The sequence below is a fragment of the Trachinotus anak genome, unplaced genomic scaffold (genome assembly GCF_046630095.1).
Source record: "Trachinotus anak isolate AG129_WGS33_773 ecotype Australia unplaced genomic scaffold, CSIRO_AGI_Tana_v1 ptg000032l, whole genome shotgun sequence".
Lineage (NCBI taxonomy): Eukaryota > Metazoa > Chordata > Actinopteri > Carangiformes > Carangidae > Trachinotus > Trachinotus anak.
In genome coordinates this window covers 26,720,431-27,008,151 of record NW_027273883.1, presented here as the reverse complement: position 1 = coordinate 27,008,151, position 287,721 = coordinate 26,720,431, and the positions used below count along the sequence as shown (strand labels likewise).

Genomic DNA, 287,721 nt, shown 5'->3' with positions numbered 1-287,721 from the left:
ATGAACTGTGTGTATGGACACAATCCAGCCATTGTCTGAGACCTACTCAGCTATTTGTAGTTTATTGTTCATGACATATCAATGAGTAATATAGTCTCAGATTTTCACTTTGTTTTTGAACTTTTTGTTAAACCTCAACCCAACCAGAACACAATGCACATGTAAAGCAATAGAGTGAGCAACGGTATAGGCAGTACTAATACTTGTACTGTATATTTAGTAATTACTGATGATAGTGTGTATCCATACATCTTCATTTTTACATACATTTCTATAGCTGCATTCATAAACTAAACACAAGCATGTCATCAGTAGAAAGCCAAGTAAAATGAAAAATAATTATATCAAAAGAAAGCCTTTGATGTTTCATTGTTGAAGTGGATCTGCTACTGCTACTTTCTACAACAGTGTCACATGTAAAACTAAAATCATCCTCACAGTCTGTCTGATGTTTCATTAACATTTATATAAAGAATAATTAGTCATTAACCTTTGTTTAGTTTGAGGAGGGCTCATCTTTTTTCCAGCATCTGTTCATTCTTACCTACTTTGTAAGTGACCTTTTTCATACCGTTTATATCTTCTCCTGTTTCTACTCACTTGTTTAACTTGGGAGCTTTCAGTTTTTCCAGTCTTTTGTTATTTGCTTTGGAGCTTTAATTCTCATCATCCATAAAAATATAATTCTATAATTTTGGGACGAGCCAGCATCTTATTAAAAAACAGAACATCACCTCTGACAGGAGATTTTTTTTATATTTTCTCTTGTATTTGTCAATAATTACTCCTCTTATGAACATCAAGACTGACACATACAGTTTTACAGCATTTATTAACTGTTTATACACATGTACAGATAATTCACAGGCTTCTTTATAATATGTTCAAAACTCATGAAGACACAATTGTTACAACTAAATCTTTATGATATTATCAATAGCTGTTAATGAACACTGTATTTAGATACAACTGTATTACAGTGAGTTTTTAAACCCTTATTAATTGTTAATATACTGTTTGTAGACACTAAATAGGGAGGGCTAAAATAGATTGGGTTTTTTTTGCAGTAATATTTGTGAAAATGGAAGACGCCTGCTCAGTGGGGAGATTAGTAGAGCAGGTCGTCCACGGTTCCTCCAGTCCACTTGTTGACGTGTCCTTGGGAAAAGATACTGAACCTGAAATGGCCCCTGATGGCAGTGTCATCCCCTCTCTCTCTCTTTCTCTCTTCCTGACTTACCTGTCTCTCTCTCTCTCTCTCACTGCAACTTTCAGAATAAAAAGAAATCTTTAAAAAACCCTCCAAGGTGCTGAGATCCATTTTGCGGTGTTTTGAAGTGAAGATATCTTGAGCACATTGAGTCACATAATTAAAATGTTCTTTAAAAACAAAAACATAAGCTCATTATGTCTAGATCCTGATCTTGACAACAAAATCAAATGAGCACAAACCTTATTACATAATTATGGCAAATTGAAAATCTATTGAAACAGCTTTGGACATAGTGGAACTGATGTAAATCTGCAGCATTCAGTTCCGAAATAGCTAAACTGTGGAGGTAACAGTGATGGATGGGGGGGGGGTCAGGTGTCATCTGTAATGGGAAATTTTGGTATAACTCATGTGAGACTGTGTGTGTATTTCTAATGAAGTTTTGAAGTAACCTTTGTACACCCTTTTCATGGCTATGAAGGAGACCTCTGGATGAGCTGATGATGAGCACATGGAGACAAGCTATCTGGATGCCCTTGCCTTCCTCGCCATGATAAACACGTATAGACAAATATATGTGATATATATCTGTTCATGATAAGGGTAGCTCATTTGACCTCGGTGGAGACAGAGCTGTGGGTTACAGTGACATTGTGTTTGGGGAGAGGCAAGCAGGTGAAAGAGAGGATCGTATCTCATCTTTGTGGAATGTGTTTTGAGACTATAAGACTGTGGCCCTGGAAAGCATCTTCAGGCCACTCACTCACTGACTGTACTGCTGTTCGGTTGTGTTTGTGTGACTCCATTCATGAATGTTTATTAAACTCAAGAAAGACAGCTGACGCGTGAAGATCTTCTTTTTCAACTCATTATTGAACAAGGTAACAATTTTTGCCACCACACATCTCAGGCTCGATTTCTCCTGCAGCATTTATTTAACACACACATATTTAATCTACAGTCTTCGAGGAGAGACGTCCCAGTGTCGCCTAGCCCAGCAGGAAGTGGTGTGGAGGAACCCTGGTGTTGTGAAGAAGCCGTGTCTGACATTTCAGCGGCCTGATTCACAACACCAGCTGACCCTCCCCACCTCCACACGCACATTCACACACTCACAGTACTGTAGTACAGCACAGAGACTGTGTGAAGGCTGCGGTTCAGGAGTTCATCTTCAGTGACTTTGTGACAGAAACGAGGCACCGATGAGTCACCAGCCAGCGTCTTCTCCTCTCCTGGTTGAGCCCTTCACACAGAGACCATCAGTCTGCATTAAAACTAGTGCACTGAGAGCACTCACCTTTCCTTTGCGGTACACTTATCTCCTCAGACAACCGTACGGCTGACTGCAGTGGTGGTGAAAGTTAGAGACACAAGGAGAAACTGGGACAGAGCAGCATGAGTGCAGCACACACTGAGTCCACTGGAGGGCAGCTTACGTTCAGCAGCTTTCTTCCCCCTCTGCTCCCTGTCTCATGGTCTAGTGCCGAGCTGGCCACACACCACAACTGAACCTGCAGCAAAGGAGACAGACGCAGGAAAATTCGTTTAGTGTCTGAAAACTAAGGTGATTAAAACAGAGAAAACCTGAAACAATCACAACAATAAGCAGGAGATTATCTTTAGCAAACCTCTGACAGGATCTCAGTGTGACTGCACAGTGAAACACAAGGCGGCACTTAAATGTAACACTGCTCTATTTGGTTGCCTATTTATAAAGTGCTTTGGTATTGAGGACAGGGCCGTGATGGAGCTGAGAATAACTTTGGTTTCACAGCGGCAAGCCTTAATCCACCTTGAAGCAGCCCGCTGTGGATGAAAGCTGAAATCATGTCATAGTAAAGTGGGTTTAAAGTAAAATGATCCTCACGTCTTCAGGCAGTGTTTCAGTGCAACATGACGCTTTAGTAAATGAAATCACTAATAGGTCTGTTCTTCAAATAATCAACAGAATTACGGTGGGAAAAGCTTCACATGTAAAATAAAAAAGTATGAAAATGAAAGATCATCTGTATCTTTTCTGTCCACATCAGTTACACAACTTAAAAATATTTAATTGCATGTGAAAGCACTGAATTTAGAACTAAATATATAATTATTATTGGTGACACACTCTTATAATATCAAAATAAAAAGTTCTCAACCAGACAGCTGCGGCTCATCCTGGGCCCTCACCAACACCAATCACCCCGCTCCTTAAATCACTGCTCTGACTTCCTGTGTGTCAGAGGAGATTTAAAATCCTCCACTCGTCTGTAAAGCACTAAATGGTCTCTGGCCTAAATCCATCTCTGATTGACTTGTACAATACGAAGCCTCCAGACCCCTCAGGTCGTCTGGAACAGGTTCACTTGGTGTTTCCAGAATCAGAACCGAGCCAGGTGAAGCAGCTTCTAGTTTCTCTGCTCTTGCCTGAGATCTGCTCAAACTCAGCTCGTTTTAATCATGGTCTGAAACATCACTGTTACAAATTACATAATGTGACATCTTTAAATATTTGTATTTATTCAAATTAGTTTTTACCCTTTTAAATGCTTTTTTAATGCCATCTTAATGTTTTGTTTTGAATGTATGTCCCTGCCTCTGTGAAGCTCTTGTGAAGGAGGTTGTTTAAATAAACTTGAAGCTGACAGAGCCTCATTCTTCAATAGTTTGGACCATTTAAATTAAGTATATGGTAAATAAGAATGAGTTTGCTCTGTCTGATAGTTGGAGAGTGTGTGGCACCTTTTACATTTGACCTATCTAGAAAAACATTGCCTACCACAGCTTTAAATGTTTTACTGAAATAAATATATAGTTTTAATCATTTTAAATGCAGTCTGTAACGTCTGCTGCGAGGGGTCTCTCAGTGAAGAGTGATGTTGTAAAATAGCGTGGGATCATGGGACTTTGTTTCGATGTTTGTCTGATAACTTATGATCCAGACATTCAGAAGGTTTTTACCTGGCGCTGAATTATTCAGATCCAGACGTCGGACGACTAAAATCCTTCATTTGGTTCAAATGTAGAACTGAAAACCACCAAGGTGGAAAAAGTGGATCTTTAAAATGTGTCTTAAAACTGGATCAAAGTCAATTTTTACTCTTTTGGCAGACAACCATAACCCTGACACATGAGCAAAGGTGAATTTGGGATTTGGGATAATGTAAAGACATGATTCAAAAAAAAAAAAAAAGTCATCCCACTGTGCTGCACCAACAGATGCAGCATCTAAAATATTTCTAGTTTTGTCTGGAAATGTGGAGACGTCCAGACACACGTCCTCCATCTCTGTGGTGAACACTCCGCTCCGTCTCAATGATCAGCTTCATATACTGACGCTCCACCGGCTGTTGCAGAGCGCTGTGTGAGGAGCTGGTTTACTGTACCACTTGTGCTGCTGAGCTGTGTCTTCTTGTGAAATTGCGTTTTAAGTGTCGCCTTTGACCGCTCCATTAATCACCGGTTTGTCCTTCTGCCTGTCCAACCCAGGACGGGTCAGGCCTTCACTAATTCCCCCGCAGGCTGCCATGTCACACCCAACATAATATCCCAGCAATACATTTCTCCTAATCTCTTTTCATCAGGTCTGCTGGCCTTTCTGGTCAATCTAATTGCAACAAAGACCACATAAGGGCTTTTGTGCCAAAAGAAAGTTCTTTTACGGTTTCAATTAAACGGCAGGGCCGGACCAGCGCCGGCTCTTGGCTGACGGCCAGTGTCCTTCAGACAAAGACTGTCACTGTGCATAATGGATAGAAACACTTCAGTGAAGAGGAAGGAAAAGAGCTAGAGAGTGTGGAGGAAAAAAGAAAACCCACCCCAACGCTCGCCTCACTGGTAAGCTCATTTCACAGCCAAAGGTTCTGGAGGATTTTTTTTTTTTTTTTTTGCGGAGGCAAGAGCACAAAGATTTACGTAACAATCAAAACTAGCCTGTGGGATTATGAGCTGAGTGTGTGTGTGTGTGTGTGTGTGTGTGTGTGTGTGTGTGATGGAAACAGAGAGAGAGGCTCAGTTAAAGTGAGTTGTCTGAAGAGGTCACGTGAGGGCAGCAGTCGAGGATTAGAACTTGAAGCCTCTGGTCAATGTCCTCTTTAAAGGCCTCCATTGATTTCCCATGTGTTTGGTTCCTCAACAAGTCTGGAAAACTCTTTTTGTTTTGGTCAGTCGGGGCTGTGCTTAAAGCTGCTGAGGTGTTTACAGCAAAGCTCTCACATAAGACGTTAATTTCAGTTTGTGGTCGTTTCACCAGTTTAACTTCCTCTAAATGAGGAAATGAGAGTGGATCTTCAGATCTTCCTCAGGGGTCTACACATCTGTCAGGAGCCAACAGGTGCACACTGGGTCTAGCTAATGCTAAACGCTAAAATACTGACTGGATCCTTCAGCTGTGGCTGAGACCAGCACTTCACGGTGCACGAGGCACAGAGTGACGTTCAGACAGGTGCGCGCAGCTATGTACAGCATTAACAACTACTCTGTTGCCTAGCAATGTAGTGTTCTGTCTGTGCAGCAGCTGTTTGAATTTTCTTATTGCTACATAAAGTCAGTGGACTCCTGCTGTGTGTTTCTATCATTTTGTCCCAGTTACAGAAGGCAGGCTGAACAACACAAACACCTCTGTGTGCGCAACAACTCCACACACTACATTCCCCAAAACCATCACACAGTTAAATCAACACCTGTACAACAAGTACTAATGTTAAAATTGCAGAACCATTGTAATAGACTGCTTTAGTAGAGTACATTTTTACACAAGTAATTATACTTCTATTTGAGTACAGTTCTTTTAAGTAACAGAACTTGTACTTGAGTTCAATTTTCCAGTACTCTTTCCACTCCTGTCCAATACTGGATTTCAGGTTTTGATAGTGACACAGGGAGGTCCTGGATCCGGGACCTTGATCTAGTTCCAGCAGGATTCAGCACAAATTAAACCCTTACAGAGTTTTTTGCTTCAGTATTTGCACGGTTGTATTTTAACAATGTCCTTATGTTCCCAGATTTGACTTTGCTGAGTAAACGACCACCACCCTCCACCAGTCCAAGCTGCAGTGGAGGAAACAAGTGCTATTCTTCATGTATTTTGGGGTACTCGTATTTAGCTTGAGTATTTTTATTTTATCTTTATACTTTATACTACAATTCAGAGGGAAATACTATACTGTTTATTCCTCTACATTTATCTTCAGTTATTAATTAGTTTGAAGATTGAGGTTTTACATACAAATATGTTCTCAGTTTATTAAAGATATGAGATTTAATTACCCAACATTAAAAAATAGTTAAAATTAACTTTAATTTGACTGACTGCAATATAAAATGCACAGTAATACATCTGTACTAATAATCCAATAATATCATAACCTATGGAGGTGATTCTGCTGCTTAATACTTTTACTTTTCATACTTTAAGTACATTTTGATGTTGAGACTTATGAACTTTTGCTTAAGCAAGATTTTGAATTCAGGATTTTCTCCTGTAGTGGAATAATTTCACTTCGAGGTTTTGCTGTAAAAAGCTCTGAACACCTTGTTCACCTCTGCCAAGTGGTAATACACCAGAACTAGAGGGGCACTCAGAGAGCACAGACTTCAGCCATGGCCTGTGTCATTATCCACCAAACTTCAGAGAAAAAAATTCAAATTCATAGTAAAAGGTCCGGATAAGCCCCAAAATTTAGAGGGTTCTTCTCTGGCCCATGACCCCTCCCTGCACCAAGTTCAGTGCAAACCTGCTCAGGGCTTTTCGAAAGCATAACCTCTGTATTATCCTGAACCTGAGGACCTGTGAAGCTCTGAGACTGCAGCCTGTGTGTTTTCATTTTCCATCCACTGTCCCTGAAAGTGGTGAGAGGAGGAGAAATCGGTGGAGCTGGTTTTGTTGCTTCCAACAGTGTTTTGACTTCATGGCCTTCAGCCAGATGCTCAGTGGCAGCGCTGCAGCTTGGCCACAGCTCCTCTCTGTGCAGCCAAAACAACCTCAGCCATGCCACACCCAGTTAACACTGCTCTCCCCCAGGTCCAATCCCCCCCGCCCTCCGCCCCCGCCCCCCCCTTGCTGGAGCCGTCCATCCTTCGTGCTGCTTTCAGACAGCTGTGCTTACTCTGCACTACACAGACAGGGTGGGAAAGAGAGAGATGAGGAGGGAAATAGAGTCTGCCTGCTGCTGGATAAAAGCAGCTTTTTTTTTTTTTTTTTTTTTTTTTTGCTTTCTAATGGAGCTTTGCCCAATTTATTTAGATCAGTCATCCAGACGGCGCCTGACATCGCCATCATTGATTTAACATCCTTCATTCTGTGAGGAGAAGGAGGAAAATGAGGATGAAGGTGGCTGACGCTCTGGAGAAATGAGGAGAGTGACAGGGATGCTGCATTCTCTCACTCAGTCATTAAGTCATATTGTTTTTCATAAATATAGAAAATGATCTATATAATCAAAGCCCTTTGATTTTAGCTTGAAATTCTTTTCAAGGTGTGAGCAGATGTTTCCCTGTGAATCAGTTTTTCCATCATACACAGTTTATTGTGTGACTGAAACATGTAGAAATCAAACTGAAGCTATTAAACAGCCACTGAGTCCAAAATAAATAATTAACCACAAAAGAGTTTTACAAACAAGCTTCAGCCCTGCCTGACTGACTGACTGACTGACTGACTGACTGACTGACTGACTGCAGTCTGTGAGGACACAGACAGAAAAGGCTGAGCAATCAGCGACGGCCAGATTGAGTCCAGTATTTTCAACCCCAGAATAAACTCCAGCGTTATCACAGGCGGAGCAGCTGGCTGCCGAGCAGGACAGGTGACAGAGATGATGCTGACAGAAGCCCTGCCTGCCAATCCAGCAGGTCTCCGGCGAGTGGAGAGCGGGGGGAGGGGGGTGGGGGGTTGGTAGATGTTTGAAAGGAGCTGTACAGTTAAGCAGAATAAAGTCACCATAAAGTCGCAGCCATTTGAGCAGGAAATGCAGCAGATTTAGTGAGGTGCATTTGCAGATGCCAGCTGTGCAACCTGGAAAATGTAAAATCATTTTCAATAGAATCCCTTTGAAAAAAAAAAAACAATTTATTCGGAGCAACACCCACTTTAAGGAGTGGTTATGAAAAAGGCCCCAAAAGAGCCTTATTTCCACTAATTAAATAATAAACAATATTCACACTGTCAAAATTATTTGCACATCTCTGCAGATTTCTTAGCTGGAAAAATTCACATCCTTTACTTCAGTAAAAGTACCAAACAATAAACACAAACAAACAAACTGATGGAGGCAGAAACTCCCTGTGTCCTTCAAGGGAAAATTATCATTTTTGTCAGTGGAGTCTGGTGACTTTGAATGGAGCGATACAAGAGCTGTGTCTGGTTAAACAAAAAGGATTTTAAGTCTGTTTCTGTGGGAATCTTTATTATAATAATCTGAACCTGTCAGAACTTCAGTGGACATAGTTTGACACAGGCAAATTCATGATTTGATTACGCTTCAGCTGTCAAGCTGTTTCTGGTTTACCGTTTACTCGCTCAGTTGGATAGAGTTTTGTCCCCATCAATCATTTACACAAGATCTCAGAGGGAACCTTTAAGACTGCATCCACATTGTTACGTTTTCATTTTAAAACAGCATTTCGAAGCTAACTTCATCTCTGTCCAGACGACCATTTTAGCTCCGTATCAGCAATGATCTGCATCCATACTTGCACACCTGAAAATGCACAGGCCTGCATGCATCAACATTCATGTACACTGTAAACAGGAAGCAGATTGTCTACTCGCAGTTGTACTCAGCTGATTAGTTCCAGTAAATCCTCTGAACTTGTAGAGTTAAAATACTGAACCGAACCGAACTGAACAACAGCTGCTGCAAAGAGAACAAGGTCAGTAACACTTCAATTCATTATCCATGTTGTTTCACCACTGGTAGTCCAGGCTGATAAGAGCCAATCAGGAGCCACCGGGTGTAATTTAGTTTTCAAACTAAAATAGGTCCAGGAACATCTCCATAACTCTGTTTTCAGGGCTCGAAATCTCCACAGTGGTGTGGACGGGAGGCGAAAACGTGGCAAGAGATGTGTTTTAAAAGGAAAACCTAGTAGTCTTAAGTCTTAACTGAAAGGTGCTAAACTAAACTAAATAAACCTAAAATCACCGAACCACAGAGCAGCAAACTAAATCTGTGGCTCCAGTGTTTGGATTTTCTGCTTTTCTCTGTCTTCTATCATCGGTTGGACAAAGCATGACATTTAAAGACATCACCGTGCTGCCTTTAAACTTTAAAAGAATCTGAAAGTAGTTTTGCGGCCACAGTTTGAAATCATGAGCAAACAGCTGGTATTGACTTGTCAGTATCCAGGCTGTGTGTCTGTAAATCAGCCTGGAAATGCTCCACAGTTACTCTCCAAAGTGAAGAGGACAGTATCTTCACATCCATCAGGGCAGAGGCAGAGCAGCAGGAAGAATAATTAATGCCTATAAATAGGAGATTGTGTGTTTCTGGGCTGGTAGTCTGAGCCTTTAACAGACTGTATCCACATGCAAATGAGACCTCCGCATGAAAATTTTTTTCTTTTTACTCTCCTAGTAATTTTCTTAAAGCTCCATATAAATCTTGACTTACTAGTGGAGGGAAACTTTTAGAACTTAATTAGTTCATAAAATCATGTAGGGTGTGCCGGCCCTGACGCTGGGTCCCTATGGCAGACCAACAACAGTCTGCTCATTAGGAGAAGCCACTGGTGTGTGTCTGCAGCTCTGCATGGGCTGCTCCAGTCTCTGTGGCTTAGAGGAAGCCACACGCATGCAATAACTGTAGGTACATGTATGCTAACACACACACACACACACACACACACACACACACACACACACACACACACACACACACTGTTCTGTTGCCCCAAATGCTCACCAGAGCACCGAATGTGTGTGTTACTCTGAAATTAGTTCCCAACAAATGCACCATACTCACATACTGAGTAATGTTTGCTAAAAACACCTAGCTGTTTTAGGAAACTACTGACCCATTTAAAAATGAAGTAATATATCTGCAACATATTTTTTAAAAAGATTTACCTCTTCATTCAGTTAAAATGACATTTACACACTATTAAATGCTTTTTCTTTCTTTTTGTGATCACATTTTCATATATTTGCATATATTCCACCAGTGGTTCAGACCCTGAACAGTACAGAGGTCCAATAACACTTTTTATTTTAATGACAACCATCAAACATTCAGGGCTGAACTGAAAGCAGGGAGAGCTCAGTTTTTCTTTTCTGTCTGACAAAGGAGAGATCACTTTTCAATTCACCATCTGTCTCTGGACTCTTCTAATTCTTCCTGTTGCTAACCAGCTATCTGTTTCATTTCTCCAGTTTTAGCCATAAATGTGATCTTTTAGTGGACGATCAGACTGAGTCAGTGATAGGTCTTCATACAAGAAAAAAAAAACTAACAATGAAAGGAGTTTTTACACATTTATAATGCTTTTAAAGACAATTTCCTTTAAAAATGTTATTTATATTTCAATATTTTTTATCATTACATATTTTTACTAATATTGTAACTGTTTTGCAAATGATTTGTCAGCCACTTGCAATGTCATCACAGGGCCCCAGCCCACAGGTTGTGTTACACCACTTACTGCTCCACCTGTCCTGAAATATTTAAAGACCATAAAAACAAAAAAACAAAACATCAAACAAGAATAAAAGTAAAAGTTTGGACAGTGCAGTGAGAATTAAAATGGGAGTGGATGGAAAAATGGAAATGAAACATGGAATTTGAAATTTGGACATAAGGAACAAAATAAAATAAAAATGAAAAAAGTATAAAAAAGTATAAAGAAAAAAGTATAAAATGTAAAGTATCTCTGTGGATTATACAGAACATACAGAGTGTAGAGATGTATGTTATTGTTTTGAGGGTTTTGTACTATGTGTTTTTCCACTTCCCTTTAGTTTTTGTTCACCAAACACATGGAGTTGTCTACAACACTCTGAGGACCCACACGCTCACCGGACAATTCAAGACGATGATCTCAAACCACCTCAACTCGACTTCATTGCAAACGAGTGAAAACTCGATGATCTCTGAGGCTAAAATGAATAAAACAAATGAGAAAATTTGATGCTGTTTTTTTTATTTCCTCAACATTTCAGAGGAAAATATTTATCTAGATTCATCTGGAGCGTTAGTGAGGTGTGTTGTGTATTCAGTCATCAAAAACTAATTTAGCAAAAAATTAGACAAAAAAAGTAAAACACATATAAGCATCTACAGTGACATTTTTTTTTCTTTAGTAGGAACCAGTGGACAAACCAAAGCAGTTTTTCTGTTGACAGTGATAAAAATCTTTCAATATCTGAATATGTGTTCGTAGATTCTCAGTGTAGAACTATTTTGATATGTAATCATATATGAACAATTGATCTACTTGACACGAGTCATGCGTGATAATTTGAAGATGGTGGAGTCATTGTGTTGCAGCTGCAGAGAGGAAGAGAAGCGGTGATTGTAGACTAGTTTGTCTTTGACTGGATGTTTGGCAGGCGTGGCACACTGCAGCAGCACTGAACCAGCTGGCATCCACGGATAGACAGACAGGAAGCGAGAGGGAGGGAGGAGAGGAAGAGAGGGAGGATGCAAGTAGAAAGAGACAGATGAAGAGGTGGAGGAAGAACGAGGTGGATGTAATGGGAGAAAGGAGGGAAGACCACAGTGAGACGCTCGTATAGAAGGGAAGTGTAATATTCTGCTCTGTCACCTCTCCCCCTGGTGCCGCTGAGCAGCCCATCTCTCTCTGTGTGTGCGCGAACCAAATTGAGTCGTCATCTGTAGAACCAGTGGTGCCAAATTACCAGCACCTATTAAATTGTTGCTTTTCCTAATTAGCTTCCATGTGAACTGGGAGGCTGGGCGTCCTGAAATGTGTGTCACTCCTATAATCCTTCCTGCAGAGTAATTTAAATCAGAGGTAACTGCCTTTAGGCGACGCTGTGGCTGGAGTCCTTTCCAGGCCACATTAAATGATAGGATCTGTAATAAGACTGAAATGTAGCTCAGCTGATTGAGCCAGGTGAAGGAAGGAGCTCTTGTTCTATTAATCCTAATGTGAAAATGATGGAAGAAAAATGAAGTCAGATAGCGATTAAATGATTAATCCCACAAGAAGCCGGACGTGTGAATTGCATAACTAAAATCATATTGATGCATTTATGCAATTATGTAATCTGCTAAATACTTTAAAGGGAGTACATGCAAATTGAATACAGTGACTTGTGGCTACGCAGCAGGTGTAGAGGCAGGATTATCAGATCGGATCCAACCCAGAAACTCAAAACTAATTAAAACATTGTCAGACACAAGAGCTTTATCTCACCAACAAGTTTGTTGTATATTTAGAGGAGATTTTAAAGTGAGAACTTTCAGGGATGAGGGTGAAATCTCGCAGGTTGATGTGGCGTTCCTGGAGAGCTGCACAGTTTGCTTTATCCCCCCAGTTAACTAAGCAGGATGTCTGCCAAGCTCCCGAGGGACTCGTGTGTGTGTGTGTGTGTGTGTGTGTGTGAGTGAGTGTGTGTGTGTGTGTGTGTGTGTGTGTGAGTGTGAGAGTGTGTGAGTGTGTGTGTGTGTGTGAGAGTGTGTGAGTGTGTGTGTTGAGCAGCTCCAGTACGGGTAGGATTTGCTGAATGGACCGACTGACAGCTGGAGCCTGTCACAGTGGACACAAGGACGCACCAGAGGACGGACTGACTTGCTCAGGCTTCGCACCTCCACTGGCTGGAAATTTCAATTTTCATACTGAAGCATAAAGAGGAGGACGGAGCACTCTCTGGAGATAGAGGTCACTACACTATGTAGGTCACTACACTGAGAAAAAGTAGATCCTCAGAATATGTTCAGGGTACAGGGCTGTAGTTAGTGCACGACAGCTTTAATTGTCAGGGTCAGTTCACAGCAGACGACTCAACCACAGAACGCCCATAAAGAACTGAAGTCAAAGTCAACTCAGTGGAAATACAAATAAAGGAATCTGTTCACTTCCAGCTTCAGCTAACTTCCTGGAAATGTTCTGAGTAATTTTCTGGTATGTGACAGTTAAGTGAGGGGCGACAATGTGTCAGTCAGTGCTGAGGGTATGGGGGGAAATACATTTGACTTGTTTGAAAATGATGGTGTGTAAAGTTCCGGTGCAAAAGGTCACACACAACCAGAGAGTGATTTTTGTTTTATCTGAACAATATTACCCAATAAAAAAATAATTAAAGGTTAAATAACAGATTTCCTAACTTCTTGTTCATGTGTTTATTTTGAATCTGTCACAAAGATCCAGGAGACTGATGAGCCCACAGGTCATCAGCAGGTTATATGACCCATAGTTAGGTTTTGTTGCTAGGCGACATCTAGTGGTCGTAGTAATGATGACAGGAGCAAAGGGAAAAGTGCGGTGACGTAGTTTATAGAGCAACAAAGTCCACGTCAGGAGGAGGTTGGGATGGATGGATGAATATGACACAAGAGAGCAGTGTTCGATTCCCATGTGAACGTAGCAGTTTAGGTTGTTTCTCTTATCCATGACTGTTTGTTGTTATTATTGTAACCATGACAACAAAGATCGTCTAATGTTGAGGAAATACTTATTTGAACCCAAATCACCATCTTTTCCTAAACATAACCAAGCCCTGACCATTATTATAGTAACCATGGCGGTCCACATGTTTAATATTGTAACTATGAAAACCAAGATCCGGTACACCTGCCGCTGTTGGGGCGTTACCTTAGGAGACACTCCTATGGGTCGTATCAGAGGGTCGAAAAAAACAACCTGTGTGGTTGTTCAGGTTGAGGGACTGGTTGGGGGACTGGTTGGGATCCAGACCAAGTCTGGGATCCACTGGTCCAGTTGTTAGATGGAAAACTGGAATGAATAAGAAGGTGTCCATATCCAGGGGGATTTTTGCAAAAACAATGAATAAATGATTTTCTTGACTTCTTCATTCTAGATACTGACCAGTTCAAACTTTATTCAGGCTTTATTCTAATCTTTGCTTATTTCCATAACAATGACTGAATAATTTAACTTCTTCAGTCTCACAGTCTAAGTCTGGTCTCAATCTGTATAGTTACAAGAACACATATATCTGTATGTTACAGGTATCTCCAAAGCTGGTGAAGGAGTGTTAAACAATTTCTATTTAATTTACAAAAAACCCAAAGGATTATCTGAATACATGAACTGTCACAGAGCTGATAACAGGCTGCAGACACGCAGCTGCCACCAAGGTCCTTACACGTGGATATTTAGTTGGAGGTAGGTTGTGATATCAGGACAACATCTAAAGTCAATGTTAACTTGATGTTGAACACGGTTGACAGCTGAAGTTGATATATTGTTGGTTTGAAGTTGTGTTGTTAAGTAACTAAAAACTTCTCATGCCAACGACATCTTGACATAAATTACTGACAGTCAAAGATCAACGTCTGCTAAACGTCAGAATGTCAATTAAACATTGGGTTTGACATCAACCTGATTTTCATTTCCAGCCAATTTAACATCTGTCCGACGTTTTTCTGACGTTACATTGACGTCAGGTCCAGTGCATGCTGGGACGGCTGTCTTCTTAGCTCAGGGAACTTGATTTTTGGAGATACATGGTTTTCACATGACACCGACAACGAGGAGTCACAAGATGACAAACATCAGCTTTGTTTTAAGGGGCCACAAGCCAAAAACAGTTGGGCCCCAATCGAGTGTCAACCCACCGTGATGTCACCCATTTTTTTATGAACTGAAGCCTCAGTTTGTAATTTGTTCGTCGCCATCTTGGTTTTTTGAAACCAGTAGAAACTATATTTGGAGGAGAAGGTGGAGCTGAGGAGGAGTGAGGGGTGGAGCTGACCTGCCCTGTACTCTATCCTGATTGTCAGGTTACAGTCTGTCAATCACACGGTAGCCCCGCCCTAATACATCCCCTGCTTTATGGTCTATTTTCCTCTAAATGGAGCATACTTTAAAAAATGACCGTCATGTTGTATTGAAGAAGACTAGGAACTGTGTTTAGACTGATACCATCAACTCATCAGGAAAACATTTACTGAGGTAATAAATCAAGTGAGAAGTAGAGACTTTTTCACATAGACTTCAATACAATCAGACTTCTTTTTACCACCAGTGGAGTCGCCCCCTGATGCTCATTAGAGAGAATGAAGCTTTAAGACTCTTCAGCATTGGCTTCACTGTTCAGACCCAGAGTCTACGTCCAGGTTTAGAAACAGTCTGTGCCCCAGTGCTTTAACTCACAGGAGTTCACATGACTCAAGTCAATACTCATCCATCCATTAGCTGAACCTGTTAATGCTCACCTGTAATTTACAACAACACAATTTAACTGCAGATTAGGTTCTTCTTTAAATATCCTATAATGAGACTCCTTTCTCCTTTCTACTTCAAATTACAGCTCACAGGCCTTTGTAGGAAGCAAAGAATCACCAGTTACATCTCAGCTTCTTTTTGTTTCTTAATCAGCAGTAATTTATCTAAATTAGAGAGGAAACGAAAGGACCACAGTGAGTTTAAATCATCATCATTTCAAGTCTGAGTTCAGTCAGTTTTTCTCTCTGAACCAGACTCTGATCAGTTCCCACAGGTCTCTCTGAGTGTCCCTCAGGCGGGTTATTAGTGTAACTTATTGACGATAAAGGGACAGTCCCAAATGTCAGAGTAACTGCGAAATATCTGCCTTGTTTCAGCTGAGTCACGAGTTTGAGCCATGATTGAACAAACAGGTTCACACTGAGGATAGACAGGGGGAGCTGCAGAGACTCACCTTCACAGACAGGTCACAGGTCCAACAGCAAATCCAATTATTTATATATAATTATTTATTATATTTTAGTTATTGATGTATTATATATGTAGAAATACTATAAAACATTATATAAAATGGTTATATTGATATTTTATTTTCACCCTGACTGATTTCTCTTCTCTCTGCCACTGTAAAAGTAAATAATTTGTAAAATGAATAAAGTATTTTTGTAATTTGTTAAAACTGATTAAAATGTTTCATGTTCGCTGTGAACACTTCACTTCTGAGCAAAAGTTGAAAAGAAGAAACTGAAGCTTCAACATCAGATCAACACAATGACACAATAAAGGCACATGAAGATGACCTCCACACAGGAGAAGGAAACAGTCAGTAAACAGGAAACAGTCAGTAAACAGACAGTAAATGCTCAGTTAACAGTCAGTTAACAGTCAACAGTCAGTTAACAGTCAGTTAATAGTCAGTAAACAATAAACAGTCAGTACGCAGGCTGCAGTGTCCCCTACCTCTCAGCTGACTGCAGGTGGAGAACTCAGAGCTGTGAGGTCTGCTCTGCAGGAGGAAAGAAATGTCAGAGTTACTCTTCTGTTTCCCTTTAACAAGAATAATAAAGAATCACTGGTGTGTTTCACAGATCAGACTGTGACTCCTCTCTCTCTCTCACACACACACACACACACACACTCACACACAAACACACACACATATCCATGGTTTAGTATATTCATGGGGACATAATGTAATTCTCCAGCTCCTTACACTCACCCTGACCTGAACCACAGAAACAAGTCTTCACCCTCAATCAGCCGTTTGAACCTGTGGGGTCCACAAAGCTGTTGGACCCCACAGTTCCCCACAGAGTCCCAGTGTTCAGACCCTACGTATATAGTAAAACAAGCCCCCCCACCCCCATGACCAACCTGAAGTGATTTATTACACTGAATTAAAGAAGCTATTGTGTGTGTGAGAGAGAGAGAGTGTGTGTGTGTGTGTGTGTGTGTATGTGTGTGTGTGTGTGTGTGTGTACTTGTACTTGCTACATAGTAAGGACCAAAAAAAGTATTTTACTAACAGAGCGAGGACATTTTGGGAAAGTGAGGACATTTTGGCTGGTCCTCACTTTTTGAGACACCTTCAAATCACATTTTGAGGGTTAAGACTTGGTTTTAGAGTTATGGTTAGAATTAGGTTTAGGTTAAGGTTAGGGTCAGGGTTAGGGTTAGGCACTCAGTTGTGATGGTTAAGGTTAGGGTAAGGGGCGAGGGAATGCATTATGTCAATGAGTGTCCTCACAAAGATGGAAGTACAAGTGTGTGTGTGTGTGTGTGTGTGTGTGTGTGTGTGTGTGTGCTGCCTCCCTATTGACTGTGTGTCTCCCAGGTGCTGCAGCTGTGATGAGGTCCGCTCTGCGTTGATAATAAGCTCGTTAGTCACGCGGCCGCCGGCTCCCGCTCTGTGTCCCCACTATGATTATCAACATTGATTGGCTCGGGAGAAAGCAGCCGCTGCCTCTGGACCAATGGAGGCAGAGGTTGTTGGGGTGTAATAGCTGAGCGGACAACTATTGATTTAAGCATGAGAGTAGACTAAATGGAATCCGAATGTTTTGCCTTTGCAATGAGACAGTTATCAGTGGTGCTGCAGGGGTCGGGAGTCTGCAGGACATGGGTCTGTGCAGGTTCTGGTTCAGGGTGTTGGAACAAACTGAAGCCATGACGTTAAAACATTGTGGTTAAACATAAAATGAAAATATTAAAAGGTCATATTCAGAAATGTACTGTATGTAAACTACCATCTGAATATTGAAGAAAAGCCTAAATGCAAAGTGAATGTAATAGTTTTGAAAGTCACTCAAACACACTCATTAAAAAGGGTCCAACACAGTGGGAATTTGAAGGGAAACATTTGTTGTTGTTTTTTTCATTCTAAACTCCTTCATTTCAAAGTGATTTATTCAAGATTTTGCTTCTCATAGAAAATCAAATCAAATAAATAAAGCCAGTTTTCAGGTTAAAGCCTTAAGAGGTGATGGAGACGAAAGGTTAAAGGTGTTCATGTGATGAAGAAGTTGAAAACAGATTCATGCAGGGACTTGCAGCCAGAACCAAGCACAGTGACTTAGCTTCATAATTCTTTTACTTGACTTTATTGTATTTCATGAATTATTTCTGTTCTCTGTAAAACTCATCTCCTTCAGCACACACACACAAAACCATGTTTCTGAACTGAGGAATGAGTATTGTCACAGAAACCTGTGTGTGTGAGGGTTTTCAATTCAACAAAGCAAAGTTTCCCAAAGTAAAATGCAAACACGTTTTTCTTATTGAACTCACATGATGTAACTTAAGCAGTCACATGGCATCCAAAGACATCGCGCACCACTATCTCCCAATATAGAGATAAGATATAAGGAGATTCTGCCTTTCTGTCACCAGACGCCCTCAAAGCCTCCAATCAAATACAACAACAGCGACTGTGGTCGATGCATCTCCCAACAATTATCAGATGCTGGAAACCCGTTGCCATGTTTAATTGGAACAATATCACCAGAGGAGAAAACACAGCTTCACTCAGTGGAAACACAGAACATTCTCAACTGTGTTTTGTTGACTTTTCTAAAAGAATGAAACAATGGAAACTTCTGTTGTGTTATTATGTTATGAACTGTTTTTTTTCTCACTGAAAAATAAGACGTCTGTGTTGTTGAGCTGTGTTGAGCGGATGCAATAAAACCTAATTTAAGACTCTTCCCTGTCGTCAGTCATTACTGACGGAGAAGGTTATAATATCACACTTATTCTGCTGTGTGAGAAAACAGACATGTTGGTGAACAGGCTGCAACAGCTGAACACACTGACACAGTTACACACTGATTTGGAACCAGATCACCAGTATTAATAAATACAATATTGTAATGAGGAAAAGTAATTAATGTTTAAATGGATGTAATTAATACTCGGGATGCAATCACTTACTCAACACTTTGTCAACTGTTTTCCATGCATCATCCTTTAATCAAATATTTATAATTAATTAATTAATTAATATTTTGGCCTAAGGTCAGTGACAGGACACGTGCTGTTATCCCCACTACTGATGAAATACACACAAGAAATACAAACAAACATCATACACATAAGTTTATATAATTTTACACCTGAAAATGTATTCTTTTTTTTTTTAACTGAAGGATCAGTTCATCCAAACTGCTGACTCACGTTTGTTTCACTTTCTTCTACCAGAATCCACTGATGATTTTTCTGGTTTTATTTGTTGGGGTTTGAGATCAACAACAGCTGTGAATCACAGTTTTTAAAACAATGAACATCTACTGGAGAAATAGTCCCTGTGTTAGAATATCATGAAATGTGGGCAAGCAGAGGTGAAGGTTACTGAGCTGTATTTAGCCAGGCCTAATATATACTGTATATATATAGATAGACACACACACACACACACACACACACACACACACACACACACATATATATATATATATATATATATATGAATTCAGATAAGCACAGATCTTTGTTGGAGTCATGCTGAGTGCTGCCTCCTCCCCTCTGTGGAATGTGGAATTAGGGCGGCCTAAAAAAGAGATTGGAATAGAAAGATGAGACTCGAGGGTCCGGTCGAAATTACCTCAGTCTGCTCCTCAAACCAAAGCTAATGTGTCCTCACAACTCCCCTAAAAGCACCACACACACACACACACACACACACACGGCCTTGAATAGCACACTGCATCAGCTTTCAACTGCATCACTTTGAAGTGACAGGAACATTACCACACACGTTCTCTGAAGCACAGAGGAGAACATTGATCTCTTTTCTGAGTTGACCTGAACAGTGTGAGAATCTGAGGAGGTGACAAACACCTCACAAAGCCCACGACTGGCTTCTCAGAACCCTCTGATTTCAGGTCTCTGTTGGGATCAAGAGGTTCTCCAGAGATGCTTAAGCTGATGTTCTCGACAGCTGGTTCTCGGTCTGCATTCTCCTCTGTTCTTGTAAAATGTCATCAGTCTCAGTCCGAGGGCCATTCCAGTCCAATCTGGTCCACATCCAGCCAAGTACAGATCAAATATTAGGAAGTGTTCTCGCTCCACCTGTTTTATCAAAGATGCATCAGGATGTGACGTTTGTGGGCCCGGGACAGTATCCCTTGATGCATTTTGCACCTGATAGCGACAGTGGCTGAGCTTCTGAGCCTCAAAGCTGTGACAGTTTTCAGACTGTTATTAAATGACTCCATGAAGATTTGATGTGTCTTCAGAAAGGTACCATTCAGATTCTGGATATGTGCCAGTTCATCTGGAAATCTGCTCCGGTGTCGTCGGAGGAGTGTCCTGTCAGGTGAGATCAGGGCTCATGTCAGCAGCTCGCTGCCCGGCTCCTGAGGTCACCGGCTGCTCTGCGTGCACCTCTGTTGTCTGCACAGTTTCATTCTCCTTTTGGAAGAAGAACTTTAGCGTCTGAGTTGAGATCTAATATTTGTTGCTGCTAGCTTGTCTGAGAAGATGAAGCTAAATGAAAACACGATTTGTTGGACAGTTTAACAACAGCTTCTTAATGTACAAATATACCATCACATTTCAATCATAATGAATATATATAAACCAAAAATGAACAGAGGCAGTGTGGTTCATATTCAATTTTGTCTATATGTGTACATATAGTACAGGATTGGATAAGAAGTGTCTTTTACTACACTCACTGTCAATTCTGTTTTTCAGAGGAAAGTTGAGATGAGTTCAGATGATTTTGTCACAGTTCAGTCAGGTACAGGTGTGATGAAGTGTAACCTGTAACGCTGCTGTTACAGCTGCAAACAGTCCTCCTGTCTCCAGGAGTCTGGACTTCTGAGTTGAAATTGTGAAGTTTGAACCCCAAGTGCAGAAGTCTGAACCTGGAGAAACAGCTGATGTAACTGTGGTTACACCTGGTTCACCTCCAGCCTCCACCCTATAGCCTCCATCCTCTCAACCAAACAGGGCCAGAACCAGCAGAGAAAGGCAGAATTAAAAAGACAGAAGGAAGAAGAGGAGGACAAGCTGGGCCACATACTCAAATCCTCTCACTTACTCACAACTGTGCACACACAAACACACAAACACACACACACACACTGATAAAACCCACTAAACTCTGTCACTCAATTAATGTCTGGTTTTATCTGGTTTTAACATACCTGCCATCCTCAGCTGGAATGAAACCCCCCCCCCCCCCACTTCTAAGTAGCTAAGCACAGTGTGTGGGATTAGGGTTGCTGTGGTAATAACTTCCAAAACGCAGGATTGCTCTTCCTCGTGTTCACAGAGACTTTCTCCTTTAGAAGCTGCCTCATGCTTCCTGTGTAACTCCAGGTTTAAACCATGTCTGTCTTTTTTTGTAGGTTTCATTGTGTTAAAAAAAAAGCAGCGCTGCGTCTTTATTCTTCATTTCTCTGCGCTGGAGTTTTTTGGAGGCGATGGTGCCGAGCAGGGCTAATGCCACGAACTGTCTTGTATGGTGTTTTCCACAGTGTTTCGCAGTTCAAATGGAGGATTGGAAACTGCTGACGTTCCAGTGGCAGATATTGCTCTCTTGCCCGCCAGCGCCCTAAATCCCCTGTTGCGAGGAGTGTGGTGTGAAATCCATTTACCACAGATTGTTGCAAAGGGCTTGTCATCTCACTGAAAAGATCCTTCTGAAATATGGAGGAATCTTCTACTGCAGGTGTGAAACAAAACAAAAAAAAACATATTTCTCCCCGTCTTTGTCTCTCAGTCTGTTTCTTTGTCTCTTGTCCAGTTTCCTGTGAGAAAGAAGAGTATGCTGGTGGTAAACAAAGATGGCTGCTCTGTCACGCTGAGGTTAATCTTTCATAAAATGTGTCAGGAGACTTTACACAGTCCTGGTCCTGAGGCGCAGGAGCACTAACAGGCGTAAGTGAGGGTTTATCGTGTCTTTTATTTCAACGTGAGGCACTGCTGGTGCACAACCCAAGACTGATGTGGTGCATCAGTCCTATTAGTCCCAGCTTGTTTCTCTGGTCTCATTGTGACCAAACTCTGCATTGTTCACTTCTGCAAACTACGTTTACTCTGAATCTAAACCTTTTTCCCACAGAGCAGAGACTCCAGCTCTGGATGCAAAACTGGAAAAAATCAGTAAAAACTGTGTTTCTGCAAGAATCCTGGAGTCACATGGCCCCAGGAGGACGGTCTGTGACGTGAAGTCAACACCATCTCTTTTGTCTGAGGAGAATAAAAGCTCTGGTGCAGCTGCTCTCAAAGCAACATTGTCGTTTAGTGAAGTCAGGAGATTCTCTTTCTGATCAGAGACATGAACGACAGATGACGAATGACCAAGTCTAAAAGCGCTGATCGACCGCTGCAGCATCAGCATGAAGCCTAGTTTAAGCCAATCAGAAGTGGTCCTGATGAGAGTGTGTGTGTGTGTGTGTGTGTGCTGCTCTCCAGCCCTGTTTCAGGTCTGGAAGCCTTTGTGTGCAGCTATATGTCAAACAAAGGGCCGCTACGCTGGCCTGCCGTCCACACGCCCAGGCTGGGGGGAGGGAGGACAGAGATATGGTCTGGTCTCTGTGTGTGTGTGTGAGAGTGGGGGGGTGTGCTGTCTGCAGGAACAAACCAGCCGTGTGAAATCCTACACACTGACTCTCGCCTCCTCTCTCCTTCATCCTGACTCCTTTGTGCTCTATTTCATTCCCTCCTCCGTCCTCTCCCTTCATCTCCCTCCATCACGACCCTTTACCTCTCACCCTCTTCTTCTCTCTCCAGTTTCTCTGTCCAACCCCCCCCCCCCCCCGCTCTTCCTCTCTGTCCCTCACATGTCATCCAGCACACAGCCAGGAGCTAATATTAGCCAACAACAAATTATAATGGAAAGTTTACCGCCCATTGCAGCTCCTTTGGTGGGAGACGATCTTTGATATGGAAATGCTGCCGCGACTGTGTAGGATGCATTCATATGAAATACATCTGATTCTGCATGTGTGCAGCTCTGTGTGTGTGTATGTGTGTGTGTGTGTGTGTGTGTGTGTGTGTGTGTGTGTGAAGGGAGTCGGGGAAGACAATGAGAAATGGGGGGGTGTATCCTCAGGGAACCCTGTCGTAAACTGTTTTGACAAATTGGGGCTGAGGGTACGTTGTCTCTGGGGTTGGTTGTTGCCCACAGCCAACATACACACACATCACGCTGACACATAACAAATGGTAGGTGTGGATGATGGAGTTACTATGAGCCAATAAGCTCTTTAATGTTTTCAGACCTGCTTAGCCGCACTAAGTACCCAAGTGCTCAAAGTAGAAGAAGGTTAGAGCGCGGTAACAGGAAGTCAGGCGATGGGAACAAAGACATATGAGCATACGTGAACATCCATCGCTTTGATGGTTACAACTAGAATATTTCTGAGCATAAAGAGACAGAAAAACAAATTTAATTTAAAAACTGATAATAAATCAAAGACATGATCATGAACCACAACCAAACACTGAAGGAATCCAGCAACACAGAGACAAAGAAAAATAAAAGGGCTTACCTTTCAGTTCCACAGCCACAGAGTCTACCACACACACACACACACACACACACACACACACAGTCATCACACATGTGCTCCCACGCGCTCAAACACACCGTGTGCGAGGACAGAGAGAGACGAGAACCCATCATTGTTCTCATAACCCCTCCCACACTGATGCGTAGCTCTGTCTGGATGGAAACATGTAGGAGTAGCACTCTCTCTCTCTCTCTCTCTTTCTCACACACACACTCTCTCTCTCTCTCTCTCTCACACACACACACACACACTCACTTTTTTCTCAGTGTCGGGCTAAAAACATGCAACATCAACAGTTTACCTTGTTGCAGCCTCCGTCTACTCCAGGAATTCCAACACACACACACACAGACACACACACACACACACACACACATATTCCTGAACCCCTTACCCAGACCTCAACCATCACAACTAAATGCTCAACCCCAACCTAGACCTGGTTCTAACCTGGACCCTGAGACCAGGTCTTGGACCTCAAACAGCCCTGAGGGTGTGAGGACCTGCTAAAATGTTCTCCCTCTATCAGGTCTCAAACACAAACTGGTCCTCCCAAAGATAGAAGTTCACACAGAGACACACACTCACGCTCCACTCCTATATGCTCACAGCAAACAGCACACAAAGACTCACTCACAGATCATGTGATCATGTGATGTGTGTGTGATGCGCGATGCATGCATGCATGTGAGAGCATGTGGTGTCTTTCCAGCGCCTGCTCCTTATCAGCACTTTGTGTACACTGTGTGTGTTTGTGCACCGTGCTGTGATGATGTCCGGTGTGTGTTTTGCGTATATCTCTGCACACTATAATAATCCAGCAGCTCTGTGCCCGTGTGTGTGTGTTCACACATATGCGTGTGTTTTTAGCCAGGGGGGTATAGGTGTTAGGATAAATAAACAGGCACCTTTACAACCCTCGATGTGCTCAGCCATCGGGGGGGAAACAGCTCTCACATCCGCTCTATTAGTCCTGAGGGGCAGCGTGGATACATGTACTTAGCCCCTCTGCATTATTGATGGCTGGTAATGGTGCCATTACTACAGGATAGGAGGCTGGTGGGTGTTTTAACACGGGGCTGATGAGGACACGTGAGGGATCAAAGTCCACCGGACCAGGCTGGGACAATTTCTGCTCTTTAAAAAGAGCTGTTTTAGCAGGAAATGACAAATAGTATGGGCCAGTGATGGGCCAAACCATTCTGGACCAGGCTACTTTCTGCTGATTATACTGATGGATGTTTTAGTTTATGGCACTAGGGGCACATCACACTTTTGGAAGCTGTGCTGGTCTGAGCTGTGCTGGTCTGAACCAGGCCAGTCTGGGTAACTTTCTGCTGACTGCAGCGTTTGAGTCCAGCCAAGTCGCCAACGTGGCCGTTTGTACTTTCTGACTGAGCAGACTCGTATAAATCTCACAGCGGCGAGGACGTAAATCTTGCAAACAATCAGACTGCTGCCTTTTAGCACGAAGAAGTGACGGTGAAAATATAAGTGTGTGTGTGTGTGTGTGTGTGTGTGTGTGAGAGAGAGACAAAAAGCCAAGCTGCCGGTGGGGGGGTGGGGGGGGTGGGGGGTAGGAAAGGAGCTACACTTACAATCTGTCCAACTAATCAAGAATACACACACACACATACACACACAAAACAAGATGTCTAAATGTTTTACTTTTATTATGATTACTTGGTTAATTTGCACATTTGTTCCATATAATCATGTAAAAAGCATCAACAGCAGTCTGATTCAATTTTTTTTAATTATTAGACTAAATTAATTGTCAGTCTGATATGCTTTCATACCCTCCTTAATAGTTTTGTTAAACACGTTTTCAAATGAGATGTAATTAAATAAAACAAAAAGGTGTAATTGAACTCACATTTGTAATAATGAAACTGGAATTCAAACAATTTTTCAACGTGTTTCCATATTTAACACAAGTCAGAGCAGAGATGTGCTAAAACACAGGTGAAAACAGAAATACATTTATTGGTAACACACACACACAAAGTGAACATGGTCTGATGAGTGAAATACATTTCTGCTGAAGAGTAATTAGCTCTGACTTCTGTTTTTGATTTTATTGCACTTTCACTGTAATTTCAGTTGCAGGTATTATATAGTAAAAACCTAAAATACAAAAAATGCAATCATTCAGGAAGTTCCATATGCTCGATGTATGGTTGCTATGGAGATGGTCATGTGACAGCAGAGTACGAGGCTAAAGATGAGTGAGCTTCAGAATTTAAAGGTGATAACGTTCAGAGTATCATTTAATGGTTTTCACTTCCAAACAGGTCATGTGTCTTTGAAACGTAGGGGTTATGGAAAAATAACATATTTGTGTAGCTGGCATGTGGAAATGCTCACCCTTGAACAGATGTTGCTAACATGCTAACATATCATGGCATGTTTTTTTAGGGAAATGTAGCAAAAGGTAATTTCAGCTTCTTTTTACATACAGATTGTGATGGAAATGAAAAAGTCAGTGGCATCAAGATATTTACTGAGTGTGAAAGTTAATTAGTTGCTTACTAAGTTTATTAGTTATTTAACCCTGGAATTAGTAGTTTTTCAGGAATACATGAGTTAAAAAAAAAAGCTGAATTTGTTTGTGTCAAACCTTTGTGCAGTGCTTGGGTTTTAACTTGAAAATATTTGAGTTCAGTTGTTAAAATTGTTCAAATAAAATTGGGTGTCACTATCAGGGTGGTTTGGCCTGTAGTGAGCTGCGCAGCAGAATCTCTGCACCCTCTGTGATTTAGTGTGATTTACACTTTGAATTCAGATTTTTACAGGAAACAAAGTCAAAGTTGTTCAGAATCAAAAGAGTAAATTCAACATTGTTCAGATATACTGCTGGTCATTGCTACGTTGTGCAGTCTTTTCTCCCCACAGCACATTTTCCCATCGTGTATATGTCAGTATGATTTTTACATAAATGTAAATATTTAAATGTGCGCAAAACTTGAAATGTCCAAGTAATTTTGGCAACAGATAGACTTTTATTTTCTATTGCAGGCTGTGCTCCTTCAAAACAATAGGGAAAAAATCTCAAGGTCCTTTTATGAGCTTTTCCCAGAGATTTTAACCACATGTCACTCATCTCATATCTGTATAACACGGACCTGATGTTAGATAAAACATATACATGTAAAATAAATGCATTTTAAATGAGGAAGTTACTCTATGAGATTTTATTAAAATACTTTGAAATACATAGTCTCTGATGTGACAGAAATGATGATTCTCTTTGTTGGAATAAAATGACAAAACTCAGATTTAAGTATTTCAAAGCAATGATAACCAGGACGTGTTTTTTTTTTTTTTTTTGATTAAATAAATATAATGTAAAAACCTCCTGAATCGTGTCAGACTGAAAAGTGCTGCAGTTCAAGCTATGAAGATTCAAATTTATTCCACAGGCACCTTTCACTATTCACACAATATGAAATTCACTAATACTGAAAATAAGAAAATGAATGAAAATATAATACATTTCCTGTATGCGTCTGTGCATTTTTCCTTAATTTCAGTCAAACATATGTAACTACACCAAATTCAATAAGAGCTTAAAAATCAGCTGTCCTGAGGAGGATGGAAAAAAATCTTACTCTATATTCAGGATTAAATGTTCTGGTATTTCACCGCACTCACACAAATGCATTGCTGTGTTGCCACACCCAAGGGCCCTCACTCAGACACACTACACGGACACTACACTACCACTCCTCTCCTCCCATGGCGGCCTCACACAGACTCAGGGTCAGCGCCCGGTGCGGCTACATGAAACAGGAGAAGCAGCTGGGTGTGAGATGATACTGCTGTATCCTCACATTATCCTCTGCAGAGAGAAACCACAGCCCCGGCTAACGCGGCTGGCGCCTCGCAGGCTCCTGGAGACGGGGAAGGATGACCAAGCATTCAGCAGGAGACGCAGATTGAATTACCGCTGATCAAATTAAACAAAACAAATTGAACCGGGGACGTCTAGTTTTTATTTTGTTGTGAAACGCCTGCTTTGATGTAGAATAACCCTTTTTTTTTAATTACCGGCAGCTTTTCAACCAACTTTGGCGCACAGGTTTGCTTCCAGACAGCAGAATGAGACGATCTAATGAGAGATATTTTTTACAGTGTGTTGGTAATGATTCACAGCTGTGGGGGTTTGTTGCATTACACGGTTGCGTACAGTAACTGCTTTGTGTGTTTAGATATTCAAATTATTTCTTGCTTGCTGGCATGTGAGAGCGCAGAGGCCTGGGGGGCAAAAAAAAACAACCTCCAAATACATAAACTCATACGGTATCAGTGTCAACGCTTTGGGCAATTATTAGCACATAAAAGAAGCTGTTAGATGAAGGGGTGTCGGGTAGACTAATCTCCTCTACGATAACGGCTGGAGAGAAAACAACAGGAGAGAGGAAATATGTCTGAGTGTCCAGAAATATCACCCCAGATTGAGCCAACCTCGGGGGTGGGGGGGTGTGAGTACCTGCTCCCTCCTGCACTAATAATGAGCACAGGCGCACACACACCTACTCCCATCTACGCCGTTTAATGCAAAGAAGCACAACAACTATTAAAATTTGTATAAAACATCTGTGAGATTTAGATTTTGCCTGACGCAGCTCAGCACAGCGACGCCGCCCGCTGTCGTATTTTCATGTTTGTGAGGAAATCTGCAGCTTTTTCCCCCTGGACCAAAACCTGACATGTTTCCACACAACCACGTTCCCCATGAAAGGGTTAAAAGTGTCTTTCTGTTTCAGTCTGAATGCAGCTGTTAATGAGACCACAGCGCTGCAGCCTTGAATCTGAGCAGAATTTAGTTTAGATTCATTAATAAAGTGTATACGTTAATTCTTTGTGAAGCAGAAAGCTTCTTGTTCCAGCACTAATGTCAGACAGAGTGAGATAAAATCCACACTGACCCCACCTCTTCAGGACTATGCATTTTCAGCAGTATGGCTTTGTCTGATGATGCTGAACTCCTCTGAGCCGTCATGTAGGAGAAAAAAAAAGTGATAAACCAACTTAATTCCACAGAGGAAGAAAAAAGAAATAAAGAGCATAATCATCTCTTCAGACCAGGTGAGCCCTGTCCACTGGGGTCCCCACCAACTCCGCCACATCCACAATCTCCATGACAACCACTTAACATGATGACCCCCCTCACCATGACGACCTCTGTCACCCAGCTGTCCTCCTGGGGCCTGTAATGGAACTAATATGGCTGCTGTGGAGCAACCTGTGAGATTGCGCCCACCTCCACCTCCCTCTCCCCATCCTCTCTTCTTCTCTTCTTTAATTCCTCCACCCTCGAGGGGAGGGGGGGAGGTTAAGCTACTAAATCTGGGGGAAGTTTCTCTCATCCAGACAATAAAAGCCACTCTATCCTGATGGTTCCACTGGGTTAAGAAACCCTTCACCTCCCAGCACAGGAATCAATTGGATCTACAGAGCTGCTAACCGACAACCTAACAGCTCTCTGGGACTGCGGCCTCTCTCTCTCTCTCTCTCTCTCTCTCTCTCAGCCTGGAGGAAATTCATCTCCTCTGGCCTCCTGCTGGAAACCTCCTTGAATGGCTTCTCTAACCCAGTTTAGGGCCCAATTGCTTGGTTATTTTAGAATTGAACTGTTTGTGCTGAGAAATGAGAGGACGATTGTGTGCTGCAGGAATGTGCCTGAGCTCAAGTGTAAGCAGAAGTACAACCCAAACACACACACACACACACACACACACACATACATACACACACATGGCTTCTTGAAGCATCTCTTTGTCTCTGGGGGTTGCATAATGATTTCATGACAGCCTGTCAGACATCATATGAAATTGATTCCACAAAGCCAAAGCTCCTCTCCCTGCGCCATTATCCGTATCCGCTGACGACTGCGCTGCTCATCAGCCTCTCTTATCTCTGATTAGGTTATAAAATGGCCCGGCCCATACCGCGCCGGGTGGACAAAGAGAAAGAGTGCGGACTCAAATAGCAGAGGGTGTAAAAGTGCAGAGGACACAGTCAGGACCAGTCTCGAAGTGTTGCAGTCCAGTTCTGGAGGCGACACCTTCCTTTCAAAGTGCCTGAGAGGTTTTAACCTGCAGCACTGACCAGGACTGGAGCCACGGTGCTTAACAGAAATACCGATTTTCTACTTTCTCCACAGAGTCCAGTCTGTGTGATATTCAGCCTCTGGGCCTGGCAGAGAGGGCTGTGTCAGACACATTATGATGCTGTGGTGTGTAAAATGCATGAATGAGTGAGTGTGTGTGTATCGGATGCACATGCATGTGTAGCACGGTGTGTGTAACTTACCCCCGGCTGTCCTCTGACACCGCTGATGCTTCTCAGCGTCCCACTCCTCTGAAAGCTTTCATCTACAGCCTGTTCACTATCACTCCAAACTCCCTCCTCTCCTCCCCTCACACACTCTCTCCTTCTTTCTGCCGCTTTTGTCTCTCTGTGTCATCTCCATCCTTCCTGTCTCTTTCCCTCTTCCTCCCCTACTCTGTCACCTTTGTCCCTTTTTGTTTCTTCTTTCCTTCTCTCCCTCTCTTCCCACGCTCTGCGTTTCCCACTCTTTTCCTCACTTTCTCCTCCACTCTTCTCTCCCTCCCTCCCTCCCTCCCTCTCTCATCCTTTTCTTCTTCACCCTCACCAGCGCTCCAGGAGCTTGGTATCGCTGTCTCTCAGCTGGCACAGAGAACAGGCAGACACATGGGAGGGCTGTTTTGTAATCCAGCAGGTCATACCACCCTGGCACAAGAAAGGGGGGGTGCTAAAAGGATAGAGGGAGGGGAGGGGGAGGGAGGAGTGAGCAGACCTATACTGCTACCTTACAACCTATACCTTTCTTGCATCCCTCCGTCTGCGAGCTGATGGTCTCTCCCTTTTTTCCCACCGACGACGGGAGGTCTAGCCTGGCTACATCCTCTCTGCGCGTTGAGGTTTTAGGAATGAGCAGAAAAAGGAAGGGAGGGAGGAAGGAAACAAGGAAGGAAGGAAAGAGGAGAGAAAATGGAAATGGGAGGAAGTGTGTAAATGCAAGGACGGATGAGAGAGGAGAGGAGAGGAGAGATGAATAGATTGGCTGGGGGGAGGGATCCCCCGAAGGGTTGTAGACTGAATCAATGAAGCCTCTTAGCTCAGGAAATATTTTTAAAAGTATAGGAATCAAATGTATGATGAAAAGGAACAAAGAGCCTGGTCATGAATTTGTGATGCTGTTCACTTTAGGTTAGACCCCAGCCGCACAGCTGGCGCCGCCGACTGTGTGTCCGTGTGAGGAACAGACAGGCTGGCAGAGGCTGAGAGGAAAGATGGAGGTTAGGTCGCAGGGTGACTGACCGGTTGTCTGCCTCACTGTGAGCTGTCATCTCCCCCACAGTTCATCCACTCACCCTCACTTTCACCTTCCTCACCTGAGGAAGACACCGGTCTTCAGCAGTCAGACTGCTGGAGGTTTGCGTTGAATGAATTCATCGCGTTTCTGTCGATCCAGTGAGAATGAGGTTCACCAGCTATTTCACAGGCTGCAGATCATTGTTTAGCTGGAAAGCAAAGACGAGAATCTACAGACATCTCCATGGGTTTATTCGTATGATAGGATGAGTGATGAATCGTAGGAATTACATGTCTCAGGTAGCTTGTTTTCTGTAAATCCTGAGTCACTCTCATTAATTAATTCGTTTTTATTTCTTTATGCTTCAGGTGCAAATCTCTCAGAATCGATTCTTCTCTCATGGTCGTCCCATCATCTCAGGAGTCTGGCCTCTGATGTCCACTGCCAATTGATGGAGGATGGACCCGTGTTGATGAACGCGGCCCAATCAGAGGCTACGCTGAGTGACGCTGGTCCAGATGTGACCCGGTCCAGGTGTGCTCAGCTGTCTGCACTGATGCTTAATGAACTGTTAGGACTGCGCTTGTTTTTTGGCTGCATATGTTGTTGTTTTTTTTTTTACCTGTATCCTGAAAGTTGGCGTGACATGAAAGTGTGCGTGTATGCTAATAATTGTGTACCAGGACAAGGAGGTGATTGGTGGACATTGTTGACTCTTGCAGCTGATTGGCTCCTGTCAGATGTCCTCCAAAGATAAGGAACCAAGATGGCGCTACTGAGCTGCGAGGGGAGAGAAGTCATCGACTCTCAGAGCTCCTGAGAGTCAGTGGGGGTGGACGGCCATTTTCTTTGATCACCTTTTCTCCTGCTTTTGTTAGCTGTTCTAATTTGGTTTTGTTATATTTGTGCAGGTCATGTTTGTTTCTAGAAAGGTTTGTTTGTTTGTTATTTAGGCCCTTGTCCACCCTGAAGCTGGAACACACTCTCACTTCATTAGAAAGCACTGTGTAAATAAAAACCCCAGTGAACATCCACTAGTGATCTGCTCCTGGGGCTATTTGGGACTCGGGGAAGATGGGAACTCGTTGCGTCGCGGCCACCTCTAAACGGGACGTAATGAGATCAGATGGTGGTGGATGGCGTTTCGCGCTGTTTGATGATGCGTGCCACTCTTTGTTGTCGACACCTTCACCCTTCATTGGTCTCTGATGTCAGACAGGTTGAGCTGATGACCTCAGCAGCCTTAATAATTATATAAGAACATTAAATGTGTGCTTATCGCTGCTGTACATGACTGAGTTTAACCACAGTGTCAATGTCACAGTCTATAATATTTCTAATGATCAGTCTTTAGAATTCAGATGATTTATTTGGTATTAAAATTCTGATTTTTATTCTTCTTTTGAAAAATGTACACTGTTGTAATTTCGTGTGTTTCTCTACGTACGGGGGGGACGGAGTCATGGCCAACTCAACTACACATTAAAAGCCCATGTTAATACCTGTGAGCACATTTTCATCCGCTGTAATTGACTGAGCTCTGCCTATATGTTCCAGTAGGCTGCCTCTAAACGCTGGAGAGGGATATGCTAATGTGCCTACGTCAATGTGTGCATATGTGTGTTTGGAAGAGGGTGATTGAATGAATAACCAGTGAACCATGAAGGAAGGTGAGCCAGAGGTATGTGTGTGTGTGTGTGTGTGTGTGTAGGAGGTCGTCAGCAGCAGTCTCTTCAGCTGGTGTGAACTGTCTGGTTTCGTCTCTGAATGAAAAGCAGAAGAAAAAGCTGGATGGGCAGAAACACAACACAACAATAAACAGATTCATCACGACATAAAAAAAACAGCTGTTGATTTGACTCTTGAATCTGAATTTTGTTCAAAGATATAAATGATATGTTCTGTTACACTTTAAAATCAATCTTATCTATTGTTAATCCCTACTCACTGATACATAATCAGTGTCAATAATTTAGATATTTCTCAGTTTATTTTGCTCTTAAATAGAAAGAAATCCATTCAAAATGAGACCTTAACACCATAAAACCATCCGTTACTCTATCAAGAGTGAAAAGTGAAAGCGACTATGCAGGAACCATGGAGGGCCGCAAGGAACAGTACACAAGCAAACAGTAACAGTCTCTGATGTAAAGACGGCTTCTTTGTGGATGAAAGATCTGAACAGGAGAGGAAGCGGCTCACAGCGTCCACGGCTCCGTCCTCCATTTCCATCTGAAACACAAAGCAGGCTTCCAGTTTGAACTGATTTCAGTCATGAAAGTGAAGTTTTTTTCTTCTCTAACATGCTGCACTGGAGTTATTATATTTATATCACACATCACTCATTGAACCTGCAGCAGGTGCCACACAGGGGAAGATGCTAATTGAAGAGTGTGAGCTGTGACTGAGATGGTTGAGGTATTGATTCTCGTCCTGACAGGGGCCGTCACAGTGGACTGTGAAGTTAGCTCCATGTTTAACTGAGCCTCCAGCTCTACGCAGCATAGATCAGCATCAGAAAAGACATTTCTTCACAGCTCTAATGTGTTTCTGGGCAGTTTATCTACAGACTATCCAACACCAGGACGCAGATTCACTTTGGTAAGTCATCATAATACTGTCCAGGTTCTGTCTCTGCAAGGACACACCGCTGTAAGACGTTTAAAAAGGACAGAGTTAATGTTGAGGACGTACAGTGACATGCTAGTGAGTTCACCTGTTAGTGGGATGAGATTGAGTTGAGAACTCTTTCACACCAAAAAAGGATCCGTTCCGGAGTGAGTCTGGGACCGAGACCACCTCCTCAAAAGGGTCTCTGTGCAGTTGTTTCTGTCTGCAGCCAAGTGCGATTACTGCTTTCACACCTGCCCAATCAAATCGCTCCAGGGAGAAAACGAACCAGGCTTCAGTTTAACCAGACTAAAAAGTGCAGATGTGTAAATATCCTTACTTTGTCTTTCCTCTCTCTCACTCTCTTTGTCCTCATTCTGCAGGTCTGTGTGACTCTGCTGCAGGATCCAGATCTGACACTACAACACTCATCATCAGTATTCATGTTACTATCATTGTTAGTAATTGGTGCTGCTATCCCTGCTGAGGTTATTATTAATAATAACACTATAAAAACTGTAGTATCACTATTGTTATGTTATTATAGAAAGCAAGTTTTAAGACCCTAAAACTGAGACTTTTGGAAACACTGGTGGACCCAGTTTAGTTTGAAAACTCCAGGGTTGTGTTTTAGTCTGGGAAACTTAGACCTTTGGAGACGATGACACCTGCTTCACCTCCCGGACGGATTTCATCAGTCACGACTTCCAGTGGTGAAAGCAACATGGATAATGAATCAGAGGTGGTACTGATCTGTTGTCTTTGCTAGCATTAGGCAATCTGCTTCCTGTCGACACCAGCTAGCATCTTATTGACAAATGTCAGTGCCCGCCTCTATTTCACACGGTCCAGGATGACATCATTAAATTATCATTATTACTAATAAATTAAACTTGTTTTGTCTGCCCAACTGTCCAAATCAATATATATTCAATTTACAGTGAGGATAGAAACCTACAAATCCTCACATCTGAGAATCTGGAACTACACAATGTGTGACATGATGCTTGATAGATAACATTAATGATTAATAATCAAAAGTGTTCACTCACTCATCTAATGGATTAATGGGTTCAGCTCTGTATATCCATGCTAAATGTAACAGCACTCAGACGCAATGGACATACAAACAGAAACCTACAGATCTTTGTCTCATTTTTAAATCTGAACTAGAATCACAGCGTCACTCGACACATACAGCAGATTCCTGCAGCTTCCAGCACCACGCAGTGAAGCTAATGGGTACCGGGGCTCATATCGACAGGCTGCGTGATTGACAGATGCACAAAGAAGCCCTGCAGTCAAGGCTGAGCCGGCTGCAGCCATATTCCATGCGGTTCCATTTACATGCCGCCATGAGTAGTAACGGGCAGCTCGGAAACCAATTTCTGCCACAGCTCTAGTGTAACAAATTGTGTCATTAACCTGTTTTAGCTTGGTAAGCAGCACGGGAAGCTAAGTGGCTCTCCTCGATGGAGACGACACTGTTGGACGTCATTCAAAAACGTAAAGTGTTTCCTAAAGCCTTAAATTAATTTACATTGCTGCGGTGTCCTGCTGCACCACAGTGTCTGTATGTGGCAGGCTGTGTGTATTCTGAGTGTGTGAGAAAATGTGTGCATGCTAGGTGTGTGATCGTGCACATACATGTCATCATCCGTGTGCACCAGTGTGTAGCCATAGCTGCAGCTTCTGTCTCGGTGTGGGTGAGGGTGGTAAGACGAGGCACTCCCTGATCCTTCATTATCATTTTGTAGTGTAGAGATCTTTAGCCTTCAGCTACATTATTACTCAAAGCTTCTTGGTGGCCATTGTAACAGCACAATGTATTATCTGCAACTACCCACATGCACATGCCCAGTGTTTGTGAATGGTCATGAAATATGTGTGTGTGTTGTATGGCCCACCGACTGTTTATAAACCTGGACCACCCCTCACTCTTCCTCAGCTCCACCTTCTCATCCAAATATGTTTTCTTCTGGTTTCAAAAAACAAAGATGGTGACAGTCAAATTACAAACTGGAGGCTTCAAATTGGCAGCTCACAAACCAGTGGGTGACGTCACAGTGGGTTGATACTTGGTATGGACGAAGTTAGGAGCTAAAACAGTTGTGTAGACACAGATCGTTGTAGTTTTAAAATGAAAACATACAGAAGTAGTGTGAATGTAGCCTCAGACCTTATGTTGACCCAATGACCCAAATGTTAATTGCACTGCATGTTATGTCTGAACCGTGCGCTGCAGAGAGAAAGAGGGTGCTTTAACTAGTGTTGGTTGTAAGTCACAAAGTGACTGAGCCTCCTGAAGCACAGTGACATTTTCTCCTCCTGTTTTAGGAGGTGATAAAGAGTAACGATGACGACCCACTGGAAGCTAAAAACTGCACAACATTGCCTTCGCCTCATTCTCATCACATCACCACTGGGTCTTAACAAAAGCTGGAGAATCCAAATAACCATTTCAAACCCATACTGATGGGGGTGTTTCGTAGCTCTTGGTGATCGTGTCGTAAAAACCTCTGGAAGAGAGCTACTGAAGTTGAGGAGGCTCTGAGGAGGGGGAGGAGAAGAGAGGTGTTATTTTTACACGAACCACTGACACATCTATATACAGCACTGAGCTCCTCTCTGTCTCTGTCCATGTACGACTATAGTAGGAAAAGGTTTTCCTTTACATGTTCTCACTGAAGATCTGCTGTAAATGTGGTGTGAGGATCATTTAAAAAATCATTGATAAGCAGTGGAATTGTTTGATGTATTTACATGGTAAATACTTGAATTTTCCTGCATTATATGGACATAGAAAAATGAAATTAAGACCAAAAACTGATTTGGGATGATTAAAACCACTAGTACCAAGACACCTCAAACGTGGGAATTAAAATTGCTTCAAATTTATTTATTCTTTAATTTTTATTTGTATCTCTTCAGCACCAGCTCAACAAATACATGTTAGCAATGTTCGCAAACCAGGAAGTCCTATGTGTTAGGTTGAGCGTGTGAATCATTTTGTGCAGCATTAGTCTGAGTGTGTACCCACATTTCGTCTCATTATCATCCAGCAGATTTACATTGATGAGGCCATTAGGATGCTGTAAACCCACTTCTCTGCCTGTGTATGCTTACATAAGCTAGCCGCTATATTAACTCACCCATTAGGAACAATGCTGATGGGACAGAGAAAGAGCAGAAAGACACGGAAAGATTCCACCAACCCCACGATGATGGACGGGCTGATGATGGGCTGTTTGTGTCCCTGTCTCATATTCACTAAATGTGGCTTTTAAGTAAAAATAAGTGTGTTGTTCAATTGGTTACCTGAGCTTTATTGTGTTTACTGGTGTGCAGTCTAAAAGGTTTTCGTTTACTGAAATGGACGGTTTCTTGCATTAAAAACAGTCAGCAGGTTTACTGTAGGCTCAGTGCAAGACAAAATATCTGCCTTTTAGCAGCCGAGACAGCGTGCTACATTTTCTGTTTTATTATGGTGAATTTTCCTCTGGTTGTTTTATTTGCTAGAGTCCAGTTTCAAGACTGAGAAAAATAGGTGCTAGGTGATGCTAATGTGATCTACGCGGTCTACGAAGGAAGTCATAAACCGAAATGAGACGGTTTATTTACGCTTTGTGTCCACAGCTGTGCCGGCCCTTACCGTTGCCTCACAAAGTGCTGCTCTTGTCGCTGAGCAACCTTGACAACCTGAGACTTCTACCTGCATCTTTTTTTTTGCACAAAAACTTGAGGTTTTAAGAACCTTGGTTTTAACAGTTGTACTGTTGCTGTTGACCTGAGCTGAAACCCAACTCTTAGATTTTAAAGTGTAATCCTCAGCTCTCTATCACCCTTATTTGCTGCCATAGTATTTTAATTTCCAGGATGTAACGAATGGATCCACCACTTGTAGCATTTATTACCCCGGAAAACAAAGACGCATTTCTTGCATTTGAAGGAGCCTTTGAAATGAGACAGTGTAGTCACACCTCTGTAACACAAGTGGTCTTCAAATGCAGCCTCTGAAGGGTGTGGTCCCACAGTTAACATTCATAAACAACTTGAGCTAAAACATGAGCAACATGTGTGATGGACCCGTAAAGGACTTATGATGAAGTCGTTTTGAAGGAAATCAAAGTTTGCTCATCAGGGTGATGCAGACCCCTGTCCTCTATGATCATCATGTATTTTTCTGGTGTGATATTGTTGTGTGTCTACACAGACAGATGTACAGATGTCACCATGACAACACTTTCCAAAAACATTATTCTAGAGATGAGGCTTTTGGACACTGAGGCAAAATGAATATATGATGATCTTTTTTTTTTCTTTAAATACCATACAGCTGTAGTGTCCACATTCATGGATTACAATTTTTAAATCAATTTATTTATTTTGTATTTCAACCAGACATAAGTCTGCGTGTCCAAGCAGCCAAAGGTGGAAAATGCCCTATGCGTCACCCCAGGTGTCCACAAGCAGCCCTTTTTCACAGTGAGGCAAATATTTTGTTTGTAATCTGGTTATTTCTGATTTTGCTTGAGAGTATTGGAATAGAGAGCTGCAGGAATGATCTATTTTTGTAGGTTAACCTGGAAGTTAGCATCTCTCTGGTTCCCTCCACAAGCAGCCAATAGGATTGTGGATTACTGCAGAAAATCAGCGACACTTTCTGATCCTGGTTTGGTTCAGCAGGATAATCCTCTCTAATGACACCACTTTATAATGTTTGAAGCCTAAATACAATCAGCAGCAGTAAAAAAGCTCATGTTAGGCTATAAACCAATTACACCACAGTCACATGACTTCACCTTCACCACCACTAAACTTCAACCTGTAGTTTGATTTAGCTCTGAGCTCTTCTACAAAACCTTTCCTCTGACAGAGTTAGTGACAGTTTGTAAGAGTGAAAGTAGAAAAACAACCAGGCTGTAAAGGTGGACTGGTGAGGAGATCGATTTTCACGTTGGACTGATGACGTTCAATGTCCCCGACAACCTCAGTCGTCTCATTTAGACACTTGTTAGCAGCTTTTTTAACATACGGAAAAGATTCAAGAAATCAGGACTGAGAGATTTACTGACGGATTTTATGTTGATGTGAAAATGTCTTGAGCTGCTGTTAAACACAGACCTTATTTCAGTAATTTCACTAAAACCTGTTCAAAAATCCCAGAGACTTTGGGACAAGGGAACCAGGTGGTTACTAATTTTCTGAGTTTTAGGACTCATTCTTGCATCTCTCTCTATGCACCTCTAAATCAACTGACTTGATAAGATACAGTTAGGCCCAGAAATATTTGGACAGTGACACAAGTTTTGTTATTTTAGCTGTTTACGAAAACATATTCAGGATACAATTAGATAATCAATATGGGCTTAGAGTGCAGACTCTCAGCTGTAATTTGAGAGTATTCACATCCAAATTGGAGCAAGGGTTTAGGAATTACAGCTCTTTAATACGTAGCCGCCTCTTTTTTAAGGGACCAAAAGTAATTGGACAGTTGACTCAGAAGGCTGCAAAAAAAAAAAAACAAGGCTGCATGGGCTCTTCCCTCATTAACCTGTCATCAATTAAGCAGTTAAAAGGTCTGGAGTTGATTCCAGGTGTGGCGTTTGCATTTGGAAGCTGTTGCTGTGAACACACAACATGCAGTCAAAGGAGCTCTCAATGGAGGTGAAACAGACCATCCTGAGGCTGAAAAAAAGAAGAAATCCATCAGAGAGATAGCAGAAATGTTAGGAGTGGCCAAATCAACAGTTTGGTACATTCTGAGAAAAAAAGAGTGCACTGGTGAGCTTGGGAACTCAAAAAGGCCTGGACGGCCACCGAAGACAACAGTGGTGGATGATCGCAGAATCCTTTCCATGGTGAAGAAAAATCCCTTCACAACATCCACTCAAGTGAAGAACACTCTCCAGGAAGTAGGTGTATCAGTATCTAAGTCTACCATAAAGAGAAGACTTCATGAGAGTAAATACAAAGGATTCACCACAAGGTGCAAACCATTAATCAGCCTCAAAAATAGAAAGGCCAGAATTGACTTTGCCAAAAAACACCTGAAGAAGCCAGCCCAGTTCTGGAACAGCATTCTTTGGACAGATGAGACGAAGATCAACCTGTACCAGAATGATGGGAAGAAGAAAGTTTGGAGAAGAATTGGAACAGCTCATGATCCAAAGCACACCACATCTTCTGTAAAACATGGTGGCGGCAGTGTGATGGCATGGGCATGCATGGCTTCCAATGGCACTGGGTCACTTGTGTTTATTGATGATGTGACAAAAGACAGAAGCAGCCGGATGAATTCTGAAGTGTATAGGAATATACTTTCTGCTCAGATTCAGCCAAATGCAGCAAAGTTGATTGGACGGCGCTTCACAGTACAGATGGACAATGATCCAAAACATACTGCAAAAGCAACCCAGGAGTTTTTAAAGCAAAGAAGTGGAATATTCTGCAATGGCCGAGTCAATCACCAGATCTCAAGCCAATCAAGCATGCATTTCACTTGCTCAAGACAAAACTTAAGGCAGAAAGACCCACAAACAAGCAACAACTGAAGACAGCTGCAGTAAAGGCCTGGCAAAGCATCACAAAGGAGGAAACCCAGTGTTTGGTGATGTCCATGGGTTCCAGACTTCAGGCAGTCAATGCCTGCAAAGGATTCTCAACAAAATATTGAAAAGTAACATTTTTCAGGGTTATGTTTATTTGTCCAATTACTTTTGAGCCCCTGAAATGAGGAGCATTTGTATAAAAATAGCTACAATTCCTACATGTTTAATCATATATTTTTGTTCAACCCCTTGAATTAAACCTTAAAGTCTGCACTTCAATTCCGTTGTAGTTGTTTCATTTCAAATCCAATGTGGTGGCATGCTGAGCCCAAATCATGGAAGATTGTGTCATTGTCCAAATATTTCTGGGCCTAACTGTAAGTCTCATTTCATTCCCACTGTCAAAATCTTTGCCAAAGACCATCACCATTTCAGCTGATATTGTCCTTATATAATGCATACTCTGAGCAAATCTAGGCGCATGTAATAATCAAAAATAGCAATGCTGTTCACAGTGCACGCAGAGACAGAGGAACCAGAGGTTAATATGAGCCCAGTCACATGTTTGTTCCCCAGGGTCTCAGCAGGTTAATCCAGCTGTGGCCACACCTTACCAGTAAAACAAGATCATGTAAAATGTGTTAATATTTACTTTACAGCAAATCTGCTCTTGTGCTCAAAGAGGTTGGGAAGAGAAAATAGGCAGGAATAAAACCTCGTCACTGCTCCTCATCGAGGCTTGAGTATGAACCCAGAAGAGGCTCTTCACAGAGCGGCTGAGTCACACAGGACACACAGGAGAAAGACTTGTAAAAGCTACTGTGGGAGGGGGGGTTAGAAAGTGAAGCCACTGGCAGAGCAATTAAAGATGAGGGAGATAAACTGGAGCAGTATGAAGTGGACGTCTTCATCAGCATGCTTACTGATTGTCTCGTGTCCTACGTGGCTACAGGCAGTAAGCAAACAAAGAACCTCAATTACTTCCTTTGTGATCAGATCAGGTGTTGGTGTAATTTGCTATATTTCCAGTCACACTCATGGCTGTCAGTTTACTGTTATGACACCAACATATTCATATTAATCAGTGTCGTCTGGGCACATATGATACAGTAATGTACATCAGAATATACAGAAATGGCTGGTGTAGCATGTATCATGTGAGGTTGTCAGCTGTAGTATAAACCAGCACATGTACAGGCTGGGGGGTGGGTACTGTGGTAGAAACAGCCTGCAGCCGCTGGAGCCACCACATGTATGGATGTTTAAACCAACAACAGTGTTTTGTGAATGTGTGTAGGTGTGTAGCTGATAATCAGCCAGTCTCAGTGATGCTAATGACCTATCATTCCTGCCTGAACCTACACCAGCTCCATTTTTTTTTTTTGCTATATTCACTCTGTAATAATTGAACCAGTGAAATCATCTTAAAAAGCTGCTAAAATCCACAACAGTCTTGTGAAGGGTTACTGGTTAAACACTCAACTTCATTTCCATGCAGCTTCTATGCAGCCTAAAGTAGACAGGAAATTGCTCCTCCTGTTTTTGAGTGACAGAGGAAGATGAAAATACATTATAAATAATAATAATAATTAGGTGGAAATAAACCATTACCATATCTCAGTATTATTATAAATGTTAAATACATTTTTCCTTCCTCCTTGGAGAAAGCCAATTTTGATATTCTGATTAAAATGCTTGAACAGCGGCTCCTACAGGTCAGGCAGGAGGGGGGCAGTCAGTGTGCAGTGGTGATGCGACGGCTGTCCTCTGTAATCCTGGATCAGTTTCATTTACTTTACTATTTATGTTAATCTCTATTGGTCAAAACACATAAAACATTGTTGCTACGGAGGACACCCTCCGACCAATCAACAACCACAATCCAATACTGACATTGTGTTGGTCCAATGATAATTTTCTTCTTCACTTCACTACCTTTGTTTTGTGTGTGAGTGTGATGAACTGGTGGTAAAGCAGTAGAAACATTCTATTTTATTTAGGCCTTTTCACTTCAAAATTACACAGATTTTGTTTGTTTTCTATTGAGCAGTAGCTAGCTACTACCCAACGCAACAGTTAGCTTGTTGTTGCAACCCTGAAGAACTGATAACTCATTAAGACTAAATACGTACACGTTTCTCCCTTTAAGACCAAATCAGATGAACTTGCATAGTATATAGTGTCGTCATTTTTAAGATGTGACTAATACGATGGATTGTGATTGGCTGAAATTCATGTCAAGAGGCAAAAGCTTGGAGTATGGCTAACAACCTGAGAGAGGGGAGCGATGCTGCAGCAGTTACAGCAGTTACCTGGATGAAAACAGCAAAGATGTCTGAGATGATTCAGACACTTCAACCTGCTAAGATGTGAACCAGCTAGTCAAGGCTCAGGGTGAGAAACATGGAGGAGGAGGACCAACGAGCCACTGTCACCGCTAGGTAGAGCTAAAGATTCACCTAATGCAACAATGTCACTAAAACCTTGATTTCTCAGCCTCTGGAGCAGATAGAAACATGAAACAAAAACCATCTGAGACCGTATTAAACCTGTGGCTTTTATTGTAAAGCTAGAGTACGAAAAACTGAACTAAACTAAGAATGATGACAAATGTGTTTCTATCTGTTCCAGAGGCTGAGAAATAAAGGTCTTAGTCACAGCATTACATCAGGTGAATCTTTACCTTTAGCCAGCAGTGATACTGGCTTCCTCCTCCTCCTCCACTGTTAGCAGACTAGCTAACCAGCTAGTCGAAGTGTCTGAATCCTCTTAGTCGTTTTTCTTTGTTGTCTTCATCCAGGTAACCGCTGTAACCTGCTTCAGGTTAGCCATGCTCTGAACTGGGACTTTACAAATTTTCTTTTTGGGCTAAAACCGCTGAAAAAACAAATGAAAAACATCTTGTCATCATGGCTTTCTCCTTCCCCTGACACAGATCTCAGCGAATACGTGTCCCTAAGGTTTTATTTTTCACTTTTAGCCTCTGTGTTTTTATGTCAAACTGTCTCTGACTATGGGATACTTAAAACATCACAAACATCTTCTCCTTGACTTTGTTTCCTTTTAGCTGTTACTGTGTCTTATTTTCCTGGTATTTTATTGGACAGCACTTTGGTCAACTCTGGTTGTTTTAAATATGTTTTATGAATAAACCAATTTGATTTGATATATATAGTCTCAGCAGGGTCATCGCCACATATGTTTTGGGTATTCTGTTCAACAAGGGCTTAGGGGAAACACCATAGTCTTTAATCCACATCAGCACATGTGGATAACTGCCCCTCTGGTGTTTTATTAGATTCTGGAAACATGTCCTTTAAATATGTTTTATGATTATTCATAACACCGGTTCAATAAATAAATGATTACTGCTGTGGAAGCACTGTATTATACCAGTACACTGTGACCACAGGAGTGTCATAAAGTTGACAGTGAAACACAGAGAATTGCATCAGCTGGGCTCATTTTACATGTGTAGCCACTCTGGGCCGAGCTGACCCAGCCCTTAACGAGGACTCATTACTTCCTATCAGTATTACCAGTGTTTGTAACTTTCCATCTGCGTTGCGTGAGTTGTCGTTGCTGAAGTGAAACCTCTCCAGGACGACTGCACCCCCCCCCCCCATCTCTCTCTTTCTCTTTCTGTGGTTAAACACATCAACCTCTGTTTGTGCATATCTTATCATTTCCTTTCAGTGTGATTCAGCGTGGTCAGTCAGAAATATCTGCATTGTCACTATCATCATCATCATTATCATCGTCGTCATCATGACGACCAGTAAGAGAAACATCATCCATGAGTCAGGTCACTGAGCCATCAGCCTGAAGAATACAGTATGATCAATCTGCCCTTTAATTAAATAAAAGAACGACTCATCGACCAGAGACACAAACCTTGTGCTTGTGTTTCTTGTCAACATCTGTCTCCCTCCACAGTTTAGTGTCTAATGAAGCAAATATGACACAACATACATCTTAATGACAAATTTGCATGAGTAATGATTACTCATCAGTTGCTGTGGCATTCTTCAAACTATATTCCTCAACAACATTTACACATGTACAATATGCCTCTTTCACAGCAGACTAAGTAATAAGATTAATGGCTGAATTCCATTTCGCTGCCTCAGCTTCAGCCTCCTGGTATTGTGCATGCTGCCTCATTGTCACACTGTCATGGCTTACAGCCTGGACACAGCCTGAAAGACATTCATCTGTGTGTCTTTGTGAAATCTTTGGTTGTAGAAGTCCTGTAGTGATGATACAAGTGGGTGGACAACTGTGCTGGCAAGCTAACTGCTAACAAGCTAGCCAGCCAGGCTAGCAGCAATCACTCACAATAGCCCCCAAAGCTTCTCTAGATTTTCTCTGCAGTGTTGTGTTTACTCCTCCTGACATTTTGTTCAACATTGCATCATTTTATTCAGTAAAAAGTGATTTAAAGGTGAACTATAAAGGATTTCCTGTGTAGCGTTTTTGGGCTGCAACCTGTGGGCAGTGGGTGTGTAGCTGGGTCTCTAAAAATGTGTTATGGATGTTTAAAGAGCTGCAGGTCAGTGTGTCTTCTTGACTGAGCTGCATTTACACAAAAGCTGCCAATGAAGCACCATACAAAATACTGTTCGGTTTCTCTGATTCACTGTTAGTCAGTTAGCTAAATATCTAATGGGGCAATAAATTCACACATTTTTCCAAACAGGTCTATCTGTTCATGTCTCATAACAGTCTGAGACAATATGGAAAAGCAAACTGCATACCTGAAAGACAAGGTTAATGATCCTGAAAATCAAAGAAGAAGGTCAAACACTGAATCAATAATATTCCTGAGAGGTAGAGGATGGGACACTGTTGGCTTTCTGGAGCAGCTCATACCAAAGGTCCTCAGAACCAAAAATTTCCAATCACAATTTCAACTTGTGCCAAAGAGAAAGAGAAGGAAAATATTTTATTTGGAAGTAGGAAGGTTTCCTTTTAGCTTGATTACAGTGTTAAATTATAGCAAAAAAGTATTAATTCAATGGTGTGAAAGTTATCCTAGGAGAGAAGACCATCAACGCACTGTCCTACCAGGCCAAGACGTAGATCCAGTCACCAGAGAACCGTTTAATTTGGTTCCTCAGCCACTAATACAAAAACACCTTCTGTTTTGGGGGCATCCAGGACATCTCTGAAGTAGAGTCGAACTGTATTACATGAGCTAAAAAAACCATTGTGCTCTCAGCTATAACTATTAGTGTTCTGCAGTTGCACCACTCAGGACTAATTTGATCCATGCTGTGTTCTATGTTGAATATATAGTCACGTACTGGAATGAACGCATCTGATTCCACTTCGATAAGACCCCCCAACTGATCTTGTTTTGGGGTGTTGAAATATAGATTGATTTTTGAGAAATTCTATTTCTATTTGTGGATTTTGGGTCAAGGCTGAAGTATGTGTCCATACACAGACTCTGGTGGACTTTTGTTGGATGGTTGTTGAACATTGCTCCCCATACACTGAACTCGGAACAGTTAAAGTCTGCCCTTCCTTTCTCCCTCAGGAATTCAGTTTAATCATCCTAACAGTGACCTAACTTCCACCTTTTACAGATAAAGCTTTGGCACTGGACATTTTGTACAAGATAATGAACGAGAACTCGCGTCCGGATGCTGTTTTTATCATGGCTGGGGACTTTAATAGGTCAAATCTTGAAAAGGTGCTGATATTACCAACACATTCTTTTAGGGGGCAGGTCATAAACGCAGCACCAGGCAAAGTATTAACTATATTAATTGACATGAGCGAGATTAGGTCGGTGAGAGGTCCTAAATATCTGGTTTTAGCCAGAAAAACTACAGCTCCTCCATTTACTTGTGTTTGTTGACAGGCCAGTCCAATATGGAGGTGACATGAGCTGTTTCCTAATTTAGGGGCCGCATCTTTCAGAGACTAAGCTGTCCAATTATGAAGGTTCGTCATGCGGTCGAGAAATGCATCCTCCATTTCCTGGGTCACCAAGGATCCAACGGGTGGATCCTTTGGTGGATCCTTTGTTGCCCAACCTATCCCAAGATTCATTGTGCACTTGTAATGAAAGCAAACAACACTGACATGTCTGTTTCATATTCAGATTCTGCCTAGACATAGAGACTATACTGGAAGGTGTCCATTTTGTGTAATATTGCTGGTATGATGTCAATATGACATCAAGGTCTTTTTAGAGTTCTAACCCTGAAGGGGTAGAACTCTGAAGGGGTAGAACCCTGTTGTTTTTGCTAAAAAAAAAAAAAAATGAAACAATGACTGAAAATCATAGTGGCACTGTAATTAAGGATTTAAAATAACATTTTGGAAAGGCCACACCCCTCAAACCATTTGACTTGAAATGTGACACACAAACCGAGCCAAGTGTGCTCTATGAAAAAGCCAATTGGACCACTAAAGTTTTGCTGGGAGACGCGAGCGTCACACGTGAAAAGCAGGTGAGATTCTCCCTGGTTTCATTTCAGCAGACGTTGCACTCTACGATGGCTACCAAGGGCCACACCTTCGTGGACAGCGTCCTCCGAATGATGCAGCCCCTGAATTTGGACCCAGCTACTGTCAAATCAAAGCTTCTGCTTTTTCTTCTTCTTCTGTTTACTTAAACAGTGGTTGGCATCCATAACTGTGGCATGACCACCATCTATTGGAAAGCGCTTGGTCCCCTTGCATTTGTGAATTTTGTGTGACCCACAGCAGCGTGGTATAACAATCTGAAAAGGAGCCACATGATAGGATAGACAAATATATGTCCATTGAAAAATGCTAAGGTGATGGACGAATGAAGATATACAATCACACTGCACTTATTTGTGGATTGTGGCTTACGAGTTACATTACTTGACATTTGTTTGCAAAGAGTTTTAAAACTGTTTTAACACCATAAAAGTCACCTGAGTCTGCAGTTCCCTTCAGCTCTATGGAGCATTTTTGTGTCTTTTCAGCTCATGTTGTTTTTGTAAATACAGCTCTCATTAGCAGTGGCAATCAGCAGCTATTTAAGAGCCAGATATGTTTTTAAGGAAGTGGTTGAGGCCAACACAGAGCTAAAATAGCATGAGTACTGGACTTGCATTATCATGTGGACAGAAAAACAACTCAAATTAATGCCAGTGAATGTGTTATATGTGTAAATAAGCATCTATTTGCTAATAGACCATAAAGTGACAGAAACAATCTGTAGCAGAGATGACAGCAGACAGTAACACCATTACAGAGTTTATTCAAAAGACTGCTATTTGTTCAGATTCTGTTCTTCACACCCTGCCCCCAGTGCTAATTTGCTAAGTGTTGCTCTGATCCAAGGACACTCACCACCAACACTCATCAGTTCATAGTTTAAAGCCCAGTCTCTCAGAGGGTCAACACAACAAAGTCACTACACACGCTCCTCCTGCATTTACAGTGTACGCTGTAAATGTATCTCTGATGTTGTTAGCACTCCATCTACTGTTTATTACGAACTTATTGTTATTACAACTCAACCGGTCATTGTTGAACAATAAAAGAAAATTAAAGATAAACCCTCTTTTATTTCAGGTACATGTGAACAATCAAACCTTCACTGAGCAAATCAGTTTTGGAGTTTAAAGCAAAGGCTTTTATATTTAAGGTGCTCAGTAATTCTATCAGCCACACTCCTGTAATATATTATATATATATATATATATATATATATATATATATATATATATATTATGTGCATAATCAATGAAATCAAATATTTATATATTAAAATTACTTTTTGCCACTCACAGGTAATCCTGAGTTGAAAGGTTATCAAAAAGTGTGAACCGTATGCCTTTATGACATGAGACATGTTATTGTCTCAGGATCCTAAAGCATTAAACAGTTGCAGCAATCAATGTCAGTCAGCAACTTGAGATGTTTTGCATTTTGCTGTTTCATGCCTGAATGTGCATCAAGAAACACCATGGAAACAATCAATCAAGCCTGGCAACACGCAGGGCTGCAAATTACCCCACTGAGAAGCACACTGCGTTTGACTGCATCTGTATTTTTCATGATCTAAACTGTCAGTTGATTTGAGAGAGAGCGAGAGAGAGACGACATCTCCGGTTCTGTCTTCCTGCATATTTCTCTGGAGCGTTTGTCCGTACTGAGTTAAGTCTTAGGATTTACAAAAAATAACACACTGGAAATCCTGGTGATATCTGCAGTGATATCTTATTTGCTGTTAGTATTATCGTGCTCACACCATCCAGAGAGTCCAGGGAAGCCAGACTGTGCTGTGATCTCGTCAGTGATCTGCAGAGTCATTGCAGGCATCACAGATCTAAGTCTCTATTGCTTTGTTCTGTAATATAATAAACCATATTAAAGGAATCGCACATGTACATTTTATTAAGGTATTTCCCTCGGTGTCGTGCCTCGTCTGTTTGTTACTGCAAGGCTTCAGAGTGTCTGTGATTCTGAGAGACAGGAACACAGGATCAGTGCAGGTCTGACTGCCTGGCACTGAGAAATGGCTGAATCACTGGAGCGTGTCTGTGGGCCAAACACGTGCTGGAGCACACACACACACACACACACACACACACAAACACACACGCACACACACACTCTCTCTCTCTCTCATTCTCTCACAAACATATACACACTCTTAATTTTTAATTTTTATAACCACATCCTTGAAACGTTAGTCCCTGTGAGGTTTTTTGATGATGCACAGGTATCAGGTAGAACAATCTTCTTCTGTGGTTTTGTTTTAAAGCAAAATATGAGATTGTATAGGATGCATTTCAGTTTGATCTTAAATTTAATGTACAACAGCATATTGTTGCCACCATGACAAAAAAAAAGTTTGTTGTTTTAATAATGTTCATGGTTCCAAATCAAATTATTCACTTTAAAGGTCCATGTTTTACTCTTCTTTACTCTGTGTTTTTTCTGAAGGGTTGATATCTATAAGAAGATATATTTGTGGTTTTAAGAACCAAAAACCATCTCAGAGTAGTTTTACACCTCCTCTCTCAGGCTTCTCTCTGGAGCTCTAGTGACAACACATCAGCTCTGGGTCTCTCTTCTGATTGGCTGACTGTTTTCTGAGTGATCCAATAAAAATATAGCAGATTTCAGGTAAACACTCAGAGAAACCAAATCCTGCAAGGTTGGATGGTGGGTCCAGGTGGGCGGGGCTGAGGGCAGTGACTGCTTTGTTGTGACATCACAAAGTTCCAGAAGTCCTGACGGCCATTTTAAGGCTCAGTTTCTGAATACAGGCTGTGTGCATTTCTCTGTGGACTGAGGCTTTGATACTTTCACAGTATTAATATTGAACCTAGGGGTGCACATAACTGGTACGCAAGTACGTATGCACAGCGAAAAAGAGAAATGCGTAACATCACGTGTCTCATTACGGCGCCTTTGCGTACCTGACGGTTACCGACATCAGAGATAAGCAGCTTTTCTGCGCTGTAACGACACTCGTGATGTTACGCATTTCTCATGCTCGACGCATATGCGTTACTTGCGTACCAGTTATGTGCGCCCCTGTTTATAATCAAATACACATGGAGATCTACCTTTAGACTGTGTGGACCTTTAAAAAGAAACTTTTTATAAACATTTATCACACTATCTTGTTATGTGAAAAAACGCAAAATAAGTGACTTGTTTCATTCAGACAAGATACCTTTCTCATCATAACATGATAAATCAGTGAATTATTATAACAGGGAACCTCCATATGTTTTTTTAACAAGAAGAAGATCCAGTGAACAGAGGACAGTGTTGTCCAATTTGATAAAGAAACCTGACAATCATCATGGTTTGATTAAAGGAAAAATGCTTGTTCCCTTTCCTGCTGAAAGTTAGAGGAAAGCAAAGCTACAGCTTAGCTAAGCAGAAAGACTGGAAACAGGGACAAAGGCTGACTTATAAAAATGACGTTGTTATTTTATAGGGGCTATATGTTGGACTATTTCCCCAGTGGTTGCCTGGCAACAAGATTTCAGGCAGTCTGGCACATAGCCCCCCGAAGAACTGCGACTTGTTGTATGTGCACTTCTGAGATGAAATGAGATTAAATGAAATGCTGGTATGTAGGTTTAGTTAATGTTAGGTCGGTGTTTGTGCTAAACTCAGGGTTAGGATTAGGGTTAGGGTTAGCTAAACTAAGCTAACCAGCTGCTGGCAGCAGCTTCTTATGTACCACGCAGACGTAAGCGTGGGATCCATCTGTGGATGATGCTATTTACGCCAATTTATCCAGTGCAGGGTCCCAGGTGCAGATGCTGGTGCTGATGCAGGTCACTTTTAAAGCATTATGGGGTACACCTGGACAGGTCACCTGACTGTCACATTCAATCAATCAAAGTCAAGATATACACCTGAGAAATGCCAATAAATGTGGTTAAGATACTGTGAATAAGAGATAATACATCCATGAGCAGTTTATGGTTGAATACAGATGATTAGAGAGCTGCAATATCTCATCAACTTTTTTTTTTTAGCATATATCAATAAACCAATGTAACAGCAAACAAAACTCAAACCTCTGCTTATTCTTTCTCACATAAATCACAGAGAATAAACCGTGCAGAATCCTGGAGGAGCTGCAGTCATGATCATAAATGTGACAAATGTTTATAGTAGCAAGACCCTAAAAAAAAAAAGCAAACCCCCCCCCAGCCATCATCATAAAGCAGGAAATCAAAACTGCAATCATCAGAGAGAGCAGAGGATAAAGGAGACATTTATACACAGATGAGGGTGGATTCATAGAGAGAGAGATTCAGGGATGTAAAGGGAGAGGTGGAAACAGAAAGAAGGAGACACAAAGAGAGAGGGGGAGGTGCTGCAGACTATAGGCTAAAACCGACTGCTGTGTTTAATTGCTGTAAAATAGGCAGTAAGCTTCTCTTCCCACCTACTCTTAGCGTTGTTAATATGCTGTTAGCCTCTTCTCCTCCTCCTCACCGCCAGTCCCCTGACAGACACACACACACACACACACACACACACACACACACACACACACACACAGAGCCTATTCATGTGCATCCACTAATGCACACATGCATGCACACACGTACACTGTAGTAGTGACACACTCAAGTGCAGGCTTAGGTGTTCTTTTGTGGAAAGTCAAAAGGGTCAAATTCACATGCACAGGCTTTTGTCTGTCCACACACACACATACAGTATGGTATCTGTGTGTGTGTGTGTGTGTGTGTGTGTGTGTGTGTGTGTGTGTGTGTTCCAGGCATTAAGCAGCTGGGGGTTTGAGAAGCTCTGACAAGTTTGGACTGTTCAGTAGCTGCTTCCTGCCTGAGAGCAGCCGTTATGCAACAAAGGTGGCTGCCGCCGCTCCTGTTGTGCATCCACCTGAATTCTTCTGAAGGTTCCCCCACAACTCTCGGAATACACACACACACACACACACATGCACACATAGGTGGATGCACATTTTCAAACATGCATTCAGTTCTTTTTCTCTCCCCCTCAGGTTGGCTCACCTACCATACACCCTCCCTCCCTCCCTCTCCTTCTTCTCCCTCCCTCGCTCCCACTCCCCTGCATGTTAACTGAGCCACAGGATGCTGAGGGCTTTAATCAGCGCAGCACAATGCACACAAGGCTCTGAGGTGGAGATCGCTCTCCAATCCACTCGATCCCCTCTGCTCGTCTGTCTGAATCGCCCTGAATTCTGGGATTCTCCTGCACTGGACCAAAAACAAAAAGGAGTCAGATTTTCAGATAAATGGCACGTCACCACTGATAAGCGGAGGTAGAAGCTGTGCAGTTCATGTAACCAGTCAACATGGAGCAACATAGAGCTGAGGGTCAGTGGGCAAAATCACCCACAGTTCACAGTGTCAGTTGAAGACCACATGATGGAAATCATCAACCTTCAATCCAAGGAGAAGTGTGAAAGACTCTGAAGTGCTGTTACATCACCATTACCTTTACTGCATTTCTTTTTTTTTTTTTTTTTTTACCTTTGTTTGTAATATGTGTCCTGTTTTTAAAATAGCACTCTGAACTATTTATAGAGATCCTCACTGGAGCCTGGTGCAGAGTCAACTGTCACTCTTTTTATTTCAATGATGATTTTTTTAAACTATTATTATTATTATTACTTAGCCACTTCAACCCTGTCCAATTTACAGCTGCTAATTAATTTTGAAAAAATAAAGAAACGTGCAGTCACATCTACCCTAGTTACTGGAGTCAAAATACTGGGTTTGTTTGGCCTCCATCCACCTCCACCGTCCCGTACAGATAATGTGTGGTACAGGAACTTAACGCTGGGTACACACTGCCTGCTCACACACGTGTGCGTTCACACCGGCTGTGTGTCTGCTGTGTCAGTGCTACAGGATACTCGAATGTTGGATTTCTTTTCCCTATAAATTAATTTCTGATTTATTTTTGACAGAAAATGTCTCTACTATGCCGTTGCCTCCACATGCAGCTGTTAAAATAGTTAGCAGCAATATTACACAAAACTGACACCTGCCACTACACTCTCTTTGTCTAGGCTGAATCTGAATATGACACAGACTTGAAAAAAAAGTCATATATTTTTGAACTATTTCTTTATTTTATTAGGAAATCAGAATCAGAATCAGAATCAGAATCAGTTTTATTGCCAAGTATGTTTTCACATACAAGGAATTTTTTCTGGTGATTGGTGCAATTGATCAGCAACAGTGGGGCTCTCTAGCCTTGTTGATAAGGCTGATAGCAGATGGGAAGAAGCTATTTTTGTGGCGAGAGGTTTTGGTCCTGAAGGACCGCAGCCTCCTGCCAGAGGGGAGTGTCTCAAAGAGTTTGTGTCCAGGGTGGGAGGAGTCAGCTACAATCTTCCCTGCACGCCTCAGAGTCCTTGAGGTGTACAGGTCCTGGAGGGACGGAAGATTGCAGCCAATCACCTTCTCAGCAGAGTGGATGATACGCTGCAGTCTGTTATTGTCCCTCTCCGTGGCAGCAGCGTACCAGATGGTGATGGAGGAGGTGAGGATGGACTCAATGATGGAGGTGTAGAAGTTCACCATCATAGTCCTTAGCAGGTTGAACTTCTTCAATTGCCCCAGGAAATACATCCTCTGCTGAGCTTTTTTGATGTTCAGCTCCCACTTGAGATCCTCTGTGATTGTGGTTCCCAAGAAGCGAAAATGCTCCACGGTAGCCACGGGGGAGTCACACAGGGAGATGGGGGTGGGTGGGGCTGGGCTCTTCCTGAAGTCCACTATCATTTCCACTGTCTTCAGAGCGTTTAGCTCTAGGTTGTTCTGCCTGCACCAGGTCACCAGACGGTCAGTTTCCCACCTGTAGGCAGACTCATCGCCATCAGAGATGAGTCCAATGAGAGTGGTGTCGTCTGCAAACTTCAGGAGCTTGACAGACTGATGGCTGGAGGTGCAGGTGTTGGTGTACAGGGAGAAGAGCAGACGAGAAAGAACGCAGCCTTGTGGGGATCCAGTGCTGATGGTCTGGGAGTCAGACACGTGCTTTCCTAGCTTCACGTGCTGCCTCCTGTCCAGTCGGTGATCCACCTGCAGGTGGAGTCAGGCACGCTCAGCTGGGAGAGCTTGTCCTGCAGCAGAGCCGGGATGATGGTGTTGAAGGCAGAGCTGAAGTCCACAAACAGGATCCTGGCATAGGTCCCTGAGGAGTCCAGGTGCTGGAGGATGAAGTGGAGAGCCATGTTGACGGCGTCGTCTACAGACCTGTTGGCTCTGTAGGCGAACTGCAGGGGGTCCAGGAGTGGGTCAGTGATGGATTTGAGGTGGGACAGGACAAGGCGCTCAAATGATTTCATGACCACAGAGGTCAGGGCAATGGGTCTGTAGTCATTTAGTCCTGTGGGCCTTGGTTTTTTGGGGACAGGGATGATGGTGGAGGATTTGAAGCAGGCTGGCACGTGGCAGGTCTCCAGTGAGGTGTTGAAGATGTCTGTGAACACTGGAGACAGCTGATCAGCACAGCGCTTCAGGGATGATGGAGAGACAGAGTCAGGACCGGCTGCTTTGCGGGGGTTCTGCTTCTTAAAAAGCCTGTTGACATCTCTCTCCAGGATAGAGAGAGACGTTCCTTTGGTAGGGGAGGAGGAGGGGGGTTCTGATGTGGCTCTGATGTGGAGGTTAGTGTCAGGCTTGTCCCACTGTCTTTCAAAGCGGCAGTAGAACTCATTCAGATCGTTGGCCAGACGGAAGTCGTTAATGGAGTGGGGGGGTTTAGGTTTGTAGTTTGTGATCTTTCTGAGCCCTTTCCAGACAGAAGCAGAGTCATTGGCTGAGAACTGGAGCTGAAGTTTCTCAGAGTACAGTCGTTTAGCTTCTCTCACCGCTTTGCTAAACCTGTACTTGGACTCTTTAAACCTGTCCCTGTCCCCACTCCTGAAAGCTTCCTCCTTTTGCCTCCTGAGCTGACTGAGCTTAGCTGTGAACCAGGGTTTGTCATTGTTATAACTCACCCTGGTGCATGATGGGATACAGCAGTCCTCACTGCATTTCACTACACTACATTTCACTGAAATGTATCAGAAATTAATTTAAAATCAAAAGAAATCCAACATTCAAGTATCTTGCAAACTCACAGATACAGCTGCTGCAGCAGCGACAGAGCGGATCTGCAACATGTCCAACATGCTCCCAGTGTAGGATGCACGTCCCACACAGGCAGTGTGTCCGCTCTAACCCGTCAACATGAGCGGCCAAATGAAAACCAAGACGTTCTGCAGCGTCCAGGCACACGCCACGCAGTCAGTAGTAGTAGTGGACTGGTAAAACAAAGGTTGCCAGTGAAACTTCTAGGAGACAGCTGGAGAAATACTGCAGTTGCCCCATGACCTCTAATTCTTCAAGGCAAGAAAGGTTGTGAATCCTGGTTTAAAAAGAAAGAAAGCTAGTTGTCTAACACATGTCAGAGTTACTCAGTTTCATTCTGCTGTCCATTTGTGAGCTTTAATGTATAGAGTGGATTATATGTCACAACAGTGAGAAGTCAGGATGGTAGATTATGAAACGGTTCCTGGGACAGTTCTCTCCACTTGTTGGACACAAACAAACACAAACACTGAAAATGAAGAGATTAGGAACATATCATAGTCATAGTCGGATTAACACAATTAGGGGTCTGAGGGCAGAAATGAGTTGTGGACCCCTGTTGACGCCATCATCTTCCTGTGCCTTGTGTGTGATTTGTTAAAACATGAACCAAAAGTTACAAACATTACAACAGTTGACACAGGATTAATGCAGGAGCCAGTCAGAGACTATGTCATTTCACTTTCACTTGAAATGATAATTTAGTCTTGAATGACCCACCTAGAAACAATTGATATATTAATTCAAATAATTCAGTAACCATAGAAACAACATATACGCCTGCAATATTGCAGTGCAAGATGGGTCTTGTTTGTCCTGTCTCTAGGTGTTTGTCAGTTTCCATATCATGTTGTCAATCTACAGACATAGTAATAACCCCTGAACTCTAATAACCTCCACTGTAGGTCCTAAATTTTGAAGTTTTGTTCTTATATTGTTAAAATCACAGTCAGATTGTCTTCTTACAAACACTTTAACTTCACTTTCATATATATTTTTAGACATTCTGTCATCATAGATACTATACTGTATATATATCTAAAGAGTATATACATATATGGTATCTAGTTATGTTTGATTTCACCTTGTGCGATAAATAGACACTTGAACCTTCTGTGAGTCTTGGGGAATATTTAAAATTTCTCACTATTGTCTAAAATATGTTTAGTCCCAAGGAATCTTCAGGTAGTGACAGCTGGGTATGAGAAACTGCACTGTAAGTTCCCAGCTCCACTGTTTTGCATTAGCTATGGCATAAAAAATAAGAGCTGGAACATTTCGTAGACTGATACCTTCAAATTCATTTGCTGACGCTGTGCGGTGTTCCCTGGAAAGAGCAAATAATCACGTCTTTGTGCACTTGTGACGCTTCATCATAACCTAAACCACACTCCCTTTGTTGCATTCATCATCCTCCAACCTCATGTGCTGCCCCCCTCCCCTCCTCACCTCTCTGCTGCCTTCCATCACTTTCCCCTCATCTGCAGCTCTAACAAAAACGAGCCGTGCTGCTTAAACAGCGAGACATTTCAGATTTAACTCGCAGTCTTTAGCAGACCTCTCCAGGGAGAAGGCTCTCATTGTGTAACAGGCTGTCTGCCCGTCACACTGCTGTGTGTAGGTGTAAAACGCTGCGGCATAGGCCCTCTTCCATATATGAATATTTCACTGCTTAAAAGAATGGCCCCTGTGTAGATTGAATGGAGGTTGAAGGATGGAGGGATGAAGCTGTAACATCCCCCCAATGAACAGCAAAACCAAAAATCAATTTACTTTAATAATGTAACCTCTGGAAGAGCTCGTGAACTTTTACTCCACACAGAAAGTCATGAATAATGATGAATAATAACTGGCAGTTAGCTAGCTCCTGAAGGTTGGTGAGCTTAGAGGTACCTCTGGTCTCATAAACATTCATAAATATCAAAATATATATGAAAGTGAAAAATGAAAATAAATAATTTATTCAAAAGAAACTCCAGAATTGAATCAAAATCATATTTAAACTGAAAAAAACTTTTCCAACAGTTATTTTTAATTTGAATTCATTGTTGTATTTTTTAGAGTTCAAGACCAAAACTTGAACTTTCAAATTTTAGTTTTTCACTTACAAAACTATGGGGCCTGATTTGGCTCCATAGTTTTGGGAGTTTCATCCTCACCTCTCTGCCAGCTTTCCTGAGTCTCTCTCCCACTCTTTCTAGTGCATTAAAAAGGCAAAAATGCACAAAAAATCACTTTAAAAGCTTCAATGCAGCGATGCCTCCACGAAAGAGAAGTGCTTTCATCCATACGAAGTGCTGCATGAACGAATGAAGCCACTTTCTGTTCTGCTTCACTTCAAACCCAGGTCTCCAGGTAGCAGGTGATCGCTCACCTTTGGCAAATCATTTAGTGGATATATATATAAATATATTAAGATTTAGCCTATTGATGTTGCATATACCTCATACATCAGGACACTGCTCTCCCCTACATGAAAAAACATAACCTGCTTTTAATAATAAAAAGCATCAGAAGCAGTATGTTACTTGGTATCTGATTGAAAAGAAATGTAACGGTATGGCCCACCCTTAGCCCCCATGTTAACGGGTCAGAGCGGACACACTGAAAAAAACAGGCAGAGAAAAGACCTGTTGATGTCAGTTTTATTGCTGGTGTGATGTCAGTCTGACACCATAGTCTTTGTGTCGAGGCTGAATCTGAATGTGACGGAGACATGAAATAATATAAATATATTTTTTAAGCATTTTAGCAGCTGCATGTGGAGACATTGGCATTTTCTGTCCAAAATAAGTCAGAAATTAATTTATCATGAATAGTGCCTCAGCGACGGGAGCCGCCACGCACACATGGCGCAGGCAGGCAGGCAGTACGCCTAACCGGGGTGAAAATGCCAGTTGTAACATCAGCTGAGTGCCACATGTTATCAGCTTCACCCATCTTCACTCTGAGCAGGACTCCTCTCACATCCTCTGCGGGCACTGACAGTGGCAGGTCGTCTGGAGGCGGAGCAGACTTTACAGCTGACTCTTTGTTGAGGAGATCAAAGCCAGTATAAAACATATTAAGCTCATCTGCCAGCGTGGCCTCACACATGGCGGGGGCGCTGCTGCTCCCGTAGCCTGTGGTGTTGTGGATCTCCTGCCACATATCAGTGGTGCTGCTGGTGTTGAGATCTCGCTCCGGTCTCCTTGATGCCAGCAGCTTTCGGTCTTGCTCTGGTGGTGTTGTTTGCTTCCTTGTCACCTGAATGAATGAATATGGTCTGATAGACCAAAATGAGGACGGGGGAGGGGCTGCGTAGCTGACAGGGCTGTGCGGGGTGTTTCATGTGGACGTGCTGGTGGAACAGTTCTGAGGTTTGTTTGATTATAATCACCAGCTGCAGTAAAAAAAATACCACCTGGCTGTTTTGCTGCGTGACTGCCTTGTACAATTCCTGTAGTTCATTTGCATCTGGACGAATAAACAGCAGAAACAAACACACAGGTGAATCAGTCTGCTGACTTCAGACCTGCCCGGCTGGATGCATGTCAAGAGGATGTGATGGTCCTCAACACAAATACAAATTTCGGTTCTTTTCCAAAAACAATCATGGTCAGCTAGTTTAATATGAAAGACTGTTATCATGACTGCAATGTGTGGGGATGTGCAGAGAGGCTCGCAGGGCTCTTTCCAGAACAGACAGTCTGTCAGCCACAGTCAATCCTATGAGCTCACCAGGCTCTCAGAGGTATGGATGCTTCATATTATTTCTCATCTGTCAAATCCTTACTTTTGTATATCACATGCACTGATACTGACATGTCTGTATTTGTACAGTGTGTACAGGATCCACCGTCCAGCAGCTGTGTCAGGTTTATGCTCTGACCAGCATTTCCTGACCTCTTTAAAGCGCCAGCACTTTTGCCAACATATTGGCCTGTTTCCTGCTGCATTTAACAGCCACTGTAACCACTGTAAATGTGATCTGGGTGCTATTAAGATGGGGTGAGTATTCCCAGGGGTGGAGACAAAAACTTGACTTAACAGGCCCCACTTAAAGGGAAAAAAATAACACCCACAAATTGACTCTTCTTCGGTGCCATTAAGGCTCAACAATAGCTGTACATGACCAACATCTGAGTGTAGAAGAAGAGGAATCTTCTCCTCTGTCTCTTTGTTCATTAGCATTGTGATGCACGATGTGCACTGCTCGACTGAAGCACGTGTGACTCAGGATGGGAGAAATATTCCACCGAGGCTTGTTTCAAAAGCACAAAATAGGCTTCGACAGCGCCGCTCCTCGCCTCGGAGATGTGCCCGGACCTCAAACAAAGCCCTAACAATGCAATCAAAACACCATTGGTTGCTTCAAAGCCAGCTGGTATAAAATGCCTCATTGCCTCTATGCCTGTAAGTCCTGTCTAAATATGTGCCACCACATTTGCCCCCCGCCCAACCCACGCACACAATTTTTTCTTTCCCCCTGCATCTCATGGATCTCCTCTCTTTCACACAAATCTTATTCACAGTTTGCATTCAGTGATCTGAAGGAAGATAAATAGAATATTTGGCTCCTCGTCAAAGCTGCGGGGCCGAGCGAGCTGCGGCGGTGCTGCTGCCACCGCCACCGCTGCGCCCGTGATTTGTCACCAATTCACAGCAGCAAGGGCAGCTATTTGGGTGAAATTATGGGGCTATTGATTGCAGAAAGAGAGCAGTTTTACTGAGAGCAGCGGAGCAGGACCAGAGGCAGGCTGGAAGAGCAGAGCACTCCCACTTCATTAGCTTGTAGTGTGTTAGCTTCCCACCTCCTTCAGCCAGCTCTCTCCTTTCCTGTTCTTTTTACTTGCCATCCATCTTTTCCTTTCTTACCTCCCTCATTTTTACCTGACCTCTCATAAAGTTTCACACGCGCATTATTCCTGCCTTTCCTTTGATAAAACACCTCCTTTTTCTCTCTTCCTTTTTTTCCCCTTGAAAAGCCATTATGATTCATCTGAGCCTGGAGACATCAGCTGTGTCTGTCTCATTTCTCTCTCTGCTGCTCTCAGCTCTGCCTCCTTTCCTTTACCTCCCTTCTTTCACTTGAAACTCTAAAGGTGCAATTTGTGCATCATCCAAAAAAGCATCTCCGATTAAATTCAGACTCTGTTCAGTTGCTCTCTGTCTTTTGTCAAAGAACACAATTTTGCGTCACGCCTCGAGGTAGGTTTAACACCGAGGAAGACTGAGCCAAACACTGGACTTTATTGCTCCCATATTTTTTTAACCCAATCACAGCGTGTGGTGTTTTCTGTGATGGACTGGAGGAGTGCTTAGGGCAGCAGGGAAGCAGTCAGACAGACATTCTCCGTCAGTGTCAGATGCTGAAACCCAATTGTCTGTATCCTCCCAGATATTGCATAACATGCAGCGAGAGAGCTGGAGCAGCCGCAGTAATTAGCCCATTAACCCTAATGTGTCTAAATCATCTGGACAGGGAAATGGCTTAATGTAGAGCACAGGCAGACATTCCACTTTACAGGACCTGCTCCAGCCTGAAAACACACATTATGACAGACATAAACCAACCTTTACTTTAACTGACCTGAGATGATTCCACTGCCTTCGCTGCAGCTGGAGTTTTTGTTGGGAAGTTGATTAGTTTATTACCAAAAGTTTTACAGTACAATAAAATGATAAGAATTAAAGTACACACTGGAATAATTATTTGTTTTATGACTGACAAGAAAACACAAAGCCAACAGTGTGTTAGTGAGTCTCTCAGTCCTTTCTGACGTCCCTGCCCTGTCCTTATCATATACACTTCTAGTTTAAGATTAATCTTTTAATATTGCTCTTTAATTGGATATTATCTGTTTTATAGTCTGTTTTTATACTGTTTTCTTATTCTGCTTTTTACCTCTATTTTTATGCTTCTTTTATTTCCTGTTAATGTTACACCCGTCAGGGAAATGGGTGAAAAAAACAGTAAAATATGCACAAATGTGGAGTTTCCACAGCGAGCGTTTTATTTCAACAACACAGGCTAGCTCTACATATTTCTTTTGCCCGCTGGGCCCATGGGCAGAAACAACAACAGATTCACAGATCCCAGACTTTCAAAATAAAACCTCTTTCTGGGATCACAAATAATACTGTATGGGGGTATTAATTTTTAACCCTCAGGAATTAGATAAACAATGAATACATTACTGAATTTTTAACATTTTAGCATTTTAAAACCTTAGTCTCTACTGTTATAAAACACCATTTAAACACATCTCCTGAATTGAATCTTGTTAGATTATGAACTTGTAACAGACCATTACTATACTACTCTTTCAACTCGTCACATTAAGCACACTGAATGACCTCTGTGTATGATAATGTGCTATATAAATATATTTGCCTTGCCTTTAGACGTAGTGGTCTAATGGCAAAATAGCAGTAGTAGGATGGATGGATGGATGGATTATTATTATCTAGACAAACCTACATTCTTAGGAAATCTTGTTGTGTTTCTGTTTATTACGTTTCTGATAGAACAGATAAAGAGAACCAGAACAAAATGTGATTTCTGGACTGGGACTTTAAGGAAGTAAGAATACCAAACATTTTCTGGTTCTAGTTTAGACATCTAGTTTAGATTACATGAATTTCATCTTTTATTGTTTTTTATAAATCTAAAATGAATCCTTTTTGGTCTCTTTTTTTAAAGTTTTGTAAACTTTTAAACTAGTGCTGCCATATTTTCATAGATTAAACTACTTGGGTAATCAAAGAAATAACAGATTAAAGTATAATCCGTGAGGTAAAACTGACTGTAGTTTCCACAGAAACTCGCTGTAGTCTGCTTCAACAGCCGGACCATTGAGGCTATCATTGAAGTTGGCTGTTGGTTTAAAGAGCACTGAAGCTACTTCCCTCAGAGAAAAGACCGACTGATGAGCTTTGGCCTGACATAGATAGAATATGACATCTGATGGAGTTCTCTAACAAAATCAGCTCCATTAGTTGAATGATGTAGTCAACTTTGAATTGCATATTGATCAGCACATCCACACTGATCAAGGTGTAGCAGGAAAAGGACGATAGTAAAACCTATTTTCCTTTAAGTATTATTGCACCACCAGACCACCACTTCACTTCCCACCCCAGGCTTATGTTACACCCCTCCTAGTAATTCATCCATTTCCTCTCCCCCCTTTGCTCTCCTCTTAGTTGGGGTGTGTCCATCCATCTCAGTGTCTGGCAGGGCTCTTGGTGGGTAACGGGGGCTTCCCATTGCATTCAGCAGCAGAGCTGTCCAGCCAGCACTCTCCCTCATTACCCCCATGTTTCTTCTTCCTGAAAATGCACTTTTAAAGCACCTTAATTGCATTGGGGAGATAACCCCGTGGGCGCAAGACAGGAAGCCTTGGCCATATAGAGCTTTAAGGGGCTGGATGGGTGGAGTGTGTCTGTTATGTGTGTGTGTGTGTGTGTGTGTGTGTGTGTTGGGATGGGGAGGGTGGAGAGCTGAGGCTCTTTGCGTCAAATCAATGGCCCATCCAGAGGCTAATGCAGCTCTGGGCAACTCCTCAGGAAGCATTAAGACTATTAGTGCAGGCCTGGCAGGAACACACACGCACACACACACACAGATGCAGCATACACACACTTTGCCTGACTGTGATGGGCACACACTGATGCATTCACATTATCTGAGGATGCAGAGGAGCTGAAGCAATTTGGATGTCGGTCATAAATGCACTTGCAATATGTGTTCATGCTTGTTCTTGTGCTGTATTAGTCTGGCACCTGGCAGTCCTCCATATAGACTTGCACAGGTGTGTGTGTGAGTGTGTGTGTGTGTGTGTGTGTGTGTGTGTGTGTGTGTGTGTGTGTGTGTGTGTGTGTGTGTGTGAGTGAGTGGGTGTGTAGATTTGTTTGCCTGGCTTGTAACAACACAAGACAATGAGGCCTGAGCTCAGCCCAGCCTAGACCTACATCTGCAGGGTCAACAATCAAAGCAGGGAGTCAATTGTGGTTGTGTTTGTGTGTAAGTGTGTATGTGTGTGTGTGTACATGGCGTATTTGAGTGTACGCACGTTTGCACAGTGTGCACATATCTGTATTTTTGTCTGCTTCTGTGTATGTTCATATTTAGTTTGTGTTGTGTGCAAAACCAAGGGAATCTGCCTGTGTGTGTATGTTTGTGTGTCTGCATCACAGTGGTTAAGGGCTGGAAATGTCTGGATGTTTTTTTTAAGCATAGATAGTATAAAATTATATGGGGGTGAAAAACACGCTGTTAGTGCAGTGTTTCCCACACACTGATTTATACCAACATTGACCACCACATTGATTTTCAATTTTTCTCAAATGGCTAAAATCTTATTTCATTGTAGAGCTTTGGCGTATTCTCTCTCTCACTCACACACACATTGACAATAGGCCAGTCTGTCATAGTCGGACTGGCCATCAGGAGAAATCCCGCCACATCAGTGTGCTGGTGGACCATCAGAAAGCTTCACAGTCCCTGTCGGTCTCTGTGTGCCTGTCATTCAGGGTGCACAGAGCTGCTGCATGGCTGAACTGTCATCGACCCGACCCGAGTTGGTGAGAGTTTGTTGGGCACAAAGTGAAGCAATGGATCTGTGTATAAGGTTCAGTTATTTATTTATCACAAATGACTTATAAATTAATTTGCAGTGGAGCAACTCATCCCATCGTGTTATTTAATTATTAAGAAAAAGCCCCTCGTCAGCTACAGCCACAAACAGAATCTAATTCTTTGAAACACTAGTGAATTTTATAGAGTGAGACTCAGACTGGACTGTACAGCAGTAAATACCAGGCATAATTTTAGTATTCTTTTTTCCTTTTTTGGATTTTTCTGTAATAATTTGATAGATCTGAACTGATCAGACTTTAATTAGTGCAGCAGAATTTCAGATGCAAGAGGAGAAGAATTTGTCTTTCAGCTCATTGTTTTGGTTTTACAGTCTCAAACTTTACGCAGCTTTTACGCAAAAAAGCTCTGATAAAAAAAAGCAGGTACATTACCTGCCCAGCACCGACAAGCAGACACACCTGGTGAACGACTACCTTGTATATTTCTCAGGAGTTAGTGGAGACTGAAAAGAGCTAAAGAATGGTGAATATCATCACAACACTAAAAATACAGTGTCAGATTTAACCGCTAATGTTGCTCTGTCTGTTGAAGGACAAATAGGCAACTGTTTGCTAACATATTAGCCACAGAAACTGTATAAAGACATAAAAAGTGTGAGATGTAATAAGCAGTGAATGAGCATTGCACCTCTGTAACACTGCTGCAGTCCTGATGGACAGAACAAGGATCAACATCGATGCAGCAGAGGTGTCATTGTTTTTATTTAACACATTTTTCTTCCAAATCCTAATCCTGCATTACCCACAATGCAACTCAACCAACGACAGACATTTGGGTGAGTTATGCAACTTGTAGCTAACGTAGCCTCGAGCCAATAAGAATGAGCAGAGGTTTGGCCAGTTGGCATCCTTCTACCTCCAGATTATTACTTTCACTTTCATACCGAGTGAGGTTGTTGAGCACTGCCCCGAAGTGGCCAAGAAGAAAAAAAGACTCCTGCCAGTCTTCTGATGAATATTACACCAGAAATCAAGACAAAATTGTTTTTTATTAATATTTTAAGTAAATAAATATGTAATTAAACACCATGTGGAATTTTGAGAAAACTAATTATCAGACATCTTCCTGTCTGACACCATCCAGGCTCCTGCTGCTGCTGATTCCTCTGGCTCTGATGTTTCCAGATAAAGATATTTTTGGGCATTTTTGCCTTTATCAATTGGACAGTGTAGAGTGACAGGACAGGGGCAGATAGAGGGGGAATGACATGCAGGAAAGAGTCGGGGCGGTGAGTAGTTGACCCAGCGACCCGCCTGCTAAGAGCATCTGCACTCACATCTAGCCACTCAGCTATCAGGTCGCCCCTGGGTGAATTCATCTTAGATACACTTCACAAATGAATTAAATGTAACCCTTTCTTACCCCTAATTGTTGTTGATTGTTTTTTTTGTAGTTACCATGGTAACACCAGATAGACAGGTAGTGTGAATGATTCTCAGTGTGTGTGTGTGTGTGTGTGTGTTCTGACAGCCAAACCGGGGTCAAACTGTGGAGCAGAATCATCATGTCTCACTGTTTGTTGAGACTGGAAATTCTCACAGTCCAGTAAGCATCTCCCCAGATACCAGCAGACTGCCTGCAGTCTCAGGAGTGAATCATGTGTTGGTGTCTTAGCCAGCGCATGTGGCAGAGAGTCTGAATGTGTCCGTGTGTGTGTGTGTGTGTGTGTGTGTGTGTGTGTGCGTTGGTGTGGGTGTGTGTTTCTCTCTCTCTGTTGGTGGATTGTCGCCCTTCATCTGAATCACAGCTCAATACTTGCAGTGTCGGGGGTTGCGACTCAGAAAACCACACAGCTATTAAATATGGACACTGACTCACTAGCACAGCAAATTAATAAAGTCTGGAGCACACACACACACACACATAGACACACACACTAACACACACACACACACACACAGAGCTGAGGGTGCTCAGACATTGATGTCTGGAGCTGCTGTTTCACTGTCAGTGGGTGAAGCATCTTCCAGGTGACTGCATTTCCAGGTTTTAGCTTTGAAGAAACTCTGTCAGCAGGTCTGCTGTCATTCTGTTTGTCCCTCTCTGGGAAGGTTAATTGTGCATGAACACTTTTTCCTACAATACTTTGCTGCATATTTGAACAGTCATATGTGTTCACACCTGATTATAGTACAGCAAGCAGAATGGAATTCAGTCAGACTGATGTTTCTCAGAGGCAGAGCTGCTCTCGATGAAGTTTTAGCTTCATGAGAAAGATGAAGGTCCCATGAAGGTGGAGATGGAAACGCCCATGATACATTTACATATTCTATAATTATTACACATAACATCACAACAAGCTGAAAAATCATGTTTGCTACAAGTATGGTTTTAAAGGTGATAATGTATATATGTAGTATTTTAGCTGCTAAATGCTCCACTATGTCCACTAGACCCTCCTCCAAACTCCTGAAGGAACTCTTTGAGGCAAATATGTGATTTTGGACAATTTAAATAAGAAAGACTTGGCTTGGCTAGCTGGAGATAAAATATTATTATTTTCCTAAACTGGGATTCAGTGTGTTTTTTCAAAGACATGCTTGTTTTCATTAGTGACACTAAATTGCCCGTACCTGAGTGTGAGTGGATGTTTGCACTTTCTGTAGCACGAGCTCAGGCCTGGACTTCACACAGGGAAGAGAAATAGGAGGCGGACACAAATGATGGTTCAACATATTGTATTCAGAAGGAGTGTGTGTGTGGTTTTCTGCTAATAAACAAAGAAATTAAAACAACAAGCTGCAATACTGTTCAAATAATAATTATGAACAGTGCATCACGCAGCCTCCCATTGTCTTCTAAACAGGAATATACAGCCTAACGTACAACTTATTGTAGGAGCAAATATAAACAGCACACCTGCAGCTAATGCTTCACTTAGTAGCCTAGCATACATTTGAAATACATTTTAGTTAGTTATTCGCCACAGCCCCATCATAAATCAGAAGGGAACTATACAAACAGAGACATACAACCAAACATATGCAGCATGAAATATGTCCGATAACTAGGAATTAATGTCCTTTGACTGGCTTAATACAAAACCGGATCCAGTAATTACACAATTCACACAACAGTTAACTCACTGTTATGCTATCTGACCGCTTATGAGAATGTAATTACCACACAATCTTACATGAACTTCCCTAATGCACAACTTCCAAGGAGAGCAACAAGTCATCAATAGTAGGTACTATCTTACTAATGAGCAACACAATGCAAACTTTTGCATTAAGTTCCTCTGCACTTGACCTGACTGCTACTTCACTGCATCAATTAAAGAGCAAAACAAACTTTATCTCTAGCCCGTACCAACAAGTCAAAATATGTTCATAGCTTTTTGTACAGTTTCACTTTCTGTACATCTTCCTTGGCCAGTAGGCAGTTCTTGCTGATTTTCCGTCATGTCAGGAGGGCAGCGCAAAGATCAAGGTTTTAGGTCTTTGCCATTCAGCTGATTAACTCTCTGGGTAGTTATCTGAAGGAAGCAAGTATGTGTTCTAACTGCAGCCTCTAGTGAGTGACACACATGGTAACATGTCAGATCCACCAGTGACCTTGATCAAATCTCGTGCTACAGTTGTGTCACCAGCTGTGCCCGTCCTTACTGTTGCATTACAGAACAGCTCCTGTCGCCTTTTGGTTTTAAGGCCCTTGGGTTTTAATAGTTGCACCAGTTAAAATCACAATACTTGAATTTAAAAGTGTAATCCTTCTCTGTCGGTGTTTTTCGATGCCATATTATTTTCATTACTGGCATGCCATGAATCTTGGGATAGGTTGGGCCATGGAGGATTCGTTGCCCAAATAAAGAAGAACACATTTGTCAGCTGCATTTGAAGGAGTCTTCAAAATGGGACAGCCCAGTCGCGTCACCGTGACACAATCTGTGTTCAAATGCAGCCTCCAAAGGATGCGGCCCCTGAATTGGGGCACAGCTTAGTAGAGCTCGCTAAGAGACATAATCTCCTTTTTTTGATGATAGATGACTTTATTCATCCCCGAAGGGAAATTAGGTGATGGACAGCATTGCTTCAAGACATTACCAAAAAACAGAGGTGTGATGGTTGGAGCTTGTGTATTGATGAACAAGCATGCCAGTTGTTGAAGAAAATTCATTCAGTCCAGTTCAGAGTTTGCTGCAGTGGTGTGAGTTTTATTGTATTCCAGAATACGGTGAGCCTACTGACACAGAGCGGGTCTGAGGCAATAGACTGACCAAGAGTGAAGGGCAGGAGAACAGTTATACAGTAGGCACAAGCTGGGGGTCACACAGTATGTAAATGCTGATCGTATAGTGGTTACAGATATTGTAATTAGGTAGGGTACAGGTACAAAACAGAGGAAGGAAGGCTATTTGCATTACCGGACCTAAAGGTGTGATACACGGAGGGTGTGGTCACCTGTATGTAAATAAAGTTGCTTCAGTTGTTAAAGGCATTGCGGAGACCTCACAGTGTAACACCTATACCCAGATTAAATCACTTAGCAAGGTAGTGGTATTGTATGACAGTTAATGAAATTAACAAGGCAAGACAGACAAGTGTCAAAGTCCTCAAACGCAAAATGTCTATTTTCTTCCTCACAGTCAACTCATACAGTTGTTTTTATGGCTTAAAACCTTCTACATGTTTTATTACCGTTCATTCTAATATACAACAAAAGACTGAACTTGTTAAACTTTATTTAAAAAAGTCACAGAATCAACCAGCTCACCTGCTGTGGAGTCAGCGGGTGCTGTGGAGATCTGCTCTGTAGGCGGGGGGTTGCAGTGGATGTCGTCAGCAAAGACCCCTCTGCTTCCATCAGGAGAATCATGAGAAAGTCTTATCCTGACATCAAAGATCCCTCTGACCCCTGGCAACACTCTGCTTTGTACTTGATACTTTCTTTTTCATTTTATCTTATTCTTAGTTTGCATATTTGTAGTTTATGAACATCAGTACATTTTGTTGGCCTACTTTATCGGTCTAAGGGGTAGCTCAAAAAATATGCATCAATCTCACAAATTATTTTAGCCAGGATTCAAATTATTGGGGGGAGGGGGGTCTCCCTGATTAAGACTTGGATCCCCCCCAAGGGAGGGAAAAACAACAGGGAGGCTGCAACATTTATCTTTCTTACCTGTGATTGAAATATTGCAATATATTTCCCATTCCTGGAAGAATCTTGCAGTATGATTTCAGACACCCCTACAGTGGACTGTACCATTTCTCAACTTAAACGTTTAAAGTTAAACATCTCGTCTGCCTGTCTCACTCTCATACGGTCTCTGCAATTGAGAGTACGAACATGTTAATAGCAGTGGCTAACTATCGCGCTTGTTTCATACACTTTATTTTCTTACCAGAATTTCTGAGTTGCATAGTGTCACGTATATGAACACTAACATTAGCTAGTTTCTAACTTTTGCCTTGAGTCACAGTTTAACAACTAATATTAGCTAGTTTCTAACTTTAACCTTATGTTAGAGTATAGCTAACTAATGTGAGTTAGTTTTACAATTTAGCCTTATGATACTGTTTTGATAACTAACATTAGCTAGTTTCTAACTTTAACCTTATTTTAGAGTATAGCTAATTGACATTAGCTAGTTTCTAACTTGTATCTTAAATTACAGTTTAGCTGATTAATGTTAGCTGGTTTTTAACTTTAGTCTAAGTTACACTTTAGCTAATTAATGTTAGGTAGTTTATAGCATTAATGTGTGCTAATTTCTAACTTTTGCCTTAATTAACTGTTTAGCTAGCTGATGACAAACCCTTTCATTTCCAGTGTTAGTTTGTCATTTCATGAACAATATAAAATATGATCTTACGTTAGCCAACACTGCTGCTTGGTCATGAGCAGTGAGACGCTGGAGGATTAGTTGTTGTAGAGACACGTTTTGACATCAAGAGAGATTATGATTTCATTTAAATAGTCTTTTGTGTGTCTGTGGTGGATACAATATACAATAAATATAAAAATCCATGTGTACATGCTAAATAATTGTATCAGCAGTGGTAAAAAGTATTAAGTACATTTACTCTAAGGACTGCACTTAACTACCATTTTGAGGTACTTGTGCTTTACTTATTTCCATTTTTTGCTACTCGATACTTCCCCTTAATTAAACCAGATACTGTCAGAACTGTGACACTTTAGTCCAGTGAAGCACAGTTCCCTTTCACCTGGAGACCTGGTCTGATTTCAGCAGTAAAACCGGTACCTACAGTACAGTAAATGTGTGAAGTGTTGGTGGCGGTTGAGAGAACTCCCACATCATTTGATCCAAACACAATGTATTTTAGGGAGTAAATTGCAGCTGGCAGAACAGTACCCTCCTGCAGGCTCGGTCAGACAGTCATGCAGAGCTGTTTTTGATCTGGAGGACAAGCTAACAAGGGGAGGTTGACCAGGGTTTTTCATGATGGACAATGTAGTAAGCAGCAGGTTAGTTTTACTTTGTTCATATTCTGAGGCACTGTGTCTACTGGCTGTTATAAACTGACACCCTGCTGCAGTTTTCTTTGCACTGATCTTAAATGTGTCTTGATGAGGGTTAACTACAGAGTTCGTTATGGTCTTCACTGCTGGAATACTCAGATTTCACTAGATGAGCTTCAACATCAGCATCATTTGCAAGCAGGCTGAGGACATTTCGCTTCACCTGCACACTTTAATTAGCTCTAACTGGTTGCATGTTTTTCACTTTATTTGTTTGATGTTCTCTTTGCATGCATATTTTTAATGTCAAAAACCTTTTCTTAAGTACACACACAGTGTATTTACTTGGAAGTGTATTACCTGATTTGTCTTAAAATATACAGGATATACTGTATGTCATACAGAATTTAATTTATATCATTTTAACATCTTTAAAAAGTGCTAGTAAAATAATATTAGTATCTGTAAGACTTCACACTGATGGTGAGGGATATACAGTTATGGAATACAATACAAATGGTTATTGTCATGTCCCAGACTGTGTCTTAAGGTCATGTTTTCCTTGTTTCATGCATTTGTCCCTTACTTAGTTATCCCTGTGTCTCATTGTCTTCCCTTCCTAGTGTATTTAGTCTCTGTGCTTCCCTTCCTTTTCGTTCGTTATCCCGAGTGTTGTACATTTAGGCCATCATTCCTAGTGTTTCCTAGTTAATGATTGTGCTTGTTTCCTAGATTTTAACTTACTCCTTTCAGATCTGTTTGCCTTCCAACTGACTGCCTACCCATGCCCACAAATTTCAGTCTTCACACGGCAATTTCTCCCAACTATGTCGGCAGATGTGTCTTGTTTCACACAGTGTCACTTCCAAAGCACAAAGAGTGACAGAGGTACGAACTTCAGAGTGGCAGGAGAACCATCCAACTGCCCCATTGACTCCATGTTAACTGAGAGCAGAAAATAAGAAGGAAAACAGAGAGAGGGCCATTTTTAAAATCACTGCATCTCCCACGTTTTGACAATTTCACACAATCACAATCACACAATTTACCACTTTGGTGATAGGAGTTACCGTCTTTGACTGGTAAGCCTGAATGCAGATGGTGGTGTTTGTAAGACACTTGACTGACTTTTCTGTCAAAGTCCTGCTACAGACTGTTCCCACACCTGGAAATATGTTTTAGCACAGGTTCAGTCAGGACACATTCAGCAGTTCACAAACAACCAGACAATCATACATACATCATCCACACACACACACACACACACACACACACACACACACATTGCTATCTTTCTGTAATTTAGACTCCATTTGAAAACATATGTGATATGTTGATTTAAAAAAATAATTTTACCAGCCAGCAATGCCGCTTAGTGTCAGAAGCAAGCAATCCCAATGCAGTTACTGTAGAAATGACGCTATCTAGTATAATTTGATCAATACAAAAACTTTAAGCTTTAAGCTTTATTGACACCAAAGACTATCAGACCAAAATAAAAATAAATAGAAAAAAAACACCACATGCAATTTATTCGTAAATGGGGATGTGAACTAAAATGCGACCTACTGTCCTCAGTGGCACAACTGGTGTCCAGGTACAACTGCGCCACTGTTGCATAACTGTCTTTCTAGAGAAACAGTTTGGACACTGTATCTCCTGCTGCACACACAGTTGTTGGGAAGAGAAAAAGGTTTTTAATGGATTTCTCTCAGCAGCTAAAATGCCTCTCTGATTTCTTCCTCTCTCCCCGGCTGCTGCCTTTTTCTCTACCTGCATATCTGTCTCCACACCCACCTGTCTTCCTGTCTGTCTGTCACCAGCCAACATCCTCGCTTTCAGCTGGGACCCCCTTGGTTGCTATGGCAACCCCACCCAGGGGCTCACCTGAGCGGTTCCAGACTGACAGACGTACAGTCAGACAGACACACTGTGGGCAGGTGTGCATCATCATCATCAGCACTTTCGTCGCTGTGGAGATATCACCATGGAGACCCGCGTGTACGGGGGTGTGTCGCTGTGGGTGCTGCCTCGTCTGGCAGATGCTGGAGTAGGTGACTACACACCTCCCTACCTATACAATATCACCGCCATCATGTATTATGGATTTTCCCCCCCTTTGTTTGCCGCTCCCCTGCTGTCGATCGTAGCCACAGAGTATTTTTAGGTGTGTATTTCTGTTTTCTCTCTGCTTGCACATAACTTGACACAGCCAGCTCCACATTGATTTTGGCATGCGAGATCTCTCCCGCTCTTTCTGTCTTCTCCACACCTCCGTCTGCCTCTTTTCAGTGCTCCCTCTCCGTCTCTTCTCCTTAGATTTCCCTCCATCTGTTTTCCTCAGCCACTTTCCCCGTCCGCTCTATTCACTCTCTCCGCTCCTGGCACTTTGCAGTCTTTCCAGCACTCTCCCTTTTCTTCTATTCATCTCTCTCCTTCCTCCGCTTTCATATTCCCTGTGCCATGTCACAGCAGCTGAGGCCTGCCATGAGCAAAATATGTGGGTACCTGGATGTGTGTGTGTGTGTGTGTGTATACAATAAGACCAGCAGTCCTGTGGGGTGGGAGGCACAAACAACATCCACTGGGCAACAAACAGTATTTTTCCACTGATGCTAAAACACATTGCCATTTGGAGAAGAAAGAATGGATGTGGAGGGGGAGGGGTGGTGAGAAAAGGTAAGAAAATGAAACGAAGATACAGAGAGCGTGAGAGAGAGAGAGAGAGAGAGAGAGAGAGAGAGAGAGAGAGAGAGCCCCTTGGATAGTGTTAAAAATACTTCTCTGTTCCAGAGTTATATGCTTCTCTTAATTCTTGTGTTGCCTGTTTGTGTTCAGGTTTTTCTAGGTGTCTTTTCAAAAGGTAAAATTCCACCCAGCGTGGTCTCTGGATAATTCAGCCTCCTTTCATGCTGCAGAAGTCAGCTCAACACTGGAGACTACAGCTGTATTGATATCTGTGAATGCCGGGGTTAAAGGAGAAATCCATTCAGCAACACTTAACCACTGAAGAAGGAATGTTTGGGGGGGTACATTTGCATTTTAGGCCATTGTTGTTACATGGTCATATATAATTGTAATATCACAAAGTTCAGAATTTTTACATTGACAAGAAATGAGTGTTTTACTTCCTCTGGTTTTGTAATCATAGAGGGAGGTCTCTGTCTAGATAAGTGGTTCACAAACTGTGGGGTGGGCCCCACTGGAGGGGCATAGATCCACTGCATGCAGGGCGTGGATGAACAGGGGGAAATATGAAACAAAGTGCAGTGGAAATGATTGTAGGGAAAATAAAGAAGAGTTTTCTGATACTATTGTGAATATTGGCCTTTGTTTCACAAGAATTCTGTATACTTCCTTTTGTATTAGTTGCCTCCCCTATCATTTTTAATCATTGATAAAAAATTTTGGGTTGGGGGCATGAACATTTTTATCTTCTGGAAGGGTCCATTGGCCTAGATTCACCATTTTGCTGGGACATTGAAGACAAGCTGTGTCCCAATCATGGATGTATTATAAGACCTGGATGCTGGATCTAAAAATGGCGCCCATTCAGTTCAACACGAGTTTCTCGCCTGGCACAGACGCCGAAAAAGTTTCTGGCTTGGTTACTTCCGCGTTATGCGGCCCATAGAGACTGCACAGTAGTGTCTCTCCCATCATGCCTTTGGGCAATAAGAATGAGTGAAAAACGTTCTCGATCTGGCGCTGCGCGTTCACGAGTGCTCTGCTAGCGGACTTTATGATGTTTAACAGACTAATACAGGACTCGCTCAGGGCTTTAAACCACGGATTTAAAACGGCAACAGCAACAACATTCAGTGTGAAGCTTTAGAGCCTAAAGTCACATTTTTAAGAAATCATAACTAGGCAAAAATATTATGTTTAAATTGTCTTTTAGGCAATTTTAAGATATTGATGCTGCATGTGACAGATAACTACAACTCATCAGATAAAGTTATTACATTTACTTTCTCTCATTGAGAAGCAGATTTACACAAAACAAAACAACCAAAACTGTGCAGTGCTGTAGTTATGCTTTATGTCCCGTCATTGCTCTATCTATGTTTCACTGTTCTGTTTCACAGATATTTGATTTGAAAATGAAAAATATATCAAAATTATTTTTATAAAGATTTAATTTAAATGATGAATTCCACTGAACATATAGCAAACTGTATACTGAGCACACACTGAGGACGTGGGGAGTTAGAGGCGGTGATGAGGACGGTTCCTCCCTCAGGGACAGAGAGGGGCAGCGGGCTGCAGCGGCTCAGGCCACCGCTGCTGACCCGGAGGACGCTGCATCCAGGCCGGACTCAGTTATAGTTTAACCCGCTGACACAGAGAAGGTCATTCATCTATAAAATAATAAGGTGGTTGTTGTGAGCGGATGACAGGCTGGTGACCTGCAGTCAGGATGAGACACTGCTGCTCACACATCACAGAAACGATCCCAAAGAAGCTCAATGACTTAAATTAAAATACCTGAAGAAACTGTGACGGAGGAAGTGATGAAAAATCATATCGGCGTCTTAGTGAATCCAGTTATGCGGCGAATATATCGATTAAAAACAATTACATTCCTGAAAAAAAGTACAAGAAGTGACGAATAAATGTGGCAAAAAAAAATCACAAAATCAATGAACCATGATGTGTGTAGAAGAAAACTCGCCTTTGTGCCGTTTATTCACTTTTCACATTAACTTGTTCTCGTCCTGACGATGCTAGCAGTAACCTAGCAACCATGCTCGTTCCCGAGACACAGTGGGACCGCGGATAGAGTGCACGTACACAGTGGTGACGTCACTCAGAGAAAAAAGACTTTTCTGAGCTTTGAAAAACTTTTACACAGATTAAAACTCCATGGCTTAAAAATATACATTAGAAAGATTGATATTTGGCTGTGTGCACAGCTGGAGGTGTCCTGTTAAAAGTTTTACAGGCCTCTCTTTTACTATTGCGCTCTATGGGGAAATGCTGTTTGGACCACAGGGGGATTTTTCGCTGCAATACCACGAGTGGCCACTGGAAACAACTGGCTGCCAGGCTGAGCGGCGGCGCTGTGTCCAGGTTCTATTATACATCCATGGTCCCAATGCAGGTGGTCCAACCTATCCCAGGATTCATTGCATGTCAGTAATAAAAGCAAGCACCACCCACAGAGAGCCTGAGGATCACACTGTTAAATGAAAGTATTGTATTTCAGCTTCAGTTGTCAATATTACTAGGTGACAGGTGGCCGGGCGCAGTTGGTGACGCGAAGTGTAATCCTCCATAGCCCAGACTGTCGCATCATTGTGGTTTGGCCTGTGCCGTCTACGACATCAGTGACGGGTACGTCTTCCAAAGGACACGGTTATAGTGTAGTTAAAGTATCAAAACCAACATTTCAAACCTCTCACTGACTTAATCTTGCTCATGTCGGTTAATTTGGTTAATGCTGTCTCAAATGCTGTGTTCATGAACTGTCCCCTTAAAAAAAACTAAAGCGAAGCTGGTGATGTAGGTAATGTGAGTACAAACACTGAGCCTCAACCTCAACAGCTTCCTCCAGTGAAGACCACACTGACCAAAAAGAAGCCAGATTCAACCACTGTAGAAAAACTATTTCAGCCACTAAAGGTAACACCACCAATTAGTTTAATTGATAATCAATATGAGCTATGGTTTCAACTGTGTAAAACATTATATATTTTGTGAAGCACTGTGTGAAATATGTAATAAATGACCTTAAATAGTTCATCTGTGTGTTCTGAAATCACAAAGCTATTCTGTCCTTCATTAGAAAAAAATATCCAGGGTTTAATAGTTCAACATACTTACAGCACAGCCTTGTCTATACAAGTGTTTAAACAGGAGAAATCCATAAAAGGGGAGACGTAGTTTCTCCAACAGACTAGAATCCGCTGCAGCCCAGAGAGAAGCTGCACTTTAGCTCCTCTCATGTAGAGGAAGGTTATGATGTCTCAATGACTGAAAAATAAAAACAACCAAGTAAAGCCAAGTTATTCCCTGTGTCTCGGCTGTACACTAATTCTAACTTTATGTTTCGAGGATATTCACATCAGACAAGATCAAGTATGGTCTTAAAATGGTTGTATACTTCTATACATATTTTATATGTTGCTGCTTCCTAATGGTCTAAGTCTTAATATTGAATTCTGCAAAGGTGCAGTCAAAAACAAATTTCAGCTACAGAGGAAAATGAGGCTGTGTTGTTCAAGTAGAATAAAGTTGTTTGATTTTTAAAGTGTGAAGCTGATGGTGACGACTGCCAACTGGAAAAGAGAAAGGAAATTGTAAATTGATGTATGGTGGACTGTGCTCATTTTGAAGTAAGGTTTTGGACCAAACAATGGTGTTCAGCACCAGAGACAAGTTCATAGTAGAAAAGAAGTTATTTATTGTAGATTCTTTGAGCTGGGACGGCTGGGGCCTGGGACAGGCAGCTGTTAACTGGACCAGGATCAATGTCTGCAGCTGTGCACAGGACGTGAACACAGAGAGAAGCAAACAGGAAACACATGGGGAACACTGGAGGAAAAAGAAGGTAAACTAACAGACAGAGGTGACAGCCATGCTAGCAGCTCTGTGAGGCTATGATGTAATTAAACAAGCAGCAGATTAAACTACAAAAAAACCCATGTTAAATGTGATGGAAATATGGCATTATGTTTGGTTCCTGTATTAACTGGAGGAAGGTTTTGCTCTCCTCACTGGTCCACACAGGTCTGATGTTTTCAGATGCTGCCATTATTCGTTATGTGGTGGAATTTAAGTCACATTTACCTGTATTCTGTATGTATGAATATTCCAGCCTCAACTGTAACAGCTGCCAAGGTCAAATGGAGGCAAAGCACAGTCAGCAGACTCAGCGAGTTAAAACAGACAACAGGGCCTTCTGTCAGGCTGTGGTAATAAACTATAGTAATTAAATCTTGACATGAGGATGAGTATGAGTTTATGCATCAATGTAAGACAGAAGGGGGGAAGTCAGGTGGATGGTGCAGAGGACATTCCCTGTAAGGAATCATCAAGTTGGGCATGAGAGGGGGGGATGAGGTATGCTACATGTACCATATATACTGGGGGGTCCATTCAATAGTTATTGAGATATTCCAGCGGTGGGCTAACCCGCTGACCGAACTGGATTATTTGTCAACAATATTTTTAACATATGTTTAAGGGCTGTCACAACAAAATTACATTAACCATTCAGGTCATTTAGATGCTGCAGCGCTGTATTTAACATAGTGTAATCTAGTATTATATTGTTCTACCCTGACAGCTTGAGGCCACACAGTGGTTTATGGAACCAGAGCCTGTACTGCTGAAAAAAGCTTCCAACATAAACACATAAAGCTATTACTATGAAATAATGAAAGCAGTTTTTGTTGTCATATCCACACCAAAGTGCTGAGTCTGGGACATGTACAGGACACTAAGGTAGAAGTAGATGAGGCTAATTGAAGGAAAATACCAAACACATTAACAATAAAACTATATCATAAATAATGTAATGCTTTAAACAACCTGTAGTGATGCTGTTGACTTTTTAGCCTCCTGTTTGCTCATGTCTCAGCACAGGTTCTGTAAAGCAGCTGCCTGAATTTAAAACTGTCAAACCACTGACTGTCATCTCACAGATACTGTTTGTGTGTCCGCCGACACCACAATACCTTTGTGCTGCCTCACAAGAGGGGGGACTCCAGCCGAGTGGAGAAAAACCATCGCGCTCCATCAGTCATCTTGGCAGGAGGAACATCTCCAGTCTTCCCACCACCGGTGCTTGGACTCCATCAGGAGACTTGAGCTGTCATTTTTTAACGGCTAAGAAATTTCCTGTAAACTGTAGTTGCCCATAACTTCAATCAGGTGATAAAATCTTGACATCCATCCGTCACTGCAGCAGGGCAGAAGCAGTCAGTCTTCACAGACTGGGTCTTCAAAATCATTTTCACCTGTTTGAAAACCAGTACAAAACCTTTGTTTGCCTAAATGTCATTGAGAATAAAATTTAAAGGTCTCCATAATGAAGTTACTGCAGACACGGACTGAACATATCCTGCTGTTAGTGCCAGCAGCCTGGATTCTTTGCTGGTTAAGCTGGGGACTCCACAACGACAACAGAACTCTGTGTGAGCTTCAGGTTGTTGGTAGGTGCATTTTTTTTTATCTTTTGACATTTCTTTATCTGTTTCCCCCTGTTTCCAGTCTTTATGCTAAACTAAGATAATCACCACCTGACCTCATTGTCTGCTAGCTGTATCTGGGAAAATCAAGAACGTTGTTTGGACCAAAACACAAACATTATTCCAGCTATAGAGGGTGCGAACAGAACAAGGGAGAGAGGAGGGGAGATGGGGAAGCGGGCACAGTGAGAGATGGTAAATCTAGAATATGCTAACCAGTAGTGCCAGTTTAAGGATTACCAGGTGAAGGAGGAGGAGCAGTCTACCCACCCTTCAATGCCAAATCATGCAGGGTTTTGAACTGGATTGATTGGGACTGCAGATGAGGGACCGGTGATAAAAGCAAGTGCATGGACTAAACTTGTGCTGGCGGTGGCGTAAGGATGGCATATGCTCCACAACATAATCACATTGGCAGGAGAGATGGCGGAGGAATAGCCAAAGAGGAGAATGTCAGAAGAACAAAACCTGAAAAAGCAGTGCTATGAGGGCGTTGAGCTGCATTAACACTGGTGAAGCTTTACTGGTGAGACTGCAGTGTCGGACTGGGACAAAAATTCAGCCCTGGACCAGCCTGCACCCTGAATGACAGGCACATAGAGATGGCCAGGACTAATGGGGCCAGTAAAAACTGTCATTTTGATGGTCCACCATGCCACTGCTGCACCAGTCCACCAGTCTGACTATGGTGGAGGAAGCTGAAAGAGATGAAGATTGCCCTGTTTCTGCCTGCCAGGTGGGTAACATCAGCTTTGGCAATAGGTCAGAATTGATTTGTCTGCTTTGCTTTGCTGTGAATAATATAATGTCAAGTAAAACCAAAACAGTTATAGTCTACAAGTGGACGGGAGAAGTTTATCAATGAACAGTCAACTAACGAGCTCTGTGTGCTGAGAGAAAAATTACTCATATGGTTGCCCTCTACAGATACAGATACTCGTACAGTATCTTGCTCACCTGGTGGGGCTCCTACCATAAAGGCTTGGTCCTAACTGCAGCGTCCCTTACTCCCTCCCTCTGTATCATGGTATTTGTCTGCACAAGGTGTGAAGGGTTTTATATATATGAACACCTAAAAACAATGATGGGCCGATCCATATTTTTTCCATTTTTTTCCCATTTCCAATCCGATTCTGATACACAACTGCTGATACCAGTACAGATTCTGAGATCTTTTTATTTTAATAGTATTATTATTGTTGGTATTGTGTTTAAGGTTACATCATGAGGCTAAAATAAACCACACAGCATACACATATCCTCAAACATTCTGTTCCACTATGAGACAAGATGAGTCAATGAACCAAGAAGGTCAATGAACCCAAGAAAAATGACTGACTCCAATTTGAGTCGAAACGAGATTTAAGTCACTGAGAAGTTCCAATTTTGTCATTGTAATGAGAGTAATCTGTTGGATTGTTCATGTAGTACACATTATATTTAAAAGGTAAGAATGAAAAATTATAATGCATCCTAGAATAATCTCACTGCATTGAGTATAAAACAGAGGAGCAACATTTTTAGACAAGAGGCAAAAGGCTGCAGGGTACTGCAGACTCACCGATGAAGGTTGCATACAGTAGGAAAAACAATACAGTGTGTCAATTTGGCACTGACAGGACACACCATAAACTGAATGTGAGCCCATTTGCATGAAATGGATGAGACCTGATACAAAGTGACATGGCAGCTCAGCCGTCCCACTGTTTCCTCCTGTGGGTCGCTGCAGAGACGAGACGAGAAACTCCTGCACGAGAATTTAAATGGTCTTAAACAGAACTGAAAGTTGCAGCATGCCACAAAGTCAAAGCTTAAGACAAGAGACGGGTTTGTGTTAATGTGTGTGTTCGTGTTTGTGTGTGTGTGTGTGTGTGTGTGTGTGTGTGTGTGTGTGTGGCCAGCAAACTAATTCATTAATCTGGTTGACAGTTCTCGGCAGTACTGTCGGTGGTGAGGAATTACAATGAGACAAACTAGGCGTTGTTCGGCAGAGAAGTGATGCTCCTCTGACACCCGGCACCGTCAGAGGCGTTAAAAAGGGCAAGATTGTGTTTTTGAGGAAACAAGGGAAGACAAACATGAAAAGAAACTAAAAGAACAGCAGAGAAAAACCACCGGAGAAGACTGGACAAATCTAAAGAAAATAAAATGATCCATCTATCCATTCATCAGCTGCGCTGCTCATCCTTTTGAGGGTCAGGGTGAAGAGAATCCCAGTTAATACTGGGCAAGAGGTTGGGTCCACCTTGGCTGACATAGATATTCAACATTCACTCTCACATTTGAACCAAGGGGCCATTTAGAGTGACCAGTCAACCTGCAGGTCTTTGGACGGGGGAGGCAGCCGGAGGGAGCCCTCACGGGCATGAAGAGGTACCCCAGTGAGCAGGTCTGAACCCCGATGCACAGATCGATCAGCTCGTGATCGGAAAAGCCCCTTTTCAATGTGATCGGCTATGTCAAATTACCACTCACTCTTTGTTCACGTCATTGCATTTATAAACCACGTCCTCAAAGTGTTGTGAATAATGAAAAAATGAAATGATTGTTTTGAGTTACTGTGGCTGAATAAAACTCAGTTTAAACTCAGTAATGAGTTTAACTGTTATTTCTTCCCAGAAACACTTAAGACTTGTGTAATATCAAGGGAAATGTAGTTTTAGCAGCTTTACTGTTGTAAATGTAAGTCATGATTCCTAAAAGTGAGGAGATCATCAAAGTACTTCAGATATACTCATAAATCTAGTGCCTGTACAACATTTAAGGGCAAATTGAAGGAACCAGTGTCTGCCCCGCCCTGATGTGTTTCACCTGAGTCCAGTGATCTTGCCTCCCTTGTGTATTTGTCTCTGTGTCTTTCCCTCACTCCCGGTCAGTTCATCTGCTTTCCCTCTGTGGAGTTTCCTGTTTCTTGTGCTCCTGTTCTGTTTCCCAGTGTTTCCCCGGTGTCTCCTTGTGCTGTGGTGCTTTGGTTTTTGTTAGTTATCATTTTTAGTTCCTGAGTTTTGGTTTTGGTTTTTTGGACTTTGGATTCTCATCGTCCCCGCACTGGCTTTGTTTCTGCAGCTAGTGAGAATTTTGTGTTTTTTATCTGTTTAATAAATCGTTGAACTCTGCCAGCCCAGTTTTTGTTTTTTGTCTGCGCTTGGGTCCTGAAATTACTATCCCTGACAAAACCAGGCTCTGCACCGGCGACAGTCAGAGGTGGAGGCATTATGTTTTCAGGTTGTCCGTCCATCTGTCCCATTCTCGTTAACGCTATGTCTCTGTAATGGGTTTCTTCTTTTATATTTTGCACAAACATCGACTTGTACTCAAGTATGAACTGATTCGATTCTAGTGGTCCAAGGTCAAAGGTTAAGGTCAGTGTGATTGCACTCAACACTTTTTAGCCATAACTCAAGACTTCACACAGCAATTATGACAAAATGTAATGCAAATGGTTAATATTTGATATGACTGTAATCTGAAACTAGTCTGAATGGAGGAGGATACAAACGTGAGGCAGTAATTCGTCTGTTTGTGTTGCAGAGATAACACCTACACCATTTATTAGCAGACACATTTAACTAGTTTTGAACACACTGGCTTCAAAAAGCTCCAAGACACAGACAGAAACGTCAAAATGTTACAACCATGCCCGATCTCCCTATTATATAATGTTGATGATCAGGGGCATCTCTGCCATTTATTTTGCCTAAGGCCCCAACAGACTCTAGAATAGCAACTGAATGTCACCGCGCACAAATGTTCGTTACAAGCCGACAACTTCCTCCACTAAATGTAAAAGTAACTCATCAATTTCTAGGTAGATGGCAACACAACACAGGCTTAACTTACTTACTGACTTAAAAATGGGTCTGCAGACAACAGCTGGTCCTCCCTGTTTCATTGCCATCAAGCAAACTGTCAATCACCAGCCGAGCCTACTGCTCATCTGTCATTTTTAGCTCAAAGAGAGGAACAAACACAACAGAAATCATGCCATCTGACTGGGCACACACCAGCAGAAAAGACTTATGTGAGTGTTTGTGTTCCTCTGAACCAGTCACTGTGTGTGTATTGCCAGCACCTTTTAATTACAGCGGTCAAAGCGACAATTCACCTCGTGAGTAAGCTCCATCTGCAGAGATACAGATGTGCGGGAAAATGAAGAGGAGAAACAGAAGGTAGAGCTTTCAACACTGTGATGTGTAAACATCAGTCACAAAGGTTCCACCTCCTTTCGGTCAGTTGCAGTTCAGTTCCCACTTTATGGTTTTTACATCTCCACTCACAAGCATATGCAGACACACACATGCACACACGAACAGCAGCACACCCACACAAGCTACTACAGCTTATTCAAATTTCGTTCAAGCCTCCTGCTCCCTCGGGGCATTACAACATTACAGCAGTGGGTGGTTATTATTTCTCTTCTTCATCACCCTCTGATCCTGTTGTACACAGACGAGCACCCAGGGGTGGTGATGATTCATAGAGACCTAGGCCGGGGTGGAATAAAATGGGTGAGGGGACATCCAAAAATTCAGGTTTAACAAGCAGTTTAATGCCATCGTATTTTTATTCCTGGGCGTTTGATGCTTCGAGGCTTCAGATCTCACCTGAGGCCGCGAGCAGGTGACAGCGCCTCTGAGTAACATGCCCCCTCTCAGTTTGCTGTGTCACTGCTGACAAAATGATGACTGGAGCTTACAGCAGTGCCACTGATCTCATTCTGCTGAGGTCACAATCAACCCTTGATGATGAGAGGAACCACATTTCCCAGGGGGCAACTGTTTTCTTTCCTGGCAGCAGGATGCAGAGAGTGACTGTGGCTGACTTCAGTGATGATCTTTTCCATTTCATGACTGTAAATTTCAGTTATAATGTTCATTCCAGCCTCAGTGTGAAGGAGCAGAGGCTTTGTGTGTGTTTGACACAGAGACAAATGAGACTCACTTCAACCCTAACCCGAACCACTACCCCAGAAATGTGCTGTTTCCCAACCGGGGACACAGGTTGGACAAGCTTTCCCCAATTAACTGGTCTTTAGTCTGATGTGTGTCAACTGTGTGTGGGCGCGCACACACGACATAGCCTCTGCGAAGTCACCCACAGGTTTCTGAAGAGCACCACCTTGACAGCGCCTGACTCCGCCCCTAACTCCCAGCTAATCCAAAAATATTCAAAGAGGTGGAGCTGACACTTTGGAGAATGCTGGTTTGTGGCAAACATACAATAACCCACTTGTCACTCAGAGAGGCCACGCCTTCAATTCTCCATACCTTTAGTCCTTAATGAAATGTAAACAGGTGAGTTCTATAAACTATAAACTGTCATGAAGGAGGAAATTATCTCTAGAGACCAGAACAGTTTTTGTACCAGGCTGTAAACATGTTTATTTCTGCTGTAAAGTTGGACATTTTAATTTGTTGGAGCCAGACTCTAGTGGTCATTAGAGGTCTTAAATCTGGACATTTAAGCATCACTTAATTAAACCAGGTTGCAACACACCAGTGTTTTTTATGTTGAGATTATTATCAATACTAGCTACAAAAATACAACATATAAACATTACATCGACAGTAATATACAATGTGATATATCATGCATTAATTAATACATGTGTTTCTCTTTTACAGTATATTATATTATTAATAATATTAATGATGGTCTGGCTAGAACTTTTAAGGGGGATCACAGGAGTCATGACCATGGAAATAGTAATTAATTTCATTAATTGATATCTAAAACAGAAATTCATAAATAATTTTATGAAAAAATAATCAAATAAATAAATAAATAAATCAGTAAGTATTCAATTAATTGATATTTTGGGCATTAAAAGAGAAGTTACAAAAAATTACAAATAAAATATAAATTGTTCAAATTAAAAGGAATTTATGTTTCAGACTGTACTACTACTTTTGTGAAGTTAATGCTAAGATGTCTACTTCAGCTGTGTCAAAGGGCTGTTTTGTTTTCAAGCCAAGCGCTAAGAAGAATGAGGCTTTTAAAGTCACAGTAATTAAACCTCTACTTAAAAAGCCTACTCTTGATCCTGATGTTTTAGCCAATTATAGACCTTTATCCAACATCCCCTTCATTTCCAAAATCCTTGAGAAAGTTGTTGCAAACCAGTTCTGTGATTATTTGCACAGAAATGGTTTGTTTGAAGATTTCCAGTCAGATTTTAGAGTCCATCATAGCACAGACACAGCTCTGGTTAAGGTTACCAATGATCTCCTCATAGCTTCAGACAATGGACTTGTCTCTATACTTGTCCTGCTAGATCTTAGTGCTGCATTTGACACCATTGATCATAAGATTTTATTACAGAGACTAGAACATATGGTCGGCATCAAAGGAACCACACTAAGCTGGTTTAAGTCATATCTGTCCGATAGACTCCAGTTTGTTCATGTTAATAATGACTCTTCTATCAACACTACAGTCAGCCATGGAGTTCCACAAGGTTCTGTGCTAGGACCAATGCTCTTCAGTCTATATATGCTTCCTCTGGGAAACATTATTAGGAGGCACCAGATAAATTTCCATTGTTACGCAGATGACACCCAGCTGTACTTATCCATGAAGCCAGGTGAGACCAACCAGGTGTCAAACTCCAGGTGAGTCTTAAGGACATAAAAATCTGGATGACCAGTAATTTCTTACTCTTAAACTCAGACAAAACTGAAGTTATTGTAATTGGCCCAAAACACCTCAGAGATACACTATGTGATAATATACTGACTCTGGATGACATCACCTTGGCCTCCAGAGCTACAGTCAGAAACCTTGGTGTCATTTTTGACCAGGACTTGTCCTTTACTTCACATATAAAGCAAGTCTCTAGGACAGCCTTCTTCCACCTGCGCAATATTGCTAAAATCAGACCCATTCTGTGTCTAAAGGATGCTGAAAAGCTAGTTCATGCATTTGTTACTTCAGGACTGGACTACTGTAACTCTTTATTGTCAGGATGTTCCAGTAACTCAGTAAAAAGCCTCCAACTGATCCAGAATGCGGCAGCACAAGTACTGACAGGAACTAGGAAACGAGATCACATCTCTCCTGTGTTAGCCTCTCTGCATTGGCTCCCTGTAAAATCCAGGATAGAATTTAAAATCCTCCTCCTCACCTACAAAGCTATTAATGGTCAGGCACCATCGTACCTTGGAGAGCTTATACTTCCCTATTTTCCCAATAGGACACTTCGCTCTCTAAATGCAGGTCAACTTGTGGTTCCCAGAGTTTGTAAGAGTAGAATGGGGGGCAGAGCCTTCAGCTATCAGGCTCCTCTCCTGTGGAACCAGCTCCCAGTGTGGGTTCGGGAGGCAGACACCCTCTCTACCTTTAAGATCAGGCTTAAAACTGTCTTGTTTAGTAAAGCTTATAGTTAGGGCTGGCTCGGGTATGTCCTGACCCATCCCTTAGTTATGCTGCTATAGAGCTAGACTGCTGGGGGATTCCCATGATTCACTGGGCTCTCTCTCTCTCTCTCTCTCTCTCTCTCTCTCTCTCTCTCGACTACTTTATGCCATTAACTTTGTATTTTTTCTCTCCCGTAGTTTGTGCTTCTCCTCTCTCTCCCTCTCTCTGTCCTCATTCTGCAGGTCTCTCTGCCTCTGGAGCAGCAGGATCCAGATCCACCACTACTCATCTTTACTATTAACCACTGTTACCTGTCATTATTATTGATAACACCATTACCTACACAGCTGTTCCTGGTCTCTCTCTCTCTCTTTTCTCCTCTCTCCTCCCCCCACCCCCCCTTTTTTCCTCCTAAACCCAACCGGTCGAGGCAGACGGCCGCCCACCCTGAGCCTGGTTCTGTTGGAGGTTTCTTCCTGTTAAAAGGGAGTTTTTCCTCGCCCCCTGGCGCAATACAAATAAAATTGAATTGAATTGAATTGAATACAGCCGGAATAAAATTTTTATTAATTAAATAAAAATCCTGTGCCAGTTTGATAGGTGTGGTTCACCCAACCTAACTGTTATCATGAACAACATAGACAAATAAGGCTACCTATGACTGCACATGGATAACTTGGAGAGAGTCAGGCTGAAACTGGCAACTGGTTATTTGACATAATGATACAGTTGCATGTAGCAACACAATTAGTTGTTTTGGCTCTGTGGTTTAGCTTATTTGGTTTAAAATGAAATAAAGCTGAGATTAAAGCTTTGACTTTAAATCCATACTGGATGAACAGTGAAGCAGCCACTGCCTCCTTTGCATATTCTGTCAACTGCAGGGCAGAACAGGAAGATGGCAATTTTTAAAGTACAGCTACAGTAAGTTTTTTATGGCCCATCAGTGGGATGCTCTTGACTGACCTGACCTCCAGTTGAGCAGGCATGTCATTCACTGAAAATCAGACAAAAGTTTAGTATGTAGATGGGGCCTGGCAGAGCATTGCTAAAAGCTACAATTTAATACTGTTTGTGATACACTCAATATGTTTCCATCTGTAAATAAAACACAACTTTATCCCCTGGCATCAACGCGCAGAGGCATTCCCTGTGTAGACCTCCTGCTTTAACAATCATCAACACGAACGATCATTGACAGAGTTGTTTCGATACAGATACCTGGATTTGGTATTGACGTGTATGCACTGTTTCAATAATCCACATAATTGATTAATAAACTTTACAGTTTAACACTAAAATAAAATAGCAGTTTTTTTTTCTGGATATCTGTTCTTCTTTGCTCATGTTTTACAAAAGGTTTAACCTGAGCCACAGCAACCGTATCACATCCATGCAGGGTTAGTAGTGTACAGCTGCTACACAATGGTATTGTATCAGTACTCAGTACTGGTCGTTACACAAGTTCAGGTATCAGCATTGGTATTGGGGAGAATAAAATGGTATTGGAACATTTCAAATCATTGATTGGGTTGAAGATAGCAAGGACGTTGTTGAGTAATTCAGGAAATAAGCAGAGCTTTGTAGAGAAAGGATGAAGCATCAACGGTTATGAATCTAGACTCTAAATGGTAATGCAGTTTTTGTGTGTGTGTGTTTACATGTGTGTGTTGTGTGTGCTTGGTAAGTCGCAGAAGGTCTGGCCTGCCTGAGGGTGGTACTCACGGCTCGGTGTGAAAGATATGGGGGTGGCACTGCTGAACAGCCTGAGAGAATATTCTGTCTGAGGTCTGAGATGGAGGGAGGATGGGAAAGAGAGTGAGAATGATATATATCCACACGTGCACACAAGCAGCTGGGGAGTGCCTGATAGAGTGAGAGGGGAAAGAGGAAGAGTGAGGAAAGGAGAGGAAGGGAGGGAGATAAGCGCCTTAGAGGGTGGGAAAGATAATGACAGATAGGGAAAGCAGCATGGAGGCCGAAAGTGAGCGAGTGAGACAGACACAGAAAGAGGAAGAGAAAGATATAGAGGAGGCGAGAGGCTGAATTTAATAAATTAGATCAGGCGCCTTGCCGGTTTCCTAGCAACCCAGACAAGACGAGCCAGGTCTGGCCTGATCTGTGCTCCAGAGTAAAGGTCCTTTTCCTCCGCCTCTTCTTGCATCTCCCTCCGCTTTCTCTTCTTCTTACTGCTCCTCCTCCTCCTCTGCTCAGTCATATCAGCACTAGACACAATCACTCTTCCAGTCATTGTTACCGACAGTTATATTTAGAAGCAGATCCATGTACTGAGGTAAAATAGTGCCAGTGATTTACAACTCTGACAATTAGAGGAAACAGGCTTGGTTGTTTCCTCAAAAAACATGTCACTGCATATCCTTGACTTTTCAAAATAAAATTACTTATTTGCCCTGCTTATTTAATTTGTACATCCCCAAAGTCAAACTGTCCTTTCTGCTACTCCTTTTTCCAAGAGCCCCTCCAAGATGCCAAGATGCCACCTTAATATGGTCAACCTCTGGTTGGATCTCTGAAGGCAAATTATTCCCAGGGAGGGGCCAGACTCATTGATACACATGATTCAAACAACCCTGATGGGGATTATTTCTAAATGTATCACTTCACCTGCATCAGGGAAATCGTGGCCCTCTCCTGAAACCAGACCTTGGAGGGCAAATTGCTGGCAAATGTCTGATGGCTTGGTCTGGACCCTTTGTGGGCACAGCCTGAAAAAATTACATGGGGCCGCCACCCTGTGGGCCCACCACCGGCAGGGATAAAGATCGGGGTTAGGTTTTGCTGTCTGTGATAACAGTTGATGTTGGACAGTGCACTGGATTCCTGTTTTCAAGTGCTCCATAAGTAGATTATCCCCCTACTGTTCCTGCGTTCCTGCGTAACTCTGATCCACATCCGTTATTTCACTGTCGCCAAACTAAGTGAACAGTTGTCAAAGATCAACTTAATTCATCCGTTTGATTCCAACCTCTTTACTATGTGTTCACAATTACACCTCATTCATTCAGCTGCTTATAGACATTTAGCTGTAAATAAATCCTTATTTATCACCAAGTGTTCCAACACCATCCAACCCCCCATTCTCAAAGACCAGCTAGAGGGGACCAGCTCCTTCATGTCCTGGATTGTAGATTACCTTACAAGATGACCACAGTACGTCAGGCTGGGTAACTGTGTCTCAGAGACAGTGGTGAGCAGCACTGGGGCTCCACAGGGGACTGTTCTGGTTCTGCTACTGTTTACCTTGTATACAGCAGACTTTAAATACAACTCTGAGTCTTGCCACATCCAGAAATACTCGGATGACACAGCTATTGTGGCGTGTATCAGGAATGGGCAGGAGGGAGAGTGCAGGGAGAGAGCCAGCTCTTTTTCCTCAGGAAGATCAGTCAGTGGTGGAGTGTGTCCTCTTTTATGCTGCAGTCTGCTGGGGCAGCAACTTGTCAGTAAAGAACACAAGGTGACTGGACAAGCTTGTTAAAAAGGCTGGGTTTGTGCTTGGTAGGAGACTGGACTCACTCATGACTGCTGTGGAGAGACGTATGCACTGTAAGATGCAGGCCATCTTGGACAATACCAACCACCCTCTCTGCTAATTGGAGTTGCTAAAGCAATCAGCTGTTTGGGGAGGCTGCCGGACAGACCTGGTAGACCCAAATGCTTAGTGGGCTGGGTCCCTGGACTTCTTTTGTATCCTGTGGGAGGTCAGGGACATGGAATCTGAGCGGGCCATGATTAAACCCTCTGCTTTGGAGGCAGCTGCACAGAGTTGCAGCAATATGAGAACCCATTGGTGGATACAAACGGTGAAGGAGACCGTCATGGTGAAGAAGAAGGCCTTTTGGGCATGGTTCTCAGGGTTCTCCTGAAGCAGTAGATGGGTACCAACAGGCCGGAAGGGCTGTGGCTGTGGTGGTCATGGATGCAAAAACCTTGGTGTGGGAGGATTTGGGGAGGCTATGGAGAAGGACTTTTGGTTGTCCTGAGATAGACCCATATCAACAAGTCTATAGATCCCATCTGGCCTCGGGATCAGCCAGAAAAGGTTGCTGGGAAGAGCAACATCTGTCACTGCAATCTGCCTTGGGATAAGCAGTAGAAAATTGATGTTGGGACAATATTTCCAAGTGCTGACAACCTCTTTGATCCCAATGGGGTATTGCCAAATCAATCAATATTTAAAAAATGGGTGACACACCCATTAATAAATCAATGAGCTGACAGGCTGTTTGGTGTCAGGAATGGCTAAACCATCGAAGCTGCCCAATGTTGCAAACATTAGTCGTCGGCCGTACACACCTCTCAAATAACAGGTGTAAAAAGACAATAGTATATCAGTGTACAACTAATGAAAACAGTTCTGAGGGCAACACTCTTGCTGAGGTGACAAAGTGGAAACAGAGGTGAGTAACCTCAGGTTTTACAGAGTACTGATGGCATTAGTGTTATGATGGCATCAGTATCGCTGTCCATACACTATGCAAATTACACAGTTCATGTCATTTTTGTCTGTTTACTGAGTCATACCAGTGCAGTAAGATCTTTTGAACCTGTTTCCAGTACAAATTTACTTGTTAAAGAATTTTCTGGAATCAAGCACCATATTCATACATTCTAGTGCAGCAGTCTGCCTTATTCTGTGTTGCTTGAAAAGACAGAAAATACTTGATACATAATGATTTTTATTGAAAACAGACTAAATATATTTTCATATATGACATACATATTCATGACTCAATAATACTTAAAGTACTTGATGGAGATTTTTTTTTTAGTTTAAATCAGACATTTATTGTGGCTGAGTTTTGCATAGTATGCAACTAGCTGAGAAAGAAAAAGATCAGGCTGCATGTGTGTTGCTGTCAGCGCTGTCCTGGAGGCTCATTTGAGCATCAGACCTGCACAGTTGCAGTGAGTCACAGCACAGAGAAGCCAGGCAGACTGTGGCTCAGATCTGCATTTTGTAAAAGCTGTTTGATAGCTATCTGCCGGCGAAGCTACAAGGCATGACGCAGCGAAACAGACTATTTCTAAATGACTGAAGCTGCAGCGCATTGCTCTGCTCTACCCAGTGGCACCAGTATTAGAATATATTCTCTGTGCCTTCAAGCCTGCATCCGAATCACCTCAGAGGATCGGTGGCCTTCATTTGGACCTGATTTTCTGATGATGATGCACCTTCCGTCTGATCTGACCGTGACTGGATAAGTGAAAACTCCGGTAATCAATCCTGTGATTCACCAGTGGGAGATTCTGAGTCAGTGGAGTGGCTCACAGGTCTGTGGAGGCCCCACCCTGCCATGTTCTGTTTAATAGGCTCATGTCAGAGGAAGGATGGCATTACTGTAGCTTTATAGTGAATACCCTGAGGTGTCTTCTAAAGTTAATTGTTTGATATCCAACTAATGATATTGATAAACCGCCAAGGAAGGATCTGGTTTCCCAGCCTCAGTGGGTGGGGATGCATTTTCCCATCTAAGACTGCAAATAAATCCTCCTCAGTGAGAGGCAGATACCTTGATTGATGTAATATTCTTATACAAATCCTGGTGGAGCTCCTTAAAGAAATGAATTAGAATTCCTTCAGTTTCCAAGGCTCATCAACAGCCACTGTACCACTGAGAAGAAACTTCATTATATCCACCTCAATCTCCAAACAGCTGAGTGAGACAAAACCGGCCTCAGAAATACATTCACATGAGCCTGCATATTCCTCCTGTATCAATCAAAGAGGGGGGATAAGAAGAGATTGGATGTCTTTTCTGGTCGATACATGTGTCTTTGGTAGCTGCCAAAATGGAAACATGTCTCATGTTACATGTTGGTTTCAGTTTGGTGTCTTCAAATGAAATAACAAAGATGCAAATGAGTGTAGATATTTGTGCTAAGGACTATGGACATTTCCACATGGTCCTCATCTCCTCAACTACACATGAGTGCCCTCCGGTGGTCGGGTTGGGAAACTACAGAGGCCCTTTGTTGAACACAAGTGCGTAGGGATCATTTCTCTTCCTGGCAGAGGGCTGACAGCTTTGAAATGATAAGGGGAGCTGGAGGAAAAATATTGATTCATCTGTCACTTTTTCTCCATTAAAATGAAAAGCAAAAGAGGGGGAGAAGGAGAATGAAAGTGTTGCATCGCAGATTAAACATATGATGCAGGCATGGGTCGGAGCTATATTATTCATGTGTGACAGAAGACAGAGCAGCGAGTGGACCATGAATATTCAACAGCAAACATTTATTTGTGTTTACACTTAAAATAAAGCAGAAACAGGAGAGCTGTCACAACATATTAGGAGCAACATAATTTGTGCAATACAAGATTTTTTCATATTTACAATCACTGATAAGCAACTGGCTCATGAAACTCAGCAAAAACCCAAAGTCTTATTTCCCTGTAACAATCAGCTCCCATATTAATGCTGCTGTGCAGACACATGTGTGAAAGACTTGAGTTAAGCATCAAGCTGACTTTCTTCCCTCGGCCTCTTTAAACTCTCTCTGCCTTTTATATTAAGGACATACAGTAGATCAGAGCATTTCACTCAGGAAATCACAAGGCCTCAATAAATTGTTTCAAAACCAGCACCAGAAGAGGTAGAGACACACAAGAGTCCAGTGATTATAAAGGCTTAGCAGACTGTGCAACCATGAACCTTTTCATGCTCGGTCACCTCCACACTGCAGTTTGCTTTCTGTTAGAAAGTCTCATCCACATCGTCAAGGAAACCTTGGTTCAGACTTAAGAAAGAGACGAAGTGAAAGTGGAACTTATGGTAAGCATGTTCAGGTGTGGGTAGATTCTCTGTTTGACCATTTTTTACTAAATGTGGGACTGAGAAATAAAAATATTAAATTTTAAATATAAAATATTAAAAGATTAAAAAAAAATAATAATAAAATAATCTGGGGGGCCAGATATTATTGCTGGGGCACCTTAATGCAGTGATGTATGATGTCTGATGTCAATAAGAAATTGTTTTTAAATGATAACGTTTGAACTTAATCTTTTATATCACATAAATAAACAAAGGCAAATATCATGGATCATATCATCAGGCCATAACACTGTTTACATCACACACAAACACACTGTTTACTACATATAAAACAAAATGCTTCCTGCCCTGGACCAGTTCATCTGGTTTATTCACAAAGATTCTCAATAGCGGAAATAAACTTTTCAGTCAGAAAACAGAGAGCCCATCATTACTGGCAGCAGATGTATGTATAGCTGTTTGCTGGTGCTGGTGCAGTGGTACTTTATACTGAAAAGTGTGTCCACTTCCTGTCTGCATCAGGATCACATGGTAAAACGACAAACCACAGCTGAAGCAGTGACACACGACACTGATTCTGTTTCACTCTCTTATCATTGATATGATCGTATTTATCATATTATTATTGTATATAAAATTAAACTGTTGTTAAATGCATATTTACCAAATATATACAAACAATATCAATATGCTGTCACTTTAATTTAAAGATTTTCACATTATTAAAAAATAAACTTTTTTAGAGGGTTTTTTTTACATAAGTGGGTCAGAGAGTGCTGGAGCTGTGTCAGTGATGAACACTGAGGCTCTGTGGTTGCTCATGTGCTCAGCAGAATATCACAATTTCAAAATGCCTCATTTCCTGGTTTCTCCATTCTGAGAAAATACTGTAGAACTAATGCTGAGATTAATTAACCAAGAGGCTGCTGCAGCACCACCTCTGTGTGTGTGTGTGTGTGTGTGTGTGTGTGTGTGTGTGTGTGTGTGCGCGCGTTACAGAATGTAATTAAAAACAAACAAAAAAGCACATGATTCAGGTCTGTCTCATTAGTGTGTGAATGCTGTTAAACAGCATGAAGTGGGGACTTGATGAATGATATCATCTCAAAGCCTGTATTCAGAGGTTCTGAATCACTGCTCAGTTGATACCACATGCGAACATCAGTGTGTCATGAGCTGAACTCAGACCTGCTGCTGTGAGAATATTTTTTATGTACAAACTCCTCGTTCCTGCCTCGAGAACGTGGGCTCCTGATCCTGTGGTTCTGCAGCAGCTGCTGAAGTGATGCTCCCCTTTTTCTCCAGAGTCCGGTCCCCCCCAGCTCGTCTCCGCCTCAGTCCACTTTATCGCACACTTGCTTAACTTGCAGGTTGAAGTCCTCTGGCTGGTCAGCGTACACGTAGTGACCAGCCCCGCGGATCGTCTGCGCAGAGGAGTGAGAAAAGAGAACGCAATGTGGGTGGCAAATGACACATATGTACACATATATACACATTACCTTTTATTTGGACACTACTGTTAGTGTATGTGATAGCATAGGAAATAAAAGTGAAGTTTTATTTATTTTTAAATAAAACTTTACTTTTAGGCCCATTTTTACAGCTCAGTGCTGGCGACATGAATGCGACATATCAGGAACAACCTCAGGGAATTTCATTACATCTGGAACATTCACATGGACTCAGAGACGAACTGATTACAGTTTGGTGGTCGGAGGTTTTTGGCCCTAACTCACAAAATCATACACTACTAATGATACGGTTTAATGCAAATGTCTATAAAGCGATGACATTTTCTATCCAAAAGGTCAAAGGTCAACTTCACTGTGACATCATAATGTTGTCTGCTCATTATTCAACTCTGTAGCTGTGTCCCAATTGGGGGGTCACATCCTTCATAGGAAAGGGCTCTATGAAGGCCGGAATGAGATGGTCTGGCCTGCAGAGGATTTTCACTTTGTGTCACCAGCTGCGCCCGCCCTTACTGTTGTGCCACAAAGTCTGACTCTTGTTGCCTAGCAACCTCGACCACTAAACTGTTTTTCACAAAAACTTGAGGTTGTACCATTAGCTGTTGAAGTGAGCTGAAACCCAAATGGTGGGACTAGTCGCGCTGCTGTGACGCAATCACTCTACAAATGCAGCATCTGAAAGGATGTGGCCCCTGAACTGAGACACAGCTTGTAACTCAGAAGGGAGAGATGTGACCATGTTTGCTGCAACTTGACTGGCTGGTGGAGGAAACGACCAGGAGGTGGTGATTCTGGGTCTAAGTAGTTGTCATAATTGCTGTGTGAAGTCTTGAGTAATGGCTAGTGGCTTGTGAAGTCACACTGACCTTGACCTTTGACCTTTGACCACTAAATTCTAATCAGTCCGTCCTTGAGTCCACGTGAATGTTTGCACCAAATATGAAGAAATTCCCTCATGGTGACGATGGCAGAAGATCGATCTGAAAACACATCGCCTCTGGCCTTGGCTGCTGCCAGTGTGGAGACGTAAAGATAAATATAGAAATACACTATTTTCTATTTAATAAATGATAATAAAAATACTATAGCACTATATTTGACCTCTAATTACCAGAGAGGGAGAGAGGTGACGGTTCAGAAAACTGGTGAATCCAACATGAGCTCAAACAGGAAACATGTAAGAAAACCTCATAAGTTACAGAATAAAGAGGATTTTCTCTCATCCAGGACAACGTGAACTTACTATGATCTCCACATGAGAGTGTGGTCTCATCTCTTTGATGGTGCTGCCTGAGTTGCTGTCTATGCTGGAGCGGGAGCCGTAGACGATGGTGATGGGGATCTGAGGCTGCAGCTGCTCCATCCTCTGCAGCATCGGCCTCTTGGCCCAGCCGTAGGGAATGGTCATGTTCTTAAAGGCTGTTTCTCCACTGTGACGACAATCAACACAACCGAAGGCTGATGTCAAGACATGACACTGGGTGGTAACAAAGGTAAGGAATAAATTGCACTCACTGCAGTTATTAACATGAGCAGCAATAATGAGGCCTGACAGGGGAACAGAGACGGAGGCAGACCTGGGTGTTTGTGCATTCAGGTGGTAGATGTAGTCTGACACCGTGTTGTCACTGAACATGGAGGAGAACTTCCTCTTGAAGTCAGGCCTCAGAGTCTGGACCAGAGTGGGACCTGCAGGGGCAACAGAGGCAGACACTGATGTGTCAAAACCAGGCACGATGAGGCTGCTTCATTACATTACATGATAATGAACAACTGGGAGGGTGAGAGAGTGCACACAAGAACCAGACTTCATTCGTCTTCTACACCCAAACATCAGAGGAAAGCTTCAGAAGAACATGCAGTCCAGTCATATTTAATTCAGTCTTATAGTCAACACCATGAGCTCATTTTATGTTGCACAGAATTTGTTATTTGTCAAACATTTTCTCTCTCTATGCCTCAAATGTTCAGTCCTTATTTCACCTTACATTCTACTTCCTCTAAGTTCCACACTCTTCATTTCGTGTCACAGTTGCTCCTGTTATGTTTGATGCTTCTGGTAACTTCTGTTCTCTGGATCATGTGTGCCACTGAAACAGTTTCCCCTCAGGGACCATTAAGATTTCATCTGCTCTAATTGATAAAAATGAGGTTGTGTCTGCTCTCCACCAGTCTTACCCAGAGGTCCGACCAGTCGCAGGCCAGCCAGCGGGTTGAAAGGACTGAACATGGCCCCGAGGGCTTTGATCCACACCGGGATGGGCCGGTCGGCCTCTGCTGTGTCTGGGCGCTCAGGAAAACCCCAGGGCTCCACCAGGACTATGTGCTTCACTCTACAGACCAGAGGGAAAGAAAAAAAATCCAGTGCACCTGCTGTTTGAGGTCTCTCGTGGTTAGTTTTGAGATAAAGATTTTACAGACCCAGAAAGAAATGTTAAAGTGATTACAGGAATAGTTCAGTGTTTAGGGAGGGACGTGTACTTTGTATAGTTTAGCTTAAAGCAGTTGACCTGGCTCTGCCTCCCAGTGTCACTGAGCAAGTTTGTTTAATCTGTTCAAAAGGAGTAAAAAAAAACACTTCATCTTATTGTCTCCCTGAGGTTACCAAGCAACCGTGTGACATCTCTAGGTAGCCAAGGGCAAGGTAAGATAATGGTGTCCTTGCTCCAGCCTCATTATTAACAGACATGAGTGCGTCATCAGTCTTCTCATCTCACGCTCAGCGAGAGCAAATAACTCCCATAATACAACCTGGGTGTTGTTCGCTTTGTTTACAGCCTGGTGCAAAAACTGTTCTGGTCTCTAGAGCTAATTTCCTGCTTCAGGACAACTGTACGGGCTGAATTTTACATAACTCACCTGTTAGGCGTAGTTCCACAGCCTGCATGTGGCCCATATACAGCATGATTGTCGGATGCTACTTTCACATGTGGACCAATTCTGGTGCACACAGAAAATCTTGCAGCTGTCAGACACTACCGGTGGGTAACTCGGGCCAGACTCGGGCCGAGGACCCGGGTATATGTCGGGCCAGTAACTGCCTCAGCTAATGAGAGTCACTGAACGTGATGAATTTTCATGTAAACATCAGACATAATGTGACTTATTGATTAACTAACAGAACACGAGGAAGTCTGTGCTCCTTTTTTTTGAGGTGAGTGGAGCTGTAGTATTATTTTATTTATGTTGGCACTAGTTAGCAGGTACCAGTGTCATAACTCACCATTCTTGGCTTGTTAGCTTAGCTTGTTAACTAGCTAATTAGCCAGCAAATGAATTAGCCTCGGGTTAGCCTTTGAGCAAGACACCCGGCTGTGCTAACGATGCTAACAGGTGTGTATGTACCAAAGTCTCTGCTTCACATGTGCCCCTCCTCTTTGCCCATTTGTGGATCAGCCTGGAGAGAGGCGGAGTCAGGCTCTGCCAAGATGGCGACAGTGAAGCAGCTGCTCATCAGAAACCTGTGGGTGATGTCACAGAGGCTACGACCATCTCTATACACAGTCTGGTTTTACTTCCACATAAACTGGTTGAGCTGGTTTGTTTACAGCCTGTCTGATCATCTGACTGCTGCTTCCTGCCCTGTGGGACTAGATTTCAACCATTACTCTGGTGAATACAGTGCTACCGTGACCAATAAGAATGATGGGCAAAAAAATAAGTTGGTTTTTACTTCTATTTCAAGAATTCAACTACCCATGCACACACTACCCACACATCAGAAACTATCCAAAATCTATGCCAACTGCACCACATTGTCTGACATTAAACACAGTGCAAACTGCATCTAGGGCCTCAATTAATAATCTATTATGTCTTGTTGTAAGTAAACAGGAAGCTTTCTGTTTAAGCCATAGCATGAACAATGAGCACAGTTTAGCTCGAATAAGGACATATGTCCCTGATCAGAGCATCTTGAGTTGTAACTTGAAGGCAGTTTGAAACTGAGCTATAAGAGGGCAGGAAGAGAGAATTTTTCAGCGCTAGTGATGAAGGACGGTGATAAGGGATTGAGGACATTTTATCAGACGTCCCTTGGGTAGAAATGGGCGCCTGCTGGGAGCTCGGAGCTGGAGACGCAGCGAGAGGAGATGATTCAGGGCAGATAGAGTCTGGTGGGAGGAGAGGCTGCTGTTATCACTGGCTGCCAGCACCTACAACCACACTGCTACAACTCCATCCTGTACAGACGCTGGCATGTTCTGGTACAACCGTGTTAACACTAAAAAGGGCAGAATCATTATTCAAAACACTGTTGAGTGCAGAGTCATTTTCTCCTCCAGGCAGGTTCTGCTTCTTTTGTCCTTTTTTTTAAATCAACAGTTAAAGGATAAATCTGGAACAGAGTCAGTCCGACAGTACTTCTTACAAACTAAAGATATAAATAACCTCATAACAACATAAACAGCCATTGCAATACATTTTAAAACACGTCCCCATCCCCTTCTGGGGTTGACCACATTTTGATTCTTTCAGTATCTTATCCTGAGTTCTCCTGCAGAAGCTCTCTTACATCTCCATATTGTATAAAGTCATTAATGGAATTCCAGATTTCCCACTAAGCGTCAAACTCGTTTTTCAAGTAGGCTATATGGTGTTCTCTCCATGGACACACATTGTGTCATATTCTTGATCCAGGCACCAACTGTAGGTGGAGCAGTTTCCTTCCAGTTGACAGCTATCACTCACTTTGCCTGCAATAAACCATTATCAAGAAATTTGTTCTTTTTGGTTCTCAAAGTGACATTTGTTGGATACAAGGGCAGCAGTACCATCTTGGAGTCTAGTGGAATTTCCACCATTTCAGGTCCACTTACTACAGAGGCTTTCAATCATATTATATGGCCTTCTTTAGCAGATTAAATCTGCAGTAACTGATTTTTTGGCCACTTGGCAGCAGAAGGAAGTTCTGAAGACAAATCACATTTTAAGTTGATACTTAAATCAACCATCTACCAACAAACTGTTGCTTATTTACACAACCAGCAGTTGTGACATCAGCCTTTGGACTCATGTTTCTGGCCACCAGGTGAATGTAAAGTCCAGTGTTCCCTCTCTTTTCGCTCTGTGTTTAGTCCTCACCAGCTCCGGAGGGAAATATCTGACTGTTTTACCGCTAAATCCTCCACTTTGTTCACCAGCTGCTCTCTGACTGTGCCTGTTTGCTGTTGTGCAGTTAGTGGACAGTGGGTTTTTAAATCTCCACTAACACACCTCTCTGCTGAAATGGAAAACGACATCATGAGAGCAGTGAGAGGGAACCAGAACTGGGCTGATGGGGGCTGAAGGTGCAGCTGCTCATGTAAGCCTCCTATAGTTGTTAAAACGTGAACATAACTTAAAACTGTGCTCAGCAATTTGTGCAACATTTTTACTTTGAAAAAAAATCCTATACACACTGTCTCTGAACTGCATGTAGACACAAAACTTTTCACCTATTAACCTGTGGTCAACTGCAATCAAACCGTTGTGTCATAAAGATTAGTGTTTTGATGCCTACAGTGTTTAGTTTCTTAATAGAGGGGCTAGTTCAAATTATGGTTTCGTCACTGAGGTCAAAGTTTGTGATTATGTTCTGGCATTCTGCCCCCATCATCAGAAAATTAAAAAGAGAATAAACACTGAACTAAATTTACACATTGCAGACTGTGTCAGCTGAGTTGCAATAGAATGTACCTAATAAAGTGGCCACCGAGAGCCCACAGAGATTTCAGTCAAAGGGGCCAAAGCTATGAACAAATAACCAAAATTGTTATAACCCTGAATTATTCTATGAATGTCTATTGATGCACCAATAAGATTATAAAGCAACATTTTTACTGGACTCATCCTCCTTCAAAACTTAGATCTAATTGTCAGTCATTTATGAAACGAGCTCCACTATTTGACTGTGTTGCTGTCGCTGTTTCCAACAGCTCTGATGCTAAGGGTCAAGACCCCCTTCCAGGAGTCACATGACCACACCTGAGACAGGGAGGATGGCTCCAGCACTCCTGCCTGGAAAGAAACCACTCTGCTCAAGTGCAACCACTTCACCAGGATGAGAGGTTATATATGCTTCCTCCTTCCTTTGTTTTCTTTCCTTTTTGACCTCAGCCCCAGTGTGTGCGTCCTGTACGTGAGCTGCCTTATTTAATATTGTGTTTACCTAATTTTGTTCTCTTTTTGCAGAGCAGAAACCACACACACATTGAAAAGACAACCACAGAGAAATGAAAAGAAAATCAAAGGCTCTGCACTCTTGAAGCTTGGATTCCTGCCACACACTCAGCCTACCCCATTAGCCATTAGCTTTGAATCTAAAAATGTAATTACAATGAGGCAAGTTCACTTTAGCTTTTATAGTTATATGGAGTTCAATCATAACAAAAAAGTTAGCTCGGGCACTTCTCATATAGAGCAGGTATAAACTGTACTCTCTAAAATATTATTTATTACTTTATTATTAGCAACACAAATTAAAGAACATTTTCTTAACCCAACCATGTACTGTACGCATTTTATGAATACTATCATTTAGATGAATTACCTTGCTTCACAATAATAATCTTTGTGTGTATTTATTTATTTATTTATTTTTAGGTAGAACAGTGTAGAGTGACAGGAAGTGAGGGGAGAGAGGGGAATGACATGCAGCAAAGAGTCAGGCTGGTCGAGAGGTGAACCAGCGACTCGCCTGCTCAGAGGACATGCGCTCACATGGTAAGCACTCTAACCGTTGTATTAATGGTTATATTAATATCATTAATCTAATACAGAAACGGGTTGTTGCATGAAACTGCTCAAACATTTGATGAAATGCAGGAACAAGCAGCAGAAGTTAAAAGAAAAACAGCTGTAGCTGAAACTCATGAGTTCAGTATAAAGGAGGAGTGGTGAATAATACACAGTTAAAGATGATGGAGGATGCGTGAAATAATCAGCTGACAGCTACTGGGAGGAGGAAGTGCAGGTTTATCTTATGTATGTCTGAAAACAACACTGACTGAATGATAGAGTTTAGTGGTCATTGATCAACCAAAAGCCACCTGACTGATTCATGAAGTTACACCATTGCTTTTCTCTGAAAACCCCAGAGCAAATTTCCCCACAGGCATCATTTGGATAAACTGATGACATATTCATAATCTAAATGATCATTTTCTTGCCTGAAAAAATATAAAAACGTAATCAAGTGACATAACAACAGTCCTAGGACAAAAATTGACTGGTTGGGTTGAACTGGTTGCATACTTAGCTGTCACAAGTCCACACAAGGCCCAATCTCAATGGCCTGTTACTGTGATATCACATTCAAGAGGCCAAACCTGAGTTTAGTGAGGTCACCGTGACCAAAGTCTAGTCATTTCCCCCTTGAGTCCAATTGAATGTTTGTACCAAATTTGAGGAAGTTCCCTCAAGGCCTGAGATATTGTAGTCAAGAAAATGGGATGAGCAAGACGAACAGACTAACCAAAAACCCATTCAAGAAACCTATAGACTTCAGCACGAGGGAACAGGGAGTGCTAACATGCTAACAAATTCCTGGGTTTTAAGATTCATTCTTGTAGCACTCTAATATCCCCCTTAAAGCCTAAGATTGGAGACACACTGTATGCGTTGTGTGTGCGGGGCTGCCACAGAACGTCTTGCCTTCATTTCAGCGACCATGTTAACAGATTAGAGCGGACACACTGCCTGCGTGAGACGCACTTCTCTGTCGTTGTGGCTGCATAGCATGCTCTAGAAGTGTGACGCACATCTTGCAGCAAGAGAAAAGAGAAAAGACCTGTTGAAGTCATATTGACATCATACCAGCAATATTACACAAACACTTTCCAATATACACCGATCAGACATAACATTATGACCACCCACCTAATAATGAGTAGGTGCCAAAACAGCCCTGATCTGTCAAGGCATGGACTCCACTAGACCTCTGAAGGTCTGCTGTGGGTCTGGCACCAAGCCGTCAGTAGCAGATCCTTTAAGTCCTGTAAGTTGTGAGGTGGACCCTCCGTGGGTCAGACTTGTTTTTCCAGCACATCCAACAGATGCTTGATTGGATTGAAATCTGGAGAATTTGGAGGCCAAGTCAACACATTGAACTCGTTGTTGTGTTCCTCAAACCATTCTTGAACCATTTTTGCAGTGTGGCAGGTGCATCATTCTGCTGAAAGAGGCCATCGCCATCAGGGAATACTGTGTACTTGGTCAGCAACTGTGTTTAGGTAGGTGGTACAAAGTAACATCCACATGACTGGCAGGACCCAAGGTTTCCTAGCAGAACATTGCCCAAAGCATCACACTGTGTCTGCTGGCTTGTCTTCTTCCCATAGTGCATCCTGGTGCCATGTCTTCCCCAGGTAAGCAACGCACACGCACCCGGCCTCCACATAATGTAAAAGAAAACGGGATTCATCAGACCAGGCCTCCTTCTTCCATTGCTCTGTGGTCCAGCTCTGATGCTCACGTGCCCATTGTAGGTGCTTTTGGCAGTGGACACGGGTCAGCATGGGCACCCTGAGCAGTCTGCGGTTACACAACCCCATACGCACCAAACTGCAATGCACTGTGTGTTCTGACACCTTTCTTCCGAAACCAGCATTAACTTTTTCAGCAACGTCTATTGGATCGGACAACATGAGCCAGCCTTCGCTCCCCCTTGTGCATCAAGGAGCCTCAGCTGCCCATGACCCTGTCACTGGTTTTCCTTCCTTGGACCACTTTTGGCAGGTCCTGACCACTGCAGACTGGGAACATCCTGCAGGAGCCTAAGTTTTGGAGATGCTGTAACCCAGGTCATCTAGCCATCACAATTTGGCCCTTCTCAAAGTCACTGAAATCCTTACACTTCCCCATTTTTTCTGCTTCCAACACATCAACTTCAAGAAGAAAATGTTTACTTGCTGCCTAATATATCCCACTCACTGCCAGGTGTCATTGTAACAAGATAATTAATGTTATACACTTCACCTGTCAGTGGTCATAATTTTATGGCTAATCATAGTCTCTATGTCTAGGCTGAATCTGAACATGTCATAGACATGAAAAAACATAAATATATTATTTTAACCATTTCAGCAGCTGCATGTGGAGACAGTGGAGTTTTAGAGACATTTTCTGTCAAAAATAAATCAGAACACGTGCGTTTTTCCACAACAGATCAGCAATGGCAGCCATGAGGCACACACCACACATCCAGGTGTGTCTCCGGTGTCAGCCCTGAACTCTCACAGACTTATCTGACATCAGCTAGTAAGCGATTGAGTGTGAGGGGCAATGGCTCGAAATCGTATTAAGAGGACAGCATTTTGTAACATATCATATCGTTACTTAAATGTGACAGATTTTACAGTGGAACAGCCCTAAACCCTCACAGACTTACCAGGAACACTCAAGTCAGCTGTGGGGGCTTCAGGCCTTCTGTCTGGTTATAAACTCCTAACCAATGATATCCTGACTGCAGTGTGTATATATAGACCTGTTCTGTACACCTGTACACCTCCAGGACCCTGAGGTGTGCAGCAAAGATCGTAAAATTGTAGCTGACCCCTCCCACCCTGGGGACACAATCTTTTTGACCTATTCCCCTCAACTCCCCTCCCCTTGACAATAACAGCTTCTTCCCATCAGCATCTGCATCTGCCCCCCCCCCCCCCAACAGAACTATTGCACACATTTTGCGCAGTGTATATATTCGTAATATATATATATTTCTATAAAAACCTTCACAACTTTATTGGCAATATTTTTATTTTATTTTTTTTTTATTGTTAAATTTATAAGTGACACTGACCTGAGGAAACAAAACAAATTCCTTGTATGTGAAAACTTGATCGCCTACTCCTCTACGTCTTGTCCAGAGCCACTTGCGAACATCCTGACAAACCAGCTCCTCCTCCCGGGTCTCCTCTCTCTACGGTCTTTGGACTTTCCCGCCAGCTCCTCAAACCTCTCTCTCCACTCCTGCTCATTGGCTTGCAGGACTTTTTTGGACTCTTCACGTGGGGTCTGCAGCTGCTCCTCTGCTGCCTTCACAGCAGCCTGGAGCTTGGCAATTTCCACTCGCTGGCTCTTCAGCGTAGCCTCTTTCTCCTCCCAGATCTGCATCACTACAGTGTCTGCGATTTCCCGTAATTCACTCATCTTGAGGAATATCACTTTCTCTTCCTCTTTTTTCTCTGTAAGCTCTTTATTGCCAACATGGTGGTCTGATTTCAGATTCCCTGTATTGAAGTGAAGAACCTCTTTGTCCTCCTGGTCTTTGTGTGCCTCCTCTGGGAGCTCTGACTGAAGCTCTGAAACAGGTCTGTCTGTTTCCAGGCTCTGCGGGCAGGTTGCTGCACTAGCTGTGTTGCATTGCACAGGTTTGTTGCCCCTCTCAGTTACTTCGACCTGTGTATCCTGTGTGTCGACACGGACATCCATGCATTCTGCGTAGATGGCTTCTGTTGTCTGCTGTTGCAGCCGTTTCTGCGCTTCCTGCAGTTTGCAGCTGAGATCCATCTTAGTTGCATATTCTACGCTCAGTCTGGAGGCAGAGTTTATCTCAACCTCCTTCAGCTGATGAAAGAGATTCTGGTTTGTCTTCGCTACATCTTTTGCATTCAGAAGCTGTCTTACTGATCTATTGACTTGGATCTTCAGATCCCTGATGACTTTTCTGCTGATTTTAAGGTTCTGATTGGCCTCCTCCAATTTGTTTTCAGACCTATGCAGCCTCAGTTTGAGAGAAGCTATGTCTTGCCTCAGGTCTTCCATGCTGGGAGTTTCGCGTGTCCGTTTACCCTGGAGCAGATCCAGCACTGCTTTCAGGGTATCAACTCTGGTTTTCACTTTGGCCCTTTCAGGTCCCGTATGCACCTGCCACAGCATCGCCTGTGCGTACTGTAAATCTGCTCGGACTTTCAGCTCCCAGTTTGCAACATAAGCCTGAACATGGGAGTCCAGAATTTCGACGCTTCCTGTCGCCATCTTTCTTTTCCTCTTTGTGAATTTCTGATGATGCTTCAGTGAACAATACTTAAGTATTTTGTCCTCTGAGCTTAACTTTGTGTGTAGTATTGAATTACCAGACAATGTATACACTACAGGTAGATGTGTATAGGTATATAGGTTTACTTCATAGGAATTATATATATTCTTTAATGACATTACACAGTTATGACATCAGAGTTCTGTGTGACATCATCAAATCAATCTCCCTCTGCTGTGCCTCAATTCAATAGAACACATGGGTACCATGGCAACAGCAAGTGTTTTTTCAAACCTATTATGATAATAATAAAACTGTCCGCGATCACCTGATCGACAGGTGTTCTGCTGAGGAACAGGTGCATGGATCATACTTATATATATTATATATTTGAATATTAATATAATACATTAATTATGATATTAATTATCATAGTTATTGTTTGTCACACATACACACACGTTTCTTAATAAACAAAATAAACATTATAGAAGGAAAAGCATAAAAGAGAAACAAAAAGGAAAACAGAACTTCAGGGTTTGTTGACAGTTGATGTGACATTTGGGTCAAATTGCAGCTGTTTATACAGAGTTATAGCAGCTCCTCATACACAGTGGTCTGTTAACGCTCCCTCATTTCCTTCACTAACGACAATACTTAAAGAGCCTCCAATGAAAATCAAGCGTTTCACCTGGTTAACATCCACAGGATGTTTTTATATAATGAAGACATGTGATGAGTGAAATATTCAGTCACCACCATGACTGAATGTTTCCACCTTGAACTGCAGTGAACCAATGACAGTCTCATAAAAACAGATTCAGACAGTCAGGGATTCATACGTCATAGAACCTGAGGAACCAATCCTGAATCCTAACTCTATCAAAAGTGAAAATGGAATTTGAGCTCTGATAAATGATGCATACTACCCTTGTCAATCAGATTCATCCAATAAAACTGACAGCAGCTCATGTCTGGATTCTGACCTTCAAACATTATAAAAACCTGCGTCCACCTCTTAAAGTCTGTCAGACTGAACCACGTCTACTGGGCCTCTGCTCTAACTTTATCACACCAAACTCACATCATCCGGATCTGAACTTAAGGATAAATGATTCCTTTTAGATGAAAAACATCACAGTGATAGTAAGATAACAGTAATAAATATAGAAATCCCATAATCTGCACTCACCTGCCTGGGTATTTAATCGAGTATGACACAGCCAGGTATCCTCCCAGGTTGTGCCCCAGCAGAATCATGGACTCCAGGCCCACTTTAGCCCTCCATTGCTCTATAGACTCCACAAACTCATCCTCTGCCTGCTGGGCGTCTGAAGAGAACAGGGGTCTGCTGCTCTGACCAAATCCCAGCAGGTCCAGAGCGAAGACGGGCCGACGCTGAGAGAAAGCGTCCAGGTTCTGCGCCCAAAGGCCCACACCACCTCCGAACCCATGGAGCAGAACCATGGGGGTTCTGTCCTTGACGCCGTCACTGCTAAAGATCAGGGTCCACAGCTGGTTGCCGCTGGAGATGGGGACATACTGTTTGGAGAAAGGACTGTCTACACCTGTTGAGACAGTGAAGGGAGGAATGAGAGGGTGAAGCTGAGAAAAGCTTTCATACAGACGTAGATGGGACTGATCCTCACATCTCAGCATCTTGTGCTCTGCAGTCTGGAGCTGGCTCTGAGAGGTGGGACACCACGACGGTAACCAGCGGGGGATCCAGCACCACCTACACAGACAAAAGCTTTATGAGCATCACCCTAATCAACTACAGATGCTGGTGTCACTGCGGTGTGGAATATGCATAAAGGATAAAGACAGAAACAAAAATAAAGCAGCAGACTGGAGGGTACAAATTAAAAAGTCGAGGCTGAATGATATTTTCAATTTCAGACAGAATGGATATTTTTTAATTTCACTTTAACTGGAAAAAATATGAAAAATGACGCTGATATCAATTACAATTCCTTTACATCTGGAGCGTATGATTTGTAGATCAGGGCATCTCTGCAGCACCACAACATTGTAACACATTTGACCTTTACCAAAAAATAGCAGCTCCTGTGATTTGGATGTTGCAGTTGACTTGCACGTGATTTTGATATAGTTTTCCATTAATTGTGCAGCCCTATTGACAAGTATGTTAAAAACAACATGTCAGCATCAGGACTGAATGTCAGCACTTATTACTGGGTACAAAGAAAAAGGTACTTCCCTGGTTTCATAGACAGGCTCTGTTGACATAGTGCGGTTTAGGGAACAGAACAAAAACACTGATGATGAAATTCATCTTTTTTTTTTTGTTTGATCTCTACTTTATGAAGTAAATAAAATACAATACTTAAAGGTCTCATACAGTGTTAGGGTATATGTTCTATGTGTGTGATATTTTGTTTTGTTCAAAAACTTAATTAAAAACTCTGACAATTGCATCTACTTCTTCTGCCTTGTTAAAAAAAACAAAACACTGATCTATAAATGTGCAAGATTGTGCATTTCAAAGGTTTAACTGTTGAGCACACTGTTATTTCTGTTTCACTGAACAGTCCGTCTCCGTTTCCTCATCACACTTGTGTAAGTTGAATACTGGACCATTATTGGCTGCAGACGAGTTGGGATGTGACAAAATCATGTCTGGGTGTAAACATGTTAAACTGAGGTTTTAGCTGCGCAGAGAGAAACCTTCCGCCTTTGTGTTCTAGTATCAAACTTTGTACCCACATCGTTCTGCACAGTGAAGGTCAATCCTTCAAATGAACTAACTATAAGCAAAACTACACCAGGACCATGTGACTTCAGTAAACCAAACTTTAAAACTTACTTTATTGTGGTGTCCACATAGCCCCACACACTGCTGACCAGCCCGTTCACACCAACAACAGACATCATTCTCTGAACAACCCTGAAGCCAGAGGAGAGTGAAACAAGAAGTGGATGAGGGCAAAGAACACTGACTGATTAATGACAGGCAAGGCAAGACAGATGTATTTGACAGCACACGTTCAGGAACAGGTTTTCAGATTATGTCTGAACCATACTCTGTGACAGGTAAAGTTTGTACACTCACAAGTTCACTGTCACATGTGACAAATATGTGTCTCCGTCAGTGTCATGTCAAAGCTGTACTTTAACTTCAGGGTAGTACCTGAGTGTTGACAACTTGTTTAACTTTTGTTCAAGTATGACAACAACATCCACACGTAGAATCGCACAGTATCGATGATGTACTAACTCCCACTGATGTGACTCACTGAATATTGCCTGCATCAGTTCAACAATTTCCGTGAGCAGTGTCGGAGAAAGCACTCACCCTGTGCTGGCCGTCACCTCCTGCTCGGCCATACTGCTACAGCACTGCCCTGCTGCTTCCAGCGGTCACATGTCCTCAGAGACTCTGACGTAAGGTCAGCGGTGGGGACGTTTGATTTGTTGTTCGGGGTAACTCCACGCTTTCGCCCCCGCTCATGGCAGCGCCTCTTTCCTCATCGCTAACACAAAACCAGCGCATCCAGCGTCAGAGCGTGAGGCGGAAGGAGCTTCTCTGTCAAATACCTAAACATTGCTGCTTTGCAGAGGAGAGAGCTCTGGTAAGTGCGAAAATGACATCTGTAGTTTTAAACTGTGAATAATGTGGACGTGTTCAGGTAACAGGAGGTTGTATTGTTTGCGCTGACAGCCTTGTTACACCCGAAAACGTCACGTTTGTATAAAACCGTAGTTTCGCGTTGACTCATCCTGCAAGTCATTTAAAATATTAGCAACATAGTTTCAAGTGTTTGGTTTGGTACATGTCTTCTTAAGGAAAATAGCTTTTAATAGTTACTCATTCAACTTATATGTAAAAGTTGTAGATAACATCAGAAACTAATAAAAGTGTAATTCAGTCCGTATTTTTATTATAATTTAATAAAGTACTATAGTAATGTATTTTAAATGAGGAAATACAAATAAGAAGTAATGTCAGTCTATGTGAATGTATTTTTACAACATATAGATCATTGTTGTAGAATTAAACTATATGGGTGAAGCAGGGAATAATGCAATTATGTTAACATAGATAATGAAGTTTTTAAATTCAAGCTTAAAATGTTGATTAACTAAACCAACATGCATGGAAATGTGTATGTGCATTATACATTTAGAGTCAGTTTCAGATCTGAGCTGTCCATGTTAGCTCAGTGTCAGGGTTTGCAGGGACACTTTTTACACTAGTTACATCTGTGAGTTTCCTGTCATGTCAGGTTAAAATGTCAGCTGTGAAAACAAATATATAGATTCAACTTTATAGTCCATCTGGTGGAAAAAGATCACCCTAATGAAATAAAAAAAAGAAATGATAATAATAAACTGCAGTATACAGATGACAGTAGGAGTAAGACAGCACATCGCATGACAATGACAATTAATGTTTCATGTATTCATGAACATTAACTTTTGTTCTGAAATATCTGAAACACATCACAGTGCTTAAGAATGCTGTCCACAGAGCACCCACTCTGATCAGAATCAGAATCAGAATCAGAATCAGTTTTATTGCCAAGTATGTTTTCACATACAAGGAATTTTTTCTGGTGATTGGTGCAATTGATCAGCAACAGTGGGGCTCTCTAGCCTTGTTGATGAGGCTAATAGCAGATGGGAAGAAGCTATTTTTGTGGCGAGAGGTTTTGGTCCTGAAGGACCGCAGCCTCCTGCCAGAGGGGAGTGTCTCAAAGAGTTTGTGTCCAGGGTGGGAGGAGTCAGCTACAATCTTCCCTGCACGCCTCAGAGTCCTTGAGGCGTACAGGTCCTGGAGGGACGGAAGATTGCAGCCAATCACCTTCTCCGCAGAGTGGATGATACGCTGCAGTCTGTTATTGTCCCTCTCCGTGGCAGCAGCGTACCAGATGGTGATGGAGGAGGTGAGGATGGACTCAATGATGGAGGTGTAGAAGTTCACCATCATAGTCCTTGGCAGGTTGAACTTCTTCAATTGCCTCAGGAAATACATCCTCTGCTGAGCTTTTTTGATGAGGGAGCTGATGTTTAGCTCCCATTTGAGATCCTGTGTGATGGTGGTTCCCAAGAAGCGAAAATGCTCCACGGTAGCCACGGGGGAGTCACACAGGGAGATGGGGGTGGGTGGGGCTGGGCTCTTCCTGAAGTCCACTATCATTTCCACTGTCTTCAGAGCGTTTAGCTCTAGGTTGTTCTGCCTGCACCAGGTCACCAGACGCTCAGTCTCCCACCTGTAGGCAGACTCATCGCCATCAGAGATGAGTCCAATGAGAGTGGTGTCGTCTGCAAACTTCAGGAGCTTGACAGACTGATGGCTGGAGGTGCAGGTGTTGGTGTACAGGGAGAAGAGCAGAGGAGAAAGAACGCAGCCTTGCGGGGATCCAGTGCTGATGGTCTGGGAGTCAGACACATGCTTTCCTAGCTTCACGTGCTGCCTCCTGTCAGACAGGAAGTCGGTGATCCACCTGCAGGTGGAGTCAGGCACGCTCAGCTGGGAGAGCTTGTCCTGCAGCAGAGCCGGGATGATGGTGTTGAAGGCAGAGCTGAAGTCCACAAACAGGATCCTGGCATAGGTCCCTGAGGAGTCCAGGTGCTGGAGGATGAAGTGGAGAGCCATGTTGACGGCGTCGTCTACAGACCTGTTGGCTCTGTAGGCGAACTGCAGGGGGTCCAGGAGTGGGTCAGTGATGGATTTGAGATGGGACAGGACAAGGCGCTCAAATGATTTCATGACCACAGAGGTCAGGGCAATGGGTCTGTAGTCATTTAGTCCTGTGGGCCTTGGTTTTTTGGGGACAGGGATGATGGTGGAGGATTTGAAGCAGGCTGGCACGTGGCAGGTCTCCAGTGAGGTGTTGAAGAAGTTGTCCAGATATCCTCCTTACATGCATATGTTTTGTAAATACCATTCAGATGCATTTGCTGGTGACCTACTGTCTTTTGTTTCACTGACCCTGGTCATGTTGTTTAGTCAGTGTCCAGGGTTTCCTTCTTCAGAACAGCACATCCAGAGTAAATGTGCTGTTCTCTGTGGTTTCTGTCAAGATTATCCAAAATATTTAAAGCTGTTGCCACAGGTAGGTCACAGAGTTTAACTGAATATATATTTTTCACATTTTGACTTGTCATAGCAGGAAAAGCACAATGAAAACAAATTTTATCCACAATCCATCAAGTGTCCCTGTGAGCCAAGATAGTGAGCCAGCAGACACACTACCAGGAGACTGGAACTGACTCGCCTAAATTAAATCCAGTCATTATTAATGTTATCAATACAGTACACACATGCATACACATTTTGCTTATGTATTCACTTATATTGCACAGAGATTGTTATTGTACAGGAGGAGTGTTGTTTATGGTGGGTGGTTTTTCAGTGCAGAGGTCACTGTGGGGTTATGGCCTCGGGGTAGAAACTGTTCATTAATCTTTCGGTGTTGATGGACCTGTGGCTCCTTCCTGAGGGCAGAAGTGTCTAAATATGTGTAGTCATTCTTCTTCATTATGGTCATCATCATCACCATATGGTGATACCTAAGGACAAAGCAAACACAGGAATGAAAGCACAAACAGGTGCAACAAGAACTTCTACCCTGGAAGTGCTCTGGTGTGCCCAGGGTAGTTTGACTGTGTCCAATAAAATTACCAAAACAGAAGAAATTCCTCTTCTTTGTATTGTGAATTTTAAGTGTTTATATTTTAAATGCCTTGCACACTCATACAGGTGTTTTCAGTTATATCTGATCAGCTATAAGTCCGGGATGAAAGTGAATGGAGCTTTGAACTGGTGATATTTAGTGATATCACCTGATTCCATGTAAGAAGGAGAAAAAGCCCTTGTCACTGGAGACAGTCAGACTTATCACTGTAGGAAAATCACAGCTCTAACTAATGTTATTAATGACGGATGTGTTCCATTCAGGTGTGTCAGTGAGGCTGTGTGTGTGATATCAGGGTCCCTGGGTGAACCCAGCTGTGTAAAGTGAAATGTGGTTTAGCATTTTGTTTGTCAGCATCAGCTGAGGTTGGTGCTGTTAATAAGATCAACAGTTTTAATATACTCCATAAAAAATCTATTAAAATTGGAGGTTTACCATGTAGGATCAACAGATGTACAAGCAGCTGTGTCAGTAAACATGACCCAGGACCACCTGTGTTTCTCTCTGTTGCTGAGCACAGAGGAAAACAGAATAATGAGTGTTATTAAATCTCAGACTCGTGGTTAGAATCATAGGCAGCAGTGACTGGTTTACAGTCTCAGGTCACAGCTGGGGGGGGGGGCTGCGCTGTTTCGTGACGTGGAGCAAAACGAAGTGTCTGGAGGAGCCTCCAGACACTGATCTACAGACATGTCGATTAATCTGCCTGTTCACAGATCAGCAGGGCCAGCTCCCAGCTCCAAGCTCCCAGCTCCCGCCCTGAGGCCGGAACAGAGCCGTGTCCCGCACAGACTCAGACCTGGGTGAGTACCGAGCTGCCGGGTCCACGGATACAGAGTCAGCCGTGTGGATTTGTTACAGAAATTTACTCCCGTGGTTTCAGGACTAATTTTCCACTACAGCTTTTTACTGACACGCACCGCTCCTCCAACCCCCCCTCCTCGTGTGTGTGTGTGTGTGTGTGTCAGTCAGCTGTTTCTGTCAGTAGACTCTGTCATCTGGTCTCACAGCTGATGGATACTTACAGTTTAGGGATATAAATAATTCACCCTGTACAGTAGATCACTGTAGTAATGAGCCCACTGCTGATAATGAGGCCACTCTGTTTCCTGGAGATCACTGTACACACTTGGGTGGAGCTCTGTCTGACACACCTTGTGTAAACCTGACAGTCAGATTTCCAGAATATTTACTGTGGCTTGGCCCTGGTGACTGATGACTGCCATTTGTCCCTGTTCTCTCTTCTATTCTTATTATCTGAACTTTTTACTTTACAGATACATTTTTGCTCTGTAAATACATTTTGGTTATGTTTTCACACAATAGGCCCCGAAGTCCCCAAATATCCTGGATTTAAAGTTGGAAACTGCTCTGTTTTTAGTTAGTCTTATATGGTAAACTCAGCAAGCACTTTATTAGGAACGCCTCATTAACACTGGGTAGTTCCTCAGTTCTTCATGTCATGGATGTTGAAACTTTCCTCTGAGACTGTCCTTCATGTTGACATGATTTGTCAGCTGCCAATCTCCTGTTCCACCACATCTCAAAGAGGTTCCACTGGATCCAGGTCTGGAGACTGGACTGAACTCACTGTCATGTTCATGAAACAAGTTTGAGAGGATTTTTGTACAGTGGCAATAAGAGCAACGTACTTGTTGTTCAATGCTTTTTGTGACCTTGAAGTTAAAAGCACTAAACAATAAAAATGTATGGACTGTATGTATTGGATGTTAGATTATAATATAACCATGCATCCCATCACTTGGATGGAAACACTTCCGTTGTGCTAGATAAGGTGCCTTTCTGTATTTGGTGTTGTGAGTATTTTCAGCACGTCTCGTCAAATTGATGAAGATGTTTGCTGAAGTTGCAGTGCATTGAGCTCTCATACTTTAGCTTTGTGACATGGAGCATTACCCTGCAGGAAGTAGCCATTAGAAGATGGTGAACTGTGTCCATGAAGGGATGAACATGGTCAGCAACAATACTCAGATAGACTGTGGCATTCAGACCCGGGACTGACTGGTATTAGGCCCCAAAGCGAATCAAGAAAACATCCCTCACACCATTACACCACCACCATCTGGGCTGTTATGCATTGCACTGCTGCCACGTGAGCGGCTGATGGATGATTGTATGAATAAGCAGCTGTACAGGAGGGTATATTTTTAAATGTTTAATATTTTTGTATATATTATCATTGTATTTAAGTTTCCATGTTTATTGAATCAGCATCTATATTATTATGCAAGGAATATTTGTATTTTATCATAATTTCTACATAAAATAAAAGATGTTTTGGTTGGTCATTTCTCTCTGACTGCCTGTGCAGGTGCCCTGGGAGAGGCGATGATGCAGTCGGTAGAGAGCAGTGGCTCCAGGTTCACTCCTCTGGTGGTGCTGGAGCTGGCCTCAGACACTAAGGAGGAAGCCATTGGATGGTTGCTGAGCAGGATAAGAGACCAACAGCAGAATGGAGGTATGAGTGTTCTCCTTCTCTCCTCTAATGTTTGTTCCTGTCGTTCGGTCTTCATCTTCGGTGTTATCTTCCCCAGGTGCTGAGCTACTTGTGGAGCAGCTGGGCCCTGGAGTCGGGGCCCAGGAGAAGGAAAACCCCAACATGTTCCTGGTGGGGGCCTCCCAGCAGAGGCTGCTCTCTGGTGCTGAGGATGTGGGCCTGTTCAAGGAGTGTAGTGACGGATCCATGAGGGGTTTCACCTGCACCAACAAACACAACTTCAAAGACTTTAAAGGTAAAGTCCAGGAGGAGGTCTGTGTTGCACCATGACAGGGAACAGTCAACAGGTAAACACACACAGGGTCGTTCTTAATGTTTATTCAGGGAGCCTGAGGTATGACTCTGTCAAATACAAAACAGTTGCGTATATATACTGTTAATAATACTGATAATAAAGACTCAGTTTCCTCACAGAGTCAACTCCATTTTTGATTTAGTTCCATGTTGGTGAAATATCCAGGTTCATTCAGAACTCCACCTGAACTTTCTCTTTTTCATTAGTGCTGAAACTTTCAGTTTAAATTCTTGGACTGATATTTATTTATTTACCTTTTCTTTATTATAATTGCTAAAAGCCAAACCTTAATTGATTTGTTAATGGAATTTAGAGTTTACTGATTAAATAACTGGGTTTGATATAAGTCGATAAAATTCAATCAAAATTTGATCAAAATTCTTGATTAGCTGCTCGACAGAAAATTAACAAGCAACTATTTTGATAATTAATATATGATAGATAAAATAATAATAAAATAATTAATAGATAAAGTCATTTTGAAGGAAAAACTCTCATTTCAAATGTGAGGATTTTCTACTTTTCTATGTTTTATTTCCATGTAAATCTAATCTCTTTGGGCTTTTGACTGTTGATCAGACAAAACAAGATACCAATGAAGATGTCACCACTCTGAGAAACTACTGGACATATGTGACTGTTTTTAAATTTGTAAAATAAGTATCTGAATTATTTCCACTATTCCAGCATGGAGCCAGTTTCTAACCGTTACAGCTGAGGTATTACAAGATGCTTCAGAATCAACAGAGCTGGAGGAGAAGGAACTGCAGCATCACTACAGGCTGTTGTTGTAACTGACACGGGATTGGTCACAGTCTGAAGAGACTGGCCTCACTGTCACAGCCTCTGTTGTGGGTGTCACGGTGACTGTGTGTTTGCTGTTGGTCTCTGTGTGTGCAGGGGATGGAGACAGCTTCCTCAGCATGGCCGAGTGTCAGTACATCATCAAACACGAGCTGGACACATTGAGAGCCAGAGATGAGACTCATGTACCAGGATACAGCCAGGTGAAGCTCTACCCTGGGAAATCTATCAGTGAGTGTCTACGCACCTCTCACACTGTCACTTTGTTACGATCAGTTTTTTGATTTGTTAGGTCAAAAAACTGGAACTTACTGGATTCGACACAAGCAGGTGATTTCATGTAATTTTATCCATCAACAACAGATTTTCAGAATATTTCTTATCATGTTTATCATGTTGATATCATGGTGTAAAACTACATGAACTTCACTGTGACGAGACATTTCATCCTTATCACCCAGTCTGGAATAGTCAGCTAATGGGTTAGTCTACTGACAGGAAGATAATTAGCCATTTCAAGCTCCTCCAGTGGGAGGATTTGCTCCTTTCTTCGATTTTATATTTTTATAAATTGAAAATTTTGGTGTGTTAGAGACAAAAAAAGTTTATGGCTAGTCTATTTTTCACATGTGACGCACAAAGCTCCCAGAGAAGAACTGTTGATGTCATATTGACATCATACCGGCAACGTTACACAACACCAACACCTTTCACTATCGTTGTCTATGTCTAGGCAAGATCTGAATATGACACAGACATTAAAATCTAAATATGTTTTTTAACCATTTAAGCAGCTGCGTGTGGAGACAGTGGTGTTTCCTGTCAAAAATAAACCTAATTAATTGATAATGAACAGAAAAACAGCACTTCAGTAGCCTGTAAACTCTATGTAGAAGGACAGACCTGGCAGCAGCAGCGACGCAGCAGACACACAGCCGATGTGAACACACACGCATGTTCCAGCTGCAGCAGCTCAGCGACTCAGCCACCACACACACGCCACACAGGAATTGCGTTCCCGGTGTGAAGATGTCACCTTGGACTCTCGAAACTTGTAATGAGCATTTTTCATTAGTTCCCTCACAGACTGGTTTAATGGGATAAATAATCAGTCAGTTAATTGAGAATGAAAATTATGGTTAAATGCTGCTCTGAATGAAGAAGCTGAGACCAAACCAAATGATTATGCTCCTAAACAGCACCAATTAATGACAGAGGTAATTGTTGTGTACATTAGACAAATGAAAATAATTAATAAACAGTATCCGCTGAATACTGAATCTTACATTTTTCTTCTTTCTGCAAGAAATTATTTTTCTCTTCAGTTTCATCTTGTAACAGGATTTACATACATTTCCATATTTCATCCAGCATAATGCAGAGTTGTAGCAGTAAAGGTTTTTATGTTGTAATTAAAGAAGGCAGCACAACTCTGCCTTCACCCACAACCACTGCCTCTGTACCTCCCTCTGTCTCTTTGTCTCTCTCTCTCTCTGTGGCTGCAGTATGGGAACAATACTTATGCAAATGCCGTGAAATATTCCCAGCGTGAGATAAGGCAGAACTGAACTTCCAGGGGAGATAGCGGGGCCTCTATTCAGTGCCTGCGTTTGACAAATTGTGTTAAAGCAGAATGTAATCATTCTCGAGAAATAATGCACTCAGATGAAATGATAGAGCTTTCATGTACCTATATTTAGTCGCTCTGTATTAGACAATAGGAATTATTGCTATAGACAATGCGTTGTGTACAATGGGCCTGGCTCCCTGCTATTGTGTGTCTGTCCTGAAAGCTGCATTTTCTGAAATAAGAAAATTAAGCTGCATATTTATTCAGCTGGGAAAGTTCCATATGATACACAACTAATAAAAATACCTGTACAAAACATTTTAGCTAATCATGATTTAGATTATTAAAGTATTACGGTGACAGTGAAGTACACTGATGTAGAGAAATTACAACGCAGGAGGTAATGGGCTGTTTTCTTTACGTCTCAGTTCGCAGACTTCAGTCCAAAGGGATCCTGATACAGATGTTTCCTCTCCATGAGAAGGAGGAACTGAAGAGACTTTCTTTTTCCTGGTATAAAAAGGTGAAGTTGTCCCTCCAGCCTCTTGGTAAGTGGAAGACTTGTCACTTTTTGTGAAAACATAATCCAAATTATCTAATTATTTTTGTCACACCTCACATCGTTAGTCCTCCCACATCATTTCCTGTTCAGTTCAGGGTTGCTCTTAACCTTGGTGGATGTTTTTATTTCCCTTTTTTCTTTTTTGTCGTGTGTTTGACTGAAATGCTCTGCTAGTGCTCCTACCCACCTCTTTCCTCTTGATCCTCTGGCTCCAGATGATATCAGACACTACTTTGGTGAGGGTCAGGCCATCTACTTTGGCTTCCTGGAGTACTTCACCTTCGCCCTTGTCCCCATGGCCCTCATTGGAGTGCCTTACTATCTGTTTGACTGGGAGGGCTACGACAAATACGTGATCTTTGCTGTGTTTAACTTGATCTGGTGTACAGTTATACTGGAGGTAATGAGAGTGATTTTACTCATTTATAAACCAGTCATACATGCACTTAATAAAATACAATCTAAAGGGCTTAAAGGACCTGTTTGTAAGTTTTGCTATTGCTACACAGCTAACGTTAGCATTAACAACTGTTTACTTACCAGTCAAGAAGAAATGATGTAACTTCAGCATCAAACAGAGGCAACCCTCTTGTTTCGCTTCCATCACTTCTTTCCTGTGGGTCAAAGACTAGATGTGCCCATTTTTGTGTCCACATCAAATTAGTTTCACAAAATTGACTTTATAAACATAACTTCCATATCAAATGAAACTACAGTATCTATTTTAATGTTTCAAATAAATTGTCAAAATATGAGTGAAATCAACCGAACTGCAAAATCAGTGCAATGGTCCACACTTCAAATTCACCATTACATCTTGAAATAAATATATAAAATAGAAAATACCAACTAAATGAATATATTTGTTTTTTTGGCATGTTCAAATGAGTCTTTGCATTGTTGCATTGCAATGACCACGGTCATTCTGTGTAACTATATATACTGTATACTGACCTCTACTTATTACAATGTAGAAAACAATGTCTGATCAAACTAAATTTAATTGAATTTCATTTCCTTACAAAACCTTCTTGTTGACAAATGGATAAAACCTAGTGTAGTGTAGAAGGAAATTGGAAAAGTATAAAGATTTTAAATTACAATTAATTAGTATTTGGAAGCTGCATTGTGATCCTTGAATGGAGTCTTTGAAATGTCAGCTAATTATTGTTGCTCTTAATATGCGTCACAAGATTTGTTTGTATATAAGCTGTTGTAACATATATAATAATATAATATAATAATGATACTTCTGTAGCTCGTCATAACAACGTATGATAACCATATTGAAATTAAAAAGGATACATTATAATGTACAAGAAAAAGACAAAATTTACACTATTACACTTTTATGTTTTTGATGCTGGAAAACCCCTTCTTGTCTTTGACGCTCCTACTGAAGTTAGCATGCTAACCAGCTAGCCCGGCATGGCCGTCTCATCACTTTCTGATACCGAGTCACTGCAGCATCCAGTCTGCTCAGAGGACGTATGATAACATCTTTTATTGTAAACACAACAATGGCTGAAGCTCTTGGTAAGACTGGTAACTAAACAGCTGTTAATGCTAATGTTGGCTAACAGTGACTATTAAATAATTTCTAAAAAAATTAACAACGTGATAATGCAGCCACATGAATGACATAAGCATATTATGTTGTAGCTTTATTGAATAAGCTAAGTGATTAGCTGAACCTTTCCTCCACCAGTTATGGAAGCGGTGCAGTGCCACACTAGCCTACAACTGGGGCACCCTGAGCAGGAAGAAGGCCTTTGAAGAACCCCGGCCTGGTTTCCACGGTGTCCTCGGGTTCAACCCTGTGACGGGCCGCGAGGAGCCTCTCTACCCCAATGCCAAGAGGCAGCTGCGGATCTACCTTGTGTCCGTGCCGTTTGTGCTGCTCTGCCTCTACCTGTCCCTCTACGTCATGATGATCTACTTTCAGATGGAGGGATGGGCACTGGTGGTCCACGATCAGGAACCCACATTCTGGACAGGAATACTGCTGTTCATCCCCAGTATTATCTACGCTGTAGTCATAGAGATTATGAACCTGATCTACAGGTATGCTGCGGAGTTCCTCACAGAGTGGGGTGAGTTGTCTGAATCTGTTCTTTGCTTTAGGAAGAGTCTCACTATAGAAACATCATACATCAAATCAGACACTGACTTTATTATTAATTTGAGATGTTTATCAGGCAGAAATGATCCGTTTCCTGCTTCTCATATATGACAATTCGCTGCTTTTATTTTCACAGTAAAGTAAATACTTTAAAGTTTAGGTCTTAGGCTAAAGAATTAACCTTTTCATTATTTAAAAACAAGATTGATTGTGTGTTAAAATGAGGTTTAGTTACAGCACTAGATCAAATGAGTAATACAACTATATTACATTACATTCATGTCGCATTCACTTCCGTCCAAAGTGGTTTACAGGTACTGGTGAGACCAGTATCATGGCCCAAGTTGGCACAGGTGCAGGAAGACTTTTTGTCTACATCTACAGTATGGTATAATCCATCACAGTGTTCAGAGTGTGTGTATGTATGTATATACACGTCCAGTATTCTTTTGTGTCCTTTTGTCTGTATTGTGAGTTTTTATGCCTCCGTGCTGGCAACATTCATGGCTGGAGACATAGTTTTCCAGTTGTCCATCCGTCCCATCCTCATGGACATGACATCTCTGAAGCTCCTTGAAGGAACTTCTTCAAATTTGGTAAAAATGTTCACCTGGACTCGCCTTGTGAACGTGATATCTCAGTAACACCTTGAAGGAACGTATTTAAATTTGGTACAAACAATCACTTGGAGTCAAGGATGAACTGATTAGATTTTGGTGGTTAAAGATCAAAGGTCAAAGGTTAAAGGTTAAGGTCACCTCACAGAATGTGGTTTTGGCCTTTGACCTGAACACAGTATCTCCACAATGCTTTGAAGGAATTTCTTCAAATTTCATACAAACATTCATTTGGACTCAAGGATGGAATGATTAGATTTTCATGGTCAAAGGTCATAGGGTCAAGGTGAGTCTGACCTCATAAAACACCTTTTAGCCATTACTTAAGACATCACACAGCAATTATGATAAAAGTTAACACAGATGGTTAATATTTGATATGACTCTTAAGCCCAGTTTGTCTAATCTGGTGCTGAACAGTGGTACACCAGCTGTTTTCCATCTGCTGTGACATCACTGATGGGTGCAAGTGTAACATGATTGATAATAATTGAGCCCAGAAAGAGCAGCACAGTCGCAGTTACTTCCTGTTTGATTCAGTGCTGATTTAGCACTCCACCAGTTTTACAAACCAAAGACATGTACCTGTCACAGGGAGAAGTACTCATCCTGTGAAAACAGATGTATAATGTCTTTTATGGCTTATGCAGTTTTAGGAAGACTAATGTGCATGTTGCATTATGGGAAGTCTGCTGTGATTTTTTTTTAAATGCTTTTTTTGTCTGCAAGTCTCCCAACAATTCTGAATCACTTTTACTTTAATAATCCTTCAGCTTTGGAATTAATCATGTACACATCACATTATTGTAGCGTGTTAAACTTCTCATTAGAAAACATTTCAATGTTTTGTTGTTTCTCTTATCAGACAGAATGATGACAGGGAGTAAACTGTGGATGTGAAGGTTGTAGGCTTCAGTGTATTCTGTAGGATCAGGGAGGAAGCGTGATGAGGGTCATGGAGAGAGCTGCTGGTCATTTGTGGTTCATGACATGCTCCGAATGTTTCTTTCCCATCTGTGCGTTTAGAAAATCACCGGCTGGAATCTTCGTATCAGAATCACTTGGTCCTCAAAGTATTAGTAGTGAGTATAAATGAGATACTTATGGTTTCCAAAATATTGCCAATTTCACCCTCCAGTGATCAGACAGCAGCTCTGCTTGTTGACGCTCCTCTCATCATTGTCGGCTTCACTCTTTTCGCTGCAGTTCAACTTCTTCAACTGTTTCGCCTCACTGTTCTACATCGCCTTTGTCATGCAGGACATGGTGCTGCTCAGACAGGTAGGCCCACCTTCCTTCCATCCTTTCAAAGTGCTTCACATGAATCAAATATAAGACATCCAAATAAATCAAGGTGAAATGTGAATGAAATTAAAAGACATCACACAATAAAAGCTTTTTGTTTTTACAATAAAAATGTGTCTTAAGAAGTGAGATAAAACAGGGAACTGACTCTGCAGGTCTGATCTCCTCTAGTAGGTTGTTCTAAAATCTGGGGGCCCTGAGAGCAAAGGGCCTGACTCCTGTGGTTTTCAGCCTAGACCTTGGAACAACCAGCAATGTACTACCAGAGGATCTCAGACTGCATCCTGCTCATAGGGGGATAAAAGTTCAGAAATATAGGGAGGGGTCAGCCCAGACCTGGCCTTAAAGGTACTTAAAAGAATTTTAAAATCAATCCTAAAAAAACAAACAGGCAGCCAGTGTAGAGATGATAGGACCGGGGTGATGTGGACTGAGTCTTTTCCATCTTCCACTGATTTTCAGTATTTCTTATTTTATATTTGTCTTTATTTGTTATCTTCTTTTTTGTTTCTTATTTTGCTTCTGTTTTCTTCCTTCTCTCCTTACTCTTGCATTATTTTCTTCCATCCTCGATTCATTTTCCTTACCACCTTTACTTTTACCAATTTCCCTTTTATTTCTTTCCCTCGTTCCCCTAATGTTCCCTCACCCCACCTGGTTTCCCTCATCTCCTTTGTCTCGGTTCTTTCCGAGTCCAGAGTCTGGCCACGCTGTTGATCACCAGTCAGATCTTGAATCAGTTCATGGAGGCCTTCCTGCCCTACTGGCTCCAGAGGAGACGCAACAAGAAGATGATCCACAAGGCCAGGAAGAGATATACGCTGGAGGACAAAGAGCTTCCTCTTGCTGACCAGGCCCGGCTGGAGGCTCATATGAGCACGTATTTGGTAGGTGCATGTGGTCTTTTCTCTCGGTCAGTTTCATGACTTTGCTATACAAGAATTTATTCAACACATGAGACAAATGAGTATCAGATCTGTATTTGTAAGTGTCTGTAGATCCATATGGCTGTGTGGTCTTCTCTCCCTCCCTCAGGGAACATTTGATGACTACCTGGAGCTGTTCCTGCTGTTTGGTTATGTCAGTCTGTTCTCGTGTGTCTACCCTCTGGCTGCCGTCCTGGTGGTGTTGAACAACATCACCGAGGTTTACTCTGATGCCTTCAAGATGTGTCGTGTTTTCAAACGACCCTTCTCCGACCCCGCAGCAAACATAGGAGTCTGGCAGGTGAGACATGCAAAGACAGGCAGCCTGTAATCAAACACTTAATGTCAGATTGCTTTAGCAGCTTTTACGGATTCTTCCATATCCATATGGAGTTTTTTTGACACTGAGGATGCAGTTGATGTTATTTTTAGGAAATAAAAAGCTAGAAAACAACCTGGCATTCTTTATTCTTAAAGAATAGATTAAACCAAAGCTTCAGCTTCAGCTCTCGATAACTTCATGCCATTAACTTTGTATTTTTTCTCTCCCGTAGTTTGTGCTTCTCCTCTCTCTCCCTCTCTCTGTCCTCATTCTGCAGGTATCTCTGCCCCGGGAGCAGCAGGACCCAGATCCACCACTACTCATCTTTACTATTAACCACTATTACCTGTCATTATTATTGATAACACCATTACTGACACAGCTGTTCCTGGTCTCTCTCTCTCTCTCTTCTCTCCCCTCTCCTCCCCCTCCCCCTCTTTCTATCTTCTCCTAAACCCAACCGGTCGAGGCAGACGGCCGCCCACCCTGAGCCCGGTTCTGTTGGAGGTTTCTTCCTGTTAAAAGGGAGTTTTTCCTCCCCCCTGTCACCAAGCGCTTGCTCTTTGTGGGAACTGTTGGGTTTATTCTGTAACAAAGTAAGGTCTTGACCTTACCCTGTAAAGTGCCTTGAGATAATGTATATTATGATTTGGCGCTATACAAATAAAATTGAATTGAATTAAATAGCTTGAGGACACTAAATGCACCACGTCCTTGGGTCCAGTTATCCGCTCGCATGGCTTCTCATATCACTGCTATGCAGACGCCTGTCTCTCTCACAGATTTAACTCTCCTTGATCCAGGCCAATCAGTCTCTTCACCACGATGTCAGTCTCAAAATCACCTCTTACCACAACCAAGGTCTTGAGTTGATGTTTGATGAACAGCATCTGTCTCCCGGGCCTGACTCAATATGCCACCTACCTCTTTTTCTAGGCCATGGTTAGCTCTCACCTCGATTTGTGGCCTCCCTTGACACACAATTAAGCATTTGCACATGGTCTAGGATGCAGCAGTGCATCTGGTCTTTGATCAGCCCAAAGGGGCACATGTCACTCTGCTGCTCATTGACGTCCACTAGCTACCTGTCACAACCAGGAGGGAAGACCACACGTGACTTTTACATAACTGAAAAGTAAATTAAAGGCAAACGAAATACAAAAAAATGAGAGAGAGAGAGAGACTGGCTGAGTGCCAACAGCTTATATGGTGCAGCCAGATCAGGTGAGCTGAATCTTCTGACAGCTGAACTCCACCCATCAGACTCCTGCAGCGAAGGCCTGCTCAGAGAGGGTGGTCACACTACCCATGGCCCCTGAATCAGACCCAGTCTCTGATGCTCCTTCTCCTCCACTGTGTTCCTCTAATGAATGTGGTCTGTCATCACCATCCCTGCACACAGACAGTCCAGATTGTTCTGGTCTGTGGTTCCCTGATGGTGGAACCAGCTCCTGAAGTCTATCAGAGCAGGGGCGTCCCTCTCTATCTTCAGGAACCTGTTAAACACTCCTCTCTTCAGAGAGCACCTCCTCTCCTAACAACTCTAACACCCTGACATGTCTAACCAGCTCTGACTCTGACTTTCAGTTCACTTCTTTACCTGATCTCCTTCACTTATGAAACGGATGTAAAACTTAGTCCTGACACAGAGTCTCTACTGACCTGAAGCTTCACTCATCCCACTCACTTGTAAATCTGCCTAATGAATAAATGTAGACGACACACACATCCTCTCTAGTTACCATTATTCACTTCTTCTACACTGGCCATGAGAATTTTATACCTCCCCAGGGGCAAAATACTGTCTTATATTTAGCATGCCTTCCTGACATGAAGGTATCACTTCCTCCACACTGAGCCCAGCTGGTTTCCATTTTTGGAAACAAATCCCTGACTGCTGCCGCTTCTCTGTCTCTGTGTCCAGCTTGCCTTCGAGGCCATGAGTGTGATCGCTGTTGTGACCAACTTCGCGCTGATTGGCATGTCTCCACAAGTCAAGGCGTACTTCCCCGACTCAGAGGCACAGCTCATACTGTGGACAGTGGCTATTGAGGTAATTCATGTACACATTTGCTCACAAAGACACAAGACCATTTACATGCACACAAATAGAAGTGATCCGCATAGAACAGTACATCTTTCTGTGGTGGTCACACAACCTGTGTGCTATATTTTGTCTTCTAGAGGTCTTCTAATTGTTTTGGTGTGACTGATTGTAGAACAAGACTTGGCTTGTCCCATAGCAGAACAGAAAAAGCTCAATCAGCCTCTAAGAGACAAGGACAAGTCAGTTTGAGTTAAAAACATCCAGATTCAATTAGATCAAACTGACTAAATATGTAACAATTCACCTTATTTAAAAAAGTCTAAAGACAAAAATACACGTCATTTATAAGCTAACAGGCAGATCTGAGAACTGCCATAAAAGGACACTTAACACTTAAAATGGTTGAAAGCTCCCAAAGAAGATAGAAAATCTTCCTCTTTACCTCCTTTTTTTTTTTTTTTTTTTACTTTGTTTATTGAGCTTTTTTCACAATAGAACATAGACATACAGGAACACTCAGAACAGAATCCCCACCCCAAAAAGTAAATAAAAAATCAATAAATAACAATAAAGATAGTAATAATAAATAAATGAGTAGATCTAAGACAATGTATGTTGAACATGTTGTATGAGGATATATATAAACATAAAAAGGAAGAGAATGTTATAAAATAAAAAAACAGCAACAAAAAAAGTTGGAAAAGTACAGTACATACATAGTAGTATTTAAGCAGGTTGTCATAAATGTCATGAAGTCAATGGTTGTCCTAATTAGCTTGATTCATTCAGCTGTGATTTCTCTTCCACGTATCTCAGGAAAGGTTGCCAAATCTTATTGAATTTGCCAGCTGAGCCTCTAAGTGTGGGTTTTATTTTTTCCAACTTCATATAGTATAAAGTATTTCTGATCCAAAGTGTGTAGGATGGAGGGGTGGCATCTTTCCATTTCAGAAGGATTAGGCGACGGGCGAGCAAGGTACAAAAAGCCAGAAAGTCACACTGGGAATTATTCAACAGACGATACTCCAAATAGAGCTATGATAGGGCAGGGGGCTATAGATACCTCCAGTACCTCTGAGAGTGTTTTAAACACCGAAGTCCAGTAGGTCATCAGCTTGGAGCAGCTCCAAAGCGTATGTAAATATGAGGAAGGGGTCATTTTGCAACGACTGCATGCTGGATCTATGTCTGGGAATCTCTCTGATAACTTCTCTTTGGTCCAGTGAGCCCGATGCAATATTTTGCACTGTATCAGTCCATGCCTTGCACAGATAGAGGAGGTGTGGACTCTTTTTAGTATTGCATCCCAAGTTTCATCATGTATGGTCTCACCTAAATCCTGCTCCCATCAATGTTTAATAATGTCAAGGGACAGGGTTTTTAGGGATGAAAGTGCACTATATAGGTTAGATATTATACCTTTAAACGACTGCACAGGTGCCAATAGAGAGTCAATATCAGAGCTTGGGGGACATTCTGGAAAATGAGGCAGCTGTTTGCGGATGAAATCACGCAACTGTAAGTATCGAAAGAAGTGTGTGTGTGGAATAAGAAATTTAGTGCGCAGTTGCTGAAAGGAGGCAAAGGAACCATCTATAAAGAGGTCCTGCTGTGTGCGCAGTCCTCTGTTTTGCCACTGCAGAAACGCACTGTCCTGAAGAGAGGGGGGAAACATGATTTGCATGGATTGGGGATTTCAGTGAAAAACTATGCCATCCATAGTTCCAGCGGACCTGCTTCCAAAATATTTCTTGTGTACGGGGCGGTGTCTGAGGCTAGAGGTGCATGAATTAATGCTGACAATGAGGACGGTGCACAGGATCTAGCTTCAAGAGTGCACCATGAGGGGGCATCGGCACCTGGATCCTCATATAGCCAGTGGGCAATAGGCCGGATATTAGCCGCCCAGTAGTACAACTGGAAATTGGGCAGAGCCATACCACCTAACATCGTTGGGCGTTGTAAATGGGCTCTGCTCAATCGTGAACTTTTATCATCCCAAATGAAGCTGGATATAAGAGTGTCTAGGCGTTTAAAAAACGACATGGGAATATACACTGGGAGACATTGGAAAAAATAGCTAAATTTGGGCAAAACATTCATTTTTATAGCATTTATTCTACCAGCAAGCGACAGATGTAGAGGCATCCAGCGTTTAAGGTTCTGCTCTACCCTGGTTACTAGTGGGTTGAGATTCTCTTTGAAGAATCTGCCCATATTGTTTGTAATTTGCACCCCTAAATATGTGATTCTTTACCTCCTTTAATGCCAACAGAAATCTCATGATAACAGAAGAGGAACTGTTAGTTTGTATATATATATATATATATATATATATATATATATATATATATATATATATATATATATATATATATATATATATATATATCTCAAAAAACCCGCTAAGACCTGCTTACATTGGGATTTGTCGGTAGTGGTAAATGGTACAATCAGCATCACTCCCGGGTCAAATGACTTTGCAGAGGTCCGGGGTATTAATCGGCTCTGGCTCCGATCGGCAGTGAGGTAAACACTGGTTGAACACGCTCATTTTTCCCCTTTTCTGTCTCTCAGAGCTCAAACACTGTAAACACATCTGTCAACTGCCCAGCATACTGCTGTTAAACCAGAAGTACCACGGATACACAGCAGAGCCTGCAGGAGTGAGTGGGCCACGAAATAACACATCAAAAACACACAATCACCAATCAAAGGCAAGGCAAGGCAAGACATTTTTATTTATGTAGCGCATTTCCTACCGAGGCAACTCAATGTGCTTTACATAAAGACAAAAAAGAACAGCATAAAACAGCATAAAAACAAAAGAAAACACAGAGTTAAAAGCAGGAGCAAAAAAGTAAAAAGAGCAAAAAGCGTCTCACACAGAACCTTCAACACTTTAAAGCTCCAACTTTCAACTTTCTCCCCTGTGTGTGTTTGTGTGTGTGTGTGTGCGCGCTCTGTAAGTGCATATGATGACAGTACTCCTCACAGTTGTATGTGTGTGTTCTCGGTGCGAACAGAAAGGCAGATTCCTTTGGCAGGTTTACCCACGTTTAAAAAAACCTACTTGTACCTGCTAATTTTGGTGAAAAACATTCAAACACAATAGGAAATTACTACGTTTACAAAAAATCCCCCGAAACCCCTCAAAGTTCAAACAGTCTCAAGGGTCTTTAACACAACTTTAATAGTCAGGTTATGACTGGTCTGGAGTCAAGGTAAAGAATAATCTTGTTATCAGGAGGGAGCACAGTTCCAATACAAAGGAGAAAGCACACAGTTACACCGCAGTCACACCAGGTCCTGCAGTCGTCCAGAGGGTCCACAACATGTAATTCACAGAAAAGAAATGTCTGTACAGTCCCCTGGAAATCGCTGCTCAGCTGAACCCACCAAACACTGACTACCCACACCTGCATCCACCAACACCCCCTGAACAGTCCCTATAATAACCCTATGATAAAGTCCATATTCACAACCTGTGTTCACAGAATAGGTCAATGATAACTGTCTGTATGCACAGTATTTAAAATATGTGAGGGGGGACAATAAACAAAAGCCATGTTCACCATCACAACTGCCAGGGAGCAGTGCAAATAAATCCTTATCTACTTGTTTTGTATCTCACCGACTCTGTTCTGTAGCTACCAAACCCTGCTGTGTTGCATTACAACCATCAGAACCTACAGTGGTATGATGGTGTAACTGATTGATCCCAGTCAAAGACAAGATGTTCACTTCCTGTCCAGACTTTCTTTACACCTTATTGGACACATTGCATTGGATGAAATGAATGAAAACACCGACGAGGACGTTTTATAGGTTGAACTGAAGCCTGGAGAAACAGACCTGTTCTGATGCTGTAGTTGAAGGTTTTCACTCACTAGATGGAGCCAGAGTCCAAATTCAATTCAATCCACACAGAACAGAGAGAGAGAGAGAGAGAGAGAGAGAGAGAGAGAGAGAGAGAGAGAGAGAGAGAGAGAGAGAGAGAGAGAGAGAGAGAGAGAGAGAGAGAGAGAGAGAGAGAGAGAGAGAGAGAGAGAGAGAGAGAGAGAGAGAGAGAGAGAGAGAGAGTCTGCAGCCTGTCATTGTTTAGGCGTGTGTGTCTGTCAAATCCAGCAGTCACACTCCAGATTCTTCTTAGAGTCCATCTCTACTAATTTTGGCTTCAGCCTTCTCTGCTTTTGTCTGTGTTCTATTCAGACAGCATGAAGACACAACACACACACACACACACACACACACACACACACACACACACACACACACACACACAGAGCTCATGTCTCCAGATAAGAAGCTCAGAATAACAGTAATAGTAAGGCTGTAGAGCAGAGGTTCCTTCAGGACGTTTCACAGAGGAAACATGTGTCTTGAGTGTTCATGCTCCTTAAACAGCCTCCTGGGTGAATGATTGGTATGACCACCCAGTTCTAATCTCAGACTGTAAAACGCCCCATACGGTCAGTTCCTGTACCTCACTGTACTGATGTCTGTGTGCAGGTGAGGCAGAAACTGGGTCACATTGATTGTCTGGTCTGATCACACAGAGAAGGGAATGATGAACTCTTCTGCTCGTGGAGAAGTTGTTCACTGTGTGATGTTTCCTCTTCAGCAGCTGTGAGGATAAACATGTGTTCATTCAAATTTTTTGATGAGAGAGGGACTGAGCTGCTCCAGCCTCACAGGCGGCTGCAGCTTAAGGTGTGAACCCCCACCTGGACAGACTGTTGTCGTCATTATTGTGGATGTATCAACTGTTCACACTGTAAGGCAGAGAGATGAATCATTAGAGTGAAACCTGTTTCTTAAATACATTTCAAATTAGGAAGAACCAGGTGAACGGAGCTAACCCTCATTTTGCTGCAGACTCCCTGTAGGCCTCATAAACAGGAGTCACCAGGCCCACTGTGAGAACCACAGCAGCAGCAGCAGCCTGCAGCTTTGTACTGACTGCACACACAGACCCAGAACATGCCACACCTCGAGGTTTTATATGTTTACACATGCAAAAAGTCAGTCTATACTAGTAATAGCTGAACAGTCTGTCCTGCTGGAGATGGGCACAGTGTGACAGTGTGAACATGCTGGTTAATATTCACTGTGTTTTCTGTTGCAGCTATTTGTTAAGAAACCAGTGTAGCGGACAAATTACAATTCTGACCTGATGATGATGATGACGCACTTCCTTATACAATCTCCCAGAACCTATTAAAAAGATGTCGTACTTAACACTTATACGAAGGTTTCCCTCTGGACTGACACTTTGTCCTTCACTTGTAAGTGGCTTTGTATAAAAGTGTCTGACAGATGAGTGAATGTAAATGTAATGATGATGAAAAGATGAAGAATCACTGATCATAATTCATTCTTAGCTGAAGGTAAATCAACAGGTGTCGAGTCATTTCACTCAAAACCAAGTTAAGGGCATTTTATAGCTGCACTGACAGAGAGAGACAGGAGAGCGTATGGGGGGTGGGGGGCAGGGTTATGAAGTGCAGCAACAAGCCTCGGGCTGGACTCAAACCTGGCCGCTACATAAGGATTGAGCCTTCATGGTGTTCGTGGCAACCATCCAATAGATGAGATATTTCAGTCCAGGCTAAAGTCAACGGTCTGACTGACTTCACCATCCACAGAGCCACAGTCTGAGAAGCAGGACTGTGACAGATCGTCAGTGATCTGACTCAGGTGTCCACATTATTAATTTACACTCAAAAACACAGATAAAATAGACTGTAAACACCTGGTAACTATAGTGACAAGATGACTGGATGATTGACGATGATTGATCTGGGCAGCAGGACTCAGAGAGGTGAAAACACTGAGTCTGTTCATCATCCAACTCTGTCAGAAGTTTCTCTGTGACTCTTGACGTTTATTCTCCGCGTTGTGTTCAAACATCTTCATGACATCAGATAGGTGAGGCCTGTGCCCGATCATTTCTTTAACTTCCTGCAACCGACGTTCACTGCTGTGATTGGCCGGCTGGTTGGAGGTAAGAGAGGAGCCAGACATAGTGCCTCTCTTTCTTTTTTTCATTTGCTGCACAACTATTTGTGGCACATTTGATGTGAACAGCTGAGAGCAACACTCTGAATGTCTCCTAGGAGAGACTGTGTCCTCATGTTTAAATGACATCGCGGCTCCTCCCTCTGTCACAGCTAATGGTAGTGTGGCTGTTTGGATCATCTATAAACACATTTTTTCCAGCAGCGTTAACAGGAAATGACACAGGCAGTTGTGCGACAAATGAAAAAAGAGGGAAGCACAGAGCCTGGCTGATTTCTCACCTTCACACGAGTGAACTGTTATGGTGGGTGAGAATGTTGTTTGTCCGTTTAGACACTGATATGTCCTGACCAGTGTTGGGCAGTAACACGTTACTCAGTAATGAATTAATGTAATATTATTACTTTCCTCAGTAACAAGTAGTATAAGAGATTACAGTGTCTAAAACAGCAACACCATTACTGTTACTGATCCTCTCAGCACTGTGTTAGCAGAATGCCATTCCTTTTTGCCTTATCAAGATGTCGTTCTGCTGATGTCCTGGATAACAAAGATGATTTTCTCATAGCTGCTCATTGTCTGAAGTTTAAACTCTGATGGCTGAGAGATGAGGAAGGAGGGAGGAGAGAGCTGGTGAGGAGCTTCAGACAGAGCAGCAGCCTCTGTGTCCACGACGTCAGTCAGCCATGATGAGATGGATTTTATTCATTAGAGACAGAGTCAGAGGACAGATACTCAGCAGAAAAAGAAGTAATGGACCACATGAGGTTCTCAAACATTTACAGGAAGTACAACACTCGAGCACATCCAGCTCACCTGAGGAGGCTTTTAGTTCAAGAGGTTTGATGCTCCCCCAGACAGGAGCAGACTGTCTGATCAGAGGTTTGAGAAGCTGCTGTGAGATGTGATCATTAATATCAATAATAATCAATAATCATTATTTAACTTCTGAACATCAGGACCTTGTTTGATATGTCAGGGCTGAAATAACAAAACAGGAAGCTACATATCACCCTAAATGTGCAATGTTTAATATTTTTGTAAAGCCAAAGTAATATAGTAATATAATGAGTAATGTAACTAATTACTTTTGATATGAAGTACAGTAATAAAGTAATCTGATTACATCTAAAGGTGTAATAAATAAAGAAGTAACTAATTACTCTTCCTGAGTAACTTGCCCAACACTGGTCCTAAGGAACCAATCCTGTCAACTTGTGGGGACGGGGGGTGTGGCTAAATACACCCTGAAACCTTGTCAGTACAGAGAGCCAGAGTTAGCATTAGCACAACCACTAACACTGTGTCAGCCACTGCCAGTTACAAGCTAACAAGCAACATAAACAATTAAAAGATGCTAACTACGCTAACTGTTCTGATCCGTCTGCTAGTCTCTGATTCTGGTCTCAACAGACTCCTCATCTGAGTCTGGGTCTGACTGAGGCTCCAACATGAGGCTGAGTCTCTGATGTTTCCTCCTCTAACAATCTTCATACTCTCTGCTCTTTCACCTGGACACCTGGAGCCAGCAGGTGGTGGGCGGGGCCAAGGCCTGATCCAGGTTTCCCCATCAGGAAGTCACAGTAGATGAGCTTCAGACCAGTTTTTATGTGAAAACATGTTCAACTAAATATGAATCATAGCAGAGGACTTTTACAGAGTTTAAACCGCATTTGGAGGAAGTTTAATGTCCAGACTGTAGGAGCTGCCAGCAGCTTCAGGCTTTTAGTGCTGCTGATTAAAGTCTGAAGGAGACGATAGGAAAGTCACTCACTCCTGTGCTAACAGGGAGCATGCCACCTCTCATCCATCCCCACTTCCTTCACACTCTCCTGGGCAACATGACTTTTTATAGCCATAAACAGCACACTGGTGTTTGACTTCTACTCTGCCCTCTCACCTGAATAAGTGGAAGAGGGGAGGCGCTGCTCTGGTGAACACAGGAAAAAAAGGCCAGCTCCCAGCATGCATTTGACTATTACCCTCTCCCTTCCAATGTGGTGGTGTGTGTCATATGTACATCCTGCATGTGATTACACCCGAGATCAGTTAGGCCTGTGTGTGCATACGTGTTTGTGCGCTCTGCTCTAGTGCAGACCTCAAGCCTGGAGTAGGAGGCTCAGATCGATGTAGAGACGGAAGAGAGGAGATGGAAAGGCGGTGAGGAGGAAAAAGGTTGAGAGGAGATCGCTCTGAGGAGAGAGAGAGAGGCAGGGCGTGTGTGTGCGTGTGTGCGTGTGTGTGTGTGTGTGTGTGTGTGTGTGAGAGATGAACCTAAGTCACCAGCTGATTGTACATCTGAGCACGTTCCTCCCTGTTACCATTCTGCACATTTCCTTGTAAAGAGCAGGCAGGCTATTAAAGGCATGGGACAACAGGAGCAGTGAGAGCCAGGTTGTGTAACGTTCTATGTACACACACACACACACACACACAGATGTGTCTTATTGACACAGAAATATTAGAATTGGAAAAGCACGTTTTATCTAAAGCCGTTAAATGCCAGGGAGTATGTGAGTGTTTAACTCTGTTCGATCTCAGATGTTCCATCACGTCACAGAGACAACGCAAAGAGCGAAGGGTTAAAATCAACTCACTCAGCCCCTCGTATCTTGGTTGTGGGGTTGAGGTGGGGGCACGCTGCGGGGGGGGGGGGGGGGGGGGCAGCAGCGCCTCGTCACTGTCCAGCAGCGGTACTATGATACCTGGGTAATTACTGTATAGGGCTTACACGCATCAGTGAGCAGTAACCAGGCAACGGGCCAGCCTGCCACAGGAACAGACAGAGACTTTCTCTCAGAGACACGGGTCTGAACCGGGTCTGCTACAACAGCAGGGCAGATGCATCCCGATGGCTCTGACTTTTTATGTGTGACTGAAGTGGAAGTGTAGAACAATTTAGCAAAAACCTTAAGAACAAAAACTCTGAATGTTACCATGGATGTGAAGCATGTATTGTGTTTGTTGACCTCCTGGACCGTCCCAGACCAGCAGCATCTACATACTGCACTGACTTGATCTGCACATCGCAGTAGATATCTTCAACAACTGACACATTTCCACTTGACAAAGTTGTTATCAATATCATCGTTATTCTCATCTCGTCCTTATTGTGGCTCTGCTCAGTAACGTAGGTGACCATGTGCCGTTTTTCATGTCAAATTGTCTGCGTCTCCAAGGTTATTTCCAGCAGCCCACCACACAGTAATTTCATTACTGCGCTGCTTCCATCAGCAGTGAAACCATCAATAAATGCCAGTGTGCCACTTGCATTGGCAGCCGTACACGACCGAACAGAAACACAACCAGCTCCATGTTAGGCAGATGAGGTTGTGGCTTCCTTTTCTTTTCCTCTTCTCCTTCCCGTCATGTTGAGGTTGATTCTTGTTCCATCAAATCATTGAACCTTGTTCCACAACTCTACCTGTTTCCTTTTTGTGTGTTTTCATGAACCACAGCCGACCTGTACAGTCACAAAGGTTTTTTGTGTCCGTCCACATGACTTGTTCTTCTCGGTCGATTAGCTCGTTTTCCTTTTTCTAGGTTTCCTATGTGCACCTGCTTTTTTAGAGGCAGGGGTCGTATCACAGAAACGTCCTAACTCTCATGTCCTATCTTCACTGTTTGGTCACCATGATATTTAGGGTGAGGACCTGATTTAGGAACAAACCCTTTACAGTTCCTGAGTCAGTGTTCCTATCCTAGCTTATGTAGGTGAAGTGTTTGACACAAATTTCCTAACTTCACATAATCTTAAATAAACTGTCCAAACTTTAGAATAACTGTTCATCACCTCTCCACCACTTAGCTAACATCTTTAATCCATATCACTGCTCTTTTAGTGCTGTAGCATAGCCAACAAAATGTTGTTTTATTCATTGAGAGGCTCGTGTCAGAACTGAACAATGTGTTTGATGACACAACGCTCGTCAGTAGGTACAGGCTCTTCACCCTTTTTTGTATGTTTCACTGAGAAATCTAAACAACACCTCAGTTAGATCAGGTGAGAAAGTAATGCCGGTTGCTAGGTAACAGACATAAAAGTTGATAACCGATGTATGATTGAGTATTTAGGATTTCCTAACCTGAGACTTTAATGATCTCGAGCATTTTGATCAAGTCAGAGCCACTCAGAGGGCACATGTCAACCTGGCAGACCCCCTTCACCCTCTCCATTCAGAGTTTTGACTCCAGAAACAGATATTTGAGGTCAATGCTCCCGTCAGCTGTTGGGTTTTTAAACAAGTTGTTGGCCTAGTTGTCATTGCAATTAACAAATACTGATGGAGCTGTGTCACTGTTTATTTTAATTTTATTTTATGATGTTTACTGGTTGTGTTGACTAATGCTGCAAACCATATTGCCCCTCAGGGACAATAAGGACTTTCTAATCTAATCTAATCTGAAAGACAGGAAGTTTCAGTTTCTCAGGTTTCCAACCTCTGATATCTCTGTGTTAGATCTTTGACACTCATCTGCACAAGAAACACTGAGCAGCCAAGTGTCCGAGCACTTCTGATGCCATGTAATTCAATTACTGTGTGTTAAATATCTATATCTCACACTCAGTTCTTTCTGCATTGACACAAATCTGCTCAAATTAAAGCAGACTTGACATTTTAAAGGTCCATATTTTAACAGTGTTGACATCCATCAGAAGATATATTTGTAAAAACCATCTCAGTGTAGTTTTACATCTCCTCTCTCAGGCTTCTCTCTGGAGCTCTAGAACAACAGGTCAGTGAACCAATCAGAAGAGAGGATCTGAGCCTCTCTTCTGATTGGCTGACTGTTTTCTGACTGCTCCAATAAAAATATAGTAGATTTCAGGTAAACACTCCTGCAAGGTTGGATGGTGGGTCCAGGTGGGCGGGGCTTGGGGCGTGGCTGAGGGTGCTGACTGCTTTGTTGTGACATCACAAAGTTCCAGATGTCCTGACGGCTGGTTTTAAGGCTCAGTTTCTGAATACAGGCTGTGTGCATTTCTCTGTGGACTGAGGCGTTGATACTTTCACAGTATTAATATAGAACCTAGACCTGCTTTATAATCACAAACACATGGACATCTACCTTTAGACTGGATGGAACTTAAATGTAATCTCCATTATTTTACCTCATATTGAATCTGCAGAAAGTCAGAGCCTGAGGCAGTGAAATACTCTGGAGACTGCAGTGATAACTCCACCAGGCTTAATGTTCCTGTCACATCACACATGAAATGGCAGAATTAGTTGTCCCTCATCAATTGGATTGATGGTGGATTGAAATGCTAATTTTCCAATTAACAGTGAATGGGTGCCATGGTAACAGCATTAAGTGCTGAATACTGAGCAGTGGAAATAGCATTTGCACTGTGGTCCTCTTGATTTGTGTAGCTGCTGTCGTGTCTGAAGGTCGTCTTCTTCAGGTGAGAACACCACCTGGTCTGGTCTGGGGATCATTATACTCATCACCAAAATGGCCAATTAGAAAGTTTGTCTCGTGTCCAAGGGAGGACTCAGAGTACTCACCTTAATGTTCACAGTGTTACAGCGACAATGAGAGTACCTTCAAAGTTGGCATCTAAAGTTTGGTCACATTCATAATGTCAGAGGAAACAATTTATTGTCAGACCTTGAAAAGAGAAACAGCATTTCAGTCACATTCTCCCTCCAGACCTCATCCTCATCCTCCCTCGCTCTCAGACCAACACTCAGAAATATAAATTAGCCTTGAATAGCATTAGCAATCAGCTAAGAGCTGCAGTGTTTATTGTGCCCTTTCAATCAATATGACAAGTCACCAGGATCAGGGATTTCTCTGCTTCCTCTGCTTTAATTAGTGGAGCTGCTGCGCTGACTGGAATGACAAAATCTCTTAGTCTGCGCTTCTTTAAGACAGAGGGGATGTTCGTCTGCCTCCTCACATTCACAGTTTTCTTTTCAACAGCTCGTCTTGGAGCTAAATTGAGGCAACAATTGTTATTTTATTTCCCAGAATCATCAGTGAATGTTACACTGAGAGAGATGGCATTGGTCAGCTTTATAAAATAAAAAGTGGTTTCAAAATGTAGATTAACACACTTGGTGGAAGTGAATATTAACTCACAAGCAGTGTGAAGTTAACATGTTGTGTTAGAGAAAATATTAAACTTACTCTTCTCCAAATCACTTAGATCAGAAGAACCTGTTTCTGTGGAGCAGTCTGCACACTTGTTCCATCTACTGTGGCACACACACACACATACACACACACACACACACACAGTCCATTACTCTGATGAACAAACCAGCACTGAATCAGTGGAGCTGATGGCACCTGGCAGTCCTCCATATAGACTTGCACAGGTGTGTGTGTGTGTATGTGTGTGTGTGTGTGTGTGTGTGTGTGTGTGTGTGTGTGTGTTTGTGCAGGTTCACATGTTTGTATGGTGGCCAGTTGGGAATGTTGTTGGTCAGCAGACATCTGAGTGAAGGTTTTCATGGGAAAACACACACACACACACACACACACACACACACTGCTGCTGACTCAGTGGTGTGTGCAGGTCAGCTTGCTCTGATAACTGGAGCTGTGACAGAGGAGACATCCCTTTATTAGGAACACCACACTGACACTGTAGCTCCTCAGGTCTTCAGGTCTTGGATCCACATGTTGAGACTTTCCTCTGAGACTCTGGATCCAGATGTTAAACTTTCCTCTGAGACTCTGCTCCATGTTGACGTGACTGCATCACATTCATGCTGCAGCTGCAGGTGTCTGGTCTTAGTGACAGGAAGTGGAACCTGATGTGAAGGTGGTTGTAGTGTAGAGTCAGAGCGTCACCAGGGAAAGAACAACACACAGTACAACACACACACATCAGCAGCCAGTCACTGACCCTGAACACATGCAGTATGTTTGTCAGTGTGTTGTAGCACAGACCCAACACTGACTGCTCAGTTTTACCAGGCTGACAAAAAGCTTTATTTTTTTATTCCTCGTCCTCGTTGAGCTTGGAGCTCGTCTGTCTCATCCCAACGATCCACTCAGTCCTGACCTTGTCTTCTTCTGTCCTCTGTGATTGTACTGCACACTGAAACACATCAATCCATAAAAACACAAAAACAGAAGCTGAACAGAAATGACGTGTGGTATTTTAACCCCTGTGATGTTGTCTGTGGTTGTGTGATTTCAGCATGTACTGCTGGCCTTCAAGTTCCTCCTGGCTTTCCTCATCCCAGACGTTCCCAAACACATCCAGATTAAACTGGCCCGGCTGGAGTTCGAATCACTGGAGGCCCTCAAGAAAAAGGTAGAGCAGTCCCCTGAAAGCTTAACCTGCCTTGTGATGTTTGTTTATACTGTATATGTTCTTACCATTGACCAGTTTGGTCACATTACCACCACACTTGCATCAATACTGAGGAAAACCATGAAAAACTTGTTTAAAAAAGCTGAGTTGTCAGTTAATCCGGCTGCAGTGCAGCAGATGCTTCCCTCATGTTTAAAGCTTCACACAGATGCTGTTGTGTTTGCTGTCAGGTTTGTAATCAGCTCATTCAGCAGCTTTGTGTGTTTATTCTTTGCTTTGTATTAGTGGAAACAGTCTTCACTGCCAGAGACGCCTGTTTACTGTAAACTGTGTCGAACAGCGTCAGCTAGAAACACAAAGAACTGTTTGATGTCTGGCAACAAAAAGTCAAAGATAAATTAGTTTCAACTGATCTCAGCCTTTGTTGTTCTTAGAAATGATTAGTTATAATTAACAATGAAAAACTTTGCCTGTTTGTGTCACTGAAACCTGGAGCAGCAGTAGATTCTGCCGAGCTGCCGACTGTGGTGCAGACCACAGAGAACCTCATCAGCATTAGCTGTGTGTGTGTGTGTGTGTGTGTGTGTGTGTGTGTGTGTGTGTGTGTGTGTGTGGTGTGTGTGTGTGTGTGTGTGTGTGTGTGGTGTGTGTGTGTGTGTGTGTGTGTGTGTGTGGTGTGTGGTGTGTGGTGTGTGTGTGTGTGTGTGTGTGTGTGTGTGTGTGTGTGTGTGTGTGCACGCGTCCATGGCTTCTTCAGCAGCGTTGTTATCCACTCCTGATCTCTTAATGACCAAGTCAAGCTTCTTTTCCACTCGGCTGCTGCTTCTGTAGCTCTGCTCATTAACACCAAGGCATCGGTCTTTGTCTTGTCATGCAGACTCATCTCTTCACAGTAAATCCTGGAAAAGTGACGCTGTAATATTTTAGAAACATTGATTTAGTATTCAGCTCTGTGGCACAGCCAAGAACCGAGTGCCAGAAAAAAGAACTGAATTTCGGTTCTGCTTATTGGTTCCTACACATCTACCAGGACACACGTAGCTATCTGTCAGGACCTGTCTACGTCCTGCATCACGCATCAACGCAGCAGCAGCTTTGTCTCAATTCAGGGGCCACACCCTTCAAAGAATGTCCCTTAGTTTATACATGAGCAGCTCACACAGTGTCAGTTGAGGAGGAGTGGTGCCAGTGCAGTCGACAGCTCCGACCGTTTAAAATTGACACAACTTAACTCCATACACAACGAGCGAGTGTGCACAGCTAACGTCACAACGTGTGGCTGCACTTTAAAAAAGAAAACGAGGACGAGGCAAAGTGAAGAGTCTGTGGGAAGCTAATTAGCTCAGAGTTGGGCTGCACATCACATCTGAGCAAACAGTTACAGCAGCACAGTGGATCTGAAGACTGAGAATCATAAAGCACCGATACTCAGGCAGTCAAGGATCAGTTCACGCCTTTTTCCCTTAAATATTATTTTCTTCTTGAAACTCCTTGATTAAAGAATTTAATCTCTTTAACATTTGCTTGTTTTGACTCTTAAAATCACCTCTGGACCAGCTGTTTATCTGGTGACAGTGTGTAATATTGGACGAACTGCTCTACACTGATCTTTATCTGTTATTTAAAACATTTTTAATGCACATGTCTGCGTGTCAGACATTTTTATTGTAGTGAATACTATTTAAATATCGACTGTTTGATTAAGGCTTCAAACTATTTCTGTTTTGTTTTTTTTTTCTTTCTAAACATCTGAGGCCAGTTGAACAAAACCTCAAGATTTTCCTTTAACTCTGAGTTAAGCTGTCCTTAAAATAAAAACAGTTGCATTTAAGTATTTAAAGTTTTCTCCTCATCTTAGTCTTGTACTTAAAGAATTACTTAAAGTCAGTTAAACCTTGGAACAAAAAACCTTAGTGACCAAAGTGCCTCTGACTCTTAACTGCAACATGTCTGAGTTTATGGGGATAAATGAAGAGGATGAACACATCTCAAGAAGAGTGTCTGTGACCAGGTGACCCCCTTAAGGATGTAGTATTATAGTAGTATAATTGTATTGCTGTTAAAACTTAACTAAGGAAACATTTTAAGGGATCCTGTGCAACACTCTGAAGTAACTCCCTGCGCTAAGGAGAATTTAAACCTTAAGTGTTAATACTTCAATTGAAAACATAAGGTGTTTTGTGCAACCGACATCTTAATCCGTTTTGGAATCAAAACATGGAATTGAACTGGAATCAATGAGCAGAATCAGAATCGATCGAATTCAAACGTTTCCCAAACTGAGCTCAAACAGAAACTTAAGATTTTTGGTCCTTACAAAGCTTCTGGACCCGACAAGTACAGTGGGCGACCGGTTTTCAGACCTGACAATTACTGTAAAAGAAGCCCACACACACACATGTTTTGTGGCTGTAAGAAGTCCCCAGTCAAACCACCACCCTCCACACACAGTAGACAGTGTGTGGATCTCATGTGTCCATTACAGCGTTCTGCTCCATAGCTGCACGTTTAGCATTAACAGTGGCTCTTGAAGCCTGTCCCAGACCACTTTACTGCAGACGAATGGCGTGCCCTATGTTAATAGTATTGATATGGCTCTGCAGTGAAGCATTAGCTCGCTCTGCACCGCAGCCATTTGTCTGATGCGGAGTGACGGGGCTGAGTGCTTCTGTGATGAGCTGTTTGGCTTCTGGTTCGTGTGGTTTCTCTCTGGCTTCCGTGCATCGCCATTTTACAGGTTGGACTCTTTACAGATATGTTACAGTGTGTTTATCCCAAGAACGAATGTTTCCTAAATGTAGCAGCACCAAGTAAACTACAGGCCAACATTCACCTGAAGGTCAAAGTGGCACAGAGTGAACTGTAGCTGTTCATGAGCTGCACATGTATCTGCCGGTGAAGTCTGGTCTGATCAGTGTTGTTCTGTGGTGTCTTGGTTTTGCAGAGACAGCTTCATGGAGGGTGAGTAGCTCAGTGTGTCAGTCTGATGATACTGGCTTCACATTATTGAGTAACTGGATGATATTAATCATTTTAACGTTGACCACTCATCTAATGCTCTAACTCACCAGGTTTTGTTGTGAATCTGTGATCTGTGTTCTGGCTGAAAGTTTGATGTCATATTAATATTATAATAATTAATATCATTATTGGCATATTGGTGATTTAGTAGTCAGATCAGATAATCCCTAACTCCTTCACACTTTGGAACTCACTCAGCATCAGACAGATCTCCTGATGCTTACATGTGTTTGTTTTTTTTTGCAGTAGATGAAAGTGTGTTTGACCTCAGCCTCCAGAAAACAGACAGGCAGACAGAAAAGCATTCAGACACAGTCAGAACTAGATTAAGGTAGTTAGACTGGTATTCAGGGCAGCCATCAAGAACAGGACAGACACAGATAGTTTAAGGAAAGATTGGAGTCTGTCTGGCTCAGAGAATGTGGAATAACATGTTTTATATACACTAGTTTGTCCGTTAAAAGCACTGGTGCACACATGATGCAGGGTTTATTCTGACAGAATGCATTGGAGATTTAAAACATCAGAGCAAGTGATGAAACTCCTCTTAACTTAAAATGTATTTCGGCGGTTTATGCTCTAAATCTGAAGTAAAGGTGCCATATTTTACTCTTCTGTGTTTTATCTGAAGATATATTTGTGGTTCTAAGAACCAAAAACCATCTCAGTGAAGTTTTACATCCTACGTCCTATCCTCCTATCACATCAGTTTTGAGTGTGAAATCACAACAGAAGTTATCTCAGGGCAGTTTTCATACAAAGCAGCGACTTATGTCGCTGGCTGGAGACTGGCTACGGTGGCTAAACCAAAATAACACAAATTCCTTTTAACGGCACACATGCGCATTCTGTGGCCCGCCCATGTAGTTTGGGAAGTGAGGAAGAGACACAATAGTTACATTGTGGATGGCAGCAGTAACAAACCCTCTCAAGATGAAATGGAAAAATAAAAGTTTTGAACGGCAAGTTAAACAAACTTTGTTTTAATTAACTTTTTGTATCTCCCTGTTCTGATCCCAATTAGTAGAGTGGGATGTTTTTGTTACACTGTTACACTGTGTGAGAGTATTTGCTTCAAGTGTGCAGGATCTGGAGAATGACTGCACCATGTTGTGCTTTCAGCATATTTTTGGAGCATGCAGCACCTTTGAGGTTATTCTGGAGAATATTCTGGACAGTATTGTCAATGTTTTGGATTGTTGCAATAATAATAAACATACATTTGCATAAAGCAAGCATATTCGTCCACTCCCATGTGGATAAGACTATTACAAATCTGTAAAACATTTAGAACAGATTAAAAAAATTTGATTAATTTGCGATTAATTGCAAGTTAACTGTGGACAATCATGCGATCAATCGCGATTAAATATTTTAATTGAATGACAGCCCTAATTATAAGACCCTCTGATAATAAATCCATGTCTTTGATCTCAGCGTCTCTGCATGAATGTTAGTTGCCATAGCTGCCCGCCTCACGTCACCGGCGTCACATGACCAGTGGAGAGTAACTTGATTGGCTGAATGTTTGTTCAGTTAGAGACAGAGTCGTCTGCCTATCCTTGGTATCCAGGATGTTGAATCAACGTTTTTTTACTTGAATTTTGGGATCTGAATTTGGCATCTGAGCAACTTGAATATATATGATTTTAATTTTCAATGCTCAAATTTTTCATTCTGAATTTGTGAACATTGAAAAAATATTTTTTGAAAAATTCACAAGTTGAATTCACAGTCAAAAAATGCAGATACAAAATTTCAATGCAAAAAAAAACAAAAAACAGTGCAACAAAATTCACAGACTTCACAATTTAAAAATCTAGTGAGACAGATTTGCTTCCATAGTGGTGACTGCTTTGTTGTGACATCACAAAGTTCCAGAAGTCCTGATGGCTGGTTTTAAGGCTCAGTTTCTGAATACAGGCTGTGTGCATTTCTCTGTGGACTGAGGCTTTGATACTTTCACAGTATTAATATAGAACCTAGACCTGCTTTATAATCACAAACACATGGACATCTACCTTTAGACTGGATGGAGCTTTAATGAACCACTTGAGGCTGAAATACATCACGAACAAATCTCATGAACGACACGCTGACATCTTTCTTCTGAAGTTTCTGTGGTTTACGTCATAGGGAGGTTGATAAGCTGTCACTTCCTCCTCAAACATTCAGCAACAGCTGAACCACACAGTGAGCTACCACATGCTGGAATCATGTAAGCAAAAGAAAGTGATGTAAAAGCAGAAGTTTTCATCTCATCTGTTTCATGGTGCGAGGGAAGAAGGCTGCTGCTTTTTAACACAGCTGGAAACCACGGGGTAGAAGTGTTTTCTTTAAATCCTTCCACTGAAGCACATTGTTGGTTGATTTGTTGACAATAAGAAAACCCACAGATCAGGACTAAATGTGCACATGAAGGGAAATGAAAGGAGTGTCAGAAATACAAAGACCAAAGTGCAGCAGGTTGACAAACTGACACACCAGGAGAACTGTTTAACATGCACTATTAGGTACGAATTAAACGGAAACTGTTGTTGGATTTAATGACTTATGATTATCTCTTAATTACATTTGAAAATTAGACAGGAGCATTTGATTTGATTAAAATGCAACAAGCTGCCCTTTCACCCAGGTTGTTCCCCGTAGTAACGGCAGCTGAATAAAGTGTTCTGTGTGTAACCTGCAGACACTGTCACATGGGGTTTGCAGGATGAAATGGAGGGGGACTTGTGTCCCACAGGAGAAACTTGATCAGACAGATCAGTGACTTTCTTGGCTGCACTTCTCCAGACAAGTCACCTTGGTCTGCACGGCCACCTGAGCCGATCAATCACAGCAGAGCGGAGATCCTGTTCAATCTGAACCCTGACTTCATTAGATACCGGCGAGAGCTTTCCATCTGAAGTCATCCCATATGTTTACACACTGCTGTATACAGCGCCGCAAAAACACCACACAGGGAGGGTGTGTACTCTGTGGTGGAGGATATGCTCTCTGTGACCAGGGAGAAAAGTGACAGTGAAGCTGGAGTGTGATTTCTGAGTGACTGTGGATGTTGTGTTGCAGAGGATTGATTGATTTATATTCAGTAGCCTCAGTCGCCCCTACACCGTCTCCATGATGGTGATGGGGCGGGGCTTGTGGTCAGATGCTGTGAAAGCCTTCAGAGGCCTGGGGATCATAGTTTCTCTGGATCTTTGTTCAGGTTTCTTCCTCTTCATGCTGCTGAAGTTGATTTGGAGCATCTTCCTCCTCCAGCCTGCCTCACTCTTCATGGTGGAGCTGTGGAGTTTCTCTCTGTGATCTGTAACATTTCCGTGATCAGCAGACATATTTATGTGGTACTGGAGAATCCAGGTACCTGCTGGGATGATCACAAGCCAGTCAATGACTAGTTTTTATGGCTCTGCAACATCTGTCTGTCACATTCTGGTGATGTCTCAGTTACACCTCAAGGGAATGTCTTCAAATTTGTCACGATTCAGTTTCATTTTAATTCAGTTTGATTTATAAAGCAGAAGTCTTGTAGATCATTTTATTAATAAATAATAATGTTTATATATATATTTATAGACTTTTGAATATGTATAATAATAACAATAAAAAGACAATAATAGGACAAGTATAAAGACTAATGATAAGACTATTATTAATACTACTAATAATGATACCAATACTGGAGAGTCTTTAGAGACGTGTTGGAGCAGCCTGATAGTAAAGGATCACAATAATCAAGACTTGAAGTAACAGAAGTCTGGACTAGTTTTTCTGTGTTGTCACAGGAAGTATCTGATTTCTGAAATGTTACATAGGTGAAAACAGGCAGGGTTTGAAGTTTGTTTTATGTTGGAGTGAAAGGATGGATCCTCGTCACAGTGTTGCTGGTCCAGGACAGCGTCATCTACAGTAACTACATCATTACATCATGTGTCTGAGGTGTTTGGGGACAAGGACAGAAACCTCAGGTGTGTCTGAGTTTGACAGCAGAAAACTGCTGCTCATCAGGGTCTTTATGTCCTCACAACATGTCCTCACAACACGTCCTCACAACACCAGCATGTCCTCACAACATGTCCTCACAACACGTCCTCACAACACCAACGTCCTCACAACATGTCCTCACAACACCAATGTCCTCACAGAACCAACATGTCCTCACATCGATGGTGTCAAACCAAAATTTGTTCTCACAACCATAAAAGACACTTCTCACATGCATAGACACACACGCAGACACACACAGCTTTAGCCTGCAGTCTTAATAATCCTGATACAGAGTACAGTGTCTCAGTGAGTAACCCTCACATCTCAGAGGGTTAAATAAGCCCAGGCCTCCAGAAGCTGAAGTGCGTGTGTGTGTGTGTGTGTGTGTGCGTGTAAAGCTCTGCTTCGTCTCTCTCTGATCAATACTGACATATCAGGACAATTAGCAGGACATGTGGAGCAGAGAGCAGCTCTGGCTCCAGAGATTGGCCCCTGAGGTCACCAGGGTGAGCGGGGGACAGGCTGTTGTGTAAGACATCATCCACAACAAGCTTAGAAAACACAGCACATAGAGAAAGCTTCAGCGTCTTATTTCTTATGAAGGTACAGAAATGACTCCACCTGGACTGAACTGATGACTGTTTCATGTGGTCAGTTTTTTTAGACACTTTAAAATCTGTGCAGCATATGACACGTCTGTCGTCAGAGCCTCGACCTTTAACCAACACGTAGAGATGTAAACTGTCCTCATAACAATAATAACAAAAATCTGCACCTTATTTAAAGTTCAATTGTAATAATCAAGGAAAAGTATCAAAAAAGAAGTTGTTGCTTTCTCCATCATATGATCACTGAGCACTGATTCCAGATCAGTCCAGATCAGACCAGACCAGGCTCCAGTTTGTGTTCACTGCCAGTTACTGTAAATAAAGATGGACGTAGCCTCTGTGACGTCACCCACAGGTTTCTGAAGCTCAGACTGAGCTGCTGCTCTGTTGCAGTCTTGGCAGTGCCTGACTCCGCCCCTAACTCTCAGCTAATCCAAATATGGTCAAAGAGGTGGGGTGTGTGCAGCTGAGACTTTGGTGCACGACGGTTTATGCATACGCTCACCCACCTGTCACTCAAAGTGGCCACACCCTCAAAAAATGTAAACAGGTGAGTTCTATAAAATTCAGCCCGTACAGTTGTCATGAAGGAGGAAATTATCTCTAGAGACCAGAACAGTTTCTGTACCAGGCTGTAAACACGTTTATTTCTGCTGTAAAGACATTTGAACATGGGAGTCTATGGGAACTGACTCACTGCTGGAGCCAGACTCTAGTGGTCATTAGAGGAACTGCAGCTTTTAGATGTTCACTGTTGATGCTTCAGGTTTAAGAACTGAGGCTGATACTTAGTTATCACTCATAATTAAAGCTATATTTTTTAATATAAATTCAGGCTGTAGACGCCTTTTCATGAATCATCTGGACATTGAAATTCATTAATCCGATGGTTTCCAGACTGTCTGCTTGTTGTTGCTGAGGGAGGTAGTTTGTGTTTAATTCTGAAGCCTCAGCTCTAAAGCCTCAGGACGCGGATCAGACTCAGATGTCATTTGTACCTTGCCAGAAGCAGAGAGGAATTAACTGATTAAAAGTAACTCTGCCAACATCAGCACTGAGGGAGAAGCAGCGTCTTCAAGGTTGTAGACTGATATATGAAGGAGAAACAGGAACAGCATCGAGGTCAAAACAGTCTTTATACTACAGCTCTACACTACACAGAGAGAAACACTCTGCCTCTGTGTTACCTGTGTAGCAGGTGACACAGCAGGGAGGTGTGGACGGTGCTCAGGCTGTAAGACCTGGAAACAAACCTCATTATTCATGATGCCTGTTATAGATTTTTCCACCTGCCTTTACTCATCAATTCAAATATGTCAGCTGCTGATGTTCACAGCAGAGGCTCCGCTTCATGTTTCAAATGACTGAGTCCACAGTGGATGATCCAGAGAAACCACAACAGTTTGTGTAAAGACACATGATGTTGAGGTTTTCATCCACTGATCTTTACAAACACAATTCTCCTCCTCCTCCATAGTCTTAGCCATCACTTTAATCCATCATCGTCACCTTCTCCTGCTTCATTTCTCCGCCTCTCTGTGTTTGTCATCTCACAACAGTTGATTATGTAAATGAGGAGAACAGCTGAGGCTTTGAGGGCAAACACGGTTTCAGCTGCACTGTTTCAGATTCAGTTCAATTCAGTTTTATCCGTGCGGCACCAAGAGAGGCCAGGAGCAGCTGTATGCACTGTAGGTGATGGTCCATCAATAATAATGATAATGATGAGTGCTGTACTTTCATAAAGCAACAGAAACTGGACTCAGCTGCTGGTTCTGCCTCTGTGTGCTGTGGTGAATGAATCTTCAGAAGGAGCTCTCACGTCAGAGCAGCACAGAGGAGTTTGTTATTTTCTGCGCCGCAGTTTGACATCAGAGAAACGTGAACATTGTGGCTGTTGGTTTGTCTACAGTGCGATAGTTCAGCCTTACAGCTACTGTGACAGCTCTACACTGACGTCCTCATCGCGCTGACGGGACAGGAAACACAAGTCAGAGTGAATTTGAGGGAGAAAGTGGAGCTGTAACCTGCGATTATGTTTCTGCAGTGAATCATCAGTTGGTCTTTAATTCCAGATTAATCTGAGAGTTTATTTTTAGTGACCTTTCAATGACCCCACATCTCAACAGTGAACTCGGAACAGTTTTATTATTAATGATGCAGATGACAAGTCTCATATTATAATAAACCTGATTTGATCCTTAAAGCAATGAGACAAACAGTCGTGCTGCACTGTGGACCCAGCTGGAGGCTGGGTTAATAAAGACGGACGGATGCCACCACACACACACACACACACACACACACACACACACACACACACACAGCATGTTTCCATAGTATAACACATTAACATGTTTGTGTTGCTGTATGTCGTGTGTTTCAGAAAATGCTGGAGGCCTCGGAGCTCAGTAAGAAGCAGTGAGGACGAGAGGAGGGTCTACAAATACTGACGGAGACGCCTCGTACTGTTGTTTACACATCCACACGTTTGTTTCGTTGTTTGTGAACGACGTTACTTTTGAGTTTGTGCGGCTGATTTTCATGCAAATGTTTATCTGCAGTGTCTTCACGGCATCACTGAAGTTTATGATTCAAACAGAGGAGCGTCCCTGTGCACCAGGTGTATTATAATGAGATGTACTGTAATGGGGTCGTATTCTGGTTCGGTGTAAACGTGAGATAAATGGAATGAAATGTTCAAATCACAGATGAATGCTGTATTATGACAAAATATAGATTTTATATCGGGACTGTTGATGAAAGTAGTTTTCTGTTTGAGTTCTGTGGGTTGGGTTCGGTCAGAACTGTGGTTTGGGTTTATGTAAATTTTAGAGTCTGTTCACCTTCATTAATGATTATTAACGAGTTATGACCTTACAGACTGACGCACGTCACCAATAACCTGCTGGTGTAAATTACACACAACAAGCTGAACTTCAGAATCACAGCTGCTTTTACTCTCACTTCTCAGCTTTAAGTATGGAAGCAGAGAGAGGCCAAAAACATTAGAAACAGCAAACCAATACATTTAACCACTGCTAAATACATCATGTTAAACATTTAAATATCATTTAGCAGAAATGTTTTATTTGGAGAAATTTGAAATGTAATTTTCAGAAAATTAATTTGTCAAAACAAAGATCTACCACACCTGACTGGGGTCGACCAGACCTTTGTCCTATCAGGTGTCAGTCATGTGATCCTGAATTTCTGAACCCGAATAAAAACCTGAATTTTACACGTAGCAAAACCTGAAATTGTTTCTGGGAATTCAAACCACATAAATTCACCTTGATGATTTTCAAAGTTAAATGATTAATGCCATACATTTCAATTTCAACATTCATTTTTATTTGCTATTATTATTATTAGTTGTATTATCATTATGGCCTTTCTTTGCTTCCATATCCAAGGGGTTATAAAGACATTTTTATAAAGACATATTTTTCTTCCTCTCAGCATGTGATGTGACCAGGGTAATATCTTATAGCTACTATCACTTTGTTTTTTCCAGTGTTGATGAAAATGACTTGAAGCTTTAAACCATAGATTCTTAAACACCCTGGTGCCTTGAATTGCGATGCCGATCTCAGTGTTTGTTTTCTATGCTGTAACACACTCCTCTGGTATTTACAGTATAAAATGTGCTGACGGCTCTGTGCTGCTCTTTGGCTTCAGTAAACCTATAAACAAGGAAATGAAACGTGTCCATATCTGTTGTATGTTTGTTCTCTTACTGGATTTTACTGCTGGAGGCCTGACACTCCCAGTCTGACCAGTGCACTAATGGAGGTGAAGGAGCCTGTTCATAGAAATATCAGCTCGTGTCATCTGGTCTTGAGGCTTCTGGGTTACTCGAGTGTCGAGTAAAAGCTCCTCGGTGTCACGTAGCGCGTGAATAACCACTGACTGCTTTTCAACACCTCCAGTGACCTGGATCACAGCCGCTGGTCTCTGAGCTGCAGGACTGACTCTGGGTCTCACTGGTCTCAGGTTTATTTAGTGGTCTGGGGGTCCCCAGCAAAAAGGGGAATAATTTATTTTCACTATAAATCCATCCATAAGTAAAACAATGACAGAACCCCCCCCCCCCCAAAAAAAGACTAAAATAGGTTTATGTATTTGTTCTCATCCCTCCTTTATCCCCTCTTATCCCCTGCCTCTGGTTTGGTTTCTGTTTTCACGTTGCTACTCTTAATATTCTAAAAAGACATTTATCAGTCTGTTGAGTTGCTGCTGTTTTCTACCAAGTAATAATTACTCAAGCCCGAAAAGGAGTTTTTCACTGAAAAATAATGTCCATAACTTGACTTATTTCTGTCCAGTATTTCTGTAGAACAGGTCAGGAGTATGAAATATAGGCTGTGGTTCTACCCCCCTACATCTTCTCCGGCAGAATGGTGTCACCTCCTTACAGAGCTCATAGCTCATTATTTTGGTTTAATGTCCCACAACTCTGCTGTCTTTGTTCAGTGTCATCTTTAACTGTTGCTGGTGAGTTTAACTTAATTTCTACATTTAGCTTGAGAGGACATGAAAATGGATAAAATGTATTGAATGAGTAAAAACAAGGGAAACATACTAAATACATTTATACATATTTAATACATAGAGAAACATAATTAACATAATGACATAATTAAGAAACAATAAAAGCTTCAAACAGCGATGGGTGGCCCACAGTCACGCACCTCAGGGCCGCCTCCCAGAGGCCACTTGCTGCAGCCAACATGGATTATGTTCCTGTTTATCAAGTGTAAATAAGAGCATGAAAAATTCATGTAAATCAAATGATGACTGTTCTCAAGGGTTACTTGGCGCCATTAGTGTGACTTCATATCAGCATGCAGATGTCTTAAGTGAGGGCCTGTCATCAAACCTGTGAAGCAGATTCAACAATGTTTGATTTAGAGTGACTTCCTGTTTCATGGCGAAACTTTGAAACTCTCAGCACCGCCACAATCATGCTGTTCAGTGAAGACTCAGTTTTCACATTGAAGTGTTGTCCAGGTCTTAAACTTTTTCTGACCAAGTTTGAGGTGGGTGTGGTCAACCCGCTAGGAGGAATACATCAAATTGTAAAAAATTACATTTCCTGTTGTCACAAGGGGCGCTATGATTATAATAGATTACTGGCATGTAGATGACTTCACAGCGGGGGGTTTGGGCCAGTTTGGACTATGTCTGCTGGAGTTATAGTAACTTCCTGTTTCATGGCGAAACTTTGAAATTTGCCGCAGCCTAACAATTTAGCATCACAAAGCTCTTAAGATTAGACTGACCAAATATGATGTCACTCAGATTATTTCTGTAGGAAAATGTTATTAAAGTACAATGCCCATAAACTGCAAAAATGGCACCAAAATTGCTATGGATGCAATATTCTTTTTCGTTATCCTTGGCATGTTACATGTGCCTACCAAATTTCATACATGTAGGTGAAACCATAGACTGTAAATAAAGATGGATGCAGCCTCTGTGACATCACCCACAGGTTTCTGAAGAGTGGTTTTGAAGCTCAGTGTGAGCTGCTGCACTGTCGCCATCTTGGCGGTGCCTGACTTTGCCCCAGACTCCCAGCTTATCTAAGTAAGAGGTGGGGTGTGAGTGGAGCTGAAACTTCAGAGCATGTCGGTTTGTGGCAACCGACATGCTCTGAAGTTTGGCATTCTCCAAAACTTTAGTCCTTAATAAAATGTAGGCGAGTTCTATAAAATTCAGCCCGTACAGGTGTCATGAAGGAGGAAATTATCTCTAGAGACCAGAACAGTTTTTGCACCAGGCTGTAAACATGTTTATTTCTGCTGTAAAGTTGGACATTTGAACATAAGAGTCTATGGGGACTGACTCCCTGCTGGAGCCAGACTCTAGTGGTCGGTAGAGGAACTGCAACTTTTGATGCTTCATTTTTCAGCCCTGGATGTTGCTGCTTGGTCTTTAGCTGAGATTTAATAATAGAGTCAGCAATTATCTGCAAAAAGTTCTGTCAGCTTTTAGATTCAGTGGTGACTGTGAGACATAGAGAGAGATGAGCATTAGCAGCAGCCGGTGGAGGCTTAAAGAGAGAACACTGGACTAACATTCATCAGGTGGACACAGACATGACTACATAATGCTAATGTTGCTCTGACCAGCACAGCTGTACAAGGTGATACTGGAAGCTCACGCTCCCCAAGTTTGATCAAAGAAAGACTCCGCAGACGACACGTATGAGACAGTATTCCACATTTTATTTTTGGATATTACCATAGCTATATGTAACATCTGACAACAGATATCAACTACAGAATAATACACTGAATATTCCTGTCAGTTCCAGCTCATCGTCTTTTTTTTTTTTTCTTCTTCTTCTGTTGCTTTTTGGTCCGGTAACATTTCTGCAGCTGATTCTGTCTCCTCTCAGAGTCACTGAATGTCAAACACTGAAACACATGCACGTCGTTCACCTGGATACAGCTGAGTAAGACAACAGTCAAAGACCCGACGGGATGAAGAGAATCGTGTCGTTTTTCTCACACGGCTTTATTTTTAGCTGAGACACCCATACAGTATTACTAATTATCATAAGGCTAGATTACAGTACAGCTATGCACCCAAAGGTTCACCCCGCTGTTCTAGATAAAGAGAGAGGGAGAGATAGAGAGAGAGAGGGAGAGAGAGATAGAGAGAGAGCACCATATTTACAACTTTATGTACATTTGGTTTTCAAAAAGAAAGAGACCAGAACCAAAGACAGAAAAAATATTTCAAACACAGCTTTTCCTTTTTCCTCTTTTCAGCTGAATGTGGCCGTTTTAAGGCTGCACACGTTTGGATTTTAAAAATGAAACGAATGAAAAATGTTTCTGTACAGATAGCTGCAACACACAGTTTAGCTTATTGCCAATGCCCTTAAAGAATAATCTCCCATCTCCTCTTTCCTCCCATTTGTTCGTCTCTTGGCCTGCTCCATTAAAGCTGCAAGTTCAGAGCTTTTCTCCTGCACAGGTGATTCACAGAGAGTTCACTAAGTATTCAGACCCCTTCACTTCTTCATGTGCTGATGAGTTGCAGCTTGATGCTAATTCATTAAAGACCCCCTCCAATGAAAATCAAGTGGTGATTAGGGCACGAGGCCAGGTCCAGGTTTCTCAATGAGGAAGTCAGACATCACGCTGACATAAGTATTCATTGTTCAGTACTTATTGAGTGTAGACTGATGAGGGGATTTTGGGATGAAGCTGCTACATAACACCACGTGACCACAGTGAAGGGGTGTGAATACTTTCTGAACGCAGTGTAAATGTCACACACTCATTCTAACCAATGAGACGTCACATTCGGCCCCGTCAACAGGTTAAAACAGCAGATCGCTCAAAAAAAAAAAAAAATTTACACGTTTTAAAAATAAACTTTACTTTTCAACAAACTGTATATACACACTCAACACACGAGTCGACACACTGCACACACACGTGTGCAGCGAGCTTTGGGTGACACGTCAGTGCAGGTGGGACCGACAGGAGCCAGCAGAGGTTGAATCACAACAAACTACGTGGGTCTACGTAGTGTTTGTCAGACACAACAAATATTCTGTATCAGCAACAACAGCAACAACAGCAACGCAACGTCATGAATACAAAAATAATACCTCAGATTTAAATAAGTGGACAGCAGTAACATTTCCATACAGGTGGAGATAAACATCGTGTCAATGTAATCAGCTGTTTGCTGCCACAGGAGTGCACACAACGTGATGAGCTGAGACACCTGTCCAGGTTTAAAGGGCTGTGACAACAGTTCGTTGTAGGTGACGTGAACAAACGGATGACTGGGGTCAGAGGTCACAGTAAAAACTTTCCTCTTCCCTGGTGGTCAAAGATCTGATCTCAGTGCCAGCTGACACTCAGAGGTCAAAGGTCAGAGGTGAAGAAAGGAAGGAGGTGTTAGTCATGGTGACCTACAGTATGTTTCCCTCCTCCTCTCAGCTGCTGCTGTTGCTGTGAGCCACAGACAGGAGGGAAAAGTGAGGTTAACATCCGATGAGAACGAAGTTAATGAGTCAATATTACAAGAATAAAGTCAGAATTTTAAACAAGAAAAAAGTCTGAATGACAAAACCAAGAAAAAGACTATTTCATTTAGAATAATGTTAAAAATTCAGCAGAAAATAATCAGAAAAAAGTTTAAAGCCGCAGTATGAAACTTTCTTCTTTTTATTAGTTAATAATCTCAAACATACTGTATGTTAATGTGGAGTTTCGCTCTTCCAACCAATCACAGGAGGCCAAAGTCAGGGGGTGGGAGTTCACAGGTGTCAATCAATACGTGAACACACCTCTGGTTCTCTGGGCTTGAAATTATGAAGTCTAACTTTATCTCAAAGTAACATAATTTATGTTTTTAGTTTCTAAATGTTTTAGACTTTTATTGCACAATTATATTTTTATTTTGAAATAATACAAATATTTTTGTAAAAAATTCTAAAACTACGACTTTAAATAGTTCAGACTTCTGCAAAAATACAACTCTTGTAATATTAGGTTTTCTGTGGTAAAACTACAATTTCATTCTCACTTTGAATCAACAGCTGAACTTTGACCTCTGAGTTTCCATCAATCAAACCTTCAGTTGCAGTTTTTGTTCTAAAACCAGTGGACTTGTATTAAAATACTAGTTCCTCTTGTCTGGAGACGTAAAACGAGGATAAAATGAAAACAGTAAAATGTTAAAACAACGTGACAGGAGAGGACAGACAGGTGAGGTCAGCTATCTGCTACAGCCACACGGGACAGGAACGTGACATGGTGCAGAGGTCAGAGGAGGGGCAGCGTCAGGTGATGGAGGAAGGGGAGGGGGGTGGAGCCTCAGATCACCTGGCAGCAGCTGGCGGGGGCGGAGGTACAGAGCAGACCGTCCCTGGAGCCCCCGCCACGCTGGATGTTCACAGAGATGGTCTTCTCACACAGAGGTAGTTGGAGCATGCCGTTTTTCAAAGTGCTCAGGTTGCTGTGAGCGTTCCTGTCGCCCGGCCCCGCCCGCAGCCCGGGGGGGTTGTGCTGGGCTGTTTTGCGGTGGTGGTGCTGGGTGGAGTGGGTGCGAGGCAGGGCGGTGGTGGTGGGCAGGGTGATGGTGTCCAGGCTCGCCGTGGAGCTGATGCACATCCTCCAGGCCGACTTCTCCTGGATTTTCACGCTCCCCCCTGAGAGACTGCGAGGGTCTATGATTAACTTCCCCTCGCCGCCTCCTCCATCCACCCCAGCCCGGCCCCCCCGCCCCCCGCGGTGGTGCTGCAGCTGTGAGCTGAGGCACAGGCTCATGAGCTTCAGACTCTCCACCAGCTCGGTGCTGCGGCTTGCCGGGCGGGAGGAGCGCGACAGAGCGCTGAGGGCGGGGTTAGTGGTGCTACTGTTGTTACAACAACTGGAGGGGCTGTCCTGTCCTTTGTTGCCCCCTCCTCCTCCCCCACTCCCTCCTCCACCACTGCCACCCCCTCCTCCTCCGTTCCCACCCCCTCCAGGAGGACTCCCCCTGTCTGGTCCAGAGGTGCCCCCTCCCTCTCCAGGGGGCTTTCCTTGCCCTGAGCTGCTGCCTCCCCCGTTGCCCCCCGAGCTACCTGGGGGCCCCTCGCTGCTGTCCCGTCTGTTCCAGCCATAACCGAAGCCCGAGTCTTTGTCCAGACGTCTGCGGTGGCTCTCCGAGTCGTCGTCACTCGTCTCGGAGCTGGAGCACGACGACCCCCTCCCCTGGCTCTTACGCCGATGGTAGCGCTTCTGTGTGGACCCCGGGGACGAGGAGGAGCCGGCCCCCGAGCTCAGGCTGGTGGCGTTGGCGGCCATGTTCATCTTGAGGCGGCTGAGTTTGGGTGGCAGACCCTCGTCCATGTCGAAGTCGTCGTCGGACTCCCCCTCCTCCTCGAAGATCTGGTTCAGCACTGGGGCGCTCTTCCTGGAGGTGAGGCGGTTGGTGACGGAGGGGGGCTTACGCCTCAAGATCACTTGGGTCGGGAGGGGAGACGGGTCCTGCTCTTCCTCCTCCTCCTCATCCTCCTCCACCCTGAGAAACAATCAGACATCAGAGCCAAGTTTCAGAGATCCACCTGTAAACACCTGCTGAGGTCCAGACCTGCTACGGCTGAGAGGATTGGTTCATTAACCAGTTCATAGATCAACACCATCAAATTATCAATCAAGTTATTTAATAAATCATTAAATAGAAATTCTCAATCAGCAGGTTTCCAAATATGAAGATTTGCTCTAAATATTTCTAATTCTTCAAGATGTCACTTAAACCTTTGTTTATTTATTTTCTATAGATTATAGATTAATCAATAATGACAATAATCAATAATCACAGATCTTTCTTTTTCATTCACTGATGATGGAGGTGACAAATACTTTAATTCAGAGAAAACAAACCTGAACAGGCAGGTTCGCTGTTTGGCTGCTGCTGAGGTGGAGGGACTGGGGGCCCTGATGGTCCCAGATCCAGAGCCCAGAGCGGGGCCCGAGGCGGCAGCACAAGCTCCCTGGAACGATAAAAAAAAGTAAATTGAAGCGAGCTGTTCACCATCCGTACGTGTGGCAGCAGAAACTCTGCAACAGACACAGTGAAACACAGAGTCAAACAGTTTCTGTGTTAAAGTTCAGACTCAGGTGAGATCAGGTTGTCCGTACCTGAGACAGACCCAGAGAGTCCGTCACCGTCTCCTCCCGCCGGCCCAGCTCCATCAGGCCTTTGGAGCGGTGCCCGTTGAGCAGGTTCTCTGCGCTGCGAGCTGGGGACTGGGGGCCTCCGGCGTGGGAGATGGAGGATGCTGCCAGGCTGTCCTCAATGTCCTGGTGCATGTCCACCCTGGTGGGCCAGGACTGCCTGTGGAGACCAGACCGGGGGGGGGGTCATGTTTCAACAGGTCTTGGTTTTTAGCCTTTAATTTTACTTCCCTGCTTTAAACACAAGATTTAGATTTTTTGTCAGACCCCCGGATCTCTCTGGATCCCTGTGAGAGCAGAGCAGGAATGTGCAGGGAGCTATGCCAGTGTCTCACACCACAGCCGCCTCACTCCTTTCTTCCTTATTTGTTCTTCTCCTCTGTCGCTCTTCCTTTTATAACTGAGCATCATCTTCCTCCTTTGAAGAGGAGCAATGTTGGCAGCAGTAAAGAAGAAACTTCGGCAGCTGAAGGATGAACTGGGATATATGTTCCTCACTCAGCTCAGTGGGGGAAGTGGAGGCATGGAAAACATCACAGTCAGTCAGAATAATGAAGAAAATCTAAACCACTGTGCAGAGCCTGCTCAGAGTCCAGACTCTTCTCAGGTTTGTGTTAGTGCAGCTTCTAACTGCTCTGACTAACACTCTCACTGACTGTCCTCTTTACCTGAACTGAGCCTTGATGTTGCTGGGGCTGGACGAGCGGGTCTGCACCTCCTTCTCCTGCTTCTCCCTCAGGATCCTCTCTGCCAGCAGGTAGTAGGTGGCTGTGATGTGGTTGTATTTGTTGGTCTCCAGGGCTCTGAAACAACACAACCACATGAGCAAAATGTACAACTATTATAGTGCAATATACAAATTATATAGAAAACAAGGCATAAGAGACAAAGATGGACAGGTACAGATGAGCAGTGGTGATCCTGGACTCTGGGGGGCCCCACGCAAAGAAGCCCATTGAAGCATGGGGGATTTTTGGGCAGCAGTGGTGCACTGTAGTTATCATTACAAAACCTGCCAATATGAGGAGCCATCAGGGGCCCCTTTCACACTTGGGGGCCTCAACATTTGCCTGGTTTGCCTCTGCAGATCAGTGTGGGAGTGTCAGAAGTCTAAATTAGAGACAATCCAAAGTAATCTAAACATGATTATCTTATGTGTAATATCTGTATAAAGATGAAAATAATGATTTTCTCCATCAATCGTTTTGTCTATAAAATAAAATATTATTAGAATTTCTCATGGTCTGTGGTGACGTCTTCCAATGTCTGGTTTTGTTGAAAACCCAAAGGTTTTTTAGTTTAGTTTTCTGTCATATTAAAAAAGAAAAGAACCGGAAACCAACATATGACATTTTAGACCCAAACAATTACTACATTATCAAAATGGCCGCAGATGAATTTCCTGTTGATCAGCTAATTGACGCACAAGTTGTCGCAGCTCTACATCTGTCCAACTTTAACGTGATAGGAAGTGAATGATTTCAGCAACAGGGGGTTCTACAGGACAACAGCAGACTGGGTGAAGATGTCTTTATCCTGCAAAAGAGACTCAGTGATCATAATGTAGCTCATCACACTCAGAGATGGAAGAAGAGGAAACACAAACAGTGAAACAACAGTGAAGCTGAAAAATCAAGCGGTGGACACCGGCTGTGGTTGAGCTTTCTCCAAAGACAATAACACAGCACTGTGTCAGCGTGTCATCAGGTCAAAGGTCAGGTCAGCACATGTTGTTCTCATGTCCATCAGAGGACCAGGACAGAGCTGTGGAAGTTCTGTTACTGTCTCCTGAGAAGACAAACGTCTCTTTAATGTCTTTATTATGGGAGCTGTGGTTCTGAAGTGTCCTGTCCCAGGACATAATGTCAGCGTGCTCTCAGACCCAGACCTGATGTGTGAAATCTGTGGAAGTCTGTGGAGGGAAGAACATGTCTCAGCCAGTAGGTGTGGAGCTGACGCGCTGCACATTAATGAAACTAATCAGGTCCTCCGGCCTGCAGCCAACAGATGAACACACAGAGGGACTAACAGCATTCACCCTGTGTGTATATGTTTGTTCTCAGTGTCCCTGTTTGTACATGGAGCCCAAGGCTAACAGCTAATCTACTGTCAATATAGTGTTACAGAAATCTCACAACTGTAGACATGTTTAGAGGAGTCATTTGTCACATCACTGAATGTAGTTGTAAGTTATTAATGCATGAGCTGACCAGTGTTGGTCAGTGACACATTACACAGTTACTGAGCTCTGTTGCTTTGACATTTGAGGGTTTGATGGAGGCTGATGTCAGTTTGGTTCTGTGCTCAGTGGTCAGACTGGTCAGGGATATGACTGAGGTTAGGTGGTGTCCCACCAGAGGAGGAGAAATGTCACTAATTCTAGAGTTGCGTTATTGTTGTTTGTACAGTTACAATCAGGAGTCACCTCTCGGTCAGTTACCACACTGCTGAGATCAGAGCCAGTCATCAACCTCAGGCCTCTTCAACAGTGAAGAGCTGAAAGCTGCAATTCCTCTAATGACCACTAGAGTCTGGTTCCAGCAGTGAGTCAGTCCCCACAGACTCCCATGTTCAAATGTCCAACTTTACAGCAGAAACAAACATGTTTACAGCGTGGTACAAAAACTGTTCTGGTCTCTAGAGCTAATTTCTCCTTCATGACACCTGTACGGGCTGAATTTTATAGAACTCACCTGTTTACATTTTTATTAAGGATTAAGCTTATGGAGAATTGAGGGCGTGGCTTCTTTGAGTGGCAGGTGGGTGAGCGTATGGTTGCCACAAACCAGCATGAACCAAAGTCTCAGCTCCACACATGCCCCACATCTTTGACCATATTTGGATTAAGGGCAGAGTCAGGCACTGTCAAGATGGCGACAGCGGCGTAGCAATAGGCGTAGCTCACTGAGCTTAAAACTGCTACTGCAGCTACGTCCATCTTTAACATATTACATTTACTTTGGAGTAATTAGCAAAGTAATGTAGCTGATAACAGTTTGAGTAAGTTGAAAGAGCAGAGCTGGCCTCTCCCTCACTGCACCAGTGTGTAAAACACAAACCCTGCCTTTGTGTTGTGTTATGCTGATGAGACTCTGTTGTTCCAGAGTGTTAAATATTACTTATATTACATTTTTGTCAAATTGAACCATAATAAACCTGGAAATGGAGATAGATGGTATAATGTACATTTTAAAACAGAGGTGTTTACTTATTTAAAGTGAGAGAAGCAGGTGTTTGGTTGTTACACTTTAGTTCTTATCTTGATCATATTGTGTTGTGTGTTGTTGTGATCTGTGTCTGTTTACCTGGAGTCTTCTTTGCTATATTTTCTTTCCTCTCAGGTCTTTATGTTCAAATTGAAATACACATAAAAAGTTTTATCTTTATTTGCAGTCTTTGTGGCTGCTGTTGTTTCAGACTTTGTAGTTTGAACTGTTGGCTTAGGAGCATTACATAAACAGCTGTGTTACTTGTTAACAAACCGGCTCTGGTGTATATTTTATGTGTGTTTTTCATCACACCACCAGCAGCTCTGTAGAGGAAGATAGAGGTGGACTGTGAAACAAAGCAGCAGTGTGAAGGTGAACTCATCATCATCATCATCATCATCATCATCATCATCATCATCCCTCTGATGGTCTCCTCTTGTCTCTCAGCTTGGAGCAGCACCAGGTTCATCCTGCAGCTGCAGTTAGTGTCTTAAACTCAAACAGCTGTCAGCAGCTTCAGGCCTCAGTCAGTGTGATGTGGACAGTGAAGTGAGACAGAAACAGGTTGACCCACATTCTATGGAGGTACAAACTGGAGCAGTGCGACTGCTGTCAGTGTAATTACATGATGCTGTCTGCAGCTGTGAGTCCAATTCTCACTGATTAATGAGTGTCACTGAACATTATTCACAGCTGAATGACGAGATGATCTCCTGTTTGTATGGAGCCTCCTGTGTTCAAATACTTCACTGTGTTGTTGATTATACTTCACTCTGACTGAATTGTCCTGTAACTGTGATAGGAAACAGGTCTTCTTCATGATGGTGAACTTCATCTTTCCTGCAGCAGTGGAAGTACATGAAGCTTTGAAAGGTAATCAGACTGTTCCTGCAGGTTGATGACTGACAGACAGACAGTCACTACAGCCTCTGATGCATCATCAGGAAACACTGTACTGCAGGAAGCAGGACTGTATACTTCTGTCAGAACAGAGGGAGACAGACTGGTTGACCAGGGCTTCATCCTACAGATAATGAGCCACAACATAAGGACAACAGAACCAGATAATGAAGACTAATCCTGAACCACAAGGAGCTGGTTTGGGATGAACTGGACAGAAGGTGAAAGCAACCTGACAGTAACAAATATTAGTGGGAACCTCTGCAACAGGGTTGGACCAACACAAGCTGCTGGAGGAGTCAAATATTCAGGCTCCATCCAAACTAAAACATTTTAGTTTTAACCTCATCTCTTCTTCTCTGTTTCCTCCTCCGTCCACTCTCCTCCAGAGTATTCAGCCCCTAAAACACAGAAACACTGCTGGACCCGTTTTGGTCTAAAACTGAGACCTTTGGAAACCATGACATAGACACCCACGGTGGCTCCTGATTGGCTCTCATCAGCCTGGACTACCAGTGGTGAAACAACATGGATAATGAATTGAAGTGTTACTGACCTTGTTGTCTTTGCAGCAGCTGTTGTTCAGTTTAGTTCTGTATTTGAACTCTACAACAGTATTTGCTGTTCCTCAGTTTATAAATGACAGGGTCGTAATAGTCAAACAAGGCTGTGGATTTCACACAAGCAGAATTTCATCTGCAGCTCTGTGTCATTTTTAATATGTGAATATGATTAATATGTCACATAAACTGGAGTGATGTAAATTCCTCTGTAGGGTATAAATAAAGTCTTGTTCATTCTCAGAAAGACAAATCCCTGCGAGAGCCCAGTCCCAGGAGGTTTACTCTGTGATGAGAACTGAATATTTCTTCTCAACACTTTGTGACTGTTGACGTGAAGTTGTGAGATCGTGTCCAATACCCCAGTTAACCTTAAAACTCATGGACTTCCTGGATGTAGTGTATGATCTCACCTGTACCTGAAACCCCACACAGCTCCTGACAGTTTTTAACCACAGTGTTGTCAGTTTGAACCTGGGGCATCTTTTTCTGGGTCTGTAGTGAGTCACTCGATGCTGCCTGTGGTTTATACAGAATAATGTGCATATACAGTATTTTGAGAATGGTGACTGTGATGTTTCACAGACTGAATTGTCTTTTGAGTTGTGCTTTTAACTTATTTTCACTCATCATAAATCTTGTTCCTTTGTAGCAGGAAAACATGTGACACATCATTTCCTGTAAGAAAAACAAAATCTGGTCTTTAATGTGAATATTTGTAGAATGTCTTAGACACATGCTGAAAATCCATAGATACTTAAGGAAAATATATAAGCTCTATAGACACTAAATAAAAAGGTTAACTAGTAACTGAGTTAATCTACTTTCACCCACCCCTGCTGCATTTAGCATTAACCTGCTTTAAAAAGGAACCTCTTACCGTATAGCATAAGGATTTAAAATGTTAGAACATCACACAGTGCATAAAAATCAGGAGTGTAATATAAGGATAAAATTAAGCCTATATGTGAGCAGTGTTTCAGAGCACTGCGACCAAGGGGCTGCAAACACTTACTCGACTATGGCTTCTCGGTCTGCGATGTCTCCCAGCACCATGCGCTGGATGATGCTGTTGTGTTCCTCCTCTGACAGGTTTTTGTGGGAGACCAGGGGAGTGTTGTACTTGGTGGCTGGGGATGGGTCGACCCCCTGCAGCCAGGCGTGGGTCTCGATTTCATCCAGGGATGCTCGCCGCTTGGGGTCCCTCTGAAGCATTCGGTCTATAAGACTGAGGTAGAGGGAGAGAGAGGGAGAGAGAGGGAGAGAGCGCACGTATTGTAAATTAATCTGAGTTTTAAGATCACAGAAACCCTGTGAAAATATGATGGAGGGAGGTGGGGTCATTCAGTTCTGGTTGTTGCTGGTTTGTTTTGGCAGCCCTGAGTATTCATCCTGTTTCAGTGGGTAAAGGAGTCAGAGTTACTACAGGAGCAACAGGTACTGCTGGGTCTTCAAGACCCATCTGCATGCTGCTGCTGCTGCTGCTTGACTGGTCCCCAGGTGCTAGAGAGACTCCACCTGCTCCACCGCCTGCACCTTCAGCTTGAGTTAAGAGACCCACGACCATGCTGTCACAATTAATGAGTGACCGATCAGTCTGACTGTGACAGAGAGAGAGAGAGAGAGAGAGAAGAAACAGAGAAAGAGGGGAGAGAGAGAGAGAGAGAGAAACAAGAAAGAGGCGAGAGAGAGAGAGAGAGAGAGAACCAAGAGAGGGGGAGAGAGAGAGAGAACCAAGAAAGAGAGAGAGAGAGAGAGAGAGAGAGAGAGAGAGAGAGAGAGAACAGAGAGAGAGAGAGAGAGAGAGAGAGAGAGAGGGCGAGAGAGGTACTGTTCAGAGCTCTAAAGTGAAATAAAGTTTGACCTATTTGAAAAATCTATATGTATTGATCAGTGTTGATGTTGTGGCCGACAGACACGACTAAATCAGTGTGTGGGAAACATTTTTCTTTTTAGGATGTAAAATGAAATTTAGCAGCAACACAAATTGGTGCTTCCGAGTTACTTCAAGATGCTTGTTTTGGTGTTAATATGTAGGGTGGGGCTAAATACACCTGAAACCTTGACAGTACAGAGAGCCAGAGTTAGCATTAGCACAACCACTAACACTGTGTCAGCCACTGCCAGTTACAAACTAACAAACAACATAAACAATTAAAAGATGCTAACTACGCTAACTGTTCTGATCCGTCTGCTAGTCTCTGATTCTGGTCTCAACAGACTCCTCATCTGAGTCTGGGTCTGACTGAGGCTCAAACATGAGGCTGAGTCTCTGATGTTTCCTCCTCTAACAATCTTCATACTCTCTGCTCTTTCACCTGGACACCTGGAGCCAGCAGGTGGTGGGCGGGGCCAAGGCCTGATCCAGGTTTCCCCATCAGGAAGTCACAGTAGATGAGCTTCAGACCAGTTTTTATGTGAAAACATGTTCAATAGGGATGCACTGAAAATTCGGCCACCAAAAATTTCCGGCTGAAAATGACCCAAAAGTGCATTTTCGGTTTTCAGCTGAAAGACCTAAATCACCGAAACAACACGGCCGAAACTTGTGATCACGCGGCAGACAGCGCGTCCAGCACGTGGGAAACGGGATAAGAGCCAGCATGTCTGCGGTGTGGACTTATTTCACTATCTCAGAGAAAGACCCACGAATAGCAATTTGCAAAACATGCAATGCTGAAATTTCAAGGGGGGGTGCATCTGCAAAGAGTTTCTCCACGTCGGGTTTAATTTATCACCTGAAAATATAATTGACATAATCATTTCTTTCGGTGTTTCGGTTTTCGGCCTTGGTTTCCTCATTTTTCGTTTTCAGTTTCAGCCAAGAATTTTCATTTCGATGCATCCCTAATGTTCAACTAAATATGAATCACAGTAGAGGATTTTTAGAGTTTAAATTAAGCCTGGAGGAAGTTTAACCAGCAGTCACTTCCAACTGCTTCTAACATCTTCACTTTATAACCATGACGTCATCTTACAAACACATCAGTTAAAAATTGTGCTGTGATCTCAGCTCTAGTTGCTTCCACCCACTGAGCAGAGCAGACACAGACAGAGCTGTGCCTCTTGCTTGGGGCAGCAGTGGTGACTCTCTTCTATGGAATGTAGCTGAGGTCTGACCATCACTCATTCACATTTTCTTGAAAAGTCTCTAAATCTAGCAACAAATGTGCCAAGTTGTTAACACTGCAGGCTGTGAACATCCCTGCACAGAAACTGTGCCAATTCATTTTGAAAGAGCAACGGCCAATAGGGAAACTCAAACACTCGGCCAGCTGACCAATGGTGTGACTTCATGACTCATTCACACTTATAGCTGGCCCCGTTGTTGTGATCCAGCCAATAAGAAAAGAAAAGCATAAAGCCCCTAATGACAGCCATTCAATAAACACTGATGACATTTTTTAGACAAATAACACAGACAACATATAACATATATGGTACATACATATATCACATATTATGACCAATCGGTCGGTCCAGACACACCATGTGTCACCAGGACTAACATGTTAAGACTGGAGTCCTCTGTGTGTCTCTGACTGTTAACGCACAAACTATGTCTAATGTTGCTGTGGAAAGTGTGACTTTACTCTGAAGGATTCAGGCCATGAGCTTTGTTCCTGCTGCCGCTAGAACAAATGCACAAAGAGGATTTGTCAGCCAAACCTAGACCACTAGGACTGGTTTGTCTGTGGGGAGATTTGTACAAACATTTTGATTTTATAACATCTTTCATTCAGGAAATCTGAAGTAACATTACAGAGATGATGCAGAGCTGATCATCTGTGGTCATCAGCAACCTAAAGTCACTGAAACCTTTCTGCTCTTTAACATTCTGCCAGTGTTTTCTACGTATTTGTTTAAGTACATGTGCAATGGGAGATACTGAAAGGTGCCTTTTTGTCACACAGTGGAGAGTGAATGTATAGTGACTTTGCCTATAGATACATCACCTCCATACTTCTCCCATATAGTTTTCCTTTATGTGGATAGAAGAGTGTCTGAAAATGAGTCCTTTCCCACAGAGAACTCAGGTTAAGATAAGTCCAGCATCAGATCTAACCCTGTGTCAGTGCATTTAAATGTATTCCTCTGTAGCTGTGCCCAGTTACATCATCTATCTTAGTGAATACACTGCTTGTCTCAAACCTTTAAAGCCCTGACAGTCATTTGCAGGAGGTTGTGTAAATGTGCCAGCAGCCTCTCTGCGTGGACGCCTTCTCTTTGAGGTGTAGCCAATGTTTGAGACGTGTGCTGAAGCAGAGCAGGTTGTTCAGGTGTAGTTTAACCTGTTGTGTTGGTGTCACACAGTGTGTGGAGCAGGAGCAGATGGAGGCGCTGAATATGTGGTGTATAATGTAGAGTGACAGACTGAGCTCAGGATGTGAAAGTACTTCTGGTCAGGTGGCAGCTTAAACTCCACACAAATGACACAGTTGAGAGCTGAGATTGCAGTTTAATAGGATTAGGTGGGATATGGACTAAAACTAACACAGGAAAAGAGCATCACGCATCCAGATGACAGCCATCTTTGTCATCTGTATAATGAGGCACAAAGCTGAGGTTGTACATTCTGCAGATGACAGAGCGACAAAGGGGAAACAAGACCAGGTCAAAACCCAGTATGTCTGGACCGCCTACAATCAAATCCTGATTTTATAACCATGACATGGTCTGACAAAATCACCAAACACATCAGTTACAGACAAAGCCTGTGATTTCAGCTGGATTTACTGTAAAAGGAGAGAAAGTTAGAAGAGACACAATACCGTTCTTATTGTGTCTCTCAGAGCTCAGCCTCTGTCTGGATCCACAACAGTTTTGCTTTTATTTACCTCAACTCCAGAATGTAACAGACTTTTATTAGAGGCAGCTCTTTATGCCTGACTCCAACACTTCTTGTAATCGTGGAGGCAGAAACCGTGTATTTCCTAACAGGGTTTTTATTGCTGTGCTGTAGTAAGGATTGTCTCATTTCCTGTTGCTGGTGTTTCTGTTGTTTACATGATATACAGATCTGCTAGTTTCTTAAGCAGTTAGTGACGACTTCCTCTGCTTCCTTCAGTAATGATTCATGTAATCACAGTAGTTTATCTGCTGTCATGGAGGCGGGGCTCAGTGTATAGAAGCTCCTCCTCTTCCTGCAGTTCCTGAGCAGCAGGAAGATACAACTGTAAACTATTCATCATCTTGCTTTATTCAGTAGGTTGTTTCCAGTGATGTAAAGGACTCACAGTCCTGCAGGTCGACTCAGACCACACAGTTTGACTTCAGTGAGAACTGGTTAGGAAACAAACACAAAAAGCTAAATAAGCATCTTTACTTTACTGGTATAAGGCTTATCATGTGTGCGTGCGTGCACACACACACACACACACTCATATATTCACATGTATAGACTGAAGCTGAGAAAACTGTGCAACCATCATCTAATTTTGGCTTCAGTGAATAAATCTTTTCCAATTCTATCAAATCCCCAAGTATGTTTGTGGTGGAGTGTGAGCAGCCTATGGGATGGAGGCTACAGGCTAACAGGCCAGGCAGAGCGGTGCTCTGCTATCTGTCAGTCACACAGGGGATTAGTCAGAGCTCGCCAGGCTCCCTGAGGACTCCAACCACCAGCAGCAGCAGCAGCAGCAGCAGCAGGAGGGAGGGTCTGACTATCTGCACACTGACAGCTAATACTGCACTGCTAAAAATTACTTTTGACAAACATTTTATATCTTTATACTGTTAAGTATTAAAAAGCGTAATGCACAAGACTGTACAATAGAGTCCTTGTGCATTTAATAACAGGAGAAGTGTACCTATACCTATGAATTAATTGTTATTTCACTTCTTGCTCTATCATCTTAAACAGCGTTAGTATTTTGACTAAAAAACAGGCCTCACCGCGTTCCTGAATCCAGGAAGCTAGACTGAAGCATGTCGTCTTTCTTTCTTCACATCAACAGTATTTTATCACTTTGTTATTATTAAAAAAATATTTCTCCTGAAGTTATATTGTAATGTCTTTAGAACAATGAACGTGGTCAGTGCAGTTTGTTCTGAAACCTGTTTTCTGATCAGTGTTTACAGGTAAAAGTGTGTTCACTGAAGAAATGTCCTATTGCAGCTGTGTGACTAATGTTTGAAGTGAGAAGACACTGGTAGTTTACAGCAACCAACTAACCAGTTAACAGCCCACAGCTCCTCCTGACGTCTTGTGTCCACCTCTGGCTACATCCACCTGACTATGTTTTCATTTTAAAATAGTGTTTTAAACCTAAAACGATCGCCGTGCACGACCATTTTAGCTCCATACCAGAAACAATCTCAGTCAACACTAACACCCGAAAACGCAGATCACATGACCACTCACGTGGTGTAAACAGGAAGCAGATTGTCTCCTCTCAGTTGGTTAGTTCCAGTAAATCCTCTGAAGGAGGAACAGCAAAGACAGTTGTAGAGTTAAAATACAGAACTGAATTGAACAACAAACATTCTTCTTGTCATAACCACAAAAAAGTACAAATAAAAATATATAGAGTAATTAAATGACGATTAAAATAGAGATAAAAAATAAAATGAAGTAAAAACACGATAACATGATAAATAAGGCACAGTCCATCCAGGTTGCAGCACAGAGAGGCAGAGGCAGAACGTGTATGCAAAGACAACAAGGTCAGTAACACTTTAATTCATGATCCATGTTGTTTCACCACAGGTAGTCCAGGCTGATAAGAGCCAATCGGGAGCCACTGTGGGTGTCTACGTCATGGTTTCCAAAGGTCTCTGTTTGTGTCCGTCCAGACTACAACACAACCCTGGAGTTTTAGATTAAAATGGATCCAGCACGTTTCTGAAAGTCTCTGTTTGAGACACTAGAAAAGTCCAGAGTAGTATTTACATCAGGAGAAAATGTAGCAAAGACAATGTGTGGTTTTTTTTGTTTTTTTAACTTATTTTTTGGGTATTTTTACAACTTTATTTGACAGGACAGTGATGATGGACAGGAAATGTGGAGACATAGAGCAAAGGAATGACACGCAGCAAAGAGTTCGGCTGGTAGGGAGTCGTACCAGGACTCATGTCGTATTCACCCTAACCCTTTGGCTACTGTGTCGCCCCAAATGATGCATTTAAAAACACTTAACAGTAGCAGCCCCACTGACCCACTGTCAGAGAGCTCTGTGTGTTTACTGAGTTTTATATTTTCAGAAACAGCTGTTTGACTTTTTCATCATTAATTGTCAAACGACTTTCCATTAGCAGCGACTGGCTCCAGCACCTGTTCACCTCGGAGGCCTGTACGTATTATTTATTGAACATGTGCTCATTAGTATCTGAGTGTAACTGATATGAGACGTAAACAGTCAGGTGATGTGCTGTTATGCTGTCATATAGCTGTTCTATAATTGGCTGAACCGTTCTTATTACACACAAAAAACACTTTGCACACATACACACACACACACAAGCACGCACACTGAATCTTCAAAGCAACAGACAACCCACCACTGTTACACAACAAGCAGCAAAGGAAGCTCTTGAACTCTCAGTGTATGCGGTACTATAACCACAGCTCGCCCCTGCTACAAATGGATGTCTTGCCTCATCCCTCTCTCTCCTCTGGGACCTATAGAGTCAGAGTCTGTATAGAACCTGAAGCCACACAAGGACGTCTGCTCGGATTCTCCACTACAGGTTACACACACTCTCACTGGTGTCTAATAGCCAGTCCACACATTCTCAGAGGATGGTGTGTGTCCTTGTGTGTGTGAGATCCCACCGACCCACGAGCTGGAGAACGTATTAGCGTGTGAAAGGAATTTTGAGAGAAGAATTAGCATCAAAATAGTTCTGATGTTCTCAGTCCTGATCCAAACAATGGAATCAACAGGAAATCAACTGACTGCATCCCAGTTCTGACGCCTCTCAGTGTGCGTGATGTGTGTGGAGTAATTAGACAAAAGGAGGCTGTGTGTGTGTGTGTGTGCGTGCGTGCGTGTGCGTGCGCAGTCCACGTGGGTTGTACAGTAAGGAAAGGAAACAGAGGAACATGGTGTTCTGCTTGGTTGTGATTGGCCCAAAAACAGCCAACACCGTCACCATCACCACGTCACAGAGAAAAACAGGAGCCACGGTGCGATTGTTTGTCTCTGTGTTGACAGGGGTTACAGTAGCGGGGGGGGGGGGGCGTAAAACAAACATATTACTTCAAGTAATTGTTGATTTTAATTTCTACACTGACAAAAAACTAACTAAACTCAGAGGGAGGCAGCAAGACTGAGAGAAGGAGCTGGTGAATAATTAATTAAATGAGACGTGCAAATGCATTTCGATGAGTCAACAGGGAATAGAGAGCAGACGCACGCACGCACGCGTACACACACACACCCACGCTGGGGAATGAACACACAGAGAGAAGAATATGGAAGACTGCTGATGCAGTGACAACAGGACTGTGGACCTCAAACAGCATCAAAAACCAACACAGGTGGAGACTCACATCAAACCTTGACCCCAGTAAACTAGAGTCCAGAACCAGGTCCCCCCTCCCCCCTCATCCCTGACTCTTCTCTCTCCATTTCTTCTGTATAATATGAACAAAGGTCACAGACAAACCACCCGGCCGATTGGCCCAGCAGCTCACCTCCGCCTCCACAGCTCCTCCAGCTCCACCTGACAACTCTTACACCCTCACTAAATACTGGGAAACCTCTGCATCATTTCATGTGAGATGTGAGGATGTCATACAGGTGGAGAGGAGATGAATGACTTGGTCACTCTGCGTCAGTTAACAGTGAAACTGTATTTTTCAGACTGTAATAAAACTGTGAATAAGATAAAAGAGACATGAGTGACTGTGAGGTAAATCACACAGACGGCGGAGTCCACTTCACTCTACAACGGTGGTTCTCATATATTAATAGTCACATTAATCAGGTTGGTGTTCCTGACACACCCCCACCCTGATCACTGTCTGCTCCTGCTCTGTAACATCTGTATTTTTAGACTGAATGGTGATACATGATATGTATCTCAGTATTTTCTCCTGTGGTTGTGTTCAGTGGGGAGTTAAAGCCTCGTGTGAGATGTCACAAGCACTTATTAAAACAGACTGTGGTCTGAATAAGATGCAGAGACAGGGTTTCCTTCCCCGTTTGGAAACATACAGCTGCAAAACGTTTGTTATTTTTTGTTGGAGCCATAAATTAGTCAAATCTAAACACACGCATGACACATGTTTTTAGTGTCCTGAGGATTTCGTTATCTCTGTTGTCTAAATCTGCTTAGACATCAGAAAAACTCTACAACTCATCCTGTGTTGTAGGTTTCAGGCTACAGGAGTTTCAGCCCAGTTTAACCCTGATTCACCCTCCTGACAGTCGTAGGAGAAATCTGGTCCTGGGCCTTGGACAGTACTGATGTTTGGACTAGATTATCTGTAATGTGATCACCTTACAGATCCAGTCATAAACCTCCTGAACTGCTCGCAGACTCATCGGGCTCGCCCTGATAAATATCAAACACATTTGTTGTTTAGGATTTTGAATGAGGATGATTGCAATTCTGATTATGTCAGATTGAGGCTAACGTTAGCTAGCATGCTACTGTTTACAGTAAAGTTCTCGGTAAAGAGAAGACAAACTGTGTTGATGCGTCTCCCCCAACATTTCTCATCCAGACTCGTTCAGCCAACTGCTTTTGTTTTTTCTCACTGCTAAGTCTCTATGTTTACGTCAGAAACTGCTGCTTCATAATGTAACAGTGAGGGAGAAAGATTTTTCTAATATTGCATCACCAGCCTTGGAGCTGCTGGTTCTTCCTGCTGTGTCACCAATAATTGATCAGAGAGAAGATGGGGGGTGGGGGTGGGAGGGTGGACTGTTATAAAACCATGACAGGTTTTCATCACTTCTGTTTTGAGCCATGCTCCTCATCTCCCTCTGAGACATACTGAGCATCTGTTATGACTCCTGTTCTCCAGGAGTCTGTCGACTTTCTCCCTCTCACAGCCACAACCTTTGTCCAGAAGACCTGTTTTCCTAATGAGCCCCAGGTCACAGAGAGCAGACACAGCAGAAACAACATGTGTTCCTCCTCTCTCTTCATTCGACAAGATATTAACATTTAAACTATTTCTAAACATTTCCTCTCACTTGTGTCAGCAGCTCCACACAGAATTGAATTACTGAACAGTCTAGATTCTCACTGACACATCCACTTTACTCAGAGAAGTACGCCAGCTTGTTTCAACTCTTTCCACCTAAACCAAAGTAAAATAGGTTCTGAATATTCCTTTGCTAAGCATTTGGAGTTTGTTCTCCTCCTCTCTGAATTCATCCTGGTTTAGTGAACATGTGTTCAAGGATTGGTTGAAGTTTTTGGTACCTGCACTGTGAATCTTTGTGAGGTGTGTCAGTACAAATCAGCTTGTAACTTTTAAAAGTATGATGAGAAATACTGCAGTTGTTAACGTATTGTAGTCTCAGAAAAACAGCCAAAATAAGTGACGTCCAGATCCCTGGAATAAGCGTGTGTGTTGGATGTCAGAATAGGAATCTAAAAAAAGATCAAGAATACCGTGGTCAATGACGCCCTTAAACATAGACATTTATGGTTGTAAGCTGTTAAGCAGAGACTGGACTGATGAAATCTCCACTGCTCATCACACTCAAAGGTAAAATCAATGATGTCTTTATTAACGATGAATTAATAACAGCAGCACCAACTAAGCTGACGCTCTCAGGAGGCTATTTCATTATGGTAAACACCACTGACCAACGTTAGCAACATTAGCGTGTCAGCAGTAGCAGCATGTAAACAAACCAAGTGAATGAAGGAGGCAGATGGTGATGTTATACCTGTGATATGACATTTACACTATGACTGAGCACAAACTCAGCCAAGGCTTAGGATAACATTATCTCATTGGTGTAAGAGTGGAATGACCGAGGATCTTACAGACGATCAGCCACGATCCCACGAGTCCACACTCTTCCCTCATTGTTCACTGACTCATTGAATTAACCCCTCCTCTTTGAAGTTAATTAATTAAAATAATTAGAGAAGGCGTCCAGTTGATCCATATTCCTATGTTATAAACTGACACCGGACACTTCTGTCACTTCCTGCCACCATATATATTAGATGGAGCAGTGCAGTGGGAAACTCAGAGCTGTGATATAGCTGGATAATTCAGCAGTGACTGACGTGGTAAAATATAAGCTTGCGACCGTGCATGTGACGAACAGCTCTTCTGCTCTGAACTCACCCCATCAGACTGCTCACAGCTGCTGCAGCTTAGCACTTCAATCTTTTCACATCTCTTCTTCGACTCAGGAGATAAGCGTTTATTTCCTGTCTCTAAAAATAAACTGATGACATTGCTCAAGCCCATGAAACCCACTCGTTAATATGTCAATTCAAAGACATATGTGTGTTAGACTGAATGAAAAATTCTGGTTTTCACCTCCTACAGTTTGTCTAATCTACTTTTAAACAACAGTTTGATAACAACAGGTCTTCATGGGGTGTTGTCAAAACTACAAATTAAATGCTGTAATATGCAGAAAAGTATTAAAAGTTCCACCAGACATTTAAAAATCCTCTGCCATGATTCATGTTTAGTTTAACATGGTTTTCCCACAGTGGGTCTGAAGCTCATCTACTGTGACTTCCTGATTGAGAAACCTGGATCAGGCCTTGGCCCCGCCCACCACCTGCTGGCTCTAGGTGTCCAGGTGAAAGAGCAGAGAGTATGAAGATGTTAGAGGAGGAAACATCAGAGAGACTCAGCCTCATGTTTGAGCCTCAGTCAGACCCAGACTCAGATGAGGAGTCTGTTGAGACCAGAATCAGAGACTAGCAGACGGATCAGAACAGTTCTAGCATCTTTTATTTGCCGCGGATGGCTGCCTCGGTGTTTCGGTGCGCACTTTTTTGCCTTATTTTCTTTGTAAATTCAGTTTCTACATTGGTTTCCGGAGCTCTTTCACCAGAGAAGAGTTCATTAACATCAGAAACAACTCCAGAGGATTTTTTCCACCTTTCTCGACTCACCTGTGGAATTATTAGACATTTTGGTCAGAGGTGCACTGACCGTTACTCTCGCAGTGAAACGCCGGAGGAGAGGGAAACGTGCCGGTGCGCTTGCGCGTCTCCGCCGGCGCGCACTCCGCACACCTCTCCCAGGTATCTTTCTCTCCAAGGTGCGTTCACTGCCCAACAAGCTGGATGAACTTCAGCTACTGGTGCAGAAGAACAGAGACTTTTCTTCATCTGCCGTCCTGTGCTTCACGGAGACGTGGCTGTGTGGATCGATTCCGGACTCTGCGCTGGAGCTGGCCGGCTTCCAGCTCTTCAGAGCGGATCGCGACACAGAGCTGTCCGGCCAAACGAAAGGTGGAGGAATCTGTTTTTATGCAAACAGTGGCTGGTGCAGAGACGTGACAGTGATCCTGCAGCACTGTCCTCCTGACCTGGAGACTTTCATCATAAACTGCAGGCCCTTCTACTCCCCCCGTGAGTTCACCTCATTCATCCTGGTCGGTGTTTACATCCCACCACAGGCCAGAGCATATACTGTGTGTGGAGCGGACCAACCCGGACTCCTTAGTTATTGTCCTTGGTGACTTTAACAAAGGTGACCTCAGCCACGAACTGCCCAAATACAGACAGTTTGTTAATTGCCCGACCAGAGAGGGGAACACTCTGGACCACTGTTACACCACAATCAGTGGTGCTTATCACGCCGTCCCCCGGGCTGCACTGGGCCACTCTGACCATGTGATGGTCCACCTGATTCCCACATACAGGCAGAAACTAAAACTGTGTAAACCTGTTGTGAGGACATCGAAGCAGTGGAGCCATAGAGGATCTGCGGGCATGTTTGGACTGCACTAACTGGGAAGTGTTCAGGACTGCTTCCAACAGTCTGGATGAGTTCACAGAGGCTGTGATGTCATACATCAGCTTCTGTGAGGAATGCTGTATCCCATCATGCACCAGGGTGAGTTATAACAATGACAAACCCTGGTTCACAGCTAAGCTCAGTCAGCTCAGGAGGCAAAAGGAGGAAGCTTTCAGGAGTGGGGACAGGGACAGGTTTAGCAAGGCGGTGAGAGAAGCTAAACGACTGACTCTGAGAAACTTCAGCTCCAGTTCTCAGCCAATGACTCTGCTTCTGTCTGGAAAGGGCTCAGAAAGATCACAAACTACAAACCTAAACCCCCCCACTCCATTAACGACTTCCGTCTGGCCAATGATCTGAATGAGTTCTACTGCCGCTTTGAAAGACAATGGGACAAGCCTGACACCAACCTCCACATCAGAGCCACATCAGAACCCCCCTCCTCATCCCCTACCAAAGGAACATCTCTCTCTATCCTGGAGAGAGATGTCAACAGGCTTTTTAAGAAGCAGAACCCCCGCAAAGCAGCCGGTCCTGACTCTGTCTCTCCATCATCCCTGAAGCGCTGTGCTGATCAGCTGTCTCCGGTGTTCACGGACATCTTCAACACCTCTCTGGAGACCTGCCATGTGCCAGCCTGCTTCAAATCCTCCACCATCATCCCTGTCCCCAGAAAACCAAGGCCCACAGGTCTAAATGACTACAGACCCATTGCCCTGACCTCTGTGGTCATGAAATCATTTGAGCGCCTTGTCCTGTCCCACCTCAAATCCATCACTGACCCACTCCTGGACCCCCTGCAGTTCGCCTACAGAGCCAACAGGTCTGTAGATGACGCCGTCAACATGGCTCTCCACTTCATCCTCCAGCACCTGGACTCCTCAGGGACCTATGCCAGGATCCTGTTTGTGGACTTCAGCTCTGCCTTCAACACCATCATCCTGGCTCTGCTGCAGGACAAGCTCTCCCAGCTGAGAGTGCCTGACTCCACCTGCAGGTGGATCACCGACTTCCTGTCTGACAGGAGGCAGCACGTGAAGCTAGGAAAGCACGTGTCCGACTCCCAGACCATCAGCACTGGATCCCCGCAAGGCTGCGTTCTTTCTCCTCTGCTCTTCTCCCTGTACACCAACACCTGCACCTCCAGCCATCAGTCTGTCAAGCTCCTGAAGTTTGCAGACGACACCACTCTCATTGGACTCATCTCTGATGGCGATGAGTCTGCCTACAGGTGGGAAACTGACCGTCTGGTGACCTGGTGCAGGCAGAACAACCTAGAGCTAAACGCTCTGAAGACAGTGGAAATGATAGTGGACTTCAGGAAGAGCCCAGCCCCACCCACCCCCATCACCCTGTGCGACTCCCCCGTGGCTACCGTGGAGCATCTCCGCTTCTTGGGAACAACAATCACAGAGGATCTCAAATGGGAGCTAAACATCAGCTCCCTCATCAAAAAAGCTCAGCAGAGGATGTATTTCCTGAGGCAGTTGAGAAGAAGTTCAACCTGCCAAGGACTATGATGGTGAACTTCTACACCTCCATCATTGAATCCCTCCTCACCTCCTCCATCACCATCTGGTACGCTGCTGCCACGGAGAGGGACAATAACAGACTGCAGCGTATCATCCACTCTGCGGAGAAGGTGATTGGCTGCAATCTTCCATCCCTCCAGGACCTGTACGCCTCAAGGACTCTGAGGCGTGCAAGGAAGATTGTAGCTGACTCCTCCCACCCTGGACACAAACTTTTTGTGAGACTCCCCTCTGGCAGGAGGCTGCGGTCCTTCAGGACCAAAACCTCTCGCCACAAAAATAGCTTCTTCCCATCTGCTATCAGCCTTATCAACAAGGCTAGAGAGCCCCACTGTTGCCGATCCCCCTGATCCTCAATTGCACCAATCACCAGAAAAAAAATCCTTGTATGTGAAAACATACTTGGCAATAAAACTGATTCTGATTATGTTGCTGTTAGCTTGTAAGTGGCAGTGGCTGACACAGTGTTAATGGTTGTGCTAATGCTAACTCTGGCTCTCTGTTCTGGTAAGGTTTCAGGTGTATTTAGCCCCGCCCCCCATTCCCACAGGTTGACAGGATTGGTTCCTTAGGTTCTAGACTGTCATTGGTTCACTGCAGTTCAAGGTGGAAACATTCAGTCATGGTGTTGACTGATTATTTCACTCGTCATCTGTCTTTATTATATAAAAACATCATGTGGACGTTAACCAGGTGAAACACCTGATCTTCATCAGCAGGAGTTGTTAAAATTAGAATTACTGCCTCATGGTTACTTGCCTTCACCAACCAGTGAAGTTGCAGGTAATATTGTCACAGTCTCTCCTGTTCCTGAGCTGCAGCGTTGAATAATGCCAAGAGGTGTTTTTGTCACAGTGAAGTTGATCTTTGACCACTTGGATATAAAATGTCATCACTTCATTTTATCCTTATAGATACAGTTAGGCCCAGAAATATTTGGACAGTGGCACAATCTTCCATGATTTGGGCTCAGCATGCCACCACATTGGATTTGAAATGAAACAACTACAACAGAATTGAAGTGCAGACTTTAAGGTTTAATTCAAGGGGTTGAACAAAAATATATGATTAAACATGTAGGAATTGTAGCTATTTTTATACAAACGCTCCTCATTTCAGGGGCTCAAAAGTAATTGGACAAATAAACATAACCCTGAAAAATGTTACTTTTCAATATTTTGTTGAGAATCCTTTGCAGGCATTGACTGCCTGAAGTCTGGAACCCATGGACATCACCAAACACTGGGTTTCCTCCTTTGTGATGCTTTGCCAGGCCTTTACTGCAGCTGTCTTCAGTTGTTGCTTGTTTGTGGGTCTTTCTGCCTTAAGTTTTGTCTTGAGCAAGTGAAATGCATGCTTGATTGGCTTGAGATCTGGTGATTGACTCGGCCATTGCAGAATATTCCACTTCTTTGCTTTAAAAACTCCTGGGTTGCTTTTGCAATATGTTTTGGATCATTGTCCATCTGTACTGTGAAGCGCCGTCCAATCAACTTTGCTGCATTTGGCTGAATCTGAGCAGAAAGTATATTCCTATACACTTCAGAATTAATCTGGCTGCTTCTGTCTTTTGTCACATCATCAATAAACACAAGTGACCCAGTGCCATTGGAAGCCATGCATGCCCATGCCATCACACTGCCTCCACCATGTTTTACAGAAGATGTGGTGTGCTTTGGATCATGAGCTGTTCCAATTCTTCTCCAAACTTTCTTCTTCCCATCATTCTGGTACAGGTTGATCTTAGTCTCATCTATCCAAAGAATGCTGTTCCAGAACTGGGCTGGCTTCTTCAGGTGTTTTTTGGCAAAGTCAATTCTGGCCTTTCTATTTTTGAGGCTGATTAATGGTTTGCACCTTGTGGTGAATCCTTTGTATTTACTCTCATGAAGTCTTCTCTTTATGGTAGACTTAGATACTGATACACCTACTTCCTGGAGAGTGTTCTTCACTTGAGTGGATGTTGTGAAGGGTTTTTTCTTCACCATGGAAAGGATTCTGCGATCATCCACCACTGTTGTCTTCGGTGGCCGTCCAGGCCTTTTTGAGTTCCCAAGCTCACCAGTGCACTCTTTTTTTCTCAGAATGTACCAAACTGTTGATTTGGCCACTCCTAACATTTCTGCTATCTCTCTGATGGATTTCTTCTTTTTTTCGGCCTCAGGATGGTCTGTTTCACCTCCATTGAGAGCTCCTTTGACTGCATGTTGTGTGTTCACAGCAACAGCTTCCAAATGCAAACACCACACCTGGAATCAACTCCAGACCTTTTAACTGGTTAATTGATGACAGGTTAATGAGGGAAGAGTCCATGCAGCCTTGTTATTTTTTTTTGCAGCCTTCTGAGTCAATTGTCCAATTACTTTTGGTCCCTTGAAAAAGAGGTGGCTACGTATTAAAGAGCTGTAATTCCTAAACCCTTGCTCCAATTTGGATGTGAATACTCTCAAATTACAGCTGAGAGTCTGCACTTTAAGCCCATATTGATTATCTAATTGTATCCTGAATATGTTTTTGTAAACAGCTAAAATAACAAAACTTGTGTCACTGTCCAAATATTTCTGGGCCTAACTGCATTTGAGTTATAGTCAAAACATGTTTTGTGAGGTCACAGTGACCTTTGACCATCAAAGTCTAAGGTGTTCACGAGATATCACATTTATGAGGATGAGACAGACAAAGCGACGGATGGACAACCTGAAAACATAACACCTTCATCACAGTGCTGGTCGGTGGAGACATAATAAGAACATAATTTATGATGTATATGTAGTCAACAGAACCTGAAGAAGAAAACATGAACAACAAATTGGGTCGAGTTTGGCCACAGACGTTGGGAAAATGATGTATCAATTCTGCTTCAAAAACTCCCCCAGTGTATCTTGGGAGAATTAATTTGTACAAAATTAAGCTTGTGATCTACTAATACACATGGTTAATTATGCAGCTGCTAATTTATTTGCCTAACTCAAGTAGAGAGTGGAGCATGTACTGCTGTGTGCAGTTGGACTGTAACTGCTCTGCAGCTGGGCTCAAACTGCTTGAAGGGGTTTAGTCTGTGCCAGCTTCTGCAGGGTCTGAAATAAATCACAGAGACTGCTGCTGCTGCTGTTCCCGAGCGTCCCACTTCACCAGAGCACCACAACACTCTACTAGCATGTTCAGAGAGGGTGCAGCTCACAACATGCACACAACAAATGTTCTGACACTGTATGAGTCTGGCATTCGAGCTGGTTCAAGCTTCACAGGATGTTTTTTGGGACTTCATTTTCTACCTGACTGAAGGTTACCAGGACGTTCTCATGTTGTGGGAAAAATCTGAGCACCTCAGGTGAAATAATATCGTGGCACTGAAAGTTAGCTGTTAATAAATTACATTTAGCAACTGTGTGTTGAATTTCAGATGTATTTTGGTGTTGTGTTGTTTATTTTATTTTTTTTAATTTAAAAAAGGCAACAATACGAAACAACTACAAAACAAAAACAGGTATTTTGTATTATGACATATTTTTCTGCCAATGTTTTTTCCTCTCCTTGTTTAAAGAGGAGGCAGATTGTGTTGTTGTGAATAACAAATATGAATGAAAAGTTAAAAGAAAAGTTAAACGATGATTAACAGAAGATTACTAATGGTAGCATAAGTGCTATATATAAAGTATATAATTCTACATTGTCTAAAACAGAACAACATGTAGATTTTTTTTGTCTGGATCACTGAACATTGACTGAGTCAGGGTTTCATGCATTCACAGAGCTCAGTGCAGTTGCATGTAAATGATGAACTGCTGCTGATTCTGATGAGAATAATGAGCTGTCACTCATTGTACCTGGATAATATGATAGTTGAGATTTACTTCAAGGTGAAATAACTGTTTTAATAAGTGACTGGGTTAAAATTAGGGTGGAATGATATTGTGTCACTTCTTCATTTTATTTTCACTAAAAAAATATTATATATATATATATATATAAATGATGACGATGTGATTTTTGTTGAGAGTTCCTTTACATCTGGAGAATATGACTTTGAATATGTCTCTGCAGCAACACGATGCTTCATTTATGGTCTGTTGGGACACATTTAACAGCTCCTGCCATTTGACATATTGTGATTTTGATAATATTTCTAGTAATTATTCAGCCCTAGTTACAAAAACATGTTTCACAGACAAGGTGACCCTGTGGCACCTGTACAACTGTGATCTGCATCATGGTCACAGGTCAATGACCCTGACTACAGGTCAGCTTAGTGCAATTGCCTACTCTCCAAACCACACAGAGGGAGAAAACTGGGATCCAGGTAACACTCACAGGGAACAGTCATGAGTACAGCCCTGGCTGCCAAACACTGGAGATATTAATTTCATTTCTCCCCGCATGGTCCCAACTCAACTCAACTCCACTCTACTCGCTCTTGGTAAAGGTACGTCTCTTTCTACTGCAGATCCTACCCCGTTAATGTGGCGACGGGTTACTGTGGTCACAGTTACTATGGCGATGAGACACAAAGCTATCGTGACGTTATCTTCGCAGTGACACTCCCATGAACAGTGGAGGATATTGGAGGGAAACCAAACAGAGAAACACCTGCTCCTCCTCAGCGACCACAGCCTGGTTCAGCAGGTTGTTGTAGTAACAGTGCAGAACAGTAACTGACAGACATGCAACAGGCTACTTTGAGCAACGTCTCATCTCACACAATGATGACACAGTAGTGATGAATCTCTCTGACCAATCAGCTGTCAGTGTTTTCACCTTAGTGGAGGTGACACCAAAAAAACTAAACAAAAGTACCAACTACTATCCTACACCCGATGGAGAAAAAAAAGTGAGTAGAGTCGAGTTGAGCTGGTACAATGCAGTGGATACCAAAAAAGCACAAGAGCAGGTTCTACAAACTCTGAGCTCAGGTTTTTTTCATCAGCAGGAGGAGTTCGGTGATCCCCGTGTGTGAATGCACCACTCACTCTTTGCAGGCGTTGGAGACGTGGGCCGGTACAGTGTATTTACAGTCCATGATCATGGTGAGGGTCTCGCTGTCGTTGGCTTCCTGGAAGGGCGGCTGGCCACACACCAACATGAACAGGATCACACCCAGACTCCAGATATCTGGGGAGGAGGGGGGCACAGAGAAACACAGTCTGAATCCATGTGCACTGATTTTCAATTACAGCTAATTACATGTAAATATGACAAAAAATAAATAAATAAATCACACACTGAACTGGGTGCAAAGACTGGTACTGATGAAGGTACTGATAGCTTCACTTGTTCTGAGATGGACACAATCAGATAATGTAACACAATATGAAACGTCTTAATGCACATCATTATTGTAAATTAGACACACCAGCTCACTGCTGAGGCATTTTTCAATTCATTTTTTTGGCCATTTTATGTCTTTATTGTTTGGATTTGATTAGGACAAGTGTAGAGAGACAGGAAGTGGTGAGAGAGAAGGGGAATGACATGTAGGAAAGAGTCCGAACTGAACTGAGGACTCCTGCTCAGAGCATTTGTGCCCATGTGGTATGCTCCCTGACCACTCAGCCATTGGGTCGCCCCTATTCATTTTTTTTTATATCATATTTTGTGCCATCACCGCTAACATTAGCATTAGCAAACCAAGCTAACTAGTAATGTTAGAGCAGCTCCTACAGTATACAGAGCTGAAGTCTGGGCTCATTTAGCATCCACGGTAAAGACACTAAGGAGATCGCCATGAGCTGTGCTGTTTCAAACACAGCGAATCTGAGAGCAAAACACCATCCGCTAAACAAGCGGACCCCTCTCAACTCACTCTGCAACAAGTTCACACACTGAAGTTACCACTGACCTAAACTAATGCAGCCAAAATACCTCAATCAGTACTTTATTTTATGAGTACTGTGTTGTTGAATACATCACCCCCTCCCATCAACACAACACTGACAGCCCTTGTCCAGGCTGTACCAGCAGCTAAAAACAGAGAGAGTGGATGAGACAGAGTTTATGAACATTATGACATCAAGTGCATGGAAAATACACAACAAGGAGACAATAAAGGGAAGAGGGATGTTCTCAGAGGAACTGGTCAACAACGTGGATGGAGGGAAGTGTGAGGGGATCCTGTAACCCATGTGACTGTGACGACTCCTGCGCTCTCACAGCTGTCTCCTCACAGGTCGACTGTCTGCGTGCCTAATGTGCCTGTTTCATTAAAACCCCAAACAAGCTCTCATACACAGTGCAATCATGCAAAAGCGTGGGTGCTGACAGTGTAATGAGCGTCAAGTCGATTCATCTGTGTGTGTGTTTGCTCAAGTGTGAGTATCTGCTCCTGGTAGCTGCACCGTGAGAAAGAAAACTGTCAGCATTCAAAAGCACTGGGCCATACAGGCTTTATGCAACCAAGAACATGTATATACACACATACACACACATACACACACACACCTCACTCCAGCAGTGTGAACAGTGGTAACAGAACTAACAGGAGGGTGAGAAACAGCCTCCAGCATGGAGACAGTGAACACCTTCATGCCTCTACTTCAGTTAAGTGTCCTTAACTGTCTCTGTCTCTCATACACACACACACACACACACACACACACATTTGAGCAAGGGCATTAAACACATTCACTTCTTTCTAAACAGACAGTACAAATATATCTCCTCACTAACTAATCATGAACAAACATGTGTGAATGACTGTGGATGTCTCCTCCTCAGTCTCCTGTCTCACACAGACACAGAGCCAACCCACTCAGGCTGCAGGAAAAAGACATCACAGCGGCTCCAGTCAAATATTGGCAGCTCTGAGGTAATTACTATGATGGGAGTTTTTAAGTAACTTTCTAATTAAGCTCAAATGCTCAGATGCCCCTGGTGCTTAATGGGTTGGCAGAACGAATGAAGCAAAAGAAAAAATGCCAGATACTAAAAAAGTGTAACTGTATAAACTACTTTTTATGCATTAATTTTTTTTTTTCATAGATACATGATAAAATGCTTTTAGTTCCAGGCTAGGCCTCGAGTCAGCTGTCTGTTAACAGTGATGCATTATGGGTTGGACATGCTGAGTGTTCATACACACAGGGAACAGAATAAACTGGACCTGAGCTCATTTGTTTATTCATTCATTTAATAACTTAGATCCTGCAGCCACAGCATTATAATAGTAGTTCCTCTTCCTGGGGTCCCATGAATTTATAGACAATATTTCCATAACAACAGATACAAACACATCCAGAACATTCATACTCACAATGAGACTCACAATACACAACACAACCCCCACGACGCACAATCACCAACACTGACTCAAAACTATCCAACATGTATGATAGCTCTATTCAATAATTTCATGGTGTTTTTAGGAGGGAAAAGATCACCAGAATGAGGTAAGAGTAGTTTCTTTGGTTTGGATTTTAATACCCTCCATCAGATCCAGTGTCAGGGCACACCTGAATATGTCTGACCACTCAGCTGTCTATCACAGCCAGCCATGGTCTGAGCACAGGAGAGGAGTGTCCCTGAGGCCTGTTGTATACCAATCCATTTACCCATGTTCACTCAGCAGTAATAAAGTCAGAGGACAATATAAACACTGGATGCAGCATGCATACAGAAGAAGCTGCAGTTACAGTCTGCTCTATGAGAGCAGAGTATCCACAGCACAGGCTACAGAGCAGTTTAGAGCATAAAGTGCTGCAGATGGCATCTGTTCCCAGAGAAGGCAAAAGTGAAAGGTATTAGCAAAACTGAGCCACTGCTAAAGCTCAACAAATGGGGTGTTACAGGGACGACAGAGCCAACTGATGGTTTAGTCTGAATGCATCAGGACGAAGCATCTTACTCTGTTAACGTGTTCACAGAGAGAAAGATGATAGATGATGTTTAGCTCTACATTAAAGCACCAGTGAAGTCTCCTCTGTTAGAGAAAAAGTTCTTTGTGCTTCCTGAGATCAGTGTTGCCACATCTCTGATATTCTCGATAACCCCCCCAGCTCTGCACTGAGGTGTGCTCTGCTGAATTATTAACAGACATGCATGTAGAGAAAGGTCGGCTCAGCTTGCTGCTTATTGTACCAATTAGGTTCCCTCAGTGTGTTGACAAACATGGGATCAGGTTAGCTTCTGTTCTCACACTGAGGGAGGCTGAGTGTGTTTCATGGATGTTCTGCACTACAGGCTTTAGACTGTCCTTTAGGTTTGAAGGACAGTCTAAAGTGTGTGAACTCTCTTCCCTTGAATCCTGCTTAGCCCTGGATGTTGTTCTCCTTCCAACAGGTTGGCACCAACTGAAGTAATAAACATCTCTGTAACCACACAACATTGTTTAGATGCATGTGTGTGGCTACACAGCAACTACGCTGCTGTGGATTTGTGTGCGATGGTTTGATTATCTACAGCACAGCAAACAGTTCAAGGTGTTTCCAGGTGTTGGAGAACTGCTACATATGCACCTTTAGTGTCTCCAGAAGGAGCTCTGTGAAGTCTGGTGATTGTCCTCAAGTGATGTCACATGAGTCAGCGTATGTTTAGGCTAAAAACTACAACTTGGAACTTTGGGGTGTGGCGTTAGAAAGAGGTGAGCTGGGGCGACCTGATAGTCGAATGGTTAGAGTGTATACAATGTGGTGGATAAGCTCTGAGCAGGCGGGTTGATTCCCAGCTGGCCAAAATCTTTTCTCATTCCCCCTCTTTGTCTCCACATTTCCTGTCTCTCTACATTGTCCTGTCAAATAAAGGTAAAAATACCCAAAAACATAACTTAAGAAAGAAGTGAGCTGACCAGACCTCTGTAAGCCCTCCCCTCTCTACTCCAGGCTAGTGGCTCAAGGCTAGATTAGCCTCTACTAGTATAACACACCTCACTCTCCAACCAAACTGTTGGTGGTGGAGTTGCATTGTGGGTAATATTAAGTGGTAGGTTTTGACAAAAGATGATATTGCTGGTTGTTCTGCATTGATTTTGATATTGAAAAATATTGATATAAAATTGATCTTTACAGATATCAGCACCAAAAGTCAAAACACATCAACAGAAGAAAATGATGAAGAGCAAAGAAGCACCACAGCAGTCCCTGCTCCTATGTTACCCCGTATAAAAAAGGCACATTGAGGTATTTACAGATTTTCAATTTGGTGACAGAAAATGCACAGATCAGAGCATCCTCAGAGAAAAACAGCAGGTAACACTTTCCGGCAAGAAACTTCCAAAGCTACACTGAAACTAGAATCACCACCTGGTGGTTGGTCACAATCTCTCCTTCTGTTCCTGAGTTACAGTGTTAACTTGTGTGTTTTTGCAGAACATTATGATGGCACAGTGAAGTTGACCTTTGACCTTTTAGATATAGAATCTTATCCTATTAGAGATTTGAGTTACATTGTGTCATAATTAGTGTATGAATTCTTGAGTTATGGCCAAAAAAGTGTTTTGTTTTGTTTGCTGGCACAGTGGCCTTTGACCACCAAATTCTAATCAGTTCATCCTTGAGTCCAAGTGAATGTTCGTGCCAAATTTGAAGAAGTTCCCTCAAGGTGTTACTGAGATATTATGTTCATGAGAATGGGACAGACAATAACCTGAAAACATGACGCCTCTGGGCCTGACTGTCGTTGGCGTACAAACACATACCGTAGCTAAAGGGGAAAACCTCCACAACAGTAACTGTTTTCCAGAGAGGTTAATCAAGCTACTGTCTGACACACCCACACCTCATCTGTCTTCCAGATGTGATGCTTAATTCAGCCAGCATGTTCCACCACAGCTGGCAAAATGGCAAAACCAATTCATCTGGTGTCTTTCAGACAAAGCTTTTCAGCACTAAATTCAAATCACTTAGTCTCATTTGTGAGATCTGTATTTTCAAAAACCTTCCTGCTCAGATGCTGTCACAGTACGAAGGAATGGAAAACCTGGCCTGAAATACAAGTTTTCAACCTGTCACTGGAGAGGTTGAAGTGCTTCAGATCAACGGTCTAGTTTTACCAAGAAACAGGCTGAAAACCAAACATTTGCTTTAGGAGCCTGTTTAATGCAGCAAACTGTGTGACAGACATGGATCATGAGACTTGTTGTTGTTTGTTGTTGTTGGACTTTTGTCCACACTGAGATTCTACCTCACATTACTTTCTACTGCACATCTAAATCTGTACATTAGTTTTTACTTGTTTACTTATTTACTTCCTGTTTTCTAACAGTGTTGAGCACTAAGCTCTAACAGTGTTAATCAGCTTTCCCTGATTATAAAGTATGAATGTAAATGTTATGAACTGTTAAGAGGGATGAGTATGTGTCTTATCGCCCACTCTCAGCTGCCTGTTTTATCTTAGTGGCACAAGGTGCAGGAAAGTCTGGCTGAGGGGAACTCAGCAAGAAACAAAAGAATAAGTACCTAAAAAGGACCGAGGCCAAAGCTCCTGTTGCTGTGGGGTTTGTTTCAGTCCTGGTCTGTGGGTGGTCGTACTGTCTCGGTCTGTCACTGTCACCAATAACACAGCACAGCAGCAAATACAAGTTTGCTTACTCTTTACACTAAGTGTGTTTGCTACTAGGGAAGGGAACTGTTTCTTACCAGTAACAGCTCTGAATCAAAAAACACAGACAAAGGCTTCTTCATTCATTTCAGTGAGACCACTGCACTGACAGGGCAGGTTGTGGTGTCGCATCAGATTCTACACAAACACAACAGAAGCTGGCTCTTGTTTGACCAGTTCACATGCAGGGACAAACTAGAGAAAACCCTGGAGGATACCTCCGAGCGTTCTTTCGCTTCCTCTGTCAGGGCGAGAGGAGAAAACTTATCGCTGCAGTCATTAACCCTGCAGAGCGATTAGACCACCATCAAATGACTAAAGTGTAAAGGGACAGGTGTTAGTTTTAATTTCACTGGTGTGACAGAGGTTTGTTCTGGTTTGTTTTGTTTTTTTTTTCCCATTGTTGTTGTTTTCCCTCTGGTCTATGCTCTCAACGTAATATCGTTCCGTTCTTTCATCTCCGCATAGCGCTCTTTCTCTGTCATTCTCGGACACACACAGACACACGCACAGACAAGTGCGCATATGCCAGCGGTGCGCAGGAAAATCAACCAGCGCATCACTGGGGCATATGCACACACACCCGTCTGCAGACACTCTGCATACAATGACTGACTCCACCAACTGCCACAACACTGTGACACTCAATTCCCCCAACGGTGTCAGTGGAGCACCACAAATTGCTACCTGGTCTGTGGGAAACCTTGTACTGAGTTAGAAACGCAGTGAAGTAAGTGATAGAATCCAGTGTTTCCCACACATTGATTTTCCTATGACAGCTTGCCACAATATCGACACTGACCGCCACATGGTACCTGTCACTTAGTGCCAAGGTCACTGAAAGAAGGACAACAGTCTGGACCCAGATGCTGTCCAATCTGGACATGGACCTATTACCTATAAATTTTGATGAAACATTTCTATTTAGACCTGCGCAGCTTTTCAGCCTTTAATTGTGTGGAAAGTAAGGTTGGGTTATTTCTTAATTTCATTTACAAAACAACTACTGTATCAGTAGTGTTACCATTCGGGCTGAGCAATATGCAAAACAAAATCATACTGTGATTATTATATTACAGTATTTACGATTTCAGTTGGAGTGGTTATTTTTTATTTTATTTTCACTGAAATGAAATAAAAATGCTGGTGTGATTTTGTTGGTTGTTCCTTCACATCTGGAGAATATGATTTACAGTCCGAGGCGTCTCTGCGGCACCACCACGCTTCATCTGTGGTCCGTTGTGACACTTTTTACCTTTATCAAAACAACTGCAGCTGCTGTGATTTGGATGTTGAACGTGGTCACAGTGTGACTTCAATTTGGATTAATTAAGCAGCCATAGTTACCCTGATATAAAATTACATATTCTGTGAATAAAGATTTTGGCCTTAACACCTCTTAGGGTTGTGAACAATAAACCGATGCGACCGGATATTCGGTTCAACAAGTGAGAGATACGGCTGCATCGGTAGCAGCCTCCTCAATCGATACGAATTATCAATGAATTCCTAGATGAATCGGTTATAGAGTCATGGATCGGGTATCGCAAGACTTTGAATCGGTTGGCGGCATGCCAACAAAACGCCATAGCTGCCTAGCTGGTATTAGCATGAGTGATAAACAAGGGACGACATGAAAAATGGAGGAGGTGGAGAACGAAAGCAGCTGCCTGACTAAAGGTGATAATGCACCGAGAAAGATTTTCAACGCATTGGGGAAACAAAAATCCAAGGTGTGGACCGTTTTTGGGTTTTATAAGAAGGAAGGGAAGCTCGAACAAAGTTTGTTGTTACTATTCTGTGCTACTTTTACCTCTGGAGTTCCCATCCAACGATTCAGCCAGACTTTTTTTTGGTCCATGTCTAAAAATAAATACATTGACATGTGATTTTGTTGTTCTGTTTTTTTCTTTGCCAGTGCCAGTCTTTTACATATTTAAAAATAAACTATTGTACTGTCACTTTCATAGACTTGGCTTCTTTATTATATAAAATATCTACAACAAATATTAACCATAGAATCGAATCGTATCGTTCTTACACTGTATGGAATCGATTCGTATCGAATCGGTCTGTAATAAAAGGATATCATTTTTGAATCGAATTGTAACCTGTGTATCTAGATGCATATCAAATCGTTTATCACAGAGAGATGTGCAACCCTAACACCTCTATACTGCCTTTCACCTAATGGTTTAAAAAAGTAACAGTTTGATTTATTTCATGTCTGTGTCACATTCAGACACAGACGTGAAACTAAAATGTTGCCGGTATGATGTCAATAGCTCAATATGATCTTTTCACTGTCTATTTTTGCTGAGAGCTGCGCGTCACGTATGAATAAATAGGCTCCAGCAGCAGCACTGAGGCTCAGGCTGTGCCTCAGACGACGCTCCAGCCTGTTCACACGGGCGCCAACATGAAAACCTCGAGCTTCCACAACTGTCACACACAGGTGAGGCAGAAGTGTGGCCCAGGCCTAAGACTACAAAGGATACAGAAAGACACAAACACAGACACCGCAGTCACATGAATGGACAGCAGCTCTAGAGGCTGTCACCAACAGGTACCACACTGTCAACCTGAAAGACACTCAGACGTTCTCTTCAACCCTTCACACTGTCACACACACACACACACACACACACACACACACACACACGTTACATCAACATAAATGGTACTGTCACTGGCAGAAGGACAGAGTGTGGAGGGTACTGTGACAGCTGTGGATCTGTTTAAGATCTGTCACATACAAACCTACACAAACATACTGAAGCTCCATCGCTGCTCTTTCCATCTCAACACAAGTCTGCTTTTATTTATATATATATATATATATATATACACACATACACATACACAATTGCATGAACAGATACATGGCATGTTTCTTTTATAATCTAATTGGCTGTTAATCATAAAAAAAATCTTAAAATAAATAACACTTCCTATACTTGGGCCTCTCCTCAAAATGAAAGCCTTACACACTTCACACATTGCCTCTTTACTCAGAGAGACTTTCAGTGTAACATGTTGCCAAATTGCTGACAACGTCTTCGCTGCTCTACAACAGTAGTTGCCAGCGGCTGCACAACACAACTTCCTTTTTAAGCTATTGTTTTAGAACAGCAAAGAAGAATTGATTTGTGGGAAAACTGCTGTTTTATCCAGGTATGAAACTATGAAGTTAATTAATAAAGTTTGTAGTATCAGGTCGGTGCATAGCCTCATGTACTGGCTGGTATCTGATACTGTATTTAATGCAGTATCTGAACTCTAGTTTTTCCAACCCAGTTCAGATGAAATGCCCACTTCCGTATGACGAAAGCCTTAACGTAACATCCGAAGCCTTGATGACTGTTTCCACAGAAACCGTGCTAATGCAGGTTGAGGCAGATGGCCACCCACCCTGAGTGTGGTTCTGTTAGAGGTGTCTTCTTGTCAAAGGGAAATCAATGTTTCAGAAAGACTCAAACCAGCGTCTGACACCAACCATCATGTCACAGTGACTGAGTCACTTTTCTCCTTATCCTGATGTTTGGTGTGAACATTAACTGAAGCCCCTGACCTGTACCTGCAGGATTTGACACTGCACTGCTGCCACACAATTGGCTGATTGGATAATTACACGAATAAGCAGGTGCACTGGTGTTCCTAATAAAGTGCTCAGGGAGTGTATGTTTAAACAATACTTATGTAAGACAGTAGCCAACAAGCCTAAAGAAAGAGCAAGAGGGTACATGAGTGGGTGAGTGAGACAAACTAAACTGAGACACAACTTTTTTCGGATCAGTTTGATCTGAGCAGAAACAAACACACACACACGCACACACACAGGAAGTGGCAGCAGAAACAAGACGTACTGCAGTGACTGATGGGCTCCTCCTTACAGCCAACATCCAGGTGAACAGGTCAAACACAGATGGAGTCCACACTCACAGGGCGTGTGTGTCAAAATAATATTTTCTTGCTCTGACTGAGAGGAGCTCTGGATCTCATTCTGAAGTCACAAAGCCTCTGTTAGTGACAGAGACTGACTGTCTTCAGTTTGGAGCCATAACTGCTCTTCACTAACTCTGATGGAGGAAGGATCGAGCTCATCTCTGCAGGAAGTCTGGACTTCAGACTATCAGGGTAGTGTTATTCAACTCTCTTTACCTGTCTGAGCTGAAGAGTGGAGACTGGAGGCTTCTTTGTGCACAGCCACCTAGCTAACGTCTACCGATAACCTGCATGAGGCGTTTAGGGGACTTCTCTGAATTGTAGCTCCAGAAAATACCCCCCGAGTTACACTCTCCTCCTCTAAACTGTATGATTCTCTGCAGGCATGTTGGTCACACCCTGTACCACCCACCACCACACGTAAATGCTCCACCTGTGGGTCACAGGGCCTCCAACAGGGTGAGTGTGTGTTGTGTTGTGTTGTGTTGTGTTGTGTTGTGTTGTGTTGTGTTGTGTTGTGTTGTGTTGTGTTGTGTTGTGTTGTGTTGTGTTGTGTTGTGTTGTGTTGTGTTGTGTTGTGTTGTGTTGTGTTGTGTGCTCTTTGTTTTCATGTTGCAGGTTGCTGGTCGGGTGGAGCTGTCCTCCACCTAGAGGATAAAAGATCCATCCACCCTGACACTCAGGAGCCTCCCTCCTCCTCTGCGCCACACTGTCTTCTGTTAAAGTTCTGATTTTCTGTTCAGGTAATTGAAAACTTGTGTTAGTCTGGTCTAGTTCCACCTCCCAACTTTATTTGTTGAAATTGCCATTTTTGCTATTTTAATTAGGTAAAAACTAATTTTCTTGGTTTTAGTGTCCTCCCTTATCTGGCCTCACAGCTGGAGGGAGTGTCTGAATGGGATGAGCAGACTTTTTTTTTAAACCAAGATTTACAGTGTTGATACAGTTTAAAGCAGTTTGAAATGATTACATAATAATAAAATAAATACAGTTTGAAGCAGAGATCATTAAAAACATAGAGTACTTCGTGTACCAAAATGATATAAATCATTTTGCCTCTAAATGTCAGAGAGTGACAGCAGCCTTGAAACCTGGGGGCATTTCATAACAGGTTGGCTGTACCTGAGTTTCAGTCACATTCTTCACATCCTGTTCAGAGCCTCTGACACGTTTTATTCACTTTTCACTCTTGCATTTTTTTACTGCCTTTGTCATGATGTTAACCTACAGTAGCTGATCATGTTGACATCTAAAGACTGCTGCAGGCGCTGATCGACAATAAGTGGGTGACGTCTCAGAGATAAAGCAGGTGGTCAGACCTGACCGGACATACAGGACGGCAGGAATGAGTGGAGCAAACGGAGATGACGCAGCTCTGTGTTAACAAGCACAGCCCTCCCCCCACTCACTGAGGCTGGAGCGGCTTCAAGCAGGTGAAAAGTCACGGTGCCAGAACTTTTTTTGTGGAGAGCTGTGAGAGATTTTCCAAATGTTAATTGTATCACTGGGGCATATTCCTCCTGCTCGTCCTGCCGGTGAGAGCAACAGCAGCAGATGTTGAGAGAACTGTGGCACACAGGAGCTGCCAGGACGCACTGATGCAGACACTGAACACAGGGAGGCTGTGTTTGGCATAAATGAAAGAATCTAAAATGATAAATGTGTGTGTAGGATGTCTGTGCACATGTGTGATAGAGAGAGGAAGCTGAGGAGGAATCTGCTGGCTCTCAGTGATGAGCTGAGCTGCTGTTTCTGAATATGGATGAGAGCCAGAGCCCCAGAATAAAGTGCAGCTCTCTCCCAGGTATCTCCTGCCTCATGTTGTCTTACATTAGCATGAAGGCTGGGGGCTGCTCCCCTCATCTGAACATCAAAGACACTAAAATCCCTTACTCTTAAACTACCAACAGGGTGCTTACTGGATATGACTTTTACTTAGAATTATGGATGGTAACTAACAAGTATTGTCATTACTGATTAATATATTTTCTTCATTAAGTGTCTGCTGTATAAAACTTCACACAGCACAAGAGGACACATTCGGTTTGCTGCTTGTCTCTGACCAGCAGCACAAAATCAAGAGAGAGACAAGTTTAAGTCCACGGCCATGCTAGCAGCACTGTGAGGCTGTGCTTAGCATTCAGCTCTGAGCTAAATGCTAATGGCTAAAATCAGCATCCTCGTGTGCCAACAATGAAAGCATGCTAACATTTCCTGTGTTAGTTCGGTGTCATCATGCTAGCATTTGCCGGTTAGCGCTAAAAACCGGCATTGAAAGTAATCAGCTGAGGCTCATGGGAATCTCAGTTTTACAGGTATTTGGTCATAAACATCAAGTATGAGACAAACTGAATTTTGGACCTGACGACAGCACAGCTGACTGACCACCATGTCTATCCCTGAAGACACGCCACAAAGACAACACAGGGCTTTGAATGTTGTCAGTGCTCAGTGCTATGATCATCCAATCCGATCCCTGTTCAACCATAAACCACTGGGGCTCTTATAAACATGTTTGATTCGGTCAAGGATGGAGGTGAAGCATTGGTTATGTAACTAAACAGCCCCAGGCCCTCCTCACACCTGCTGCACTGTGTAACCAAACAGTACAGGAGCCACATCCAGGTCAAAGAGCTGGTCCCAGCGACGCCTGCAGCGTCTATACACACACACACACACACACACACACACACACACACACACACACACACACAGTCTTTACATCACAACCTCAAGGCTTTAGCATTACAAATACTGTTAATGCTCCTCAGGTGATGTTTATCTTGTAATTTATTTTACATATATTCTATTTGTACATATGTGTCCAGGTTTGACCAAAGCCAGTGATGGAGAGGGGTGGGGAGTAGAGGCAGAGACCCCAAGGGACTGCAGGAGTACTACCTCACACCTGGCCCACTCACATTCATAGCATCTGTTACCATAGCAACACCAGCTCCCCATCTCAAACTAGAGACTAAACTGTGCCTCTGTCAGGCCCTCTGGCAAAACTGTCAACACACACACACTGACACACAATAACATGGCAGCCGTACACATCACTATCTGTAGATGTCTGTGTCTCTCAGATGGGGAAAATCGGCCATGTAAACCTACAATTAGATTTCACATTTGTGTTTGAAGTGCTGTGTTCCCAAGTGATTTACAAACAGAGTGAATTCATATTCACACCAGCAGTGCAAACAGCTTGTATACAACTAAAAACTATGAAAATAATATAAGATACAACTACATAGTACAGTGTTTTTTCTGTATTCCCATCTTTGCCTCAATGAACGAACAAGGAAACAGGGAGGGGAGAAGCCAGCCCCCTCCTCTAACCCTGACCCTGACCCTAACCCTAACCTTAACCTAAACCTAATTCTAACCATAACTCTAAAACCAAGTCTTAACCCTCAAAATGTGATTTGAAGGTGTCTCAAAAAGTGAGGACCGGCCAAAATGTCCTCACTTTCCCAAAATGTCCTCACTCTGTTAGTAAAATACTTTTTTTGGTCCTTACTATGTAGCAAGTACAAGTACACACACACACACACACACACACACACGCACACACACACACACACGTATATGCTGTGATGTACTGAACATACCCCTCTCCTCCTCCTCCTCCCTGTATTACAGTGGCACCATGATACTTTAATTAGCGACAGTGGGATTTGAATCTTGGCAACTTGTCCTCTCCTACTCTGCGTTCAGTAGTGATGTCATGATACCTGAAATGTGGTAGTTGGCACCAACACCAATGAAATTCAACGATTCTCAATACAAAGAGGATACCAGAGGAGAAAAAGGAGGCTGCTGCACACACAGTGTGATAACACACATACGCAAACATGCACATACACCTCCATACAGAGTACAGCAGGAGTTTAAACTAACATGGTGACAGACCCATGTATAAATATTCATTAAAAAGTAAGTGTTATATTTTAACAGGCTGAACCTTGATGACTATAGCTGCTAGTGTGAGCACCCAGCTCACGTCATGAGCTGTCGCTACATGAGCAAGCTAACATTAGCCTCTGTGAATGCTGTGTGTGGAGCGTTGCTACAACAGATCAGCTGTCACAGTTCACAGACAGTAAGAGTAACACTTCAGGCTGTGAACATGTTGACATGTTAATATAGAGTGAAGAACTGAGACTCACTCAGTCTGAACTCTGTACAGGTCTGATGTCTGAGCCATATCCCCTCCTGTAGCACTGTTTACATTCTGGCCTCTGGTCGTCTACAGCTTGTCCCTGATGATCCCTGTCAAGTTGTACCTGTACCTGCTGCTGTCATTCCACACGTTGTTGTTATCGTTTACTGCTCCTGTCTTCTTCTTCTCTATGGGTTTAATGCCAGGCCATGACACTTGGGGGCTGTTATACTGCCATCATCAGACCTGGAGGAATCACATCTCCAGTATCTACAACATCTCCAGTACCTTCAGAACCTACCATACTGTAGAAAAACAAGTAGCCTCAGAATTTTGGCTTTGACTTCAGAGTTTTGCATATGCAATCTTCAGTCACAAGAGAAACAGGCTGAGCAAACAGCCCCTCTCTCCGCTCCTGCTGACATCCTGTGTCCACTGAAGAGCATCAGAGAAAAAATGGTGATACACCTGCTCTGTTAGCTTTGAAGACAACAAGTACTCTGTGGATAATTTAGCTCCTGGTAAAAACCTCCTGAAAGGTGAAGGAACACTGAAGGAATCCTGACCTGAAAACAAGCTGAGCTAATGTTAGCAGCAGCTTAGCTAACAGCCCACAGCTCCTCCTGACGTGCTGTGTCCACCTAAGAGCATCATAGAAACATTGAGTTTAAATGTGAACCTGTTGTATTCAGTGTTTTTACCTGTTTCAATTATCAGTAGGGAGATATGACCTAAACCTTTGGCTTTTATTATAAATCACTGCTTTTAGCCTGATGTTCATCAACAAAAAAACATTACAAATGTTTCATTGTCTATCTGCCTCAGGGGCTGACAGGCACGAAGGTTTTAGTGAAGGTCAAGTGTTTCAGAAACCCCTCAGGTTTAGGAGGTTGTTGTCAGGGGAAAATGGGTAAAAGGGTTCTGATCTGGATCAGCACTTTAATTCTCTCCTCCCACCACCTCCTCTCAAACTGTTTCCAGAAGGCTTCACTTCCACTGATGCGTCATTCTTCAGTTAAGTATGTGTGGAACAGCAACAGTCCACAAACCAGCCTGTAAATGGTCCCACAAACATCTTAGTCTGCATGTTTGAATGACTGGTCATTCAGTTAGCGTGCCAAGCAGCCGACCAGGCCGAGCCACTGGCCTGTGATGACACACAGGGATGGGCATCGCTGCACACAGCAGCACCACCTCTAACTTATCATGGATCAGTGAAAGGAATAATTACTCTTAATCACCTGTGTGCTCATTGTCCTCTCTCTACAGTGAGAGAACAGTTCATCAAGCAGCTCTGTCTTCATAAGACGTGAGGCCAACATCATTTCCTGTCTTCATCACCCCTCATGTCTTCAAAAGGGGACATGTCTCTAAGTAAAGTACTAATAGGATCCAAAATCTTCATCGTGTTAATTTCAGCTGGCACTGGAAGGAAACACTGACAGCCAATGAGAACACAGCTGGCGGATTCAGTGGTTGGCTGGCTCACTGGCCAGATGCAGCACAGCACTGGCTGGATGTGGGCTTGTGGATAAGTGAACCAGAGAGTGACGGTCCCACTCAGCTGCTCAGTGTGTATTAATAGCTGATGTGTCAGATGCAGAGTGGTGAAGACATCTGCCAGCTCAACCTGGACTGCTGTTCAGGAAGCAGAGAAGATGACAGGAGGACAGGAGAGGACAGGCCACAGTAAGATGGCCGAGTTGAAATGGAAACACCTCACACTGAGGGTGAAACCAGATCCTGATGTGGAGCCTGGCAGCACACTGTGTGACATGTCACCCACCTCTTCTGCCTCCAGCTGAGAACATACATGCCATGCTGTAAACTTTGGCTACACATCTCAGGTTTTTCTAGTGGTAACAGTGGTGCATCATGTTGCTGTCACTAAACTGTTATATCTCTGGGAGGTCAAATGCCGGCAGTGACTGCTGATAGAAGCCTACAAATGCTGCACACTTTCCCACTCCACAGGTTTGTGGATGTGCATCCTAATCCAGAGTTGGTCTGGTTGGAGCAGAAGAAACTACAGAATCAAACTGATTCACTAACAGTGCCTGTGCCACAGTGTGTAGTGGACTTCAGTAACGTGGCTGACTGACAGCCGCAACTGGCAGCAGATGTGTGTGAACAGAGCAGATGATTTCACCACTGACCCTCACTAACATTAACAAAGTAGATGCCACGATCTGAGAAATGGGATCAGTAACTGTTCTGATAATCAGTGAGGTCACTTCTAAAGTAAAAAAAAAAAAAACAAACTTTGACATTTGATGAGTTAGAATCAAATGTGACAATTTCCTTCTTTTCAATGTTTTGCAAAAGGGATTTATTTATGGGCTTTTATTAGGCCTTAATTATATTATGTCAATAATTAAACAGATGAAGGGCAGTACTTTTCCTGTGCGCGTGTGTGTGTGTGTGTGTGTGTGTGTGTGTGTGTCTTACTCTGAAGAAGGGTAATTACAGTTAATTAGATTTATAATGACAAATAACATTTGATTATTGATGACTGATAATAAAGGCAAGCTCAGTGTAACAAAGATAAAGATGGCAGGAGCAGCACTGCAGCAGACACACTGGCGGTGGACACGTGCAAACACACGTGAGCCGCTGCAGTTCAGCAACCCAGGTGTAAGAGTGCACAGTGTAAGTCCACCTCTCATACACTGCTCTGTCTGTGAAAACCAATGTGGGCTCTGGAGTGAAAGAAGCCAAACAACAGAAAGAGCAGAGTAGTTACAGTTATGTCAAGTAGAAATCCAGAAGCTGTCAATCCCTCCTCCACAGCCACCTCACAATTTTCAGTTCAAGTCTACAAACTAATTGGCTGCTGCCCTCAGAGTGATGAGTCCCCACTGTAAAGCCCCCACCTGGGAACCACAGGCCCAGAAGAAAGTCAGCTAATGACTGGTGGTAGCTCCGCAACTGTCAGCTTACTTCTACTCAAAGTAATATGGTGCCCGAGGGCTGCTGTGGTAACGCATCACAGCAGGTGTGTCAAACTACCTGTCCCTGGGCAACGTTGGATTATTTAAAGTGTCTTAACTTTATTGTTAACTGATGGATGGTGACTAAAAGACTTTGACAGTGATGTGAAAAAACTTTTGGCCTTAGCTGCTGTGAATGAATGCTTGGATTTATTCAGGGTGTGGCCATCAGTACCTATTCTCATGTGTTAAAAAGCAGAATTTCAGCAGCTATGTGAGGCTGTTCTGAGGCACAACTGTGCTCTGAGCTAAATGCTAACATGTTAAAATGCTCAACACCATTTCAAATAAAATGTCAATGAAGGTTATCAAATCAACTGAAGATGTATGACAGATGACAGAACATGGCTATTTTCATCATATCACCACTGTTTTAATTAAACTGGCTTCAAATTAATCTAATGTATTTAATCTAATGTATTTTGTTACTTCCACCCTCCTGGTTTCCACTCATGCTCCTGCAGACTATCACTAACTTCAACTCCTTCAGTGTGTCCCAGAATAAACTCATGTTACATTGCTTAAAGAGTGTGGCTCCACCTGACCACATCTGAATGTGGTCCGAGCCGTCAGATCCTCGGTGCGTCTTGGGTGCGTTCACACCTGCACTTAGAGATCACTAGAGACACATGTTAATGCCAGGTATGAACAGGGCCTGAGTGACAGCTGAACATGTGCTTAAGTCAACTTCTATCCTTCCTTGACTTTCTAAACCACTGTCTGACACACAGAGTCATACAGACACAGATCGGCTGAACCACTGTCTTACTCTGCTTTGAAACTAATCCAAGAGGCAAGAGAAAGACTGAGGTGCCATCAAGTATGGTCAGCTAGCCATCACAGCCATAGAGGCAGACAGATTCACAGATATATAGAAAGTGGAGGTAGTAACTCTCACATTAGTGTGCTTCTGATGCTCGTCATATGAAGAACTGGACCAGACCTGCCGCTCTGAGCTCATAATGTCTCTGATGGCGATGAGTCTGCCTACAGGTGGGAGACTGACCGTCTGGTGACCTGGTGCAGGCAGAACAACCTAGAGCTAAACGCTCTGAAGACAGTGAAAATGATAGTGGACTTCAGGAAGAGCCCAGCCCCACCCACCCCCATCTCCCTGTGTGACTCCCCCGTGGCTACTGTGGAGCATTTTCGCTTGGGAAACCACCATCACAGAGGATCTCAAATGGGAGCTAAACATCAGCTCCCTCATCAAAAAAGCTCAGCAGAGGATGTATTTCCTGAGGCAGTTGAAGAAGTTCAACCTGCCAAGGACTATGATGGTGAACTTCTACACCTCCATCATTGAATCCCTCCTCACCTCCTCCATCACCATCTGGTACGCTGCTGCCACGGAGAGGGACAATAACAGACTGCAGCGTATCATCCACTCTGCGGAGAAGGTGATTGGCTGCAATCTTCCGTCCCTCCAGGACCTGTACGCCTCAAGGACTCTGAGGTGTGCAGGGAAGATTGTAGCTGACTCCTCCCACCCTGGACACAAACTCTTTGTGACACTCCCCTCTGGCAGGAGGCTGCGGTCCTTCAGGACCAAAACCTCTCGCCACAAAAATAGCTTCTTCCCATCTGCTATTAGCCTCATCAACAAGGCTAGAGAGCCCCACTGTTGCTGATCAATTGCACCAATCACCAGAAAAAATTCCTTGTATGTGAAAACATACTTGGCAATAAAACTGATTCTGATTCTGATTCTGATTCTGATAAGTATCACTGATGTTATTGGAAACGAAACAACATTCCTGTCCACATTCACATGCAACACTCCTCCACACCTCCTTCTCCCTGGACCTTGTCTCCTCCTGAGAGTAATTTCACAGAGTTTAAGTGGGACACACACAGACACACACACACACAGATGCACATATTTGCCCTGACAGTTTAACTCTGGAGAAACTTCATCAAGACTGGACAATCTATTCAATGATAACTCTACACACGTCTTCTTACTCCTTTCACTCTGGTCAATTAAGGCAGCAAAACTGGTTTATACCAGAGCAGGAATCACAGTCCTGTGAACCAGGATGTCAACATGACGAGTCACGCTGCAGAACTAACCACCCCTCACGACTTTTCATTTTGCTTGAAGTTTAAAAAGCAGGAAGGTTATTTCCCTCCCTTTAACACTGTTAACCAACAACACAACCCATTCCCTAGATACTTGGACTCTTAAACATCTGTGGTATGGCAGGTATTCAGCCTGCCAGCACAACTATTACACAGCTGAGCCTTGTGAAAGTGAAAGCTAATCGATAGATAATAAAAGTAACTGCACATCAGGGTCAAACATTAAGAGCAGCAGCAGAAAGGGTCTGGTGTTGAGACATTAACATTAAGATATGGTTTGATTCATGTGATAATTCAAGGCACATTTCCATCTCCTCATTGGTCCACACAGAACTGATGTGTTCATCTATTGCTGTTATTCATCTCCCTGGTGCAGCAGAGGCTTCAATGACAAGTCACATGTTTTATGTACACCATGACTCTGTCTCACTGCACTTTGTCTCATTTTGTTTTATCCCTACACTGGTTCAGACATTCATAAAGACATAGTTATCAAATTATTACAGGTCATTTTTGAGCATTTTATTCCATTATTTTTGGACAGCAGCAGTAAAGAAGGACATGAATTGTGGGGAGAGAGAGAGTAGGTGACTTGAAGTAGGTATTCCTGAGATATTGTGTTCACAGGGCCAAAACTGTATTTTGTGAGGTCATCTTGACCTTTAACCTTTGACCGCCACAATCTAATCAGTTCCTGAGTCCAAATGAATGTTTGTAACAAATGAAGAGAAATTCCCTCAACGTGTTCTCAAGAATGGGACAGACGGACAACATGTGTGCTTTTTCTATCTGCTCTGAAAGACGCCTGCTGACTGAGGCCTGATGATGACAGGAGTGAACACCTTTAAGGAGCAAACTGAGGGAAAGTGATTGAGAAACTGTTGAACTGGAATGTGTTTATTAGTGTGTGTGTTTGTCTTTACATGCCCATCTTTTCATCCTGGTCTGCTTCAGAACATGACTCAGGCTCAGAGTAAATGCAGCTCAAAGATAAATACGGGCAGTCAGAGCAGGAGGGTCAACACTGCATCAACACTGAATATTTTTTTTGTTCATAGTTCATAACCAACTACGAAAGAGGAAGTCCTCTTCTCACTGGTTTGTAATATCAGCAGCACTTTTCATTCACAAGAAGGACAACTCGTGTAGTCTCTGATTCACACCGTGGTTGTATGAGGGAAGTGTTAGCCACTGGTTACTGTTACACACCAGGGTTCACCCTCACAGCACTGCTCGACTGAGTTACATTCTGAGACAGAAACAGTGCTACACTGAAGCTACACCACATCAACTTTTCTTTGTTGTTTTAGGCATTGGTCGACTCTTAAGCTAAATAAACTGCTACTCTGAATTTCTGAACTTTGACCCTGTGCAGTTGGTCTTGCTTGGGAACGGGAAGCGTAGGGGAGTCATACAACATGTTATCCAAGTTTGCCCTCGGTCAGGGACATAAGTGAAACCTGCTCTGATGGTAAAGAAACAGAAACCGGCAGGGCCACTGCAGACTGTCTGAGACCCTCACCATGTCACACATCACTGAGTCAAAAGCACCAGTGTTTTCTGTAATATACCTGAAAACCAGAACAAAGTCAAATCCTGTATTTCCTCAAATAAAAACCAGGTGTCTCCTATAATGGCTGGTGGGTTTTTGACACTAACAAATAATGGTCGACTGGGGAAAGAACAAAGGTGAATAAACTGCTGGTGCCTGTCATATAATGTCCACACTAGTTAAGCATAATGTATATTTATCCTGTTTTAATTTAATGCATTCAACAAAATCCTGAGTCTATGTTCAGCACTTTGTTGTTCTGGATTACTCATATGAAGTTCTTGATTCATTCATTCTGATCCACTTTTCTATGTCATCCTTTAATCCCATCTGGCTGTTGGTGCTTATGGTATGCCTGGAAATGTTTCACAAAAAAAACCCTGTTTGGAAATGGAGGGTTTCTGTCCACTGAAAGGCTAGAGGGTAGAGGTGGGTGATCCGGCCAAAAGATCATGTGGTCTTTTTGAGGAGACTTGTAATCCACAATCTGAAACACGATCTGCTCCCATGTTTGCTTTGGTTTTATTGTGAAAGTCCTGACTGGTAGCTGTGTTTTCTGTCTTTCTGATGCTTTGATGCTTCTTTTGAATATCTGTCCACTTGCCGCTATTCTCAGCCCACATTGCTATTAACAAATTGTGTCACAACCAGTCACACTTTGCTTAGATCATATGGAGCATCTGTTTGGACAGTGTTGTTATTTATTTTTGAGGCGCGATATGCAAGTATTTTAATTTGAAAGTTCAGTCGCTGCCCCTGCTGCCCCTGCCCACTCTTTACCAGCCTGCAGGCAGGTCTCTCATCCCACAGGTGAACTGTAACTCCTCCATCTTGGGCTGCAGCTGGTGACAATGGTTCTTGTTCTGTTCAGGTGGAGAACTGGTTCATGTGTCACTACACCAAACTCTCAGAGGCTGCAAGGCAGAACCAGGACTGATGTCTCTAGCTGCAGTTAGCGGACTGGCTGTTTAACAATTAACAATGGGCTGGTTAACTTTTTTAATTAAATATCTAAATATACAAATGTTTAATGACGCGATCTGTACAATTCATCTGAAAAATTGATCATATACCAAAGTAAGATCATCCATGGTATAAGATCAGAATGCTCACCCCTACTGGAGGGCTTTTAATGTGAAAGAGTGAAAGGAAGTGCTGAGTTTGTATTAACAGCATAATGCAACAACTTTAACAGGACAAGCGGGAGCTGATCAAAACAAGGCTTCTTACTAAAACATGATCAATTATACTTATCAGACTGAGGGAATGAGAAATAAAAGCCTGTTACCTTCTGCAGTAGAGATACATGAATGGATGTATCTATGTCTCCTTTTGCTTTGACTCCTCCCTGATGGAAAGATTTACAAATATTTTGTTTGGGGCGGAGAGTGGTACAGATAATGAAGCTGGTCTTTGTCCCAGTGGTGTGAAACAGATGAATGAACTTGAATCAAAGCCAGCCAGTCTGTGTCAACATACGACTGTGTAACTGCAGCATCCTGCCTCCCTCTCATCCTCTCCTGGCCCAGGCCAAATAATAGCATGGATTAACTGTTCTTCCCATCTATTGGCAGCAGGAAACAGTAACCAGGACATATATAAGAGCCCCTCCAGCTGCGCTCTGGAGACAAGGTTCTGGTGCCCTCGTGGTTCAGACACTGAGGCCTGCTAAACAGCTTTACAGGGGACAGGCATAAATGGGTTGATATGGGTCATCGATGGCTAATAGGCAGGAAGGCTCAGCTAAAGAGCATGCTGACCTCCTATTAAAAACTTAGCCTGCCTCTACTATCAGTTTGTACATGAGGGTAAGACATCACTCTATGTAGTGAAAGTCCTAATTATCATTAACTGCACTACATTTTATCCTACTAAACACTCAGACTGACATGAAGAAATATAAAAGCAAAGAATGTGGTTCTCAGTTATGCTGAACAGATGATGATCATGTTTATCTCCCTAACATTCAAACCCACTCCTATCCTGTTGTTAAGTCTAGCAGATAAAGAGCCTACCCCCAAAGCCACAACAAAACCAAAAGTAAACCTTTCTGTGGCCTGAGCTGCACATGTGCAAACAGCGAGCACTTTCACTTCAGAGAGAAAATACTGGAGCACAGAGAGGACGGAGGCAATAGGAAAACCAATAATGTGCTCCAGTCTTTCCTCTCTGAAGTTCTCTCCGAAGCACCTGATTGAGCTGCATACCGCTGGAAGATGCACACGCCTTTCTAATAAGTACTGCCACCTCGTTTTGTAGAGCAACGCACACACAAGCCTAATTGGTCGGATCACAACAGCCCCTGCAGCACTTATCTAAACTGCACTGTGACGTACTAAAGAGCACCAGCAAAAACACACAGTACCAGAGAGTGGCCATCAATGGCTCCAAGTACCCTCAACCCAACAGCTGCAGAGGGCTGTGGCTGTACAACAGAAGCAGCACCTATGTAGTTACTATCAGTGCCTCTGAGTACATCACACACAGCAGCCACCTGGCAGAAAGTGCAGACATTTAGGCCCACTAACACTAAACAGCTCTGCCCAGCACAATCAAGTACAGTGAGTTACATATGCACAGTGACTACCAATAATTCTGAGTGCAGGGTGCAAAACAGTCTCTCTGCACAACCAGTGCAGGTGGTAATATACTACAAATTCATGGAAAAGGCCTTTTATACAGCTACATAACAGCTTAATACACATATCCTTTTTAAATGCTGCTAAACCCGTTAAAAAAGGCAATTAACACCTTTTATGCTGCCAGATGAGTTTGCCTTTCTGGTTGTACTGCAGGGAGCAATGTCATCACATGAAGTTACAGAGCACACACACAGACACAGGAGAAAGAGTGAGCTGTTAGGTTGGAGTTGGGGCTCTTGTCAGTGTCGGGACCTCCATGTGAAACACTTTGATCAGTGATTGTGTGTTCTAAAAACTTATTTCGGGGGCTGCAGCTCACTCTTGCAGGCAGTGTCTCTGGTGTAACAGCACCGTGCTGTTCAGGTGACAAGTGTGTTTACAGTGTTTAAGCTCTGAAAGATGGGTGCTATGTTTACATCACTGCTGATTGGAGCAGATAAATACCTGTGACTACTGCAGAGTCGTTTGACCTGAGAGTGAATGTTGATTGTTCCCTTTTCCATTGCAGAAAAAAAAGCCTTATGTTAGCAGGTCTTTTGACCAGTGGAAAAGGGGCTACACACAGGGTTCACTTTTGACTTGATGCCTGGATACTCAAACTTCTGCTCATAAACATCCCTTGCAGCATCTGTAGTTGCACACAGTCAAATACAGTGAACGGCATCTGACAACAGAAGCTTAAGTTCTGAAGAGTTAAATCTTGTCCCAATAGATACAACCGGTGGAGAACTTTGTCTAAAACTGTCAAAATTTTGATTTGAAGCAGGAAGTCTGTATCTGTAGTCTCCATCTGCTCAAAGGACAAATAAACAAGATGAACCATCTGACCAGATATCTGCTGATGCTTCTGGTGCCCCACAGTGTGGGATACTTGGTGTTATAGACATCATTCAGTTGGTACCAAAACAAAGCATTGAGATTAGAAATCCACTCCTACTAAGTCTGTGATTTCAGTATGTTGAAGACCATAGAAGAATAAAAGCTCCCAGTGCTTACAGGTTTTCCAGTGAAGTAATTTTTTTTTTATTCTTTTATTTAAGTTTTATTCTGGGACAACTGCTTGGTGTCTCGCTGAACCTGCTGTCATGATTTCATATCTATAATCTTAATCCCTACATGAGAACTAGTTAATAAAACTACTTAAACTTTACATTCAGGAAAGATACACTTCAAAGTCCAGTACTACAAAGGTGTTCATAACACTGCTCATATTGTAGTTCAGAAAGCTTGACCAGACCTGGCTCCTGTAAGAACCCCATGTTCCCCAACCATCAGGGCCTTGTGCACTACATGCAGCCGCTCTCTTCATGTTTCTTCACACTCCTGCCAATCACTTAGCTCCTAGATGAGGTAAAGCCTCTCCTGCACCAGCCTCATGTAATGGACTTCCTTCATTGTGAGCAATTGCTCAAGCAGCACGGGGCAGTACTGCAGAGGAATACACTACCTCCCTTACTGTGCAGGGTCAAGTAGACCATATTAAAGTTCTTGAAGTGAGTGAGTAGGTCTGGGTTAGTGTGTAATGTTCAATGAGAAATTAACCACAGTTTCTTCTTTTTCTCTGTCCCATGAGAACTGTGACAGAAAAAAGGGGAAGTAAATAATAACTAGGTGACTGCCTCTGAAAGCTTTCTCTACACATAAACAATCATGAGGCTGGTTTCAGACTCCATCAGGATTAGCACCACATGAACAACCACAGCGGCTGCAAAACAAGCTTAACTGGGCATATCTCATTGTTGAATTCTAGAGCTGGACCTAGTACCATATTTTTGCCATCACTGAAGCTATCTGATGTGAAAGATATCGTATCAGTCATGAAAGGACACACAATATGTCTGTCTGTACTCTGTCAGCCCACATAGAAAATCAATGAGCCAGTTAATTTAGTGCAATGGGACACCCATGGACATCAGTGCGAGTAGAGCTGACCTTGTAACACATGGTCTACGGCAGCCTGCAAAATGATCAGTGTCAAGTACTGTTACGAGCATACAGCTAGAACACACTGTCCAGCTGTGAATGTTCAGTGTAGCACAGGCCCCTGCACATGACTGATGGCTGGCCTGGACTGAAGTTATCTAAACCCAAGACAAGCCATAACACGTGGCCAGGCTCTGTAAGCAAACCAACAGCCAAGGTGTTACAGCAAGGTGTGAAAGAAATGTGTGAAACAGATGCCAGCCACATTACACTGTTGATCTGAAGCTGGGTTTTAATATGACACTGGTAAAGACGTCCTGTGTAGACTGACGCCAAAAGCCTGTGTTCTGACACGAAGACTGGGAGGTGAGGGAGTTCCTAAGTGGACTGGACACTGAGCTGGCACCACAGGGCAACAAGCCTAATCTGTCCAACTCAAAACAGTGAGCAGGTTATACAAGATGAGATGACCACAGTGCCTGGGTCAAATCAATATATGGTAGTTTCCTAAATGATCTGAATCAAAGATCTTGCTCCCATCCTGTCTGGTAGCATGGCACTATAACTCTGCCATGTTCTAATTAACAGTGTGACTCATCTCATTACTTTAGCATCATTCATCAGTCTACATGTTTTGCATACCTACGGCTGGAGCATCATACTCATCACCCAGGAGTATTTCTGGTGCAGAGTATGCCAGAGATCCACAACTGGTTGTCAGCTTTTTCCCTGGCTGAAACTTGTTACTGAATCCAAAGTCAGTGAGCTTGACCAGCCCTTGTTTCTCGAAGAACACCACGTTCTCCGGCTTGAGGTCCCTGTGCACCACGTGCAGCCGATGGCAGTAGGAGATAGCATGGACAATCTGGGCAAAATATTTCTTCGCCAGCTCTTCATTCAGACCCTCCTCATGTTTCATAATGTAGTCAAACATGTCCCCTCCATCGCCTAGCTCCAAGATGAGGTAAAGTTTGGTCTGAGTGTCTATCACTTCATACAGGCGCACGATGTTGGGATGTTGGACCAGCTTCATGCAGCGGACTTCCTGGAAGAGGTGACCTGTGGCCACAGTGTCAAGCTTAGTCTTGTCAATCACCTTCACCGCCACTTTTTCCCCAGTGAAGACGTGACGTGCCAGCTTGACCACGGCAAAGTGGCCGCGGCCCAGCGTCTTGTCAAGGTCATACAGGCCAGCGATCTTGCCATCATAGCCCCGTTTGAAGCCCGCCATAGCTAGAGAGTGCGATGGGGAGAGGGGTGCCCCCACTGCAGGTAGGGACTGATTGGCTGAGTTGTGCGGGTCCAGCTTAGTTCAGTTCATCAAAGGCTGAAGGAGAAACCCATGGCTCCGGCTTCCTGGATGACAGACACAGAATTACTTCAGTTACAACTGACACTGATTGAGTCCAAATAAAACTCACCTCATTCTACTATTTGTCTTACAATACTAATGCACCTGTTCACTCCCTCACTCATCATGAAGCATTATGCAGAATAACACTTGGCCATATTACAGAATGAAAAAAGTCCCATTAAGAGCACTGTATAAAAACAATATTTATCTCTCTTAATATTTATCGCATAAAAACTGCATCCGTAATCCCCCAGTTTGCCGAATATTCAGAGGAGGCGTAGGGCTTGTTTTGACAGAATGGCTGCTGCACTATCGTTTGCTAATCTATCCTCGTATGCTGTCATCTTCACGTGATAAACCACGTTCAACTTTTTTGAAACTACAAAAAAAGGCTTCCTTTAGTCGCATGTATAGTCCGCTGTCCGCTGAGTTTGACAAACTAGCCCTGAAGTCAGCTGCATAACGGGCCCGGCGGTAGCACAACCAAGTGACGTTAGCCTAACGTTACCAGGGGCTAGCTCGTTGTACATTGATTGATCAACGTTAGCAATCTGACTGACGTTAACTGCTTCACTTCTCTAACGTTACGACGTTGCCCGCTAATTCACAAACCCACCCGTCAATAATCTCTACACAGACACATCCTATCCATGTAACAGAGCGCTGACCACACAGGTACACCAGGGGCTGCTTTAAATATCTCACAGCTAGCCGTGGTTAGCATGTAGCATGTAGCAAGCTAAAGTTACTACGACTCGCTCAGCTCACCTCTCCAGCCTGTCTTCGGTAAACATAAAGCCCTGAGTCCGGTCTTCGCCGGGTACCGTGGATCCTTCGGGTGTTGTCAGTAGAAGCTTATCGCAAATTATCAGAGGAGAAGAGGGTGGTGCTGCCTCTCGGAGGTGACCGCGGCACTCAGGAGGTGCCTGTGCCCAGGGTTCGTTCGTAAAACGAGGAATTGCATCGTTGGCAACGGTCGCCCTAATCGGAATGGTTGTATCCTCCCAGCCGAGGCGGTAGTGCTGTGATGCTGCCTTCAAGTGCTGAAGAAAGTGTCGACATTTCCCACTCCATCACACTTTTGCCAGGATTAACAGGGGGCGTCATACGCATATTGGAAAATCACTTCCACTGTTCGAGATACACTATGCATAACAACATAAAAAACAAAGACAACATTTTCCTATTAACTCTATCACGAGGCAGACTGATAATACTAGTATAGTTATTATTGTTCAACTATAAAGCGCTTACCTTCGTTTTATGTCCCTCAACGAGCCCTTAGATCCTCTACAGAAGGGCTTCCAAATATTCCAGTTTCCCCCAAAGTAAAACTGGAGAAGGGGCCTTCATCCATTATGCATTAAAACTGAGGAACACCCTTGTTTATTTTTATTTGATTTTATTATTTTTTACTTATTTATTTTTTATATTTTTCTTTTCTTATTGTGCTATATAAACATATTTTATAATAACTTTTTTAAATATTATTATTATTATTATTATTATTATTATTATTACCTGAAGGGCAAGTTGTACATAGACTTATATTACAGTTTGGGAGCTTAGAGTCAGGCCTCACGAGGTTACCCTGAAGGCAGCATGAGCATCACCAATTACATTCATCTCTGACGTCAAACAAAGTCTTTTGAGTGAGAACAGCTGCAGAACAATTTACAGAATAATAAAAAATGATGTGATTCATGTCATTGATAAAAGACAGATTGGTCTTAATGAAAGGGAGAGTTTTGAATAAGCTTGTTCTGAGATGTGAACGTCAGGACCTGCAATATCGACCCAATAATCTAAAAATGTAAAACAAATACGTCAACATCTGACAACAGTCCATGTGATAATCAGTCAAATCATATTTGATGTTGAAAGATTTCCATATGCTAGGTTTTTGTGCGGTGGGTCCACTGCCTGTCGGTGCTGACTGGTCTTCTCAATAAAGGGGGGGCAGTGACATCTAGTGACAGAGAGACGGAGATGTATGTTTTTCATATTACTGTGACATAGAAAGCAAAATGTGGGCAGTGTTTGGAGGCATCACCGGTTGTAGGTGCCACAAAGAAATCTCATCCTGCACCCATGTCTGACATATTCCCTCACAACACTCCAGCGTTTCCTTGCATCACCTGGTTCATTCAAACACACTAACTTTTCTTGCATACTTCAGTGCTTTGTGTACTTCCACTTTTTGCATGGCATGATAAAGTATCACATTTGCCTTGTTTTTTCTTCGAACTTTGATCTAAAGGTTTTGTGCAGTACTTACTGTAGTAAATATGAAGTAAAACTTAAAGTGCAGTGCACAACAATGAGGATACAGACAATGCATTGTAACAGTAGAAAACAGCCTTCATGTGAGAAAGTTACACAGTTTTGTGAGGGAATCCAAAGACTGTTTAAAACAAATAAGCCTAGACACATATCTGTGTAAAGTTTTAAAGTGCTTCAGATGTTTAGATGTTTAGATTAGACCCATCATGCAACACCATCAGGGAGATGTTTAACTGCAGCAGCACAACCAGCCCAAACATACAGTCAGAGTCATAGAGAACTGTCTTCAGAGACCAGAAGAACAAGGAGTCCTGCAGCAGATGGTCTGACCCCTACAGAGTCCTGATCTGGAGTCAGTCTGGGATCACATGAAGACAGTGAGACAGCCTAGATGTGGTCACCCCAAATGTGCTTAGTATCAATTAAAGGAAAAAATGCAAGTGTAATTCCAAACATTAATGATATCTTTCACACATAATTGGAATGCAGCCATGACAAATGTATTAACTACATCTATGCTTTTCCTGCTGTGAACAAATGCATGGCAACATAACAGATGTAGGTGTCTCCATGCATGTGAATGGTATGATACAGTTAGCTTGATTGACTTAATTGTAAATCAAAGTTCAGAACGAGAAGCTTTCCAAGTGACTTTGGAAGGAGATTCGTTATGGGGTCACAGGTGACACCAGGAGCTGCACTCACACTGAACAAAAAGTAATCTGACCAGATGAGTCATCCTTCACCATTATACAGAAAGGTGGGTCAATCAATGTGTGGAGACCCATATAACAGTATAGGCCTGAAAGCTTGACTCTTACAGTGAGAGGGTCCTGCAGATCTATTATGTTGTGTAGGTCAGTTTCATGGCATGGTGAGGGGGGATTACCATTATGGAGAATTATGGTGATTTACCAGTACAAATAAATTCAGTTATTTGATCACATTCATCCAATCATGAAACATTCCTGTCCTGATGGGAGTGGTGTCTTCCCTCCATCCACAAGTTACAGCCCAGCAGGAGCCGGACGTCAGGGTAAGGTCAGAAAGACTCTAACGACTCTAATGTCCGACAGATGTTAAATTTAGGTTGGGAATGAAAATCGGGTTGATGTCAAAATCCAATCTTGGCTAACTGACATTATGACATTTAGCAAGCAATGGGTTTTGGTCACCATACAAGAATATGGGTATTTCATATGACAAGATTAGGGATGGATGGATACTGAAACCCAGCATTAGCTCTGGGGAAATTAAGAAAATAGATCTCATATTCATATTCAGGATAGCATTTTCACTAAGTCCCAGTCCACAGGAGAGGAGAGCATTCACACCATGTCACAAGAGGACACACTCAAGATGCATCGAGGACACATGTCCTCATTCTTTTAGGAGTGTGAACGCAGTTATGCGTCCTGGGCCACATTGAACTGACATCCTCTGTCGGACATCATGAATAAGTCCTAAAACTCAGAAGTTAGTTCCTCTGGTTCCCAGGTCCTAAAGTCTCCAGGTTTTTGACTGAAATCAGGTCTGTGTTTAACAGCAGCTCAAGACATTTTCAGGTTTTATGCTCTGACATAAAATCCATCAGTAAATCTCTCAGTTCTGATTCTTGAATCTTTTCCATCTGTTAAAAAAGGCCGGTTGCTAACAAGTGTCTAAATGAGACGACAGAGGTTGTCGGGGACATTAAACGTCATCAGTCCAACATGAAAACCGATCTCCTCACCAGTCCACCTTTACAGCCTGGTTGTTTTTCTACTCGCTCTTACAAACTGTTACTGACTTTGTCAGAGGAAAGGTTTTGTAGAAGAGCTCAGAGCTAAATATAACTACAAGTTGAAGTTTAGTGGTGGTGACGGAGAAGTCATGTGACTGTGGTGCAGTTGGTTGTATTTAGATCCTAACATCTGGGTTGGCCTGCAAAAATATATCCCATTAGATGTTGTTATGACATTGAATTTTAGTACCTGATGTCCTCCAAATATTGATGTGTCTGCTGGGAAGGGAAGTTCAGAGACTTGGAGGACTGAAGCTGTTCTGGAAACAAAAACTTACTGAGTCAATTTATGCTTGTTTTTCCTTTTGTTTGCCGTCCATCTGAAGGTATGTTGTTTTTCAGCCAGAGCTTAAAAGACAGCTTTAATTCTACAGGCCATGTCCTTAATGTGTGTGCTTAATGAGATTGCAAATTGCTCCTGTGCTTCAGATATTGTGTCATAATCCCAGCAATAAGAACGACAATGGCAGTGCCACTTGTGTTTCTTTTTTCAAACTCAAGATGGGAGTGTTGCTTTGTGTTTGATTTGTCACCACACACTGTTCTTCACAGGAGATTGTTTGATGGAGGAAACCTACAGTGGATGTTCTCCAGCTAAAAGATCAGCTCATATTTCCTCATTATCACTTCTGCCAGATGACCTGTTATTTGGCACCTTTTCCTTTTTTTTTTTCCCCCTCTTTCATTCACACTCTGTAAATAAGCTTGGTCTGTAGAGACCTTCATCCTTTCTTAAAAAATTAAAAACCAACTGGACTCTTCCATTTCAAGATCACGTTCACCCAGACTCACCATGACCTTTACAGTCGTCACACCAGAGGCTTTATTGGACGTCATCTGTGCCTGTTCCTGCTTCAGCTGTTGGGCAGCAAAGCCTCTGTGAAATGTTAACTGCCCTGGACTTCTTCACAGTAAAATGACGGCTGAATTCCATTTAGCTGCTTCAGTTTCAGGGTCCTGGTGTTCTTCATGTCGGCTCTCTGTCACTGCTTTGGCTCACTGACGCACCTGAACAGCCTGGAGTCACTATTAATGTTATGCTAACACCTGTGCTGTGCCTATGGAGACGAGGAAAAACGTCTGCTGTGAAAAAGACCTCTTGACAATTGTTACCTTCAGCATTATCCATGGTTTTTATGGGTGTTTCTTTTCAATACATTGAAATGAATTGAATTTGAATTCTTTGACAGCATTTACACACCCTCATGTCTGATCAGACTTTAGTTTATTGATGTCCTGAAAGTTTTTTTGACAGAGCTATCATAATTATGTTTCCTTCTTTTGTATATGATTGTGATTTTTTTCCCCAAGCATTATGTTGAAATAAACTAATAACACTGCAACATTTTCCTTCCTTGTTTGACAAAAACTTTTTTTTTTTTCATTTTTTCTTAAGAGACTTATTGTGTTTTTATGTGAAACTTCCTTTGGTTCCCTTTCATTATGTTTTTTTAAATGGTAGCTTCTCTTTATTTTATTTCATGTAAGTTTCTTCACATGTCATATCTTTACCTTGTCATTTATTTTTTCATTTTTGTTTATATATATATATATATATATATATATATATATGATTAGGTAGACTATAACTGTATATATCATGTTGAATGTGTAAGTATCACAAACCTTTGTTCGTTGCAGAACTTATTTTCTACAGTGAACTATCTACAGTATCTCACAAAAGTGGTGACAAAAGTGAGTACACCCCAAAGTGAAAATGCACAAATGTTAGTGTTACAAGGTCTCAGGTGTGAATGGGGAGCAGGTGTGTTAAATTTGGTGTTATCGCTCTCACACTCTCTCATACTGGTCACTGGAAGTTCAACATGGCACCTCATGGCAAAGAACTCTCTGAGGATCTGAAAAAAAGAATTGTTGCTCTACATAAAGATGGCCTAGGCTATAAGAAGATTGCCAACACCCTGAAACTGAGCTGCAGCACGATGGCCAAGACCATACAGCGGTTTAACAGGACAGGTTCCACTCAGAACAGGCCTCGCCATGGTCGACCAAAGAAGTTGAGTGCACGTGCTCAGCGTCATATCCAGAGGTTGTCTTTTGAAAATAGACGTATGAGTGCTGCAGAGGTTGGGTTGGGGGGGGGGGGGGGCAGTTTGCTGAAGACAAGCAGACTAAGGACATGGATTACTGGAACCATGTGGTCTGATGAGACCAAGATAAACTTATTTGGTTCAGATGGTGTCAAGCGTGTGAGGAGAACAAAGACAAGTGTGTCTTGCCTACAGTCAAGCATGGTGGTGGGAGTGTCATGGTTTGGGGCTGCATGAGTGCTGCCGGCACTGGGGAGCTACAGTTCATTGAGGGAACCATGAATGCCAACATGTACTGTAGCATACTGAAGCAGAGCATGATCCCCACAGGGCAGCATTCCAACATGATAACGACCCCAAACACACCTCCAAGACGACCACTGCCTTACTAAAGAAACTGAGGGTAAAGGTGATGGACTGGCCAAGCATGTCTCCAGACCTAAACCCTATCGAGCATCTGTGGGGCATCCTCAAACAGAAGGTGGAGGAGCGCAAGGTCTCTAACATCCACCAGCTCCGTGATGTCATCATGGAGGAGTGGAAGAGGATTCCAGGGGCAACCTGTGAAGCTCTAGTGAACTCCATACCCAAGAGAGTTAAGGCAGTGCTACAAAATAATGGTGGCCACACAGAATATAGACACTTTGGGCACAATTTGGACATTTTCACTTTGGGGTGTACTCACTTTTGTCACCAGCGGTTTAGACATTAATGGCTGTGTGAGTTATTTTGAGGGACAGCAAATTTACACTGTTATACAAGCTGTACACTGACTACTTTATATTGTATCAAAGTGTCATATCTTCAGTGTTGTCTCATGGAAAGATATAATAGAATATTTACAAAAAATGTGAGGGGTGTACTCACTTTTGTGAGATCTACCTATCTCTATCTATCTATCTATCTATGTTCCTTATTAAATAAAGTATATGTGTGTGTGTGTGTGTGTGTGTGTGTGTGTGTGTGCATACATATATATACAAGTATTCAAGAGTATACATGTATATTTAAATGTATCTAAATATGCATTCAAATATACAATCAAGTAGACAATAAGATGACAAACTATATGCTCAAGTGCATTCTAGTGGTTAAACAAGAGATTTTTTGTCAAGACAAGACAGAAGGTAAAGTACTGCACTTTAGTATTTCAGTATTGTACCATTTTGTACTGAAGAGTTTAACAACATGATGTATTGTGATACAGTTAATCATGTACTCAACAGTGTGCAGGTACAATAACTCAAGCTCAGTAACAACATTAAATGTTGGCATTAATGCATCTGTAATATAAAGGCCTAATAACAGAGTGTCATACTCTGCTGGATTATTATCGATATTTCAGCTACATTTCGCTGTTCATACTTCAAAATTATAAGCGACTGGTTTTACACTGTGGTGTTTGTCTCCTATGCAAATGATCTGAATGCTTCTTCCACGACCGTCGCTCAAATAAGCACAAAATTGAAGGATTATCTCATGTGACAATTAGAGAGGTCGAGTGCCATCGCGAGATCTGAGCGCGGGATTTTCCCTCGGCGGTAGGTGGAGACTGGGCACAGCAGAGTGGAGTCGGTATCCAGGCAGCTGCTGTCCCTCTCTGGCTGTTTGAGAGCCAGCCGAGCCTGTAAACAGCACCGAGGAGCCGCGGCTGTTTGCGGGAGAGTCTGCTGACTGAACCGCCGCGGTTTTCACCGACAGCTCCCGCGTCCGCCGGTCCCTCCGTCCATTTCCACCCCATGCCCTGTGTTCCTGTCCAGGATCGTCTCTGCTACACACTGAGGCACTGAAGCTGCCGAGATGAGCTAACGTCTCAACTGTCCGCAAAGACGAAAGCAACACTTTGACTGAGACCTGAGGTAAGGATGGCTGATCAGCTTGTATTTGAACTGGTTTATGTGGATCATTGTTCCTGTGTGGATGAGGTTGTCTGACTGTCACCGGGCTCTGCCTCTGCAGATGTTGGTCTATCAGAGTCAGGAGCGTGTCCAGGCTTCCACTTCAGAGAGGAGCCTCCATCTGATTCACAGTTCAAGATATTTTTATTCATGTGTGTGTGTAAATATAGCAAACTGAGCCAGGAAAATACATGAATACATGTAGCTGCCAGTGTTGTTGATACTCTATTCCTGCCACAGTATCATCAAAGCCACGTGATAATATACTAAAGTGATTTTCTGGGGTTTTAAATGAATGAAATATTTTGTCAGCAGTGCATTCAGGAAGAATCTGCATTTCAAGTGGACAGATTTATGTTTTGAATGAATATAAAACATTTAATTATAGCTGAACACATTTTCATTCAACTGCCTGAGACATGCAGTGTGTTTGTAGGTATAGACAGTGCTGAGATGGCCAGTAACAGGGTGGGTAAAGGCTGATCTCCAGTCAGTGATGAGAAGAGAAAGAAGCGCACTAAATAAACTAGTTTCACAGCCCCTCTAGAATGATTTGAGTCTAGATGGGCTGTGAGCTGCTGCTAATGTTTGCTCAGCTTGTTTCGCTGATAACTTATGACGTTCAGGAGGTTTTTACCTGGAGCTGAATTATCCACAGAAGTCAGCTCCTCTCTGAAGCAAACAGATCAGCTGATTTAAACGGGTGAAAACGCTGAATAAAGCAGTTTCACATCAGAAATCGTTCTGAAAAGGAAATTTTCTTAGCTTGTCTTTCTGGTATCTTATAATCCAGATGTCTGATGGAAAAATCCTTCATCCTGTTAAAATATATAATTAAAAATGACCAAGATCTAAAAAATTTATCATAAAAATGTGGCTTAAAACTGATTAAAAGTCCATTTTGACAATTCTGGTAGACAACCACAACACCGATACATATGCAGAGGGGATATGACACCATTGACAGGTGACCAATTGAAACCTCATATATAACGTAGGCCTGGTCATTTTTGACATTTTAACATAGAAAAATTCAACAGTATAGCTTTACTGTTTGATGCTGAATTATGAGTTCAGCATCAAACTTCATCACATATTACGCCTGGTTTTTTACTGACGTTAACATGCTAACCAGCTAGCTTGGTCCAGCTGGCCCGTCTCATCTTTTTCCGACACCGAGTCACTGTAGTGTCCAGTCTGCCCTGAAGAAGTAGCTGCTCAGAGGACGAATAATAACCTCTTGCATAGTAAACACAAAGATGAGTGAAGCTCTGTTAAGTAAGCAGCTGTTAATGCTAACGTTTGCTGTGTAGCAGTAGTGAGACCTACATATAGCTCCTTTAAACAGTGTGGTTAAACCAAATAAAGTGGTGAGTAAACTGAGTTTTCGAGAACACACCTGTCCCGCTCCAGGCGTTTGTACCCATGTGCATCAGTTAATGTTAATGACAGGGGTCAGGGCACAAATCCACAAATGCTTCACACTCTTATTTAGTCTATTTTGTTCTAGTTTGCTTCACTGTAACAGAACAGTTTGAGCAAATGAAACGGGCTGAGAGGTTTGAACCTGTGTTGACTAGCATCTTCTTGTCTGTTCCACAGTAATGACACCAGTGCTGTGAAAATAAAAATACCATAATGCCGCCTTGTGTGGTATTTATAGTCCCTCAGCTCCCAGACGAGATGTTAGTTTATGTCCCTGGAGTTTGTTATATTCTTAAGCAAGTTCCCTGACTAAATGGTTGTGGCAAACACCCTGAGATCCCCTGAAATGAGAAGATTTCATTCAATATTGCTCCTGTTTTAATCCTCCTTCTGTTCAAATGAGGGTCCTGACCCCAAAGTACGTGTTTTACAGGCTGTTGTGTGGTCATACAAGGCTAATTAGCTTCTGTATCTAGACTTGGATTGGGTGCAGTAGCCTTCCCTTCAGGGAGTATGTTAGCTGAAACTTATCTCATCAGACCTGGATTACATCATCACATGTGATTTGATTTTATTTGTCAATATCCTCTCTTTCCCCTCTGCCCTCGTCTCATGTAGAAATGCGTGCAGACGTTCAGCAGGGTCTTGTGTTACAGACCATTAGACTCGCTTTGATCAGCCTTTCTGCTCTTGTCTTTGGGAATAATTTAAAGCCATTCTATGCAATTTTTCTTACAAAGCTGGAAACTGACAAGTGCAGAAAAAATGAGGTTGGGTCACCCTCTGTGAATACTTGTGCATTTTAAAGGGAAAATATGCTTTTAGCCTCGACTCTAACGACACTGATATTCATGTGTTTCCACATCCCCGAGCTGCTGAGCAGAATTGACTTGCATGGCTTTTCAAAGTGTCACAGCGGATGCTCTCACACAGTATGTGGTTCAGTGCTTTGTCAGAAAACAGATTATGCATCAGGGTAAATCTGAAAACATACTTTTCTAGGCCATTTTTTGCCTTTTTAGGCGATTGCAGACGTGAATGTGTCAGACAAAGGCAAGCCAGAATTTCTGGCACAGTGACCTCAATACACATCTAAAAAAGGTGCATCCAACAACAGGCTGATGTCATCCAAGGCTACGTCTGTTTCTATGTGAACGTCTACGCTGCAACAAACGAGTTTCTGTTGTATTTTCTCCCAGGTGAAATTGACACCCAGCTCCCTGCTTTCTTGTGTTTTGCTCTGTACCTTGGTTGGTAAATGTAGCACTCTGTGGTTCACATGTGCGTGCTGTTGGTCGTCTGTTATCTCATCCACTGAGTGGGAGATGTTCCTTGATCGTTCCCATAGAAGAGTTTAGGGAAGCAACTGTGCACTGTGGTGTTATTTGAAAAAGAAGCCAGTTAGTCTTCATCTTGTAAAACCAAGAAATACAGCATGAAAACACCTTTGATGAAGCATAAATCTCACATTTGTGTCGCTTGTCTAAGTTTATTTTTTAGTGTGGACTGGGCTCATTGTTGCCTTTTGTGGCTCTTGTTGTAAAATAAATGGAAATCGTTCATTTTCAAACAGCTGTTTCTGTTTTATCAGAGAAAAGAATACTGGTTTCTTTTGAAAAATACATCTCGTGTACTCCCCCGGCCTCAGGTTGAAGAGCAGCACGCAGCCACTTCCCAAGTGAGGCAGGATGATGCAGGTTCACAAGTGCTCAGAGACTAGACCTTAGTCTTAAATGTAGCACTCAAGCAAAAAAATCTTGCAGAGAAATTTAAAACCCATCTCAGTTGGCTGAATTCTCTGATCGTCAGGAAGCTGTTATGAATTATGTAGGTTATAATTGGAGTTTTTTCACAGTAATGGTCCAGTGAAAAGGCTTCCAAGCTTCTGGGCATTAATGCTGTCTAAAGATTCGTTTGGCCTGTGTGAGGTGTCAGGGACGAGGGGAATACATCTGCTAGATGAAGAAAAACGATCTATTCACATACACGTGTGAGAGTGCCAGTACTTATTTAGTGATAATCTGGTTATTCATTTCAGCCACCTCTTACCGCACTGATGCCCCGCTCAGTGTCACTCATCACAAACCAGCCAATTTTTCTTCAAACCCACATAACTTCATTTTCAATTTCAGTGGCAATCTCCATGTGGCATTTACATGAGACTGAGTTTTAGGGAAAAGCACAGAAATCAAAGTACAAGATATGTTGAATATTAGCAGGTTTTTTTTTTTTTTACTGTACAGGTCCTAGTCTTGAAGCTTGCAGTTTAACTAGCCTTTCTGTTGATTTCTTGCCTGTTATACTAGCGTGGGATTCTGTCTTGGGTTTGTAGTACCTTGGGAACAACATTAGTAATCACTGATTGGGTTAGTTGGTTTTTTCTATTGGTCAATCTTATATCCAATACCAGATTGCTTTAGTATCATTAAGACCATATTACACTTTACACACTTTCCCTCTGGTCTGCAGGATGGTGTGACGTCATGACATTTTGTAAAAGACCAACATTGTCAACAACATGAGTTCACCAACGTTTTAGATTCAGAGTTGTACTGTATGTATCTGGCCCCTGGAGATAGGGCAGCTCGATTATGGCAAAAATCATAATCACGATTATTTGGTTCAATATTGAGATGAGCTTCAAATGAGTTTTAAGAACACAACCACCCATCGAAGCGTCTCACACGGAGCCTTGGACACGTTTACAGTGGCATCCACCCGGGGAGGAGATGTGACAGATCAGTTTAACCAGCTCACTCTGTCTCCACCGTGTGTGTGTGTGTGTGTGTGTGTGTGTGTGTGTGTGTGTGTGTGTGTGTGTGTGTGTGTGTGTGTGTGTGTGTGTGTGTGTGTGTGTGTGTGTGTGTGTGTGTGTGTGCTCTAAGTGCCTGTGATGACATCACTCCTTACCGTTGTGTGTGTCCTCAGTCCGAAAAGAAAGACAAACTCGACTGGAGGTGGAAAAGCGGGTTTAAACCTGCTTATATCTGCTAATTTTGGTGGAAAAAGGGTCAAGTTAACGATGTCTGAGCAAGGGACAGCAGACAAACAGGACATGGTCTCTCCTGACTGTCTCTGAACCAGCAAACTCAACATGAATGCGGCACAATAATCGTTTTATCTCGATTATCTTGTTTTGCATGTGTTTACAGTCTGTTTGGAGTACTGTATATCTGCTGTGGGGGTAGTTATGTAGCAGAGGACACTCTAACTGCCCCTGCCCCTTCTCCGACAGAGATTTGAACAGGATGAAAATTCCTCTGAATTCTCAGGTTACTCAGGTCAGCATCTTTAGAGACCTGAACACTTGTATCTTCATGTGCACATCCAGCCTCCATTTTCTATTCCTGTCCCTCTCTGGATTATCGCCCGTTGTCCTGAGGCAACGTTGAAGTGCTGTGCTGTGGTGTTTTTAGAGGATGTCCTTCTCACTTTGTTCCCTCTTTGTCAGTCTGTCACTTCCACATAAACACATACATTCTGCAGATTGTCCAAATCAGCCTCCGTTTCTCCCTCGGGAGAAGAGACAGCACAATGTGGCGTGCAGTCTCGTTCCTGTATCTGGTGTATTTCAGAGGGCAGAGCAGGTTATTATTAGCAAATGATGTGGAGAAGGATGAAAATGTTATTAGGCAGCAGGCTATCAATCAGGTGAGTAATCAGTCTCTGTTCGGAATCGGCGAGTAGTCAGACATGTGATGTGTCTAACAAGAGACCAGGGACATTTTCTGACACTCAGTGCCAGTCTTTATAAAGCAGCCGGCCTATTTTTCATGACCAGAATGAATGGCATTGCACTGCATTTATATAACAGAACCTTGTGTGTGAGTGTGACTGTTATAGGCTACATTTGGGGACAAAATTCAGCCTAAAAACCAGTTAATTTGGGATGGCTGTGACAAAATGTGTCCACAATTGAGTTGAAGCTGAGTTTTGGGGTCAGTGGGTAGGGTCAAGGTAAGGGCGGGGGTTACAGTTCAGGTAAGTCTGGAGGAAATGAATGTAAGTCTGTGCAATGTCCCCAAAAGTGACTTATGATAATTATTGTGTGTGTGTTCTCCTGTCTGTCCAAACATGTTTGAGAGCCAGATGTGAAGTGAGTGAAAGGTTATGAGACTAGTCTTTGTGCAGCCAGATAATGGCTGCTGGGCCATTAATTCTCCATAGTGCCACACTGAGCTCCAAGCAGCTTGATGCAACCTGACAGGCCACATTTGGTCCAGGGACAAAGACGACAGCGAATAAGGATGCATCATCACGGCCAGAAGAGATCAGCAATCAAGTGGCCAAAGGGAGAGACAAGCAGGTCAAGGAGGGAGGAAAAGGGAAAACAGGACTCCATGTTCTTCCCTTTGAATTGCTCTTCTGCAGAGGCTTGTCAGGGCTCTCTGAGGCTCTGTGAGGGGGTTTAAAGGTGGAGAAATGGGGTAATAAATGTAGAGAAAGAGAGAAGGTTAACTCCAACATGGGGGGATGGTTGAACACGAGGGAACAAATAGGAAGCTTCAGCGCAGAGCTCCTGCCACCACTCCCCTCCCACAGCCCCCTTAGCGCTGACTTTCCAGGATTCTCATTAAAATGCATTAGGCTCTCCATGCTGCCCTGCGCTGCCTTCCACCACATCATCGGGGCTCTTATCATCTCCAGAGCAAACAGATATGCTAACTAGTAACAGTGGGGAAGCCGGAGCCTCAGTGTCAGCCTTGAAGGCAGCGCTGAGAGAGCGGTGACTGACAGACAGTTTATGGAGAGGGGTGGTCTTCTTGAACCGACTTATGTAGGATGATGAGGAATAAAATGGTGAAGGAGACGTAGCAGTGACAGATTAGTGGACCTGCTCCTGGAGACCAAAGGAAGGAACACAATTAACATGCACAGCTTCTTCATGGTCTAAGCCTAACTCTTAAAATGGCATTAAAAAGGTTATGTGTTGTCAAGGTTGCTAGGTGACAGTAGCCGCGGTTTGCAATGCAGTGGTAAGGGCGGGCACAGCTGGTGACGCTCAGTGTAAATCCTTTATTTTGGTCCGGCCTTTGCGGTCTACAACAGCGACAAAGGGCCACGTCTTGGTAGACCGTGTCCTCCGAAAGATGCAGCCCCCGAGTTGGGACACATCTTATGTCACTCACCGTCTACCATCTCTCGCATAGCTGTGGGTGTGTCCAAGCTCACAAGCAAATGAATAACAACTGTGTAACTGAGCTTAAAGCCCCTTTATACCAAAATTAGAGCAAATAAGCAGGTTTTTTGAGCTGCCAGCTGAGTTTTCCTTTCTGTCTGGAGAGGACACACACAGCTGTCATCACATGCAATTACAGAGCACACACACACGCACGCGCCCAGAAGCAGGGGACAAACAGTGAGCTGCTAGTTGCCATGCAGACTGGTAAAAATGACCCATGGCGTCTCAGCCCCAGCTTGGTGCTCCAGTGAGTGTGAGACGCTTCAGTTGGTGATTGTGTGTTTTGAACTAGCTTGGTGAGTACATTCTTCAGTGCTTGAAAAGTACATTGTGTCCACTCATAACACTTCTAAATAATATTTCAGTAAGTCACTGTTTATATAGTCATACAGAGGACAATTTTTAGCACTGCGCTGAGATAAGAAACCCACCTCCGGCACATCTCTCTTGAACTGGCAACGTTTCACAATTTCCAGCGGCACTTACCCACAACGGGACGGCTCCCCTGAGTGAGTAAATCCACATGGAGACATGAATCAATACAGTTATTGCAAATTATCATGGTTATGGAAATCACATACTATACGATCTCTTTCACATTAGCAGTACAACTTTCTCCAACAATTGATTTGACTGTGCCATGTAAGGGCTTGTTTCTGTTTTTATAGAGAATAATGATTTTCTCCAAACATGGAAAGAGGCCTTCCACCTTATCTTACTGCTGCTGTCTACCTCAGCCACATGCAGGCACGGGGCCAAGATTTCAGTTTTGGCTGGGCCTTGTAATTTAAGTTAATACTGTTTGCCATCCTTTTACATTTTCCAACTTTAGTTTGTTAGTCTCTCTGAAACAGAAATGACTGGTATCCTGCACATTAAAAATCTTCTTGACATTTTCAGCAGCAAGATAAATGATTATTTACCTGCGACAGTTACTTTGTTTTTATCACAAGTGACACATGTGGGTGTAATGCATAAATTATGTGAAAATGAAACATAGTGGGCCTGTCCTTGTAGACCAATACATCCATTCATCTGTTAAAAAATGACATTTTAATTCAATTAATGGAAATATTATCTTGTTTGGATTATTATTTACTGATTTCAGGGAGAGGGAGAGGGAGAGGGAGAGGGAGAGAGAGAGAGAGAGAGAGAGAGAGAGAGAGAGAGAGAGAGAGATTGTTACATTGACTTTCAGCAAGAGAGAGAGAGCGGTGCACTGCGCTGTCAGTTCATAAGCTTGTTTCAACAGAAACATCTTTACTCCACTGTTTTCTAGGTTCTTCTAGTCTCAATAGAAAACACCTGCAGTCTAAACCACTGACACAGGTATTCTACACAAACTGGAAACTGACATGTTACTATAGCAACACACAATGAATGCCCGAATAAAGGGACACGAAAAACCCAAATCCCTTACTCACAATTATCATAGATTCACACAGTCAGTCAGTAACTCCAGGCTTAAACCAAGTCACACAACACAAGACATGGCAGCCATCAGTTAACATTAGTCTACAATAACAGCTGTGTAGCAGTTAGAACGTTTTCTTTATTACGGTCAAATCTTTGTCATGGTTTAGTCTTTAACATTAGTAAGTGACGATGAAGTCCAGCTTGAACGGGGCTAGCTGATTAGCATGCTAACTGCAGTAGAAAAAAGAAGTGATAGAAATAGATGTAAAACGTGAGGGTTGCTTTCCACCGCTGGAGACAGCTGTTGGTGAGGAAAGGAATTCAATTAGATGTTTCTTTTAGACTGGTTAGCAAACAGCTGGTAATGCTAACATTAGCGATGTAGCAATAGCAAAACTTACAAACACACAAACACACACACACACACACACACACACACACACACACACACACACGTGTGACCATAGATTTCTAACATCTGGGGGCAAAGGCTGTGGAAGAAACTGAAAAGGAAGATGTTTTCTACATCGCTGCATCGCTTGCAGCCGAGGTCGTGGTTCACAGCTCAGTCAGTGTGTGAGGTTCAGCTCTGCTTTTCGTTCTCTTATTTGATATATGTGTTGAGAAAATTACTGTCAAAACTAGCGCATAAACTTCACCTTAATGAAATCAGTCGTCCGACCCCCAGCCTATTGCATTTTAAATCTCTTGTAATTATTTGGCTGTTATAAAATGATCGTCAGTACAAAGGCAAATGTTGATGTAACTAGGCTAACAGAGGGCTGAGAGCTGTGTTACTCACACACACAGCTGTTGCTGCTTTACAGCTGAGGCTGATGTGTCTGTAGAAATAGCAGCTCTGGATCCTGACTGCTGATAACTTGTGGCAGTACAGTGGTTGTACTGCTTTAATCAAGGATGCCTCTAAACTCCTTTAATCAACAACTTTGTATTAGTAATAAATCAGATAGTTTGGAGTAGTTCATGGTGATGGACACAGAATTATCACCAGCCTTCTGCTCTTTAGGTCTAAGTTTCACTGCTTTTAACAGCCCTGTGTCCAACAGAAACATGTAGCAGCAAGTTTTCTGCTGAAGGGCTCCAATAAGCCATCTGTCTGTATTTGGTGCTGGGCAGGTTGGGTTCAAAGATGGCAAGGACACAGTGGAGAGAGTGGACATCAAGCAGCTACAGTATAGAGCCAGGTGTTTTTTATCTGAGGACCAGACATCATGGACATCTACCGTATAAAGGTAGATGTCCATGTGTTTGTGATCATAAAGCAGGTCTAGGTTCTATATTAATACAGTGAAAGTATCAAAGCCTCAGTCCACAGAGAAATGCACACAGCCTGTATTCAGAAACTGAGCCTTAAAACCAGCCGTCAGGACTTCTGGAACTTTGTGATGTCACAACAAAGCAGTCACCACCCTCAGAAATGCCACAAGCCCCGCCCACCTAGACCCACCATCCAACCTTGCAAGATTTGTTTTCTCTGAGTGTTTACCTGAAACGAGACACTCAGATCCTCTGTTCTGATTGGCTGACTGACCTGTTGTTACTAGAGCTCCAGAGAGAAGCCTGAGAGAGGAGATGTACAAATACTGTAAAACTTCAGTTCATAACCCCGGCTTTTATTTGCTTCAGGCCTTTAATTCCTTTCTCACAAAACTAGTGCACAGCAAAGATGGTAAACTGGTATGAACATAAATCATATAAATATTACCAGGCTATCAAATAACATATTAGGAATCTTTCACTTGATCGAGCTTTGAGCAACAGTGCATCTAGGCCAACCCTGGGCCTTTTCCTCTTTGCTGCCATGGTTTTTAGACGTCCAAACAGCCGGACACTTTATTGGGACCTGTCTTTATTGTGTGCAGCCACACCGGGACAGTGAAAGGGACTTTTAAATTAAATTAAATTTTTTACAGTTTATCTTCTTATGGATATCAACATTTCAAATAAAACACAGGAGAAGAGTAAATATGGACCTTTAAAGAGAGTGACTAATGGACGTGGGAGCTGCCCTGTGTCTGCTGGATGTAGCAGTTTGCTAACATATTCACTATAAGACCAACAGCTGTAGAAGATTATAACAGTCTGTCAGCTTTTTTCCTCTCTCCAGTGGCCACAAATTGATTGATTAATACAGCTGTAAAGCAGCTCTTGTTTCAGTGTGTTTGTGCATTTAATGTGGGTCCGTTTGAAGAAATCATTCAGTTTCCTGTTCAGAGGTTTGCTGTCGTTGTTTAATGGTGCACTGGTAGATGATGAGCTTACAGACACAAGGAGTAGGTGGGATGAAGTAAGTCAAGCAAGGATAATGTCACCGTAGCTCATTTATACAGAGGACCAAGAGGTGGTAACCAGTGAGTCTGCACATACAGCTGTGGTCAGCTGTGTATTCAGATACCAGTGTCTTGTTGACACTTTGCAAGAATAAAGGAGGTGATGAAATCAAGTCAGTTTTGAACCCTGGTTGCATCCTGTCCTGTTTTCATGTGGAATTTCTATGTCAGAAGAGAATATAATGAATTGGTACTGATGTTGAAGCAACATCCAACCACCTCTACATTCACTGAAGTAAACATATTACTGCCAGATTTCCACATTTAAACAGATTTTTATCAGAGGTTATGCAAACTAGAAACTTGGTTTGCTTGTGTAACCAGGTCTCCAGCAGGGTCAGAAGAAGAGTGCATGTTCACAACAAGCACGGTGGTACTGAGGAAGAGAAGGATGAAAGGAATCATCATCATCAGCATCAGTTGTTTGTGAGACTTTATATCTGAAATGACTGAACCCCAAGTTCAACCAAACCCTGAGTCTCCACTGACTGGAAAATCCTGCCACAGTGGCACAGTGAGAGTCTCCTCTGTCAGGCATCAGTCAGGAAAACCTCCACAGGCTGCAGTGTCTTAGGTCACCATCCACCCATCCACCCATCCACCCATCCATCCATCCATCCATCCACCCATCCACCCATCCACCCATCCACCCATCCATCCATCCATCCATCCATTTTCCTCTGTTGATACCAGGTCAGGTTGTGGTGGCAGCAGGTCAAGCAAGTAGACCAAATGTCCCTCTCCCCACCAATGATTTCCAGCTCCTCCTGTGGATCTGGAATTGTGAGATATATAATCTCTCCAGTGTGTTCTGTGTCTGCCCCGGGGTCTCCTACCAGCTGGACCAACCTGGAAGACCTCCAATGAAAGGAGCTGTCCTAACCAGATACTGAGCCACCTCAACTAGCTCCTGTCAGATGTCAGGGCTCCTCTCTCTCTCTAAGGCTGAGCCCAGACACCCTGCAGAGGAAACTCACTCAGCTGCTTGCATCTGTGATCTCATGCTTTTGGTCACCACCCAGAGCTCATGACCACAGGTGAGGGTCAGAACGAAGAATACCTGGTAAATCGAGAGTAAATCAAGAGCTTTGCCTTCTGGCTCAGCCTTAGATCACTAAACATACATCCTCACATATGGTAGTTATGAGTTATTAGTGGTGACAGGGAAGTTTTACAATAACCAGGTAAACAGGTTTTCTGATTTCTCCAAACATGTCAGGATTAGTATTTATTGATGTACAGTGGAATCTCTTTTGTTGTACTAATTATTAATGTCAAGAGAATGGTAATTGAATATTAACAAATCAGTTTTTAAGGATTTCGTTGGCTACCCATGATCCACTGCATGAGGATATTTCAGAAAAGTCTTCAAAAGTCTGTTTTTTTTTTTTTGTTTTTTTTGTCAAATAAGTTTTATTGGAAAATCATTTGACAGAAGGTGCAAACAGTACAACAGCTTATTAATGTTCTCCAGGTTTTTCCAGTATATTCAACAAACAGTGACAGATGAAAGGGAACCAGACTGAAACACACAGAAAAGAAATATAGGAAGACCAGAAATAAGATGCGACACACCCCATTCCCCACTGCCTCATCTGCCTGACCTGTCAAAGAGGTCGGGGGAAAGGACAAGTAGTCCCAGATATAAGACCTCACCAGGTCCGACCCTGATCCCTTCCACAGCATCAGCTCTCCCTGTTCATGAACCTGATGAAGGATCCCAGGTCTTATTGAAGGTGGATCTTTTGTCCCTTAAAAAGAAAAATCTTGTTTCTTCAGGGTGTAGTGTGTGTGTGTGTGTGTGTGTGTGCGTGCGTGCGTGCGTGCGTGCGTGCATGCGTGCGTGCCCGTGTGCGGACAACTGTGAGGACGGGTCCAGTTTTCCCCTGTTTTTATTTTATTTCATTCTTCCCATTAGCACTTTTTATTTCATAATGACACTTCTCACTTCCCTCTCACCTTTCAGCCAATCACAGCTCTAATGGATTCCAGATGTGATTCCTGCTCACAGTTGATAACATCTGCATCTGCTCTGAGCTTTTCTTAACCTGAGCACTTTTATTCTCAGACAGTATCTTGACTCCTTTACTCCTTTGCTGACAAGATAAAAAGCCACATACCATTAAGTCCAGTTTAGACTACTACACACACACACGCAGACACCAGGTAGAGTAAAGTGCCTCCTTTAGCCTGGTTTTAACCATCGTGTTCTGAATAAGTGATCCAGAACCAGAGAAGGTCTCACAGGGTCCAGGTTTCTGTCAGCAGCCTGGACCGTGCTGATGGAAACCACGATGTTTTGTGCTGCTGTGGCGTCTTCCAGTGTCTTTGACATTTGGAAGCTTTCTGTGTCTTGGCACGGTCACACTGCAGAGGGTGTTCACACGCGTCCCTGTGGGAGCCAGTGTGCAGTGAGAGGGATTAAGCAGCACCGCTGGCACTGCCAGCCTCGTGCTGCCCTTGTCCTTGCAGACTGAGGCGGCGTGCAGCCTGGCTAATGTTAGCCCAGCAGCCTCCTCTTCACACTTCATTTCACTTTATTTTGGCTGCTGCATCAGCATCGAGGCCGTGCTGCAGTCCATGCTGTCTGTGGGGGTTTGATTCTCCTCTGCTGTGCTTCTCCGTGACGTTTTGTCGTTTAGCTTCTCTCTCGACGTGTTTTCTCCCCGCTGCTCGTCCAGATTCACTGTGTTCTTCATGATCTCAGTGCTTATCAATGAAGCCCGATTGTGTGACCTCCCTGACTCCAGGCAGCGAGATCCAGTGAGATCACCAGTTAAGGAGTTGTAGGGCCACAAGCTCGACTCTGGACTCATCAGTCAGTGGAGAATAAATAAACAATGTCCGTGGTCACGCCAAGGGCACTGACTGTTAGTGTGTACATACAATATACAACAGCTCCGTGCCTGATCTCTCTGCGCCCATCACACTAATGAGGTGAGCACGGAACATGCCAGACAGAGGAAAGAGAGGAGTTGTTCTCTGTTTTTTAAATGTTTTATTTGTTCATTTATTTATTTTCTGCCTTATTTGAAAGGAGATCAGCAGCTGATTGACTGTTTTTTTAAGTAAACATGACAGATGGTCTCTGTTTCCAGCTTCTCTCTCTCTCTCTCCTCTTTATGACAGTTGAACTAAGTATCATCACATTTATCGTCATCACTTCAGACTCTTTGGGAAAATGTGAGGGACAAACAGCAGACAGCCAGTTTACTCTCCCGGGATTGCTGGGATTGACTGACGTTATGTGAATAAAGCTTTGTTTTCTCCTCTCACGATGTTGTTCCACTGAAACATGACGACAGATTTCCGGCAGTCTGGGGCCTGACACGGGAGGGGCCACAACTTGAAGGTCAATTTTGCAAAATATTGTTTTGTCGAATAATCTGAAAAACCAGCTCATGCAAGCTACCTTTTTTTTGTTTTTTATTACTTCTACTTGTTTTTAAATTCACAATTCCAAATTGCGCGTTCAGCAGGTCAGTGGAAACACACCGAGTGGCTAACGAGTCAGAGGTGTGTGCTGATGGTCCAGAGTCTTCACATGTTCTCTAAGGGACCAGACTTTCTGCAGAGCGGGCAGATCAACGGCTGCTGTCAGAAGAGCTGATATAACTGTAGATAGCTTGTTTTAATATTACCGGAGCAGGATTTTACATGTTGCAGCTAAACCTTTATTGAGAACAGAACTTTTCTGGAACTGACGAACATTATCTGACAAACAATATTGTTTACATCGTCCATCTGCTGCCAGGACTTTCACCAGTGAGTTGAAGTTGTATCATCACATAGTGAGCTGAGGCTGATTTCTCTTTTTACATTTTTTTAATTTAAAGTAAAGCACTAACAAATTGCAACAAACTGCATTCATTCATTTACTGAGTAAATTAAGTTTGATGGTGTAGTGCAGCGTGGGATCATGGGAAGTTGACTTCATTGTCAAACAGCTCATTGCTGTTTTATTTTTAGGTCTGGATTCCTTCAGTGTTCATTACTCAGGAGGTTTTTACCAGGAGCCGTGTCTCTGACACTCTTTGGCTATGTCCATACTAACAGTTTAGTTTTTAAAACACGACTCCTTTGCTACTTTTATACCTGGCATCGGTTTTCAAGCATCTGAAACAGAGACTTACAGAAACTCTGATGGACCTGTTTTAGTCTAAAATTCCTGGGTTGTGTCGTAGACAGAGACGGACAGAAACGATGATGTAGACACCCACAGTGGCTCCTGATTGGCTCTCATCAGCCTGGACTACCAGTGGTGAAACAACATGGATCATGAATGAAAGTTAGTGACGTTGTCTTTGCAGCAGCTGTTGTTCAGTTCGGTTCAGTATTTGAACTCTACAACTGTCTTTACTGTTCCTCCTTCAGAGGATTTACTGGATCAACTGAGAGGAGACAATCTGCTTCCTGTTTAAACCAGCAAGGGCATGCCCAGTGCACGTGAGTGATCACATGATCTGCGTTTTCAGGTGTTAGTGTTGACTGAGATCGTTTCTGATACGGAGCTAAAATGGTTGTCTGCATGGCGATCGTTTTAGGTTTAAAACACTATTTTAAAATGAAAACGTGGTCGTGTGGATGTAGACTGAGGTTGACACAAGACGTGAGGTTGAGCTGTGGGCTGTTAACTGAGCTGTGGCTTACATTAGCCCAGCTTGTTTCAGGGTCTGGGTTCCTTCAGTGTTCATCTTTCAGCAGGTTTTTACCAGCCTATTTAAAGGGGTAAAATCTCTGAATAAAGCAGTTTGATGTTGGAAAACAGCGTTTCTCCAGCACTGTTCAGTGGACACAGGACGTCTGGAGGAGCTGTGAGAGGGGCTGTTGCTCTGATAGCTTAAGATCCAGACGTCCAGTGACTAAAATCCTCCTCTAAGGTTATAAAGTGATTATAGAAAGTTATTATGAAGTGACGGTGATGTGACTTAAAACTGTACAATGTTGTTGGCTGGAAATATTGAGATGTCCGACCAACCACTGGTGCTGATGGAAGACTGTCTGCTGCTCCATGTCATTCTGTTTTTTTCCGTCTTGCTCCTGTTTCATTGTAAAATCATAAAAATTGATGCCACCTTTGTTGTTGTGAACATTCAGGACAAAGCCATGTTGCCTGAATTAACTTTATTGGAATTGTCAATAAGCAAAACCAACCAGGGACTTTGTTTGTACCCTCAGTGTGAGCGCCACAGTGAGTGACCTGTCTGCCGAGCTTAAAAAACCTTTGTCTTTGTCATCCATTATTTCTTTGTGAAGCTTCTTGAAATATATCTCTGTCACAAATGCTGAATTAGTCAGACATAGCTACCAAATATAAATATGACAAAATACGTACAGTTTGGTAAGTGTCGAAGAAAAGATTCATTTTCTTTTTTGAAAGCTTTCCATCTAAAACAGAGATTTTCCTGCTGTTTCCTTCTCTAACCACCTGAACCATTATCATCATCATCATCATCATCATCATCATCATCATCATCACCATCATCTTCATCCAAGACAATGGGCAAAAAAGTATTCTTGAGGGCAAAGTGAAGCACATAAAGTGTAAACTAATATCAGGTACAGTGTGTATTAATCACAAAGTGGAAAACAGATTGTGGCATGTTTCGAACACAGTTGTGGTTCAGCAGTAAAACTCGTTCTCCTCGTCCTCCTCTGGAGCAGCTGCACGCTGCAGCAGTTTGAACTGTCCATATTGTGCCTGTGTGTTCTCACTGAGTTTGATCACAAAGAGTGACCCTGTTGTCCGTGACATATTGTACTTGAGGGGAAGTCAAAAATAGCCCCGGGACTCTGCTCAGCTCTGGCAGAACAGAGACGACACGAAGAAAATGTAGGAGGAGCGGAGAGAGAAAGAGTACAAGGACTACAAGGGAGCGAAAAAGCTCAAGTGTAAATCATGTAAGAGAGTAACAGGGAATAGAATGACAAGGTCTATAAAGTAAAGGGAGTGTCATGAAAAAGGAAGAGAAGTAACAGAAATATAAAAATATGAGATACAGAATATCACTGACCTGAAAGAAAAAATGAGTTTATCCTCATTTCTGGTCCAGGCTTGTGTCAGCATGTTGTTCATGTCTGAATTTGTGCAGTGTGTGTGAGTGTGTGTGTGTGTGTGTGTGTGTGTGTGACTCCTGTCTTGGTTTAGTTTGACCTGATTTAGTTTACTTTCTGCCTCAGGGCCAGTTTCAGAGGAAAGTGAGTTGCTCTCTTAATCCTACTTTGTCACATACCAGGTGTTGTATGGAAGTACTGACCTGAGATCATCCCTCTCCCTCCTCCCAACTGTGCAGGTGCATATTTATATGTGCACACCGTTGTAAAAGGAAAGAAAAAGATGACCAGTAATGAATACTTGTGGAAACCTGTGTCTTAAGTTGGTGAAGCGAGGCCCGGGATGGTATTTAACATGCTAGTTGCCTCGTGTGTGCAGGCAGCTGCTGGCCGTTGGCCGTTGGTTTGATTTAGACTCTCAATGACTCACTTGTTCTCTCAGTATGCAGATGAGTACAGTTGAGAGCAATACCCTTGTTCTTTTCTCTGTGCTTCCTCACAGTGTAATTTGTCTTGATAAATCTACGGAGGGTGACAGGGGCTGTGAGGTTAGAAAAATGTCTCATTTGTTTGCCAAGGTAAACAACTGCTATTCCCAAGGGTGAGAGCTGAACCCAGCTTTGATGAATCACTAGATTGAGTTGCTTACATAAAGAGCACTGCAGAATTTTACTGTAGGTCTGACTGTTGTTGGTATAGCAGTGCTCTCTTGTGTTTCCTGCGCTGGTGTTTTTACATTGACTTTATGATGCGTTTGTTCTAAAACTTGTGTCCTTTCTTCTCTCCCCTCCCTTCCTCCCCTGTCCTTTCCTCCTACCTTTTTTTGTCCTTTTCTCTTCCAAAGTCGTTGCCGGTGGCAGATGTCTCGTTGCTTCCCTCAGAGCTCAGAGGCCAGTTGGAGTCAGGAGGCGGGTCCTCAGCAGTGATGCGGGCTTCAGTGGCAGGCTGCAGGATGAGCGTGGGCGCACTCCTAAACGGGCTGCTGGTCTCCGTGGTCGCAGCTCTACTTTGGAAGTATTCCAAACTGAGCGAGCATACAGCACTGCTGGAGGAGGAGCTGCACATGACACGGCACACCCAGGAGCTCTCGCAGGCTCGCATCGATTACCATGTTGCCCTGCAAGCTCTTCAGGAACACGGGACTCGCATGGTCTGCACTGGCAAGATGCACACCGACCGCATCTGCCGCTTCGACTACCTCTGCTACAGCTCCGAGGCTGAGGAGTTTGTGTTCTTTCACTCCAATTCCTCTGTCATGTTGCCTAACCTGGGGTCTAGGCGCTTCCAACCTGCACTGCTGGACTTATCATCAGTAGAGGATCACAACACCCAATACTTCAACTTTCTAGAGCTCCCAGCTGCAGCTTTAAAGTTCATGCCCAAGCCTGTGTTTGTACCAGATGTGACGCTGATCCTAAACAGATTTAATCCTGATAACCTAATGCATGTATTCCACGATGACCTACTCCCAGTCTTCTATACCATGAAACAGTATTCGGACTTGGATGATGAGGCTCGTCTGGTCTTCATGGAGGGCTGGGGTGAAGGCCCGCACTTTGACCTCTACCGACTTCTCAGCAGCAAGCAGCCGCTGCTCAAAGAACAGCTCAGAAACTTTGGCAAGCTAATGTGTTTTACCAAATCTTACGTTGGCCTGTCCAAGATGACCACCTGGTACCAGTATGGGTTCGTCCAGCCGCAGGGGCCTAAAGCCAACATTTTGGTCTCAGGGAACGAGATTCGGCAGTTTGCCAGGGCTCTGATGGAGAAAATGAACATCACCAGAGTGGATGAGGCTGAGAAGGATGGAGGGAGTGCAGAAGATGAGAAGGAGAAAGAGAAGAAGGACAATTACATTGTTGTGTTCAGTCGGTCAACGACAAGGCTGATACTCAACGAAGCAGAGCTAATCATGGCGCTGGCCCAGGAGTTCCAGATGAGAGTGGTCACAGTGTCCCTGGAGGAGCAGTCTTTCCCCAGTATCATCCAGGTGATCAGCAGTGCCTCCATGTTAGTCAGCATGCACGGAGCCCAGCTAATCACCTCGCTCTTCCTCCCCAGAGGAGCTGCTGTGGTGGAACTGTTCCCCTTTGCTGTGAACCCAGAGCAGTACACCCCATATAAAACCCTGGCCTCGCTTCCTGGCATGGACCTTCACTATATCTCCTGGAGGAACACTAAGGAGGAAAACACCATCACCCATCCAGACAGACCCTGGGAACAAGGAGGCATTGTTCACTTGGAGAAGGAGGAGCAGGAGCGAATACTGGCAAGTAAGGACGTCCCCAGGCACCTGTGCTGCCGCAACCCGGAATGGCTCTTCCGGATCTACCAGGACACTTTGGTGGACATCCCTTCCTTCCTGGAAGTCCTCAAAGAGGGCATGAAAACCAAGCCCAACTTTAAGAAGTCAAAGCCGGCCAGCACGGTCCATCCAGGCCGAGTCAGAGAACCCCAGTGTCAGACCTCAGTACAAACCACTAACGAGGCCAAACTCACAGTCTCCTGGCAGATCCCGTGGAATCTGAAATACCTGAAGGTAAGAGAGGTGAAGTATGAGGTGTGGATCCAGGAGCAAGGAGAGAACACCTACATGCCTTATATCCTTCCCCAGCAGAACTACACCTTTTCAGAGAACATTAAGCCCTTCACCACCTACCTGGTGTGGGTCAGGTGTATCTTCAACAAGAGCCTCCTAGGCCCATTTGCAGATGTTCTCATGTGCAGGACCTAGTGCAAACACCTTTACAGTATGTTGCTGTGCAGTTTCACACAAAAGTTGAGTCATGCTTGTTCTAGACAATCACATCAGACCAGTGGACTCTCTGAGTACAGTTGGTCCACTGGAGGTTGGTCATTGTCATGTGGCATGTTCTTACAAATGCAGCACAGAGAAACAGTGACTTCTGGATGAACTGCAAAAGATTTTACCAACAGGGTCAGAACTCAACAGAACTCAACAACCGTTAATGAATGGAAAGTATATTTCATGTACCTATGAAAGAAAGAAAGTGCTCATGTCTCTACTGATAATACCAGAATTCAGATCAGCAAATTTATTTATGTGCAGAATAATATATAACATGTTTTTTAGTATTAGTCCAAACACTGGTTCTTTACCTTTTACAGTATGCAATGTAGCTTTTCCGTGGAGAGTGAGAGAGATTTTAGATTAGCAAGATTTTTTATGTTTTTTGACCAATGTTTACTGTGTGTGTGTGTGTGTGTGTGTGTGTGTGTGTGTGTGTGTGTGTGAGTGTGTGTGATACCTGTGTGGCTTAGTTTCCCTACCTACACTTTAATTACAAACACCATTACCACCATAACCGAGCCAATACCAAAGCAACTTTTCCCACGTTTGTTCAGCCAGTCATCATTTATACCATGTTACTGTTTCATGTAATGGTCTCTCAAACAGACAGAGACAAAGGAAGTGTTTCAGTCAACATCTGACTGAAACACTTCCTGAACACTTCTCCTGATGTACATCACACATCACCTCACCCCCTTCATCACCCATCATATCACTTTCCTCCACATCTCTGTAGACCAGAGCCTCTGGATCCTGCTCTCCTGACCTCTCAGATGTGGATTCTGCTGTAACATCCCTCTGTATGTGACTGTGGACGACTGTTGTTGCTGACTCAGTGTGATCACGTCCTGCAGTCACATCCTCAGTCACCTGAGGAAGAGCTGCTCTTCTCTTTTTCTTACACATCACAGTCAGACTCTCTTTAATGACGTCTGTCCCATAGATCGCTCCAACACTGACCCCTCTTTAAATCAGCTGTGTGCTCAGCATGTTCACACCAGTCTCAGGTCATGTATAAACATGATAATTCCTTCATGCTACCCCTTTGTGCAGTTCACCAGTCTCTTCTTCAATCTGTCACCATCTGTAGACTCAGTTTTTATAAAGTTTTCCTGAATGCCACTCGACTCAATGTTTTTGACCCTGACAGTAAAGACTTGTGTAATTTCAGATGAGTTAATGGATCTTTAAATTATTTCCTCATGTGTTGGAACTGAATGAATAAATACTTTTCTGTAATTGGCACAAATTACAAGTGTAATTATTCTAATGTGTTTGGTAGTAGAAATGTAGCGGGAGTGAACAACACACTGCCACCAGCATATTGTTTTATAATGTGCCATTATTATGATAGTGTCATCTTTATCATCCATGTCCTCCTAACATTACACTGTCTGCTCTGTAATGTTGTGGAATTTGCCATTTATCCTTGTTTTTCCAGATTTCTGATCATGTTTCTGAAGTTCTCAGATGCAGTCGTGTTTGTTTGTTTGTGCAAGTTAAAGAGATTATTTGGAGCCATTGTGCAGGATGTGATGGTTTAGATGTGTATGTGTTTGTGTTGTCGGTTAGATTTGTCTGTCCTAGCTCAGTGGAGACGTCGTACTGGTTGTGCTGAGTGAAAGAAGAAGAGTGTCTCTGTTTTCTACATTAGCAGGTAGTCTGAGTTTCTTTGTCAGTTTGAATAAAGAAGCTTTTTTCTTACATGTCTGTTTGGTTTCAGCAGTTTGTTCTTTGTCATAATTTTATTATTAAATAACCAGCCAGTTAAAATTGGTCCACATGGTCTATCCCACCCCCTTTTCCATCACTGCTGTCAATCAATCAGACACTTCACATCAGAACGTGATGAAATACAGACCTAACCCCGAGCCCGTGTAGTGGTGCGTAAAAAACATGATATGAAACGAGGGTGGAGCTGAAAAGTTGAGAGGATAAGAAGAAGTGGCTCCAGGAAGCTGCAGCAAAGTGCCTCAGAATTACTGACTTTACCTGCACAGCCCTCAGAGCCCAGGCAAAGCACCAGTCACATGGTTGGTAGTCATATTGCTTATTTGGCTAAACTAAGCTGGCTGTGTTTTTGTTTGAGTAGCTTAGAGACAAACCACAAGTCAGATCTTTCCTCCAGGTTTAATGGAACAAAATCTACTACAATGATAAATCTTTGCCTGTATTTCTCAACCTGCTGTAGCTTCTGTCTGGTTGAAATCAGCCTGTTAATAGAACTTTTTAAAATTATTTTCCCAACGGGGAATGTCTCAAAACTTTTCTCTTTAGTAAAACAGTAAGAATTCTGTCTGTACAGCCAGTAGGCTCGTATGTACGCTATGATTTGAGTGTTGTCTGACCACGTCACACTGAACGTCTACACTGGAGACGAAACTCAGACGCCCTGGAAGAGGTGAAGAGAGAAGCCCAAACCCAGCGCACTGTCTCCCCTTCACACAGCCACCAATCACAGTGTGAGCGATTGATTGTCAGTTACAACAAGTTCCAGAAATTGTTGGACAAAGCCCCCAGTTATCAGAGGGATGTCGGGGGAGAAGATGTCTGGAGGTCTTCACTAGCCAAACAGCTCTAATGGGATATACTAACAGCTTGAGTCCATGCAGCTGGCCAAGAAGTAGCCCAGCACCTGTCAGTGTGGCACCTCATTTTGTTAGACAAGATCTGACATTCATGAAGAAGTTAGCTTTAGATGAGCTGCCCCAGTTGGCAGATTATTTTTACCTGTAAACTGAGCCAGGTGAGGTTTTACCTTAAATGCACTGGACACTGCCAAGAGCATTTATGGTGCAGCAGCTGACTCTGGGCTTCAGAAACCTGTGGGTTAGGCCTCGTCCATCTTTATTGACAGTCTGTGATTACAGAGCAGATCTGGGGCCATGCAGTATTGCACCATAGACACTGTACATATTAAGAGAGGAGGTAAATCTAGCTTTGATCCCATATTGTATTTTATTGGCCACACAGATCAAGAGGATCTTATCTCTTTATAAAAAGCATATATGGTCACCGATCTACAGAGGTCAAATCTTGGGCCACTTATTACTTTATGTTTTTTGTTTGTTTGTTTATTCTCTTCTCTTCTGTCTTACTTTTTTTTGTCTTTTCCTCTGGGAGTGGCAGACTGGCTAATGGCCAGCACAGGTTGGGAGGCCACGCCTACTGGGGATGTGTGTGTGTGACTAAAAGCTTCCTCAGACTGGGTGTGGAAGTGCTGACTGGAGCCTGTGGCCACAGTTTACCGTCTGAAATCAGGCTTGTGAAACTAAACTGAAGAAAATCACCATCAGTCCCACACAACACTGGGTCTGAACTGTGGATTAATGTCCAGCTGGGTGTGAGCCATCATCATCCCCTAGGGGGCAACGAACTGACACAGGTCAGGTCAGATTTTACAGTCACTGAATGGGACACAGCAGCAGATGAATCAGTCAGTTTCACTTGTTTCTGAGTAACAGTCTTCTGCAGTGTGAGGAAAACAGTTTTTATTACTTCATCATTTAAAAATCATTCAGTAATTTAGCTTATTCTTGTACAGGGTCTATGTGGCCTGGAGCCAATCCCAGCATGCATTTGGCAGAGGAGCTGATCACTTTACAGGACCAGTCGCCCAGAGTCCAGCTCTCTCTGGAGTTGCACAGTGGGAGGAATCACATTCACACTGAGATAACGTGCTCTCTGGGAATCTAACCAAGGCTGATTTAGCTGTTTGGTGAAAGGCAAAATCCAGTTGATAACTGTGGACATTTTTGTTTGGACATGAACTCCATCCACACAGACATCACTACAGCAACTGGGCAAACATACAGTCAGGTAATCATGCTGTAAACAAACCACTGGTGTATCCAGATAATCTCAGCCACTTTATCTAGAGGTGAAAGTGAAGGTGAGTTCACCTGTAAAGCTTCTCACAGCAACATCTTTTATAACATTTCTAAGAAAAGGTGCTTCCTTTACCTAATTACCTGGAGGTGATTTGTGTGTTTTCCCAGGATGTTTAATTTTTATTATGTATCATATTCACTGTGTGTCGGACTGTTTGGACTGAAATGTCATAACAAATCACAAATAAACTGACATTAAGTGAGACAGTGTGAGGTTTTAGTATCTGTGATACTCAGCAGGTACTGTACGTTCCCTCTCTTCCCAACAGACTGCACAGGAGGAGATGGATGCAGCGATGCTGGAAATGAATCTTGGATGTTAGTGTGTTATCCTTGACACTCTGCAGATATGTGTGACCTCTCTTGCTGTGTTAAATAAACTGTGTGCACACTGCTCAGAAAACATGCTAAGTGATCAGAGTTGAAAAAGCCCACAGAGCCACAATAAACCATCAAGTCCCCACGACGATGGAACGCGGTCAGAGCTCAGACTCAGCCCAGCTGTGCAGCTCTGCAGCTCCCATGGTGCTCTCTGTTCCCAGGGCTATTTTCTGCCAGCTTAACCGCAGAGACGAGATGCCACCTGACAGGTGCAGATGGGTAGCGCCGGGCTAAGTGACAGTGGCCTTCCCTGGAGCTGGAGCGGGGAGGGGGGCACAGCAGCACTGAGAAGTGGACTGTTGTGTAATGGAGTGTGTGAGGAGTTAAAGTTCCATCCAGTCTAAAGGTAGATGTCCATGTGTTTGTGATTATAAAGCAGGTCTAGGTTCTATATTAATACTGTGAAAGTATCAAAGCCTCAGTCCACAGAGAAATGCACACAGCCTGTATTCAGAAACTGAGCCTTAAAACCAGCCGTCAGGACTTCTGGAACTTTGTGATGTCACAACTAAGTGTGGCGACCGGGGTTGGAGGTTAGCCAATTAATTCACTTTAACCTTAGCTTAGTGTTGCCAGACAACGCCACCCTGGGAATTTCACCCAGGGAACTATCATAATCCTAAAGGCACGCAAATCCGTCATACAACGGGGCAGAGACGAGGTCAAATTACAAAAATCACTTTATTAAACATTGAATAATAAAAAGAAGGCCATAACATCCACCTGATGTTACCAGGGAAATGAGGGGAACCAATCAGGGTGGAGGCCTACCAGTAGGGAGATGGGTCCAAGAAATAAAGAGGGTCCCGGGAAGGTCACCCCAAACACTCGTGACACACGCACACACTGGTGAAAATCAACCTGGGGTGAAAGCATACACACGACACACAAAGGAGACACCGCCACCGAGGACACCACGTCCGCCACTGTAGTCTCAACCCCTGAAAGGACAAACACAAGAGTAAAAAAACCACAATATATAAGAACCAAAATCAAACCTAACTATACAAAAACAAAAATTAACTAAACTAGGTAAATAAATCAATACAAAAACTGAATCATACTTTGATAAATAACCATTATCTACAACATACTCAGAAGTAACCACACGCACACACACTTAACCAAAATGATTAATTATAAGTAGTAATCAACTTAAATTCCCACAAACCAAAAACAACAACAACTTTTAATTGCATGCGGACACTCACACGGCCAGTGAACGCACACCACAAAATATAAACATAAATTTCCCACACACACACACACACACACACACACACACACACACACACACACACACACACACACACACACACACACACACACACACACACACACACACACACACACACACACACACACACACACACACACACACACCTTAAAGAGGCCGCCAGGCCGAAGCGACCAATGCCGCGGGGGCCGACAACCCTCCGTGAGGCAAGGCAGTCCGAAACGGAGCACCAGTGCTCGGCTCCAACAGGCCAAGCTGTGCGGCAGAATCAAAGCAGTCCCCAAAGTACAGTAATCCCCCAAGGAGGGCAATCCCCTAAAATCAGTGTATTTCTCTATAAGCAAAGCAACTTCCTGTAGGCAGACGACCTCCCGTAGGCAAAGCAGCAGTGATCAAGTGGGCCGTGAAAGTAGCCGATACAGTCGTCCCCCCAGTAAAGCCGTTACCCGTCCAGCTGCCTCTGTCCACACATGCAGGAGAGGGGAAGGACCCAAGACTGCTGTTTCTGCAGCGGCAACCTGCAAACACACACACACACACACACACACACACACACACACACACACACACACACACACACACACACACACACACACACACCGCCATATGCGCACTGCAGCAACAGCGCAGTACATGAAACGGAGGACCCACCGGCAGTAATCATGTGCAGCTCACAGACCCACGGAACCCAATCCAGCCCTACAACAAAAGCAATAGTCTTATTTACTGTCAAACTAAAGCCACCACTAGCCTACCTGCAAACCCCAACAGAAGAAGGACAGGGATGAGGCAACAGGAAGTGACGCGCCCTCGGCCTCCACAAGCAAGAGAGAAATCCGGTGACACCTACCGGCTTTTATACCCCCCTCTCCCTACTGCCATTGGCCAGAGGGAGACAGGCAATTAGGCACCATCTCCTACAGATGGACACAGGGCCACAATACTCATCCTGCTACATAAGCAGTCACTGCTCTCAGACATTCCCCAAGCCCCACCCACCTGGACCCACCATCCAACCTTGCAGGATTTGGTTTCTCTAAGTGTTTACCTGAAATCTGCTATATTTATATTGGATCACTCAGAAAACAGTCAGCCAATCAGAAGAGAGGCTCAGATCCTCTCTTCTGATTGGCTGACTGACCTGTTGTTACTAGAGCTCCAGAGAGAAGCCTGAGAGAGGAGATGTAAAACTACACTGAGATGGTTTTTAGTTCTTAAAACCACAAATATATCTTCTGATGGAGATCAACACTTCAAATAAAACACTGGAGAAGTTAAAACATGGACGTTTAGAGTAATGTCTGAACATAGTGTGTGATATGGGGTGAGACAACAGATCAGTTTTTATAGCTGATAAGAATTATGGTGTTTTAACATGAGGCATGGGAAAGAAGATTGTTCTCATTTTCTTCACAAGACTAAATATTTGAACAACTCCCCAGAGTAGAGCTATCGTCATTAGTGATGGAATTATATGAAAAACCATCCAAGTATTTTTTTCCCTCCTCCGCTCTGCACCAGTGTTTTATTAGCTTTAGCACAGAGCAGAGCAACAGGAGGAGCTGTGACAGGCTGTGGATTATCTCACTCATTTGTATTTGAAGTTTTCATATATTATTATACATGAAAACAAACACAGAGGCAGTGACAGTGATAGTGTATACTGACTATGAAATGCAAAATGTTCAGCCAGCGCACACTGAGGGAAACGTCACAGATCATATTTTAATCTAAATGTACATACATACAACATGTGCATCTAATTGACAAAGACACATTTATATAAAGAAAGACAGGGTCGTGATCAGATTTCTTTTCTCCAAACATCAAACGTCCTTGTTGTTTCCACTGTTTAAATCTCTGCTTATCTTCAGTCCTCTTTACGCTTCTCTTATCAGTCACCTCTGCTCATTTACATTTAAGAAGCCAAAGTAAAACTCCTCTTACTTTTGTCCAAGGATAATGCAGCCTGGCTGTGCACCAGCAGCTCAAAGCTGAATCACTTTTTATAAAGTATTGATGGAGTGTGAGCAGCGTCCCTCTCAGATTATTTCAGACAGCTGACCCTGCAGGCTTCCTGCACGCTGACAGAAACTATCATGGACACAGGTGACACATGTTTACCTTCAGTGTTTGAAGTACCTTTTTTATGGAACACTGACACTCTCTCATTTTAAGATGAGTGTAACAATATCAAGGTTTGAAGAAGCTATTTGTGAGTTTTGCTATTGCTGCATACCTAACGTTAGCATTAACAGCTGTTTACTTACTCGTCTAAGAAATATTGTGAGTTCGGCATTAAACAGCATTAAAAATCTGTCTCCAGAGATGGGAAACAACACCAATGTTAACTCTTGTCTCTATCAGCTGTGTTCTACTGAAGTTAGCATGCTAACCAGCTAGCCCAGGACCATCTCGTCACGTTCTGATAGTGACTCACTGTAGCCTCCTATATACCCTGAGGATGTAGCAGTTCAGAGGGCGAATAATAGCCATAGACGTAATTAATTGAAGATGGACTTGGCCTCTGTGATCTCACCTACCCATCTTTTTGAAGCTCAGAATGTGTGGAGCTGAGCATACACTCAAAGTCACCTGTCACTCAAAGAGGCCACACCCTCAATTCTCCATAACTTTAGTCCTTAATAAAATGTAAACAGGTGAGTTCTATAAAATTCAGCCCGTACAGGTGTCATGAAGGAGGAAATTATCTCTAGAGACCAGAACAGTTTCTGTACCAGGCTGTAAACATGTTTGTTTCTGCTGTAAAGTTGGACATTATAACATAAGAGTCTATAGGGACTGACTCACTGCTGGAGCCAGACTCTAGTGGTCATTAGAGGAACTGCAGCTTTTGGTTCTTCACTGTTGGCTTGATGGTTCAAGCTCTTGTCAAGCCACTTTCAGCAGCAGAGAAAACTTACAGCACTTCTAAATCCTAATGACCCCAATTCTGAAGTGGCTCTGATTGTTCCAGATACCTGCTTTTAAGGAATAGTCTGACTTGACTGATCACCCACTTTCTTTACCTGTTTAACTGACTGTCCTATAAGACTATAAGATACTGTATATGTCATACATACATACATACATACATACATAGATATATGTATGACTATATGTCCTGTTGTTCCAACATCTACAACAAGGTGTATAAATTGAGATAGGTACTGTGTCTTGGAGATGCCAGGCTACTACCTTGGCACCAGTTAACTCTTCCTGTTTAAGTTAGTTCAGCACCTAATGACTGTGGCCAGTCAAGTTAGATTTGCCCTGCCTGTTTTGGTTTTAGTATTTCCTGTAACCTTAAGCAAAAAAATATGGGCATGCGAAGCTGACATTTTGGCTCAAGTAGGAGAGGGTGTGAGGAGCATGACCATGCTAGATAAATTTCACACAGATCAAGCTGTGTGTTTTTGGGATAAATTGTCATTTGACAAAAATGTTCCTTTTATTCTGAAGCTGCACTGACTATTTGCCTTTTATCAAGCCAACATTGTAAATATAAATGATCTCTCCTTGTTCAAACGTCAGCTCTAACATTTCAGGTGCACATAAATCCAAACCAGCCAAAGGAGACATCTGTGCCTCATCTCACACAACAACAAAAATGATGAAATCATTCAAGCTCCGTGGAGGTAATCATCTCTTGTGACAATCCGTTTCTCTTTATACTGTCATGTCTAACCTCTCTTTAATCCTTCCTTCTAATATCCAATGTCAGAGGTCAAATGTTCATGTACTGCAATGAAAAATTCAACTGTACAATCTGGAGCACAGTACAGTGATGAACTCAGGGTCATGGGGTGTTTCAGATCTTAGATCAGCAGACACCCTCATCCAAGGAACCCAACTGGGGGTGATCAGTCCCTGGCTTGTGTCCAAGTAATGTGCTACACCATTGATCACCCCTCTTGATCCACAGCTACCTCAACTCTTTTTCTACAGCTTAGATGGTGATCTTGGTGGCTCTTCTTTCCTACAACCCTCTGATACCAAGAAGACTGAGAGTCTGATGTAAAAACTGTCCTGCAAAGCCTCAGTTCCCCCTCCACCCATTCCTTCTACATTGCTCTACCAGTTGAGATATTTGTCTTTCTTACACATGTGGACCTCCTGTATCTGGTCTTTTCAGGGTTGCTTCTGCTTCCCTGTGGCCCTGTTCAGACCTGGCATTAACTTGTGTCTTGGGTAAATGAATCACCTGTGGACAGCTCTGAGTACAGGTGTTAATGCACCCAAGATGCATTGAGGATTTTAGATCCTACTCCAGCTCTAGTTCCTCTTCCAACTCTGTAGAGCTTCCCTGGAAGTCCTGATTTACCTGCTGCTGATAGCCATGCTTCAAGTTCCATACGAGTTGACTGGACTGCCGGACTGGAAGATCTTCCCCAAGCCAGTATGAGGTCTTTGATCCTCTCTGGAGTACAGAATCATGTCAGTGCTGTTGATACAAGTTTATGTGGACTGGATCCACAGGGCTACAACAAAGTATAGCTTAAGTACTTCGAGGCCTCTATTCTATCTATTCTCAACTAGGTCACCACTCCTGTGTTCCCTATTCAGCCTGGGACTCCTACCTTCTGCACTGCAATGTCACTGTATTTCTTTCCTCAGGAGGAACACTGTCAGCAGTTAGTAAGAATCCTGAAAAAGACCTCGCCTTCCACACTGAGCAGGGAGATGGTGCGGCCATATTCTGCCTTCAGCACCTGGTCTTGGCCCCTCCTGCACCTCCCCTCTGCTTTGGGAGGGGGGAGTTAATAGTATGTTTTTATCCCTAAGATCAAGATCCATCCCTGTCAGTTGACCTTTCACTAACAGCCAAGCAGCTGTATTTACCTCTTGATAACCCCATTCTCACACCTCTTTTCTTCCTCACCTTGTTTATATCATTGCTCCAGATGTACACATCATTACAAATCAAGCCTGAGCCCGTTAAGCCGGCAGTGGTGACCCACTGTATGTGAACTGAGTTTTCAGGTGGATTTTTTTCTGTATGCTTCCCCCGTCATGATCCTCCAGAAGGGAGCCTGGACTGACTAATGGGTTTCTGGCTTTTCAAAGAAACAACGTGCTGCTGTGAGGAAGGTGTAAGGTTAATCTGGGTGTGTTTGAAGTCAGGACTGTGCTTTATTGACTCTCCCCCTCTCTCTCATTGCTCTCTCTGTTCTCTCCTCTGGTCTCTCTCTCTCTCTTTTGCCCGCACACGCACACACACTCACACACACAGTATGTATATCAATGCTTTGAACTGTGAAGCTCTCTGGTGTCTGGATTTTTTCTTTGCCCCTCTGTGATCTGTGTTAAAAGGTTAAGGTGACTTTGGGGGATTAGAGGTCACCGAGTGTGTAAAGTTCACGTTTCTGTCGCTGCCACTGACTGAATAATAAAAGTTTTCACTTTATTAGCTGAGAGAGTGAACACTTTCATTAGTACATGAGTATTTTTAAAGGTGTCAGACAGATGAAACCACTGCAATAGAAAGCTAACACCACTGATTCTCATAGTACAGGCAGTCACATGATGCAGGTGAGTAGCTCTTCTGCAGGGACATGGATTTTAAAGTAGACACAATCTGATGTGACTATCTATTGTGTTGTTTGTTGAGAGAGCAGGTACACTGGTAGAGGAACCCCCATTCTGTTGGATCAGAGCTTCATATTTTATTCTATAGGAATAAATCATGTTTCCTCTGCACTGTAGAAGGACATTTACTGAGGCCACTCTACTTACAGTGACATTTTATTCATGCACACCTCAGCTGTGACTCTGAAGCCCTTGGATACTGTTTATCACACTGCATAGACCTGGGTTTTATATATTTACAAGGCCCTTACTGTAGTCCTACCCCCTTATATTACTTCACTGCTGTTTTTCAGTGAGGGCCCTTCTCAAACATGCTCTGATGATAGGATTGTGTTGCAGGTGCCGGCTGTTTTCACTGTACTTGTAAAATCAGATTTTTGTCACTTGTGGCCTAGAATAATATGCACAACAATCTATAGCTCTCCTCGTTTTCTCTTTAGGACATTTCAAATCTTTAATTTCATTATATTGTACTTCCAGCTGGTCTTATTTCCAGCTGATTCCTTTGATTAAAATTATTATTTTTTTAAATTATATTGATTTTCGTGACCATCAGAGCGTGGCTCACAGACTCTGACTAAACTGAGAGAATGGTGAGTGGTGGTGTTAATTTTTCCACTGTATATTGAATGGTTGGAGTTGGGAACTGTATATGCACTGTTATGAATTTTTGCACTGTTTATGTTCAATACACTGTGGATTTGGCTCAGAGTTGATGTGTGTTAAGTGTTGCTTGACTGTTAATTTGATGTTTGGCCTGTGTGTACAGGGGTAGGTAGAAGTTATCATATCCTCGTTTGGCTGGTTCTCCTAAATATTTTGTCAGACTAAGACTCTGACTCACACCCCACCTTCACCAGAAAAGTGCTACAGGTTTTATCACAAGTGACTTGCAGTGAGGAACATCACGCAAGCTTCAGTGCAGTAGGTTTAAGGACTAAGTTCTACACACGTATCGGTTTGTGAGCTGCTGTTTTGAAGCCTCCAGTATGTAATTTGTCTGTTGCCATCTTGGTTTTTGGAAACCAGAAGAAACTATATTTGGAGGAGAAGGTGGAGCTGAAAAGGATTGAGGGGTGGATCTGACCTGCTCTGTACTCTATCCAGTCTGTCAATCACATGGTAGCCCCACCCTAATGCATCCACTGCTTTATGGTCTATTTTCCTCTAAATGGACCATCATTTAAAAACTGAACATCATGTTGTGTTGAAGAAGACTTGAAACTAGAGACTGATACCATCAACTCTCTAGGAAAAACGTTTACTGAGGTAATAAACCAGACTTTTTCACATAGACTTCAATACAATCAGACTTCTTTTTACCACCAGTGGAGTCGCCCCCTGATGCTCATTAGATAGAATGAAGCTTTAAGACTCTTCAGCATTGGCTTCACTGTTCAGACCCAGAGTCTACGTCCAGGTTTAGAAACAGTCTGTGGTTCTACATCTGTTTAATAAGTGAAAGAGATCAGGTAAAGAAGTGAACTGAAAGTCAGAGTCAGAGCTGGTTAGACATGTCAGGGTGTTAGAGTTGTTAGGAGAGGAGCTGCTTTCTGAAGAGAAGAGTCTTCAGCAGGGTCTTGAAGATAGAGAGGGACGCCCCTGCTCTGATAGACTTCAGGAGCTGGTTCCACCATCAGGGAACCACAGACCGGAACAGTCCGGACTGAGACTGTCTGTGTGCAGGGATGGCGATGACAGACCACATTCATTAGAGGAACACAGTGGAGGAGAAGGAGCATCAGGCTGAATGACTGAGTTAAGACCCAGAAGTCTCTCTGAAGGCAGCACCGGAGACTGGGTCTGATTCGGGCAGAGCAACATGTGACCTTTTAGGCTGATTAAAGACCAGATGGGCTCCACATTCTGGACCATCTATGAGGGTTTTACTGCGTTGCAGTAGCTGAGGTCAGAGATAACCATGGTCTGGACCAAGAGCTGGATGGAGGACTGAGTCAGGTCAGACCTTATGTTTTCATGACCAAAACAACTACGACTAATATTACCGCTATGAGTACTACCAATCACTACTAACTGGTATTGCACTTGCTGCTACTGTATAACACTGCTTCCCAGAGTTCAGTTCTTTCAACTACTTCAGCTCCCTTCACTGCAAACACTTTAATTTACCCTTGAAATCCCCTTTATGCTCACATATTGTACTTACACTTCAGCTCCTTTCATCAAATAATCTTCCACTAACACGTCAGCACCTTTCAGTGCTTATGTTTAGTCCTTTAACACCTCCCCTTTAAGAGACTCTTCAACTCCTTTCAATGGCTTCAGCTGAAGCATCAACTGTGTTCAGAACTCTTGCTTCAACTGTGTTGATTTTGTTAACAGAGATTGTGGTGAAATAGGTTGTCAACAAAACTTCCTCCCATGAAGAGGACATGATGCTAACGAGACGAAACTGAAGAAAAAAATAAACCTACAACAAAATCTCAAATACTTACAGTGACAGAACATGAATGAATGTTCTCAAATTCTGATTGGCTCATCAAGCTGTTTTACAGAGTTCAGCCTGGATACTGGCAAGTGAAGACAGTTTATAATTAGCATGATTTCCTCCCTAATCATTTCCACACAACTGTGCGTGTGTGTGAGGGAGAGAGAGAGAGAGAAAGAGAGAGATCTCATGGTGATACACTGCTCATCATCATTACAGTGATGCACCTCAGGGACGGTCTGTGTGTTCAGTGTCATTCTCTTCTCTTTGTTCCTCTCCTCTTTTCCCATCATCTTTTCTGAGCCGTCTCCATCCATCTCTGGGTTTCAACCTCTGAGCCAGGGAAGCCATTACAGAGACATCGGCATAAATAAGGTATGAAGTGGTGCACCATTACCACACACACACACACACACACACACAGAGGAAAGGGAGTGCAGGGCAACGATGTTCATGTATTCCTCCTCAGAGGGAAGAACCCCAGAAAACCAGACGACTGTGGATAATTATCACAGAAATGAGTTGCAGTAATGAGCAGTTAAAAACTGTCAATATTAGAATACATACAGGACTCATTTCCAGCAGCTTAGAGTTGGGCCAGCTGTCAGGCTGCCATCAATATTTCACCTTATTAAAAGCAGCTCTGGTTGAGTGTGACCTGCTCTGCTTGAATATTTGAGTCTTTACGACGTCGCTCTGTTTCTCACTAGATTGAACATGTTCCTCAGACATCATGATGAGCTTTGAAATGCTGTAAATATTTCACTTTCCTCAACAGACCATCAGAGGGAAATAAAAAGGGGAGAAATCACACAGCTAATTACACCCCCCGGGCGGCCAGAGTTATTACCTCGGCTTATTGGACGCATTAAATCATTTGGTTGGCTGGAAAATGAATGTTAGGAATCATGTGAGGGGGAGGCTGCTGTCAGGACTCAGGCCTGTCACTGATGCTCACTCTGCTCTAGGGTTTTCATGATTCTTTTAGTACTGACATTTTTAATCAGCCCTGAGGGCGGAGCTACAAGAGACGTCATGAGGTTCGTGGTTTATCCTAATGAAAACATGACTGTGATCAAAAGAGTTCACAACAATCTGCGCAAGGATCATTGTGTGTGAAGTTGATGCTTCGGCTCGAGGGTGGCACAAATGAAAATGTCACTCAGAAATAGAAAGGGTTCATTCTCTGGGGAGCAGGAGGGGGCTCAGTGAATTTGATGTAAAAGAACAAGAAGATAAATGTGGAAATAGAAACAGGAATAAATAGAAGAATAAAGAAGTGGATAAAAGCTGGCATCAACTGGCTTTGGCTGGGATTTCCTGCCCAAGTTGAGTATTTCCTGCAGAGATGAATCCTGCTTCGGTGGGAGCTTTTAACGTGGACAACAGGAAATAGTGTGAATGTGGTTGAGGTTGAATCTGTATGATAAAGCTTGTAGAGACCTGGGAGAATTTAATTTTAAAATAAAAATTTTAAATTGAATTCACTTAATGGAAAAATAAAAAATAAAAAAACTCATTTAAATCTTACTGAGAGCTTATTAGCCACTTGCTGTACCTGTAAATGGTAAAAGCTCATTTGCTCATTTCAGATCTTCAACATGTCAGGACCCAGCTCTTAGGCCATGACGAAAGGAGGGAAATACACACAGCAGTGACTGAACTGAAGAACAAATCACATTTATTCACATAAAAGAAAAACAAACGCATCAACTAGATGTATAGAATGGGCAGTCAGTGAGTCAGTGGGTCAGTGCAGTTACTGGGTGGATGTATGAAGGGGTGGTGTTGTACAGTGCAAAATAAAACAACAACCAAACCAAACTAAAGAAACCATGTGGTGCATCAGGAGATCCAGTGATGGAGAGAGAGAGAGAGAGAGAGAGAGAGAGACAATGAAGACAGATGATCTTGAATGATCTGGATGAATGGGCCAGGTGCACCAGGTTGCTCGAACACTAACTCTGCCCACCAGGACCTGAAGGGGCACAGGACATGAGAGGCCACAGCACAGCCAGAAGGCCGTCATAAATAATGTGTCAGTCTTGCTGAGTCTGAATTAAATTTGATGGCTGTTGCGGTGCTGTATAAGCTCCATTACCACCACAGTGGAGAGCAGAGACCAGTAAATTCAGTGGTGATGGTGCTTCACTGCTGACTCTTTTCAGACCAACAGCTCTGAGCATTAACTTTTTTTTTCTCTCGCTAACCTTTACTGAAAAATATGAAAATATAGATACAATACAAACATGTGCTCAATAGAATCAAGAGTAATAACAGTGAAATAAATGAAGAATTATGAAAATAAATATAATGGAAATAAGAGGATATAATGAAGAAACTATATAAAAGGCAGGTTGAAATAATCAACTACAGGACAATAAAACTGAGACAAAACACATCAAATATTTTGTTATCAGATTATCTCTCCTTGAAGAATTCATAACACAGCTTTTTTCAGTATTAATAAGATCATCAGTTTTAATATGTTCTCTGAGTTCCCCTAAAAATCCAATAAAATTGTTACTCTGCATTTATGTATCTGAATTTACCAGAGAGGAGCAACTGATATTAAAATTAGTTTTACCTTTACAGTCTGTATTATTTCTCAGTCGAGCCCAAAAGGTAGCTGAGTGTATACACTGGTAGAATAGATGTATCAAGGATTATTATTACAAATACTGCATTTGCTTTCAATGGAGAGAGACAGATTTGTCGATATATGTTGTGTATTATTCTTTAATTTAGTTGGTGATACAAAATATATGTTGTAAATGCTGTAAAGATGTTGTCCTGAAAGGCTTTGCCCTGAGACAGACAGGTGTAGTGATGTCATCATCAGGTGACTGACAGCAGGTGACGCAGCACACTAATGATTCCTCTAGATATTAATGTTGTTTCATATCACAACGAGCTGACGGAGAAATAACTGATGATGATCATTAGTGTGATTAGACTGTGTGTTATCAATAATTCCAAACAGAGACACAACACAGTGACAGTCAGAAGTTATTCCTGGAGGATCAATATGTCACACTCTTAATTCACTGCCAAAAGACACAGACACAAACTCAACACACTGCAGTTGTCACTGATCAGAGGAAAGTGTTTCCATGGTTACCAAATGATTTGCACCAGTGTGCAGATTCTTTCTACAGATTCATTCTAAGATTCTTGATCAGTTCATGATCAGCAGATGGATTTCAAAGTAAAAACAAAACTTCAATCGTATCTACTGTCACTACTTCCTGTAGGTTTTAGACCACAAACAGAGTCTCACTGGAACCAAGACCCTGATTTTCAAAAGTCCTGGTCTCACTGTTTAGTCCAGACCAGAATCTGAAAACTGAGCTTTCTGACAGCTGCAGTCTCATCATCATCATCATCATCATCATCATCATCATCATCAAACATCTCCAGAGTGAAGCAGGCTCCTTTGAGGGTTGTCCACACAGACTGAAGGCTGCATCTACTGAACACTGACTGAGAGTGAGTGAGTTTATTTTAATCACTTTGTAGAGATTTGTGATCTTGACACTTTTCTGTTTCAGTGTCAAACACATTAAATTTCAGAACTGTTAACAGGATTTTTATGTTCTTGTGGTTTTCTTTTCAAAGTGTCTGTGTGGTCATCTGTGTGTGTGTGTGTGTGTGTGTGTGTGTGTGTGTGCGTGACGTGTGATCATGTGACTCCTGGATGGGGATTTCCTGACATTACATCTGGGGATGAAGACTTTTTCCTGCTACTGTGTCTTCACACCTGAAAACCTCTGTCAGGACAGGATCAATTATCCAGGGTTTGAATGCAGCGATGCAATGACACTGATATGAAATGATAACATCAAAAGAATAAAATGAGTAGTTAGTTAGTAGTTAGAGTAGTAGTTAGTGTAAAGATATTAAAGGTCCCATATTTTACTCTCTTCTTGTGTTTTATCTGAAGTGTTGATCTCCATCAGAAGATATATTTGTGGTTTTAAGAACCAAAAACCATCTCAGTGTAGTTTTACATCTCCTCTCTCAGGCCTCCTTGTCATTGTGACTTTGATACTTTCACAGTATTAATATAGAACCTAGACCTGCATTATAATCAAGCAGTCAAGGTGACAGATTCATTTCTCACGCACAGCAGATGTTAGGTACAGATGTGACTTCTTGGTTTTATATGTAAAGATTGTTTTAAATCTTTTTTAATGTGAACCTCACTCAGTGACTTTAAACCTGCTGAATCCACTGAATGCACCAAAGAAAACAGATGAATGTTTACAACCCCAGCGGACTGCAGTGTTGGATACTTCACTGTACTGGAGGTAGAACAGGAATAATAAACTGCTGTGTTGGCAGCATTCAGCAGCTCAGAGGAAACAGTGAAGTCAGCGGATGACAGGCTGCCACGCCACAGACATGGGATCAGTGCAGGAGTCAGGAGCGTCAGCTGTGCCAGCCTTGTTGGCAGCTCTTCAGGCAACAATAGCCAGGACTCGGAGACCGAACCAGACAAGCCGGGTGGTTTCATGTCACTCAGCAGCCCGCTCTCCACACGTAGAGACATTATTCACCACTCAGGACAGGGAGGGGAGGGGTGCCTCATCCAGAGACCACAGAGATGTGATTGTCGTCTTTGCCAAGAGATGAAGCTCAAACTGCCGTGAAGGCAGGAGGCTGTCAGATAAGAAGAAGGCATCTGCAGCCAAACAGGTATCAGCCTAATCATCGTGAAGGAGGAGCTACTAACTCCTCAGCAGCAGTGTTTAAACCTGCAGGTGCCGAAAATATTTTCACTGACCAGAATAACAGCACTGAAAATAAAATCTTAAAGTCTGCTGCTCTTGGAGATAAAATGGGAATGAGTCCTGTCCAACAGCAACGATGCAGTGTAGGTGACTCCAGGTGACTTTGTCCAATGTTACACTACACACCATTGATCTCAGACACTGTTTGCAGTCTATTATTGGTAGATCAATATTTATTTATAACAGTGACATCGTGTTCTCTTTGTGTGGAGCAGCTTCATTGGCCGGAGGGTTCCTGTGATATTTATGTGTATACGGTCTGAACGGGTGCTGCTGTTGCCTCAACACCCCCCACCCCTCCACGGCTGAAGCTGAGATGTGTACAGGAGGTGGGGGCTTTTAAAGCTGCACTAATCTATATTTTTTTATATGAAGAACAGATCGAATGGGCGACCCGATAGCTGAGTGGTTAGGGTGCATACCATGTGCTCTATCTATCTATCTACACTGTAAACCCGAATAAGTTAGCAGTACTCAAAAAAAGTGAGGTAATCAGTTGCCACAATTTTTTTGAGTTCATAAACTCAAACATTTGAGTATATCAGAGCTTATATATTTGGAGTTTATGGTAAATTTAATTTTAAATTATAATAAAATTAAATTTACTGATTAAGCCAACTCAAATATTTTCAGGTTCTGCTACTCAGAATATTTATTTATCTTTCTCATTGCAATAAGTGAAGTGAACTTAATAATTTCAAGCATGAAAACTCAGGATTTTTATGTTTCATGAACTTAACATTTATTAGTTTTTTCAATAAATCTTTTGATTACTCATAACTCAAAAACATAGACTTGCACAAATCAAAATCATTTACATCCAAACGTAAAATATTTGTGGCAACTGATTGCCTTAAACATAGTAAGTACACTTGACTTAAAAGTCAAACAAAAGAAACCCACATCAAATTAAAAGATTTTTTTTCTATTCAGATGTTTAGTATAAACTTTTCTTGCCCAGTCTCTTAGCAAAAAAAATAAAATTAAAAAACAAACAAATAAATAAATGCATAAATTAAAAAATATCAAGTCTACTTCTGGCCTTTTTGTGTATACTTTAAGATGAACCATGTAATAGTAGAAAATATTCAAACTCAGAAAAGCTAAAATCACATTAAGAAAATATCTTTATGTCACAAATAGCTTATAAACTGTTACTTGTGGCCTTCTGGTTGTAAACTTTCAGTGCAGCAATGTATAAACAAACAAAACTACATTTACATGTACAAAGGCAGTGTGTAGCCTTCATTTGGCTATCTGGTTCAAATCTAGCAACTTCAGGGTGCACTGTATAGCTTTAGAAAAGTAATTCAAACTTGAAAATCCGAATTAACAATATTAATAAGACAATAAAAACTACTTATTTGATCCATTTCCATAACAGAATAAACATCCCATCCTCAGAAGAAAATAAAGTCCCTATAACACTGTTTCCAACCAGAAAGGTGGCTACTTTACTTAAGTAAAGCAGCCTGAAACTGAGTTTATTTAGTTATGAAAATGTGTCAATGAAGAACTTTCTTTTCTGATAAAAAAAATTATTTCCCAAAACTATATAGTACACCTTTTAAAAACAAAATGCCATAGTGTATAAACACTTAATTCAACCCTGCATTTCAGTTAAACAACAATAAAATTTACATTAACCAGTACAAAGACAGTGTGTACTTTGTGCAACTGCTCTGCATTAGCCTAATACATATAATTCGCCTCTACAGCTAACTGTTGACTTTGCATGCTATGCATTTATTTGTTCTTTCAAAATAAGACATAAAGACATGTTTAATCCATGTAGTTTTAAGTAAGGCTGAGTTAATAATTTTAAATAGCAGTTACATAAAAATGCAAAAAGTTCATATTAATCAAAAATTACAAGTTTGATAAACTCAAAAATAAGCAAATAGCTACAGGCACTCAAGTTTTTTAAGTAAGAACAACTTCTAAGATGATTTTGAGTTTACACTACTCATTCCAATTAATTATTTTGAGCATTCGGGTTTACAGTGTATCTATCTATCTATCTATCTATCTATCTATCTATCTATCTATCTATCTATCTATCTATCTATCTATCTATCTATCTATCTATCTATCCATTTCCTGTCTACACTATTCTATCTAACAAAGGCGCAAAAATGCCCCCAAAAAATATTTGGATTTCATTTGGATTTTTGTCTGTTTTAGCCACAAAAGTTTTTAAAGTCTCATGACTGACAGTTAACAACCTGAGTCAGGGGAGCAATACTGACATTGGTGGATTCAGATATGGGCAACATGGGGAACCACCCAGGGCGGCATCCTGTAGGGGACGGCATGGGCACTCACAAAAACAAAAAAAAAGTTACATTTCCACTCTCACCCTCAGAGGTGGTGGGAGATGGGGAGGGGGGTAGTTTGACCACAGGTCTCCCCACTGGAGCAGGAGAGTCTATCAAATAACACACTTCTATCTTTGTACTGTATCAGTATTAACCATGTGACTGTGATTTCATATGATGATGTCATTGATGACTTTGCATGAAGGAAAGTGACAAAGATCAGACTTTAGATGACACATGTGCAATTTAAAATGTGTGTGTATTGTTTGAAGTATGTAATAGTGTAATAATTAGTTTCTCTTTAGTGTGTTAATCTCTTTGTGGGATGAAGGATTTGTACAATCTAATACTTTGGCGGTGCTGGTGTCCAGGCTGCGGGCCGGCGTCTGCTGTTTGTCCCGCAGGCTGGCATCTGGTTAATACATGTCAGGCAGGGGGCTGATGTGTTGGCTCCTGTCGCGTCACTCACCTGTAAAGAAGTGACAGGTCTCTGCAGAGAGCAGCAGTCACCTCCACATGAATCTTCACAGCAGCAGTGTCACATCTCAGGACCACACGCTGCGCTCACATGAATGATGGAGCACATGATGCAGTGCTTCAGTGAGGGGGGATAGAGATGATGTGTAGTTTTAATTATACATAGTGATTACCTGAAGAATTTGAACGTCTGTTCTCTGTGTAGCTTCAGCTGCAGACGCGGCGATGCTGCTCACGCTGACGGACTCTGGGAGAGGAGACAGCCGACGTCTCCAACTGGGTTCTATCAACACAATATATTTTTCTGGCTCGCAGCCCACAGCTCCACCACAATTAGTTAATACTTTCCACACTGAGGGATAATGAGTGAGTGGTGAGAGGAGTGTGGGCTGGGAGAAACAGTGTTTTGTGCCCTGCTGTGTATCCTTGACCTCTGTTTAATGTTGTTTTCATTCTGCTCACTGCATCAGTTATTAATACACAGAGTGAGGCTGCTGTCTGTGGCCTGTACAGAGCAAAAGTACAAATGAGTTTTTATTTCTACAGATTCACTGTGACTATAACAACAGAGGCTGTTTCTCCATGTGGTTCTGTTCTGGCTTTATTTTTATTTTTCATTTATTTGGATCCCCATGACCAAGGTAGCAACTCCACACAATTAAACATTACATCATAATTCAAAACAATAATATTAATTGAAATCCAAAACAAAGGTAACAAGAAAATAACAACAAAAACAGACAAGAGTAAAAATATTAATATTGATAATAACAACACTGACAAGTTCCCAACAGTCCATAAAACATTTGAGTCAACTCAAGAACAATAGTAAGTAGCACTAAAACAGCATATACAGTGACTGAAAAAAAAGAAAATGAAAAATTAACCACTAATAATCATATAGTCAAATATTATGTAGCAGGATATGTCCTATAGAGGGACTAGAGAAGGACCAGTGTTCTGTGCCATTAGATATTTCTTCAAACTGAACTGATCTGGTGCCTAATCCTGTGCTGCTGATCAAAGGTGTAGTTTCCATTGAGAAGGAGGGAGATGTTATTTGCTGGACTCACATCAATGCAAGAAACAATATTCATTAATTTTCCGAGGCAGGTGATGTTTAACTCTACAGGCTCTAATTAGGCTCAAAAAGACTTTGGTTTACAAAAGTTGATTTACAGCTACAACTCTGGAATTATTTCTAAACTTCACTTTATGAACTCAAAATCTTTTTGACCCTGATCTCTTCACTGAACCTCTCTGTGTGCCTGTCATTCAGGGTGCACGTGACAGTGGGCAGCTGTTGTTCATGGGACAAGTGTTTGAAATAGAAGTTAAGAAACAAAATGAAAAAAATAAGTTAAATCAATAAATGTTTATATTCCAGTCTCTTTGATGAAGCTCAGACGAGCTAAAGGCTGCAGTTCCTCCAATGACCACTAGAGTCTGGCTCCAGCAGTGAGTCAGTCCCCACAGACTCCCATGTTCAAATGTCTTTACAGCAGAAATAAACATGTTTACAGCCTGGTACAAAAACTGTTCTGGTCTCTAGAGCTAATTTCCTCCTTCATGACAACTGTACAGGCTGAATTTAAAATAACTCACCTGTTTACAGTTAGGACTGTAAATAAAGGACTAAAGTTATGGAGAATTGAGGGCGTGGCCTCTTTGAGTGACAGGTGACTTTGAGTGTATACTCAGCTCCACACACTCTGAGCCAGGCACTGCCAAGATGGCGATGGCAGAGCAGCCCACTCTGAGCTTCAAAAAGGTGGGTAGGTGAGATCACAGAGGCCAAGTCCATCTTCAATTAATTACGTCTATGGCTATTATTCGCCCTCTGAACTGCTACATCCTCAGGGTATATAGGAGGCTACAGTGAGTCACTATCAGAACGTGACGAGATGGTCCTGGGCTAGCTGGTTAGCATGCTAACTTCAGTAGAACACAGCTGATAGAGACAAGAGTTAACATTGGTGTTGTTTCCCATCTCTGGAGACAGATTTTTAATGCTGTTTAATGCCGAACTCACAATATTTCTTAGACGAGTAAGTAAACAGCTGTTAATGCTAACGTTAGGTATGCAGCAATAGCAAAACTCACAAATAGCTTCTTCAAACCTTGATATTGTTACACTCATCTTAAAATGAGAGAGTGTCAGTGTTCCATAAAAAAGGTACTTCAAACACTGAAGGTAAACATGTGTCACCTGTGTCCATGATAGTTTCTGTCAGCGTGCAGGAAGCCTGCAGGGTCAGCTGTCTGAAATAATCTGAGAGGGACGCTGCTCACACTCCATCAATACTTTATAAAAAGTGATTCAGCTTTGAGCTGCTGGTGCACAGCCAGGCTGCATTATCCTTGGACAAAAGTAAGAGGAGTTTTACTTTGGCTTCTTAAATGTAAATGAGCAGAGGTGACTGATAAGAGAAGCGTAAAGAGGACTGAAGATAAGCAGAGATTTAAACAGTGGAAACAACAAGGACGTTTGATGTTTGGAGAAAAGAAATCTGATCACGACCCTGTCTTTCTTTATATAAATGTGTCTTTGTCAATTAGATGCACATGTTGTATGTATGTACATTTAGATTAAAATATGATCTGTGACGTTTCCCTCAGTGTGCGCTGGCTGAACATTTTGCATTTCATAGTCAGTATACACTATCACTGTCACTGCCTCTGTGTTTGTTTTCATGTATAATAATATATGAAAACTTCAAATACAAATGAGTGAGATAATCCACAGCCTGTCACAGCTCCTCCTGTTGCTCTGCTCTGTGCTAAAGCTAATAAAACACTGGTGCAGAGCGGAGGAGGGAAAAAAATACTTGGATGGTTTTTCATATAATTCCATCACTAATGACGATAACTCTACTCTGGGGCTGAATTTTATAGAACCTGTTTACATTTTATTAAGGACTAAAGTTATGGAGAATTGAGGGCGTGGCCTCTTTGAGTGACTTGCTTGCTTTGAGCCCCTAAAAAGCTGAAAACAGACCCTGGGTGAGATTAAGGAAACAAGAAAGAGAGAGATGTTGGAAACTGGCTGAGTGAGTGGATTATAGAAGTTTGTTAAAGTGAAAAATACAGACAAACCTCAACAGTGATCAAGACGTGAAGGAACAGACACACAGCTGTACGTGCAGTCAGACTAAAGCTCAGTCTCCGTATGGACACAGACAGAGGAGACAGGAACAGAAGTGTCAGAGAATAAGAGACAGACCTGAGGCTGTGGCCTGCTCTGTGGTTAGAAGCTCAGAGCAGCTGCGCTCTGTTCAAACCTTTATTTATGGCTCTCTGTCACCTGCTGTGAAAACAGCATTATCAACTGGACTCCAACATAAAGTGTGTAAATGTTGTGATGATGGCCGACGGCTGGCAGCTGAGAGAAAGAGAGAGAGAGAGAGAGTCTAGGGTCTATATCAACATCAACATGCTGACCTCTCTGGATGACACTTATTATTACTTATACATGTTCTGGTGATGATGATGATGATGATGATGATGATGCTTCTTTTTTATGAGAAAACATGACAAACAAAAAGTGACATAGAAGACACTGTGATCATACATAACAGCATAACAGACAAATGATTATTATTATTCATAATCATGTGATAAACTTTATAATAGTAATGAAAATAGCAGAATGTTACCTAATCACATATTTACATGCACAGACAGTATAATAATAGCAATAATAATGACAATAATCTGATAATAATGATAAAATACAGAAATGGTGTAATAATATATAGTAATGATAATCACAATAATAATAATTGTATTGATGTAGTAAGGGTGGAGGAGAGGCCACACCAGAGTGCCAGACAAAAACACACACATGTAACATTATAATGTTAATTATAATTAATGTGATTGGATACAATACAGAAAAACAAACATATTCAAGTTCCTCAGTTTCCATTTGACCTGGGCTTAAATTCCATGTTCAATCTTCTAACCTCATTCCATCCTGGGACCAGTTTCTCTGGTTTGATGGTGACAGTTTGTTCAGGACACAGTCGGGGCCTGAGACTGTGGTGTTGCCTTAATGTGTCACAGTGATTCATCGTTTCTCAGGAGGCTGGTACAACCTGTGAGCAGGTTCTTGTTTGGAACAGTTTAGACTTCAGAGTTGTGGACACACACTTTGTCAACTTGGCCTAAAAGACCTGAGGTGGTGAAGAAAATGAAAAGTTTGCTCAGTGCAGACAGATTCAATTCAATCTCTCATCACAGCCAAATCTTTATATGATGAAACCTGCTTAATTTTTCCACTGTGGACATAAACAGGACCTTAATGAGAGTCACACTGGTCATCACGGCAGATTAAAGGTTTTTTTTTTTACCTTTATGATGTGTTAGTGAGAAGAGAGGGATTCAGTTTTAACAGCAGAGTGTCTGCTCGTGTTGCACTGGTGTTGGGTTGATGCAAATGTTTAGAAATGATCTGAACCAGAGCAGCCACAGAGTCTCCTGGACCACCACGCTGATTCTAGGCAAACTGCTGTTCATCCAGTTTGTCTTCCGTTGTACTGACTACAGCTGCTGGACGAAAACAATCTCAGAATAAAACTCCATGAACCCGGGCTGTGTGTGTGTGTGTGTGTGTGTGTGTGTGTGTGTGTGCGTGCGTGCGTGCGTGTGTGTGTGTGTGTGTTCCATGACTGACTTAAATGAAAAATGTTTGTGAGATCTTGCAAAAGTAAAAAGTTTTCCCCTCCTTGTCTCCTCCCAGGCTCCGTACTCTTCTAACATTGGCACCAGTGTAATTTTGTAAATAAATGTTACGTAGCACTGCACAAAAAAATGATGCTCCATGATTCTCTGAAATCACAGTTGATTGGTTACCAGAGAACATGATCTTTACAGTGGGAATCAATACCTGGTCATAGAGCAGAGTATGTCCTGACTGTGGTGTGAGTCTCTTTGGATGAATATATCCTCAGTAACAGCCCTGACAGTGAAGCTGATGCAGAATCTGATATCATCCTAACAGGACGGGAAAAATATCCTCATCAGCTCCACTTCTGTGAGTCACATGATCACATCACAGCCTCCAGGTAGCAGCAGCTTACCTGTGGCTCGTACCACAGTCTGCAGCAGATAACGACCTTCACCACAGCGCTGCATGAGGAGAGATGAGTCATGGGTGAGCGGCTGCTCATGTTTCCCATCTATCTCTCTCTGACACACACACACACACACACACTGCAGACAGGAACAAGGCTAATAAAGTGTTCACACTGTGCCATACATCAGGTATGATGTACCTGTGAGATGAATTAGTCACAGTTAGTCAGTTAGAGGGAAGAAGACAAACTGAGCTCTCACATGTGACACTGACACTGAACACATGACACCAACATGTCCAGTCCTAGAGGAGGTATTTCTGCAGCAGGACTGAGCTGAGCAGGAGCTGATTTAGTGCTTTTTGGTTGCCATGGTCACAAAAAAAAAGTTCAACCATGATTTCAGGCTGCAGCAGGAAATGACCGTGACATCATGGCTGCAGTGTCAAAGAAGAAGACGCACAAACGAGGCAGTTAACAAAGAGAGAACTTGAGCTAACAGTGACAATGTGTAATCAGTAAGATCATCAACACCAACCAAAACCTCATGGAGGAGAGAGAACCAGAGCCGAGCTCCAGCAGCGTTTTTAAAGGAGCTGTGCTGTCTGAACTGAAATGAAACGGCCTGGTCTACGGAGGATTTTCACTTTGTAGCACCGGCTGTGCCCACCTTTACTGCTGCGTCGCTCCTGTTGCCTAGCAACCTTGATAACATGTAACTTTTTTTCCCAGTAACTTGAGGTATTAAAGCCCTTGGTTTTAACAGTTGTATCATTAGCTGCTGAACTGAGGTGAAACCCAATACAATCCTCAGGCTCTCTGTTGTTCGCTGCCATTTTGTTTTCATGACTTCCAGGCAAAGAACCTTGGGAAAGGTTGGGCCACGCAGGATCCCATCCATTTCTTTTCCGGGATCCCAAGCAGGTGGATCCCGGAAAAGAAAGACACATTTCTCAGTCGCATTTGAAGGAGCCTTCGAAATCAGAAAGTCTAGTTGCACTGCTGTGATGCAATCAGTCTTCAAATGCAACTTCTGGATGGTGTGGCCCCTGAATTGGGACACAGCTAGGGTCCAGGTACTGTCACCTTGCTGATGACCCTTTGACACACCCACCTCTAGTACCTGCAAAGACCGACGCCACGCAAGCCAAGCAACAGGGCAGAGAGGGTGCGGCAGTGACTCCTCAGTGTCTGACAGCGTTGTTCCTATACATTGTTGGTCTGTTGGTACAGAAAAGAAAGACACAGCAGTTTACTGTATTATATCAGAATCCCCCCCCCCCAAAAAATATAAAAAATATTAAATGTGAGTGAGATCAAGTGAGGATAAAGAGAGGATCACACATTTGAACTATTCCTCATTAGAGCCATTTATTCAGTGATGAAAGAGGAAGCCATAGAAAATGTCATTAATCCATGAACCAGCAGTGTGAGTGGAATGTTAATTCAGAGCCGCTCAGACATGAAACAGATCAGAAGTGATCTCATCTGTGATCTTCACAAACACCAGAGACTGTTTGGTGACAGTAGAGCTGTCATTAGTCTGTGGTGGCGTGTTACTGAGAGCAGATGGAGGCTGAATGAAACAGGAATATGTTAGAAGTGAGGAACAGGTAAAGTGACCGGGTGTCCCGCTTCATGCAGTGATACCTGGTCGCAGCAGCTTTATCCCTTGTCCTGCGATGTTCAAACTATTTGCTTGGCTCCAGTTTTCAAAAGTCAAGACTGCAGGACAAACACTTTTCTGAAATCTGGCTCTTCGCCAATGGCTGTGAAGAAACCAGGATGCTTTGACATGGACAAGGAATCATGAATACACGCACTGAGGAGACAGGAGGTGTGTACCATTAGTTATGGCCTGGCTGGAAGACCATAGCTAATGAGGGAAGACACACGGAGGTAACTACAACAAAGGAACTTTATAAAAAATAAAGTTTTACTTAATCAGGATAACAAAAGATAAGACAGGAAACACCAAAATAAATGAACCAAAAATCAAAACTCCAACAAAGGGACAAGGTGGTGCAAAGGAGGAGGAGGGGGCCTCCTTACTGCCAGGATGGGAAGGGCTTACATAATCTAGGTGGAGGACAGTGGTCAGCCTCCAGCTCCACCCAACCAGGAACCTGTATGAACACACACAACATAGCAACAACACATACACCCTGGTAGAGGCCATGGGGCTGTGCAGTGAGTCGTCTCCTACTCTGCCTGAGCAGCAGGATTTAAAAAATTATTATTTAAACAGCCATCAGGACCAGATCTGAAAACAACACACTGACACAAACCGAGCAGACACAGATGAAAACTTTCATCACACATCACAGATCCATAAAAACTGCACTGTCCTGTAAGACAGCATGTATTCCAGTGTGTTCTGCCACATGTGATGCAGATGCTCTGCTGTTTGTTAATGTGAGAGAAAATAATCACAAATATCCAGCACATAATTATGTAGCAATTCAACCTCCAGCTACAGTCCAGCTGCTGTCTGCACTTACTCCCCTGTGAGTCTTGTGTGAAGCAAACACTAAACAGTGAGTGAGTCAACGAGACTTTTGTGATCTCAGTTGAATTAAATCATCAATCTTGGGTTTTAAATGTTAATTTCCATGTTTTTTTTTTTATTTTCACACCCAGGCTCGTCTGATGTTCTCCTGAACCAGCTGAGTCACTGCTTCACTCAGGACTTCTGCTGCTGCAGATGATCTGTGTTAGGTCCCACTGAAGGATCATCATCATCAGCTCTTCATCCTGCAGACAGTGTTTCACTTCTCCAGCCTGCTCAGCTCGGCTCGGCTTGGCTCGGCTCGGCTGTCACAGGTCCCTGTTGAGCTGCAGCTTCCTGTCCCTGATGTGCTGGAGGAGAATCTTCCCTCTCTGCTCCACCAGGTGGATGAGAGGCCTGAGACCACTGAGCCCCCCTCGGCTCTCCCAGAATTCCCTGTCAGTGTAGAGGGAGCGTAGGAGAAGACTCTCCAGACATCCAGACTGGAGCACTGACACCGCTTTCTCTGGAAACCTGACAAGACAAACAGCATTAGAGCTGATGTGGTTTAATCTCAGTAAAACCAGGTTCAGAATACAGGAGCTTTAAAATCCTAACTGATCTTAAAATTAGGTCGCATCACACACGTAAGTAAAATAACATGAACAGCTAACATTAGCCTCCAGGCTACAATATTTACTGTTGCTTGGCAACACCATTGGCTGCTGCTCGATTGACACAATTATAATCATTTTGATTTACAATCCTAAATATTACCGTAATCAGGATGACTCTAATGAGTATAATCCTGGATCTGAGAAGTCCTCCATTAGCAGATAATCTGGCCTGTACAACAGGTCCAGGACCAGATTTCTCCTCTGATTGTTGGGAGGGTGAATCACTGTTAAAACTGAAACTCCTGTAGTCTGAGCCTGAAATTCTTCTAGAAAAACACATATCACCTGATCAGAAGTGGGGCTATAAATAATATTAATGTGGTTTGTGTAAATCACACATTTAAAAAAAAGAAAACTGCAGAGTTTGCCCTGAGAGTGGTGCCAGAGGGCAGAGAGTGATTTAAGCCCACATGAGGAGACATCGTGTGTGAACGGGTCAGAGGAGGGTTCATCCTCTGGGAGGCCGTTAATGTATTCATCTAGTATCATGGCAGTGTTCATGTTATTATTCTTTGTTAGTGGAAAAGTGGAAATCATCCCAGGGAACATGAGAACTCATCCTCTGGTGACCATGATCATCCACAGACAGTCACTCCAGATCATCATCATCATCATCATCATCATCATCATCCTCTGGGGAGCTCAGATCTCCCCAACACCTTCACCAAAACTCCTCTCAGCTGACTTCTCTCTTTTTGAGCACAGGCTCACACCTTTCACCTTTACACTCATTATTTACAGTATGTTTGCTCATCTTTGTGCCAACGATTCAACCCCTGTAAAAGCTCCAGTTCTCAGTAACCTGGGGTCTCAGGCCTCTCGTCCACCTTATCATTATCTATGCAGAAAATGAGGTGGACTGTCATGTGCACCATCCTGGATCCTGAATCATGAATTTTACTTTTCTTTTCTTTTTTTAACCACAGTTTACTCAAGAAAGAATCAGCTTGTTTACATCCAAAATCTCTCCTGTTCTGATGACTCAGGCCTACTGCTGGTACAGTCACTCTTTCATCCATCATGTACAGTAACTGTGGTTAAGCTGTGTTTAAGTCATGCAAACAACATGAAATCTAAACAAAATAAGCAATAAATAAATAAATAAATAATAAATTCCTTGTATTTTTCTCCTCGTGATTCAGGGATGAGAAATACTTTAACATGTTATTTCAATTCAGCTTCAAATCCATGGCTGAAGACACGTAGGAGCCGTTTATGGAGCAGCTTGTTAATCCACAGTGACAGACAAAGGGGGATTTCTATCAGACCTGATTCACGCAGCACATTCAATGGGAGGCTAATTGAATGCACACTAATCTAATCAGACAGCCGCTGTAACAAAACCCTGACGAGCTTCCAGTGGATGTTTCTGAGCTGCTGATTTAAAAGCCGCTCGCTGGGGAAATGTGTGGTTAGATGTGTTTTATTTTCCTTACATCAGTGTTTCCACCCGCTGTGAGCGTACGGTGTGTTTCTGACGCTGCTCAGTGACATTTAACAAACTTGGTGCTGAAATAGAGAAAAAAAAAATCTCCAATGTGCCTCCTCCTGCTCTGAGACAGAGAAACTAGAGCCGTGTACTCACTCGTCAATCCCCTCAACCAGCCTGAAGTTGAGGTTGTTGGCAGACTGATGTGGTCTGCCGGCGTTATCTATGAACACCAACCTGGAGGGATCAGCCTTCCTCACCTGAACACACACACACACACACACACACACACACACTGCTCAGAAATACAGTTTGAGAATGACTTTCTGAAGAGGTTCTTGTTTTTCTCTTTCACATACATGTTTTTATTTACTTTCATTTTCATCATTTTGTATCTTTCCATTCAGACATAAAGTGAACTGAACAGATTTGTCATTTGACATGTTATTCAGAGGAATACATGCAAATGATTTCATAAATTTTAATTACTCAAGGAGAAAGAATGCATGAATTATTAAATCATGTTTTCAGAGAAATGTGTGCACCAGTGAGTAATTTGTGCTCTTGAATTAATAATTTGTGCATTTTGTTAAACAACAGATCACATTGTAACACAATGTGTTTCAGACCAAGTGGCTCATGCAGATGAGATTTCCCACAGTCTTACATCTTTTAGCTTTAGCAACACACAGGGGCATGAGCTGTTGCAGCCACCACTGCTGACACAGAACAGTGGAGGAGACACGACAACCTGGAACTTCACTTCCTGCTGCCACAGCCACTTAAAACTGAGCCGATGAGATCGTCAGGCCTCAGCAATCTCATTTACATCACCTACATGGATTTAGTGGAGTTTTTAATGGAAATTAAGTATATGTACATACATTACATTTGCATATAGGCTTTAATTCTGTGTTCTGTTAATTCATGTATGCAAAGTGTTCATTTGAAAGCACAATAATTCCTTTGAGAGCAAGATTTATTAATTTGCACCTGCCAGGATGGGTAATTATGAGCAGAGAGAGGTAGTAAAAATGATGTTTGATGAAAAAGACCAGTTATGCACCTAATAGGCAAAAGACATTTTTACTTAAAATAGTAGGAGGATCTCAGATTTTACTAATAACATTAAGATGGGTTTTTGGTGTTCAAGTGTGCCAGTCAGCTATGACTGAAACACCGATATGCAATAATGTCATTCATTCTATTAATTCCACCTGTGGTTGTCCTGCTGCGACGGGCTGCTGTCCTGGGGTTTGAATATTAAAAAAAACAATACAAAGGTAAGTGATTCTGGAAGAAGCTCCTGCTGTGATTTTCATACAAACACCTCCATCTAGTTTGACACATTGTAGCTAACAATACAACTCATATGTACAGTAACATAATGAGCTCCCCCTCACAAACATCTGTCACCCTGAGAGCTCATTCACCGGCTCTGAGAAACATCACTGCTCAGAGTGTAATCTATGCTTCTCCTGTGTTGCCAGGGAAGGAAACAAACAGGGCAGCCGATTTAATTTTCTTCATTCCCACTGATATAATGAATAATTATTTGACAATAACAGGAAACAGTGACATTTAAAGCTTTGAGGCGAAACAACAATGAAGCCTTTTCTTTTTCTTTTTCCCAGCACATCACATCAATCACAGCTCTGATCAGTGAACCTGTGCTTTGATTTTTCATTATTCTTTGTGTCATTAATGCAAAGAGACTGTGAGAGAAAACATTGACCGCCTGTGGAGTAGAATTGAGTGTGTGTCTGTGGTACGTACCAGGATGTGAACCAGCAGCAGATCCTTGGTGTTGTGGCACTTGTCGTGCAGCAGGTTCTCCACACACACCTCTGTTGGATCAGGTGTGAAACCACAGCAGTACCTGTCCAGACGGTCGTGCACCTGCACCGACACACAAAGAACACACACACACAGTAATTAGCTTTGGCACTGTGAGGAAACTGGAAGCTCTTGACACAAGGGAATCATTTTCCTGCTGCAGCTGCTACATCTTCATTTACATTCTCCAAAAAGACGATGGAATTTTTCATTAATCAAAGATGAACAGGTAAAGGTCAGTGTTAAACACCATATTGTAACTTCTGCCTCTAGGGGTCTCTCAATCAAAACTGTGACAGAGGATGGCACTGTGTGATGTCATCCCATGTGTGGGATCATGGGAGTCGTTGTCTTTACCACCATTGCCGTCAGCTTCTCCTGGTTTGGATTTGTTCAGTGTCAGTGGTTCAGGAGGGTTTTACCTGGAGCCGAATTATCCACAGAGGTCAGTCAAAGTCAAGTCTTACATTCTGACAAACACAACACTGACACATGCACATAGAGGATATGACGTCATTGAGAGGTGACCAATGAGACAGGGCGTTACCATAATTAAAATCACAGATTTCCCTGGTTTAAGAATTGAACAAAAGAATGGAAAGATGTGGGTTAATGTAAGAACAAAACTCAACAACATATATAACACAGGTCAACTTATGTTTAGACATGTTAATGTAGAAAAGTTACAGATTATAAATTGAATGTAAAGATGGTAAAGATGCAAAAACATTTTCTATTAGTGAAATTTAAGTGGAGCCATTAGACTCATAATTAGAAAATAAGATAGAATATTTGAAATCCTTACTAACTTGAGTTACTATAAGAAGCATGTTAAGCAATTTTACCCGAATATATAATTTGTTGAACTGATAAAAATATATATATATATATCAGGAAATAGTGTTCATACAGTGACTTCACTGTGTGTAATCCCTCATCACTAACCACACCTACACTCCTGTACTGTGAGTGTGACGTGAAGTACAGATCAGGAAAACGGACCTTCAGCCTCTGATCAGTCTGCACTGACCTCCACAGTAGAAACAAGCAGCCAGTGTCAGTCAGTCTTCTACCCCTGGCTCTCCGTCTGACACATCATCTCATGCAGTCATCAGTGTGAAAATGAATGACATCTAGTGTCGGTGTGGATGAACTCACACGGACAGTAAGTGGAACAGGTGAGGATCTTTTTAATGATGAGGGTTAAACTGGAATTTACAACCAAACTCTCAGTCTGGCCCATCAGAGATGAAGACAAACTGTGTGGACACTGTCAAAGAGAATAAAAATAAAGCTGGACTGAGGAACATCTCAGGAGATTCCTGTGGTTTGGGTAAATTTTACCCAACATGACATCTGCTCCAGAGATTTGAAACACTACTGACACATCAGTCTGTGTCGACTGCATAGTTTGCTATTAAAATCCTGCAGCATGGACTTTACTTTGAGCTGCATTCACAGACATACTGTTCCACTTTGTTTGCGTGGTTGGTAGATGAACAGATTAAATTAAGGTTTGATTTCTTTTTAATCAGAAAAGCACAAAAGTTCAAGGAAAGTCCCAGTTTATTACAATGTTGGTCTATTTTTGGTCTTAGTTTGAGCCATCTCATCTATTGATATGACAAAACATGTACAATACACGTGCCTAATAACGTGTAAGTATACTGGAAAGATAAAATGATGAATAATGGACAAAAGAAATCATAAAAAGTGTGCAGCATAATTGACAACTGATAGAATTAATCCAACAACAGTCAATCACAGTGTGTGATTCACTGTCTTTCTGATATTAGCTTCTATAATAGACGCCTTCTTAGTTTTCACTCAGGAATTCAGCAGTTTTATGTGTTTGGTCATTGAACAATGTTAAAATGCATGTGTGCTGAAGGCTCAGTAATAGTATTAGCAGTGGTAGATTGTAATTAAGTAAACTTACTCTAAGTACTGTATTTAAGTACAATTTTGAGGTACTTGTACTTTACTTGAGTATTTCCAGTTTTTCATTTTATGCTACTTTATACTTCCACTCCTACATTTCAGGGGAAATATTGTACTTTCTACTCCACCACATTTATTTGACATTGTTGGTTAAACAAACAGGAATACTGTTAGGACTGTAACACTTCAGTTCACAAAGTTGACCCCCTGACTGTCAATGTATAATTCACACCCTCCTCTCACCTGGGATGTAATTAAAGCCTGACTGCTCACCTGACTGCTCGCGCTCCTCCCTGTCTGATTTATTTCAGGGTTGATGAGCAAAGTGTGAAAATAAGCCCATATCTGTAATTTAAAGGAATTATCCTTTAACTCTTGTGGTGATAGGAACCTTAAACTGCCCTGTATCTGACCCCGGAGAATGAGCAGCTGCAGTAGAAATGTACCAACACTGTGGAAAATCACAGGCTGTAGAGTTGACGATGAAATGATGAACAATACAACAGGATCTTGTCAGTGTGAGCATCATGTGATTCACTCCCTGTTGTTAATGTGAGACGCTGACACAAACAGACCTTTATTAGATCTGGACTCAGGTCGACCACAGGGCCGGGTTGTTTGTGAGGATGTGTGTTTGTCCTCTGTGTGTGGGTTTTGTGTGTATCGGTGCATGTGTGTGACTCAAACAACCCAATGCCCTCAGATCAGCAGCACGTGTGTGTGTGTGTGTGTGTGTGTGTGTGTGTGTGTGATAGAGGTGGTGTGTGTGTGTGTTGTGTTGAGCAGTAGAGCTCCACCTCCATTGTTTCTTCTCACTTGTGTGGTGTTTTTAGGAGACCTCTCACCCTGCTGCCACATTTCCCTCCCACACTGGAACACACTGATTCTGGGCTCACTCCAGCAGTCATGTGGAGACTGAGCCAATATTGACTTACACCGCCACTGAGCACCAGCGAGCCTCAGGGAAAGACGAGATGTGGTGCTCTGCTGCGGTCAGAGTCAACACCAAATTAAAGTGGAACAAACTGTAAAGTGAACATGTGGAGTCTCCGTACGCAGCACACACTGATCTGATGTTAGCGAGGTCAATTAACATGGTCCTCTCAGCTCATTCAGCCTCATCTCCACACACACTCTCCTCCATCATCACATCTGTTTCCTTGTTTCAGTCTTTGGTGCTGAGTTTCCCCACCGCTCTGTAAATGTTCACCACTCAGTCTCAGTGTGGGCAGTCAGGTCTTCTCTCTGAGGTTTCTGCAAATGAATTTATTAGAGCTGCTTCTTTTTTCTGTCTTTCAGTCATTGTGGCATTGCAAATTAAAACTGAGCATCTTTTATTTGGCTTGTTTCAACAAAACACACGGCTAAAAACGAATGACATCATCCACCTGAGGCGGCTGTATTACAGAAGCTTCCTTTCTTAAGTTTTACGCTGGAGACACACTGGATGCATGGTGTGTGCGTCGCAGCTGCCTTTACTGATCTGCTGCAGAAAAGCAAGTGTGTGTGTGTTCACACTGCCTGTGTGTCTGCTCTGTCGCTGCTACTGCAGCTCTGTCTGTCAAACATACAGTTTGCAGGATACATTTTGGATTTCTCTTCATTTTTAATTAATTTCTGATTTATTTGTGTTAGTAAATGCCTCATGTCTATGACATGTTCAGATTCAGCCTAGATGCAGAGACTGTAGTGGAAGGTGTCAGTTTTGTGACATATTGCTGCTGTGATGTCAAAATGACATCATCAAGTCTTTTCTCTGTCTTTGCTGCAAGACGTGCATCACGTGTGAAAAACAGGTGAGACGCTGAATCTCTGGATCATGCACATCTCATGCAGGCAGTGTGTCTGTTCTCATCTGTTAACTTGGGCGTCAAACTGGAAACCAAGACGTTCCATAGCTGCCACACACATGACACATCCAGTGCCAAAGGTCCTAAGGGTGAAGTGTTGATCTCCATCAGAAGATATATCTGTGGTTTTAAGAACCAAAAACCATCTCAGTGTAGTTTTACATCTCCTCTCTCAGGCTTCTCTCTGGAGCTCTAGTAACAACAGGTCAGTCAGCCAATCAGAAGAGAGGATCTGAACCTCTCTTCTGATTGGCTCGCTGTTTTCTGAGTGATCCAATAAAAATATAACAGATTTCAGGTAAACACTTAGAGAAACCAAATCCTGCAAGGTTGGATGGTGGGTCCAGATGGGTGGGGCTTGGGGCATGGATGAAAGCAGTGACTGCTTTGTTGTGACATCACAAAGTTCCAGAAGTCCTGACGGCTGGTTTTAAGGCTCAGTTTCTGAATACAGGCTGTGTGCATTTCTCTGTGGACTGAGGCTCTGATACTTTCACAGTATTAATATAGAACCTAGACCTGCTTTAGAATCACAAACACATGGACATCTACCTTTAGACTGTGTGGACCTTTAAATTCAGACAGGATGTTGATTTTCCTCAATCTGGTTTTACAGAAGCAAATCCTGACAAACTTTAGGCATCCTGTTTTATATTACTTCCTCATGTCTAATCTCAGTTTAGGAGATCCTAAATACTCCATCCAACATTGGTTATCGACTTTTATGTCTGTTAACTAGCAACCACCGCTACTTTCTCATCTGATCTCACTGAGGTGTTGTTTAGATTTCTCAGTGAAACATACACAAAACTGAATAAAAACACTTTTTAAGAACAGATGAGTTAGAAGTGTCGGAAACATCTGTGGAAAAATCCAAATCTGTCTCTTTTGGGAAATTTACAACAAGAGAGAGAGAGAGAGAGAGAGAGAGAGAGAGAGAGAGAGGAGTCTTTTTACCTAAATAATGTCCGAACCCTTATTACCAGGGTCACCAAACAGTTAAGATCTGCGAGTTAGGAAGTTTCTGTGATACAGCCCATCACCCTTACCTCCTCCCTGAGCTCTTTATATCTACACTGTCACTTTGCTTCAACCAACTCAAACTAAAAACTAATAACACCTTTACCTGACTTCACACTTTAATGAGACCAGCACAAACATGCCAGCTGCGTCCCAGTTCAGAGCCACATCCTACAGAGGCTGTATTTGAAGACTGACTGCATCACAGCGGTGCGACTAGGCACTCCCATTTCAAACATGGGCGAGAAACGTGTCCTTCTTTTCCTGTGCAACAAAGGATCCAACAGGTTTTTAAAATACTACGGCGGTGAACAACACTGACACAGAGCCCGAGGACTGCACTTTAAATGTAAGTATTGCACTTTGCGGCGCAATGGCTAGAGCGGGCAAAGCTGTTGACACAAAGCACAAATTCTCCGTGGACCAGACCATCTAATTTCAGTTCAGCCCTTGCGGGCCACTCCTTCGTAGACCGGGTCTTCTGAAGGATGCGGCCCCTGAACTGAGACACAGCTGCTGACTGTGCTTCGGTTGATTGATCGATGCATCTACAGCAGGAGCTGCTGGGTCCCAGTCTGCAGCTGTGTCCCTTTCATTTTAAAATCTGCACTCACCCAGTCACCTTATCCTCAGTTCCTCTCTCCTCCCCAGGGCATCCTCCACTGCCACTGTGTGTTTTTGTGTGTGTCCTTCCCACTGCTCTTCCTGCGCCTTTTGGTGTCTGGTTCCTTGCTATCAGAGACCGGGGAGGTGTTAGGGGAGCAGGTTGGAACAAGTGTTCAGAGGCCTGCTCATCGGCTCTCAGCAGATCAATAGGAGGCTATTAGAGCTTGGCCCTGGTACAGGGATTGACTGGTGGCAGCGAGGGGGAGAGAGCTGCCTCATGGGTTATTCATATTCAGCCCCATACACACTGTAGATAGGTGTTAGATACACATTCCATCTCAGTGTGCAGGCAGAACAAAGCAGGACAAAATTACTGCTGCAGGTTGTAAAATCAGCAACAGGGTGTCAGGGAAAGCTCAACACTGAGGAGGTGAAATGTTTTGCACAATTTACAGTGCATGCTCATGTATGACAGCAACAGTAAATATATGAATGTTGCACAGAGGGCTGTTAAACAGTGAGAGAGGCAGGGAGGGTGGTGGAGTCAAAGCAACCATGTTGAACTCACAGAGAATTAGTTAAATGAATTAACTGAAATAATGCAACCGGTCAGTTAAATGGTCAAATATAATGGGAAAGACGGCTCTGAAATACTGTTGTTTTTTTTTACATGGATGATTTGAAAAGTCCACATGACGTAATGTGTCTTCCATCAGCAGACAGGAAGCCTGGCAGTGGTAGAAACACTCTTCTAGTCACATGTTCACCAGCAGAGCTACAGCTGCAGTAACTTTAACCTGAGTCTGTTTGTCTGCTTGTTTCTGTGCATGAAAGAGATTTTTGAATTTGCTGATATTTATCTGATCACATTGGAAGAGTCAAAAACAACCAGCAGAGGTCTTAGTGAAGATGTGCACCTGCATGCTGCTGTCAGGAACACAGGAAGGATGAATGGGGCGTACGTAAGGTAAGGATAACCCACCACCACAATGCAATGATGTGCAAAGTATGTGTGGAAACTCAAGCTAAACTGTGTTTAGTGAGTTGATATTAAATGGTTTTGTGGAGAACAGCTGAATGCTCACTGACCTCCACCTTGTTGACAGGTGTAGTGTTACTGTGTGATGTCATCCTTCAGATGCAGAACACCGGCCCCACTTTAAATACTGCTACACTCCTTATACTGTTAATAGCGTGAATGAATCTACTGCAGGTAACACACTGTTTCCTCACACAACACCACGTCAAATAACCTGAACTATCACTTTAAGGTCAGAGGGCCTCCGTCGTCATGGTAACAATAATAAATGTGTGGGTGTAGGTTGTTGAACGGTCACGGATAAAAGAAACATGAACCATCAGTTTTACTGAGCAGCTGTCTCCAGGGTGAAACTCCGACCTCTGACCTGACCTCCATCATCATAGACTCCGTTGCTCTGTATTCAATGTCATCTGACTTCCTCCTTTGCTCAGCTATAGGTTACATTCGTTCGTTCACCTGTTTTTTACAGCCGTTCCTTTTGAAATGATTATTATATTAATGAGTTTGTTTTTTTTTGGTTGTGCCTTTTGGGCATCATGTGATCTTGCAGTACTGACTGTGGCCGCTACGGCAAACTCATCCATCAGTTTAGTTTCTTTGCATTTCTGCCTTTATTCTTTTGTTGACAGAGACAGAAGATAGTGGCAGGAAAGGGGATGACATGCAGGTTTCTGGACTGGACTGGGTCTGAACCCAGGCCACAGTGGACACTCAGAACTGAGCCTTGACTGGTGGTGCCTGCTTCACCAGGTGAACCACCAGGGCCCGCCAGCTACTGCACTGTTAAGTCCACCTGAAATGAAATAGTACTTTCTGTCTGCTCATTTAAGGAAAAATCAGAAACCAAAAGGGAGATCTTATTTCAATGCATCAGCTGGAAGTAAACTGACATAAACAGTGTATTTGTAACAAGCCATGTAACTGAATATGAAGCTTAATACAGATCATGTTTTGTTATGTTATACCAAAAGTCATTATTGTTACGTATTAGGTTCCCTCCATCTCTAATTGCAGCTATTGACTGGACTCACAAAGGTCAGTACAGCACAGCAGGGGTCAAAGTTCAACAAACTGGAGCCTTGACACACCCCGACTCAATCTATCACCCTGTCTGTCTCTCTGTCTGTCTGTCTCTCTGTCTGTCTGTATCTCTGTTTGTCTCTCTGTCTGTCTCTCTGTATCTCTGTCTGTCTCTCTGTCTGTCTGTCTCTCTGTATCTCTGTCTGTCTCTCTGTCTGTCTCTCTGTCTGTCTGTCTCTCTGTCTGTCTGTATCTCTGTCTGTCTCTCTGTATCTCTGTCTGTATCTCTGTCTGTCTCTCTGTCTGTCTGTCTCTCTGTATCTCTGTCTGTATCTCTGTCTGTCTCTCTGTATCTCTGTCTGTCTCTCTGTCTGTCTGTCTCTCTGTATCTCTGTCTGTATCTCTGTCTGTCTCTCTGTCTGTCTCTCTGTCTGTCTCTCTGTATCTCTGTCTGTATCTCTGTCTGTCTCTCTGTCTGTCTGTCTCTCTGTATCTCTGTCTGTCTCTCTGTCTGTCTGTCTGTCTGTATCTCAGTCTGTCTCTCTGTCTGTCTGTCTCTCTGTATCTCTGTCTGTCTCTCTGTATCTCTGTCTGTCTCTCTGTCTGTCTGTCTCTCTGTATCTCTGTCTGTCTCTCTGTCTGTCTGTCTGTCTGTATCTCAGTCTGTCTCTCTGTATCTCAGTCTGTCTCTTTGTCTGTCTGTCTCTCTGTATCTCAGTCTGTCTCTCTGTATCTCTGTACCTCTGTCTGTCTCTTTGTCTGTCTGTCTCTCTGTATCTCAGTCTGTCTCTTTGTCTGTCTGTCTCTCTGTATCTCAGTCTGTCTCTCTGTATCTCTGTACCTCTGTCTGTCTCTTTGTCTGTCTGTCTGTCTCTCTGTATCTCTATCTCTGTCTGTCTCTCTGTATCTCTGTATTTCTGTATCTCTGTCTGTCTCTCTGTCTCTCTATCTCTGTCTGTCTCTCTGTCTGTCTCTCTGTATCTCTGTCTGTCTCTCTGTATCTCTGTATTTCTGTATCTCTGTCTGTCTCTTTGTCTGTCTGTCTGTCTCTCTCTCTGTATCTCTATCTCTGTCTGTCTCTCTGTATTTCTGTATCTCTGTCTGTCTCTCTGTCTCTCTATCTCTGTCTGTCTCTCTGTCTGTCTCTCTGTATCTCTGTCTGTCTCTCTGTATCTCTGTCTGTCTCTCTGTATCTCTGTATTTCTGTATCTCTGTCTGTCTCTTTGTCTGTCTGTCTGTCTCTCTCTCTGTATCTCTATCTCTGTCTGTCTCTCTGTATTTCTGTATCTCTGTCTGTCTCTCTGTCTCTCTATCTCTGTCTGTCTCTCTGTCTGTCTCTCTGTATCTCTGTCTGTCTCTCTGTATCTCTGTATTTCTGTATCTCTGTCTGTCTCTCTGTCTCTCTATCTCTGTCTGTCTCTCTGTATCTCTGTATTTCTGTATCTCTGTCTGTCTCTCTGTATCTCTGTATTTCTGTATCTCTGTCTGTCTCTCTGTCTGTCTGTCTGTCTCTCTGTATCTCTGTCTGTCTCTCTGTTTGTCTCTCTTTCTAACTATCTGCATCTGGTTGATCAGCTCAGAAACAGCAGCTCTAGCGGAGTCATTAGCAGCTGACACCTTATAAACGAATTCCACTCAAAATGTAAATCCAAAGGCACACACACACATGCACACACACACGTACACACACACACACACACACACAAACACAGACACACACTCATTGAGACAAAGGCACACACTAATATCCCGACTGAGAGCTATATTGGATTTTTAATTGAACTGACAGCACCACATCCAAACCCACAGATACTGACAGACCAGCACCACAGACACACACTACTACACATGTACAAATAGACATACACACACACACACACATCTAGTATGGTATTGCTCATTAAATTGAAGCATTGTATAGAAAAGCCTGGCAGTTTGTAACCTTATCTGATCTAATTACACTCAGGAGGAGTCAGTCTCTCCTCTCTACCTCTGTTTCCATCCAGAACAGTATAGTAGCTCTTTTTACCGCTGATCTGAGAGAGATGGAGTCACTCCCTTCACTACTGTGTGGATGCAGTGAGTAGCCCTACAGCAGCTTGTGGAGTGTATTTCATATCATACAGAGATTAATCATAATCTGTGACCCAGGGTGTCAGATTGTTATACAAAATCTATTAAACATGGTTTAAAAAGTGCCACAACTCCCAGAGATATAAAACGTGATGCAACGTGATGCAGGCTAACATTCATTTTCATGTGACACATCACTGAGCTGCTGTCACCAGCCTGTATTTATGTTGACTTGGTCAGATGATGTCACAGTTATAAAATACAGATTTCATCAGTGACCATCTTACTGTAAGTGTCGTGATGAGACCAAATCTGTGTCTGTTCTTCTCTCTTATTGCCTCCACCAGGGAGGTTGTGTTTTCATGTGTCTGTTTGTTTGGTTGTCAGCAGAATTACACATAAAGTGCTGAACTGATTTGCACTAAACTTGGTGGAGGGGTGGGGGGTGGGTCAGGGAAGAACCCAGTAAATTTTGGGGCAGATCCAGTTAAAGGGGCAGATCCAGGAACTTTTCATGTATTCATATACATATTTTGACATTTTCATCAATTTCTCAGGAAATAATGTTTGGATCTTGATGTAAAACATGAGACATAGAGTATGTATGGTGTTGAGAGCTATGAGTTTGTTCAGTTTGGTGCAGACTCTGATAGTCTCAGTAGTTTTTTGTGAAAACCTGCCACAGGAGACTCTGAAGGAGCTGTCTCCTCCATGTTGCTCAGTAGAGCTGCTGACTCTGAAAGTCCTGCTGATGTCCCACCTACAGTTTCCTGATGATAACGCTGCTCTGCTGGAAATGACGACAAGTCCTGTTTGTAATGTGCTGATATGTCTAAGTTTATTTATTTATTTATAGTTTATAGCCAAACTGGCTGCACAATAAATACACAACTTTAGCTTAAGCTAAGTGGAACAAGAGAGGATTAATGTTTTAGAAGCCACACATACGTTATCAAATCAAACATTTAGTAGGATTTCAAATCGCTATGAGACAGAGGGAGCTACACACCACCTCACATCTTTTGTCACACACACATACACACTCCATCACAGCTGTTTGCTTTACAGCACATTCATTACAGGGGAGAAAATTAAGATGTCACTCCAACTAGGTGACGCATTATTTAAATAGTTTAATTATATATAATGATTTAACAACATTACATTGTACAGTTTATACTATATATACTATATATTATGTGTAGGAGGGCTGTGACTCAGGTGGTGGAGCAGGTTGTCTGCTGTTTCCCAGCTGCTAGAGTATAACCTGCACCAAATGAACAATGTTCTGCTGTGGAGACCCCTAATGGCAGCAGCCTACACACAACAACAACAACAACAACAACAACAACAACAACAACAACAACAACAACAACAACAACAACAACAACAACAACAGTAACATATTATATATTGTGCTAGACACAGTGACATGACTGTCGAGACTCTCCAATCATCAAACAGAGACAGCAGAGATTATTGTGTTTTCTTTGGGGAACTCGTAAAGATACAAGACAAAACAGATACAACAGGAAAACATCAGCTCCTTACGAAAGTGAAGGAGGCTGTTGTTGTTGAGGACACACAGGTTGTCTGGATACAGCACCTGGATTCTGAAAAGCTTCCCAGTCAAAGCTCCAGGGACCATCTCACCACATAGACACACCTTCTTCGTGATGCTGCCACCAAACCCAATTTGACGACGTCCAGCTGTTGGGGCATCAAATGCTGGAGTCATCACTTTGATGGAGACCACAGAGGGCAGCATGGTGGCTCAAACAAATTATCCTCACAGCATCAGGACTCTGGCTCCAGCCTGATCCTGCCAGCCGGGGCCTTTCTGTCTGGACTCAAACATGGAACATGTTCTCCACTGATTGACAGGTGGCACTAACATGACAAGATATGCAGCAGTGCACCGGCAAGGGCAGGAATAGAGAGATGGATGGAAAGTGATTATGGATGCAAACAATTCAGGATTTAAAATTCCTGAGTCCACAGACCTGGTAACTGTCCATGAATCACCTACTTCAGTCACTGGCTGTAAAGTAAATTACCTCATTAGCTAAAACAAAACACACATGTATACAACCTGCCTCAGTCCCTTACAGCTTTATTGAGGAGGAGCTGAGGAGTGAAGAAGATTTAAGAGGGACAAAGATAAAAGAGAAACACCCACTGTGTGTTCACACTGTGACAGACTGCAAACTGTGTACTCTCTCCCACTGCATGCTGGGATACAATACACTACACTACAGGCTCTGCAGCCCTGAATATGCTGAGCAGGAGTATGTGAACATGAATGGGCGTACAGATGGATGGATGCACCACTGCTGTATGGAGACAACAGTAAAAGCAACTGTCTACCAGAGAAACTGTACAGACCCTGTGACTTTAGAAACAGCTGACAGTGCAATAACCACCAATGACAGTCACATCAATAGTCTCATTAGAATAACAGAGGCATTCATATTGATCCACACTGCCTGCCTGGACTGCACTGCGTGAATCAGAGGAGTGGAATTAATCCCTGTTGTTTGCATCAACACTGCTAAATTAATGAAGTTCACACAGGGTATAATCCTGTCCAGTGACAGCCTCATCTCCACCTGCTAAAAGGCTGTGCACTGGTCTGTACATAATCACCGTGTTGTACATTACACTGTACATTAATACCAACACAAGCCTTTATTAAACATGGCCCATAAAATACAATTAACAGCTTAACTAACAGCTTTATGCTAAATATATGTGCGATCAAAATATCTCAGTTATACATTAAACTGAGTCTTTGATCACATCCTAAATGTAATGGTTTGGCCAACAAGAACATTGTGTTTGTTTTTGTGTGTGTATGTGTGTGCGTGACCACACATGAGCCATTTCCATTCAGTCTGTGTGAGTTCGCTTCCCATTCACTGAACAAACAAAGCACAGGTATATATACAACTATGTGGTTTGTGTGTCTGGGGGTGAAGGGTCATCACAGCAAACTTTTTACATCATGTCCTGGCTCCTGCTCCACCCAGGCTCCACCCTGACCTGAACCTACCAGAGTATTTACAACCTCCTGTTGTGTGCTACATGTGCGAACAATGACCTGATTCTCCAGACATTGTCCAGGGTTCATTTGAGAATAAAACACTTCTCAAAGGATTCTTCTCATCACCTGTGTCCACTAAAGGAGAAAGAATGAACAATTAGGATTGATGACACAGACTTAGGGTGTTGTTATGGCCTAGTCATACCAGCATTTATAATGGTAAGATTTTGCAGCAAAATCAGTTGATTTCAATGGAATCACAGCGATCAGCAGAATCACACAGGGGGTGAAGCACATCTGCATGAATTTTAAGCATCAAATTCAGGTTTGGTTAACTCTGATTTGCATGTTTGTGCAGATGACAAACAGCAAACTGTCTCAACAGCACTGATCTCTGAGAGTCCAAGTTTATTCAACCCTCTTCTGGTAAATTCAATATAAACTGCTCCACAAAAGAGTCATGGTTTCCATCTCTTTAATGAACTCTTTGAACTTCTTAACAACTGAGCTAGCTAGCATGATAAATGACAATTTGCTAGTGCGCAAGCTAGTCAAAAACTCTCCCAAGCTAGCTAGCATGCTAACTTACAGTTAGCTAGTAAGCAAGCTAGCTAGTGTGGGAGACTTTTGAGGGACCACTATGACCAGCAAGAGAGGGTCATGTGACTGACAGAGAGAGCAAGGGGCATGGATGTATTAGAAGACCTTTGAAGGTCTTCTAATACATCCATGGGTCAGTAGGCTAGTTTTAGCCATGCTAGCTCGACTACTTGTATTGCAGAAGAAGGTAAACAGTGGAAAAGCGTAAATACAATGTTCCTTGGGAGATTAGTGTAACTCCATTAAGTTTGTTAACAAAGTTGCTGTGTTTCTTTACTCTTTCACCTCTGACAAATTCTGGTACAAACAACACATAGCCTGCGTATTAAAATCATAATGATGATCATGAGGAACAAAACAAGAACTTGTAGTAAGCTAATCCTGCTACGAAATGTATTAAATCAATTATAAATATTCATACAATCATAACTTTTACTTGGAAACCAGTTCACAATGTCAAAAGAACATCAGATAATCACAGCTTATTGCCGTGGTAATAATTAGACAAGAGATATAATTTTTAATATTCAGAGCCTGCTGAAATGTACAATTTTTTTCCAAATAGAAACTCATATGACAACCCTGAAGTCATCATCACCTGGTTCCCCCCACAAACAGCCAATAGGATTTCTCCATTGTGTTTTGGATTATTACAGAAAATCAGCAACAGTTTCTGATCCTGGTTTTGTTCAGCAGGATAATCTTTCCACTTTATGACGTTTGAAGCCTAAATACAATCAGCAGCAGTAAAAAGCTCATGTTAGGCTATAAACTAACTACACCACAGTCACATGACTTCTCCGTCACCACCACTAAACTTCAACTTGTAGTTATATTTAGCTCTGAGCTCTTCTACAAAACCTTTCCTCTGACAAAGTCAGTAACAGTTTGTAAGAGCGAGTAGAAAAACAACCAGGCTGTAAAGGTGGACTGGTGAGGAGATCGGTTTTCATGTTGGACTGATGACGTTTAATGTCCCCGACAACCTCAGTCGTCTCATTTAGACACTTGTTAGCAACCGGCCTTTTTTCGGAAAAGCTTCAAGAAATCAGGACTGGGGGATTTACTGATGGATTTGATGTCGTAGTAAAAATGTCTTGAGCTGCTGTTAAACAGACCTTATTTCAGTCATCAACCAGAAACACATTCAACAAACCCAGAGACTTCAGGAGGAGTTAACAGGAAGTGATAAAATGTAATTAATTTCTAGGTTTTAGGTCTCATTCCTGCAGAACTCTATTTGTATATTACAGTAAAAGCAGCCTGATGCCTCACACCTTCTGTTTCCTGTAGGAGCAGGAAGCTCCCTCTTACGAATCCTCACCAACGTACTCTATTAGGATGTAAAAGGTTTATTTCCCTCTACAATAATTAAAAGATTATTGTTGTGTGTGTGTGTGTGCGTGTGTGTGTGTGGGCCTACATCTCTGTTCTTACCTGTAATAAGAAGTCGAAGAGAGCCAGTCTCCCCCAATCCGAGTGGTGGACTCCCACACAGGGCACTGACCTCAGGTCTGCTTCACTCCCACAGTGGACCTGCAGCAGCTTCTGGTACTGAACCCAGCTGAGCGGTACTGAGTTCTGGTCATTGTCTCTGTCAGCAAGGTGCTGAATGTCCGGGTCCCACCACAGTACAGGTCTGGGGGTTCCGCTGGTGTACCGATACGGTAGGATGTCACTGTGGAAAGTCCTCAGCACCGCAGGGAGACTTCTGTTGAGTCCCAGGACTCTGTCCAGGTGGAAGGCGAAAACCTCAAACCAGTCGTCGGTGCGTTTGATCAGGGAGCAGCGCCCCTGCTGGCAGCGCTCAGTGTGGGTCTCTGGATGTCTGTGCTGAGGTGAGACTCTCCTCTGTGAGGGCTGTTGGGACAGAGACACAAAGTTATAAAGCTTTCCATTTACTTTTCATTTATAAAACACCATTGTGTATCAAACACCACACCCAGAGTCTGGTGCTTCAGACTCTGAGAATGTGAAAGTTCAAATGATCTCCTAAACATATAATTACAAACGTACCTGCTGTACCTGCTGGTGTGCCTGAGGTTCCAGTGACACTTGGAGCACCTGTCCGTGTGCAGGCACCCTGGCCTTGCTGACCACCTCACCCCCCGCGAGGAGCTCCATCTTCTGGACGTCATCCTCGCTGAGCCAGGGAAGGGGCCTAAGATCTGGACTAATCCTGAGCCTCCTGTGGTCACCGTCTGGGAAGTCCTGCTCCGTGAATCTCCGACACCACCTGCTGTCATCTGTCTTCACGGCAGCCTCAGGCCTGGACAGAGTCTTACTATGGTCGGACGAGCCAGGATCCTTCTTCGCTTCAGAGGGACCCTCTGAGAGATTGCCGTGTTGTCTGAGATCCCTGGAGGGCTTTTTCACAGCCTGCTGCTCCTTATCAGATTTCCCAGAGTGCTTTGTTGCTTGTGTGTGTTTACCCAAAGCCTGGTGATGTTTAACTAGCCTTGCACTTGCATGCCTGCCATGCATTTGTATGTGTGTGTTCCTGTTTGTGTGTCTGTCCTGCCCTCTGCCTGTCGGTCTGTCTGCAGCTCGTCTGTCACTCGTTAGCGTGTCTGCTGCAGCAGGGATATGTGCTGTGGTGGATCTGCTCCTTTTAAGGTGAATGTCTGTGTGAGCAGCGTGCCTCACCACTGCACTGTGGTTGCTTGGTTTAATTCTATGCTTTGGCCCTTTGTTGACAGTAAACTGTGGGAGACGGGGACGGTGATGACTGGTTGGCTGCTGGATGGCGCCTGAAATCTCTTTGCTTTTGTGTATATTTCGGTGTACGTCTGTGTGACTTCTCTCGATGCTGTTCTTGTCGTTAGACTCTCTTCCAGTCCTGTTTTTCCAGGCCCTGTTGTGGATGTGAGTGAGTGGCTGCCGAGATGCAGTGGCTGGAGGGGGCTCTGTGACCCTGGGCTGAGATATGAACCTCCCAGCGGAGCTCAGGGCACGGGATGACCTCCGGTCAATGTCAGCAGGCGGTGAAGGGAGGGGTAGAGTGATAGTCATCACTGAGATTGTGAGGAGGAGGAGGGAGAGCGGGTACAGGAGGAGCAGCCATTTCTGACCACAGCAGAGCTTTGACCACACTCGCCAGGCCTGCAGAGAAGAAGAAAGGCAGAGTTAGAGACCAGCAGAACCGTGATAGTAATGAAGTGGTGCCATAAATTTGCTCAGATTCCTTTGGGGTTAACCAGCGGCTGCTGCACTGAGATCTGTCGGCTCCAGAGAAGTGGAGAGCAAATGTGTTCATGATTCACACTCTGAGGGGAGAAGGGAGGAGAGAAAACAAACAGTTCTTTGGCACATTATTCTGTTCTACACTATGACAACAGTGATGTGTGACCTCTGAGTGTTTATTACCCAAAATGGAAATGAGAGAGAAAAGCAGGAATTTGGAGACGAAGAGGGAGCTGTGCTAGAATGTCCTGTTTCTGCAGCACACATCTGAATACATGAGCAGCAGAATATAAAGCTTGTGTCAGCTGGCTGTGTGTTTCCAGTGGCTTACAGCAGAATTAGATTTATCCAGCTGAGACCAATGCGATTGTGGCATGCCCATAATTCAGTGCTGCCTTCTGCACGCAATGCACAGTAAGAGGGGGGAAGCCATATTTCACACAATCCGCCGTCGCTGCTCCATATGGCTTTCTCCACTCTGGTACTGTAGGAATTTAAAGTCCTGTTAGTCTGTGTTGTACTGACGCCTTTAAAACTGTAGCTCTGTGACATATAAACATTAAAAGCCTTTAAAAGATTTGTTGTGGGGGGTTTGAGGGTTTGTGTAGGCAGAAGCCTCCATATCCATCCACCCACCAACCCATCCATCCATCCATTATCTTCTGCTTATCCCAGGTCAGGTCTCAGTGACAGCAGGTCCAGACATCCCTCTCCAGCAATGTTTTCCAGCTCCTCCTGAATCACTCAGTGTGCTCTGGGTCTACACCGAGGCCTCCTCCTGGTTGGACGTCCCTGGAAGACCTCCACTGGGAGGCACCCAGGAGGCGTCCTGATCAGATGCCCAAAACCACCTCAACTGGCTCCTTTTGACGTAGAGGAGCAACGGCTCTCCTCCGAACTCCCTCCAGATAGCACTGCGTCACCTCGCCCAGATCAGGGAAACTGGGGCATCCTCCGGGAACCAGACCTGGGAGGGGAGCTCGCCGGTGAGCGTCAGGTGACCGAGCCTCGGTCAGGCACAGCCCAAAGAAATTACATGGAGCCACCTCCCTGTGGGCCCAGCAGCTGCAGGGAAAGATGTTGGGGTGTTGAGGTGCAATAGGTAAATGGGAAAAAAAGCCTCCATATGTAGACTACAAATAAAATTGTCTCAGTAAAGGCTGGCATTTCCTCTGCAAACATGGTGGCCCACCAGTGGAAAGATAAACAGTAATAGAGGAAGCAGATCCCAATAATGAGGCTTCCTTTCATTCCCAAAAACTGGAATCAGGCCCGATGGACATGAGCAACTGAACCACAGTTTCAGCTCTGTGTGAATGCCCCCTTGTTAGCCTCAGCTGGAAGAGAAGCCCGAGGTGAAAGCTGCACTTTTCATTTCTCAATAAAATGACCGAGATAACTGCAGCCTCTCCTCTCTGCTCCGACTGCTCCCTCTCTCTCCCTCCCTCCCTCTCCCTCCTTCATTTAGCTGAAGGCAGAATGAAGGAATGTTTCAGACCCTTGAGACGTCTTCCTCGCCTTAGAGCCGTTAACAACATTCCCAGATCCCTCCACCTGTGAAAGGATCCCATTATTCTTCCCCTGGACTGGAATGCCCTGAACCCGGCTCCCTGTGCTGCCGGCTGAGGTCCTGAGAGCCTGACACATTATACACACTTAAACAGTCTGGCTCCACAGGTCTGAGACCAGGCTCCCGTTCACCTGAATCAGTCAGACTTAGATACATCTCCAACCGTCACAGAAACGATTTTCTTTATGTGCCACAATCAACATGGAGCAATTTAATGTGACTGACTGACAGTGGAGTGTGAATCACAGTAACAACATGTCGTCACTGCTGAGAGGAGCTGCGGCCTGCACTGACCTCGACGTGGCTTTTTATATTTCACACCCCTGGGTTGGATTTCACAGCAAATCTGCAGGATCTCCTGCCTATTCCTGGTCACAGTGGAGGGAGAGAGAGAAGCTGCTCACCTCCATCTGTTTTACCGTCAGTGTAACAACTTCAGAGCCACAACCAAAAGTCAGTCAGCAGAAAATTCATCTGGAAATATTTTTATCTTCTATTCACCATCTCAGTCTTTTTTCCAAGTAGAAATGCTAAATATTTGTTGACTCAATTTTCTAAATGTGATCATGTGATAAGAAATGTTTCATTACTTTTAATATCTTTTAGAGATTTATTCTAAAATGTATCATTAGTTTCAGCTCTAAATGTCAAAACTATAAAAGTGGTTATTAAAGCAGCATGAAGCACCTTTAAATATTAACTAAAGTCAATAATATAAACATCAACATGGCTTTTTTTCACATTCTATCAACTATCAACCATTTATTTGCTATTATTTAATACAACCCTGTATAAACACAAGTCTGCCGTGTCTGCATATGGAGTAGAAGAAAACACAGCAGATATTATTGCACATTATTCACATACTCAAGTTAAGACATGTATGCATGTAGAAATGCAAGGACGTAGGAAGAAGGAAATGAAAGTAGTGAAAAACATAAAAAGGGGAACAAATAGGTAATATTTAAAATATTTATAAAAATATAAATACAAATGTGGTGTCTTCAGGTTCAGGTGTTTTTCATCCACAAAAAAAAACCCACAAAGACCAACCTAACCAACATCAACCACTGATGTCAACTAAATTTAAAACCTGTTCATCAGTTTATTGAGCATTTTTTAAGTCACTGACAGCAGAGCAAACTGTGACCTCAGCAGTGACATGGTGCAGCTTTATTAAGTTTCCTTTTATGCATTAAACTGACATTAAAAAAAATGCATTAATAAAAAGAATAGTAGCATTCATTTGGACTCAGGTTTCTGGTCACGTGATTGATGAATCCTTGATTGATGAAGCTCTGTCTTTGTTCTCCACCAACGCCCAGCTACAACAGACTGAACTCAGGACTCAGAAACCTGACTCCACATGAACCATCATGTTGCTTCACAGCTTCTTTCCTCTCCCCCCAAAGGCACTGAATGATAATTCAGGTTTATTACGGTCTGGGAAAACAGCTCACGTCTCTACAAATAAATGTGACAGAGAAGAAGCAGTCAGACGATCAGGAAGGAAGAGAGAGAACATAAAATGATCACACCAACGATCCACTGTAACATCCACTCAGGGTTAGAGACTGTCTGTGTCCAGTTTGACCCTCCTGTACTTACACTAGTTTTCTACACACACAGTTTTCTAGTGCAACTGTATTTTACATTCAAATACAGTGGAGTAGTTGATCTGGATCAACAACTGACTCGTAGTGATAATGCACTAATAAGCTGGACGCCCACAACACAAGAAGAAGAAGAAGAAGAAGAAGAAGAAGCTTTTGTGTGATCACATGAGTCCTGACATTAGTATCACAAAAACAAATAAACAAGTCAGTAGATATTAGAGTGTAAAGGCTCTGGTTCTCAGCTGTGTCTCTTCTCTCTTCATGCACCCTCTGTGTTAGCACTTGTTTTAGCTGAGCATCGCTAATTAGCTTCCAGGCGCATTGAGTTTAGTGTAGCTTAGTGTGAATGTGTCAACATGGGTGTGTGTTGTGTCTACTCTGTTGCCTTCAATGTCTCTTTACAGCAAACGCACAACCAGGCCATGAAAAAAGGTGAGAGAGAGAGAGAACTGTTTGATGTGATGTTGCTGTGATTTAAGTTTCTTGTGTTTTGACTACGCTGTTGTGAACTTTGACCTGCAGGATAAATACTGTGAAACCACTTCATGTAAACACTGGGAGTGGATCTGTGGGTGAACACACATACACACACACACACACACACACACACACACACAGCTTTCTGTGGCAATAACAATCAATTTTCCTTCAACAACCTTGAGTTTCAGATTCTGAGTTACAGAAACATTTTATCTTTTCTCAGAAAACACAGAACATATATGTACATGCATATACTGTACATCTATATGTGAATGTATTTATATACACAGTGCATTCAGAAAGTCTTCAGACCGCTTCACTTTTCCACATTTTGTTAAATCAGTTCGATACATTTTTCCCTCATCCGTCTGAATATCTATCCTCACAAAGACCAAACAGAAGAAATGTTTGCAAATGTAATAAAAAGGAAAAAATTGAGATATCACATTGACATAAGTATTCAGACACTTTGCTATGACTCCTGAAATCTCAGGTTCCTCCAATTCTCTAAACATCTCCAGATGTTTCTCCACCTGGACTGAAATCCACCTGTGGTGCATCAGCTGGTTGTGGCTGTGGGGTTTCCGCTCAGTGCAACAGAAACGGCACGACTGTTAAAACCAAGGACCTTATAACCTCAAGTTACTGTGAAAAAACTGTTGTCAAGGTTGCTAGGCGACAAGAGCGACAGGAGCGACAGTAGCAGCGGGCATGGCTGGTGATACAAAGCAGAAATCCTGCATAAGCAAGACGGTCTAATTTGACTTTGGCCTACGCGGTCTGCCTTCACAGACCAAGTCCTCTGAAGGATGAGGCCCCTGCACTGTGACACATCTGTCTGTCAGGTCTCACAGCTGACGATGCAGACCAGAGCAGAAACCAGGAGGAGGAAAGAGCTGCTGCAGAGCTCAGAGACAGGATTGTGTCGAGGCTCAGTGAAGGAAACAGTGGTCTCCATCATTCTGACATGGAGAAGTCTGGAACAACCAAGACTCTTCTAGACCTTGACCTGGACTGACTGAGACATCAGGGAGGAGGGGACCAGGACTCCAAAATTCCAGAAGGTCAACCAGCTCTGTCAAGTCTGGTTTCTTCACACTCTGAGAGTCCTATATATAAATATATGTACACACACATAAATGTCCTCCCCTGATCCCACCCCCCCAACAGGCCAGGTGTCTGACAACCTGACAGCTCCCCAGCTCTTCTTCTGTTTTCCCTTTCCTTTCTTTTTAATATCCCTTCTTCTCTTGGAGCCCAGGGCTGCAGGGAGGTATGCAGCAGTAGGTCGAGACACGCAGCAGGTGCTGCAGCCAGCCAGCTCGCCTCAGGAGACGACGCAGGCGGAAAACTGTCTCATTACACCGTCTTATCTACGAGACTTTTTATCAGTCTGTTTAAAGAGGCAGGACGAACAATAGTCAAAGACACCATGATACAACTCATGTTGACTGTCCAGAACCACCACAACAGTCCTGTGATGGAGGTCTTCATGGCAGCAGGTTCGGGTTAAGGTTCAGCAGTTAACCTAATGATTCTCTGTCTGCTGAGGGAGACAGGAGACTGAGTGACTGAAGAAGAGAGGACGCTGACTCTGTGAATGAT

The 287,721-nt window shown here is 42.8% G+C and overlaps 5 protein-coding genes and 2 long non-coding RNA genes across 13 annotated transcripts in view; 4 read left to right on the top strand and 3 right to left on the bottom strand.

Annotated features, from left to right (window-relative positions):
- The first annotated feature begins 67,662 nt into the window (after positions 1–67,662).
- Positions 67,663–73,308, top strand: LOC139613755 (uncharacterized). The gene is made up of 3 exons (XR_011686820.1): positions 67,663–69,771; positions 71,589–71,932; positions 72,604–73,308. It is a non-coding gene; the product is annotated as an uncharacterized lncRNA (long non-coding RNA).
- A 349-nt stretch (positions 73,309–73,657) lies between these two features.
- LOC139613833 (uncharacterized) lies at positions 73,658–81,515 on the top strand. The gene is made up of 3 exons (XR_011686831.1): positions 73,658–76,318; positions 77,415–78,696; positions 79,890–81,515. It is a non-coding gene; the product is annotated as an uncharacterized lncRNA (long non-coding RNA).
- Positions 81,516–91,558: 10,043 nt separating this feature from the next.
- On the bottom strand, positions 91,559–107,995 carry abhd5a (abhydrolase domain containing 5, lysophosphatidic acid acyltransferase a). 2 transcript variants are annotated; one of them, XM_071468321.1, is made up of 8 exons: positions 107,862–107,995; positions 107,373–107,453; positions 106,195–106,280; positions 105,738–106,113; positions 95,767–95,921; positions 95,166–95,277; positions 94,832–95,018; positions 91,559–93,540 (listed from the first exon to the last, which is right to left on the bottom strand). In XM_071468321.1, the coding sequence occupies exons 1-8, from the start codon at positions 107,891–107,893 to the stop codon at positions 93,451–93,453; spliced, it is 1,119 nt and encodes a 372-aa protein (XP_071324422.1). In that variant the 5' UTR covers positions 107,894–107,995; the 3' UTR covers positions 91,559–93,450. The 2 variants fall into 2 exon arrangements, with proteins under 2 accessions (XP_071324422.1, XP_071324424.1); XM_071468323.1 differs by lacking the exon at positions 107,862–107,995 and adding an exon at positions 107,619–107,638.
- A 19-nt stretch (positions 107,996–108,014) lies between these two features.
- Positions 108,015–148,915, top strand: ano10a (anoctamin 10a). 3 transcript variants are annotated; one of them, XM_071468317.1, is made up of 16 exons: positions 108,015–108,138; positions 111,924–112,010; positions 113,540–113,686; positions 113,763–113,960; positions 114,921–115,055; positions 116,823–116,942; positions 117,172–117,356; positions 118,665–119,049; positions 120,722–120,777; positions 120,902–120,976; positions 121,699–121,887; positions 122,036–122,227; positions 124,173–124,301; positions 137,473–137,589; positions 140,534–140,550; positions 147,592–148,915. In XM_071468317.1, exons 3-16 carry the CDS (start codon positions 113,557–113,559, stop codon positions 147,656–147,658), a joined length of 1,995 nt encoding a protein of 664 aa, XP_071324418.1. In that variant the 5' UTR covers positions 108,015–108,138; positions 111,924–112,010; positions 113,540–113,556; the 3' UTR covers positions 147,659–148,915. The 3 variants fall into 3 exon arrangements, with proteins under 3 accessions (XP_071324418.1, XP_071324419.1, XP_071324420.1); XM_071468318.1 differs by lacking the exon at positions 140,534–140,550; XM_071468319.1 differs by lacking the exons at positions 124,173–124,301; positions 137,473–137,589; positions 140,534–140,550; positions 147,592–148,915 and adding an exon at positions 122,481–124,166.
- Positions 148,916–151,418: 2,503 nt separating this feature from the next.
- snrka (SNF related kinase a) lies at positions 151,419–207,202 on the bottom strand. Its single transcript, XM_071469036.1, has 8 exons — positions 206,947–207,202; positions 205,467–206,180; positions 179,969–180,110; positions 161,584–161,796; positions 156,568–156,702; positions 155,864–156,059; positions 155,606–155,715; positions 151,419–155,243 (listed from the first exon to the last, which is right to left on the bottom strand). The coding sequence occupies exons 2-8, from the start codon at positions 206,053–206,055 to the stop codon at positions 154,055–154,057; spliced, it is 2,574 nt and encodes an 857-aa protein (XP_071325137.1). The 5' UTR covers positions 206,056–206,180; positions 206,947–207,202; the 3' UTR covers positions 151,419–154,054.
- Positions 207,203–213,814: 6,612 nt separating this feature from the next.
- On the top strand, positions 213,815–235,139 carry pomgnt2 (protein O-linked mannose N-acetylglucosaminyltransferase 2 (beta 1,4-)). 2 transcript variants are annotated; one of them, XM_071470135.1, is made up of 3 exons: positions 213,815–214,154; positions 231,466–233,160; positions 234,170–235,139. In XM_071470135.1, the coding sequence occupies exons 2-3, from the start codon at positions 231,547–231,549 to the stop codon at positions 234,239–234,241; spliced, it is 1,686 nt and encodes a 561-aa protein (XP_071326236.1). In that variant the 5' UTR covers positions 213,815–214,154; positions 231,466–231,546; the 3' UTR covers positions 234,242–235,139. The 2 variants fall into 2 exon arrangements, with proteins under 2 accessions (XP_071326236.1, XP_071326235.1); XM_071470134.1 differs by having other exon boundaries at positions 213,816–214,154; positions 231,466–235,139.
- Positions 235,140–261,542: 26,403 nt separating this feature from the next.
- gask1a (golgi associated kinase 1A) overlaps positions 261,543–287,721 on the bottom strand; it is a 49,969-nt gene continuing 23,790 nt past the window's right edge. Inside the window, exons 2-6 of one of the 3 annotated variants that reach the window (XM_071469788.1) lie at positions 281,284–282,369; positions 280,705–281,127; positions 266,013–266,135; positions 264,393–264,496; positions 261,543–262,664 (exon numbers count right to left, since the gene is read on the bottom strand). In XM_071469788.1, coding sequence (XP_071325889.1) covers positions 262,460–262,664; positions 264,393–264,496; positions 266,013–266,135; positions 280,705–281,127; positions 281,284–282,369 — 1,941 coding nt within the window. In that variant the 3' untranslated portion in view covers positions 261,543–262,459. Of the gene's footprint in view, positions 262,665–264,392; positions 264,497–266,012; positions 266,136–275,082; positions 277,515–280,704; positions 281,128–281,283; positions 282,370–287,721 lie in introns of those variants that run through there. The other 2 variants (XM_071469789.1, XM_071469790.1) reach the window with 2 other exon arrangements.

Excerpts from the sequence above, each read along its gene's own strand:
- abhd5a (XM_071468321.1), bottom strand. The coding sequence starts at position 107,893 with ATGGCCGAGCAGGAGGTGACGGCCAGCACAGG. Across the intron at positions 107,454-107,861 it reads GAGGTGACGGCCAGCACAGG|GGTTGTTCAGAGAATGATGT; the intron begins GTGAGTGCTTTC and ends CTCTGGCTTCAG. Across the intron at positions 106,281-107,372 it reads TATGTGGACACCACAATAAA|GTGGTGCTGGATCCCCCGCT; the intron begins GTAAGTTTTAAA and ends TTGTCTGTGTAG.
- ano10a (XM_071468317.1), top strand. The coding sequence starts at position 113,557 with ATGATGCAGTCGGTAGAGAGCAGTGGCTCCAGGTTCACTCCTCTGGTG. Across the intron at positions 113,961-114,920 it reads CAACTTCAAAGACTTTAAAG|GGGATGGAGACAGCTTCCTC; the intron begins GTAAAGTCCAGG and ends CTGTGTGTGCAG. Across the intron at positions 124,302-137,472 it reads TGTGGACAGTGGCTATTGAG|CATGTACTGCTGGCCTTCAA; the intron begins GTAATTCATGTA and ends GTGTGATTTCAG.
- snrka (XM_071469036.1), bottom strand. The coding sequence starts at position 206,055 with ATGGCGGGCTTCAAACGGGGCTATGATGGCAAGATCGCTGGCCTGTAT. Across the intron at positions 161,797-179,968 it reads GTCTCCAACGCCTGCAAAGA|TCTTATAGACCGAATGCTTC; the intron begins GTGAGTGGTGCA and ends CCTCTACCTCAG. Across the intron at positions 156,703-161,583 it reads GACCGAGAAGCCATAGTCGA|AGCCCTGGAGACCAACAAAT; the intron begins GTAAGTGTTTGC and ends GTGTTGTTTCAG.
- pomgnt2 (XM_071470134.1), top strand. The coding sequence starts at position 231,547 with ATGCGGGCTTCAGTGGCAGGCTGCAGGATGAGCGTGGGCGCACTCCTA.